This window comes from Poeciliopsis prolifica, unplaced genomic scaffold, assembly GCF_027474105.1.
Source record: "Poeciliopsis prolifica strain line A6 unplaced genomic scaffold, Auburn_PproV2 SCAFFOLD032, whole genome shotgun sequence".
NCBI classification, from domain to species: domain Eukaryota; kingdom Metazoa; phylum Chordata; class Actinopteri; order Cyprinodontiformes; family Poeciliidae; genus Poeciliopsis; species Poeciliopsis prolifica.
Window position 1 is genome coordinate 2,990,250 of NW_026562407.1, and position 288,358 is coordinate 3,278,607.

The 288,358-nt window shown below is 39.5% G+C and overlaps 7 protein-coding genes and 1 non-coding gene across 23 annotated transcripts in view; 1 reads left to right on the top strand and 7 right to left on the bottom strand.

Annotated features, from left to right (window-relative positions):
• Positions 1-30,543: 30,543 nt before the first annotated feature.
• On the bottom strand, positions 30,544-48,944 carry LOC129373229 (transmembrane protein 151B). The gene is made up of 6 exons (XM_055051048.1): positions 48,209-48,944; positions 38,866-39,207; positions 38,060-38,194; positions 36,935-37,074; positions 36,784-36,823; positions 30,544-36,457 (listed from the first exon to the last, which is right to left on the bottom strand). Exons 1-6 carry the CDS (start codon positions 48,275-48,277, stop codon positions 35,261-35,263), a joined length of 1,923 nt encoding a protein of 640 aa, XP_054907023.1. The 5' UTR covers positions 48,278-48,944; the 3' UTR covers positions 30,544-35,260.
• A 158-nt stretch (positions 48,945-49,102) lies between these two features.
• Positions 49,103-75,766, bottom strand: spag17 (sperm associated antigen 17). Of its 4 annotated transcripts, none has more exons than XM_055051046.1 (48): positions 75,575-75,766; positions 74,861-75,004; positions 74,277-74,333; positions 73,830-73,958; positions 73,498-73,687; positions 72,875-73,078; positions 72,637-72,797; positions 72,370-72,516; positions 71,522-71,594; positions 71,281-71,402; positions 70,946-71,146; positions 68,811-68,912; positions 68,464-68,614; positions 68,177-68,365; positions 68,066-68,103; positions 67,466-67,582; positions 67,075-67,229; positions 66,753-66,862; positions 65,955-66,019; positions 64,442-64,726; positions 64,229-64,343; positions 63,962-64,102; positions 63,232-63,333; positions 62,971-63,083; positions 62,697-62,841; positions 61,338-61,495; positions 61,093-61,162; positions 60,865-61,016; positions 59,719-59,836; positions 59,327-59,631; positions 59,074-59,247; positions 58,468-58,592; positions 57,478-57,608; positions 57,236-57,366; positions 56,985-57,161; positions 56,783-56,896; positions 56,437-56,624; positions 56,311-56,361; positions 54,138-54,231; positions 53,025-53,163; positions 52,884-52,923; positions 52,743-52,807; positions 52,367-52,509; positions 51,448-51,626; positions 51,264-51,324; positions 51,000-51,135; positions 50,758-50,890; positions 49,103-50,670 (listed from the first exon to the last, which is right to left on the bottom strand). In XM_055051046.1, exons 1-47 carry the CDS (start codon positions 75,671-75,673, stop codon positions 50,769-50,771), a joined length of 6,228 nt encoding a protein of 2,075 aa, XP_054907021.1. In that variant the 5' UTR covers positions 75,674-75,766; the 3' UTR covers positions 49,103-50,670; positions 50,758-50,768. The 4 variants fall into 4 exon arrangements, with proteins under 4 accessions (XP_054907021.1, XP_054907020.1, XP_054907019.1 ...); XM_055051045.1 differs by having other exon boundaries at positions 62,697-62,838; positions 62,971-63,089; XM_055051044.1 differs by having other exon boundaries at positions 62,971-63,089.
• Positions 70,806-70,876, bottom strand: trnag-gcc (transfer RNA glycine (anticodon GCC)). The gene has a single exon. It is a non-coding gene; the product is annotated as a tRNA-Gly (tRNA).
• Positions 75,767-83,411: 7,645 nt separating the features above from the next.
• LOC129373328 (DNA damage-inducible transcript 4-like protein) lies at positions 83,412-88,538 on the bottom strand. Of its 2 annotated transcripts, none has more exons than XM_055051215.1 (3): positions 88,515-88,538; positions 85,622-85,743; positions 83,412-85,271 (listed from the first exon to the last, which is right to left on the bottom strand). In XM_055051215.1, exons 2-3 carry the CDS (start codon positions 85,710-85,712, stop codon positions 84,781-84,783), a joined length of 582 nt encoding a protein of 193 aa, XP_054907190.1. In that variant the 5' UTR covers positions 85,713-85,743; positions 88,515-88,538; the 3' UTR covers positions 83,412-84,780. The 2 variants fall into 2 exon arrangements, with proteins under 2 accessions (XP_054907190.1, XP_054907189.1); XM_055051214.1 differs by lacking the exon at positions 88,515-88,538 and adding an exon at positions 85,996-86,094.
• A 2,683-nt stretch (positions 88,539-91,221) lies between these two features.
• On the bottom strand, positions 91,222-99,257 carry LOC129373342 (mucin-2-like). 2 transcript variants are annotated; one of them, XM_055051236.1, is made up of 11 exons: positions 99,016-99,257; positions 96,529-96,573; positions 95,664-95,696; positions 95,390-95,491; positions 94,733-94,822; positions 94,502-94,570; positions 94,180-94,266; positions 93,431-93,535; positions 93,309-93,333; positions 93,153-93,235; positions 91,222-92,618 (listed from the first exon to the last, which is right to left on the bottom strand). In XM_055051236.1, the coding sequence occupies exons 1-11, from the start codon at positions 99,068-99,070 to the stop codon at positions 92,608-92,610; spliced, it is 705 nt and encodes a 234-aa protein (XP_054907211.1). In that variant the 5' UTR covers positions 99,071-99,257; the 3' UTR covers positions 91,222-92,607. The 2 variants fall into 2 exon arrangements, with proteins under 2 accessions (XP_054907211.1, XP_054907210.1); XM_055051235.1 differs by having other exon boundaries at positions 91,222-92,621; positions 99,016-99,255.
• Positions 99,258-103,553: 4,296 nt separating this feature from the next.
• On the bottom strand, positions 103,554-190,731 carry LOC129373234 (protein phosphatase 3 catalytic subunit alpha). 4 transcript variants are annotated; one of them, XM_055051074.1, is made up of 15 exons: positions 190,420-190,731; positions 150,843-151,043; positions 136,768-136,892; positions 136,083-136,194; positions 134,784-134,929; positions 134,095-134,234; positions 127,888-127,965; positions 126,917-127,011; positions 116,788-116,913; positions 115,306-115,377; positions 113,532-113,558; positions 111,489-111,573; positions 109,654-109,751; positions 107,664-107,693; positions 103,554-103,883 (listed from the first exon to the last, which is right to left on the bottom strand). In XM_055051074.1, the coding sequence occupies exons 1-15, from the start codon at positions 190,478-190,480 to the stop codon at positions 103,675-103,677; spliced, it is 1,605 nt and encodes a 534-aa protein (XP_054907049.1). In that variant the 5' UTR covers positions 190,481-190,731; the 3' UTR covers positions 103,554-103,674. The 4 variants fall into 4 exon arrangements, with proteins under 4 accessions (XP_054907049.1, XP_054907050.1, XP_054907051.1 ...); XM_055051075.1 differs by lacking the exon at positions 113,532-113,558; XM_055051076.1 differs by lacking the exon at positions 107,664-107,693.
• A 3,950-nt stretch (positions 190,732-194,681) lies between these two features.
• LOC129373232 (B-cell scaffold protein with ankyrin repeats-like) lies at positions 194,682-213,195 on the top strand. 4 transcript variants are annotated; one of them, XM_055051066.1, is made up of 14 exons: positions 194,682-194,715; positions 194,888-195,277; positions 197,380-197,522; positions 197,621-197,759; positions 197,860-198,005; positions 199,153-199,267; positions 200,629-200,828; positions 206,412-206,466; positions 208,474-208,656; positions 210,087-210,149; positions 210,718-210,911; positions 211,865-211,922; positions 212,023-212,052; positions 212,300-212,488. In XM_055051066.1, exons 1-14 carry the CDS (start codon positions 194,703-194,705, stop codon positions 212,476-212,478), a joined length of 1,908 nt encoding a protein of 635 aa, XP_054907041.1. In that variant the 5' UTR covers positions 194,682-194,702; the 3' UTR covers positions 212,479-212,488. The 4 variants fall into 4 exon arrangements, with proteins under 4 accessions (XP_054907041.1, XP_054907042.1, XP_054907039.1 ...); XM_055051067.1 differs by lacking the exon at positions 194,682-194,715 and adding an exon at positions 212,503-213,195 and having other exon boundaries at positions 194,816-195,277; positions 212,300-212,379; XM_055051064.1 differs by lacking the exon at positions 194,682-194,715 and having other exon boundaries at positions 194,816-195,277.
• A 47,906-nt stretch (positions 213,196-261,101) lies between these two features.
• The window catches only part of LOC129373233 (nuclear factor 1 B-type-like), an 88,970-nt gene continuing 61,713 nt past the window's right edge, over positions 261,102-288,358 (bottom strand). For 2 of the 5 annotated variants that reach the window (XM_055051070.1, XM_055051068.1), the window contains 6 exons: positions 286,661-286,795; positions 285,479-285,663; positions 280,940-281,078; positions 279,985-280,067; positions 274,626-274,714; positions 261,102-268,742 (listed from right to left, as the gene is read on the bottom strand). In XM_055051070.1, the coding sequence (XP_054907045.1) occupies positions 268,610-268,742; positions 274,626-274,714; positions 279,985-280,067; positions 280,940-281,078; positions 285,479-285,663; positions 286,661-286,795 (764 nt within the window). In that variant the 3' untranslated portion in view covers positions 261,102-268,609. The remainder of the gene's footprint in view (positions 268,743-274,625; positions 274,715-279,984; positions 280,068-280,939; positions 281,079-285,478; positions 285,664-286,660; positions 286,796-288,358) is intronic. The other 3 variants (XM_055051071.1, XM_055051069.1, XM_055051072.1) reach the window with 2 other exon arrangements.

The following is a 288,358-nucleotide window of genomic DNA, read 5'->3' on the forward strand; positions in this document are numbered from 1 at the left end:
AATGGTTTCATTTAGTCGCATTAGGATATTTTCTGTCTGTTTCGCCATTCTATGTCTTTATAAGAGCTTTGTTTGTTTTGTCTGATGTCTTTCAGATAAAATCATTATCTCATCGCTTACATAGAATAAAAAAAGACTTTAGCCCACACACACCAAGAGAAATGTATTGAATGAAATGAACTCCATGAAAGGCATGAAAAGAAGCGTTGAATGCATGTGGAGGAGATTTCTTTTGCAAGCAGTGGTTGTCCAATTACCAGAGTTTATGAACAAGATCACATCCATCTAGAATGACAGAAGCAGTAGAAAAGCTGAATCCTGCAGTCTATTATACTTTACAATCAGCCAGTCGGAGCAAAACCTTTTTCTCAAGAACAATTCCCTCATTAAATATGACAGTCCTGTCAATGTTTTGGTTTCTGAGGGAATCAAACGGCCGCTGTACAACACCTGAAAACCTGTCCCCGAATGCCGCTCCACTTCGATTCCTCCTTCCACGTTTGCAAAGCCGCTGTTTCAAAAGATTACCTTCCGAGTTGGAGGTAAATCCATTTGAAGGATTCGGTTGAATCTGAAAAGCCGAGTCGTAAACAGCATCAATATTGTAGCGCCGCGACTGTTGCTGCTTTCATATTTGATTGCAAGCGTACCTCGGGGAGTCTGGCACTTACCGAAAACAAAACAAATGTTTAACAAATTATTGAGCTGTTCTGTCTGACACGCTGCTGATTTTTTCCCTCTGTAATAATGATTAAAGATTTCTTTTTCTTTCTTTTCTTTTTTATCAATGCTGGTAATAGATGCCTGTAATAGAGATTTCCATACACAGATTCCATCATCTTTCTCTGCACATATTTACATGTGAAGGAATTATGATATTCATATCTGTGTGTGAATCCGTCAGGAGGCCAGGAACACCGTGACACACATGCACAACCCGGCCTGTCGCTGCGTAATGCACCGTCAGAGAGTTTACAGAAAGGCACAAAAACAACACAGACTGTTTGTCCGAAAAATGGCTTTTCATCAGCCACCTTTCCCCTGCTATCCAGCAAGTTCACTCGCACAAAGACAATCACGCCGAGTTCCTGTGCCGTTTGGCGACGGCTCCCTGTAACTTCGGTCACAACGCAAAGTGCAGACAAGGACGGCAGCAAAAAGCCACAAACTAAATGGTTTTGACCTTTGTTCTGCAGGCAACTCGTCCGACTTGCTTTTGTTTTTCTGCCCCCAGGCTTTATAATATTGAAACTGAGCTGCTGTAAACATCAACTCCCTAAAGAAACTTTTGTTTCTACACATGGAAATTGTGTAACTGTTTTGTATTTTGTTATGATTTGCTATTTAAATAACTGAATTGAGTGCAAAAATGAATATTTCCTTCGACTGAGTTCAACAATCGAGGGTGAGTTTGATGAAATTAGAAACGCCACTATTAAATTATTAAATACGCATTTAATTCATTTTCTGCATTATTTTGCATTTTAATGATTCAATAACATAATAAATTACCTCCTCATTGGTGCAAAAACAGAATTTTGATTTATTCTCGGACTAAAGATCAAACTGGAAACAGAATTTCTTCTAAATTTGATTATGAGCAAGTTTTCTGAGCATGAATTTTTATTTTTTCCTAAAAACAAAAACAAGCGACACTAAGCCTGGCGGGCCGCCAGGCTTACAATACAGGGGGGAAACCCTGAGTTTGTTATTAAGTTTAAACATTTTCCTTCTTAAATGCTGCATCTACTCAGAAACAAACAAACAAGATCTACTGACTTTGTGTGAAAAAACCAGAGTGAGTCATTGATGTAATTTGAGTCTAGAGGGCCACATGAAAAGCTACGGTGGGCCAGATTTGGCCCCCAGACCTGGAGTTTGACACAAACTCTCTGTAAAAACGATTTAATTATGTTACCCAATCAGCAGCAGAAGATAAACAAAACTGCATCACAAATCACTCCAAAATCTGTTATAATAAATTCTAACACAGATCGGGGTAAATGCCAGTATCTGAATCACTCCATCGTCTTCACCAGGATTTTCCTTTAGTTTCACTTCCTGTGCACATTTCACATTTTCTTCTCTCATGTTTGTTCGTCTGCATTCTTCGGTGTGAGCCCAGAGGAAAGTCGCTGTAACCTTTCCTAAATAAGTTGCAGGTGTGTGATTTAAGGCAGCTGGAGCTCTCCTGACAGCCTGCTTGTTACAGCTGTCAGCCAGCTGAGCTAAGTTTGACACCTGTAATCTCACTTGCTACGGTTCTCAGCCAATTTCTCTTGGCAGGGTTCACACAGCCCAGCAAAGCAAAGAGGAGAGGGGGAAAAAAGTGACAACTGACTTGACCACTGAGTTGGGTGAAAACTGGTATCATCAGCTTAATATACAGCACTTCACCTCCCAGAGAAAAGCTCATCTGTCCGTCCGTTCAAGACAACATGTTGTCTGCAGTTTAATCAATTTCCATTAGAATAATGCAAATACAAAACTAAACAGGAGCTGCATCTAAAAATTGACATCAGGAATGTTTATAATAATTTTATTACTCAAGTATCGTTTATCGTTTACTGTGAAAAATATTCCTTAGTAATTAGAATTTAGTTAATAAATTTCAATTACAGATAGTGAAAAAAAAAAAAACTAACTGTATGCAAGGGTGGAAATTAATGATATATATTAGACTTTTTAAAAAAAGTGGTTTTCTGAAGAAGCGCATTTTAAATGGGAATGATTTTCAAGGTTAGGATTTGTATTTATAGTGCAATGAATGCAGTCACAGTCAAACAGTCGCCTAAAAATTAAGCAGTAAAGTGTTTTTATTATAATCTCCATCATTAATATAATAGTGGCCTTAGATTTTTATAGAAATCTAAATCCACATCACACAACCTGAACTTAGTGGGACAAAGGTTCTCATTTGTATTTTCCCAAATAAAAATACTGATTTAAAATCTGAGTCAACAGATTAATTTCCATGTAAAACAATAGTTATCTGATCATTTATTCAGCCGAAATTACAGGAGTTGTGTTAGCAGCTAATTCAAGCTGAAATTGGCCATGTATCAATAAAACCCAACCTAACTCCAAATCAACCTTATTTATTTTGAATCGATCAATTAGGCCGTAAACACAGAGTAAGGCTGTTTGTTTAAATGAAAAAGTCATAAAAGCTTCTTTATTTATTTAATATCTTTTTATATGAAGTTCCAGATTTATGTACAATTCCCTGAATGACCAGGAGAGGCGCTATAGACAAAAAATTCAAAGCTATTTCTTTGCATCTTTTAAGCCCGGATTTGCGCGTTAACACCAATGTTTTTGCCCAATATGGATGTGATATTCTAGATTGTGTTTATAAACTTATTTCCATTGATGTTAAAATTAAAAAGCTGATTCTGTTCTGGTAACAACTGTGGAACATCTGGAGATCATTGTACAACAAAGGACAATTACAACTTTAGGCCTCGTCTATTTGAAATTGTTACACAACAACGTGTCTTCAGTCAGAGGCTTATTCCAACCCGCTGTAATACAGACTGCTGCAGAAGATCCTGACATTAACAAATGACTATTTGAAGAACCTTGGATGAGTTAATTTACCTTTGGTATTAGTAATTTTTAAATTAACTGAACGCTACCTTACTTAGCTTTTGCTGCATATTTAATGCGTATTTTATTGTTTTTGTTGTTTTATGATCTCAACAGTTTTGCTAATGTTTGTGTGCTGGATGATCTTCCTATATTCTTCCCTTCCCATCAGGTTGTTTAATAAATACTCATTTGAACTTACTTCATTTAATAAAGGTGTTTGAATAAAAAAACTCATATTTGTTCCTCATTAATGGTGGAATATTTCTGTTTTACTGAGGCGCTCTGTTGAAATATTGGAGTATTTATTATAGCGACTTTCACGTAGGGTTTTAATAATAATTTAAAAATAGTAAAACTAATCATGTTTTTTTTCATCACAGTAATTATTTCTATGCTAGCATCATTGTGGATGATTTTTCAGCCATTCAGAGACTCTTTGCATTTGTTATTTGCTCCTTTCTGTACAGTTTGCCCTGCAGCACTGACGGCGCGAGTCCAGCAGGATGTCACAGGGCCGAACACACACATTTATAAAAGTAATAATTGAATCGAGGAAGCACTTTGCACGTTAGAGAGGTTGTTTTTCTGTAAACATGGCGCGATCTATTGACCTCAATTGAAGTGCGTTTGGATGTGTGCACAAACATGCATGTTCTCCTCCAATAGCAGCTTTTTGTGCGAGTCATTATGCGCTCAGCATTAACAGGCTCTGCAATGAAAGGAGACGGTTTCTCTGTTGCTGTGGTAATGAAGCTGTGCAGAGTTGCCAGGCAGGAAGGCTCGAACGTAGTGACGGGTTCGGAGGCAGACGGAGACGGATGGACAGACGGCGCATGCAGGAGATAAGAGGACAGTTGCAGTGTGGGACGACGGCGTACTGTATGTCAAAATAGAGGTCATGAAGTTGACACTAAATGAGAGAGTGATGGATGATCTTGTCTGGGCTGCCAGAGGTAAACAAGAGATTTTTGAGTTCTTGAAGGTACAGATGATTGATCCGACTGATCCCCTGAAGAGAGAGACGTTCAGATAGATGGATAGAAACAGAGAGGAGGAGTCGCCTTGACAGACAGACGGCTGGATCAGGTGACAGGAATACAAAGCGATGGCAAACCTAGAACCAGAATGGACGCATTAGATAAGAATGATTTATACTCTGCTAGACGGTGTTAGAGTTTGGGAGACATGAGGATTAGCTGGGCTGATAAAAACAAAAAGAGCGTCTGGATTTTAACATTCTGTCGAGTCTGCAGATTACTGATGTGTGACCTTGAAGCTGAGTGGCTTAAATATAGCTAAGGAGGGTCAACCCAATGTCCCTGCTCAACCATGCGGCGTTGTTCAGGGCCGTCAGTCTGCATACAAAACCACCAGGTCTCGTTTTATGGTTCAAATAAGTTAACACAACAGAGAACATTTTGGTCGAGAGTTTAAAAAAAAGAAAAAAAAAACACTGGGGGAAAAATGCATAAAATCAGAACTTGGCAAATTGTTTAGCAAGGCTTTTCTAGTGTTGATCTACTTCTAACATAAAGCTTTTCTTTACCTACAGGGGCGTTATTATCCAAAATTTAGGTTTTGGTTCTTCTTTTTGTGATTCTACTGCTTCTAAAAACAGCTCAAGAGAAACAACCCAGACACTTTTTGTCAATAAGTTGATCTTTTTTAACGTCTTCAAAATGGCCCGTTTTAAGATCCTCCATGATGTGACGTCACAAATCAGCAGCCAGTTGCCTAGCAACGGCAGCAAAGCTGTGCCGTTACCAAGCAACCCAAGCAGAGTTCCAGCACATTTAGTCAGCTGGTTTTAACACCCACTGCTGGAAAAGAGGAGAGCTTTGTTGTTGAAATCACTCACCGCAGTCTTGTTGTTTGTACAGAAGGCTCCTCTTCTGCTTTTCGAAGATGTACAATTGTATAATTGTTCTCAGCTGTTGTGACGTGAAAGTGTAAATGTTGCGTTGTGGGCGTGGCCAGCAGCAGCTTATTTGGCTTGGAAGTGACGGGAAGCCCTGAAACAGCTCAATCTGAAAGAACTGAGCAAAATCGCAACATCTAATAATGATTTTTGATTTTATCGCATAAATAACGTACAATGTATTTGTATTGTATTTTTTCTTCTATACGTAAACATTCTCACAGAAAGACTTATGGCCAAACAGATCACAGGTAACATAATCATAACTGATAAATAACGTAAATTGAACAATCTGTACATAAAACCGCAGTCGCTCTTTTTCCTCCCGGCGCCCTTCAGTTCAGTTGCTAAAGAAAACACTAAAACGCAATAAAAGTTACATTAACGATACTAAATAAGTTCTTTAAAGGGTTACGTTATCGAAGTAAGACGATTACAGACCCTACTAAGCTGCAAACAGGACAGTACGCAGCACAAACAAATCCTTCTCAAATCCTGCTCAGTTACACTGACTCTGGAGCACACCGCCTCCTACTGGTAGCTTTCTGCTACTGCAATAAAGTTTATTAGAATAGATGCAAAATCTCGACATATACAGAAAAAAAACCCTATAAATTAATTCAATATCAAAATATTTAAAAAAAAATAACAGCGTTGTATAAAACATAAACTCTGTAAGGAACATGCTGTGAAAATTGATAAAGTATAAAGAAAAAAAAAAAGAAAAAAAAATAATAATGCCACACAAATCAGACACGCCTGACAGTCAAATTAAGTATCTATATCTTTATTTTAGTTTTAACTAACTTTAACATGAAAGTGTTTTGATAATCCCAGTAAGTCCTGCTGTTTAGTACCAAATATAAAGATTTAAAAAGAAAAAAGACTTGAACTGTGATTGCTATGTGGATCTTAAAATAAATATTTAACAAGATATGAGCAACAAAATCTAACGTGACATTGAGGGAACAGAATCAGTTGTTTCTAAAGAAAACAGAGAGCAAAAAATGTGAACAAAAAGTGGAATATTTCACCTGCCACCTCCAAATCTTAACCAAAGGCAAGGTCTTTTGATTTTTTTGAGTGTGTGTGCATGTTATTGTAAGACAAGCAGCTGTTTCACGGTTATGTCACTGCTTCGCCAACAGTATTTATGTCACAATTACATACTTTAACTTCCTTACCATATTTAACCAACCAGAATAACGACATGGGTTAAATATTTAGTCATAAATTCACACATTTCCAATTGTTCAGTCACATCACTGAATATTGTGAAGCAAAAAAGATTGAAATGTTTGGCTACACACTGATTTTTTTCCACCAACATGTAAAACAAAGTGAGCTTAGAATAACTGAATTCATTATTCTTTTTGAAGATATGATTTGCATTAATTTTCTTCCATTTGAAGAACTTTCAAGGCTTACAAAGTGTGAACGAACGATGCTTCATTATACAAAAGCCAACCAGGGATTTAGCTTCATCAGCCATGGTTAATCCAAATATAAAACAAAGATTCTGCTTCAGAGGTCAGCTCCATCACTGAGTGAAACCCATCGCATCAACACTGCCTGGAAAAAAGCATCTTTTTTGAATAATTACGTCGCTAAGGTTTACATTGAATCTACCCTAATTACCAAAATCATGCTTGAGTGCAAGAATAATGAAGGGGAATTTGCTAAAACATGTTTTTAATCCCTTTCCAGTCAGAGTTGTAGATAAATGTCTTTAATGTTTGTCTTTTTAAACTTAAAAGACTTTAATTAAATGTTTTTGGTTTCCTTCCAGTTTTTGCTTGAACTTTGACACATTCTTTCTGACAGAACTGGAGTGACTTTATCCGGTTTGTACCGCCGACCTTTAACCTTTAGAAGGGATAGAAACTCAGTCATGTTGGGCATAACTAATTTGATGGTATATGTTCAGTCATTTGTCCCCATTTCCAAAATGATGCTTTGAAAGTTTAGTTTCTTGAAATGATCTATTTTGTGAAGCGCACCAGTCCTTCCTTCAGCAAAAACACCCGAACAACTTAAAGTTACTTTTTCTCCACATACGGGACGGCGATCTCAGGTTTGCAAGCTTCCAAATCTTTCCTTTCAATGTAACGTCAACCAATCTGTCAGTCCCTACAAATTAACTATTTGTTTCTCAAACTGTAATTTAATCTTGAAGGTCAAATTGGCCCAGTATTTGTAGAGGTTAAGGACCATTAACCACCCATAACTACATACTTATACCAATAATTGAGACCTGCTCTAAACATGCGAATAGCTAAATATTTGTATAGTTCAAGCACCAATTATAACTTTATATGCATTAATGCAAGAAGCTAACAGTCTTGGGTTACAACCAATCAGCTACAAGGAAAATGAGTAATGATTCTGGATTGGTTGCAATTTCCTTTGAATGTCTGATATATTCTGCAAAAAAATGAACAAACAAATTTGGTCTAGTAGCTTTTTCCTCTCAGACTGGTCTTTTCACCTGCAGCCATGCTCGACTCATTGCACTGGGGATAATAACGCTCTGCTTCACCCAGCATTTTCACAAGGTCTGTTGCTTTTGTTCTGGGGTTAATACACACATTTCACACCAAAACACGTTGATCTCTGTGGCACAAAAACCGACCGGTAACCCTTTGGCCATTTATCTTTGCATATTGTTTTTCACGAATCTAGAAAATTCACAATAAACATGTTTGAAATGTTAATGCTGTTAATTAACCAATGAAAAGCCCACAAAGTTAAGTCATTATTAGCTTTACTTTCCCCAACCGTTTCAAAGTGAAGTGTGTTTGGAGTATATAAACTTTTGGCATTAAAGGAAGTAAAGATTGATCTCATTATCCTGTCATTTTGTTAAACCTAAAACAAATCAGGTTTTAACTTTCTGTGTCAGCAGACTAAAGAGCGAACACACCAACAAATGTGCTCTCACAAACACTGACAGTTTAGAAAGCTGCATCTTCTCACAAGAGAGAACAGGTGGATCTCATTGTCTGAATCATTAACCCATATCCACACCGTCTTGGCAAACATCATATTAGCATTTGCAAACCCAGTTGTTGTTTTTTTCACTGACAGTGAACATCTGCAGGAATTTGCATCCTGCAAATACACAAGACGCAGGCCATCATCACGGAAAAGCCACAGCTACTCAGTTTCACAACTTCAAAAGCTCCAACATCACCATCTGGCTGTGCTATGTTTATTTAAAGATGTTTCAACAGTTTGGTAACTCTGCAGTGAAAACTGCAAAAATTAAAAAGGATGATAAGATATTTGCTCTCTTGACTAAAGAGTGCAATCACTTCTGCCTTCCTTTAACTAAGCATGAATTGTATTCCATAAGGATTTGATGAAAGGTTAAAGTTAATAAAAGTTAAAGGAAAATTCCTGGTAAGTGACAGGAACACGATTATTTGCAGAAAACCTCCAGAAAGTAAACTGAAAATCCTAAATCCTAAACATAAAATAATCAGAATTAGTGAAGAACAAACTGTGTTTGATGATTGAAGTTTTTGTTTCATTTATTTCCAGAGGAATTTAACAGTAACATGAGTGACTTTAACACTTTTAGGAATTTTTTTCTAAAAGTGAGCAACATGCTTGTATTATTGACAGATGAATGCGTTGTTTCTACTAATGCTGCCGTTACTTAAGCTATAAATTCATGAGGTACCTGAAGAAAACCAAACAGCAGAGGCTACAAAACCACTGCAAACTATTTAAAGTTAACTTTACCACTAACTTCCGACATTTTTAGTTTTATGCAGGGTCAGAGTAAGTTTGATCATCTTTACCAAGTGTGCACAATGAACAAGTGAGTTCCAACTACGTATGTCATATTTTTAAGCTTTTAACAAAATATAGAAGCATCTGAACTCTGAGTACAGGTCTTTGAAGGGGAGCAGCGAAGCCTGCAGCACAGAGGGGTGTCTGCCTGATTTTACACTAAAGAGAAACGCACTTCGCATTCCAGCTCCCACATCCCCATGACTTCAGTGTCAAAAAACATAAAAAATAAAATAAAATTCAGAGCTTTAGGAGGAATTATTTCCATCCGGCAACTTTTTTCTAGGTCACCAGCCAATGTGATATGGTAAGCATTTCTAAGCCCAGTGTGGCCTTTAGTTTAGGCTTCGGGCTCCAACAGGGAAGAGAGACCCCCCGCTGGGTTAATGGGTCTGCAGCACCTCCCTCTGCTCTCCTCTTTGTGGAGACAAAAAAGATGGGAAGGGTGAGAAACAGGAGTGAGGTACGTTTGTGCAGATACAGTAAATCTTCAGCTCGATGAATCCGGTTCCCCCATGTTTCCTGCCTTCACCTTATCGTTCCTTATAATTTTTCGTTCTATAGAGACTCTACATTTCTTTCAGGAGCAGATTGCTGTTTTTTTTTTTTTTTCTTCTCGCTCTCGCTGCCCCCCAGATGCAGATGTAGCTCATTTAGTTAATTACTGTCATTTCCGCTTGGGTAGTGCTTGCAATGCATGGTAAAAAGACTAGCACAGAGTAAACGCCTACCTCAAAATACACATACCACCAAATCACGCTCTGTAATGACATAAACAGATACAGGAAAACTCATTTAGATCCAAACTCACTTTCTGCATTTATGCTCCCATATTATAGAATGTGCTTTTAAAGCAATTACTAGCAATACATAAAGCCCATCGGGAGAAATCACAAATAAAAATGAGACCATTTTATTTATATGGAAATGATGCAGCTTAAAATTTCTTCTTTTTGGTAAGAGGCAAACAATTCATAGGAATCTAAAGGGTTCTGCAGTTTTTGCCTCTTTACAGTCCAGAAAAAAACTGATCCTGATTCATCTCATAGTCTTATTTGGAAACACTGAGATTAGACTCAGCTTTGCCAGTTTAAATGGACAAATTCCATCGCAACGGTGAATAAGTGCTGCACAGAAATTATGGTGACGCTCAGCCTGCTAACCCTACACTGGCTGTTTTTACATCATTAAAGGGCGCAAAACTTTCTGCTAATGTTGAAGAAACACAATTACGCAATACTCCTGTTTTCATTAAAAAGAAAACGCAAATAAAATTACATGTGAATAAGTTAATTCGGCAATATCATTAACCCTCTTGCTTCAATTTGACTCCTCAAGCATCTTTTTCTGGTGGGGTCTCACTTATTCTGCATGCGCGTTTGCTTTTGCAAGTTTCCTTGTTTAGTTACGGGAACTGACGGTCTGATGGAACAACCTCCCTGCTTTCCCATTGGCTGGACTGAGGGACGGTTAAAAAATGTGGCACGCCATCATTTCAAATGAGTTTCTCTAAATCATTACAATACGTTTCTTGTTACTTTTAAGATGACATAAAAGCATCAAGCTCACATTTCTTTGTTGGTTTGGAGCTATGCAAGAATTATTTACACAGATTTGCTCCTCAAGAGAACCACCTCGGTAATTGGCTCCTAATTATTATTTTTTTTAATCCCAAAAGAACTCTTAAACAAAAAAACCCCAAAAAATTAAGCATAATTTTAAAATAAAACTGTCCTTTGTGGTACTTCACATCAACACAAAGATGGTGGCGTTACTCCTGAGGGAGTAAAGATGGTCATTATCCTTTAGCAACAGAAACTGAAAAACCACTGCATGTTGTACAGAAACATGAAGCAGAAAACATTTAAACAGCTACAAACTAAATATAATTACACAATATGGAGCCTTTGGCTCTAATTAGCCATGTACCCATTATTTTCTTGGGTTTTTGCAAAAGAATGTGACCCTTTCTTACACTCACAATAACAATATTTGTAGAGTTCCTGGCTTAAAAACATCATTCAAAAGTACAAATATTGTACAAATTATTATTTCTACAATATTTTACGTCATTTGTTCGCATTTGTTTCCTTCTAGCTAATATTGATTGTGGAGACCTGCGCCACCCACTGGATGTAGGGAGAAACAACAACCTCACCTTTCTGTTATGTGTTACACTAAATATCCGCAACTGATCGCCAACAAACTTCTGATCAAGAAAATGGATCCACAGAATCCACAGTGTTGCAGCATAGTTACACCATCATAACTATCTCATTTAATCTATTTTATCTAATCCATCTATCTAATCTATCCATTCTGCGCAGCACAGGTTGCTACAATCGATAGTAGCCACACAGGCACGCCCACTAGAAGGAAACAAACGCACCCAGTGAAACACTTTCATTCTATTGGCTGAAAGGTTGCCAGGTGACTGTGGTTTTCTGTTCCAAATGCGAGCAGAGAGGTTTGCAAGCGGAGATTTAATCCGTTTTGAGCGCAAGGAGAAAGTTTTGAGAGAACACATGAATATTTGAAAGACAGCAGACGTTTTGAGTAAAAATATTACAAGAAGAAAGACATGAAGTCCTGCTTTCAAACTAAAAATGTAAGGACAAGTACTAAAAGTTTTGATAACAAAAAGACATGAAGTCCTGCTCTTGGATTATGGCAGAAAAAATCCCCATATAGATGTATGTATTTGTGTAGCATTTTATCAAGTCCAGATGACCCCAAAGCGCTACATGCACATACAAATATTCAATCATTCACTGATCAATTACAATCACTGACAGCAATTTAATTACATAAAATAAGTTTCTATAACAATTTCCTACACAATGTCTTGTTGATCCTATGTCAATACTCTTAAGCATACAAGGAATTCATTTTTTTTTAAATAATAATTTTGACTTTTCTTCACGCTTGGGGACTAAAAAAACTGTTAGAAACATGCATCAGCCACAACAAGCCTTTGGCCTTTTTCCCTATCTACTCTGAAATCATACACTGGTATATCTGTGGTTTCAGGCTGCTGATGAGGTTTATCTGCCGTCAACAGCCCATCTGGTCCTCCTCCATCCGTGCTATCACTTTCCACTTTACAGATAACAATCTGCAACCAGGAAGCCCACACTTTCAATTTATGAAGGCCTTCAACTTCTTCTTCGCCTGCCACAGTGGAGCGAAACCTCTGAAAAAGCGTCACTTGCAGCCTCATTGCTTGTCGGTTAATTATGCAACAAGCGCTGCCTCTGCAGATGTTTCTTGACAAATAACACAACGAGGCACCGTCAGGTTTAATTGCGTCCTGGAAAGTTATAGCTGCGCTCAAGGAGGGGTTTTTTTCAAATACACTTTTTAGTTAGTCGTATTGACCTCAATTAAATTAAAAAATTCACAAACTGAAACTTCAAGCTCACAGAAGAATATCTTGATGTGATGAGTTTTATCGCTATGGCTAACTGCAGCTGCAGCGGCAGAAACAACAGAAGCTACTATATGTAGCTTTCACTGATCGCCAATATTAACAGATTCTGTGAGATTCCACGTTTTATTGTTCAAGTCTGTCGGCGTTTTCAAGCTGCACACAATCAAAGGCTAAATGTATGTTCAGCTGCAGCAGGTTGTATCAGCTGTCAGAGAACATGCTAAAAGAATCCAATAAACAATATGAATGCAGCCAATTGTATGGTCAAGTCCAGATTTAGATTCATATGTTTATGGAAAAACTTTACAAAGGGACTGGAAGAAAAAAGAGAAAGAAACAAACCAGACAGAAAATGCCAAGAGAAATAAGAGAGCCCAGAGGAAATGAGAGAGTAAAAGGAATAAAAATAAAAAACAAAAATAAACAAGCATGGGCCGGTGAAGTGGCTGTGAGGCTAAAGAAAATCCCCACAGGAAAAGATCATATGAATGCATAAAAGTATGTATAAATTTTTAAAAAGCACCTCCGATATTTCTTGCTCCGAATGAATCTAACAGAAACAAGAGAGTCACGTTCTGAGCTCCACGTGGAGAAAATACAGGCGCTGAAATACACACAACCCGACGCTTTCAGTCACAAACAATGACTGGAAAGAGATCATGATCTGGTCGAATAAAGCGCCGCGAGCCTATTTATTGATCAATATTATAGTAAAACTGGCAGGAAGCCGATGCATTTTCTTTTCAGAAAAATATTTCAGATTCCTGTCATCGCTGAGATGAATAATGGAGCTACCTGAAGACCAGATTGGTTTTCCTATTACTTAAAGTGGCTTAAATTTATTTTAGTGAGATATTCTGAGCTCTGAGATCTAAATAAAGTTTTTTCAAACAAGTTGACTTTTAGAAGGTTGCAGAATGTATATAGTAATCCTGAAAAATTTACTGGTTTGATAAAAGCTGCAGTATCTCTTACCAGAAAGCGCAGTGAGTTTTTAAACAAAAAAAAACTAAATATACTCCAATTGTTTTAAAGGGATCCACAAATAGTTTAACATGTTGTTCTACACCGTGTTCCAGATTATTATGCAAGTGGAATTTTCTCAGATTTTCTTAAATGGTCAATGCAAATGATGGTCAGTATAAACTATAAACTATTACAGCATAAGTCACATTTTATTGAACAAAGCTCCCCATGGGAACAGTATTTATTTTTATTTTTTTTCTCAAACATAAACTCAAAATGCACTGTTTCAAATTATTACGCACAGCAGATTTTCTGGTGCATCGTCATGCATGAAGATGATTTTGCTACTGAAGTTACGGCTCTTCTTTTTGAACCATGAAAGAAAGTGATCAGTCAGAAAGTCCACACACTTTGCTGATGTGATTTTCACACCGTCAGGGACTCTGAATGTACGGCTGGAGCCACTGCGACCGTTTCTGCTTGTGAGCTCTGATTAGGGGAGCCGAATAATACATTTATAAAAACTAGACAGCCTACAGTGTTTCTGCTGTGTTGTTTATTTATATATGTGAAATAAATGTTTCTCAAATTAAGTCTGAAAGCAGGCTCGCAGCTTTCACTGCAGCAAATGTATCAACTCTTGGGGTTGTTTACAAATGCAAAACACAATTTTTAACTCCAAACTTTCTGCTTTACAATTACACATGACTTTGTGTTAAATAAAGCCCAATAAATAAAAGGTTGAAGGTATGAAGAATGTGTTTTAAATACAATTTATTTTGATTTTACCAACTTAGCCAACCCTTTTTAAAAGTATTGTTTAGGTTATAATAATCACTGTTAATGTTCATCATCTAGCAATCAAAATGAATCGACATTTGCATGAGTCATAAGTAAAAGGACTTAATCTGTTATGAGCAAACAGAAATCTTGGAAGATTATAAAAGAAAACAGAAGATGAGCTTCAAAAGTGATCATGATTGCATGCTGACTCACTTTTAGCTGTTTTTGAATGATGCCTTCTGTCCTGGTGAAATGTCACCAAGCAGCCAACAGCTGCTAAAAGCTAATTAATGAAGAGCTTGTTCCCGCTGTGGATGAAATTGCACGGCTAAATTTAAAAACCACACTGGTGTCTTGCTGTTTTTGCATCTTCTTACGAATAAAACTTGTGTTCTTGCCTGTATTATTAGATGCGCGTCGCTTCTACTTGAAGAGAGTCCCAGCCATGCATGAAAATCGCTGTGTGAACTACGAAAGGTCAACCTCGTCATGCCGCGCGCAAACATGGTAATTAAAAACAAAGTGCAGCCCTAAATGCTGTTGCAATGATTAGACATTGATTTTAACAGAAGAAAAATGGATGCATGACATCAATTGAATATACTAGTTATTCTTTATCAAATCATTGTTGAATACTCGACAATTATATTTGAAAAGTTAATTTATTTTACTAATTCAATTCAAAATCCGAGTTATATTTTAAGTGTTCGTCTGTTGATTTTGCATCTATTTAATAATGAGCTTGAAACATCACAAGTCTCAACTGCTTCTGAAAACAACCAAAGCACTTTAAAGTATCCACCTATTGTTTTTTGGTGTCTGAAAAATGAGCAGTTTCAAAAACTTCCTGATTGTTACGTCACATTCAACAGGCACTTCCCTGTTACAGCAAAGCCACGGCCCATCAGCTGGTTTTACCGTCGTATAATCATGTGTGTAAGCAATATGTAAGGCATTTTGAGGCGAATATATTTCCATATTTATAAGCTTATTTGATAGATAAGCTTTTAAAGGGAACTGCATCAACACACACTAAGCGTTCCCCAATTAACACGCAAGTTATAAAAGTTAAAGGCAAAATTCAGTTTCAAACAGAAGGATGCATTTCGCTGTCAGATACTAATCAGAAGCAGAAAATGCAGGCAGCTTCATCAAATGTTAACATTTTGATGAAAACAGTTCTTATCACATTAAAACACTTCAAGTTTGTTTTAATCGAACCTGTTATCCAATTTTCTGCTCTAATCCCACATCTGTGCTTAATCCAGGATTTAGGAGCGTGATGTGGAGCTGGCGACCTTTTTCTCCTGCCAGAAAAAACTAAATAATAAATGTAAAGTGAACTTTAACTTTATCTTTCAGGAGATGAATGAAGGGCAGGAATCTTTTCATCATTTAGAAATCAAATCTGGGCAGATTTGGTGTGCAGAAAATTTCTAACCCGGATTTCTCAGTGGGAAAAGTAAATTAAGGAATTATTAACCAAATATCAAAAGGCAATGAAAAGCTGGGGAAAACAATGTGGCTTCCTTCAGAAAGAAAACAATGACCTGGACTTCATATTGTCCTGATGAAAAATGGGGGCAGGTTTGAGTTTCAACTCATCAAATCTTTGATTTAGAAGAAGTTTTCCATGCAGCAGTTTTCATACCTCTTAAAACGTTAATGTGCGTTAAATAAGTGTTATTTAAAAATTTATCTGAAAATTATTGTTTTCTTTTCACATCTACAATCATACAGACAAAAATCTCATTTGCATTTGCGTCTCGACTTTGACTAGGTCATTTTAGAGAAGGGGGTCGGCCAGCTTTACGATTTAAAGTTATATATAAATAATTTTATTACCATTTTTAGGGTTTGAAATCAAGTGAAAATAAAATCCAACTTTTCAAAATAATTCTAAAGTTTTACTTTCCTATGGGATAATGATATTTGAGCAAAATATCATATTCAACTTACTAAATTAGATGACAAGTATTTCAACATTCGATTCATCATGACTAACCGAATTGTTTCAATATTAACACACACAGACAGATAAAAGTATGTTTTATGTCTTCACATCAATAAACCTTCACAGTTCTTCAAGTGAAAGACAGTGAAAGGCAGTAAGAGCCTTGAATCAGAGTTCAAGGCTCTTACTGCTGAAATGAAGTCAGCATATCAGATATTCAGCCTCCCAGATTGGTGAAAAACCTCCAGGTGAGAAGCAGAGAAGGGTCCACTCAGGCTCTACACTTGAATCAACATAACTAAAAATCATGCACGGATACCACTGCAGGCCCAGCAGGCCCTTCTACACTCAAGGAGGCGTCTGCAGAACATGTTAATTATAAAAACGCCTGAACAAATGGAGCAATAAGAAACTGTTCCAGGGTTTATTCGGACCGCAGCGTGAACATACTCCGGCGCTGGACCTGCTTCTCAATCAGAGCAAAGTGGCTCGTAAGTGACTTATTTTCCACTTCTGGACTATTGATGTGTTAAAAAGCACAAGTAGTATCAACCAGGCGAGCTCTGAAACCTGACTTCGAGGTCTGTTATGGCAGCTTTGATTTTAAGTTTGAATAATCTGACCTCTTTTTCTGTGAAAAATCTCCTTGGGTTTCTCTAATGATGCCCTAATGGATTTCTGGAGGAGGTGAAGCAGCCTTGTCTCCTCTCCAGTGTTTAGGTAGTTCCAGCGGCTCCTCGTTACTTTCAGCTCCTCTAATTCTGGATTCTCTTATCGCCTCCTTGCTGCTGGGACCCTCTGGGGGCCGCAGCCAGCAAGTCGCTGATCCCACTTCTTTAAAATTCATTGCCACTTTGTCAATCTGCCTTCGAGCTCTTCTTTCTGAACAACTCATCACCTCGTAGATATCAAGAATCCCATCTTTAAGTTTTAGAAATGTGCCTCGTAAAGATTCCTCCAACCAGCATTGATTCCTGCACCGCATCTGCACCAGACTGCAAATCTATAAAACAACAAGATTTGTTTAGAATTAAGGTTTCTAGTTTCTAACTCATAAGTTCAGGGTTTCCTGCAGAAAACTGAACTGATTACATGCTAGCAACGACGCTAAGTGTTAGTGCTAGTTCTCTGTGGCACTATGAAATAAAATAAAACAATTTAATGCACATTAATACTGAAACAATCATCTTAATGAATACATTTAATTTACATATTTATCTCCACTTTTATCTTTTGTATTTTCATCTTCTCAGGATTTCCCCCAGAAAACTTGCAAAGCCCGGCGATTGGGCGCTGGGGCAGTCATTCACCCCTCCATTGTCTTTTTGAGTTAAAAGTTGTTTAAAGTTGACAGAAAATTGGAAAATATTACTTTGTAATCATGTGTTATTAAAAGATTGGAAGATCAAAACCTGGCTAACGAATATAAAGTCTTCAAAATGATAAAATTTTAAAAAGACTTAAAAACCCCCAGCAATGCTTCACCTGGTGGGGGCACAAGTGAAGCCTGGTGGCCCGCCAGGCTTATAATACACAAGGAAATCCTGACTATAATGTTTCATTTATTTATTTAACTAATTTATTTATGAAAATCTGTATGTTAAAGGGAAATATTTTTTCTAAATATGATGATTGCTAAATAAGATTAACAATAATAAAAATATCTAACAGGAAAGTTTTCAATAAAACTCCATTAAGGGCCATGATAACTGAAGTAAATTTAAAAAAAAAGATTTTTATTGCTTGTCTTAGTTTAAGGAAGCAGTTACTCAAGAAAGCACGGACATTTTAAGATATTTTCATAATAAAAATATTTAAAATGTCTGAAATATTTTAAGAAATTAAGTGATTGCAGTCAAAGTCTAAGAAAATAAAAAATATATGTAAAATTTTCAACAGGATTCTAACAGCTTATGTAACTGTACACAGCACCTGTATCTACTCACATTTTAAAATTTATTCAGCTCTCATGAGATTATCCCAACAATCCTGGGGATTTGGGTGATTTTTAGACGCCATTAATTGGAATTTATCAAGAAGACACTGCAAAATAATCTATATAAAATGTATAAACAGCGTTATTAATGTAGCTAAAAAGCCGTGTGAACCACACAAAGTGCACACAGTGCGACCTCCACAGCTTCCAGGAAAACTGACACCAACTTCAGAGCGATCGCAGCTGCTCAAAACGCTCTGCTGACAGCAAAGTCGAGAAAAGTGGGGCAGATTTTGGGTGAACTGTAGCGGATCAGGCAAAGAGGAGACGAGTGCGGAGAACTTTAACATACTTTCCAATATGGTGGCATGGACACATTATTATGTAACATTTTTGATGAGCGGAGCATCGAGCTGGAGTTGACTGCCAGAATGAGGTCAGCTTCATCTCTAGCAAATTTTATTTAAATTTGGATTGAGAAGATTTTTACTGTTTTTCACAGAAACGTAACTACAATGTGTTCAACTCCCAATTCAGTTTCATCTACTGATGAAGTAGATTCATAAATCCCTTAAAAACATTTTTTAAAAATTATAAAAGTGCATTTAAAATAACTGGAGTTTGGCAAGTATAATTAGAAAATAAAAAAGGCTTACATTTGTCTTGAACTGTGTTTAAAGGTTTTATTAAACATACATTATTTTCTCTTCTACAAAAACATGTTTTTGTTTATTTTTGTTTATCCTTAAATTAACAAGTTTCAATGAGCAGAAACTAGAAAAAGCAATGAGTCTTCAGTTCAGTTATAATGAGGCATCAGGGAAGATTCAACTAACATTCACTAGATTTCTTCAGCTTTTGCTTTTTTTGGCCACATTTAATTGTTTTGGATCATCAAACTATTACCTAATATCAGCCATAGATATGTAATGGTTTAATTTAAAAGGAAAGAAAGCTTTATGCAAATGTGCATAATTGAAATTACACTAAATTAGGTGAATAACTGCTGTTAAACTGAAATACTATTTGTTTTATTTCATTAGCGACACCGAGGTCTGATTACTGTCTGACCTGAGCTAAACAGTCTCATAAAGCAACACACCATTAACCAGTCTAAACAAACTCAAGGTCCTGCGAGAAACAAAGTTGTTGATATCAGACGCTTTTGAAACTTAAATCCACTGAGACGCCAACAAAACACAGCAAGAGACATTTTCTACAAGAGAGCGTATGCAAAACACCAAAACTCCTCCAAGGATGAATCAATGAATCATCCAGCAGGTCACAAAAGAAACGAGAACAATATCTACAGACCCCGCTTCCTTCAATTAAGATTTTTCATTTCACAGCAACAAAAGAAAGACTGTGCAAAAGTAGCAACAATGACTGCTGCAAGACTGACTGAATGCAAAACTTGACATTTTGAAAACAAATTTGCTCCATGGAAACATAATAATTTGGAAAAAAAAACTCTTGTTTCTCAAGAAAATGGTTTTTTTAATGGGATTATTTTACAAAAATGCAATGTTTCTTTCGCATCATGCGAGTTGCATGATCAACAACCGGATGTTGCCACTGGCGCAAACCACAAAGAAGAAGACAACAGGAAGTGGTACGAGGATGATGTGATGACTCATTACGTGAGCAAACTTCGTCAAGTGAGATTTTAATTGTGTTTCTTAGTTGATGGAAATGCGCAAAAGCAAAATTGTGTTTTTGGAATTTCTCTGGAATAGAATAAAATAAAAAAACAGAGGGCAAATTTCACAATCAAAGCAAGAAAGTTCACACAAAAATAATATAAAACAGCCATCAAGCTGAATTTGATCAGAGTATTCTGATTAATTGTGTCCAGGCCAATGTCCTTATTGATCTGCATCACTGATATCGTTCTAGCTGCAGTTATTCTGTCCCTGTTGTCGGAGCGTCCTACAACAGAGCTGCCCTTCATGATGAGCTGACCGCTTCCTCTCAGTTAGCTCCAACATATCAGTCATTTCTTCCTACAGCACAAAGGCTTCCAGTTGTCCTTGGAGCATATTTATAAGCCTTACACTGATGTTATCAAATAAGAAAAGTATGAATCTCTGAGCCGTCAATGCCAGCAGCAAAGGAAGGCCAGATGGGGAAAGTGTGCATGAATAAAAATCCTGCTTGGAAAATTAGAGCTATATGGTGGTAAATGTAAAATATGGTACTAAATATGTGGTTTAAAGGCATATGCTTTTTCTAAAAAAAAAAATAATCAGCAAAGATTCTTCTGTGATTCAGATAAGGTTCCTCAGTTTTAAATAAAACCTGTCACTGTTCATCCGAGGTCATGTTTGCAGATTTGAAGCTTCCTCAAATCAGTAGTTTGAAGGCAAGCCAACCATTAGGCCTCCTAATATGGCCTCCTTTGAATTATTCTGGGTTACTGTCGGCTGCCTGAGCGCTGCCTGTAAGACACCACTCAATTCATAATTCAATATTCAAAAGATCTTCCTCTGAATTAAACCAACTCTGATCTCAACGGATGCTAAATTAGACGTTTTTGTATTTTTTTTCCCACAAATCCACTTCAATATGTTTAATTATGTTTGAAAAATCTGTTGACAATTTGTCTGTATCACGCTCTAAACCATGCAGTATTCAAATAGTGAATCAAAAACTGGTTTCAAGCCAACATCTCTCTCTGTTATTGATTAGTCTTGTTTGTGGCAGCACATCTGTGTCAATCAGAGCGCCCGTCTGTCTGTCTGCATGCCTTCCTGTTCGTGTGCAGAGAGAAACCCATCCAGCCTTCCCTTCCTTGTTGTTCAGGGTCTGCTCGCCTCTTTCATGTCCTACCTGGGTACAATAATGAGGTTCACATGGGAACACAGAAAAGAAGCTAGCAAATATCTCCGCTCTCATTTGAAGCAGCCCTCACGGGTTTGTGTGGTTGTGTGCGCGAGCCGCAGTGACGTCTAAGTTTACCTCATTTGAATGAAAAGATGAGAGTCTCCAAAGCGTGTGCACGCTCTTCTGAAAGAGGACGGGAACATTTAGGGGGTGCATACGTGCATGCATGCATGCGTGGCCTCAGATAGAGCACGAGCGAAGATATAATGAGGAGGGCTTGCAGACTCTGAGAGAGACGAATGATTGTTTAAAATAGGTGGGAGGCAGTCTGTAAGGTGCACGCACTCCTGCAGGAGAGTACAAAAGAAACAGAGAAAACCAAAAGGAAAAAAAGGAAAGGAGAGACAGAGATTTTTTTGTGTGGAATTTGGGTCCAAACAACACAAGGAGCAGCAGAGTGGGAGGAGGTGAAGAAGGAGATCACATGCACACAATGTGTCCAGAAAACAGAAGGAGTGAGAGATAGAGGGGATGAAAGACGGGAGGTGGGGAGCTAACACCAACCGCAGAGCGCGCGGGGAGAGCGAGAAAGAGAGAGAGAGAGGCGACGGAGCTAACGTGGGAAAGAAAAGGGAGAGGCGAGGGAGGCGAGAAAGACGGGAGTAAAACGAATGAAAGAGAGAAGGGATGTGGAGCTGCTGCAAGCGAGACACAACCATAACACATTATGGCTAATATTAGAAAGAAAGACGAGGTCTGCTGCAGGAGGAGAGAGAGAGAGAGAGGGGAAGGGAGTGGAGATCCACGAATAAGTCTGAGGATGGGAAGACACACACACACACACACGCACACAAACACCCATTTAAAGAGATAAATGCCTTTTAGATCAGGAGGTTATTCTGAGCTGCACCCAAGCATGACTCGTTATCTCACTTCACATTTGTTGTGCATTCCTCTCTTTTTTAACTCCTTCATTCCTCCACTTCATCCTTCTCTCTGCTGGCTCTCAGACTGTGTGAAGCTTAAACTACTACAGCTTTTCATCCAGCCTCCTTCCTCCTCTGCTTGGTGTGCTATTTCTGCTGTGAAGTAAAGTATTCATGCCACTTTAACTTTTTTCGCATTTTGTCACACAATAACCACTAATTTGATCATTTTAATGATATTTAATGTGGTAGATCAACAGGAATAAAATGCTACAGAAAAATGATCCCTGGTTTTTGAAATGTAAAATTGAACAATGCCAGAGTTGCTATTTTACGTTATCTTTGATTTGCCCATAAGTCTTTTTTTATTGAGCTGTTGGATATTTGGGGAATTACTCTGGGTGCCGTTGGAAGGATTTTTCCTCTCACTTTCAGACATTTGTTATGATGAGTAATTGGAGCAACAAGGTGTTACTTTCACAACTGTGAGCAGCTGATTAGCATCCCAAAAGGTCAAACAGGACCTGAACTACGACTAAATATCAGAGGAGTTGAAAAGTACGTCAGACTTCATGGATGAAGAGCAGAGAGAGGAGGAGGAAGTTCAAATCATCCATTTCGTCAATCACGGTGATGAAATAGATGAATCCCCAACTTCAACGTCTCTTTCTAACAAAGAGACTTGAAGAGGAGCAGCAAAAGCAAGTGAGGTGGATTAGCAGAGCTTGTTGGCAAGCGCCATCAGTTTGTGCAACCATATTGAGCTGTTAGCATGGCATTCTTTAATCAGAGGCTTCTTCTGATTTGCTGCGAGACTGACTGCTACTGCATATCCTTCCTGCCCACAGCATCACCGTCCATAATGTATCTTTAAAGATATTTGGATGACATGAGTTACGTTTAATTTCCCTTTGCAATAAAGTAATTACATCCAATTTTAAATGAATTGTGGTGAGAGTTTAATGCCATTCCATTGTAGCTCTGGTTATCCCCGCCGTTTCATTAACTCTGCCAGTCTTTCTTGTTTTCTGCTGAAGAAAAGCGTCCTTACAGAACCAAACACTGATGGCATATCGACCACAAACAGGGTAACAGTCTCACCGCAGCACCTTCTGCTACATGTCTGTGGTTTTCTTTGGACAGAGGGTTTCTCCTGGCCTCCAATCTGTGCTCCGTTTTCTAATTTAAGCGACTTCTAAAGACAGACAGCTGCTCTGGATTTTATGAGGCATAACAAAGTGAAAGGAGAATCATTAAAAAATTGATCACTTTAAATATAAATTGAGATTAAATTGTTCTCTCAGATTCTTCTTTGTGTTTTTAAGCATTATAATTAACAGAGTCATAGATTTCATATACTAATGTGACTGTATATCATGACTGTTTTCGGTCTGGCTTGAGCAACATGATTTGTTTAGACGAAGTTGACCTGGAGTATTTTCTCTCCACTTCCAGATTACAAACCTCTTTTTGTCGGGCGATTGCAGGTAAGCCCAACAAAAACACAGAATTTGTGACGGTAATGTGACAAAATGTGAAAAAGGTGAAGGCATGATCTGGAAAACCAGCCTGCAAGTGTGAAGGAAAATAAAAAGTTCTCCTCTGGAGACTGGAAGCTCTCCGTAAATTCTAAATTTTCTCACCTCTGTCACATTTAATGCTGTTAATTTCTATTTTTTCATAAATATCCTCCTCCTTACTGTTAATTTTGACACTAAATTTCAGAAACAGTAACCCTTGTGATGATGTATAGAAATCACATTATTCACAGCTGAGTTCAGGTCAGTTCATCGAGCGTTTCGGCTGTGAAACGGGGATTAATTTCACCAATTATAACAAGAGCTTCACTCAAATAAACTTCTTCAAATGGGCTCTGATCCGCTTTGTCTTTCTGGTATTTGAGAAATCAAAAAAGCTGTACCCTTGACATGGAGATCCACTGGTTCCTTTATTTCCAACCAGGCAGAGGAGTTTTTCTGAAAAGCTGTGGAGCTGCAGCGCCACCAAGTGGTCAGAAGGGTCCAAACCGGCTGCAGCTTCAATTCATTTCGTGATTTTCTGGACGGGGGAACTGATTCGGTTCCAACCATGTTGCTGTGAGAATGAATCAGACCAGTGAGAAAAAAAGGAAAGGAAGAATAAATTGACATTCTAACTAGAGTGAAAGGAAATACAGTGAGAACATGGACGTTTTTTGCTAAAATGTGTTAAATGAACTGAAAAGGAAGCCAGTTGGGACGACATAATGAGGTGTTTGCTATTTGCTTTTGTCAAAAAAATATATATATATACTCACCATGATATTATGGTAAATAACCTAAATAATAACTCTGCTCTGTGGGAGTCTTGAATCATCACCCATAAATATTCATTAAATCTTTCATATTGGTCTTAATCAGTAGTTCTGAAAATATTCTGGAGATCTTTGAAAGTTATGTTTTGTTTTTTACGTTGGCTGCTTCCTCACGAATTGTCCATCCATCACTTAACTGTTTCCAGATTAATTAGTGTACCTGTTGTTTGTTAAACCAATTATCTGTGACATAGAAACTAATTAGACCCAATGAGGCTCTGAACTGAGCAGATGAACTAGTGTTGTGTTGACTGATTAAAAAACAAAAAGCAATGAGACCAAAAGGTTTGAACCAGTAATATATAATAATGATGTTTATGTCAACCCAACCAAACCTTAAACATAGACTGTCTATTAGGTTTTACATTGGTATATGATATGTAAGAGTTTGCCTAAAACTGTCTCAGTCCTGACCTCTTTTTCATATTTATGACCCTCTAGCATGTTCTATTGTTTCATATTTTCCACAGTATTTACCAGTATTTTGCTTTCCAAACCTCAACCTCACTATCACTCTTTCCTGCTTTCCATTTCTTCTTTCTCTATTATCTGAATTTTATAAAACCATTCTCCTCTTCTTTCTGTCCTGCCTTTTTTTGCAATTCTTTCATCAGTTTTTTGTTCAACAACATCAGTATTGTTTATCAGTTTTAACTACTGTATAAAGCCTTTGCGCTGTCTTTTGGCTCCGCCCACATTTTCTAAAGTTACACTTCCACAGTGGGTTTAGTTACACTTCAAATCAAAACTTGCTCCCTCTTTCTAAAAAGGAAGATTTTAAATACGGCCAATGAGGTACTGAATGGTGTTACGTCTGAATACATCCCAGTTAAAACCATTTAAACCCATCAGGACGTGGAACAAAATCAGAAACAAAAAAAAAAAACAAGGCCAACCTGCCAGCTTATCCTCTGAACTCCCTGAAAACCTGAAACCTTTTGCTTGATTAAACATTTTCTATTAATTTGCTTCAAATCTCCCTTCACTGCTGTTAGCTGCAGTGCCTGGATGAGTGGTGCCGTACAAATAGACTTGCTTTGCCGTTTACCAGCGTTACCTTTCAGTCAAGAAGAAGGTGGGCAAACACCTGCAGCTGTTGTCAAGAACTCGGCAGAGCACAGGCAACAAAGGCAGATCTGTAAAGCAACATCCAGCATCAAACAGTCTGTCAACACCAGCAGCTGAGAGGCTGCAAAGAAGCAAACAGACACAGATATCAGAGCTGGAGAAAAGGGACGGCGCTACAAAAAGCTGTTTACGCTGCTGTCACTTCCAGCTCTGCTACAACCAATCAAGAAGACTGTCGTAAAGTCTTTCAGCTCCACTTACCGACATCGGAAGCTGCAGCAGCACATGCTCAGTTATTATTTATTTGTCTTGTTCGATCATTCCTGGAAGAAAATAGTAGTTTTTTTATTTTTATTTTCAGACATGAGCAGTACAAATGTTTTATGTAACACCGGCGTGTATTCTCTGTTTGAAATTTCACCTGCATGAAGAATGAAGACTCCAGCAGCTGCATGAAAGAAGATTTTACAGGAGAGAATATAAAAATAAGCACTTTGAAAGCGGTTAACCCTAATTCCTTCAATCCCATCGCTCTGCACTCGTTCCTTTGGTGCTCCATCTGGGCTGCAAGGACACATAAAAGATTATTCCCTCCAAATTGCAATAAAAAACAGAAATGCATGAATCTTTACATTGTTTTATGAATGCAGTTAGCTTCAGTTCTCACTGTGAATATAAAATCACTGGTGACTTTTATAAAGCTGACTTGAAAAGTAAATTTACGAGGGATGTTGTTGTGGACCTGATAAAAGACAAAAGTGGCAGCAAAAAGGAATAAGTTGATTTTTCCGATACTTTAAAAAACATTTTACATTTATATGGTGATATTCTTTGTTATTTTTGTTTCTTTAAACCACAAGCACTCTCACTTTGTTTTTTTACAGTTTTGGACAATTGTTACGATGTTTAACCGTAGCAGTTAATTAGAATCTCAAAGAGTCTAGTAGGTTCACTGCAACACTGACTGCTGCTGGACATCCTTCCTGAAGATACTTGATGTACTTCATGACATTTAAATTTACTTTGGTATAAATAGTGTAATTTTGAATAGAAGCTTCAATGTTTTTAATACATTTCCTTGTGACAAAAAAAGTGCAATACATATAAAAAAGATTGAACAAGTTGCTTCCCAGATTGGATTGAATCTGGTTTGTCTGATCGGTACTGTGGCCCACTGAAGCACAAAACACAAATATGACCCAAGAAAAAAAAAAAAGAAAAACATTTAAGCTGATAGAAAAGGTTCAGATAGGGTTGTGTTGTCGGCAGCCACTGAGGTCCACTGAGATTTCAGTTCCTGTCTCTGCGCTGCTCTCCGGAGTCTCTGTGTGAAGATTAAAGTTTGTTTCTGGACGGAAGAGATGAATGCAATCACCAGAGGAAAGTTTAACAAAGACCTCCTGCATGATGCAACACCTGATGTAAATTTCAACATACAAAGAGGATGGGGACGCTTACTTTTGAACCATGAAAAGCTGAGATTCAAAGACAAAGGACAGAGCAGACGGACGGTTCTGCTGTTTTCTGGCCTCTTCAGTTCAACGTGTTGTTTTTAAGGTCGAGAGTGTTTTTGTTGTTCAAGTGCTTCAGTCTCGTTGCACAATGTTTGGTTATGTGAAGTGAATGTTGTGTTTTTGCTTTGTTGGTTTTCAAAAATGTGTGTTCACCAAGTTCTTCATCTGAATTTTGTTTGTTGTTCTTTGAGGCTACAGAAATGTTTTCAATGTTCTAACAAATGACTAAATAGTATTGGGTGAATTAAACAGAAGCAGACAAAAAATAATGCACTTTTTATCCAGTACTGATCATTTTCTCCATAATTTGCCAGTCAGGCTATATTTAATATCTTAACTGGTTTTGACAAGTAGTTCTTGGGACTTCCTGAGTTTTTTCTAAAACTTTTTTATTCATTTTCAATCCAATCCTCACACCCTGTCATAGAAGCTTGTTGTGGAGTGCAATCCTTAAAACAAGAGTCAAATTCAAATCTTTATTCTAGACTCAACACTAAGTGTGCTTAAATATTATGTTGTCAATCAAATCAACACAGTTTTTATCCGTTTACTGCCAAATTATAGCAATCAATCCCTTCAGTTCCTTGACAATCATTGTGGAAATTTATGCAAAAATCAACAAATCCCCACACTTTTTTCTGCAAACATAACTGGGAGTTTTTTTTGAAGATTTTTCTAAAAATTAGTCAAAAATTTCTTACTTGTACTAAACCGCTGCCTCAACCTAAATTGATGTCAGATTATAGTCCATGACTGATGAATAAAAAGTTGCATTTACTATTATAAGTAAGCACAAATATTCCAAATATTTCCAGACACTTTGATTTTAATTCTAAAAACAATCACAAAATCCTGGAGGGACTGAAAAGGTGTTCAATAATATTATTTCATTTTAAGAATTTTGTACATTTTGCAAAAAATAAATAGTTTTGCTGTGAGGTATTGACTTTTTTTCTAGCTTTTGTTCACCTTATCATCCAAAACTGAACGTTTATTAACACATTAATGAGTGCCATTGTGAGGTCACATAACGATTAACAGAATTACCGTAATGTTTGAACTATAAGCCACTACTTTTTTTCCCATGCTTTGAACCAGGCGCCTTCTATTTGTACGTTTCCAGTGTTTTGTTTTGTTTTTTTAAAAACTCTGTTGATGCGTCTTAAAATAAGGTGCGCTCTATAGTCCAGAAAATATGGTAATCAGAAAGTAGCTTGGATTTATTTATGCTAGTGTGCCAAAGGAAGGCAAACTTGTAAGGTTGTTTTGTAGTGGCGTCATGGTTTGTCTATGACTCAAAAGAAAATAAAAAATATATATATTTTCTTTTCAAACAAATATTTAAAAATTTCTTTTATTTACCTTTTGGCTTTGCAAGCCTAAAAGTATTTAGTTTTTTTTGGGCTAAATATCTTAAGTTTCAAAATTCTAACACCTTCAGCATCAGACTCAGTAATAATCTTTTCAAGGGACATTAGACTAACTCTACTGATGATCTCATTTTCAAATATATGTTGTTTATTAGTTTTTAACCCAGAAGACATTTTGATAGGCGGTGTGTAAACAAGACAGGCTGTTATTGCTCTCACACATCACCGTGCACAATAACAACAACTCTGTGACGTGATTATTAAACACAAAATGCATCCAGCAGCTTTAAATATTTACAGAGAAAATAAAGCAACACATAAAATGCTTACAGCTGAAACAGAGGATGAATAATTTTATTCTCTAACTGTAATGTGTTTAAATTGACTGAGATTTAAACATATTTATCATTTACGGTCATAAAATATGTTAACATTTCTTCAGTCTGTTTTGCATCAAGCCACTAAATGGCACCAGCAGTTTTAGTTTGACGGATATATTGCCTGTATTTTCTGTAAACGACTCATTCGTTTGCATGAAATGTGTTACATGGCTGCCAGAATCAGATTAAAGTCATTACTGCTGTTTGAGTTCAGACAAATGGAAATTTCTACACATTTCTACACCAGCTGACGTCACTGGATGAACAAGCTTGAATGAAAAAGACTCCACACCTGCAGCTTTTGTTAGTTTCACAAATTTCACATTTAGAGAAATTGATTTGGAAAAATGTTTCTCGTTTTGTAACCATGTTATTGAATTACCAAAATTTCCACATAACATCTGTCTTAAAGATGTAATTTTACATATTAAGTTGGTGTTATGATGAGCTAGCCAGTACTAAAAAGCCTTTTTTCCTCTTGCTTGAGTACAGCTGCTTTTAACTGTTGTTTGAGTGAAAATAAAATAATTTTACGGTGAACTCTGTTGCAGAGGACAGAGCTCCTCAAAGTGTCTCTCAGGGTGAGTCCAGCCAACCTACACCATCTAGTTTGGTTGCCGTGACCAGAGGTGAGAGTCGAATGTGGACAGACCGATAAATTGAGCTTTTCTCTTTGCCTCGGCCCTTTCTTCACCTCAGCAAACTGGAGGAGCCGTGCTGCACATCAGACTCAATCTGTCCCACCGACACTCGTAAACAAGACACCAAAGATACTCCCAAGTCCCTCGCCTGAGGCGAACACCGACCCCTGACCTTATAGAGACAGTCCGCCGTTGTGGAGGAGTAAGATGTCAAATTGACAGCTGACTCTCAGTCTCTCCGGTGTCGGCTGAAGGGTCATGGCCTGAAAATGTCAAGCAGAAACATATCAGCCAGGTAAAATAAAGATGTGACCCTGAGGGTCCCAAACCGGAGACCCTCCTCTCAGTGACTCCAGGTTCTCAGTGAACCACAAACAGGAGCCCGACCTGCACCGGGAACTGGCTGACTCAGCTGCTGCTGACAGGACAGCTCTATATATTATATTGATATCTTTATACTTTACTGCCAGGCAGACAAATCTAGAAGTCATTTAAGATTGTTCTGATCTACAAAGTTTGGGGTTTGTTTTGGGGTAATTTTCAAATTTCTCCAAACATTCAGCTAAAGAAAGAACCACAAAAACCAAAAGAAAACGTTCAAATATTTTCAGAAAGTTAGAAACTCACAGACTATTTAGAGCAGATCTGCCCAAGTGCAGCACGTTTTTAAGAAAGACTTTATTGCTTTATTTACTGTTTAGGATACGCTATAAGCTTTTCTAGGCAGGGAAAATAAAATTCAATCAACCACAAAGGAATTAGCAAATTGGATGCCTGTCCAAAGAAAAACTTTTTTTTCAAGATCAGTGATTACCATAAAAACTGCAATAAGGGCACCCCTAATGTTTTCCCAACCCACTTCCAATCCATTTATTGAACCATTATATATACATTTATTTCTCTTCTAATTTTCATAAATTATGTAAATAACAATAAAAACGAAACGCTAATCTAATGTATAATGTTTTTTGAGACATATTCTATCCTTTTCCTGTTTGTTTGTGGTTCTGATTTTCTGACCAAACCAAATGATTGGCAACAAAACATGCTAAACGGTTTCAGGAACTGAAAAACGAGGACCACAACCCCGGCCGTCTTCCACTCTATCACTTTATTTGTGTCATATAGATCAACACAGCCAGACAATGAGAGTGTTACGCTGTGGAACATGGAGGCTCAGTCACAAAATGTAAACGGTCTTCCTCTAACAGTGCTGTCAGCTCAGTGATTGAAGCTCCCATTGCTTGTGATTATAAGGTCAGCAACATATGCAAGTCCAGCCAGAAGCAGGGATATGAACTACATTGCTTTGCAAAACATTCAGTCACAATTCCAAAGAAAACCAGGTAGCACCACATAGAGTACGTATATTCCCTTGACACGCGTGTTACTTTCCAGAATTTTCCAGGCAAGAACTTGTTATACAAATAAACTTGACTGAAGTTATGGAAAATAGCATCAAAGTTATTTAAAATAACCTCTCGGTTCTGGATAAGAACCTGAAAAGGTTAAGAAAAGTACAGAGTCAGTTTCTGAAAGTAATTTTCTTTACGATACCTGTCACATTTCATCTATAATGAAGGAAAGTATTGAGTAAGTTCTGGAAAATAAGCTGAATTCTGGTCACCTTCTAAAAGTTACATGTTACTTTCCAGAACTTTGCAGACAACTTCTGGAATGCATCTGGGACGAGACTCTGCTATAACTTTTATATGACTCAGAAGATCTTACCAGGCACGTTTCTGGTAAGTCCAAAGAGTATTTATTGAGGCCCACAAACCTCCTGGTAAGGACCGCAGCAATCTCTTTCTGAAAAGTTGAAGGAAAGTCTTTGGTAAGTTCCAAAAAATACCTTATAAACAAGTTAAAGAAAATCACCTGTTGTTTTCTGAATATTCCTGGTGATTCTTTATCTGAAAAATAACAGGTAAAGTCCAAGGAAGTTTTGGAAAGTACCAAGTAATTTCTTCAAATTGCCACTTAAAGTCCAGAAAGTTTGAAAAAAAAAAGGAGAAAACATTTTGTAATTATATGTAGTGCTACCAAAAAAACAGTAAGATCAGTAAAGAGGACAAAAACTTCACTAGCAACCCAGTCGACCAGTGGTTATCCAGCCACTGAACACACCTGGTGTGACATTGCTGACAGGTACAAGTGCAGATGTTAGACATACTTCAGTCTCAATGCCGTTTCCTTCCTGGCCTATTTCATCCTCGCTGTGCTCTCCAAGTACATTATAATGTCAGTGTCGTCACAATCATTAAGGCTTTGCTGCCCTCTAGTGGACAAAAACGTCAGCCAAAGACATTACAACGCGTTAAAATCATTCCGATTGGACTTACACACAAATTGCAGTCAGATACACATCATAAAGACAACAAAACAGTGCGTGTTAGAAACACTGGCCACCTGATAAGTGCTCTCTGTACATATATGATTTAACTATTCACGTGTTTTCTTTCTGTATTATAAATGTTTGACGCTACAGTTTAGGCCAGACTATTGAAAACAACCTGTTTACATCTGTATGCACTCACACTGTTTTTTTGCTTTGGCGTGTTGATGAATTTGCAGAGGAGGATATATTAACTGAAGAACCTGAGCAAAAGATGTCGGCAACCTCATCTGCACTACGCCATGCTTGAGGAGAGTGTGTGTGTGTGTGAGGGGTGGGGGGATGATTACATGTCTAGGGTCGCCATATTTCCATTCAGGTAAGAAAAAAGGCTGATATATTTGCCATTTTACTGCAGTGGTCAAGCATGCAAACAGGCATGATGGTGCGTATGTTTGTGTAAGACATCATGGGCAAAGAATCCTCTTGGCACAACTGGAGCGACACGTAAGATAATAAAACTGCGTATAAATATTCAGCACGAAGTGCTAAACACGTTCCAACAACACAGAAATGAACAAATAGGCAGAGGACAGTCATTTTTACAAAAAGAAATAAACTTTACAAAGGCATTTGTGTTTTACTTAAACAACCTCAAATATGAAGATGAAGTGTGAGCAGCAATTTACAGATGGAAGTGAGTTTTCTGCGTTGAGAGTACATTACATTTACAGGTTTCAGCTGCGTGTGATGAACAGCAGTGAAAGCAACACGTTGTCCTAAACAAATGAACGCAGCAGGGCGGTGAGTGCTTTTTATAGTGCTTCTTTCTGGTTATGATGGACACACAAGTCCAGAGACTGAAGTAGTGATTAATGCTGTAAAAATAACTGCCTTTAAAGTCGTCACATTTTCAGTTTTGTCCAGCTCTTTAGTTGCCAGAAAGTCTCGTCCTGGTTACTGTTAACTTTCCGTGGGTCTCCTTGAGTTCAGCTTCCTTCCTTGTCCCCACTTCAGCTTGTTTTTCTTGCCTTTTTTTCCAATATGGCTACAGAAGATCCATGAACCAGATTCAGCGGATGGGAAAGTGTGTCAGGATGTGTCCCCTACATCTAACCAGGCCAGCGGTCTCCGCTCCACTTTCCCAGAAAGTTGCACTGAGAGAAGTCAGTACCCTTATTTATTTGTCCTCTTCACACAGCCTTTTTTTTTTTTTGAATGTGCTTTTTCATGAATGTGTAAAAAGTAAGCAGAGGCAGCAGGAACGGTCAGGATAAGCTTACCTAACTAATTCTTGTTGCTACGTTAGCAGGTTTAGTGTGCTTTGTCGAGTAAATACCAACAAAGCACAGAGAGCGGTCTGTGCAGACGGCCTTTTCTAGGTTCATTTTCCAAGAATACAAACTCAGAAAGTAGGACAAAACTCTGAATCACCCAGGATTCCTGTCTGTGTCCTTGTGTTGGCGCTGAATCCCAAATGATCACTACTGTTTGACATTTTTGCTGATTGTAGCTACATTGCTAGTAAGCGTGTTTCCATGCATTTCTATGCCTGCAAAAGTGTTGACACATTTCACATTAAGGAAATATTTGTTTCTCCATAAGCAGGAGGAGGTAGCAGCTCGGCCTAAACCTACCCAAAGCACTTTTCTACAGGGCTGAAAATGATACACAGTATAAACCGGGGAGTTATTTTATTATTCTCAGCAATTTCTTCTTTTTAAAAATCAACGCCAGCATAACTTGACAGCTTCCAATGCAGTCCAATATGTTGGACTTAGAAAAGGGAGGGATATTTCATGCCTAAACATGTATTTAGATAAATATGCTAACAAGAGAGACGCTTTTCTGGATGTTTTCATTTCATTTATCATTGGGAAAATACTACAGATGATAACAGAGCTAATATAAAAAATGGACATTTACCAAAATTAGGTTTAAGCCATTAGAGGCTTTCTCTTTTTAGTTCTGCCTCACTATAACCTTTCAAGTTGAAACAATAAAAAAAAAAAAAAAAAAAAAAAAACTATGAGTGGGAAATACCAGGTTGAATATGAACAGCTACTAATAGTTGCTGACACAGCTACTAGGAAAATATGATTACATCTTTCTGACAATGTGGGTCAGAACTGGAGCAGAAATTATAATGTCGACCTGAATGCTGTTAGAATAAAAGTCTCTAATGACAGTTTTGGTAATAAATAAATAAAATTTTCATAGTCTAATTACAGTAAGATTGGAGCTCACCACAGAGGGCTTTTAAATATCTGCGTAGAGTGCCGGTCTGCTACGTCTCCAATGTACATTGTTCAGTGAACGCAAGGACAATTTGAAAAAACATAACTCTTGACGTCATGATGCCACACTCCAGTGGAAAACTGGAGCCATAACTACTTTCGTTTTAGGTGGTTATTGTGTTTCGCATAACATTATACATCTTTGAGGAGTTTTGGCTGTGTTCTCTACTGTGTTTGTAAGATAAGGAAATAAAGTAACTACTGAGAGCTACAAGCCTGAACTGAAGCTGCATGTTCTTCACATAAACTGAACTAGAGGCATCCTAAAATTACGCTCTAGAAGGAAAGGGGTGAATGAGAAAAGGTGATATGGTTAGAGCAAAGAGGGCATGAGTGGAAGAGGCAACGACTGCTCCACTTTTTATGGCGTTCTTTTTAATCGCCTCCTCCAAAGCAGTAATGGATTGAGTGGTCGGGAAGCTAATGGTGAAGTAAGACAGCATGACGAGACGAGGCACAGATCATTGTAAGAGGAGCTGACCAGGTGCTGTTCAGTCATAAAAATGATTTCATCCATGACTTGAAATGGAATAATCTGGTTTATTAGCTCTAAATAATCAGAATCATCTGTGATTTAATATCTTGCATTATGTTTTCTACTTTCTCTGATTTTTTTCTCTTACCTCCTTTGGCTTTTTGTGGTTTAAAATAATAAATATTATTACCTCATCTCGCTGTGTAACAAACACTGTTTCATCGATGCTTCAGCCCCCTCAGATATCCACTCCCAGATCCTCTAGCGCTGTTTCTTTTGTAAAAAGAATAAACTTTCTCTATTGTTCAGTGGCTATCTTTAGCACTGTTAGCACCCCCACTCCAACTCCTGCATAGATATATCTGGAAACACATTTCTAAGCCTTCTGTCATCCTCACCTCCTCTCAGTAAAGCATGCAATTTTAAGGATTTACTTGCTCTCGGCCTTATCTCGTGCCTGCACTCTGGAACAACTCTGATCTCCTGAACTTGTGGGTTTACTGATGGTTGACGGGATGCGCTGCGTGAGCTCACCCCCTCCCTTCATTTATCTTTTTATCCTCCCCCTTCCAGACCACTGGTTCCACCTGCATCAGACCCGAGCATCTTTCTCTCTTCTGTCTGAACCTGCTCCTTCCTGTGTGCTCAGCGTTTTCTTTCAGCTCCTGCTCAAACCGTCTTGCTCTTGATGCGTTTTCTGTCTCACATGTCATCGCCAGCGTGGCAGCTCTCCTCTCCATGTATAATAAGGACGGGGAAGAAGAAGGCATCCTGGTAGGATGGAGGTCGATCCCTCTCAGCCTCCCTATTTTCTCCTCCTCCACCTCCTCCTACTCCTCCCTGCTCTGCCTCCTCGTCTCTGTCTCTTCCCCCGTTTTCCTGTCTTCTCACCTGTTCCTCTTCCTCCTCCTCATCGCCTTCTCCTTCCAGCACCCCCCTGGTTTCCTCATTGTTCTGTCTGGAGCCTATTCCTAAGAATCCTCCGCTCCCTCCGCCACCACTGCTTCCTCCGCCTCCGCTCCCTCCTCCATCCTCCCTGCTGCCTCCCAGTCCTCCTCCGATGCTTCTTGAATGAAACAAGCTGTTCTGTCGCCCACCTCCGAGTCTCCCCAGAGAGAACCCGCTGCGACTGAGCACCAGCCTTCCTCCTATGCCTCCACTGCCTGGCGCTGCTGCCCGGATCCCGGCAACGGTGGCGTTGAGGAGGGCAGTGGTCCCCATCGGAGCCCTCAACCTGGAGGGCAGACTGGAACTTGACGTGGTTCTCCTGCACCTGGGGCAGCTCTGCAGGAGGTAGGCGGAGTTGAACACCACAGGTAGAGTCAGAGGTGGCGGGTGGGGGGCTTGTGTGGGGGTGACCCCTGGGGGTCCAGAGATGGGCGTGGAGGCTGTGGGGTTTGTGCTTCCACTGGAGTCCAGGTCCATCAGGAGGGCCTCGGAGTAGCTGGGCACCATCTGCTGGTTGCAACGGATGTGCCACTCCAGCTCTGTCATGTCCACCGTGTTGACGCGGGAGATGGCCCTGTAGCTGGTCCCGTTCAGCCCGAATCCCGTCCCGATTCCGTTCTCAGTCCCTCCTTCCACCGCATCGCCTTGTCTGCCTCCACCCTGCCCTCCCACGACAACTCCGCCGCCGCCGGCGTCCTCCTCCTCGCCGAACAGCTTCTCCACATGGTAGTGCACGTACGCCGTGCGGTATTCTGACACGACCCGCAGCGGCCATGACAGGAGGAAAGCCGAGGCCAGCCAGAACACCCGGTGGCGAGAGAACCACGGCTGACGGGCCGGATCTGGGAAGGCCAGGATGTGCTCCCGGAAATCCACGTTTTTCAGGTGCATTCCCTCCCGGGCCTCCATGTAGTCGTCCAGTCCTTCATTTTCCCCAAAGAACCGCGCTCGCTTAAATCACAGAGAAAAAACAACAAAAAACACATTCAGTTTCAAACTTTGTGAGCTTTTCATCCAATAAAGATCCTAAACTTCAATTGCTTTGATCACTTTCATAGTTTCAAAATTATGACTACAATAAAACCTTTTAAAAACTTTTGCCCTCTAGCTTGAGGTACCTGTAATTTGTAAAAACAAATGAAACTACTAATGGATAGTAAATAAATCACAGCTCTTTACCGCAAAGTAGCTTTAGTCTAATTTCTAGAGCAAATATTGTAGTACATTTAAAATAAAACAAAACTAACTTACAAATAACTTTTCAGCAGGATTCTTACCTGAGTGAGGTAAGCAGCTTCAGCTCGAGCACTGGAGAAGCTAAAGCACAGAAATGCAAGAAATTAAAACAAAAGTAGAGATCAGCTTCACTATCAAACTAAATTCAAACTACAGAGCAGATTTGTTAGTACTTTAGAAGTCTGTTGGTACCTGAAACACTTAGTGAAGCGGAGGCGAACAGCAGGGTGGTGCTCCAGGTCGAGCAGCTCTTTTGACACATCTTTGACGCCGTAGCGGGCGTAGTCAAACTCTGAACTGGAGGCATGAGTGTTCACTCGTTCATGGTAGACCTGAGGAAAGGTTAGAAAAAAGGAGAGAAACAAAATTACTTCTCTTTGTTTGTTCAGGTAAGCAAATAAAGAGAAATATGAAAATAAATGTAAAATGAATGCAGGTCTTCTTTGGCTTAGCCCCTCTTGTTACAGTAAAACAAATGTTTTTGTTAATGTTTAACGGCTTAGATAACAGAAAATGTAATTTACATCTTCAAGTACACAACATGAATGACTCCTGTGTTTTTTTTATGGCTCCATAGCCGTGCTTCCAACAATGTTTTCCTATGCACATCTTGAAGCAATGCATTAGGAAAGATGATGGACCAGAAAAATTGGAAATGACTTTTTACTTTTCCGAATATTAATGAACTAAAGAAATGGGAATTGTTTTGCGACATTGTAAAAGTTTGCTCAAAATTTATATCACATTACATGGAAACAGATGGAAATGTAAACTTTTCTTGGACAAACACTGAACTTTTAGTGGGGCGAACAAAAAGATTAGTGCTTTATGTGTACTTTAGCTGAAAATACATAATTTGCATTTTCTTTTATGCATCATTTTAAAAGTTTCGCAATAATATTGGATGAAAAGATAGCTAGTGACTCGACTGGATTGTCTAATGGAGCAACATGTTAACAAATCTGTCCTGTTACAAATCCTGCGTTTCCTGAATTTGTACAGGAAACACAGGGTGCCCACTTAAAGCCGGGCACCTTGGCCCGTGCAGAAGGTGTTTGCCATGGAGACTATGGCATTACATTGACGGAGGCACTGCTAACCAAGGATTTACATAGCTAGCTAAGGTGACTCTGCCTGCTGGTTGGGCATGAAGAGATGAGACAGATGGTGCTCTCCCTGTCTGATCTCCTGACAGCTGAAGGAAGATGCTAATTCATGGAATCATACTGACATCTATCTATCATCTATCAATCTATACTTTTACTTGTTTTTATAAATTTGACAGAAAAGCATTGAATAAAGAAAGAGCCCCCTCACCTGTGTGGTGGTGTATGCATCTCCGTTGCGGTACCTGGTCACCTGTCTGGTCCTCCTCACGTAGTGGTAGCTGATGGCCTTCCACCAAATACATGGAGTGGCCTGCTGGAGTCTCTGGACCCGCTCATACACTTCCTAGCATACCGAGCCAGTTCATGCAAAATGTTAGAAAAAGTTAAACTGAGAGAACTTCCTAAAAAAAAAAAGAAAAAAAAAACAAAACAGAACAACAGGAGCAAGATAACTATTGTTTGGGTACAATAGCCACAGCGGACAAGACAAAGTTTAATTATATCACAATTATTGTTGTTTTTTTTTTTTTGTGCTGGAAGCAACTACATCATTTTACAGCAAGAAGTTTTTCCATTACAGAACAAAACAGCCAGGCTGAGCCAGGTCAAGTCATTTTCTACTTGATGAGGCAATAAGTTTTCCAGAAATGATGGAGGAAATGTGTTCATATTCTCTCCTGGAGAAACAGTGAGCTTTCTGTACGAAAGAGAATGATGCATTGATAATTTATGTGTACTTCAGCTGAACTCCTTATTTTAGTCGGAGTATTCTGGTAGGAATGCGTGGTCTTTATTACCACAACACAGAAGACAAAATAAGACTACATACAACATCCTGCAGCATAAAACTACAGTAGTTAAAAACCAGTGTGAATAAATGAGTCAAACCTTTTCTTAAAGAATCAGTGGAAATAACAGGAAAGCATCCTACAATCTGGGGGATGAAAAATTTGTCTCCTCTGGTCTTAAAATGCATTAGAGGAACCAAAAACAATGCAGTTACATGTCAAATACCTGGAATTCAGCGTGAGCCAACATGGCCGTCTTAGAGAAGCAGTGCCAGCACTCCACCAGGTAAACCACGTACAGCATCGCCAGGAAGGCCAGCGGGATGTAGACGTAGCCGCTGGAGCACGGGCTCTCCAGGTGGAGGATGTCATTGTAGTAGGCGGCGGATGTGGCGTCGTCGGTGCCACCAAGAGGCATGGAGGAGGAAGAGCCGAGGACGGGCACTCGGCAGAGAGCGCACCAGGCCAGCGTGGCGAAACAGCCGTACATGAGCAGCGTCAGGAGGAGGCACTTCCAGTGGGACTCTCTGCACAGGGAGGAGGCCAGGGACTGCTGGGTGGGCTTTTGCTGTGGGACAAAGCAAATATTAACTACACGTTTCCTTATCCATTTGTTCAATGAAAGCCAATAAATTTGGTAACTGTATTTTCTATTTTATTGATTTCATTGTATTTTCAATTGATTTGAAAATACAGTTATCACGCGTAGCTTAGTGACACAAATCACACTTCTTCATGCAACTGGTTTTGTAAAGAAGGGTGTTACAAATGGGAATGTTTTTCAAGCGTGTTTGTGGGGCTTTAATTGGTGGGACACACAGGTATCGAAACAAATTCTAACAAATAGTTCTTATCGTCAATTTTATCGTCATCACAAAAGTACCGGTAAATATTGCGATAAAATAAGTGCACCCCTAGTGCAATAAATAAAGCAACATGCATAGGTGTTAATATTTTATCATGAGAAGAAGATTTATTTTTTTGTCAAGGAAGGAATAAAGATGTGCTTCAGGCTGATGTCTGGTAAAGTATTAATAACCTTCCTGTTTGGTAAACAGTGTCAGATTTCCAACCAAATGTGCAGCCGGAGGCCCGGACCAAAGGAACGCATTAGAACTGCTTCATACACATCTGAGGGTAAGTGCTGCACATTAGACACACACACACAGTGTTTACGGTGCACTGAAATACACAAGCATAGCTGGTATGATATGCTTCCTTCTTCGTCCACATGCACGTTCTCGGCATTGTAATGCAGCCAGAAGAGAATATGTGAATAATTTAGATGAGAACGATGCTTCTAGACGGTTCCCCAGCCAACTGACTCGGCTCCAACATCAGCAGCACGTCGGTGCTGATGCAATGTGTGCATCAATGTCAGAGAGGCAAAAAATAAAGCTTGTGTCACACTGTTTAAGAGTGAAGATGTTTTGTTTCATCCCTCATAAAGATGAAGGAGTGTTTGTTGTCTGTTTCACTTTGTGAAAAGACAAAAAAAAAAAAAAGGAGATGAGTCGGGAAAGAAAAGCAGATGGGATGACACCAGTGTCCTTCTCTCCTCTCAGCCAAGTCTGTCAGCATCTATCCCTCTATTTACCTCACACACAAGCCTTTATTCACTACCATTCGCTCCTTCTTTCTTACACACTCATCTCTTTTCAGCACAGTTGAACCACAAGGTGATATTTGCTGGCGAGCTGGACGCAAAGGCTTTAAATTTTTCTCCTGTATCTGCTGATCGTCAAGGGCAACGCTGTGAGGCAGAATCAATGGGACCACTCAACCAGCTGTTCGCCATGACAAAAATAACCCCTAAGAAGCAGCAAATAAAAGCAGCCACTTAAAAAAAAGACCGGTGGAGCATCTTCCTTTTGTTCTCTTGAAATCGTTCTCCTTTTCTTAACTATATTGTTTTATACCTCAACTTTCATTTAAACTACTCAACAACGTCCTACCTGGCCTGCTTGACGTGTTTGTTAATCTTCATGATGGTGTTTGGTCCTAAAAGTTCTCTAAAAACCTCAGAGGAATTCACAGAACAGCTGCTTACTCAGTTTAAATTACACACACAGACTAATTGCCAAATCGGTGAAGGCAATTGGTTAAATTGGATTTAATTTAGACGTCTACAGGCAAAATGTTAAAAAAAAGAAAAAAAAGCTGTGTATACTTTTGCAAGGTATAATCTCTGACTCTTACCTCCACCTCTGTCCCCACCCATACATCTCCTCTCTTATTTCCTCATTAAAGCTCTGTCTCCAAGTGGATTGATCGAGCTGACAGAGCAGAGCAGAGAGTGAGGCGGTGAGCAGCATGTGAGACAGAAATTATCCTAAACTTTATGAGTGCAGGACAGGAAGTGTAACAAATAGCAGGTGTAAGAGATTACACATCACCTCAAGAAACCCCTGTGGTGACATCTTCCCCGTCTTCCTTCTCTCCAAGTTTTTAACTAAATATCTTTCACACCTGCAAGTATCCAGTTACCCAACAATTTCATCACGAGTCTGCAACAATGCGGCCAGGGAGGCAAAAATCTGCCCCAAGACAGGAGTCAAATTATTCGTGTTGGCACTTACGGTGCCAGGTCCCTCAGGGAGGAAAAAGAGGATGCGGTGTGGGGTCACTTAGTAACAGAGCCGCGTCTCAAAGCAACAGCCGTGCCAACAATATAAATAAACATATACGAAAATAGAAGCAAGAGTTGAATTTGCACCGACAAAGACAACTCTAGTTTATAGTCAAACAATAATCGCAAAACCAAGTCTACAACAATATTTTTAAAATAATAAATGTAGTGACTGTTCTAAAATCTATTAAAAAACTTCCACAAGTACAATTCTTAACTTGAAGGCCAAAGTGTTGTACTAAACACTTTCTTCTGTTTGGCAGCAGAAAATGTCTTAAAAAAGTAGGATTGAAAATATGTCTTTTCACTATAAAGACATAGTCAGCACAGCTCTACTCAGTTATAAACAATTAGTAACTGCAACACAGCAGCAGTCTCTTTTTCGGAACATACTTTTATGGAGTTTCAAGTGTGCTGAGTAAGACTTGACTTTATTAAATATATTAAGACTAAAGTGACAGATTTTGGTAATTCCACTGTGTCACCTAAAGTATTTAAGATTCCCTAGACAGGTATAATAAGCTGGTTGTCACAAATCTGGGGTTCTAATTGGAACCTAAGCTTAAATTTGACAGCTCAGATTACTGGAGTTGGTCATTTAAGATTTTGCAGTTGAAGTAGTTTGTTGAAATAAAGCCAATTCTTTCCAAGCAGCACTTTGAAGGTGTAATCCATGCATTAGTTATCGCTTGGTTAGATTATCGTAATGCACCTAATGTAGAGGACAGCGCTTCGTCTCGCTCGTCTCCAGAGCCGGCAAAATGCTGCAGCTCATTTTTTAGATGGTACTCGGAAGTTTGAACACATTTACCCCCTTTTTACCTTCAATTCCTACAGTGAAGTGAAAAAGGGCCAAGAGTTTCCTTCTTCTGACTCACTCAGGACTGGGTAGCCACCAGAAAACCAGTTTTGGTCCTGGAACAGGTTCTTCAGCTTTGGAAGTAAAAGAAAGTGGTGCAACACCTGAACCTAGCAATGGTTTAGCTTTGGAGTTAAAGTAAAGATCTGCTTCAATTATGACAAATCTTATCAATAGATTACAAGTTTGATACATTAAGTGAAAGTGTTGTAGCTGCTGGCTAACTAGCCTGAATGATCTGAAACCAGAAGGTTTCCTAGTCTTCACAATAATTTTATTTTTCTTTTGGGAGAAACCGTTTGGGAATCTTACTTTCTGTCACAAGATGGTTTCTATTATTCTGTAAGAGTTGCCTCAGTCAAACTTCAAGTGATCAATGATCAATCAGTCTTCCTGAGGATAATGTAAAGAACAGAAGAGCAATCTAAAAAGCCAAATCTCAAGGGAGTCAGCTCTTGGTTTTTTCCCAAACTGCCCCACGACCAATAAGAAGAAGCTGCCCCAGTACTCCTGAATTTAGATGGAACAAATTACAGTGCCAAATTTATTCCAGAGCATCCAAAGCTTATTAAACAGAGCACAGCAGTCAGGGTTGGATCCTTATGGCCAGGTTCTTATGTTAGGTTCAGAAAGCTTTTAACAAGTCTGTGCAAACAGCAGATCTATTTATCCTGCAAATAGACTATTTTCTTTTGCCACAAAGTGCATTTGCTATGTATTGACATGCTTGTTGAGTTGCTTTGAACATATTTCCTCATACTAAAAGCATAGAAAACATTCAATTAGCTTTCTATTTAACAAATTACAAGCTACAACTACTGATGAATTGGGTTTTGATAGCAGGTGTCCTTCAAATCCTCTCTTTGCACACAGTTCTCCATCTGTCCACTGCACACACCGTTTTCACACACCTTTTCCAACATGAAGTGCCTAATAGAATCACTCTCTCCCACATTGATTCTGTGCTCGAACTGATTCAGCTCGTTAGGTGTGACTGGAGCGGCTATAATTAGCTGCCCCAGTGCGTGGGTGGCGAATGAGGTAGGGAAGTGAGGAAAATGTGCTTTTGATGCCTGCAGAGCACAATTTAAATCCATTCCCTTTTATCGGGACTGGATTGAGCCCTTCTAGAGTGTCAGGCTACAAGCTGCAATAACAGATAGATTGTTAGCACTTACTGAGGTAGCCATGTGTCACCACAGTCTAACAGTGATACAAACATCATCCCTCTGCCTGAAAGTGATCATCCGGTGTTCATTTCCCACTATAAATGTAACTCGACAAAAGTATTAGCAGGTAAGTCAAGAAAACAACTGCTTTTATAGATGTCACAGAAATAAAACATAAAGACTTTAATCTTATGCCCAATGAGGGTCTGAACGGCCTCCTTCTCTCTCTGCTCATTGAACCTGTTATGCATCCATAAAGCTCATTTTCAAGTCTTCTGGGATCTAGGATCATAGTTCAGGGATTACCTGAGCTTTTTAGCTGCTTTTAAGTTGCTTCAGATTGGTTACGCATCAAAACAATTGTCCAAAAGTAAAGACAAAGCTGCTTGTATATGCACCTCATCCAAAACCAGAAGGAGAAATTGTCAAAACATGTAATGGTTCAGCCAAAATAACATTAATAAACATATACAAAAAGACATACTGTCATCATAAGCAGAGGGGGTCTAAAAAGTTGTTTTGATCATAATTTGTACATGCTGTTTGAATAATTTGTAAAGTCCTTTTTGAGACATTTTGTCTAATTAATTAGAAATGTTTAGAGTCCCTTAAAACTGTATTCAATGAGAATACAATGTTGGCTGGAGTTATAAGCTGAACGTCTCTTTATTCTGCAGTCTACTCAACTTACACACTTTAAATAGGTCAACATGCCACTTTGATATTTTCTCCACTACAATCACAAATATTTCCCACTAAGTCCAGCCTTCATCACTGTTGATTTTTTTTAATATCACAAAATGGAATTAATAATCTTGCTCGAGAAATTCATTGGTGACTTCTGTCAAGTTATAGAATCACCAAGAGGATTGCAATGCTATCTAAAGATATCTCAATTAGGACTCTTTTTGGTCCAGGATCATTATAGAAAAGGTATTTCCTGATAAAGACCTGTCTGTTCAACACCACATTGAACCCAATGCTATGCTCCAAAACTCAGTGGTTTTTAAGAGTGATAGAACAACATACTGTTTTCGACAGAATGACATGATCTACATTACTATTGTGACTGTCTCCGGCTTAACTCAATCACTAATTATTTTAACGCTGAAGGCTCCATTTTCGCTGACGGTCACAGATGTTTTGTCCCTACCCTGGCTTTGACAGGACAGGATTTTCTTTCTAAAGGCATATCTCATGGAGCAACAGTCTTCAGTGAAGGTACAAAAACATGCAGATTGTAATTCTAGAGATGTTAGAATGACAGAAAAGGCTGGATTGCAAAGTCAACCTAATTTTGCAAATCATGGATACAGAAACTAACCCAACATCAGGGTATCAATAGTTGAGTGAATTATTTTCTGATATTTGTATTTTTTGTTTGTGGAAGAACAAAAAAAGGCTGAAAATAGAGCTGCAAGATTACAATGACAATATCAAGATGACTAACCTACCCTTTCAGACTATTTTCTAAAGTCGAAACATCCCTGCCACTTTGAGATATTTAGCATCTCATACACTAAAAATAAATATCAAATATAGGCATTAAGGCCAGTGGAAGTCTACCCAACAGGCCAAAAATATAATTTGCACCCAGAACCTACATGCATGACTTGAAATTCAATATCCTGCCAAATAATGTGTTGGAGCTGCTTTATGCGATTGCACACAATTGATTCTGAGGATGGAATATATTTTTCAGCTCCAGCTAACTTTAACTTTCCAATTAGTTAAGAAATACATTTTTTTAACAAAGTTGTGTGTCACGTATATAAGTAAACAGAACATTTAGATACAAACTCCAGGTGTGATTTGGCACATTTTACATCCAAAAATCAAATCTTTCAACATTTCAAAGTCGAACAGTCCAATAATTTATGAGAATTATTTTGCAATTAGTACCGGTTGGTTTACTGCAGCAGAACTCAATGCGGAAAGGAGTCATTTTTGGTTCCATGCAGGGATCTGTGAACCAAAATTACCATTTTATTGTCAATCACACAGCTCTGCGTCATTTGTAATTACGCCTGTGTGAACACACATGCATAACCCCATGTCGACATGAGAGCAAATAAAGTTAATGGAGGTAAGAGTGTGCAGCCTGAAAGGGCGAGCTAAATGGAGAGAGAGGCAGTACGACTCCACAAGGCGAATCTAAAACAGGAAGGAGAAGAGAAGGGGAAGATGAGAGTAATGGAGGCAGAAAACAGATGGAGTCTGCATCATTGAATTACATCGCACTGTCTGCAAGGAAGGCCTGGACAGAGACGGGAGAAAGTGGTGAAATAAAGTGAGAGGCAGCATTTAACACCACATCTACATGTTGACGCCTTACGTTAATGAGGTTTAGTCCCTCTTTCTTGATTTTGATATTAGGTGACAGAAATAAAATCCTCTTTAAGACGCAAAACAGAGCGATTCTCCGAGTCTGAAGTCACAACGTTTAAAGCCAAATAGAGCTAAAAACACTTCATATATAAATCAGTAGCTTCCAACACACATCAAAGGTTGTACTATTTATTAAATTTAAAATGATTTTTGTTGCAGTTTCAACATAAGAAGAAAAATACAAATATTTTTAAGTCAACAGGCGGTTTAGTTCTTTCATGGTAAAGTTTAGGGATGAGACAGAACCATAGAGAGCGAAATGCCAGTAAACTATATTGTAAATCGTACCATTCCTGAGCTCCCTTTGGTTTGTAAGTCCACAGGATAACAGGCTGGTACAGTGCGGTTAGGATGGAGCTATTGGCGTGACACTACACAGTCCATTGACTGGACGACAAAAAACAAAAACTTCATTGCTTGCAGCAAGTGGTAGACACACTAATTAACTCCGCCTCCCCAGAGAGAGTCCAAATGGCAGGAGGAAGCTCTTCTGAATACCATAAAATAGCGTACCGTACCGCACCAAACCACACCATTCAGTGGGAAGAAGGCATTGATGACCCTCCAAGACTTTTGGGAAAATATGTAATTGAGTCATGAGACACAAAGGGAACTTTCTGGAAGGCATGAGTAAAACCTGCACAGCATTACGAAAAAAGAACATCATACAGATGAAACATGGTGGCAGTAGTGAGATTGTTTTAAGCTGCTTTGCAATTTCAGGATTTGGATGGCGTGATTTCAAGTGGACTTTGTTGGACAAGGATCCAAAGCCCTTTAGCAAATTCATTAATGAATGGCTTAAAAGTAGCCCCATAAAATTTGTGTTTTGGAATGGCCTAGTCAAAGTCTGGAGTTCAATTTGTTGATATTCTGTGACTTGGCCCTTAAATGGGCTGTTCATGCTTGAATAGCCCATAATTCTGAAAAGAAGAGTCCATCGGATTTCTCCACAGCAAAGTGAAAGACTCACTAGCAGCTGTTGCTAAACTGGACAGATTCAAAGGGATTTATTTTACAGCCAGGTTGATTTGGACCGCTTGCTAAACAATATTAGAAAAACATGGGATGTCTGATAATATTGGAAAAACACTAAATAATAATAAAACTTGCAATAGGGAAATAAATTAAAATGTATTAGTTTTTTTGGCTTTGTGGCAAACATAGACTCCAGATAATCAGTAGTCTATCCAGAGCATAAAAATAGATAAAACTACTTTTTCCATCTAAGCAAAGTTTTATTGTAAATATTGCTTGTAGCCAACATCTGCTGTCTTGGAAAATTAAATAAATTTGTAGTTCTTTTTAATTCCCTGACCACTTTACCAACCCTTTACTGTCCAAAGCTTTTTATTTGACATTTAACGGGTGTCAAATACATTACAGACTTAAAGATGTAAGCTGCTAGAACTTATTGCACTCCAACCCGTTCTTTGAGATGCAAATAGAGATGCAATTTAAAATTAAAAAAAAGCACATTGTGCAGTCCTATTTTTATCACCCCCTTAATTATCATTAACAGAATAGACTTTTGTATTTACACTAATTATCTTTGCCTGAAACTGAAATTTGTTTGATAATTTTAAACATGGGGCTGCATGGTGGAACAGTTGCCTTGAAGCAACAAGGTCATGGGTTTGAATCCCAGCCTGGTGTCTTTCTGCATGTTCTACCTGATCATGCATGGTTTCTCTCCAGGTACTCCAGCTTCCCAAAGTCCAAAAACATTACTGTTAGTTTACTTAATACTCTAAAATGCCTTTAAGTGAGTGTGTGAGTGTGTGCGTGCGTGATGTCCCAGAGATGGATTGACTACCCATAGTGTACCCTGCCTCTCGCCCAATCACTGCTGGCAATAGGCACCAGCCCACCAACAACCCTCCAAGGACGATGGAAGGATTTAAAGCATTTCTATGTCGCTGGAGAACGGAAATGAAATCTCTACGTGTGTAAATACATATTTACAGCTCTTAGGTGTTTAGGTAAAAAACAAAGCACAGTGCAGAGTGGGGGGCACTGCGCCCTAGAACACATGAGGGATGTGTCATTCTGTGATTATGCTCACATTATGTGTGATGGTGTAATTCTGGATGTGCTGTGGGTGTGTGGCTTCACTGTGATGTAATCCCCCTGTGTAGTTTTGAGGTGACAGCTGATGGATGACATGTTTTACTATTCCGTGAAATCAACACATCACGCAGCAGAAGGACGGGGATTTTGAGTTCTCCTCACCTAAACCACTCATTTTTCATTCATCCATATTAAAGTCAAGGTCCTGCTGTGTGTCCTTGTTTGTGTACAGCACAGCAAGCATAAGAGAGCACAGCAAAAAATAGCTGTTTTGTCAATGAAAGCGCAGCAGCGGACAAGCGCAGATACTACAGGATATAAAATCAGGGGTTGTTTGGGAACCACCAGGGATGACACAATGCTTTCTTAAAGGGAGGAGGGGGTCTAAAGGACTCCTTCTGATCAGGTGTAAACAAACGTGACTCGAGAATCCGAAAAGCGTGTCCATTCTCACCTGCTCTCGTCCCGACCCTTCCTCCAAAATGGGCTCTTCTGCGGCGGCCGTCTCCTCCTCCGTCTGCATCTTCCTCCCCTTTCCCTGTCTCCTTCCTCCACCTCACAACCAACCACGGGCAGCTCCCACGCAGGTAACGTCTGAAGTCATGGGCCTCCCCGGCGGTAACGGCGGAGAAGCAGGGAGCACGGTCACCCCATCCGCCGCCGCAAGTCGGTGTCCGATTTCACGATGGCGGGGCCTGCGGCAAATGAGCCTCATCTGCTGCTGCGGCCGCTGCTGCTGGTGTCCTTCCCGCGTCTCCTCCTCCTCCCAGCGCTGTGACCCCGCTCACAGGCGGTGCGGCGCCTGCTCCATCCCCCGGCTCCTCCGGCTCTCTGCTTCGAAGGACAAAACGACAAATGAGAGGCCAGGAGGAGCAGCCGCAGTCGGAGCCCCTCGACGCGACTCTGGCGAACGGTTAACCGTCTCAACGGCCGCCGCTCGCTCGCTCGCGCTCACTGAGCTCCGTACCGAGTTGTGGCACGTGAGGGCGCGTGACCGGGCAGTGCAGGAGAGTGAACGCACGCGAAGCGGAAAATTTTACCCGTCGTTTGACCTGCTAGAGCGGGGGACACGGGACAAACCACCAAGTGACGACAAAAAATAAACTTTGTTTATCGAACACCATTTGTTGGGATTTCTTTGACGTCAGACCCCAACAGTCCCACCCCAATTTTGTGCACCAGAGAGCAGAGCATTACGTTCATCTTGTTAATTAATTTGAGTCTAGAGAAACCGTCTCAAACATCTCATGACATCACAGCTCAAGTCCTACAGTTAACAGCTTTCACAGGGTTGCAGCAGGTGCAACACAAAAAGGAAGAAAAACAATCAAGGACTTATTCTACAAGGCAATTTGTAAAGCAGATTTAATACAGTATAATCAAAAGGAATACAAATAAAATGGGATAAAGGCACAAATGAAGAACAAAATACACAATCTAAATCCTCATGGTTCATACTGACATCTTGACTCTCCATATCTTGATGACTTTTTGTCCCTCATCCAAGAAGCAAGGCAATTTGTGTAGCACATTTTCAGTGACAATGCAATTATTACACATGGCAATATCAGTGTGTAATAATGCAATAGCAAATGACAGCTTGTCTCCATCATTGGATTCAGATGTATAGGGTACCATCTTTTGTCTGTTGGAAGATCTACATGTGTCCTTAATGATGCACTGAATGTCTATATTTAGTGGCTGGTGTGTAAAGACATACAGAAAGTTATGGAGACATTGTAAAAAAAATAAAAAGGATCAGAAAAATGGGGGTAATCATAAATCAGTATCACAATTTTCAGCAACAGTATTGCAATGAGATACTTTCCTGATATTGCCCAGCTCTTATACATACATATAATTGACGAACTTGAATAGTGAACTTATTTGATTCTCCTATTGTGGGAAGAAAACCATTTACTTTTAAAGTTTTACTCCAGCAAAGAGTCTTTTTCACAGCATAATACCTGACAACATAATGTGAAAATGGCTTCATAACCAGGCTATGTGTGTGTGTCTACATCCTCCAGTTCAAAAGCAAGAGTGAGTTCATTTCTGAAGCCACTTCAGGAGTGAGTCTTGAATGCTGTTGGCTTCTGTGGGGAGTTTCCTGGCCAAACCGAGTCTAGAAAGGTGAGTTACATAAGAGTCACTGCACGCTTTCAAAAGAACGGCTGTTGATTTGTATCAGTTTGATGGTTAATATCTATCTAGATAGACTGTTCCTATCTATCTGTACAGATAGATATGTAGATACATGGTCACACAGGGACACCCTCTAAAAGGAAACCAAAGCACCCTCGAGGACAGCTCAGTATAAACACTCTCATTCTATTGGTCGGAACGTTGCCAGGCAACAGTACTTTTTGTTTTGAGAGAGAGCAGAAAATGATTTGCAAGCAAGCAGAGAGGTTTGCAAGTGGAGATTTGATCCGAACAGACAAGTTTGAGGAGAAAGGTTTGAGAGAGCACAGAATATTTTAAAGAGAGCAAAAGTTTTGAGTACAAGCACTACAAAATTTGAGAAGAAAGACTAAAGTCCTACTTTCAGACTGAAAATGTGTGCACTTGAATTATGCCAGAATAATATCCCCCAAAATTGCAGTTTGGTTTTCCCCTTGAACTGGATTATATGTCTGTTTGACGGACGCATGGAGGCACTGTTGACTGGCAGCAAGAATCCTGCTCATAGTTCGCATGATCTCCCTGTGCCTGCATGGTCTCTCTCCAGGTACTCCAGTTTCTTCCCAGCCTACCTGGGATCAAATGAAACTGAATAAGAAGCTGCCAGCAATGAGAAAAAGCTGCAGAGTCACCACTATTATTTGTTGAGGTCTATATTTTCAAAGTTCAATCCAGACTGGAATCTGGAATTAGCCGCAAATCATACTGAGGTCCATGTGCTGCAAGTGTGGCCTAAAAATAAACAACAACAAAAAGACTATTAATAGTTCACACCCTTTAATATCTCAGAGATAAGGTGATTTTTAAAATGTTTTTCACCTGAGAATACATCAGGGGGCTGAAGGCTCCTCCATGTGACTTCCTGGCCAGCTGTGAGAGCAGATGGACTCGGCCCCCACCTGTCTGCACGCACACATGGACTTCTCCACAAAACATTTCTCAGTAAGGATGAGTGAAGCTATGTAAGGAATGTTTTTTTGCTGTTGTTGTTAATACCACTTGAATTGAAACTGTTAAAATTCCTATCTTAACTTATTTACGCAGGATGCTCCAAAGGATATCAGCAGTGACAGGAAGGTAGAGAATGTCAGTTTCTGTGAAGATGGCTATGTCTACGGAGATGTACTTCTTTGGCTCGGTTGTGTCACATGTGGAAAACAGCTGGACCTGCAGTTCTGCCTGCAGACCTGAGGGCACCTGCAAAGTGATTAAACTGATTTAGTTTGAAAGGAATTAAATTCAACCTGGAATTTCATCATCAAAACATGCTGAAAAAGTTGGACTGGACTTTTCAGCTGTTGTGTACAGTTGATTTTCAAACCTACAGGTCCAGGGCTGTAGATGACTCTGAGGCCTGTGGATGGAGAAGGCTGCTTCACAATGAACCTGATGGTAGCAGATTGAAAAAAAATAAATGCATACAGAATGTTATTCCTTTGGAAAATGAAGCTACACCAAAATCTGCATCTACCCGCTTGGATCCCTTGTTTTTGTTTTCGGATGATGTACCTGGATGGATCGATTCCCAAATTCTTCATTGCCACGGTAATGGTGGCGTAGGTCCCCTCTTGCTGTGTACCAAAGTCAACGCGCGATGGGTCGAGCAGGAAGCCCTTCATCTGAGCACCGGGATCAGTCAGGGTAGATATCCGACAATACCTCTTCACAGGTTCTTCCACCGTCAGGAACTGGAACAGGAGAACGTAACGTGAACAGAACAGAAGTCTGGTATCTGTCACTTTTCCCCTGTTTTATCATGTATTTTCCAGAAATATAGTGGCATTTTATAGCACGATCAAATCACTATTCAACCTTCAGTTATAAAGATGCTAATATCAATTATGAATAAAAAAAAATATGACTTGAAATTAGACCTCTGTTTCTTTAAAACATCCATTATAATGTTTATAATGATGCATTAAGACTTTTGTTAAATAAGTAAGGAGAAGAAATAAACCAATAATGGGATGATGATTTAATTTATTAGGAGAAAAAAATAATCCAAAACAATCTTACCATGGTTGAAATTATAACTGACCTAAAATCTGATTAAGACTCATATTCAACAACACCAAATTGGCCAAGACATCTCAAAAAGTAACAAATCATACCACAAAGTCACTGACATTTGACTCTGTGAAGGGTTACAAAGCCAATTTGAGGATGAGAGCCTACAACAGAGTTAATACTCTAAAATGTAACAACCATTATCCACAAATGACTAAGCCATGGAAAACGCTGGTCTGGCACACCTACTGGAATTAAAAGAGGAGCGCACTGACGACTCATTCAGGAGGTACAAACATACAGAAGTAAGGAAGTTAAGAAAGACAGAGGCTGCATAAAAGACAGACAGAAAAAGAAAAGAAAGTAATGGTGGTCTAAACCCAAAACAAAGAAACTGAAGGGATATCTTGTGAATATTTACACGTTGGTTTGGCACGCTGCGGGGTTTGGAGACACGGAGGTAGCCAGGTAGTCTGACCTTCGAACTCCTGGGTTGCCCCGTCACATCCACCTGAACTGACTTAAAGTGCCTGGATGGGCTCTTCAGACTGCTTTCACCTGTTACTAATCAAACACAAACGAAACAAAGTATGGATGCAACATATGAGGCCTCCACTTCACAGACCATGCTTTCAGAAAAGAGACTGATGCATTCTTTATCTTGATGTAGTGAAGAAAACTGAGTTTTTAACTAAAATATTTTTTTTTGCATTTAATTTATAATTTTCTTCCAGTAAAAATGAAGAGGTAATGTGTTATTATGGACTCATCAGAATATGAAACAGTAGAGAACAAACCAGGAGAATGTTTGGGGAGGTCTGAGTGCCTCCTTTCAGAAGTCCTCTCACTTTCTTCAGCTCGACTAAAAACAAAAAACAACCGTTATGAGGCTATGTGTTTTTAAACATAAAGCCAATAAAACATAAGCTCTGTTCTACCTTTCTGATGGAGGAACTTGTGTGTTATAAGGTTGTGGAGCTGCAGATACAAAAATAACTTTAAAATAGTGCACAACAAATATGTTACTGCAGATCAATTAAAACTAGTAATATGTGCTCAGGACATGATGAAGAACTCACTGCTCTGAGTTGATGCATCTTTCATATCAGGCTCCATTCCGTCCACACTGGTACTTTTCTCAGCACTGTCCACCTTGGTAGGCAGTGGAAGGTCCTGTGATGTACTCTTTATGTGGGGTCTATGGCACTGTAGCAGATTCTGGAAAAACAGGCTGCTGATCAAGTTACCTTTGGCATTAATAAGGTGATTTTGATAGAACAGTATTCTTAGAATTTGGGAAAACTAACAATAATCCCCCAATGGACAGATGATGCTGATTATCTTCATAGCTTGTGAATTGAACACTGTAAATGTTGGTCTCATGTTAAGCCTCCTACTGGAACCACTTTCGAGCGGCTGGAGACGAAACTACAACTGGTTTGTGGAATCTGAACTGTGCGATGAGCAGACCACGTTAAATATTGATAAAAAAACAAACAAAAAAAAAACTCAGTGAATAATCTTTACCCCGAGTTAGATTTCCAATGTTCAGTTTGAGGCTTCTTAGCAACGCTAAGCAAACAAGGAATGGGACAGAGTGACTCTAGTATTAGGAAATATTTGAAGTTGTAAAAATCTCCAACTTTGTGCATGTATTTCAATAATAAAACTTTGATTACAAAAACCTAAATAATAATGAATAATCACAGATAATTAATAAAAGGGAATTGTTTAATTACAATTTTGTGGCAGGATGAAAACCAAGGGTAGTTCAAAACTATGAGTTAAAATTCAATTTGTAATTGATTTAATATTGCGAAAAAAGGGGCTTGGAGCTCATGGAGCTGCACACCAAATAAATTTACCTGTATTTAAAACACTAACGAAGAAAAAAAACATAACAGCTTAAATTTTAAGTCTTGTTTGAGAAATAGCAGGGTGAAAAAACTAATCTACATACTAAGATTAAACAGTGTTTCATTCCTTGATTGCAACAGAGCTCCAACTAGCATCATACCTAAATTTACACTCATGCTGCTCTGTTTAAATTAATATTCTCTAATAATTGAACATCCTATTGAAGGGGAAAACAAACGCAATAATTATTTTTGTATAATTAGATGTAAATTCAGGTACAAAGCAGTTAAAGAGGTATATATGGATGTACTGTATAGTAATAAAACATATTGTACTTGGTAAATTTGAAAGTTTTCTGGATGGAAATAAGGAACAGAACTCTGCCTCCTCAGAGCCTCTTTGCAGGACCTCTCTTCACTCATCTCCTGTCTGAAATACATAATCAAGGAGAAAAAAAAATTAAACATAAATAAACTGCCCTGTCAGTCACATACGACTTATATCATGTTGGTTCAATAATTTCCTGCTTTCAATTCATAGCCAATGGATCCATCATCTTCATTTAATGGAACTGAAACAGTTCTATTTGAATGAACAACAGCATACAGGAAAGTACACAGTAGAAAATGTACCTGCATTTCTGGTTGTGATGACTTTCTACAGATATTCTGACCACGTATTAAAGAATGCAAATCATGACACGTCACAAATGTAACAACCAGCCACTATGAACATACAGCCAAAGCTACAGTAGTTTAAATCAAAGCAAATTGTTGAAATACCATCGTAAAATTCTGAATTAAATTAAACAGGCAATCTGTGGCAAAATGGTGGCCTGAAATTCTGGAGACAGATTTTCCTAATTAGGACAAGAAAATTGACCAATAAATGTTGATCTTTAAAAAAATGCCACAATGTTTGAGCACCCAAATCTGTATTTAATTTATTTATTTAACTGGGTTCGAGTCACAGAACACAATAAAAATTTGATTAAAATGTATATCTTACAGAAAAGTCCCACGAGAAAAAGACTTTGTAGACTATAGGACAATAGTCCTGCCACCACCAAATCTAAGACCTTTGATTAACATATTTAAGGCCAAATTATGTTTGGATAAATTTAAGACATTTTAAGGCTTTACTTACAGACACCCTGTAAAAATAGCAAAGGTTTTCATTGAAAAATTTACCCAATTCCTAGACAACAAAATCTGTTCAAGAAGAAGGGGTTTCATAGTATTCAACAGTTACTGATGGACAGAAAGGTGAGACATGAGATTAAGGTAGCCTTAATTTAGCGCTTTTGCTCTTTTTTCCAAAACAAAAAGAGCAGAAATCTTAAGTGGAAAGTTGGCAACGGAGGAAGATGGACGGCTGAGGTGAGTGAGTGCTCTGCTGTGGGCCATCAACTGCGCATACATCTAAAACTAACTGATAGTATTTAGTTTAACTACTATTCAAAGCAAAGAACCAAACAAAACAGGGAAACCGGATGTAGAGGCGCCAAGTTCAAGCAAAGAAAGCGCTAGAAGATAGTGCTAATGCTAAAGGGAAAGAGCGGACGCCGCTGAGAGGGGTTCATTAAAACCGAACCCCAACAGGCTTGGCAAGAGGAAATTCCACTAGGCGAAAAATACTTTATCTTTTCGTCGGTCGACACGACACTCTGACAAAACGCGTAGAAATGGGCGAGCGAAGGCGATCTCAGATCAGAACGGAGTGGGCTTCCAGACATCTCTTCGCATTTTACAGCGACGGCCGGGCGGGTCGACGCAGCGGACGTTTCTCTGTCCCGGAAGAAGACGCCGGTGGAAAACCGGCGCAGACTGGTCTGGCTCGAACGTTGTCATGGGAACGCGTCCACGACAACGTGAGAGCGCGTGCAGCAGTTTCAACTCAAGGCCCAGATTAAAATGACCGGAGAGTAAAGAGACTCAGACTGGAAGGATGAAAGCTGCACGGAGAGGATTAATGTCGCTTCACGGTCACCATCTGAATACACAGCCGCAAACACGGCAATCACTTCCTGTCGTCGTCGTCTTTTCCCGCCAGTAGTAACAGTTACGCATGACTCGTGAAATGAGGAAAAAGCGAATTTTGTATTGCAACAGCTTGTTTTTATTTATGCATTTTCAATTGGCGTTTCTAGTATTTAGTGAAAATACTTCTGAAAAGCGGGAATTTGGAAATGGCTCAAACCTGAACCACCCATGCATAATCAGTAGGAAATATGTCTAATGGAAAAAAATACACTCAAGACTGAAGAAAAAACACTCAAGAAAAATGGGGCAAATGGATTTGCTATAAAAATTGAATATGGACATTGGATAGACTGAATTTTGCATACCTGATGCTTCCTGCTGTTCTTGTGTGAACATAGTTTTTTTATTTCTAGACCCAGTTGTTGAGGTGCTTGTGAGGCTATATGTTTTCATAATGTAAGGACTTAAGGGAAAAAAAGAAAGATTTACAAAATTTATAAATAAAATAGTATCTGCATCTGTTTACCTGTGCAGCTCAAGTCTTTCAGTCCATCTTGACTCTTTTCTAGCAGTAGAACTGCAAGACAGAGAGGAGGCTTAAAATAATGATGGCATCCTGTGGGGGTTAGCCGCTCGTTAAACGCATACATACAGCTGTGATTTATCCAAGGCGTCATCAGCACCCAAGTTGTCAGTGTCTTCTGAAGCAATTGACTGCTCAACTGATGCTTTGATTCCCTGAATGTACAGACTGGCATAGTCCACTGAAGCTGATTTAGTTTTCATGACTGAGCTCCTGGAATCAGAATCGTGACTCTCATCGTCCAACTCTGCAAAAGACTACAAAGTGAATTCCCGGTGGCTTTTTAACACCGCATGAATAATAAATGTGGACTCTTTTTCTAAGTCCAAATTTAAAAGAAGAGATTGTCTGTACTTCTTCAGAATGCATTCAAACTAAACTGTAGGTTTGGTTGAGCTCTGTTGTGTTTTGGTACCAGAATGAGGCTGAGGAGATCTGTGGCTTGAGCAGTCTCCTCATCACTGCGAAGCTCTTTCAGTTTCATCTGCTCTGCCAGCACCTCTCTCTTTATCAGCCTCTCGATGTAGTCCTGCATTCACATTATACTGCACGTTTGTTATCTCTCTAAAAGGTTCAGACAAAGGAAGCAAGATTATTTTTGCAGGAACTTTGTGAACCTTCAGCCGTGAATCGAGAGCGTCTCTGAACGCCGTGGTGAAGGGTCGGTGCTGGGAGAGTTCCCTGATCTCCAGGACTCTCGGGCAGCTCCAGACACGCTGTTGTGCTAAAGAACTGGCGCATCTCTCCCTGTGAGTCAGAGCAACGCTGGTGCCAGAACCAAGCGGAGGGCTGATCTGGGAGAGGGAGAAACCCAGATAGATTGTGCATTTGATGCTGGCCTTGTACAATGTGTTTAGATATACGTTACCTCTGAAGTATGGAACTCATCAGAGCGATTCCTGAGGTTTGGAGGGGTGATGTCATAGTTTTGTTTCCTTAGCACCCATTTGGACCAGACGCTCTGGTGGCCCGGCTTCAGGATAGTGATGCCAAACTCATCTGGAACACACAATGAAGCAAACACTTTACACGCGGAGCTAATTTCAACTGCTTGTTGTGGTTGAAATGCAGGCAGGGTCTTAAGTGATTAGTGCATTTTTAAATGTGCACCTTGTCTGTCTGATAGAGGCTCCTTGAGCAGTGCGATGGTGGGGTCAGAGTACGCCTCTTGGAGCTCCTCCTCTACAATATGAGAGTTCAGCAGTTCAGTGCCAGAACCGTCTTCATACAGCAGAAAAATTCTGTGGCAAAAAAAAAAAAAGCATTATAAAAATGTTTATTTATGGATGGCGCTTGGGTGAAGAGTGCGACCCATAAACAAAGGTCTTAAACCTCAATGCGGCCATCATGGGTTTGTGTCCTGGCCCAACATCTTTTCCCTCTCTCACAAACCACTTTCCAATCAGACCTCTATCAAATAAAAGTCACTAGAGTTCTGAAATCTGAAGTTTTTCCTCACTGTCTGAGGTTAAATGAAACCAAACTTCTCGTTTTAGGGCAGAAAATTACACAGGTTATTTCTATTTACTAAATTCCACAATAATGAGAGAAAGAATATGTCTCAGAGACAAATTAATTGATGTCTTCGTAGATTTGTGTTTGAACTGTACGACTTCCTCAAGTTTCTGTTGATAGTTTTCAGGAGTTCTGGTCGATTTCATTACCACTTCGGCTGGTTGCTGAGGGTCTTTGTCCACATTTGTGCCTAAACTTTAACTTCTACATTATGTTCTTTCCTCATGATGCCATCTATTTAGTGAAGTGCGCCAGTTCCACTGAGTGATATCATAACATTCAGCCAGCATCTTCACAGGGGTTTGGTTTTCGTTGTGGATCAATCTGTACGATTTGGACCAAAACCAAATTCACCTATGGGACACAAAATCCGTCTCCGTCCTGATCAGGATTGTCACCATGTGTATACTTGTGCGTAATTGTTTGAACAGATGAATGCTGCACCTTCTAGCATCTGGAAGTCATTCCCCACGATGAACCAATTCTTTATCTGGTTAATATTCTGATTTCTTTTGGCCTTCCCACAGTGTCAAAAGGTTAGAGAAGTTGAAAGGAGCCAATCATGAAGCTTGTGTTAGTGGCTACCTGGGACAATAATCTTTGTGTTTTACATCAAGCGTGGTACTTGAGTTGTCGATCTTCTCTTCTTCCTCTTGTGTAGGAGTTACGGGACTTGTGCTTAGCAGCAAAGTCTGTCCATATTCTGAAACCTGCAACACAGATTGATATAATATAAACTATTTGTCATAATGAAACAGAGCTCATTGCTTTGTTCTTTTTGATGAGTATGAGTTATATTTTAGAGGCAGAAGACCTAAAAATGTGAAGATATGAAACAAATCACAACGAGCCTTTTCATTGTGCTTCAAGCACATAATTTTTAAACATCTAACACAAAAAACATTTTGAGTCACTCAGTACTGATTGATTTTAATGCCATTTCTTTGATTTGGGTAAAAATGTGTAGATGTAATGCTTCTCTTACTTGAGGACAAATGTTTTTCTTCTCTACCCATTTCTTTATTGCAGCGAATATTAATATAATGTACACAAATTAAAAGGAATATACATAAAAGTGATTATATTTCCCGTTTTAACTTGTTCTTGTATCCTTTTCCACAGTCTTAACAACATGACAATCAGGATGTTGAATTTTCTTGACAACACAGACTAATTACTTGCGAATCGGACCTGGAAGTGGTTTCCGTTCTTGTCTGAAATGTCACACACCACTTCGTCTGTGTGACTCATGGTGTAAACTCCTAGTCGGTTGGAGGGGGAGCAAGCATTTGGCTCGAGGTCAGAGGTATAAACACATTTCCCATCAGTTTGGATGTGCAGAAACCCGCCTCTAGACGGGAACACCTACAACACAGAAACAATGTCTGGGAATGACGAATGGAAGAATCTGCACTCAAACCGAAGCGTAAACAGTGAGCCGGACCTCGTACTCCGCTTGGTTGTTCCCAGTGATGATGGTTCCATCGGCTAAAAACAGGTGAGCTGCGCGGCGTTTCGGGTACATCACTACTGATGCGTTGCCCTCCTTCTCCACAATCACCACCCGCTCTCTGGTCGAGTCGTTCTCTTCTTCTTCTTCTTTTCCTTCTTCTTCTTCTTCCTCTTCACTCTTATCATTTGAAACCGTTTGGTGTAATTTGTGGGTTTCTGAGGTTTCGCTCATCCCTTCTTCTTGGTAACAAACATCTTCATGCTCCTCTGGATTGGTCACACAGTCAGGCACCTCCTCTGGAAAAAGCAACAGAGGCCGCCATGCTTGTAACATCAGTGTGGATAAACTGGGTGGTGTCAGACCGTTAAATGTGTGTGTTTTACCGTGAGGTGGTGTGACTAGAAAGAGGGTGGTGATCCTTGTTCCATCTGCATGATCAGCGATCATAGATCCATCTGGGCTCTTGACCGTAACCACCAGATCTTCCCGGGTCAGCATCACCTGACAACAGCAGGTGTAGCGAGGAGTTTCAATGAATAAAAAGCTCAGTTCATGGCTTCATTTCTTATATCAATGAAAAGGTGGTTTATAAATTTAGTTTTGTAAGTGATAATTAATTATTTTTATAACTAAAATGGTCCAGACGACTTTCTGAAGGGTTTTCAAACTTCTTCTAAACACATTAAAGGTTTGTTTTGGTTTTTTTAGATACTGGATAAGAAAACCACAAGAACCTGATTCATCACTTTGATATAAACTCACCAACCACTTTATTAGCTACACCTATTCAATTGCATATCCATGCAAATAGAATCGTTTGCACGTCTGTGTTCATACCTACATATGGAGGCAACTATGCATTTCTATGTCTCTATGTGGGGAATTCAACTTTCTAAAGTTCAAATGGGGCCTCAGAATGAGAACAAAACTGGACTAAAGTGGGTCTAAAGTGATGGAGGCAAAAAGCAGAATAGGTAGACATGTTCAAGGTATTCAGGATAACATTTCTGAATGGGAAATACTCTGAAGCGTGAAGCAGATGAGCAACAGCAGCAGAAGACTGGTGTTACTCCCGTCTGGTAAGACGGTCAGAGGTACAAACAGACTCACTGAGATTAGATAAAGACTGACATAAAAAACAAACCATCTGATTAATGCAGATTTTAGCTGCAACATTCCGTAATAGGAATTCCCAGTCGTTCCCAGACTGGGAATCATTCCCATGTTACATTTGACTCTCTGGGAATCAGGTGCCGATATACTGATGGTTTGAAAATATTTCAAAGGTACTTTGTGAATTTTTAACATTCCAGAGATTAAGTAGTTGTCTAATGGTAATAAATGCCAGCACATAAATGCTCTGTTTTTGGTCTCACAAAGTGAATATGAAGTAAAAAAAGTTACTCCTTAACATCGTAAATTTTTTTAGACAATAATGGATTAATTTACTTCTTATGTTAAGAAAACCACACTCATAACATTTCTTCTACTTAAAACTGAAGTTTGTAACTTGATCTGAAGTAACTCGCCTCCTGGGTGACGGGGTCTGTGGCCAGGAAGGTGCACAGAGAGGTTGTGGGTACGACGCTGTTTGTTGGTCCAGTGGTCCAAATCCGATCTCCAGTTGAAGTGGTCGTCTGCCACGATCGTTTCTGAGGCTCATCCTTCTTCTCTGAGGTCTCTGCTCACAAACAAAAACAAGCTTGACAAAGTTTATTTTGTAAGTGATGCTAAAGCTTCTCATGAAGAAGTCCAACCTGTCTTCTCTTGATCAGGCACCAACACTGGAGCTGGGCTGAAACTGACCGATCCATCTGCAAACAGCACCTACAACACAGACAGAAGCAGATTGGGATTTATGTTTATGTTGTCATCTGGTGGCGATCTGATATCAATCTGAAGAAAAAAATTAGACTTAATGTCTCTTCGAGCTTTGACAACATGCAGGTGACCATCTTTGTTACGCCGGGTTGAAGACCTGGCAGCGTCACAGTGTGCGTACCTCTGCGGCGCCGTCTCTCAGGTAACGAATCACGACTCCCTGGTTGGTAATGATGCGATACAGCTCCTGAGACAGGGATTTGTCCGGCAGACTCTGCCCAGGCTTACAGTGGAAGGGAAAGCTCTGCCTGATCAACACGCCATATTCAGACGACTCTCCTGCAAACAAAGCAGTTCCAGGAAGAACCTTCATTTGGTAAATATTAACCTTCTAGAAACAACTGACATGTTACCATAGTGAAGACAGAGCAAAAATATTCATGTTTATTTTAGATTTTTAGTTGCATAATCCAGACTTTGATTAGGCCATTTTAACACTCTGATATAAAATATTCCAGTCTCTGGCTGTATGTTTAGCGCCTCAATTCTCTAATATAAACTTTCAATGGGTAATCCTGCATATATATATTTGTTATTTTTCTAGAAATAGTAAATGCTTTTTTGCTTTCTTTTAAATTTTATAAAAAGCAGAACGACAAATATCCAGGCATCTTTACTCAAACCAGATCTGCGTGCCACCGAAATCTCCAATGTCTGCTAATCGACTTTTATTAAACACGGCTAATTATGGAAAGCGTTTTAAAAGAGCGACCCAAATTCTCGTCTTGATGCTGAGGATAAACATTTCATCTTCTAAACCACGAAAACAAATCAAAAGTATTCTTCCTAACAAAAACCAGAAAACTGTTCACTTCTCTTTTGAAAAGGCAAACCTAAGAAACCATTTTTCTCTGCAATGATTCACAGGTCCTTTATCCACAAATATTTGACCACTTTGTTTCACTAAAATATTGCATGTTTAGTTTATTGTTACGCAAATTAACTAAAAAATAACAAAATATTTTGGGTTTTTAATTAAATCATCTTTGTTTCAATTTGATTTTTGGCCCACAAATCAAATAGGTTTAATTTAGGTGGAGAGTTTTTTTTGGCAGGTTTACAGTTTTACATTTCTAGGTAAAGTTCATCAATAGGGCATCTGACTTTTTTTTTTTTTTTTTTACCAAATTCAATTTCCGGTTTTGATAAAAATATTATTTGTTAACAGCATACACAGGCATACTTTTATTTACTATTCAGGCAACTTTTGAAAGCTTTTGTTTGCACTGGATTACTTAAAAGTGATGAACACAAATTGATGTCAGATAAACACATTTTTAAACGTCTATCAAATAAAATACAATAAAGTTTGCGGTTGTAAAGTAGCAAAATGTTGGGAAAACTTCAATGGGTATTAATATTTTTGCAACAAAAAAAAAAAGGTTTTCTTCCAAAGTAAAAAATGAGAGGCGTTGAAGCGGAGACGCGGCTAATTGAACAGCTTGCGAGTTGCCGTAGTTCACCTCCGGCTCAGACTGACCTTGTGTGTAGTCAAGCTGAAACTGCACCAGCAGGCCGTTGGGAACGGAAAGGCTGAGGCTGTTGAACGGAGGCGGGGGCTGAGGCGGCTGAGGCAGCGGAGGCGACGGCTCAGCTGGCGGCTCAGCTGGCGGCTCTGCAGACTTCTTAAAACATATCAGCAATTAGTGAACCACAGCAAAACATCTTAGAGTTTCATATCAAAGCTTTTACATTTCATATCAGTGTTTTTACGTTTTATATCTGTGTTTAGTGATTGGGACAGGAAGCCTTACCTGAAAGGACTGCCTCGATGTCCTGGAGCCAGACCTGGGAGAAGGAAAAGCAACGGGTTCTTCTGGGGAGGCTTTTGGGATTTCCTCCTTAGCTGGCTCCTCCTCAAGAATCTCTAAAACTCAAAATAAATACGATTTTCTGTTTCACACAAAAAAATTACATAGTCCATGATAAATATTTAGAGCGCCAATTTGGAACAGTTCAGGTGGTCCAACTCAAACAAGAGAATATGTTATTATCCGAGTTATTATGTAATAAACCTTTGTATTGTCCTGTTGCGCCATAGAAACTGTATGACAGGTGGATTTGACTGCGAAGGACTGCTGAGAAGGAGCACAGCTTCACTGTTTCTGGCTCTAAAACTGAGACACAATAAAAGAGGGGGTTTTCATTCATATTAATACAAATACATTAAGGCAAGAACAGATCCAAAGGGCATAGACTTAATTCATAAAGGCTTTTTAACCCTTCCAGATCGAATTGATCTGTGACGATCCAGCCAAATTTGCAGTACCGTAATTCTGTCACACTTTGCGCTATTTGAAAAATAGTTTCTGAAAGGGGAGACGTTGCGCTTTCTGGCCAATATCAAGTTATTACGGTAATTTCACCATCGCTGTAGCAGGAAGTGAAATTAATCTGAGGGGCGCTCTTTTAATAGACGGTAAATTGCAAAAATAACTTGCTCGATATTGAAACTTCCAGTTGTTTTGGATAAATGGGCAAATCTATATTTACTCACAGGACATTTAAAGAACAGCATTCAGTTAAAATGAGCAAAATATTCAAAAAGTTAGATCTGATAGAGCTAATAATGAACTATAATCGTTATTTTCCCAAGGTGGAATAATTACATAACAGATAACCATTCAACCTTGTAAGAAGAGTGATTCAAATAAATCAATTAGTAAATCTATCAACCTAATAAAACAATAAAGTCATGAATATATTGAGTTTATGTAAACATCTGACGAGATGCTATCACATTACCTTTTACTCCATCCTTTAGCTCCATGTTCTTTTTGTCCTGCGGCTCGCTGGGAGGTTTTGGGCGTTTGTTGACAACATGGTTGACGTGTGTGTAGAAATGGTGCCCGTCCTTCCTCAACGCTACTTTCATTAGGGTAGAACCTGGAGATGGAATCTCGTTTACCTCAGGTGAGGGCCGAGGAACGCCAGTGCAAACTACCAAATACACTTTAAACAAGCAAATGTGTGAGAAGCTCTCGGTCGCAGATTGAGTTTAATCATCTATACCTTCGACAAAGCTCACGTTCTCCACAGTGACGCGTCCTCCATCTGAGGTGTACATTTGCTGGACACATCCCGACACGTGGATCAGCTGTCCGTCCATGCTGTAGCCGATGAATCTCTACGGCAACAAAAATAAACAAACACCTATTTATCAGCTGGAGGAGGACAGGGCGCCTTCATGTTTTATCATTTCTATTTTTCTGTGTGTCTCTTCACATTGTCCGGTTCCCGTGTCTGAAGGTCTCCCTTTTCGCCATCAGAAGATGCCAAGGAAATGGCAGAATCGATGTGGGACTTGGCTGAGCTGCCTCTTTTATCTGCTTTCTCCTTCTTGTCACCAGCCGGAGTTTTGCCTTTCTTGTCAGCTGGAGTTTTGCCTTTCTTGTCAGCCGAAGCTTTGCCTTTCTTGTCAGATTTGTCACCGCCTTTCCCCTTAGCATCCTTCTTTGATTTTTTGTCCAACTCCTCTTTCTTCAGTCGCTCCTGCTCCAGTTTCCAGGCCTGTGAGGCAACACGAACCATAACTTCAAAGGAGTAGTGAAGCTTCTGCTTGGGAATGTGAAATAGAGCCATGTGTATTTTTGACTAAAATAAATAATTTGCAGACTGGCATGTCAATGAAGGAGAAGGTATTACAGTTTATAGAATATTCTTTGCAGATGAAACGTTTTGTAAAATCTGAAAATAGCTTCAGTACCTTGTAAAAGTACTGACACCTGTTTACATGTACCTCACCTAAAATATAAAGCACACTAATTACTTTCTGGCATCAAAGAAGATGATTATATCGGATCATGTGTGTTAGTATTGTGAATGTTTTTATGTAGTTGTGTGGACATTTTGAGCACCCACTCAAAGGAAAAATATCATTTGTGAAATTTTCTTTGGGCTTTTACCAGATATAAACTCAGGTGTTTAGGTTTAGGGAAAATATGTTGGTTCAGATTTAGAAATTAATGAAAGTAAAGCAAGTTCACACAAGTATAGTGAGACACGACTATATTTCTGAGAAAGAGTGAAAAAGAGTGAAAATGAAAAGCTGTTAGAATGATGAGAGTATAAAGCCTGCAACACTCAAGCAGCTACTGTTCACACTCCCTTAACTAGTCAAACATGGTGATGGCAGCATCATGCTGCGGGGTTGCTTTTCATCAGTGTCGACACTGAAGCTGATCAGAAAGAAAGGCACTGAAAGACTTGCAACTGCAGCTAAAAGTTGGTTCTAAGTATTCACGCTGTTGACAAAAAGGGGTCATAAGAACTCCACACTTTTCAGATATTTTCTTGTTTAATAACAAAACTTCTATTTCCCAAATAACTTATCATAAAATAATGCAGTTTGCCGTTTCAACTAGGGAAAAAAATGAGAAAAAATGAAAGGGCTGTGAATACTTTTGCAAGTAACCAACAATAATTCTTCATTTACATCGTTTCATATCATACCAGCTCCCCTTCCTGCACTCCTCACCAGAAATTGTCGCTCTTTTACTCTAAACTCCATTTCAAACCTTGTAGATCAGACAACTGGGATTTAATTATGGAAGCTGATACATCTGCAGTGCTGCTAAGGGCGACCTTGTTTGTGGGACATTAAAGTCACATAATGAAAAGATGTGCTGGTAATGATGGACTGGCTTTGCACTGCCGGCTCTGGTTAATTACATGCTACTGTAACTGAGTAATTGTGTGGCCCGTGTGTGAGTTCAGTGTTGAGTTAGAGGAAACCGACTTTGAGGGAGTCCTTTGTGATGACTGGTTCCTGAGATTCTTCCGCCGCCGGGGGGCATTCAAGGTCTATAGGGAATAAAACAAATGCAGGTTTCACAACGCATTTATACTCAGGTTATGCACGTTACACCATAGATCCCTAAAAACATAACTTGATATTTTTATCTCCTATGGCAAATGGATTAAAAAGTACAGTGAAAATAATAATATTACTGATTTATTCTGCCTGTTTACAACCAAATAAATTGCTGCAATCGCTAAACTAAAGTCCAGGCCTAGAAATGTGAATTTGATTTTAAATTTTCTGACTTTCAGGTAAAAAAAGTCAAATCTTTAAGTTCTTCAATTACAAGGTTGTACGGAAAACCTTTTCTACAAAATATGAACAAACGTTTTGGCCTGTACAACTCAAGATAAGATTCAGAAAATATGCTACAATAAATATTAAATTAACCAAATTATAAATAAACAAACCGAACAATTTAAATAAATCAATACAGAAAAGGAAAATATTGTAAATATGACAATATAATTTGATCCTTGGCACAAACAGTCAGTAGAAATTGTGAGTTTTTGATTCATAAAATTTGCACCAACTTAAATCTATCGCCACTTATGGTAGCAAAGTGAAACTATCACATGACTTTATGTTCAACTGAGCTTCAATCCCCATTACAGCCAGTCACTGAGGACTGAATGAGGATTCAATGCAGCAAATTGAAATACAGATGCTGATTTAAGTCTTCATAGCAGCTTATTCATTTACTCAACACAGACTTTTCTGAAACCAACACATTACCTTTTGGAGTCTCAGGAGGCATCTGGCTTTTCTTCAGCATTTCCTCCCTCTTTACCTCCTCCTCCATTGTCCAGTTGTAGATTTTTTCAGCAACATGCTCCAGATATTTTCTACGGTAAACATCAGGGGAATCATATTTACCTGCAGATCTGGAGGAATGTCAGCTTCACCTGACATAGTCGCTACAAGTTTTTATTCCTGAACTGAACGCTTTTGCATACTCAATACTCTTACTCTGTTCTTTTGGTTGGTAAGTATTTATTTCCAATCATTCTGATTGGGAAACAACAAAACAGCGTCCAGTGAAGGAGGAAGTACTGACCTGAACTTGACATCAGTGTGGAGGGCCTCATCCCAGAAATGTTTGGACAGGCCGTGAGAATTCATAGGATTGTGGCAAAAAACATATAAGATGTTTGCATAGCTTTCTCTGAAGATATCCATGCAACAATATTCCTCTGAGGCCTTTTGCAGAACCTAATCAAGAGAACGTGGAAAGCTCAAATCCAATTTCTTTTTGAAGAAAATTTTAGAAAACTACGCACATTTAGAGAGAAAACAGATAATGCACAAAGATAAAAGCAAGTTTTTAAACAACTTCAATGACTACCTGGATTCTCTGTTTCTGCTTCACTGATTTTTTATGAAATCAGTGAAGCAGAAACAGAGATGTTCAATATTGTTTTAATTAAAGAGTCAGAAACAAAAACCACCTGTGGAAAAACAGTGGCACTGTGATGTTCTGTATAGTACCAGTCAAACAGACATCTTTGTCTCCAATTCTGGATTTCACATAAATCCAGTCGGCTGCAGATTTCCCTATTCAGGTGCTAGAGAACAAAAAATACCCGCAAATAAATCAATGGCAATCTTTAAATTAATATTTTCTTTCAAATAAAACATTCAAAACCAGGGATGGAAATTAGCATCCGCCACTCGCCAAATGCGGGGAAAAGTGTGAAGTATGACGAACATTAGGCTTATCCAATGAAATCCCTCAGTTCTCTCTGGTCCGCACTACAACCCTGTTAAGGTGTTCATGCTTTATGTTAAATTATTCTGTATATGTGCATCTGTATGGTATACTTATTGTCAGTACATTGGTTTTCACAGTTAAGAATAAATCATAACATTTTCTATAATTTGTTTATACTTGTGGAGTTTGTAACTGAAAAAAAAAAAGCAGTGGCTGGTGAAATGTCTGAGTGGTAAAAAAATTTTCTCTACGAGCCACTGTGGCTGGTGGAGAAAATGTTTAATTTCCACCCCTGTTCAAAACTGATGTGGCAGCAGAAATAATGTGTAAACAATACCTCTGAGTTTCCAGGGTCTTCAGTGAGAAATGTTGACTCTATAGAGAAGTGACAGTATGAGGTACGTAGGTGAAATCTGGCGTCTCTGACCGATTTAACATGCTTACATACCGCCAGTCTGCGAGGTTTGAAGCCTCTGTTTAGCATATAACAAAGGATTTCCCCAGGGGATAATTTTTTGTGTCTGCTGTGGTTCATTATGGTTCAGTAAAACACCCAGCTGATCCACCGTGGTCAGTGGCATAGCCTCAAACACGCTCTGATCAAACAGCCGCTCCACCTCGGACCAGGGCATGCCCTCTATAGGAGATTATTACGTTAAGAAACTGTGAGACATGTAGAGAAAACAGGGAACAGATATACTAATTTGCAACAGGTTTGGTGTGCTCCGTTCTGACCATCTGTGCAATAGTGCTGCAGCTGTTGTTTCATTCCCCTCCAGCGGGTGTCACCATTTCTCTTTTCAGCGACGGACTGAATGAGCTTTGAGACTGGACTCGTCTTCAAAAGGGTTGTCTCTGTCTCAGCTGGATTACATCCCTTAGTCACCTGCATGGGTCACACACATGAAGATGAACACACAGCCAGCATATCTCTAAGTTGTAGAATGAACAATATATATGAGCACAAATTTTAGTGGTGAGTAAGGAGCTGATAACTGACTTAAGAGACAAAATCGTGCATGTAGAATCAGGTATGCAAACACTTCAAACATGGAATTAACAGTTTGAGAATAAACCCTCACAGTGATGTTCTGTAATCGTATTCCCCTCTCGTCGTGGTATCTGAAAAGCACAGGGTCGCCAGGCCTCTGAGCATGCGCTGTCCCATAATTCCCCTTCAGTCTCTAACGCAGAAGACAGCAGAAAGTAGCAATATTAGAAAGAACTATGTTCGTGCAGATTATCACAGAAGAACATACAAGAATACTCTCTTTAAATTTAAGAGTTTTATGTATTTTAAGCATCCTGTTTCGTTTTCAGGGGTAGGGATTGTGCACTGAGTTCTTCTCTGACTTTTAACCTTTATTTGACAAGAATTAATGACTGAAATTAGTTGATGTGTGGAAAAGACCTTGAATTTACAGAGGGGGCATCCATCATAAACCCTTATACTGGAAAGCATTGTGCAGTTACTGGTTTCACAGTATATCAAGGCTTTAAGGGACTATGGTTTCAAAACTCCTAAATTAAACACTGCTGCTCAACTGGCTGAAAGAAGGTATGTATTTTGTTCTCTCTTTACAAGGAAGATAACTATTTAAAAAGCACAATTTTTAAAAGGTTGTTTGGAAATAGAATGAGTGTCATTTAGTGAACTAAGTCATGGCATGCAAGCTAAAGGAGTGTCACCATCACTCCTATTCAGATGTTACTGATTATAACTAAAGTTGGCAGCTATGAGTCTATGATATCTTTTAGGCAACCAACTGCAAGCTGGTAATCAGAGCAGACATCCCCATTAACCAGCTAACATTGACCTGCAGAACAGTAAAAATGTTTTATATCCAATGTCAATATACTAATACTGAGCATATCATTAGCAATGTTAGCATAACATCACTAACATTGTTATGCTGACAACAATGTCAGCATAACATTACGTGTTATGTTAGCATAACTTCCACCAATGTTGTGCAAACATACATGATCATATGGTATTATTAGCAAATTGACACTGCTGGTATATTGACTATTGCTGCAATGCAATGTTAACATTGCTATGCTAATGTTAGCATTTTAGTTAATTATTATACAAAAGCTCAGCTTAGTATACCGAGTAGAGTGAGTAAATGTTAGTCAGTATGAAAGTAACACCTCAACCTACTGACAGGATTTTGGCTAACCCTACAGTCAGTCATTATTAGCTTGCAAAGAGCTTTTTAGCTAACCTGGACATTTTAGCCAATTTTAGCTTATCAACTAATGTTTGCTTAGTAAACAGTGTAGGACAACATTAGTCAGCATGCTCATGATAGCCCACACGCTATTGACAGCCTTTCAGCAAACTCTAGCATACTCAAGAAAGTGAGTCAATATTTGTTTACATGCTAGTGATAGCCTATATGGTAATAGCAGCATTTAAGCTGCTATTACCATATACCATACATTACCTTTTTAGTTAATTTAGATATAAAAACTAAACTTTAAAAACTGAATGTCTTAAGGCCGTGTTAGTGAATATGCTGGGAATAGCTCACAAGTTATGGGCAGCATTTTAGCTAACCTAAGCATTTCAGCTAAAATAATTGTACTAAAAACAGTCTAAATGCTATTAAAAGCATTTTCATTAACTTTAGTATTTGATGATCTCCCTATTTTCAAATCTCTGTTGTTCTGGGATCAGCACTGCAGCTGATCACAACTCAACGCAGGAATTTCTCTCCTTTTGTTTTTTACTTCTTTAAACTGCTAATTTGTCTAATGTTTTGTCTTTTTAAATGGTGCAGTCAGTTTTGACTGATTTGTGAGAACACTTAATAAAAAAGAAAATGTATGTTCAGGCAAGGTTTGAAGTGGCTTCACGCTTCAAGATAAAAAAAACAAAGGAAAGAAAGCAGCCGAGTCTGCTCATATAAGTGTCTGATCCTCCCCCGACGCTGACGTCAGAGCGGATGTGCTTCGTGTATGATGCTTCAGCGGCTCTAAAAGCAGCAAACAACATTGGCTGTGCTTAGTCGGTCCTGCCCACTGAAATATGAGACGCCTTCTCTAAAGACCACAATTTAAAAAGCATTTGCTGCATTGGCCGGGAATCGAACCCGGGCCTCCCGCGTGGCAGGCGAGAATTCTACCACTGAACCACCAATGCTGCTGATAATGTAGCTTTGCCTACATGGAGGTTTCAACACACTGATGTGTCTGTTTGCTATCACTGTACCTCCTTGTCTTCTTCCTTTTCCACAGTAGTGAGGACCTCATCTAACAGATGACGTTTCTCTTCTTCTGTGTTCAGCAGAGGCAGGAAGCTTTGGAGCATATAACTAACCAGATCACAATTTAACCAGGGACCCTTGGCAGTTTTCTCCTCTTCCTCAGAGGGAAACAGAGGAAGCACAGGCACCTCTGAGGAAACCACCACCTGAACGGAAATGTATGTGCAAGAAAAAAAGTTTATGCCACAATAAATAAGGAGGTAACCGGGAAATTTTTCATGTTAAAAAAAAAAAAAATTAACATTCAATCTAAAGATGTAGGGTGACATTGCACACCTACCTGCTCCAGCATACAGTGCAATATCAGCGGTACAGAACAGGCTTCCGGGGGAACCATGTCCAACAGCTTGTGATAGTAACACATGTCCACGTTCAGAGATACAGTTGGAGGCAACTTGATTTCTGTACACAAAGGAGACAGATTTTAGAAAAAGAAGATCTTACCAGCAGGGTATGTCAAAAAAGTAAGCCAGTATATGAATGAACAGTGGACAGATAAGTTAGGAATAGATAGATTTAACCTATAGGTAGTAAGCTAGATGCTTTGGTTTTCCTTTTAGAGCGAGGGATCTGTTGAGTAGGCTCAGGATGTGCCTGGAAACACACAAGGTGCAGCTTTAATTAACTGGAAACAGAAAACAGACTAACTCGATTCAGCAGATAGGAGGATCTTTGATATAAATTTAACAAGAGACAATTGTGTGATGCGCCATCCACGATGGAGTACTGCCAACAGCCCATGGATGCAGATTGCTCTGTGGCTTTGCTACTAAGGCAGATCAATAAGAAATTATCTGCAGAACTCAGCAGGATCTCCTGCATCAGTAAATAATGTATAGTTCTCCATATTCAGCACAGAGCAGAGTGGCGCAGCGGAAGCGTGCTGGGCCCATAACCCAGAGGTCGATGGATCGAAACCATCCTCTGCTAACAGCATTTTAGTGACTCTAATCTTAAAAAGTTTCATCAATGTTTGGCTTGAATCAGACTTAAGCTACAGGAAAGCAGAAAAATGTGTTTTTAACGTATATACGCAAGTTTCAGCCATAGGTTTGGAACAGAAATATCCATCATTGTACCACAGTAGGAAAATTCAGATTCTACAGCAACGTCAAAGGTACGTAGGTTCCCACAAAAAAAAATTTTTAGCTGCTATTGATATATGAAAAACAAGATTAATAATAATAGCAATAGTGCATAAGACAGTAAAAATATCAAGCAGTTAGATATACATCTTTCAATCAGATGTGGTTGAGATCAAACCTCTTTTCATGTGTGCCAGGGATCATTTTACATTTGGAACATCAAACCATCGATCAATCAGAATATTCTGAAAAACACAGCTTTATATGCTAGCTATTAGCTTTACCTCTACAGACTGTGCGTCCTCTGTTACAGCTGTGGGTATAGAGAGGAGCCGGACATTGTCTCTGTAGTGCTGATGCTGCCGGCGCCACTGCAGACAGTCATAGATGAGCCTGGCAACGTCGTCAAACATCCGGTTTCCCAGCTCCACCTGAATGCAAAAGACAGACATGCAACATTAAGCAGCTGCAAACATTTGCAGAGAGAAAAAAAAAAGTATTAAAATGCGTAAAAGCCATAATAACAACAAAAATGTTCAGACTCTGCTCACCAGAGACTGAGGGTCCGGTATTTCAAACGGGAGTGTGAGATCTGGAACGACGTAGTTCAGCTGAATCACGTCATGGAGCTTAGAGTCTGGTGGGCCGCTGTCTAAGACCGACCTCAGGTGAGTCCAGAACAGGTTGAGCTTTCTGGTACTTTCTGGAACCTCTGAACACCAGAGAAAACAGAAACATCAGAACACGTTATAATAGATTCATATTTCTGGTCTGTAGGAGACTTTCAACCTGCAGGCACAGCTGGAGAACTCTGCTCCTCTTCCTCCTGATCGTTCAGCTCTACTGGTTCTGGAGAGAGTTCTTTGTGCTTGGAGCATAACTTGATGACATTCGCAACATGAACACCGATGGTATTAAGCAGTGCTATCAGGTTTGGGTGGTAGAAGCCGACTATCAGAATATAGTGTTGGGGGCCATCCTTTGGCTCATCATCTGAGGACAAAACAGGAAGATGTTTTTGGCTCTAAAACTTGTTAGAGTAGAGCATTAATAACACCATCTCCCTGACGAGAGCCAGGTAAATGTGAAAGAAAGGGGAAAAAAAACAAGAAATGAAGAAACGAGGGACATAAGGAAGGCAGGAAATGAGATGGGAAGCAACCTACGAAGGACATAGAAGGACATATAAAAGGAGGATCATAATATTTAGACAATGGCATAGATAATAAAGCCAGGAATTGTAAATATATTGTCATAGCCTATTTCTCTCTGCTGAAGTCAAATTTCAGACTTTTTAAGTGTGTCTAGACACACTGTGATCACTAGAATAATATGCTACAGAAAAAATTGAAATAAGAAATAAACTCAAATCAAGATAAATGGGTAGAGTTCCTGACAGGACTTTTCTTTACCTATATATATGGGCGTCTCAGCCTCGCCCCTGCGTTTGAGCTTGGTTTTCTTGTCCTTGGAGGGGTCTGCACTAGCGGCCTGGCCCTTTCCTGGGGTCGGACCCTTTCCTTTTTTCTCTTTTTTGTCTTTTTGTTTGCCCTTGCCATCAGACTGAGGTTGAGTCTTTTCTTTTTGTGCTGCACTTTTCAGCTGAAATTGACAAAAAACATTAAAACTAACCATTGGTAGACAATGTGAGCTCTAAAGTCATTCTGTGCAGTTAAATCCCACTCTTTGTGAACAAACTAAAGAATTACCACACACAGAATGAGATTTATAGCGAAACATTTACCTGCTCAACTTCCCGTCTCTTCTGATCACTGGCTTTAATTTCCAGCAGCTGGAATTTCAGTAATTTTGCCACCAGATCGATGGGAATTTCTTCTCCGGCATCCAGTAACGTCTTAGCAGGCTCAGTACACTAATTAATGTACACAAGCACGCAAATACACAGATATTTTTAGAAACGAAAACTAAGATGCAATGGATCTAAGTAAATATGAAGGCTGGACAATATCTGGAAAACATGCAATGCAATGCCCCCCTCAAAACTTAATGACTTTAGACATCTTGGTCTGCAACATGGAAGAATTAAAAGCCCGTCCACCAGCCCAAATATCTGCCAAATATTACAACCAAGCAGTTATTTACGATCATAATGTTTCACATCAGATGATGTGATGGTGATTCAATATATTGTGCAACTATTGCACTAAAGCCTCCAACATCCCAAACCTACCTCATAAAACAAGGGAAGATCTGGCCTTTTTGCTTTGGGATTCCCCAGCTTATTGATCTGTGAGGAGATTGATCAATCAGAAGCAGCAACAATGCAGTAGATGCCATCTACATGTTTGGAAGTGACACCATAAATTTAAAAAATTACTCACAAACTTAGATTTGTAGGTTTTTTGCTTTGGTCAGATGAGAGTAAAATTTAATTTTTCTGCATTAAATACTTTAAGAGGATTTACCCCAGTGTATTATAAGCCTGGCGGGCCACCAGGCTAAGCATTGCTTATATATTTAAGTCTTTTTAAAATGTTGGCATTTTTAAAGATTGTATAATTGGTGTTCAGGTGTTAATCTTACAGTTTTTCAGTATCACATAATTATCAAGTAATATTTTCAAATTTCCTGTCAAAAAATTTTTTAAATCAAAAATATGACGGCCGCATTAACGACTGCCTTGATAAAGTGTATTTTTGGTCCATGCTGAAATTTCCGGTTAGCCAAATATGCCTAACATTTTTTAAAATTATTTCATAAACAGCATGGCTTTCACTTTCTTTCTTTTTTTCAGATAATAAGATCAACAGGTACCTTTTCCACTGTGCTGTCCCACGATATGAGGGAAAAAAGTTTGCGCTGTGGACGTTCAAAACTCAAAACCAGAGACTTGACGAGCTCTTCCTCTTCTTCTGGACCATCTCCAACCACCAGAGACACACAAGCAAGCCAAGTGTCCTGTAGAGGTCATGACACCGTTTAATTGAAGAACCGCCATTGCTGCTCATTAGGCTGTCACGGGATTTAAGGCTGAAGCAGAAACGTTTAATACATAAAATGTGTTACTTAAGGCGCACTAAGTAGCAAAGAAGCTCAAAACGTCCTTAAACTAAAAAAAAAGCAACAAGATAAAAATTACAATTTCAACTGGCTACAGTAAGTTTAGCTGTACCAAATTTCCTGACGAACTCAACTTCTTTTTTTATCGGGGTGGGAAGCGGCGTATAGATGTGCATTACCGCCATCTACTGGAATGGAGTGTAATATTTATAACAAATGAATGAATGAATAAATAAATAAACTAATGAATGAATAACTAAACGAATGAATGAATGAATAAATAAATAAATAAATAAAACTTCCGGTTGTCGATCACCTTTCAAAGTAAAAGCTTAAAGGTAATCCTCAATAAATTCGACAGTTGATGCTCTATGCCACCTCAAAGATGGTGGCACAGAACTATCTCAACATGGCGATGATGATATACAAGTATCCAGAACTCAAAGAGGAGTAGACGAAATGACAAACCTCGAACTGCGCTTTGCTGAGATCAGCTTCCCAGTTCTTGTTGAAAGGTTGAACAGGAGAACTTTTCTTACCAGAGCCTTTTTTACCTGCCGGCGGCATTTTTGAAAGCGTATGGGGAATAAAATTAACACACAAAAAAACACGCTAAAAATCAGGTTTAAGAAGTTAAAACTATGAAGTTTTCATGTAGAATGTTTGCGTTGTCCTTAGCAACCAGGTCACCGTTGAGCACAGCTCTTAAAGGAGCCGCACCTCATTTAATAGAACCGTGAAAGCTTTACTTTCAAGCTAAATTATAGAAAAGAAAGCCAATTACGTTATTTGCAGTTTGCTCTGTTAGACACAATTCTAAGTTAATTATTCCTGCTTATTTGCACTGGCCATTCTTGCTCTGTATGTCTGACACACAGAAAGTTAAGATTGTTTTCTATATGAAATGTAGTATCTCCTACCTACTAATTGTTCTAAAGTAACAGTAGCGGTACTTACACATATTTTTATTCATTTAAAATAATGTGACGTCAAGTGACGTATGTCTTAAAAAGGTAACTCAAGCAAATCATAAAAGCTAAAGTCTGGAGCAACTTCTGGCATTATAGACTGAAATGATAAAACCTACATAGATAACATAGCTGCAAAATACATCTTAAGCAGAATATACACTTTTCATAATGATAACAAAGCTTGTGTATAAAGTCAGGTGTATTTTTGGTTAAAGCATATCATAACTCGGAAAGTTGTGACATTTCATAATAAAGTTGCTCAAGTGAAAGTAAAAAGTATGGTGGAGTAAAACTACTACATTTCTATTTTAAAATATATACAATAATTCAATCTCTAATCTGTGATTTATTCCAAATTTTAATTTGGAAATGTTTTATTCAATGTTGTCCACAAGATGGCAGTAGCAGGCATACCTAATCCTTTCGTCATTTCAGTATCAGGTGTGTAAAACCTAAAAACTCCAGCATACACACAGCTATAATAAATGCTCATTAAAATGTAAGTAAATGTAATTAATATTCTGACACATGCTTTGCTTGATATCTACGTGAGAACCAATGACAGTGGGTATTTTAAGAATACAAACTCAGGGCGCATACACTGTGATACCTGAAAAATAAAGATATTCTTCCATCTGATGAGTCAATGCAAGGAGAGGGAAGATATTTACATCTAATGCAGCAGGGAAGTGCTGTAATGGAAATAAAGCTGAATGTGCACTTTTTTATTTAGATAAACAGAACGTTTTGAATGGTAATTAAACTCATCATCGACTGGAATGCAATTAAAGACACTTCACTGAATTTATGATAACGGAGAGTTAAGCATTTCAGGCCACTTTGGTGCACCCACACACTATTAACAATCATTAAAAGGATTCACAGTGCTTTTGAAATGGCGTTGCAGCACTTCTTTCTTTTTATTTTGTAGATTTTCTGAGTGAAGCACTGGACAAAATTAGTGCCAAAGATTCAATTCCACCTTTAAGAAAATCCGACCTAAAAAGGCGTAAGTGCACTCAGCTCAATGTTCTCTCTCTGGTTATTGTGTCCTATCACAGTGACTCTCTGCGCTATCTTCCTTGTTTCCCATTAAATTTCATTCAATGTCCTCCGAACAGTTTCACCAGCGTACTTTGCTGTGTGGGTGTTTCTTTTCACAACCCACTCCCAACAGAGGCCCATAAAAGCACAAAAGCAAGACAACGCCCACCTGTTAGATGCCAGAGAAATTCATCTTTCACGCCAGCAGTTCATTGCTTACGGAGGCAGTGCCCTGTGAAGGTCAAACAGCAGCGACACAGAGTGACACTCTGTTCTGGCTGTGTGGTGCATGGCAACGTCTCAAAATATCCATAGTTCTTTTAGGGATAGGCTGCAGTGAAACCCGTGCATCATGTGCCTGTTAGGGATATTTTATTTCACTCTACAGCATTCATGATGGTTTATTAAAGATCTGCACCCACTTGATACTTAAAATGATGAAGCATATCTGAGTTGATATAATCTGATCAGGTGCTGTGCATCACAGTGTCAAACCAGAACAGCAAGTCATGATGTTCTTTTTCAAACATACTACAAGTATGGGTCGATGTTGTTTTGACAAGCTAAACATAGTTCATGTCAAGCATCTCACAAACTATTTGGCAAAAGTTTGAAGGGCTTTACTTATCAAAACTTCACAAACATGATGTGGTAGTTCTAGAACTACAGCTCTGGAAAAAATTAAGAGACCATTAAAAACAGTGTCTCTGATTTTACTTTGTATAGGTATATGTTTAAGTAAAATGAACATTCTTCTTTTATTCCATGAACTACTGACAACAAGCAAAAATTTAGGGCAACAGCGCATTTGAAAGGATATACATAAGATAATACCGCCATAAATATAAAGGAGACCTCATAAATTTTAATTTGCATTAAAAGTGCATTAAAAGTATCAACTAAGCATTATTTGTGAAATAATAACTTTTTCATGCAAAGTTGCAATAAAAATTACATTAGAAGCCAATTAAAAGTGTCAACTTTCCATTAAAAGTGTCATTAATTAATAAAGTACTTTTGGAATCAATGAAACTGTAAATGCTAAGATTAAGCTCTGGTTTCTAAAGCTACTTTTGTCAAAAACAATTTTTCGGTGTGTAAGGGTTTGGATTAATTTGCCTTTTCATTTCCTACTTGGAACCAAATTTGCACGTTAAAATTTTGTGGTGTTATTTAGTCTGGAAAATAATTTCTAAAGGCCACCCTTTTAAATCAATTCCACGACAAGAAAAATAGAAAAGAAAACAAAAACTCACCTCAAATAGATGAGTTTTTGGTCAGGAAAAGAGAAAAAGATCTAATCTAAAACCAAAGGTTTGAATAATCCAAAGTTAAATTGGGAGAGATGCTGCAACCTTGTGTGCACTATCTGCAATTAGATTGGATGTTCGTGTGTGTGCTATCTGTTCCTATTGATTTGCTATGAAGGTACTTGAAGATGTTGTAAGGTCATTTTTTTCAGCTGTCCTGAATATGGAACTTTCCAAATCAATAATAATCAAGTCTTCTGCAAATATTTGCTAAAAAGGTCACAGAAAGACCAGATTAAAGGTCAAATTTAGGTTATGCTAAAGTAATCTGAGTGAGTAGAGATGAATTTTTTTGTAATGTTGACATTTTTATTCTGTCTTTAAAATCTTTTCCTTGTAAAATAAACTTTTATGTTTTAAATCTCTTTGAATCCCTCCTTTTATTACTGTTAATGGTGTTTGTTTTTGAACGAGAGGAAAGCTTTATTGAGATCAGAGAGCCTCTTGAGGTTTGCTGAAGTGATAGAGCGAGAGATAGACGAGGTCAAAGAGGAGTCACCATGGAGTGGACTGTGATGCCCAACTTACATGATCCGCCTCTTCTGGACTGATACTGTCTCCTGATTACAACTAAATCAAACCTTTTCCCTCAACAACCTGACATACCGAACATCCAGAGACACATGGAGATAATTACAAAGTCAGTCTTCCATCGCCTGAAGAACATTTCTAGGATTGAATGACAAATGTCTAGAAAGAGTTGTCCGTGTATTCATCTAAAGTCACATTAGTCACTGCAACAGGTCTGGATTAAAAGTCCATCAAAGAGCTACAACTGATCCAGAACACGGATTCTCGCGTTCTGACTAAAACTAACAAACTAGTCAAATTAAGACTAAAACTAGTCAAATTAAGTCAAGCTTATTTTATTGCATATTTTAGCATAAGGCAGTTCAAAAATGCTTTACACCATAAAAACATGATGCAGTAAACAATTATGAAACAAACAGTTAACATTACATTTTCTCAAATCCCATCATTCAAATCCACAAGCAAATAAGTTTTTCAGCATCTTTTTAGTTTTCTGGAAGTTTGTTCCAGATTTGTGGTGAATAGAAACTGAATGCTGCTTCTCCGTGTTTGTTTCTTGTTTTTCGGTATGCAGAGCAGATCAGAACCAGAAGGTCTGGAAGGTTGATACAACAACAATAGTTCTTCACTGTTTATAAACTAACAAGAGTATTTCAGAGTATATTCTCTGAGCTGCAGGGAGTGAATGATTTTAAAACTGGGTTGATAAAAGAAAAGGATGAAAAAGAGACAGTACACCAGGAGAGAAGGGTTAGGGGTGGATTTGTAACAGAAGGATTGCTGCTAAAATGAAAAACAAGGCATCTAGACCGGATATAATCCAAGGTTTAGACAGTGGCATTCATAGAGAGACAGCAGGTGGAGGTGATGATGTTCAGATATTTACTGAGTGTGGCCCAAATGAGCAGGATTCAAATTTAGTGCTTCGGAGAGACAGACCATGTTTATTTAAAGCAAAAATAAAGACGCAAAGCTGAGGAGTTTTAAAGATGCGGAGGGACAGTGCATGACAAAGGCTGTTAAAAGTGGAGCTGGAGAGGTGAAGAGAAGGAAGACAACAGGAAGCATGCCACTGCTATTTTTATGCCTTATTTTATATATAAACATGAGATTGCTGGCAAGATTCTGAAGGTTAAAAAGCTTATAACAGCAAGTCTGAAAAGAGACTCCGATAACAACGGCATTTTTAATACTAAAGATGAAATACAAAAGGAAAACAACGCATTGTTGACACAAAATATACACAAACTAACAGGAGGCAGATAAACACACTGACATAAGCAACATGGAGTCCCATGGCGACATGCAATCACTCTCCAGCCAAGTTTATCAGATTTCCCTCTTCCAAAAAGGAGGCTATAAAACGGGTCAGGAGGAAGGGAAACATGGAACCATGCCAGGTGTTTCTCTGAGATCTCACAACAAACAGGCCTATCCTGTGACTTTGAGCCTCCCTGTCAGCCCCCGCGGGGACAGAAAGGTGGCTCAAAGTTGGTAAACATCTGTAGGCAGAGGGCTTGTGCAATCGCCCTCCTCAGTAAGACCCAGCCTGCGAGGCTGTGGCAACACAGCACAGCGCCGTCGCTCTCTGTGCAGGCTGAGGTGAATCATGCTGACACCGAGGATCTCAAGTGCCACCGCTAGATTCATAAGCTTTGGCAAATGAGCTGCCAAGCCAGCACAGCGGAGCTGAGAATGTATCGGTTTCAGCAGCATGAAAACGTTTTCAGTAGTTTTCCACCAGGCCTACGTTTACAACGGTTACGTTGGAGTGGCTCTTCAGCAGATCAATTTCTTTATTTTTCTTCTGAAAACCATGAGAGATACTGTATGTTTACAACGCTACAAACATTGCAGTAACTGGATATATGTGAAATTAGATAATGAGGGAGGCTACAGTTGAGAAAAATGCTTTATTTCAGTTTCTTGGCAAAGTTGGCGGAGAAACTCAATGCATCACTTTCACATTTATCAAAGTTTAAAGTGAATCCAGGGAAGCGCAGCTGGATTGAACTTTTCTGGGGCCAAAACAAAATGTTTAACATTTCATTGGTGTCAAATCTTCCAGACAAAATCTTAACATTTGAAACTGAATCCAGCTCACATTGCTAAGCTAAGCTAGGCTAAGCTGGGCTTAGCTTAGGAATAGTTTTATTTATGAGGAAGTCCAGGGTGTACCCTGCCTCCTGGCTGTTGACCACTGGAGACTCTGCAATGATACGCATGTTATATAATAGATAGATGAATAAATAAATGAACACATAAATTAATAACAAATATCTCCCATGGGTGTACATTTGCTGTGATTATATCATTATTTCTCAAAACTGACCCTTTGGATCCTACACAGAATCTCGAGAAACTTTCATAGGATCTCCAGAAAATTAGCCAAGATTGCGTTTTAAATTTTTTTTTCTCCATGCTTTGTATGCTGTCCTCGCCCTGAGTTCTCAATTTCTTCAGCAGCTAGACAGCTAGACAAAGACGCTCCAATAACCAAACTTCTTTCTTTTTTAGCGGTTTATTGAAGAGTGGCCTCTGACCACTGCCATCACTTTAGCCATCGTAAACTGAAACATACAAAACTGCGTATTAGCAAACGAACTAGCTTTTTGTTACGAGCTAAAATAAAACATTTACACCAAAGTTACATAAAACAAAAGGCAATTAACAGATACTTACGAACAAATCTTGTCTGACACACAACGTACAAGAATAGCAAACAGCGTTCCACCATCTTGGATATTCTCTTTATGATTCAACGTCACTAAACAATATAACAAAATATCCACCAGGGGGTGCTCTAGTGCGGTTTTCACCTTACTGGTCAGGCTTTACTTACAAAAGGCAGCACACTTTGTGATAATCTTTGTTGAGATCAGAAAATTTCTACCATAGAAATCAGACTCAAAGGGAGAAAACCCAGACAGAGCATTGAAGGGAGATGAGAATCAAGCAGAAATGCAAAGGAGGCCAATGACCAAGCTACAGTTAGCTTAACTTGGCTAACCATTGTATAACCCAGAACTTATCTTTTCATTCATTTAAACCATTAGCTGAACACAAGTTAGATAATAAGCTAATTTGCGACTCCCAAGTCTTTTAACTGACCAAAATGGAGCCGAGATAAAGCTAGCTCAACTTAGCATAAAGACAGACAAGACTGAAAATGATAAGCCTAACCAAGCCAAACAGCATAATGAGACAGTATTCACAAGGTTTTAATTACTTAGATATTCATACATCTTATGATAAACTTAATCTGACACTCAAATTTACTTCTGAAAATGGATTGCTGGTGCTAAGTAAAAGCTAACTAATGCTAGCATGAAAATAAGAAACCTTTAGATATGTTTCAAAAGACCATAATTACTTTCTTGGAAATCTACCACTTTACAGCTTTCAGCCGTTTCTGATGAAACATCAAAAATGGCTCTGGGTGAAAACTGGCTCATCTTTCAAAAAGACAGAAAGCTTTGCAGTTAGGCTAGCGCAACCCAAAGCACATTTGATGTTTGTCATAATATAAAAAACTTTTACAGCAATAACTGAAACCATTTTAATAGTTAAAAGCATAAAAAGCTGTCCAATTTTAATTGTTTAAGAGTTTCCAGAGCTTTGTAGACCTCGACAGGCTAAACAATGGAGCGTTATAGTCCTGACCCACATTAACGCAGCAGGGCAAGGGGTGCTGTGTGCGCCTCAGGAGACCATCAGTGCTTCTTTGTCCTTCACAATGACACTGCGTTTTGCATATTCCCATGTGATCTTTCCATTAACTGCAAAAACAGTGTCAGTCTGTTCAGTGGCTTGTGCAAGAATGACATCACAACTTAATTGGTTACAGTTTCATATGAGGTGGTAGACCATTAGATGAGGTCAGCTCTTCCAGAGCCTTTAACGCTTTAACTCTAAATGTTTTAACAGTTCTTTCAAAGTAATTAGTTTTATCACTGAGAAATGCTACAAGTTCTTGCAAATAGTTTGAGAAACAGCAGATTCCTCAGTTTCAGTCTTAAATTAACCAGTAAATCATTTTCCTTTAACATGTGCACACCATTTCGTCCAAGTGCAGGATCAATTATAATCTTGGTACTAGAGTTTCTGCAATTTCTCAGAACTGAATTTAGATTTAGACTGAAGTAATTACTACAAAGTGACAAGTTTCACGTTTTAAACTGAAATATAGAATATAACTTTTAAAATAATTTATTGCAATGTATTAAATTAACTTCAACACCTTCCAGTACTTGGTAAGCCAGTTACCTGCAGGTTTTAACAAACCATGCATGAAAAATTTGAAGCAATTTAAAGTAAAAGTTGATGCAAAGCACTTCAAACAACCTCAATCATATTTGATTAGCAATGATGCTGAAAGATGGCATTCAAGTCAACTGAACAAAAATAAAAATGCTTAAAGAGCAAACACTAAATAATGCTTAGGCAGTAAAAATTATAAAATATTTTATTGGCTAATGGACAAGTACTTGCCTTGCACAATAAATAAGGATTAAAGAAAAAAGAATGTCATAAACCAAAGTACACAATTAAGCCTCCAACACTGAGTGAACCAAACTTTTAATTGTATATAAAGGCTCTTGCTTTGTAAAGGAGCATCTGTCAGTATAAAAATAAAAATGCATCAAGACATTCACACAGAGCAGCCCATTGCTGTGATCCGAATGCAGAACGGACAGTTCAGGCCTCCACGTTCCCAAGTGTGACAAGCCCCCACCACAACAGCATCTGTACAGCTCTTAATGTTTGCAGCCCCAAACAGTTCATCACAGCTCGATGCATGCGGCTGCCTGAAGACCACACAATGGTCTGCAAGGCAAGCCTGCACACCTTTAATGGGAATTCTTCCATTCAAAAGTCTCACAGCACACATTTTCAATCAATTTTCCCCAAAGATTCAGGAAATTACTCGATTGCTCTCACCCACAACTTTGCTGACTCTGGGGGGGGGGGGGAAATGTCCCCCTCTGCTTGTCCTTGAAACAGTTTTTTCCTACAATGAAATTTATTACCTCTTTCACACACAAACGGACAAACACACAAAAACAAAAGAACGCACTCTGCTTATGGGTAAAATTTGGACTCAACTATGTTACCCAAATCCTAAGGAAGGCTTTTTATGTCGAAACCACAATATTTTGGTTGGAGTTAGACAGGACGCTAATTATTCCAAAAGATGTAATTAGCGTTCTGAGGAAAAGCACCAGGGAGCAAAGGTTCAAGCATGTACTGCAGGATTCAAGAGGCATCAAATATAAAACACCCTGACATATTGAGTGAGAGCAGAGCATGTGTGAGCTTACAAGTTTTTTTTTTTTTTTAGCAGAGTTTTGAGTAAGAGCACTGCGATATCTGAGCATGAAAACCATCGCCTTGCTCTCAAACTGCAAAACTATGCTTTTATTTCTTGGAAGAAAACCTCACATCCTGTTACTGCAGCTTAACATTCAAAGCACCTGGAAACACAGGTGCTTCTACAAAGTGGCGAGTGCCTTTAACAGAAGAGTACCCACACTATGGCTCCTGCAAACATGTCAATGTGAACACTTTTACATTCATTTTGAAAAGGTAAATGGTAAAATTGTGCTTGAGTGAGAAACTGCTCTAAGGAAAACAGAGGGAATTTTTAAGGACTATGAAGCTGAAGTCAGAAATATCTAGTTTGTTTAACATTTAAAATCCTAACCTTACAGTGACAAACTTGTACAAAAGAGCTGAAAACGTGACACCGCTTTGGTCTCACTTGTAGTTTTTAAGTGCATTTCACCGCAGGGAGACACTGTCTCACTTCCGACACAGTTCAACACTTCTCTATCACAGTGCCAGCCGAGGAGGAGTACAGTTTCTTCTTGACCAGACGGAAACCTGGACTCAGTTTGATGACGTGCCTGAAGGTCGGGCCGAAGCACGAGCCCATTAAGAGGAAGTCCCGCAGGCTGGGCCATGCCGAACCGTCCTGCTTGAACACAAGAGTCAGCTCAAATGTGGGAACGACGGAGGCATCGCATGCAATGCGCTCCAGCTGCTTCCAGCCCTTCTCCAGCTCCAGGTGGACGTACAGGACGCAGCCGCGCAGGCCGCAGGGCTCGCAGGACGCCAGCTGCAGAACCTCGCGGGCTATCCTGCGGGTCAGCTTCTCTGGTACCAAAACAGAGGAGCAGTGCAAAGTCGTTTTCTTGGCCCGGGATAGGCAGTTTTCAAACATCTTAGCCAACTGGTGGCAGCTTCTGTCCTCGGTTACGTCTGCAGCCGCATGGGGCTCAGCCAGACAGTGATCCCAGAAATCCAACTCTGTAAAACCAAACAGATCAAAGCACATCACATACTGGATGTTTCAACAATATGCATGTACATGCAACAGTCAGATAATTAGTCTGCATGCTGCAGTGCACAGGTATGTCATGAGAGGACTAAAAGATGCAATGATCAAAAATACTTAAATTTATCAGCTCCAGGACAGGCAGATGGGGTTAAGCATCAGCTTTTATTTATTTGTTTACACAGAGGCTAAAGGGATGACTTCATCCTATGTAGCCATCCCTCCCCCATCCTCTGCTGCAGCCATGCACCACACAGACAAACAAGCAGCTGGAAATAATCAACACGTTCGCCAACAACGCAGAAAACGCCAGCAGGTTTACCTTTCTCGATGCACACCTGGTCGTACCGCCGTTCAACCACCTCCGAAACACCCTCCGTGTTTTTAGTCTTTAATTTACTCGTGGCAACCATGGTGACTGTTACTTATCCACAACACAGCTGCCTGGAAAACAGGGGAAGCGTCAAGAAGTTAAACCACCACCACCTTTTCTTTTCTTTTCTTTTTTAAGTCATAAAACGCAGTTAACTGACGCTACTTTCGGCAGTGCCTCACTAAAAATTAGCTTTTAATCAAGCTTCATAAAACAAAACCAAAAAAAATCACTAGCAAATTAATCACTTTGACATCACATAAATGACTGTTTGTTAGCAATAAAGCAACACTCCACGCCACTTTCTCTCACAGAAGACGTACCTTTTACATTCAAACTCGATGCACACGCAAGTTCCCAGTAATATTTATACCTTCATCGCTCGGCTGGTCGGAGGGTTTGACCAATCAGAACGCGTCTTTCAAAAGCCTAACGTATGACGTTTTTGATTGGCTACAACATTAGTTCAGTTAGAAATTCTATAGGTGGAGAAAATATGTGTGTTGCTATGTGGAAGAACTGATCTATCTATCTATCTATCTATCTATCTATCTATCTATCTATCTATCTATCTATCTATCTATCTATCTATCTATCTATCTATCTATCTATCTATCTATCTATCTATCTATCTATCTATCTATCTATCTCTCTATCTATCTATCTATCTATCTATCTATCTATCTATCTATCTATCTATCTATCTATCTATCTATCTATCTAATTTTCATTAGCAGTAGCAAAATTAACAGAAACAAAGGTTTGAAACATTACTGGTTGTAATTCGTTTAAATAACATGTTTAGTAAATTATAAATGCTTTTTTAAAATAATATACAAATTTATTGAATGGGGCTATATATATATATATATATATATATATATATATATATATATATATGTCTGTGTGTGTGTGTGTGTGTGTGTGTGTGTGTGTGTGTGTGTGTGTGTGTGTGTGTGTGTGTCTATGTATAGAGGGTTAGACAGATATATAGCCGGCTGAGCAAAGGGCACAGAGAGGTGAATGGAGGAAGACTGCAGCAGTTCACTGAGGTATGAAGTAGTGAGGCTATGAATGGCCTTGAATATAAGAAGAGGGATTATGTGACATTTGACTGGGAGCCAGTGGTGTGCCAGGTGAATTGGTTCTGGGGATGTTATGGCAAGCTGCGTTCTGGACTAACTGAAGTTTGTGGATGACTTTCTGAGGTGCAGACAGAGGTGATTAGCTAAGTATACGGTACTTCAGCCATGTCCAGACTGTTTGTCACATGGGACCAAATGATCTAGTTGAATATATTCAATTTCAAATAAAAAATTCGTACTTGCTCAGCAATTATATGAGCACAATGTTTTAATAAAATGACCAAAGTCATTTTAGACAGCATTTCTCTTTCGCCTTCCTGCTCCTCCAGGAAGAAGGCTGAAACAAACCATCATTAAGATTGAGGTCTTTAGCTTCTTTGGGAGTAGATGACCTTATTTATTTTTATGCACCCAATGCACAATGTTCTGTCCCAGACAGGAGCAAAGAAAAAAAAGATTAAACAAATGAACCTCTCAACTAAATAGTGGACTGACTCAAAACCCAGCCAGGAAGCCAGCCAGCCAGCCAGCCAGCCAACCAACCAACCAACCAACCAACCAACCCACCAACCCACCAACCAACCAACCAACCAACCAACCAACCAACCAACCAACCAACCCACCAACCAACCAACTAACCCACCAACCAACCAACCCACCAACCAACCAACTAACCCACCAACCAACCCACCAACCAACTCACCAACCAACCAACCAACCCACCCCACCAACCAACCCACCAACCAACTCACCAACCAACCAACCAACCCACCAACCCACCAACCAACCCACCAACCCACCAACCAACAAACCAACCAACTAACCAACCAACCCACCAACCCACCAACCCACCAACCCACCAACCAACCAACCAACCAACCCACCAACCAACCAGCCAACCCACCAACCAACTCACCAACCAACCAACCAACCAACCAACCCACCAACCAACCAACCAACCAACCAACCAGCCAACCCACCAACCAACCAACCAACCAACCAACCCACCAACACCAACCCACCACCCACCAACCAACCAACCCACCAACCAACCAACCAACCAACCCACCAACCAACCCACCAACCAACCCACCAACCAACCAACCAACCAACCCACCAACCAACCCACCAACCCACCAACCAACCAACCAACCCGTTTTGGCTTCATAAAACAGCCAAGTCAAATAGTTAACCAATAAATCAAAGCAAAAAAGAAACCAATCAAACCAACCATCAATGAATTAATAGTTGGTTTGAATTAAAATCAAGACAAAAACAAAAAAACATTTGAAATACAGAACAACCCAACCACCAAACAGACCAACCAATTTTTGTTGGTCTGCAACAAAAAAGTAACCATTAGGCCTATGAATTAAATAACTAGCCAAATCATCGCAACAATCAAAACCCCAAAGTAAATACAGCAAGACAAACATAATGGCAAAGAATTAGACATGACCAAAGACATGACTTTTAGATTCTGTTAATCTAAATATAGCCCTAATAAAACCACTTCTATCCTCCACCTGTTTACTTTCCTCCATTGTTTTTTAGACAATTACCAGCCCAGTATTCTGTCCTGGTAAGGTACAAAACACCAAAACAACAGAGAAAAAGCTTCAAAGACCTGCAGAAAGCCTGGAGTCTATTATTATAAACCATTTAAAAACACGACAAGACACTCAGGCTCATTAGAAGCAAAATATAAAGCAATTTGTTTCTGTATGTTTAAATCAAATGAAAAGCTGCAAAGAAACCTTAAAATGCCGTTTTTCACTGTGTGGACCTGACAGGAGCAGCACAGGCCCAGCAGTACGTCTCATCAGCAGCTCACCTCTCATCACCCTCTGTCGTTACCAAGATTTTCTTGCTGTAACTGGATCTGGCTCACTTGCCCCCAGCTGCTCTGCTGAATGAAGGGTAATGGAATCCAGTGGGCGCCTCAGTCAGATAGCTTTCTCCCAGTCACATGAAGACAAATATTCCCCGAGGGGGGAAAAAAAGTCTCACTCTTTAAGCAATGTTACCCCCATGAATGCAGACATATAGAGTGTGAGGTAACTTGAGGAAGGGTAAATACCAGCAACAGTTTGAATGGTTGAAAAAGGGTAAAAAGTGCAGTTCCATTATATTAATCTTGTCTGCGGATGGAGATATTTTTAATAAACGGTTGGAGTGAGACGGGGCGTGCTTCTGAACCAGAGCTCATCTTGAGAATGCACGGCGTCATGAGAAAGCTTTCATTCAGATCTGACCTACTTTTATCTCACTTGTGTTCACTTTCTGCTGAGACAGCTGTTTGTCCTGTCAAATAAAAACTTTACGAGTCTGAAAACCGTTTTCTCATCGTCAGCTCGTTCAGTGATGCGACGTGTGAGAAATCTTCATTGACGTGCAATAAAGAGGAACATTTTAAAAAAGGGACTGATTGTGGACGTCTGGCCTGAAACCTGATCTGTAGTCAGATTTAGCTGCAATGTGGGTTAACTGGGCAGCCAATATGACAAACAATGCTGACAAACAGCAGGTTTCTGGATTTATAGAAACACTGGCACACTGAAGAGGTCATGTTTTATGTTTCTAGAGTTTGGTACATGAGTAATATATCATTTCTTAAAACTAAAGATATAATGGATACAAATAAAAATATAAAAAAGAAGTCCAGAGAAACAAATTTGGCAACCACTTTTGCTATTAAAGTGCGTATATCTTGAAATTAATCTTATATTTATCTAAGCCAATCAGTTCTTGGTGGTCGTTTCTTGCCTAGTTAAAACCCATCCACAGTTTTAGCATTGTGCTTTCCAGCATTCATCTTTTGTCTATAACAGCTTGTCCTTGACCGAATCAAAGGATGTTTCAACAATATTGGTTTAAGGGAGTGAACACTTATGCAACCACATTGCATAAGAGCTCATTTGATCGCTCAGCTGCGAAAGTTTGGAAATAATTTACAACAGTGAGTTTTTAGACATCATACATAATTTTAGCAGGTTTAACAACAGTGTGAACACTTTTTTTATCCACTGTATACTTGTGTTTTTTTCTTAATATCTTGGTTCTCTGTCATTTTTCTCTCCTGTCACATTTTATTCTTGCTTTGTGCACCAAAGCTGAAAATTTGCTCCACCTTCTGTTTCCATAAAAGACGTTGAAAGGAGCTGTGTTTCGGATTACCAACCGGCCGCGGTGCAGATGAAGCTCTGGTGGTCCGTGTGAAAACACCTGGCATGGCGGCTGGCACCTCTCTGCTCTGTGAAACGTGCCGCTTGCAGAGGCCTTTTGCTGAGTTGCACTTAACTGCAATGAGAGACAGCTGTTTTCCTTTGCAGACGATGCTGTGGGTGATACGTGATCCTCACACATCAACGGCGGCTCATGTGAGCGGTGGAAACCCTTGTGTAGAAAAACAAAAAACAACTACAGAAAACTGGAAGACCATGTGGATCAATCAGGGGGAAAGAACTTTTATATACATTTTAAAAATGGCATCATGATGTTCACTTCAGACACAGCTAATCTTAAATGTCAAGTTTTCATTAGCTGGAAGAGGAATTTGTAGAAATAAAAGTTTGAATACATCAGTTTAAATCAGGAGAAACTAATGTCTCCGAGTTCTCATGGAAACCTTTGGGTCTGGAGTCTCTCGTCTTCCTCCAGTCAGACAATCACACACAGTGACATCATGGTCATTGAACTAGCTTTTGGTGCATTGGCAGCATCAGTATCTCCATACAGCTTCTCTAAAACGTCTTGGTTGACGGCTGAGTCTGGACATCAGAAACCTGCCAGAACCAGCAGAGTGCATGGCACCATCACTGACCTCACGCTGAACCTCAAGCAGCATGGATTCTCTGCCTCTCCACACTTACCCCAGATTCTGGGACCTTGATTTATACATAAATGCAAACTTTACTGGGCTTACAACCACTGATCAACCAGGCCAGTCCTTTTTCTTTGGCTTGCAGTCTGGGTGCAGGATTCGTCTGCGTGTGGTGGATCTTCACCTTCCAGAAGGATGCTAAACATTCGATCAGATTAGTTTCTGGACTCTAAATGCTGAGAGCAAGTACAACAACCTGCAATTACAGAAAGTAACTGAGCCCAGACTGCAGGTGGTGAGGCCTCAGTTGCATTTTCGGCCTGGGTTTTGATGGAAGAGCTCCCAGTGTTCCTCTGGTCTCACCTTACAGAGCCCGCAGATGGCATAAGGTCATATGTGTGACCTGGCAGAGCTTCCTGAGCTCCTCTGTGCAAAGATCAAACATCAGGTGACACAACCTTATAAAACGCCACAACAAAAGCAGTAACTTGCTCACTCTCAGCGCCCTCTGGTGGCCAAAACATAAAGCAAATGTTTGCCCTAAAGCTTCATTTTGCTCTTGAAAAGTCTTTCAACATAAAATCAGCACAAAGCAAAGAAAAGATATTTATGATTGCCATGACACATTTGTTACACAAATGAACCATTATCCAAACTTTTATTGATGAAACTGTGGCTGATAGTTCATGACATAAAGCACAGAGCAGTTCCAGAAGTTTTAAAGTAAATACAATAATTGTGTTACTTCATTCTGTTTCTTGAAGAAAAATTCAGCAACATTTCTGCATCAAACTGAGGAAAGTACAATTACACCAAAATAAAACAGAAAAAAACCCTAGAATAATAACAAAAAATCCCAGAGGAGATAAATCAAAAACATAAAAGGCTGAACAAAAAAGTGATTTATTTTATTAAACAGGTGAGGATTCTGAGGTAAGTGCACTGCAGAGGAAATGTGTTTGTGGACTGAACTTCACAGCAGACAGAAGTTAGCTTTACAGCAGTAACAGTCATCTTAAAAGTAAAGATTATAAACCATCATTTCCTAATTTAGTCTTTGCTTTTTGTGGCGATCACAGTGGATGTTCTTATCAGAAACCAGGAAACAGCACAAAGCAAGCACGCATTATTTAGTGTTTGTCTTCAGATGCAAAACACTGGGATGAAATACAAGCTTTTCATCTGTTATAATTTTGTTTAAAACAAGTAAAAATATGTTAAGGATGCTCATCCTCATCCTTAACATATCCAGATACATCGTGACAGTCGCTTAAAAATGAACAAATCCGGGTAAAAACAATATATAAGGTAAAAGTGCATGCTTAAAATCCAGTGTCTTTGGGTGAAGGGGTATTTCAACACAATCTTTGACAAATCCTTCAGGACATCAACTGTCAGCATATATTACATTTCACAGGAAAACAAAACCACTTTTAAACTTACACTCATCCATTGTAGACAATTAAGGCTGCATTCACTCTGCAGCCCGAGGTGACCCAGTTCTGATTTATTTATTTATTTCTCTGCGACCTGCATATGATTTCTTTATGGCGGTCAGAAAATATTTGTCATTTATTTCATGGCGGTTGGCAAACCTGCGAGCACGGTCTCCACGCGACGTTATTTCGCCCTCCACTGCGCATGCGGGACACTTTCGTTTGCAGTTCACACTGGAGAATACACGCAGGTCGCATATATTTGGAAGTGAACGACCACGGCAAGAAAAAAATAATAAAAAATTGATCAGATTCGACGAAAGTCGGCTTCGGGTCACTTGGAGCTGCGATGCGAACGCAGGCAGAATTAATTTTATTGCTGGTTTCTCGTGGGGGAAATCCACCAAAACGTGCACAGAACCTCACAATCCCTGTTGTGAAGCACAAGTTGCTCTTTCTGTGTGTGAAATTACACGTTTCAGAGATTTCCCTGCTTTGCAAAAGTATTAAAAAGTATTAAAAAAAACAAAACTCAGTCGTTGGCTTCAGGTCAGCAGTACGTTGGAGGTGCAGATTTAGACTTTCCTCTCCTTATCTGGCAGCTGCTGTAACACAGATAACAGAAGTAATGATGGAAAACGAGCTTAAATTGGAATTACATGAGGTTTTCTGAAAACTCTCAAGACATCCTTTAGTTTGAAACAACGTAAACAATTTCTTCCTTTGCAAAATTCCTATGGCATGAATCCATTTCCTTCTGCAGCCTTGAGCCAAGGCGAGTGGTAGCGAAGGGAAGTGGGATACCTACCCAGATTTATTTTAATTTTTTTAGGTGGAGGACGGGCATCGACACATTCCTCCGCTGTTTGGGCTGCGCTGACATTTACAGGCCGACACAATAGCTCCGGTCCAAAAGAATCAGTGTTTATGCAAGGAAGTCGCTATCTTTCAATCCCAGCTACTTGTTTTTGGGCGGGGGCGAAAAATCACAGGAAACACCTTCTGTTGCCTGTCAGAGCCGCCGAAGCCCGCAGAGCACAAGCAGATATTAAAAGCCAGTGACTTCCCTGGAACAACTGGGAGATTGTGTCTGGAAGAAAGCGCTGGCCACAGGAAGCAGTGGGACGGCGGCTCACCATTTTCTTCGCCGCCTGATGACTTCACTCCCAGGAGCATGACTCCATCTTTGCTGCTCTCCGGCCTGCTCTGGAACGATGCACTTTGGAGGGCAAAAGGATGCAAGATTATAGACGTTTAAACACATAACTATCGCCTTACAGCACCAAACTTACTTCTCAGTTCCAGTGTCGATGGTCTCTGAGGAGCAGAAAACAAGACAGCGACACGTTGGGTGAAGCAATGACTGATTAAACTTTGAACTTATCAAGTATTTGAGAGGGAAGCTGATTTGTACCTGTGTGATCGTGGACCTTCTTACTTTTGAATTTCAAGAAAAGAGCGGCTACACCTACGACCAGGGCAGCGGGCAGAAGAAGCCACCACAGCCGTTTGTCTGAACCTGTCAGAGGAAAACATCCATCCAGTCTGACATGTCAGGTTAGACATCAAACAGTGGAAACATCTCAATCAACTTAACGGACTTTTTATGCAAATTTTTATCAAACTTCACATTAAAAGTGTCATTATTGACTGATTGACAGTCAATAATGCAACCCTCTCTCAGTGTGGAGAGGGTGGCGCTAAACACAGTCTCACATTTAGCCGAAATCATCTGGATGGTTCCAAAGACTTCTGGGGAAAAAAAACCTGAGGTGTTTGGAAGGTAAAATTAACTCTAAAAAATATATTTATTTCATCTGAAGTTGAGCAATAAGAGCAAAAAAACTACTTCTAAACAGCACCTGTTATCTTTCCAGATGTTTTATTGGTGAACTGCAAATGCTTCAAGACAACGTCTCACAAGATTCAGAAATTAAACCAATCAAAATGCCCGGCAGCCAGCCAATCAGTGAAGACCTCGTTTGAATCTTTTGAAAAAAACGCTGTACGGTTCGTCAACAGAGAAAAGTTTGGTGTGTTTGTAAAGTTGGAGGAGAAGCAGGTTGATCAAAATGTTGAAATTGTGTCCAAGCGGGTCGGTAATGTCCGACTGGATATTTAAATGAGATATCAGCGTTGTTTTAATGAAAGCGGTGGACATACCGGCAGCTTTCTGCTCAGATGCTTCCTTTTCCTGCCTTTCACTGGGTTTCTGCTCTGGTTTCTGGGTCGTCGCATTTGGTGTCGTGGCTAAATTAATTAACAAAACAGATGTTACCTTAAAACGAGGGAGTCTATAGAAATAAACAAAATAAAATACAAAGAGATCATGCAGAGGAGACAGTTGAATCTGTGAACAGCAGGTATAAATGATTTGGGTTTTTTTTAACAAACACAATAAATAATAAATGTTTTCAGAGCCACACTTAAAAAAATTGCATCCAGCTTTGCTTGATCCGACCCACCTGGTGGAATCGAGTCTCACCTGCAGTCGCTTTTGTGGCGCTTGATGTAGACGCGGTTTTGGACGCAGGACTTGCAGTGGGTGTCAAAGCTAAAAGCAAAGGGAAAAACAAGGCAGACGACATAAATCTTTCAAACACTAAATCGCACATTGAAATGTTCTTTCACATCGACGGTCGGCCACAAGATGTAGAGAAATAAAAGCAAGGAAATTAAAGAAACAAAAGCAGTAAAATATAAAGAAGTGTCTCACTTTGGTTGATGGTTTCATTGGTATTTGTTGTGTTTTGGCTGAGAGGCTGAGCAGTCGTCGTAATGGTTGAAGATGTGGGATCAATCAATACTAGAAAGAAAGAAGGAAAGAAAGAAAGATAGAAAGATAGAGAGAAAGGAAGAAAGAAAGAAAGAAAGAAAGAAAGAAAGAAAGAAAGAAAGAAAGACAGACAGACAGACAGACAGACAGACAGACAGACAGACAGACAGACAGACAGACAGACAGACAGACAGACGGGAGGGAGGGAGGGAGGGAGGAAGGAAGGAAGAAAGGAAGAAAAAAGAAAAAACAGAAAGGATGTATTCTTTACTATTCTTTACTTTCTGAGACAAACATTCTCACAAAAACTGCTTTAATAATCAGGTGTCCAATCTGCAGAGTGACGAGATTTTAATTTATTCTGATAGATCAAGACAAAAGTAAAGTCACTAATGAAAGAAAACTTGTTTGTCACCATCATGGTCGCCTTTTAGCCTTCATGCTAAGACGACTGGACCTAAAATGTGGACGTGTTACTTCAAAACAAATGATAAAATGTACACAGTCTCTGATTACAAGTGAATACAAATATTTATGAGCAAGACAGAAAACAAGAATATGGAGGAAGAGAGCAGAGTGACTCAGAAACAAGCTCACGTTTCGGGGTTGAGCCACTGGGAACAGATGATGCTGTCAGCAGAGCTGGTGCGTTGGCAGTCGTTAAAGATGGGGATGTTGCTGGACTTTTCATTGTTGTTCCTTAGATTGAAAATAAGAAAACATCAAGAACTGAACAGAACATAAAGCGCAGCATATCAAAAATAATTGTCTTTAGATTTAACAAGATCAGCTTCTACAATTTCTTGGTGCTTGTTGACAAATCGACCAAATGAAGTGAGGACACTTTAATTATCTTAACTGCTTTACTCACCTGGAGCCTTTGACGTTGGTTCATTTGACAGAGCTGTAAAGCAGCAGAAGCAGGTCGGTTATCTGGCAGAGAGGAGCTGCGATCGCTTTCATATTTGCTGCGTCTGCTGGGAGTTTACGGTTTTGTTTTGCCCGATCTAAACCAGACTGATGCTTTGTTGTTGGATCCAAGGCTTTGAAGGGAAGATTACATCTCTGGGACAGTTTTCAAAAATTGGATAATTTGGAAGAATCCAGGATACGAGGCAGAAAGTGGATGAATGCACTGATATACAGTCGCATCAAAAGACAAAGTTATCTAAAAATACAAATGATAGGTTTTTATGTATTTTGAATAAATCTGGTGTATTTAGTTTTGTGTTTTTGTAAACTTGAGGTTAGCTTTAAGTACTTAAACAGAATACAGAAATAATAAAAAGCTGCTGAAACTGAACTTGTGTTAGAATTGCAGCACAGCTAGCTGCGACAGGAGCATAGAAAAGCAGCAGTTTACAGGTTGTGGGATTTTTTTTAAAGAATCAGTTTTTGGATTCTTTGATGTAGGTAGATGGTTAGTATACATTGGATCCACAGCTACTTGCTAAGAGCTCAAATTGGCGATTTGAAGCACATAAAACTGTCTTTCCCAACATTTCAAACACGAAATTCACCTTAATATCATTGGTATCATCTTAGCCACTTTAGCATTTCTTGCAGTTTTCAGTTCTACTTTTGCTGAACTCTGAAGCTAATACTGATGTCAAAGCAATGTAACTATATTCAAAGCTGTGAGAAGTTAAGAATGGAAGAATTAAAGGCGACTCATCACATTTAGGGCGAATTAAAGAATATAACATGAATTAATTAGACAGGAGAAGTTTCCTCACCTGCAGACGTCTTCTCTGGAGGATTTGTGGTTGAATCAGATGCAACTGAAAAGTACAGAGAGATGGCTAAAGCTAAAGCTAACACATTAAAGAGTTGGTTTTGCTGGTGCAATATATTCCAAGTCAAGGTTTTTAACATATTGCCATGTCTTAACGTCCGAGTGTTGTCAGTCTAAACCAGAGTGAGAAGGTCCCACTTTCTATGCGTCCAACATTTCCTCTGACATGTTCTCTATTTTAAGGTTTGTGCCTCATTTTTTGCAAGATTCCTGTTTGGCAGAGCTTTAAAAGTCAAAGACAAAAGACCTGCATGTTCAGTCAGGCTGGGGAGGAAAAGTCAAGATAGTCGTGGCTTTTTGGTGTTTTGTGGGTGGACATCCTCTTCACTAAGTGAGAAGCTGCATCCTGTTGCAGACAGACAATTGCTGCCCCACTGGCCTGCGCCGGGCTTCCTGTCTCAACCTCTGTCTGCGACGACTTCATTCAGATTCACCAGCAGATGAGAGACCGGTCAGAAACAGTCAACTGCTTGGACAGTTATATCCTTAAAGACATTTAACCCAAGTCAGATTTAACCAAAAGGATTTATGCCGTATGGCTTTTTTTGCACCTCAGTGAATCGTATTTGTGTTTTCTGATGCAAAGCAACATGGAATCTGAAAAGTGTGGCCTTCATTTGTTGAGTTGACGCTACTAAAACAGTCTGAGTTCACGCAGACTGACTGGAGATTGTCAGTAAACGTCAACGACTCTCAGAACAGTTTCCATTCAAGAAAAATATAATTTCAAGAACATTTTTATGCTAAAAAGTGACCAAAGTGTCCACTAACGGGCCAAACTGGTACCGTCCTCTTAGCTGCAGTTGTAGGCCACATGAAATCGTTTCGACGGCCACAAATGGCCCCAGGCCGCACGTTGGACATCCCCTGATTTAGAGGAAGCTAAGTGTGCTAAACGTTTTCAGCTAGCAAAAGCGCAAAACTAAAAGTTAGCTCTGCTATTAGCACGTAGCAGAAATGTGCCCAGCACTGATGTTAGATTACATTCCATAGAAAAATCCATCAATTTGCAAATTTTCCTCAAATAATTTGAAGCCATGTTCCACGAAAAAAGCTACAAACAGTAAACTTTGAATAGGCCGCTCTGGCGATCGTGCTGAACCTCCTCAAAAGTAAAAGTCTTAAATCTGACAGGTTTTCAACCAGGACTGCTGCGTCCATGTCGGACCAGCTTCCTCGTCTCTTCTGAATAGTAATAATCACCAAAGCATGACTCTGCCGCCACCGTGCTTTACCTCTGGGTGATGTGAAATCTTTCTCTCACACATTTAGCATTTTGAACGTAGCCCAAAACGTTCAAATTTGGTCTTATCTGATTAAATCATCTTCTTCCTCTCGACAAGACTTGTGCCAAACTTTGAATGGGAATTTTTGTGGCTTTCAACAATAGCTTTCATCTTGCCCGTGTTCCAATCAAGGACAGATTTATGTAAGTAATTATTAATTGTTAATTATAATCTCCATGGATTCTCATTTCTGCAGCTCCTCCAGAGTACCCAGCAGTCTCTCGACTGATTTATGCTCTCCCTGAATCAGCCTGAGGAGGAAATAAAACAACTTTTTCTGGAATCTTAGACAAGAAAATGTTGATTTTCTTCTTTAAAAATTGGAATTTCAAATAGTTTATTTGCATCTTTTACAGTATTTCTAATATTGCATGAAAAGGCTGGAGAGGCTGAATGAAAAATCTGCAGAACGCAGCTACTTTTTTGATGAGATAAATAATCGTTGGTTGCAATCCCACACTGCCGTTTCGGATTTTGATTCAACAAAATTCAAGACACATCGATACTTTTGCAAGGTTTAACTTTAACAAGCCTTGGTAGATTGAAGGAAAAGAAAAAGTTGACCTCATGTTGATGTAACGAGGTCAAAACCTGAGCCTGCACAGTTTCATGACAAAGCCCCGGCAAGGGTGTTTCCTCCCGATGTTTACTGCTGGAAGTCGGTTTGTTTCCATCAGGGACCTCTTTGGTCGCAGGACAATGATCTGTTGTTTCTGTGACAGAGGGGGCAGCGCGGTTCCCAGCGGTTATCTGAGGTGAGATCACCTATCGGCCCGGCGCAGCGCTGCTGCCAGGAAACACAAACTGGTCCATTTCTTCCCTCCCTCGGTCGGGTTAAACCTCGTTCTTAAGGCTGGATTCCACACAGAGAGCGTAAAGATAATAAACGCAGCAAAACAGGACTTTGAAAGAGAAAGATTTAAAATTTCTGGAAACCCAAAAGATGAGCTACAGGTGTGAGTCTTTCCTTTGCACATGTGATCTTCATCCCGGCCAAAACCACAACTAAATAAAGTCTGAACATAAACCCACAAATAATCTCAAATTAAAACATTAGATTTGAACTTTCTAGTTCAAGTTAATTTGTTGTAGCCATTGAACCGTGACACTTCCTCCAGGTTTTGATCCAGTTCAGATCTTACCTGGTGAGGCTGATCCCAGCAGCAGCAGCAGGATGAAAACCCTGATGGACTTCATGGCGACAGCGTGGATCTTCTTCTGCAGCCTGCAGGCGGGTGGACTCTGCGACAAAAAGCAGCAACAAAAAAAAAGAAGAAGAAAAAGAAGAAGAAGAGGTGTCCAAGTCTGGTCCCTCCGCCGCCGATGCTTATTTTCTAACTTCCTTTACACAAAGAAGGGGAGGAAACACACTGGCTTCCCTTTCTGACGTAAAGTGGGTGGATGTGGCGAGTGGCAGCGCGGCCCCGGTCCATTTAAACAATAATCTCAGTTTGGACCCGTCAGTCTGAGGCAACTCCCATCGGTTATTTTTTCCTGCTCTGACGGCGTCGGATGGATCTGGGAGGAGAAACATCAGCAAAGTCATCAGCAATTATAGGAGATAAAACAATCAGAGATGCTGGGAAACTTTCACTGCTGTTGACTGTGAGCATCAGACACTGGATAATAAACTATCAGCTTGTTTTCTTACATAAACAGTTAAAAACAAGCCGTGACGTCTTACTGCGGAAAACGCCTCACCGTGTGGAACTGGATCCACTTTGGAAAGGTTTTTCTTTGTCCACTTACAGATTCATTCTGCTTCTATCGGATCGTCACACCAACAACATTTTTAAGGTTTCACTTCAGCAACCACACCTGCAGAAACATGACCTGTCAGAAAACCAAAAGCAAAAATAAATAATAAAAAAAAAGGGTGAGAAACAAAGTTATTTGCATCTATAAGCCGTTAATAACTCCAGAGAAGAACCACAGGGGAATTATTACCCACAAATGGAGAAAACAGGAAACGGTGACGGACCCTCCTACTGAAACGACTTCAAAACGGATCATCCAGCAGGTCCCAGAAGAACCAGAACTTCTGAATCCCTCTGCAGAAATGAGTCAACAGCGACAAACAAACTGTTCAGACCGAGAGTTCATAGTTCATGTCCGTTCACAGATTTAGTGAATTATTGTGTTAGCATTTGTGTACTGATAGCGACAAGGCTGCAAAAAGATTTATTCCAATTCCTTGTCATTATAATTATTAACAGAGATCACTGAAAGCTCTTGGAAACGTTAAAATGATCAGTTTCTCTGATTTTACTCTTGTTTTTAGGTACATGTTTCAGTAAAATGTTCTTTCATTCTATGAACTGCTGACATGTCTGTGAAATTTCAAGCATAAATTTAGTATTTATCTGCAGAAAATGGTCATAAAAGATATTAATTTAGAAACAATACTGATGCTTTAACTCAGGAAAAGTTCAGAAGTCAATATTTGAACCAGGAGGTTTTCGGTGCCGACGACCCAGAAGACTTTTGCTACGATATTCTGTGGCCTGTTTGACAAAGTGGCAGCAGCTTGTTTCCTACAAGCAGCAATGAAAACACAAACTGTGAAAACTAGAAAAGGATGTGGAAGGAAAATATTCAGAAACCTTGGCTGTGAAACCATCTCACCCATCGTCTGCTCATGTCTTTGGCTGTGGTTTGTGTTGAGTTTTGTTTTTTTTCTGGCTGTGAACCGTTCGACTGGATTGAATTAGTAGAGGGGAAGTTGCTCTTTGGCAGGTTCTCAACAAAGGTGTTTCCTCCCAATCAACCTCTGTGACTTTTTTGATTAAACTTGGGAGACGCAGCCAAGAATGCACAACCCTGCATGCTCCTTCACTCAAGCGCTTTCACACACCTCACCGCCGTTCTCCCAAAAACAAGTCCATCTTCTGCACAAGTGGAAAAACCGAGCGACTCGGTGGTCTAACCGTGACGTGAAGAGGATTTCGATTTCTCAAGTTTTCTTTTTTCGGCTTTGTTCAAATCACAATATTCAAATCAGAGGAAGTGAACGCTCACATCCGGTTTTTTGGGGTCTTTATTTGAAAAGAGCGAGGTTTGCAGCAGGAGAAGGAGAACGTGTGGACCGATTGTCAGAATGAGAAAGGTCTTTGCCTGGAGAGCAGCCAGAGAACCTCCTGCTTCAAAATGTTAATTATGCAACTTAATACTCATTGCTTCGCAACAATGAATTCAGGCTTGACATTTGGTCAGTCGTCTCATCAGAAATACTGCAGTTGATTTGTCTTAATAGTTTGCTGATACAACAACTGTCACATCTCTTGCTGAAGTGATTCCTGAACCTTAAAACCTCGACTGAGGAGAAAAAAGATCATTTTTCTATGTGGTCGAAGTTTGAAACCTGCAGGAAGAGTGGAAAAAAACCACATAAGTTCATTGAGGTCCAGCCTGGCGATATTGGTCCACAGTGTTTTATCACAGACGGAAATCTGCAGAGAAACTATGGAGAAGTTGGTTGACCTTCAGCTGACGATGCAAGCGAGCTGAAACTGGGGAACGTAACGTTCAAATATTAAAAAAGCTTCTTCATATTAAATCCGTCCCCATGTCCTCACAGTTTATCATAAAACAGATAATCTGAGAGAAGATCTTCACCACCTTCTTCTCCCAGTGCTGTTATCGCTGAAAGTTTTAACAAATGCATCAAAAGTGATTATAAGCTTCAGTTTTTGTGAATTTACATTCTAGTTCAATGTTGCTTACAGCTTAAATGTTCTAAGGTGTAAAGTTGACATTTTCTGAATGTTTTCATAAAAATTTAAATAACTTAATTGAGTGAATGGACTAAAAATCTGTTGCACGTTTTGTATTGAAACACTGACAAATACTATATTTATTATTACAGTAATATTCTGTATGAACTTGCATGTTTCGGTGTGTTTAGATGAATATCACTAAAACGCTACAACCAATGATAAACTTACCAAACTAACGATTTGACACCAATGTTCTCCCATACTTTAAATCGACCTGCAAACTCGGCACTCAAACACAACACAGGTTTCATTTCATGTTGAAATTCATGCACATTTTTATTGAACAGTTATATAAAATACTTCTCATAGTTGCAAGTGCATGCCTCATCATCATCATCATCATCTGCCAACAGTTTTCGGAGTTAAATTACAAAAAGCAAGGCTTCATGTCGTGTAGTGAATTACTTGGGCACTTAAAGCAGTTCTTTAAAAAAGATCTAAGTATATATATAGAGAGAGATAGATACATACATCTATCTATATATACTTAGTTGTTGTTTCATCTTAAAGTATTGAGCAGTATCAAACCTGTAACTGATATACAAAGCAAAGTTCCAAATAAGATTATAAGAGGAATCAAATTACACTTTCTGTGGCACAAAAACCCCCAAAAACAAACAAACGAGCAAAACTTAAAACAAACAAACAAACAAAAAAACTGATTTTCACCTTTATAGGACTCAAACAGCTAATCATGCATTTTTTTTTTTTGTTGTTTTCGGGAGATGCACATGTGACCACACACCCCACGAGAATCGTCGTCAAACATGCTTAACTGGACTGTATGCACTCACAAGCGCAGGTTAAAAACAGGATTTCTCATTCGTCTTGGATAATGAAGTGCTTCAGTTACAAAACAGAAGGAGAGTCAAAGGCATAGAGCGTCTCGGTGTTAATTCAAAGTATGCAAGTATACGTTTCCAGTATATGTTCACTAAAGCGCAATATATCTCAAAAACAGGCCTCCAGAGCCAAGGTATTCAGGTTTTCTAATTCCTTTTGATTTTTATAAAACATGCATAGGCAGACACTTTTTTTTTTATCATACTCAGGTTTTTTTTTTTTTTTTTTCTTACACAATATAGGTTCTCTATTTTTTACTTTGTTCGCAATACTTAAAAAGAGAAAAATTTAACACTCAATTCCAGCAAGCCACAAAAAAAAACAACAAAAAAAAACAACAACAAATAAAATACCCCCCACCCCCCTAAAGTCCCCACCATTCAGATAGAGACAAAAAATAACATATCTGCAGATGATAGATAGGTAAGTGTAAATTCCAGTTATGAAACTCAAGAAAATAGGTATTAATTACCGAGTTAATTAACCATTATACAGAAAAATCAGGTTGAAGCACACACCAAAAGAACCTGAGGTAAGCAGAATATGTACAGAAACCATAAAACGTTCCATTATTTGGCATTTCGACAACATTGCAACATTTTTTTAAATATATTTTTAAGACTGCCTAATTAATTTCAGAGCTATTTTATAAGAGTAGCAAAAACAAAAGTCATCAATAAATAGTCCTTATTTAGTTTGTACACCCTTATATCTTTAAAAACATCGCCTTTCTCATGTTCTGTCCCTCTCTCTCTCTCTTTTTTTTCCCCCCTTTTTTAGTGCTGTGTTTTTGTAAACGTACAATAGTTAGTAAGAAGTTACACGACTTTCCGTTTCGGTGTAAATGAGAAAAAGGGTCGTTTAAGAAAAATAAAATAAAAGCAAACCACACAAACCCTACGGTCTCTCTCTCTCCTCCCCGTTTCTCTCTGACGGGCCGACCGCTCGGAAATGTGACCCGGCAAATAACTTAGCGGATTTGACTAGGAACTAATATTATGAAGGCATTTTAAAAGACTAGAGCAAGTGAGATGACCCCCCCCCCCATCACCCCTCCTCCTCCTCTTCCTCCCCCCCTCAACCCCCCTGCGCCTCCTGCGCGGTGGCGGGCCGTGGTGAGGCTGGGGGCCAGGCAGCCCCGCGGGCCGAGGCGGCGCCTGCTGCTGCTGCCGCCGCCGGCCTTCACTGGATGCTGCCTCCGCTGCCGGCGCTGGTGCTCCCCTTGGAGTCCGTGCCGTTGGTCTCCGAGGACAGGGCCCGGTTGAGCGAGTTGAGGCTGGCGTCCGAGGGCAGCGCGTCCCGCCGCGGCGGCATCCTCTCGTTGATGCGGTCCAGACCCTTGGCCTCCTCGAAGCTGGTGATCTTGTGCTGAGGGGAGAAGCCTTTGATGGCTGTTGAGACGTGGAGGGGAAGAAAAGCGGAAAAGACGAGGAAGTTAGAGGCGGTTTTTAAAATAAAACCGAGAGAATCATAAAAGCAGCTGATCTTGGTTTGTAAGCTTGAAGACCAAAACAAGAGTTCGTCCAAAACAAACAAAAAATAAAACTAAAGCCAAACCTTGCGCTAATAATGAGTCACTTTAACAAATGTTTATGTTCACCTTCTAGGGTTAAGAGTCACATGAGAAATTATTTATAAATCTGAAAAGCTTTGCTGACCTTCTGCTGCCGTTTCCTCCGGCTGCGTTTTATCCTCACAATTTAACATTTCGAAAATAAATTAGCTTCATGGAAACACGTTAATTTTAGTTTTCAATAAAAAGGTTTTTTATCGAAATTGGTTTATCTTGCAAACAAATGGAAGCAATTTTTTACAAACTACACGAGTCACATAATCAACATGTCTTTGGCGCAAACCACAAAGAAGAAGAAGACGACAGGAAGTGGTTATAAGATGCTGGTGCATCATGTCTTTAATGACTTATAGACTTTTCCAGTATTACAAGTGAAATAATCTGCCAGCAGAACTAGTCAATAATTCAACATTAAGTCAATATTAAGCTAAAAGGTTATTTGTAATTTTGACTTTTTTTCCCCAAGACATTTGCACTATAAATTAGACCAAAAATACTTGGGAAGAGTTTGTGTTTTTGCAGTGCATAATTGGATTTTATTACAATGAATCAGTTTCTGACTTGAACTGTAGCAACAGCTAAACGCGCATGTTTTACTGTGAGTTTATTTGGGGTTTTTTTGGGCATTTTGTATTTCAAAGTTTTGCCATTTTACAATTTCTTGCTTATTTTTTATAACGAAATAGCTTCTCGTGTAACTCAACCCAGAGAAAATCACAGCTACTGTTGTTTTACAAGAACCTTCTAATTAAAACTGCTTAAATGTGCTGTAAAACCATATACCGTAGTTAGCCTCGTTTTATTAAACAGGACATCACTTTAACATCGTTCGCCAGATAAAAAGAGAGGAACAGAGATTGACAAAAGGATCAGATGATCCTTCTAAATCTATAACAAGGGGCTGCTGGCATCAGGGTCAACAGGTTTTCACTTTACCGCCAAAGAAAGTCTGAAGGACGTAGACCATGTTGCACTGCTGCTTTTTCTCTCTTTCTTTCTTTTTTGGTTCTGTTTCGTGGTAAGTCTTGTGTTTTCAGGCAGTATGAAAAAAGAAAACACGGCTCTAAGACGAAGCCCGAGGACCCCAAACATCCAGATCGCCCTGTCGTCACGTCACAGTTCGAAACGGAGAGAAGACGATGATCAGAGACACGCGGAAAGATAACGGGGAACGAAGGGAGGAGGGGAAAACAAAACAACAGTAGAGTGGAGACCACTGAGACACTACCACAGAATAGAAACCACGTCGAGACTGAAACACTACAGACACTTGACGGTGCTAACGACTTGCTATGTCCGCTTGGAGCATGCAGCAATTAGGGTTCACCAGGAGCTATGAGGGATGGAAGTCACCACCAGGCCTAAATGGAGCAAAAACCTTCACATTTCATCACTTCCACCCCTCATAAAGCCTCTTTCAATGACGCAAAGGAAGCAAAAGATGACCCTCTGTTGAGACGAGGAAGCAGGGGCGTCATGTTCTACAAGGAGGGCATGATGGGTAGCGTAGTTGTGTTGCTGCATAGCACAGGTCAGACACAGGTTATTAGCGGCTCACAAGAAGGAAACACGACACAGCAGGGCCACAGGAGACCGACATGGAGAGAGAGAGAAGCAGAGAGGAGTCTGGACACTACAGTGGACTGTCCTCTGTGGGGTTGAAGAGGACGCACCCGACAGGTTCCACGTAAATAGCAGCTGGCGCACTACTATTTAGCTCGCAGTTGAGGTTGTTCTTGTGCAAACCAAGGAAAAGCGATAACAGTTTGTTATTCTTTTCAGAAAGGGAGAGTCTAATGCAGATTTCTCCCCAGGAGCTTTGGGTTTTGAGCTCGGAAGCAATTGGAGGATCGATGCAACAGCAACAACAATGCACAACTGCTTCAGCCGTTTCAAAGGGGACGAAACACTGAGAGGCTTTCATAGCAAGATTTCATAAGTCTGTGTGAGGGCAGCGCAAGAGGTAGACGGTGAAACTGAGTCTTCATCAGAGGAAATGTGACTTGGCGTTTACGGTGTTGTGCAAAAGTTTTCCAAAAAGACAGACATGCTTGTAAGCTTCAGAGGCTGTTGATCATCACTTCCGTATGCATCGTTACGGGTTTTTCTTTAGACTTTGGCTGCTTTATTTTTCTCCTGTTGACATTAAAAAAAATACATTCTCAGGTGTTTTGTTGATTTTTTTCCTTTTAATTCTTCTTCTTTTTCTCCTGTTTTCACTACACATCCGGACGCGAACGAGAATTTGGTCCTCTGATAGTCCAGAGACTAAATGTCTCTGTCCTGCAGTCGTCTGTTTGCATCCCCGCTCCAACACACCTGGATCAAATAAATGGTCGAGGCTTTTCAAGGACGCAATTTAGCCATTTGACTCAGGTCCGTTGGAGCAGGGATGCATCCAAAAGTTGCAGGAAAATGACACCAGAGGGCTGGAGTTGGAGACTCCAACCCTCTAAATTAATTTTTAGCTTTTCTACTATTTTTCAAATGCACTTTTTTGACTTTAAATTAAAAGAGCACCACATTAAATGGATAATAATGTGAAATCTGGAACCACAGGGACAAATTATTTGTTTCACACAGAAAACAGTTTTAAAAAAATAGGAATATTTCAAAAAATGAGCAGCAACACAGAAAAGTGAGTGAAATCTATGAGGGTAAACACATTCTCTTTGTTTTATTTTTCCACTACTATAAAACAAAACTAGCGGGTTGAAGGTCAATTAAAAAGAAGCAGCAGCTAAAGTCAGAAGAGAAACTCAGAAAGCCAGAGGAAATGTTGCTCAAGCACATTTCAAATAATTACAAGAATGTCTGGCTGCGTGGAAAGAAAATGCAGACATTTGTTGCGATTTAAAACTTGTGCACAGTTCTGTAATTTATTGCAATCTGTGACTTTACTAGCGCTCTTTTCTTTGAACAAAAACCCTATTTTATAGGGTATTTCTGCAATTCCTGGGCATTTATTTGGTTGTGTTTATCACAAACGTAATAACTGACACATAAAGTCAGTTATTAAGGAGCCACTGTGTTTTCCAGGCAGCAGAAATTTACGGTAGCGCTTCCAGAGGACCTGATATTACCCACATATTCACACCTTCCACATTTTGTGAGCGTGAAAAATGAGTTCCTTCAAGTGCAACTATGTCTGGCAGTTTTTATCGCTGACCGGCGATTCGAAAAAAAAAACAACCCAAAAACGTCATTTGGCAATTCTTCTGAAATGTGAAGCAAACATTTTCAGTCACAAAACTCTGCGGTGATGTCTTGTCTTTTTGCTTTGCGCTCACCCGATAGATAAAAAAAACAAAAACAAACAAACAAACGAAAAAAACAAAACAACAACAATAAATCACAGGGACAATCTGTGATCATGAAATCTCTGCTATGAAAAGCTGGTCCCCCCTTTAAAACGTTCGACCACATGATCTAACGTACTTACTTCTTGCTCTAAACTACGCCACAGTTCTACTCAAGCACCAGCGAGATGGATGGAAGAACCCGGCCAAAACCCACCCGCCTTCCCACCCTCCCTCCCCCCCACCGACTGTCTATTGCCATGAAAAAGCAACAGAAGAGGGCGGCTAGACCCATTTACCTTCGTCAGCCTCAATAGCTTCAATAGTAGCTGAAGAGAAGAAGAGGGGGGTTGCAAAATGAACGAGAGAGGTGAGCAGGAGGAGGTCATTGTCAATGAGCAGCAAAGACAGCCAGTAACGACAACAAAAGGTTAACGGCATCTCCACATTTCATGACAAAAGAATACGAGGATGCTAGCAAGAAGGGAGGAGTGGCAGCAAATATCATGGAGAAAGGGTTAAAGTTCAAGAGAAAGTGTCAAACGAATGAATGTAGTGGCAGGAAAAAAAAAAAAAAGACCTTAGAGAAAATACGACACAGAAATGTTGTTTCTGCTAGAAATGTGATTAGAAATATTGAAAACAAATGAAGAACTGGATCAGATGGAGACAACAGGATAATACAAACTCAGCCTCTTTTGATGCTGGATATCAAAATCACCGGCTGAGTGTTGAGAAAACCGTTCAGCCACTTACCGATTACTAACCGTCACCCTGGGAGTGACACGTTTAAATAAAATGCAACACAAAGGAGGTTTACAGACATGAGGAAACGGCACAAAGCTCCAGGAGGATGAGCTCCAACGAAACCAACAACACAAAACGTGGTTGAAATGGAAAATCACAGGCCATCAGATCAATGATGAAGCTACGCAAATCTGATGTTTTCACACATTAAATAGGGAGGAAGAGCCTGTCTAGAGAAATTATTGTATTAAAATGTCATCAGCAACCATGGTAAATATGTATGCAGTAGCATATTTCACACTGATGTTTCTGGAGAAACTCAAATCAAACATTTGCTGTAGAAAAACAATATTACAACTCTAAAAATCCCTATAGAAACCTAAATAAGTGAAGAATGGTTTATTTATGCTTTTATTTGTTTTAGATGGCCTAAAAAGTTGAATTAGTAATCCTGCAAAGTTAATTTATCTTAACCAAATATTTAAATGAAACAAAGACTCTAAAACAACCATAAGAGGTGATACAAAAATAAATTAAAAAAAAAGTTGTGGGCACTGCTAACTAAGACGTTAGCACCGCTAACGCTAAAGTGCTAAGCTAATGCCAAAGCGCTAATTTCAATTATGTTGATTCGCATTCAAAACTACAGTCAGTGTTTCTACAGTGATGCATTCTGGGTAGAGAATACCTGTAAGTTCCCGCATTGCATCAGGAGAGGAAACTGCTCAAACAGTTTCAAAATAAAAGCATGAATCTAACCGACTAGCGACTTGAAGAATTTCTTTAATTTAATAAAGTTTACTTGCAAATTAGCGCTTTAGAGTTTATCCAGAAAAATCAGTTTAGTGAAAGCTAACTGCGCTAAGCGTTTTACAAGTGAAGTATCAACTTCACTTGCAAATGTATTTCAATTCTATTTCTTAAGATCAAATTTATCATTTTAATTTTCGATAGTAAGATTAAACTAATGCATTATTGTATTGAATTGGTTTTTACGTGTTTTTCTAGAGGGACAACAAGGCTGTAAATCTACAAAAATCTGCTTTTAATTTGAGAAAGAGGAATATAGATAATCTTCAGATTTCAGTATTGATTTCTGATCCGTAAAGCTTCTTAAAACCTGCAGAGACGGTTTGTGAAACTGAGGGTGAACATAAATCTAGAGACAGAACATCTAAAGACAAAACACAGCGAAATACTTGCACAACAACCGAATGTACCTGCAGTTTCTAGAGAGAAAGAGGAGAAAGAAAACACATGGGTAATATTTGAGTAAAACCAGTGGAAGAGAGCAAACAGGGACTGGAAAACAGAAGCAATAACGCCGGACGTTAAGAGGAGACACATTCAGGAAGAGAACAAAAAACCAAAGAAAATACGCCGAATGTAGCTGGAGGGGGAGAAGATTACAGCTTTTAATTCTCTTTAACTAACTCACAGTTAAACTTATAGCATGATATTTCATATACTGAGCTGGCGCCTGGTTAGGGTTTTTCTGTTTCTCCTGAGACCAGGTCAAGGGGTCAGAGGTCACAGTCTCACCGTTCTGCAGCTTCTCTTTGCCGCCGGACAGCACTCCGCTCGGCAGCATGCCGGTCGGGGTCAGACCCTTCAGCGTGAGCACGCTCTCACTCTCCTCTCTGAAACACACAGGACAACGGCGTCAGGTCAGAGGTTAGTAGAGGAGCCGACCCGACCCGAGCATCTGCTGGACTCGTTTCATTTTTCTGTTATTTGGAGTCGGAGCGACGGCTAGCTTCATCAGATCAACAAAGAGAGAGAGAAACCCCACAGCATGATGCTGCCACCAACATGTTCTACTATGGACCAAAAGTTCAAGTCTGAGTTTATAGAGAAATTCATAAAATCTAAGATTGAACATTTTTTGAATTCATGATGGATGGATGAATAGATCAATGAATGGATGGATGGAATCACTCCTCATCTCCTCCTCTGACCATCAGACTTCTTCTTCTCTTCCATTTCTCTTCTTCTTGTGGTGTTTGGCCTGCAGCTTCCTGCCTCTTCCTTGCGTCTGATTGGCCGTTCACCTAAAACAGTCTGCGGTTCAAACTTCAGCGTAAACAGCAGCGACAGATTTACAGCAGGAAACGCTGCTGCCTTGATTTATTTCCCTTCCTCTCTCTAACTGATGTTGGCAGGAGAAGAATAAACAAAGTTCTTGGTTTTTGGAAAGTTTGATAAACTTTCATTAAAAAAACACCAGGAGGAAACGACTGAGGAAACTATTGAGGAAACTACTGGGGCTCTTAAGAATTAAAGAAGAATTAAATCTTTTTGCGCCCAGTAGAAGTCAGTTTGGTAGAGGTCAGTGAGGTAGAGGTCAGTGTGGTAGAGGTCAGTGTGGTAGAGGTCAGTGTGGTAGAGGTCAGTTTGGTAGAGGTCAGTGAGGTAGAGGTCAGTGTGGTAGAGGTCAGTGTGGTAGAGGTCAGTGTGGTAGAGGTCAGTTTGGTAGAGGTCAGTGAGGTAGAGGTCAGTGAGGTAGAGGTCAGTGAGGTAGAGGTCAGTTTGGTAGAGGTCAGTTTGGTAGAGGTCAGTTTGGTAGAGGTCAGTGAGGTAGAGGTCAGTGAGGTAGAGGTCAGTGAGGTAGAGGTCAGTTTGGTAGAGGTCAGTTTGGTAGAGGTCAGTGAGGTAGAGGTCAGTGAGGTAGAGGTCAGTTTGGTAGAGGTCAGTGTGGTAGAGGTCAGTTTCATAGAGGTCAGTGTGGTAGAGGTCAGTAAGGTAGAGGTCAGTGTGGTAGAGGTCAGTTTGGTAGAGGTCAGTTTGGTAGAGGTCAGTGAGGTAGAGGTCAGTTTGGTAGAGGTCAGTGTGGTAGAGGTCAGTAAGGTAGAGGTCAGTGAGGTAGAGGTCAGTGAGGTAGAGGTCAGTGAGGTAGAGGTCAGTGAGGTAGAGGTCAGTTTGGTAGAGGTCAGTTTGGTAGAGGTCAGTGAGGTAGAGGTCAGTGAGGTAGAGGTCAGTTTGGTAGAGGTCAGTGTGGTAGAGGTCAGTTTCATAGAGGTCAGTGTGGTAGAGGTCAGTAAGGTAGAGGTCAGTGTGGTAGAGGTCAGTTTGGTAGAGGTCAGTTTGGTAGAGGTCAGTGTGGTAGAGGTCAGTTTGGTAGAGGTCAGTTTGGTAGAGGTCAGTGTGGTAGAGGTCAGTGTGGTAGAGGTCAGTTTGGTAGAGGTCAGTTTGGTAAAGGTCAGTTTCGTAGAGGTCAGTGTGGTAGAGGTCAGTTTGGTAGAGGTCAGTGAGGTAGAGGTCAGTGTGGTAGAGGTCAGTTTGGTAGAGGTCAGTGAGGTAGAGGTCAGTGAGGTAGAGGTCAGTGAGGTAGAGGTCAGTGTGGTAGAGGTCAGTGTGGTAGAGGTCAGTTTGCGTACCTCAGCACAGAGAATACCCGGGCCATCTTCCCAATGGCACGGATCTTGTTGCGGATGACCTCCTTTCTGGCAGAAGCTGTGGCACCTAAAAAGACAGAGGTCAGGAGTCACAAAAATGGTTCAAAAACAACAGCTTTGAAGTGAACTAGAAAAAAAGCTGGAACCAAATCTGGCTTCACGTTTGTCCCTCCAAGAAGTCAGACTTGAAATCCAAAAGCGTCATTTTTCAATGTTTTTCTTCCTGTCTAGTTGGGTAAACTATCAACTGAAACTATAATAATTATATGTAATAGAATAATATTTTTTTCTTTAAGATAAAAGATTTTTTTATCAGTCAAAATTATACTTAAACTTATATATATGTAAATAATTAAATTTATAAGTACCCCCCGCTGATATGAGCTGCAGCTCATCCACGTTTCTCTAGATATCAACATAATTCTGTCAGAAAACTCGACCAATTATTTGTCAGAGTTTGAGCTGCAGGCTTGTTTCCTGTGAGACAAAGTGTTGAAAGGATCCGTTTTGAACCGCTAAGGATTGGGTCGCTCCTGTTTTGTAGATGATGTAGTTTTGTTGGTTTCATCACAATCTGAAATCATGACTGAGCTGGAAAATGGCAGCATCAATATAACCGGATGTGACATATTTATTCTTTCTTTTTGTGTGATTTTAGGCCCTAATATTCATCTGTGGAAAAAACTAAGAGCCCACTGCACTGAATTGAAAACCTCATTTATTGATTCCTGATCTCTTCCTGAGTTAAAACATTAGTTTTGTTGTTTCTAAATTCATATGACTTGGTTTTCTTTGCATTATTTACTGCATCTTTTTCATTATCTGGACCATTTCTCATTTTCTGTAAATAAAGAAAGTTTTTGCTTGGAATTTTGGAGACACGTCGTCAGTAGTTCATAGAATAAAAGAACAATGTTCATTTTACTCAAACATATATCTATAAACAGTAAAATCAGAGAAACTGAACATTTTAAGTGGCGTCTAAATTTGTTAACACTTTATTTGAAGGGTTGTCCATAACACTGAACATGAAGGAGTCTTTATGAATGTTTATGACTGCTGTCATGAAGTATCATTTGTTAAATAATGACACTTTTAATGCAAAATTGCACTAAAACTGCTAACCTTGCATTAAAAGTGTCATTATTTACCAGTCCACACTTTTAGTTGCGTTTCAATGCAACTTTTAAAGCAGGTTTGCATTAATAGTGGAACTATTTAACAAATAAAACTTCATGACAACAGTAATACATGTTCATGTTTACAGTGTCATGTCACCCCTTCAAATAAAGTGGTGTTGCTTTTTCCAGAGCTGGATATAATCAACAAAAGTCTGTAAAGAAAAACAAAAAGTTGCGTGCTGTGTAATCCTTCCTTCATGAAAAATAAGTAATTCAAGGCAGCTAATGGCAGCTATGAGACAAATCTGACAAAACCGGGCTGGTGCCGTCAGACAGCGGACAGGAGAAGAGCGTTTTGTTGGACTATTAGTTTTAACGATATAAGCAACACATGAAAACCACAATGCTGTTATTTAAACTCCCAAAAACCAGATTATGCACATCACAGCACCTGAGCGCGTTTCTCAGCATTGGGTGCAACCATGCCAACCGCGTCTCTCCTCTATGCTAGCGTATCCCCCAGAGTCAGGGCAGCAGCATGCATCCTCTGTAAAAACAGCCTGGTTTGTGTCCAAACATGTCAGATCGGCATGTTTGGACGACCCCACGCTCTGTGGTTTTTTCCTGGTTTTTTGCTTGAACAGCTTGAATCCTTCAGGGAATCAGTTTTGGGAAATTAAAAAAGAAAAAATGATGGGAGTGGAGTAAAAACGAGAGAACTGATGAGCCTTTTTGTTGATTTTCACCTTCAGCGTTTTGCTAGCTAGAAACTGGTTCGTCCAACCGTTACACATCCTCTACTTCCACCACAGAGACTCAGAACAGATTGTTAGGAGAGTGAAGTTAGTTCACAAACGGCAGGAGTCTCAGCTGATGCTGCATACACACACAGACTGTTTTGTACCTTTTTTGGGGGGATATATTAGCTGTCCTTCTCATGAAACAACCCCAGAAGAGAAGACAAAGAGAGAGGACAGAGAGATCAGTGGATGGCCGCAGAACGAAAGATGAGCGGACGGAGAGATGAGAAAAAGCACAACAAATGAAAAGGAAAAACTCTGCAAAACATGAAGAAACAGAGAGATTAGATGAGCAAAACCAGAGTAGTGATAATATTCCAGCATTAGAAGAGCGGTGAGGGAAATGTGAGAATGAGGAAGGACGCAACTGGGAATCATGGGAACAACAACAAGTAGAAGATGATCAGAGATTATGAGGGAACTGGAAAGGTGGAGGTGAGCGAGGAAGGAAAATAATTAAACATCTTGCAGGGCAACACTGAAAACTGAACTGAAAAAGAGTTGAAACGACTTTAAAAGTGAAGAAAAGAGCAAAGAAAAGAAGCGAGAAAGTCTGAAATCACTGAGGGAGTGAGTCGATGAAACGGATGTTAGAGGACCGCTAAAAATTGGTTCCTGTGATGTAATCTGAAGTTTGCATAAACCAATAAAATCCAACAAAATTTACCTTGGTCAACTTGGATAAATATTATAATAAACATAATTAAATTGAAGCTCCAGACACAAAACAAATCTGGACATTTTCTGCCCGATTTACAAAGCCATGCTAATGTATTCACGTCCCTGGAACTTCTTCACATTTTGTCACAACCATTTTAATGTTTTTTTTATTATTTATTTGTTTTAAGATTTTCTTTTCAGAGAAGTATCTGAAAAGTGTGGCATGCACGTTTTGTAGTAGGTCTCTGCCAGTTTTGAGCATCTAGAGAGAATATGTGAACGGCCACTTTCATGCTTTGCCAGATTCTCGACTGGACCACATGTCTGGCCTTTGATTAGGCCATTCTAACACATAGTCACGCTTTTATCTAATGCGGTTTATGTTGCTGAATTTTCTGGAGTATAAGTCAGATCAGTCAAAAGAGCAGGAGTAGCAGAACTAGGAAATAAATGGTGACTTAGAGTCCAGCAAATACAGTATTTACTGTTTGTTTTGAATATTATTTTACAATCAAACTCTGCTTTAAACCCTCACTAATGATCTCCAACAGAAAGGCTTTATTTATGCTGAGTTTAAATGACCAATTATTTAAATTACCAATCGAGTTACTTCTGAAGCAATTGGTTACAATAGGTTTTATTTAGAGGTGTCAGAATAAAGAAAAGTTTAAGCATCATCTTATGTCCACTTCGCAACAATGTACTGCTTTGCATTAATTCATTACATAATTTTAATAAAATACATCAGATTTTTAGCTCTTCAATGTGACAAAAGGTGTAAAAGTTGGAGAAAGTGAATATGTTTGCTGGAGGCTTTAAATTCAATCAACGAAGCAACATTTTCGACTCTCAAACTAAGAAATTTTAAAAATGTGACTGGTGTGAGAAACAGCCGAACACCGAATCCCCGTGCAAAAACGAGGAGGAAGTGGAGGTGAGATCATTTCCTGTTTGCCCATAAGGGTCAAAGCAGGCAGAGGAAAACTGGAAAAAATGTGACCGGAGATAAACTGAACCTCCTCCGATGTTCAAAACGTGCAGCAGCCAAGAAATACTGCACAACACCAGCAACTGCGCAGATAAATAAATGCTTTTTGTTTCGAAGTCAAAGGTTCTCTGGACCAAAACCTGAGAAGAAAGTTTAAGTTTGGAGACAACAGATGAGTGGAAGAATGTCTCCCTCTAGTGGAGCTGAAGCGAAACTTCAGCAGCACTCACCGTCAAGCTCTTCGTCAGTCGTCAGCTCGTCGTTGGAACAAATGCTCAACACGTTCACAAGCATCTCCGTCACTGAAGAAAAGGAAAACAAAAGGTTCTGAACACAGAGGAGAACAAACAGGGTCAAACCTAAGACTGTTTATAACTGTTTATTTAGGAGTGAGTCAGGTCCTTTATGCACAAACAAGCTCCAACAGAAAGTATTTTTATTAATTAACCCAGACACTCCCTTTAAATCGTTGCATACTTGGATTTGAAAGGAGACTGCACAGCTATACTCAGGGAAAATCTACATTCTAGATCTTTGTGCAGAAAGATCAGATGCATATTGACCCACCGCCAAAAGCTTTAGTAACTTTATTTTTTCACTCCTGAAAACTTAATTTCAATTTAATTTGGTGTAAAAGTAACCTGGGAGGACAATACATGTATTTTTTAAATGTTTCTTACTGACTTTACTACAACTACTAAAGAATATACAAACTAAAAAAGGTATTTCCTTCTTGTTAACCTTGTTGATATGAATCCGCCAGGAACCTGAATCGGTAAAAGAAAATCTCTACTGCATCACGGTCCCTCTGCTGCTTTAGTAGTTCTTCTTCTTCTGTGGTTTTACTACAGCTCTGATGGGAAAATAACTTGGAATAGGAAAAGGAAATAAACATAAATTTTCTTTTTTGAAGACATATGACCCACAATTTCTCCATTGTCGTGACAGAAGATGTCATACTCTGGTGAGAAATCCAGTGTAAGTGAAGCAATTATATATATAAAAAAAAAACAGATTCAAAGATTTACAGAGTGAAGATTTTATTGTACAAGAAAAACTGTGTAGCAATTTATTTGTGATTCTTAAGGTGGGTTAGGCCACCTGCTGGCAAATATAGATAACTGCATTTTTAATTTCTTCAGACTAAAAAATGATCAGTATCATCCACAAAAAGAGAAAAAATGAATGTCGGATCAACACATTAGCTTCATAGGATAACAAGACATGTCTCCAAAAATGACGATATTTCTCTCTGTGTCCATTTGCAAACTGCAGTCTGTTCCTTTTTGTTCGTTGTGGATATGTTTCACCGTTTCACCAGCTTCAGTCAAGGTCTTTTGTTCTGGGCCTGATCTGATTTTGGATCTAGGACACAGAACCCGTCTCCTTCCTGGACAATACAGTAGCCGGACATTTCCCAGGGTGAACCAGACTTCTGCAGCTGCGCAATTCTCTTCCTGTTATCTTGGCAATTAACTCAAATGTGTCAGCTAACCTATCAGAAGCCTCCAAAGCAGTGACATCACAACCTGAGCTTTTAGAGACAGTAATCAATCTGTATGTAAACTTTGGCTTTATTGTTCATCTAAAGAAGTGGCGGCAAGTTATTAATCAATCAACTTTTTGCTTCATGCAAACTAGCAGAGGCTTTGCTGCATTTCTTTTGGAAATGTAAATGTACTCTTTTCAATATGTTGCGACTGCGCACTCACCTTTCTCCCCGACGAACGGCAGAGACCAGGTGAAGACGTCCATGAAGTTGGGCAGCCAGTAAGGATGAGGTGAGCAGTTGAACTGTCGGATGTTCATCACGTTGTTCTCGTACTTCAGCACAGCCGCTGTGGACGGACAAATCATCATGAAATCATCAGCAAATGAAACGAAACAAGGGATGAAAACGGTGCACAGGTTTTTCCCCAAGAGGCTCAATTAATTATTCTCAAGTTGTAAAAACTATTCAGTAGCTGCAAGTTTTTATGTTTAATTAGAAAACAGTCAAAGCACCACAGACATTTATTTGGCAGACTAAGTGTCCAACTGCGAAGCATCCAAATCAGAGTCTGGGTGCAAGCTCAAGATTTCTGTCAGTCAACCTCTGGTAATGATTTCAGAATTACATGATGGACTACTGCACAAAAATAGGAATAAATAAGTAAAAGAATTAATAGAAATGCCAATCGCTTCACACCGTGTTTGTCAATCTCTCACTTTGACAGCAGGAATAATTTAGGTGCAAAAATCGCACTCTGGGGTGTGAAAAAAAAGAGGTTAGAAAACAGTCCAAGCATCAGAATTACAGCAGTAAACGTGTCTGATGCTTATTGTTTATTGTTTAACCCTGCCTAACCCAGTAGGAGGGACTGCCGTCATCTTTAAAAAAACAACAACCTTGTTCTTAAAAACCTGAATAACAAGCAGATTCTCGGTGGGTTTCGCCAGATATTACTGTGCAAAACTGAGTGAGATGGCAGCTTTTCTATCATTAATACATGAGTATTAGGAGCTAGAGCAAACAAACTGACACCTCTACAACTTTTTTACAGATTTTAAGTTATAACCACAATTTTAAAGCAAGATTTCAGGATATTAGAGTGGAGGCACTTGTGCTTTGTGTTGGTTTATCATATAAAATCACAATAAAATACATATTTTATTGTTTCAATATGACAAAAAAGACTAATTTTGTCACAATATTTTGTGGTACTATTGTGATAATAATAAAGATATCAATAAAAAACTATTTATTACAAATACTTATCCTTTAGGTAATAAACAGATTTGCAGGGTGATAATTGGATGGTGCAGCATTCATAGAGCCACAAACACAAACATTGTTCCTGAAAAACATTCAAGACGCCACTTACTTCAAAAAGTGTGCTTTTTATCACTAAAATGCCAATATTGATTTAAATTTATTGATGCTCTTGCTGAACAAACAGTGGGTAAAAGAGCAGTAATAACTTTCTTTCTCTTTTTTAACATCAATAAGTTTATCATGACGATAAATCTAAATTCTTATCATGATAAGAAATTGTGCACAAGTGATAAACAATGCGATGGAGAGGAACAAATATTTTTTTTCCATTAATAAAAGACTAAAAATCTGAGTTTTTGACAGTTTAAACCTTTTCTACAAGTTAAGAGTTTTGTTAAATGAAATCTCAGTGTGTTGTGTTCACACCTATTATTTAAAACAGCTAATGGGAGGGTCCTCACTTTTCCCTCTGAACTAGAAGAAAACAAGGCAGTTCTTCAACTTTGAACACAAGACAAGCATTAAAAGCAACTGCTTCTCCTGTCCACATGTCTAAAAGGAATCCACACAGCGACTTTAAATTATTCAAAATGTTGTATTAATCATGCAACAGGACGGACTCAGGTGGGTGTGGCGCAGCTTGAAGGTCACAACAAGGGTGTGTCAAGGAAAGCATCAAAACATTTCTCACCAGCTGATTGTTTTCCCTTCACAAGCCAGAATCTTATTTGTTTCAGATGATAACCGCTTGCTGCATGTGCGCTCACTCGTGATTGAGGCGCAGACATGAGAGCTGCCAAACATAAATATATCTGATCTGAATATAGAAGCTTTGGCTTCTCGAGCGCACAAGGCCAGACCGAGGAAAGCCGACACCGTGCGGCCAGGTCGCCGTCATGGGACTTTCCTGCTTCGGGTCGGTTTGAGAAGCAAATAAGACGAAACGCGGAGCTGCAAAGCCGTGCAAAACTCTTGAGTCATCCCTCCTGTCTTTAAGCTTCCAACCAGATGGACTGTGTTGCAGTTTTTAGTCCTGCGGGTTTTTCTCCGTCTCACAGAAACTCCAGCCTTTCTTTGTGCTTGGTAGGTTTCAGAAAGATGTTTGCTGTGGAAACGACTCAATTCTCAACTAAGATTTGATCAGACATAAAAAAAAAAAAGTCAAACTTAACAACCAAGAACAAGAATCAAACATGGAGAACCAATTTTTTGCTTTATACAAATCTAGAACAAACTGAAAATCCAGAGAAAAAACAATTGGCTTATAAATTATCGACTAATTATTCTTATTTCTACTAAATATGGAAACAATATTTAGTTTTGTGCTTTACCTTTGTTTTGCTTTTGTTTGTATTTCCTTCTAATTTATATAAAGCACTTTGAACTGTCTTGTTGCTGAAAATATGGTATGCAAATAAAATTACCTTACCTAAACTCCAATGATGAATTTAGAGTATTGTGTTGACATAGTACACAATTTGGTAAAAAAACAAAACAAACAAAAAAAAAAACAGACAAATTTTAGACATTTTGTGACGCAGATAAAATTAGTTCCTTTTTTTTTTTTATCTGGATCTTTAAATTAAACCAAAGACACAGACACAGTTTGTCTTTGGTTTAAAAATAAAACAAACTGAATGTTATCAAAAAAACTTTGATGGTTATTTTTGTACCATCAAAGTTCTCTTGAGGTGCAGTTTTCGTAGTTTTACAGGTTCAATGCGTCTTTTTTCTGGCACTTTCCATTATCAATCTGTTGTCTTCTGCTTGTGGAAGTAACAGGTAATCGACATATCCTGTTCTCCAACTAAACTCTCGCTCGTTCTGCAGACGTCTCAAAGGAGAGACGCGTTCAGAAAGGATGGACAGTCTCTTTGTAACTTGGGCTCAATCCTGCCATCCTACATAGGAAACTGCTTTCATATATTATAAGGACATGGCGATCCTTAGTGCCTAAACAAAAGGTCAATGGACTTCTTCTTCTTGTTTCACCCTGTGATAAACCAGCGCCTTTTGTCTGATGACTACTAAAAATAAGAACCAATCCCTGCTTGGATTAGCAGGAACACCTTAAGTCCAAAACAAAACCTGGAAAACCTTTTCTATCAAAAAGTCAACCTCTAAAAAAATAAGAACAATGTCTGATTCCTGAGAAACAGAAAGAGAAATTAAGATAGGTTGAAAACCACTTTATTAGCTCAGGTGCAACAGGCCACTATGTGGTTTGTGTGACTATCTTTAGACGCAACAGTCAGAGCATTACAGCGGTGACTTCTCTCTCTCCAAGCACAAACCTAAAGCTCCATCAAAAACACCGACAGAATCTGTCATAAAGTTGATGTCCGTCTCTCAGTCGGAGCTCTGGGTAGGCGGTGAAGGCAGCTGCACACGTGGGTAGACATCGCATAAACATCACTTGCTGCATAAACATCGGCGTGATTGAATGTAGCCGTTGAAGTCCAGATGGAGGAAAACAAAGAAGGTCAGTTCCCCCTGCTGTCAGCCGTTCAAAGGAACAAAGGATACTGTTCAGCAGTTTCATTTATCATCAGAAAACAACTCCATTTCTCTTTCCAGAACAGCTTTGTTGATCTCTGCAACTCTGCATTTCAGCCACTAGAGGTCTCTCCTGCTCCAGCAGTGCATTGGGGTTCAGACTGAGGCTCAAATCCGCTACAAACTCAGAGAGGGAGATCGTAAGGCGACACCCGCTCATCAATTATTCAACAGGGAGTGCCTCCAGCCAGTTTCCCTGGTAACGAGGACTGTTAAATCTGTTTGGGTACCATAGGGAGATTCCCACCGTCTTTCCCCAGCACTAAATGCTGCCTGCATATCTGTCTGCATTGCCTGCAGTGTAAAGTTTCACTTGGTTAGTATTCAAAGGGGGCCATCCAGGCCTTCTGGGTTCGTTACGTTCAGATCTCGGCTCACAGAAGCGAAGAAGTACGTGGATGGGAGGGATTTACTGCACCTCTCATCGCTTGTTTGCACTGGATTTAAACAGAGTCAAGCTTTTGGATGGTTTCCTTTTCAAAACGTGTGGTACCAGCAGTGCCTCTCGAATGTTTTCACACCCCTTTATTTATTTGCCCTCATGTTATCACATTAAACCAACAAACTGGAGTATAATTTATTGGGATTTCACATTATAACCAACAGAGTATGTACGATTTGTCTGAAAATGTTGAAATAATTTATCATCTGGGCAATAGTATTAGTACTTGTTGCTACAATTGTAGCTGCAGGTTTTTCAGCGTAGTGGTTCATGGCCCTGATCACTGTTCAAACGACTGCATGACCTCCTCTGCATGCAGTCAAGGGACGGAGTAGCCTGTTAATCAGCAAGGAAATCCCTAAAACATGCAGGACTTGGTTCTTGAGGACCAGGATTAGAATTGAAACCAATGTTTCACAGGGTCTGTCTCTACCTCCCGCCAATTTGATCGGAGATAAGAAAAAAAAAACATCTTAAGATGGTTAAGAGCCAACATAACCATCTTATCTTCAGATGGCTCCAAAGATAATCTAAGGAGATATTCCTGCAGTGTGTCATGTGCTAAGAATGATATAGTCTGCTTGGAAGAACATTCGGGCCGCTCTGATGTCAAATCGTCAATATTGTTGGATTGCATTGGTTCCTCGAGGACAAACATACAGACCGTTCAATGTTCTTGCAGTCAATCAGAGAGCAAGATGACAAAGCGCACCAGAAAACAAATCCGGCGGATTTGTTTCGATCTTTGTTAAAAATAGTCCACAAACTATCGCAAACAAACATCGTCGGCCATGTTTGTTTACTCTGAACTCAAGAAGTTTTGCGAGATTTCCCATCTGACATCTGGAGGTTGATGAGTGAAATCGGTTTGTGTCAGAGCAACTTTGAATCTATGAATGTTCAAGTCAAGCATTTGATCCAGACACTACAAGTTTCATGTTACCATCCCTTAAGGATTGGCGATCATAACCTTTGACCTAAACCACTCAACTGAAGCTCTGGCTGGATGTTTGAGGTTCTTGTCCTGCTGTAAGGTAACCCTCCATCCCAGCACTGAGCCAATTTTTGACCTTTAATTGTGTTTTTTTCCAGCATTGGCATGTATTTAGTTCCTTAGATCTTCATATTGGTGTTATTTTTCTGCAACATCCTTTGTATAAAGGTCAAAGCTTCTTTTTGCCCTTTTCCTTGTCAAAATAATACCAGATATCCAGGTGAGACATATTTAAGTTTGTGCCTATAATGTAACAAAATCGGACATCATAAAGCCCAACTCAACAAAATGTTGATCCCACTAATGAACGCAACGAGGTAGAAACCAGAATTTAAATTGACTTATTTAATACTTGCCTAGCTGGTGCATTTCCAGCATCTTTCGCTCATTAGTCTTGTTGGACTGAACGTGAAAAGTTTTGTTTACAGCAAACCGAAAGAGACGCCCAGAATGGGCCGGAGCGTTAACAGATGGACAGACATCTGCAGGCAGGGGATATTCTTCTTCTCTTCCTGGCACTTCGATGTGAGAGATGAATTCCCCGCAGCGTTCCTGCATCCTCATCGCCTCGAGCTTCCGGCCTACTCTGTATTCCAGCGGCAGGAGCCGGGGGCCGATCATCTCGTTCCATTTCTCGGAACGCAGCGAGGAAATGGAAGCATAAACCGATACCTGTCGTCTCCCTGCTGGCGTCTTTTCACATTTTTTCCCTTCATGTAAATTTCCACTCCATCAACCCTGTTGCTATCTCTTTACTAAACATGAAAGGAGTCTGAGAGGCATTGTCGACCTTTCTCCTCCTACACTGCACAGCCTTCAGGACTTAAACTGAGAAGAAAGAAATGAGGGGAAACCGTCACATCCCTGCTGCTGATTTCCCCCCCATCTAAAACACAGCCTCTTGCAAGGCTCTGCCTGAACGAGCGAGCTGCTGACGGACAGCCGGTCAACACCTAAACACTCCACAGATTCATTTAAAAGCTCCACATTTCAGGGAGAAGAAGCAACAGGTGGCTTCACATCCTTCTGATCATTCACTCGTTTCATTATTCTGCCTCAGCTACAACTTCCATTTACTCCTGCTTCCCCCACTTTGAGCGGAGGCGGATTCTTTTCGCTACATTATTTTCCTCCCACGTGGAGACGTGTCATTGGTCGATTCCTCACCCCCCGGCCGGCGCAGGATTGATGGGAGCTGCTGATGCCTCCCTCCTTCGCCGCTAAGATTTATACGCCCACTAGACTGGCCATCAATCACAGGGGCGGAGCCGGGTGGACGAAGCGGAGAGCGATGAGATTCATGATGCCGGTTTGGGTTCTACCGATGAAGACCACCTACATGACTGACTGGAGGAGCATCAGCAGGAGTGCTAACTGTATATTTGTCAGCATGAGAACTGTCACATCTCCCGCAAAAACTGTATCTTACAAATATTGAATAATTTGCTTATTTCATTGGGATTCGACAGAAAGCTGTGCATGATTGCAATAAAATTAACAAAGCTTTCAAATTACATAAAAAACAAACTAAAAAGCATGTTGTGCATTTGCATTTACTCTCTATTCAACCCAATCCACTTAAATAAAATCGAGTGCAAGTACTTTATCTATCCAGTTACACGACTCAGGGTTTCTTCAGGTTTCGCCAACTAAGACTTTTTAAGATCTTTTTATAGAACCAATACGAATGAAGTTTAAGATCTATATACAAATGTTTTCCAACCAAAGATGACAGACACAAATTTATTTAAGGCATTTCAAGAGCTTAATATTAGACACAAACATAAGATTTGCAACCTTTCGATTTGTGTGGCAAAGAAGTGATTAATAAAATCCTTCTTTTGTTATTTTAAATACATTAATGGTCTTGTTGCTTTGCACCTGTCTGACCTGCTTCAGTCTTATGTTTTGCCAAAGGTCCTAAGATCAGCCGACTAGTTTTTGTTGGTTGGACCGAAACCTGAACTGAAGCTCAGATGAGATCAGACTTCTTCAGTCGTGACTTTAAAACAATTGAGCAAGATGTTATTAAATAGTAGACAGGCTTCTTCTCTTGCAGTTTTTAAATATCTCTCAAAAACACTAAGAGAGATTTAATTTTCAGTGGCTTTTGACACAGTGTGAGAGTGTTTCTCACACTCTAATTGTTGTTGTAGTACGTTTTATTCTGCTTTTATTGTTTTCATTCCATTTAGTTATAATTCGTGTCTTGTTTTGACCTGCTTTAGTGCTGCTCTTTGGATGAACACATTTTTTAAAAATATGCTTTATAAATAAAGTGGATCTGGAGTCACGATTTGTGTTGTTTCTCAATTAGGTGCCACCTCAGTGTAGGTGGGGTCGGCATGGAAAGCCGACCTGAACGGCAACTTGAAGTGATTTAGAGGCGTCAGGCAGCCATCTTAGTGTCAATAGTTAACGTTTTATCAGACCAAAAAACAAATTAAATATCACATGAGGCAGGGCCGGATTTAGAAGATTAAAGGCCCCTGGGCTGGAGACAGTTTTGGTGCCTTGTCCAAGAAAATAATAAACCGTTAATTTATGAAAATTACAGAAAATTATCAGGCTTACACAGTTGCAGGTATGCTAAAAACATATCTTGGTTTCAAAATGGATCGTTTTAAAATATTTGCTTGTGGCGTACATTAATAAAAGTGCAGCACACAAGTGCACAAAAACGCATTTTTTCTCCTCACCCCCCAAAAAGCCTCTGTAAGCTCTAAAGCAGGGCCGTCAAACTCATTTTCATTTTGGGCCAAATCAAGATCATAAATACTCTTAAAGGGCCGGTTGAGCCACAATGTATTGATAAAGTCTTTGGACTAAAAAGGCAATGATCAAGAATCATCTACAACTAATGATCACACCTGAAAACGAGACCTGAACCTTCAGAAACACAAAGACAATTACAAAGTTGGCTTTTACTAACTTTATGGAGATTTTCAGGTGATAGATTAAAAAACTCCAATAGTGAAGCATGTTTATGCAATAAATGTTAGAAGAGACAGAAAACCTGCACTAACTAACAGATGAAAACAACATATTAGCTGTTGCTGCTTACTTGGTGAAAATAGAACAAACAATGAGCTAGCAGAGAGAGAAAAATATATCAAAATAATCAAGTCAAGTAAACAGACAGATGAAACAAATAATGACATTAGTAATATGATTAAGCCAAAAACTAGTCATTATGAGACAAGAAAGTTTTGTCAGGCATCAAAAGCTAAGAACAATAGGCAACATTTGCCTTTCAACAGAAAGCAGTGAGAACCAAACACAAACAGCAAACCCGTCTGATTATCACGGTAGTCCAGTTGGCAGCCAAAATGAGATATTTTAACTTCTCCAAACGGTGCTTAAAGGATGCAAAGGATTTTTCCAAGTGGTAGATATCCAAACCTACAACCAATACAAGCCTGTCACAAATGTGTTTGTTTGTATTGTGTTGACTGTGAGCCATAGGAAGATTAGTTGGGATGGAACAAAAAGGTTCCCTAAGAATAAACAACGACCCTGACAGCTGCGCTATTTCTGTCTTTATGGTACTGCGAAGGAGGCAACATGTGGGGAAAAAATAAATAGAAAAACAAAACGGAGAAAAGGTAATACAATCTCACATTAAAGACTGCATACCTGCAAAACAGGGCAGGAGAAAAGAGAAAGGAAAGGAAAACCCCCGGCTCCTGCGTGTTGGGTACTCACAGCAGCCACACTGCAGCGTTATGGCATTTCATCACAAGATGGATTGCGAAACTGCATGCACCAGCCCCATCACTCTTTCCTTCCCATTTCTATTTCCTGTGCTTGGCCCAACGCCGCATCCATCCCATGGTCCACCCCACCCTCTATCCGCCCCCGTCCAGCAAGAGCAGATACTGTCTGTTCTGGAGGGCGGATGGGAGGGGGCCGGTGCCGACTTGCAGCACAAAGCCAACCCAGTTTGGTGCTGGAGGCAGAAGCACAGCTTATAAGGCACCAGAATGTGCAACGGGAACAAAGCTAATTTATAACACAATGATAATGTGGGCGATGGATATGATTGAGCCTCTTCACAATAAGCAATAAATCAATTAATCCCATAATAAACTAAAATGAGAGCGATCATTTCCATTTGGATAACAATTAATAAAGAAATGATTCCCTTTAACATTGTTGAAAAGCCGGCATTTTAGTAAGTAAGTAGCTTCCACTACCTTCCTCTTTAGCCTGTTTTCCTGGTCTAAGCCGAATAATTTATATTTTTGAAATACAATTTTGGTTATAGAGACTTCTTAATCTGTTTTAATTATCTTTGTTTGGTGTTTTCTTTATTTATTTTGGATATTTGAAATGTTTTCCAGTGTTAAATGTTCTTTAGAAATTAGTGTTTCTAATCTTTAAGAGGGCGTATTTGCAATAATATGCTAAAATTATGATGATTATGTTAGTTGAAAATAGTCTCAAAATGACAATAATATTGTTTATCGCTATAATTTCTGGAACAATTTATTGTCCAGAAAAATAATGACACGATGCGATTTATTTTCGGTAAGATCACAAAGAGTCTGAATATGATGCTCAAAATGTTAAAAAGTACTATATATGAACAAAAATCAAACATTTAACTCAACACTTTGTATTGTTTAAAACTAATATCAATTTTTCTAAAATCAAAAATCAGAAAAATTCAGTAAATCAATTCTGCTTGTCCCAATTCCTGGATATGGGACAAGCAGCTACAGCTGAAAGGCTGTGAAATTATATCAAATACTGTAGATTAGCTTAATCTTAACCTTGTAGCAAGTAGCTAAAATTACAAATTTAGCTATTTTCAACAGACTAAGTCTATTAGCACAAACGTTTCTATAATATTTCACAAAAATATCCCCTGTTCAAATTGTGGTTTCCTTTTGAAGCTTTTAAAACGTTAGTAATGAGACAACATGAGGAGCAATTCTAGGCAGATGATAATGTAATATATTCTGACATATAAAATAAGCCAAATCAGCCATTATGCAAAACTATTTTCAAGCAAAATTCTCAGACAAGCCAAGTCCTATTTTTGTCCTGAAGTTTCAAAGCCATCAAAAGTGACAGCGTCACTCAACGTACCTTTGTTGTTGTAGACGTCTAGATAGTTGGGAGCTGAGAAGATGGTGATAAGGGACGGGAAGCCAGTGGTCTGACTCTTTCTGTACATGCGGTATCTGGGGAAACATCCAAAAGAGACGCATTTAGTTTACCTTAGAACAACTGGGCCGCCGTGATGTGATAGGCGGTGACATTTTTATGGCCCTTTAGTTTGTACACGTTGGGTGTGTGTTTGTCCGGAGCTGATGTCTGTGGACACCTCGGTATCCCCCCCCCTGCCCCCGAGGAGGGCAAATCCCAGCGTTACGACTGAAGCGAGGTGGCAGTAACTGTATCTAGCCATACAGTTCTCGATAAAGCTGCAAATGTCTGAGTGCGACGTCTTGCATGCTACACCTGAGGGTAAACACCCCTTGTGAGTTTCTTGTTGGACGTCAGTGATGCGGAGTAGTGCAATTAGACGTGCGGTCGGATTCATATCTGAGATGTGGCGAGTCGTCCCACACAGTGGGAGTGCAATGGTAAACAACTTTTGTGCCGAGCCTTCCCATCTTCCTCAGAGAAAAAAAAACAACAAAAAATCAGCTAAACACATCCAGTAACCTGTTTCTTTTATTTTTTTTATCTTTTCAAAGAGTGTGGCGTCTGGTTGACGTATAAAAGCAGGGTAAACTCTCCCTCTGCGTCCTGCTGTGCCTCCTTTTCACTGTGCAGCAACTGTAACTGCGAGTTCCCGTCAACCTTAACTTTTTGAATCAGAGCTCAGAAATGTCTGCATGACTCATTCGTGTTGCATCACATGTGGCCGGCTCGCTCTCCCAAGCTGGATTCATTTTCATTTCTTGGATTAACGCAAAGTTCACACTGCGCCCATCCTGCTCCCCAGACAGGCTTTAAAGAAACCTCCTGAGATTTCTCATTTCGCTCCCGGCCCTGAGCCGCTCGGCGGCGTGACAGTGTGATGTGGAAAAGACAAAGAAAGAAACACTCACCCAGCGTCCTGTGCTTCATGGGCCCGGATGATTGATAATAAGTTATTGTGTTGTAGAAAGTCACAGACTGCAGGGTAGCTGTTGAAGAAAGGAGACTTTTAGCTCACTCAAACGTCAAGAAAAGTCCCAGAAAGCCCCAAGAAAAACGATCAATAGCAAAAACTAAATAAGGCCAAAGGTATTATTGATTGAGCTCAAAGAAACGTCGGACAAACAGGCTACGTTTATTCCAGCACCAACTGCAGCTCCTACAAAGACATTTAGCCCAGAATATTCTGTAAAATATACACAACATCCTGCACAAATATCTACATTTATCTTTTACTGCATTTTCACAACATAACATTTATTCATTTTTGCCAATACATCACTTTATTTCATCGAGTTGGAGCAAAAAGAAGAGACGTCTGACCATTCCTCTTCAGTGGCTTTTGTGCTGTTATATTAAGCAAAAAAACTTTTTTTTCCTGCTGCTTTGTGAAGATATTTGCTTTGAACTTTGTTATCCTTAATCCCGCATTGCTAAGAGAGAGAGAGAGAGACAGAGAGAGTTGATCTTTTGCACCACTGCCTCATAAAATGAAAGAGTTTAAATTTAAAAAATGCCAAATTTAACCCACAAGTGAATAAAACTGTAAAAATGTGTTTGATGTTGTGGGAATGAAAGTGAATCAATAATCTATATCACAATATTTAAAAACAAATTATTGTTACTGGTTATTATCGATATAGACTGACATGAAACGCTTACAGTTTTTGAATTGATTAGTTCATATTCATCACTCACAGCATTTTAGTCTTAAATCTTTTCTGTTTTATCACTACATAAAACAGAATTAGTTATTGTGAAAAACAAACTAAATATAAAACATTTCAGTAAAATCTACTAACATGTTTTCTACACAGAAAATAATCTAAATCAATTTGGATGTAATCTAGGCTACAAGAACATGACATGTGTTCCTCCACTAAACAGGACGAGTATTTTAGACTGATAAGACATTTTCTGACCTTTTAAAATCAACACACCAATGACTTACTCTGTAGAGAATGTTCTCCTGTCTTTCCTACTTTGAAGACTTTCTTTCTAACAGAAAAAATGTCTATTTGTTGCATATTACCAACCAAAATATCCTAAAATATATTTGTTATCTAGATAAATATTCTAGCTAATATTTGTTGTCTAGTTATACAGCTAGAAAAGGTCTTTATAACAAATGGACATAAAAGTTTTAAAATATATATTTTTCTCATGTTCTTTTTTTTCTTCTTCTTTCTTGTTACAGAATTAAATATTCTGTAACTAGAGGTCTTTTTAGTGTGAAATTATGCTGCAGCAATAAAAGACTAAATTGGCACACATTTCTTTCCCTGATAACATGTTTGCCGTTTTAAACAATCAAAACCCGAACCCTAACCCTGACCTGCTGCTCCTGTGTAAGAGCAGCAGGTCTGACCCCTTTTAAATGCTAAATAGTTTACTTTTCAATTAAACTATAATGAAAAAAAGGAGAGGATTCATTTTAGGATGCTTCTTCAAGGAAAAAAAAAAAGAAAGAAAGAAGAGCCGTCTCTGAAAACTATTAGATGCCGATTTCTGCTCGTTTAGTCTGTGAGCAGTAAAAACCAAAAGCCTCGCTGCCAACAATCAAACCGGAGCACAAACTGCAGCTTTCATCCCACAGGAGTGGCTGCAGCAGCTGCTGCCTCCTCAAAAAAAAACTGTCACTGGCAAACAGCATGACTTGATTTCATCTCGATCTGACTTTTAAAAGAACGGCGTTTCTGAGAAGAAAAACGATTGACACCCCCAGAGAATGTCGGGGTTTGTGAATCATTTGTGATGAATAAAGTCAGCGCAGCTTGCATGAATGAGCGACGGAGCTGCATAGCATCTGAAAAACATGAATGTGGAAGAACTTATTCCATCAAAAATGGAGACTCTATCTCCACCTGATTTTTGGTTTGATAACATCACAGCCACTCAGTGTTGTCAGCCGAGCTTCTTCACTGTGTTTAATGTCAAAAATGTCTTATTTCAAATCAGCTGCTACTTGAAAATGTGGCTTTGTTAGTCTAAAAAGAAAACGTATCACTTTGTGCTCGTTTCAGCAGCTCTACTTCAGTGTCTGTCATACATAGCCACTTGAAATTTTTGAAGAATACACAAACACCCTCGGATATCAAAACGTTTTGTGGTTCAATCAAGTAATTTGCTGCGCTTGCTCAAAAAACTAAGTTCTGCAATCCGAGCTCAAACACCCCTGCAACATCGGCGCTCGGAGATGAACTCAACTCCCACACGCAGCAATCAGAACCGAGCCGCACGTTTCTCTTTTGCAGCAAATCCTGCTGATTTCAAAGAAGCTTTTTATAACGTAATTCCTGCTCTGCAATCAAGGAAACACAGTGGTTTCATGACGACATGCATCGCCTCTTAAAACTATTCACGGTTACTGAACCTTTACTTTTTTTGTCACGTCACAGACACAAACCGGTGGGTTATTCTGGGATTTTATGTGATAGACCAACAAGTTGGTGCACAAGTATGAAGCGGAAAGAATACCATCTATGGTTTAATTTTTGTTTTTACTTTTGCAAATAAAAATCTGAAAAATCTGGCATAAGTAAGCATGGGTTCATTCTATCTTCATACTCAATCAGATCAAATATAGAAGAAATGTAATCAGTTTTGTTGAAAAGCATTCCCACACCATGATGCTGCCACTACCATGTTTCAAAATAGGAATGGTGAGTTCAGGGTGAAACTAAGTATTAGTTTTCTGACCCATGTTACAATTTTTTCTTCTGGTTTTGGTCTTTTTTGCCCAGATCGTCATAAAAAAATCACATTAATCTTTATTTCTCAACATATATGGTGGTAAACTGCCTTGTTAACAACAGGTTTCTTCTTTTTACTCCTCCATCAAGGCCAGATTTGCAGAGTGCTCAGTGCTGCTGTTAAATCCTGATAAAGCTGCTGTGTTTTATAACCTAACCTTGGTTTAAATTTTGTTTCTTCCTGACCGCTTTGCTGTCTTCCTTGATCTTCATGATGTTGTTTTGCTCACAAATGTTTTCTAACAAACCTCTGAGGCTTCACAGTAGATTCTGTCAGGGGTATTTTACAATAGAGAAACATGCACAACTTAGTGTTGATCTATCACAAAGCTGAAACGATTAATTTGATTAATTTATGAAAATAAACAAACTAATTTAGTAATCAATTGTTAACTGGAGCACAGAAACTAAACAAAGACAATTTGTTGAAAGAGTAGTAATTAAACTAAAACTATACTAAAAATATAAATGTTTTGTATTTAAAATAATAAAAACAAACAAAAAAAAACCCTTTCTTGCCTGTAATGTTCTGTAGACGCTACAAATGATCCAACATAAACTAAAGGAAAGCTGTGCTGTTGCATTTGGGCAATAAAATGCCTACTTAGTCATTTAAAAAATGAATTAAATTGCTTTTTTATCCTAATGTATGAATTAAGCTTCATGATTGGTAGAGAAGCTAACCATATAAACTGATTGAATTAGCATAAGGCTCATCAACAATCTCTGAATATTTGAGTTGAACAACAAACATCTGGATTACGAGCTACAAGCGGATTCCAGCAGATTATTAGAAATTAATGTGTTATTTGTTCTCTAATCCCCCTGCAGCAGCAGCAGAAGACATGAGCCAAATGTTGGTTTGTTGGACTATAATTCAACTTTCTGAGTTCACTTTAGATTCTTTTCTTTAATTAAATAGCATTAATAAAATATTTTTTTTTAAAAAAAGAAAGAAAAGGTTTCTTTAGGTTGACTGATCTATGCGCTTTGTGGAGCCTGAAACAAAGAGCGAGCCTTTCAGAAGCATGCGCAATTTCATGCCTGAGCTACATTTGTGAACGAGTTCGAAGCAAGCCGGCGGCATCGGGGAAATTCTGCAAGACAGGCGCAACCAAACAGGCTGATGGTTTCTGACTGGGAGCACTGTAAGGAGCGTCTCCGTTTCTCTCCTTCGGCGTCGAGCCGAAACTGTCTCATAAATACAGAAAGCCAGTGTGAAGCCAATTAGCGGCCGTTCCCTGGACAGACAAGGCGTCGAACGCTGATGAAAACACGACGCGGGAGGAATTTCCACCCAAAATGTCAGAGGGGTTAACTGGGATGATTTCCGACATTAGCGTGATGTGTTTGAGGTGAAAAGTGGGCCGCATAGACTGCTTTTCTTTCTGGTTTAAAAACCCCAGTGATGGACATTCCTGAGAAAACAGAACCACTTGTGGATCTGAAACGTAACAGCTCATTTAGAGTAAGGAAAGACAACAATGTTGCCCTCAACGGACACAAGATGAGTCACTTTATGAGCCGATACATTAAAACACAATTAGGGAGGCAGCTATAAAACACCTGCCATCAAATAAATAAAAAAAGTCTATTCTCATTTAAAGCCTGGAGACATTTCTTACTATGTCTCCTGCTTGTGGCACACCGAGGGCAAATAAGAGTCGCTCAGGCAATAATTGGAGTGGAGGGAGAAGGGAATGCATTTAGAGAAAGAACTGTGCCTTGTGGTAATGTGCCACTTCATTGCATTTTGTGACAGAGCAAGCTGCTTGCTCCCAGCTTTTCCTCTGCCTGTTCAGTTACTCGGCTCAGCCATCGGCAGCTGCAGAAATACTGGCGACAGGCGGAGGTCTCCGGGATTCTTCTGAAACAGCATCACTGGCTGCTGCGTTTCCATTACTCATACCATTTATTTTCTAATTTTGAAAATAAATTTGCTTGATGGATATACATCAATGTTGAAAACACACAGGTTTTTTTCACAAAACATTTTTGCTCTAGGATGAGATGGTTTCAGCTGTATTGCAAAACTGCAATGGAGACATGAGATCACGATGTTACTACTGCTGAAAACCACAAAGAAGACAACAGGAAGTGGTAGGACGGTCAATTGTTTTTGTTTTTTTTCAGACAATGTGCGGCTGGCTCCACCACGGCGCTCACTGCGTCGCACGGTTCAGAAACAGTTGCGTGTCATTCCAACGTGTTGAATTCCCAGCTCTTCTGTGAAATCGGTGACTATGATTTCCTGAAAACGTAGCCGCTCCCAAGTGTAGGGGGGTTGCTGCTGCAACGCCTGAATAAGACGTTTCATTTCTTTACATTTTAGACACATTTGTGTCTAACGTGTATTTTTAAGTCAAATAAAACACGTTTTCATGTTGATGGAGCCAAGAGTGAATAATATAACAAGAGTCTTTTGATTTAATTATCAAAAACTACAAAAAGCCAATTTTAATAGCAGAATACAGGGTTGAGTGGAAAACCGAATGTCTAGAAAGAAATTCCTTTAAACAAAACTTATTAGTTTCCTGCATCATAGAACTTGAAAGTTTTGAGGCCCAATTTATGTTTTTTTACATCTATCTTTATGCATTGTTTGCATTATAAAGCTTCAAAATTGAAGTCTTAAAATACTTCACTGTGAAATGCCTCAGTATGTTGGAGATCAATGGAGTACAAAGTTCTGCTGAATCATGACCAGGTGCATTACTTTTCCTCCTCACTTTATTTTATTTCTATAATCTTAAAATTAAGTAATATTGACCATCTTTTCAATCCCTCCAGGATTTTATGATTTTTTTTGGTGATTTTTTTCACCCCATTATACATTTGTAACTTAGAAATATTTGTGCTTATTTAGGACGAAAATGTGACTTTTTATCACTCGCTGTATAGGTCATGGACTATAACAGCTTGTGTTTAGTCTCGAATCCAGAGGGCCACATAAAAAGCTACGGCGGGCCATACCTGGCCCACGGGCCTCGAGTTTGACACGTGGTACAGGATGTGTTGACAGGACTTTTATGACATTAAAAAAAATCTGTCTCATTTGGTGTGAGCCTGTAAGATGCAGAGTCACAGATGTGCAAAAATTACTTGTGTGAATCTTTGATGGAGTCATTCGACGCCTTTGAAACGACTGGTTGATTCACACTAGTGTGAAAGGGTACTGGAATAATTAAAACTTTTTCATCATACTGTGAAATATAGCTGTGGCTTGCATAAGCAGCTCAATACCAGCAGCATAATTAAGCTCTTAACTCACTGGCTGCCTCTCTAAATCCTGACGGGAACTTTCAGAGGCAGAGAAAGAACAACCACGACACAAATAATAAACGTCCTGGGAGACGGAGCGCCTACCTGTAGAAATAGGAGCAGCCTCTCACTGTGTTGTGTGTGAAGTGCTCCTGGCTCTTCTCGTTCCCAAAGTCCTCCAGAGGGTCTGACCACAGCAGATCGCACATCGGCCCGTAAGCTGGCGGCTCTTTGAATCTGTCTAGCTGCGGAGGAAAGTTTCCTTTTAACTGCAGCTTAGCACGTAATTAAATCACTGCTGAATCAATATTAAACCATATATAGAGAGGATGTCAAAGAAAGAAGCAATCAGTTTAAAGATGGATGAACTAAAAAAATAAAAAATAAAAAATAACCCTGCCAATCTTTTTCTACGAGCGTAAATGGCTTTACTTTCAGGAAATGATGACTCTTTCTTAAACTGAAGCTGTTTGTGACTGCACGATGGACACTTTGCTGGAGCAAATGCTGTTATGCACATGCCCTCTGATTGCAGCCACAAACTCCATTTAGATTTATTGACTTAGTCTGAGAGAAGGAACTTCTTTTCCTTCCACATTTCTTTAATTCAGAAGAAAGACAGCAAAGCTACGTATCCAAGTTTGGACTCAGATCTCTACTTGATGAATCACAAGCAAGGTGACTAACTCTTTGTCCCATTTCTAAAGCAATTAAGAAACACCTGCTGATTAAACAAACACAGAAGTCACAGCTTTCTAAAACAGCTATAAAACTATGTCAGATCATACACATACTTTCCTGATGTCGTCAAGATTTGTGATTTCTGGAGACAGTCCTCCGTGTACACACAGGAACTGCTGGTTCATAAGTGCAGCCAGGGGAAGGCAGTCGAAGGCGTCCATGCATGCGTCATACACCCTCTCTGAATACTTAATTTTACCTGTCAGGGAGAAGGGAGGGGAACAAGAAAACAGCACGCCAAGTCAAACAAACTTGCTCTCCAATACTGGGGCAGTGTCCATGGAAATGCTTTCTCAAAACTGGCAAATTAAAAAAAAACAACTTCCCAAAAACAGTTTGAGAAGAACATAATGTAAATGTCATTTATGCTGATTTTCTCTTCCTACCCACATCAACTAAGTCCAATGAAAACTTAGTCTGACACGGGTAAATACCAATATAAGGTCAAATATGTCCATTTTCCTAAGAAACTATGACTTCAACTGCATAGGAAATTGGAAGTGATAGCTTTGGTTGTTTGAGGTGGGTTTTGCAGAGTGGTTATGAGTAGCCAGTATTTTACATGCAGAGAACAGTAGTCACAACTTTTTAATGTCAATGTTGATCCCTAAAGCAGTTCAATCTAAAAACTTTTGCTTGTCACAAATGATCTTTACTCCAAATGTAACTGTTGCATTACAGTTTTTCACAATTGTAATTGTTAGCCGAGTTCCAGGTAGCTGATAATGTTTTCTAAATATAACATTTGCACAGCTAAGCATTCACTGAGCCTGATAAATAACTTATTAATAGATTTAATCTCTGCTAAGAAAGAAGTTGAATGACTCAGAAGCCTAATTAATTGCTAGCAGCTACTTAGAACAGAGAGTTGGTAGCGTAGCTAAGAAAAGCTGCTAGCGGTTCTGGAAATCCTGGCCCTAAATAATTGTTTATCTGGTTTGTAGCTTTCAACTTGGCTCAAGCTAGTTGTAATCCATGCTCAGACTAGCCTAGCCTAGTGTAGCGAAGCTGCTAGCCTGGTTCCTTGTAACCATGTAACTCCTGAAAGTTGTTAGCCATTAGCTTGACTCTGGATAAATGTAAAGAAGGTTACAGAGAGCTGCTAACTTAGCTGTAATTAGTCTAGCTCAGTGTAGTTGTTATCATAACAAACAATTGCAGGTGATAAAATGGCTCCAGCTGTCTTTTCGCCTGATTCCAGGTAGCTGTTAGCCTGGTTCAGGATAGTTGCTAGCCTGGCTCCAAGTAATTGTTAGCATAGTTCTAGACAATTGTATATCCAAAAGGAGAGCATTCAGACATTGTTAAAGAAACATTAAGAACAACAAAAGACTTCAAAACACTTTACTTACATTCCTGCTTAAATGTGAAATACTCTGTTAAATGTCGACATTCGTGATTCCCACGCAGCAAAAACAGTGTTTTGGGGTACAGGATCTTTAAGGCCCACAAGTAGAGCACACACTGCAACAAAAAAAGAACAAAAATAAGAGCAGAACAGTTGGCTTTTCATCTTTCCTAATGCGAAAAGCCAAAGCTATCGAGTCGAACATCGTCAGTTTCATGGAAATGCATGTAATTCTGCTCGTACTGAAATATTAATGAAGCACATTTTGTGGCGCATTTCAGGCTTGCAAGACACAGAAAGATGAAACATCACATTCAAATGAAACACCTGACCAGACAAAAATAGCACACGCTATAAATACATTTCATATACATGTATTTTTTTATTATTAAAGCATTTCCAGGGATAAGGCTGCAATAAACATATATATTGGTTATAAAGTCCTATACTTCAAAGATGTATTCTGTGGAATATTAAAAATCTCCCGACATAATCCTCAGCTCCACTGTGACATTTGCGATCCAGGCTACGTTTGAAATGATCATAAAAGTGTTCTATCACTGCAATATCTGCAGCCTGATTTCGTCTATGATCAGAGAACGCTATTAATAAACCAAGCTTCTGTCACACACATGGCGAGCATCACGCTCGATTAGGGCCGCACAAGAACAATAAACACACGGACTCACTTCAATACTGAAATACCCTCTGTCTACGTAGTCCCCAAGGAAAAGGTAGCGTGTGGATGCTGGTGATCCTCCTACTTCAAACAGCTTCATGAGGTCAAAGAACTGCCCGTGGATGTCTCCGCAAACTGGAAATATGTCAGGAAGAAGACAACAGCGTGTCAGTAGAAAGGCTGGAAACGGATGAAAATAACATTAAGATGGTGAGAGAGTGTTTCAATGATTTTCAACTGGTAGGTAGGAGCTGAGAATCAAATAAGAGAGGTTTTTGAAGTCATGCATTTGAGGAGTAAATAAACTCTAGTTTAAATGCTGCTGTTCCTTTTTTCATTCAGGATAGATACATTTTTTTTTATTTTATGTCTAGTACTGTACAAATCCACTCCAAATGCTTTTAATTCAAAGGAGCAGACATATTTTGAAATGATCCTGACTGACATTTCATCATATAATTTTCATCTGAAAATTATAAAAGTTTTCTTCAGATGTCTAAAACATTACAGTCCAGCATGTCTGGGGAAGAAACTAAAAAAAAGTAAACAAATGTGGGATGATTCACTTCGAAGCATTGCGTGTCCAGTGTCTCCATACTGAGACATGAGGTTGTCCCAGTATGAAAAGCTTAGACAAAAATACAATGGTGTCATTTACAGAAAGATTTTAAATAAAGAAATAAAAATGTAAATAACCACTTTTATTGAAAAGATAAAACCCACAACTATTAATACTACTTCTAAAATAACATACTATAGATTACTATGGATCAAAAGATAGCATTATACTGTTTACACATTTTTTTGATTCTTGAAAAAGCCTTTAGTCACTAAATTATAACGCCATATTGTTGTTGTCAAAAATAGTTTATTTATTTATTTTTTTTGGGACGTCCAAATATATTCCCAAATTGGCACATTTGTGTTTCACATAAGCACAAGACAAGTATATTAGACTTTCTTCAGCTTACTATTTAGCAACAGGTTAGGGAGGAGCAGCTACGCTACATTTAAGTTCGAAATCATTGCTCTCTTAAAATAAAATGTAGATTTGTGCCAAATTAATCCTTCCTTTTTCTGTCAGCACAGACATACAGTATTTCGTTGACAAACACATAAATATTAGCATGCTAGCATTTGATGACTATGCTAACTTGTTATCATAATAGACATCTTGTTAGCCAAGATGCAAATCATTTGAATGTTAGCTAATTTTATAATTGGCACAAAATCTGTTAGCGCAGTAGATAGCTTACAGTATTGTTAGCAAAAAAAAAAAAAAAAAACCCATAGAAATTAGAGTAAATACCAGCAAATTATAATATATTTCACCCAACTTCAGCATAGGAGATGATGTTAGCTAATAGCATATAGATGCTGGAAACAAAGATAGTGTTAGTTACTTTTAGCTAGCATGCTAGCATTTGCTACCTAAAGTTAGCTTGCAGCTTGTTGGTTAATGTCAGCACATTTGAGCGAAGCACCTCATTTCAGTATAATATTGTTGTTGTTTTTCTAATGAAAGCTATTTGATAAGTTTAGTAATAGCTTAATGTTTCACAAAGGTAAGGCAAAAAATAATAATAATAACAGTATGAAACACATTGGAAGGACCAGCTTTAGGAATCGTTCTAGTTTATATACAATAATAATAATTCACGACAAATCTATTTTCAGCAATGGATCTCTGTTCCTGTATAAATGCTTTACAGCAGAACAGATGTCAATTTTATTGATTTCTAAGCCTTTCATGCAAGTTTGTGTGTTATCTGAATACAAATTGTGTTTCTCAGCGCAATTACCGACAGAAAATTTAGCCAACGTTAACGGTGAAGTCTGTCACTACCTGGAATCCCAGTGCAGTCATGGCTGCTCGACATAACACGTACAGTTACTAACAACAGAGCGGGCAGCTGTTAAACACCACCAGGGGAGCTTTCTGGGATGAAAACATCTGCGTCAGAAATGGGCTACCACAAGTGATTCACCCCAGATCAGTTTGCTATCACATTATGAGATTCTATACTCTCTTACTCCCTCTGGAGACGGGAGCAGCCAAGGCCAGAGCAGATTTGCTGCTTACAGCAGCGCCAACTGTCAGGCTGCGTATGAAGCCGTCTGATTAAAAAGCCTTTCATGCAGCTGCCAGTTTTATAGATTCAATAAAAGGTCAGTGCAAGGGTGGGGTATCCCAAAATTTACTAGTTTTTCTTCAGCTTGTCTCATCTGTCGGATGATTTATTCCAACAAAATGACTTTGATTCTAATTTTGAAAAATTTTAATATTTACATCCTCTGGAAAATGTTAACTCATTCATGTTGAAGTTGTGCTGTGGTTAGTCTCAACCCTTTAAGACCTAACTTTCAAGTCTCTGCCTGGATATTTTGGTTGTACGCAGTTCTTTAAATGTCCTGTGAGTCAATATATATTTGCCCGTTTATCCTTAACAACTGGAACTTTTCAAATCTACCAAGTTATTTTCACAATTTACCGTCTATTAAAGAGACCCCTCCTCAGATTAATTTCACTTCCTGCTATGACAGGAGTGAAATTACCGTAATAACCTGAGATTGGCTACTAAGAGCAAGGTCTCCCCTTTCAGAAACTGTGGGAATTTTTCAGACAGCGCAACATGTGGCAGAATTACGGTACTGTAAATTCGTTTGGTCTGGAAGGGTTAAGCAGAGCTGAAAATCAATAAAAGAAAAGAAAAACTAATCTAAATTGTTAGGGGAAGCAATACTGCTGCATATGGATGAAAAAAAAAAGGAATAAAATGAGGTAATTTTTACTTCCAGACATTTCTCCTACTGCTGTATGACAGCTGCAGCTCCGTTAACCTTAGGAAAAAAGCTGCTTGGGGTTAAAATCACTCAAAAAGTTACAAGGCATTCACACATCTGATACCACAAAAGTCACGACACTTTCATTTACTTCTGCCATAACGTCAGAAGTGAAGCAACAACGAAAGTATCTCCGGCAGTGTCATAAAAAGTCTTGCAACAGATGGTACGGCCCTATGAACTTCTAAAGACCGAGTCCGTCTGGGATTGCATGAAAAGGAAGAGGCACACCCTACATTTTCAGAAGAACTGTGGTAAGTTCCTGGAACAGCCTAAGTAAATACAGTGGTGCATTCACCTTGGTTTTATGTTTCACTGCACACCAATCACATTATGTTCCCCCCCCCAATAATTTGGTTTAATTTGTAAATATGCAGGGATTTTTACATTCCTTTTCTGCAAATAGAATCCAGGATGGGAGGAAAAGTTGCACTTCTTTCAGCTCAGAAGCATCTGGAGTGGATCATCTCAGTGAAAGAGCATGGAAGATGAAAAACTGGGAACCTACAGATTTCTGTGGGAAACATATACAGCCTGGCCCATAACCACCTTCCAAATAACGGATGGTTTAAGGTAACCTTGGCATAGGTAATCTGTAGTTTCACTGCAGCCAACACAAAAACAATCAGACAGTTTAGGGCAACAGATGCTCCCTGCAATCTTAACAACTTTAATGTTTGATCTTGACATCTGTTATATTCTGAATTATTTTGCTCAACAAAAAAGTGTTAATTCAGCTGGTATCAGCGTTGTTTGTGCTTTACTTTCCCTAACAGCTGATATGTGATCAGAATTAAAAAAAAAACTACAACAGATGAGAACTGCTTCACTTTTATGCAGCTCAAGATTTTTACTTAAGACTTTGAATACTGCATCCGTTTGTGCTGCATTTCTGCTATAGATGATAATGATAAAATGGAATTATGCATTCGTCACATTTACTTAATTGATAGTAAAAGTTACCCAGGAACATAAGGAAGACCAGATTACTGTTTATTATCCATTTAAACATAAAAATGTCTAAACGGATGTACCAACTTATGGCCATCGCTGTACGGACACTCCGTGGCTTTAAAGTGAAAAATGAAATAATGCATTTAACTTTTCTGTTTTTGGGATTGTTTTAGTGTATTTTGGAGTCAAAATTACAGATTTTGTAGTGAATATTAAGTAATTATTGTACGGATTTTTATTTTTTTACAATATTTGCACTTATGTATGATGTGAAATGTGACTATAATTCACCATGTCAGGTACAGATTCAATGTTTTTCATCAATTTTGAGAAAATAGCACTAAAATCAGAAAAAAAACCTGGGAATTTGTTGATTTTGTGTGAAGTTTGCAGATTTGCAAAAACCTGGAAGGACTTATTGATGTAATCTGAAGTAGAGGCCACATAAAAAGTTCGGGCGGGCCACATTTTGACCCTGTGCCTTAAGCTTCACACCTATGCTCTACATGTTTATACTGAAACAGAAGCAGTGCTATTCTTGTTTTCACAAACTTATAAACTCAGTCATTAATCAAGAGTAAATCTTTGTTATTTTGGCTCTCTGTCCTTCATGAAGCAGCAAAGGTGACTCATTATGTCGTCTTTATCAGTGTTGAAAACAACAGTTGCATTTAATAGCCTTCCCAGTCCGTGTAACAACTTTAGAAAAGGTCTTTTCCCTCCCTGAGCGATGCAATAATCTTCACCTGGATATAAATCAGCAATATTTATGGACAGACAACAGTAACAGCCAGAAGGTTGATCCTTCATATCTCCACGTTTTAAGGTCATCTCGTCGACGTATAAGGGAGAAACTGGGACATTTCCCAAAGCGTTGACAGATTTGGATGCAATTTGTAAAAAGAACTCGCGTTTCTCAAAGCTTTACGAACTGAATCTCGCAGCGAGAAACACAATCAGACTCAGGTAGAAAAGAGAAAATCCGACGCTGTGATACCCAATTAGACGAAGCGGGAGGACAGCGTTCAAGAGCAATTATCCCAAGTTATGAGACTCGTGAGACGGCTCTGAGAATCCTCTTTCCTTGACTGCATCGTAAACCTCTGCTTTACCCGTCATCTTTTATTAAACCCACACTGCACCGTCGTTTAAATCCACAGCAGGGACTGACTTCAAAAAACAGAAAGGGACCTTATTATTTTCCGTTTGATTTCTGCAGATATCGTCATTCTTTTCATTTCCTCTCCATTTGCGTCCACGACACACGCACCGCTTGCCTATTTTAGATTTGTTGTTAAGCTGCAGAGGAAGTTGTTTTAAAGGAAGAATTAAAAAAAAAGACATTGAAGGTGTAATTTTTGAAAGCAGAAAAAAAAATCAAGTCTAGGCAAGATAATTAGTCTCTTTTGTTTGCATCAGGTGTACCTAGAATACTAATTTTCTTAAAAACAGATCTGAGCTTTCACTATTTGTATTTATAAAAACATTTAAAAAGGGACAAAAATATTGTTTTCAATCGTGCAACAGACATTAGCACTGTTTGTCAATACTATCAATTTAGAAAGAAATAAATTAAATTAAAAAATATTTAATGTATCACCACGGGAAATAAAATGTCATAGCAGTCAATCTTGCAACAAATCTGAATAAGCTTCTGACTGAAGCCTGACTTCAATATCTGTGATGGTTTGAACTTCCTCCAATCAATTGTCCATCAATAAATGATAATATTGATATTTTGAAACCATTTTAAAGTAAGAATAATGGCGTCATAAAGTCCAGCTTGTCAAAGACCAATACATTTTAATTTCTGTAACAAATGCTTCATACTGGAACTGGAAGACGTTTTCAATATCCAAAATAAAACAACCAAAAACAAAAAAAAAAAAAACAGAAAAAAAAAACAAAGAAAAAACACAAAATCATAAATAAAATGAAATATAAGGTCTTTTAAAAATATTAATGATCAGAATGGAAATTATTAAGCTAACTTTAATTCATCATACAATTAATTAATTAACGCAACATTTAATTACATCTTCTGAGAAATTCAAGGAATTTGGATGAAGCTGTGGCTTTAATTAAAAAATGTTGAATCAGAAAGCAGAGAACTCAATGTTTTCAAGTTAACTCTCATGTAATTTGTTTGTTTGTTTTACGGACACGGAAATTAAAAAAGTGAAATGAGCAACGCCATGGAAGCAGTAAGAGTCTAAAGACTGTAAAATCACATTAAAAGCATTTAAACCACTAATACTTTAAAACCCCAACCTGCTTTGCATCAAGTTACAAAAAAAAAAAAATCAAAATAATTTCTGATTGTAAACCTAGTTTATACCACCAATATAGTATATAATCCGACTACATTTGTCAGAGGATACACCCAGACGACGATGCATTGAGCTTCACATCTTGGTTTATCCTGAGGATTTTGTGGCTTCTTATTGCCATGAAAACATCCCAGGATTTGGATCCTTTCAATAATGGTAACTTCAACCAAACCAAACAAAATAATAACACATAAAGCTTCATGTATATCTGTCACAATTAGCAATAAATTAACAGCATGATCAATTAAAACAACTTTAATAACTTCCATTTGGATTACTTTTTGTTTTTCTCTCTTCAACCAAAAACAACAAAAGTCTTCCAGTTGGTGCTAACTGGACTTCATAAATCATTTTATTTGTTGTTTCAGTTGTTTTGTTGGATATTTAAAATTTCTTCCAATTCCGGTGTTAAATGTTCACTACAATTTAAAGTTGATTGATCTTCATTATGCCATTAATATTACTTGAAAATGGTCTCAAAATAATATTATCTCAACAATGTCCGGGACAATTTATTGCCCAGGAACATTTTTTAGAGTTGTTTAAGGATTTATGTAGAACAATATGTTAAAACTGGTGATTTTTCCAACAGTGTGGTGAGACGTTTACATGAAGCTGACCATTAGGGGAGCTGGGAAGAACAAGAAATGAGAACCTGATGCTGACGGTTCAATTTCTAGCCAAAGACTTGATTTGATGGTCGCTCTGAATTGCAGTCAATGCATCTGTGGACGCCGCTGATCGATGGAAGTCAAACACAAGCAGCGGCTCCCTCCTCCAGCTCGGCGCTCCACTTCATCAGCAGCAAACACACAATCCTCCCCATCGCTCTGCTCCAGTACACCTACAGACACGCTTCGCCTCCCTCCCTCTTGTCACACAGCACACAAAAACGAGGTGAGAAGCAAAGCCCACATAAGAAGAGCAGGTGGGAGTACATTATCTGGAGTGAGAAACAATTCGTTCTGGCCATCTCCTGCTTGTGTGCTGAAGTGATTCCCCCCGAGTAGCAGCGTATCGGCGGGCAGCAGCTTCTGAGTGGGTGGTGAGCATTACACAACCCGGCTTCAGAACCTACACAGGCCACTCCAAAAGGCCAAGCTTATTGAGCGGCCGTGCCAGATCGTGTTTTGATTGAGACGGGACGCAGTAACGATACATGGGGTTTTATGATGCCTCTCTCCGAGAGCCCACATCCCGAACGGCACGGCGTTATGCAAAGGCGGAGGCGGAGCTTACAATCTGTTTATGAACGTCTGTCTGTCTGCCGTGTTTGTGACGAGCGCAACCTGAAAAGCAGAAACTACACAGCACACTTTAATAAGAGTTAGAGTGAAGGTAGTGGTTCAGGTAGTTGGTTTGAAATGACAAAAGGTTGAATAAGTCCCTTTTCATCCAAAGGAAGAAAAATCTAAATGTTCCTATAAAATTTCATAGTTTTTACAAACAAATTGAGATTTTTAAAGAAAAAAATCTTTCCTGAGTTTTAACAGTAGAAAACATAATAGATGGATTGATAAATTAAGGATAAATGGATGGATGAAAGAAAAATAATAAATGGATGAAATAAAGGATGGATGATGGAAGGATGGATGATGATCTGAAGATGATTGATGGATGAATGGTTGGATGAAAATGAATAATGGATGGGTAATCAAAGGGATGGATGATGGATTGATCAAAAAGGCTACATTTTCACTCAGACAGCGTTACGACTTTATTCTGGGGTATTGTGGTAAAGGGGGCTGAACACAAACATACGCCACACTTCTCAGATTATTTCTGTCATATTAGACCATAAATCAATAAGATAAAATGAAGTAAAAAAGAGATACTTCTGCCGTAAAGCTGCTCAGACTTTCTGTGTGGCTCTAAAGTCTAAACAAGAGGATTTGTCATTTAAAAGTGTTGCATAATTATCTACAAAGGCGATTTAACAGGAGAAAAATGCTTCGTGTTGCGCACTTGTTAAACTGTCATCGTCAAGGTCCAAAGTGAGGCTTTTCTACAGGAAGTTTAACAAAGTTTTCGTATTTCCTCATCACATCTCATAGAGCAGGCGAGTGGATCGGACGTCTTAAGACTCCATTGTGCAGTAATATCATAAGATCTCATAAAAGCGGCATAACTAGTTGTGGGGAAACGTGTTTTATTGTGTTTTAATAAGGCAGGGGCGCGTTCGCGGTGGAGCCGGCTCTCTGCAGAGGCTTACTGAGGAGAGCAAGAGCTTGCCGTCGCCTGGTGATGTGGTTATAGGAGCTCCTTTGATGGCAAGAGAGGAGTGAAGGCCACGGGAGCTGCGTGTATTCAGCATCCTAAGCCGGCACCGTTTGTCACACTCCTCCCTTCTAAAAGAAAAAAAAATTTAAATAAATAAAAAACCCACCTGCCATCTGGCCCAACAAGGAAGTGACTGAGCGAGAGTGAGGAGCAGAGAGAGGGAGAGAGAGATAGCTGACATGTCATGGTGCTTTGCATCTACGATAAATATTTACATACTAATTTGCTGACCATGTGTCATGCTGGAATCGAGGGCAGCAGAAGGAAGGAGAGAGAGAGAGAGAGAGAAAGTTAGAGGAGGAGTGAGAGAAGGGAACAGGAGAACAACAGAGGTAAACACAGCGGGAAGACGAGCGCGCGCAGCAGAGAAGCCCTCGCTGAATAAGACTAAAGAGTGGGAGAGGGGTTGAGACCAGGTTGGTGAGTAGGAGGGCAAGAAGTGCTTCGCCGTTGCGCTCGCATGCACAAGTGGATGAACACGCACACACACACGGTGCTCCTCGGGATCAGAGCAGAAACTGTCCGCCGTTTCGGTGGAGCACAACAAAAGCAGGCAGGTTGACCTGCTCAACCAACTCTTGAACTGTTGTGAAATCTCAAAAAATAAATAAAACATCGTGACTGATGGCGGCTTCACAATGTGGTTTAGGAGAATTTAAAACGACAGTTCGACTGGTGGAAAAAGGTCAGCAGCAGCAGCAGGATGTGTCTATGCAAACACAAGATCAGGTTGTTGGGAGGGATGCAGCGATCGCTCCAAAGGTTTCTGGAATCGGACGATGTTCAGCTCGACCGGAAACGGAACGTCTTCCTTTGAAACTGGCAATCTGTGGCGTTTCTATGAGAGGTGGGACTCGATGAAAATGATTTATCTAGGGTCTAAAATTAATTAATCACATTTTAATCCAACTACACAGTTTGTAAAATACACACCAAAAACAAAAGGTTTTTAATTCAAAAACCCTTTTTGTTCCTAAATTCTGAAATAAATCTGAATGAACTCGACAGCAACAACGATGGATGGATATAAGTAACATTATTGAATGAAAGAATGGATGGATGGACAGATGGTTGGATGAATAAATGGATGAAAGCATCCATCTTGTTTTCAGCCATTTCTCTATCTTTATTTTGTGATGAATCTGGAGGCCAGATCATCCAAGCTGCATCCATCCTCCATCCTGCCTCCATCCATCCATCCTCCATCCTGCCTCCATCCATCCTTCCTCCATCCATCCTGCCTCCATCCATCCATCCTCCATCCTCCATCCATCCTGCCTCCATCCATCCTCCATCCATCCTCCATCCTGCCTCCATCCATCCTCCCTCCATCCATCCATCCTCCATCCTGCCTCCATCCATCTATCCATCCTCCTGCCTCCATCCATCCTCCATCAGGCCTCCATCCATCCATCCTCCATCCTGCCTCCATCCATCCTCCATCAGGCCTCCATCCATCCTCCATCCTGCCTCCATCCATCCATCCTCCATCCTGCCTCCATCCATCCATCCTATCCATCCATCCTGCCTCCATCCATCCATCCTCCATCCTGCCTCCATCCATCCATCCTCCATCAGGCCTCCATCCATCCTCCATCCTGCCTCCATCCATTCTCCATCCTGCCTCCATCCATCCATCCATCCTCCATCCTGCCTCCATCCATCCTCCATCCTGCCTCCATCCATCATCCATCCTCCATCCTGCCTCCATCCATCCATCCATCCTCCATCTGCCTCCATCCATCCATCCATCCATCCATCCATCCATCCATCCATCCATCCATCCTCCATCCTGCCTCCATCCATCCATCCATCCTCCATCCTGCCTCCATCCATCCATCCTCCATCCTGCCTCCATCCATCCATCCATCCTCCATCCTGCCTCCATCCATCCATCCATCCATCCTGCCTCCATCCATCCTCCATCCTGCCTCCATCCATCCATCCATCCTCCATCCTGCCTCCATCCATCCTCCTGCCTCCATCCATCCTCCATCCTGCCTCCATCCATCCATCCATCCTCCATCCTGCCTCCATCCATCCATCCTCCATCCTGCCTCCATCCATCTATCCATCCTCCATCCTGCCTCCATCCATCTCCATCCTGCCTCCATCCATCCATCCATCCATCCTCCATCCTGCCTCCATCCATCCTCCATCCTGCCTCCATCCATCCATCCATCCATCCATCCTCCATCTGCCTCCATCCATCCATCATCTATCCATCCTCCCTCCATCCATCTATCCATCCTCCATCCTGCCTCCATCCATCCTCCATCCTGCCTCCATCCATCCATCCATCTATCCATCCTCCCTCCATCCATCTATCCATCCTCCATCCTGCCTCCATCCATCCTCCATCCTGCCTCCATCCATCCTCCATCCTGCCTCCATCCATCCTCCATCCTGCCTCCATCCATCCATCCATCCTCCATCTGCCTCCATCCATCCATTTATCTATCCATCCTCCCTCCATCCATCCATCCATCCTCCATCCTGCCTCCATCCATCCTCCATCCTCCTCCATCCATCCATCCATCCTCCATCCTGCCTCCATCCATCCATCTATCCATCCTGCCTCCATCCATCCATCCTCCATCCTGCCTCCTGAGGTGTTTACCTTCAGCAGCCTGTGAGCTCCAGCCACCAAAAGCCGAATGATTACACATCCAGCTCTGTTTCATCACACGTCAACCTCTGTAAACACGGATCAGAACCAGAATGCAGCTTGTTTTAATCTCTTTGTTGATCGTCGCTGCCTCAAACCGCCAGACGAGACATTCCCCCCCCATCATGGTGGCCATGGTTAGCACTGGAGGCACACAAGGGTCATGCATTCATGAATTTAAGTGAGTGCATTTCCTGCCTAATGCGAACATGCGTCCTCTCTGGACTATATTGTGGAAATGATGTGGTATTAGGAAATGATGGGTTGCCATAGATCCCTGGAGTAGGGCTCTGCCTCTGATTACACCAACATCAAAGAGGCCTCATCAGAAAGTCTAATGGAGGAGCAGCACACTTGACCAGGCAGAAGGACAAGAATAGCCGCAGTGGATGCATGAATATGCATCAGCAGCCACCCCACAACGACGTGTTCATAAAAAAACAAAAAAAATAAATAAATAAAATTCAACTCCTGGATGAGAAAAATATCATCATTTCTAGAGCTAAAACAGCTATCCCCACTTCTGCTACTTTTATTTTATTTTTTTTGCAAAGATTTTTGCTTCAAGTCTTTTAAATCAAGGCATAGACATTTATTTTTATTCCCAGTGTGTCAACATTGCACAGGCTTGAGTGCATCTACTGTTCAACGGGCACATGTAGGCTCTCTTGGTGCACGAGCAAACAAGGACTGACGTCATTACAGCCAATCTGAGACCAGGATTGGACGTGCTTCGCAGATCTGTCACCTGATGGCATCAGCAGGGATTGCGGCCATCACAACTGAATCTAGATCACAATATTCATGCAATAAAGTTAATTTATTTCAGTAAATTAGCTCAAAAAATGAAACATATTTAAACGTGTTGAGTGTTTTACTTTATTAACTTGTATAATTATGCTAATTATGCAAGCATTTCATACAGAAGTTTTATTAAAACAAAGTTTAATGTTCACCTCAATCAAGGGGAAAACTGCTGACTGACTCAGCAGTTTTCCAGCACATTAATGGAAAGTTGAGTGGAGGAAAATACTGTGGCAGAAGTAAGATAAGTAATGAAAGATATTTGTGATCCTGTTTATGTCAAACAAAATTATTACTATTATTTTCATTTATTCCAGAACAGCAGCATGTTGGAGTAACTCTGTTATGTTCCTTTTGATTTTTACTTTTTTTTTTTTTTTGCTTTTCGACAGTTGGTAGTGATGCATAACCGTGGCAAAGACGAGGTATTGTTTTTACAACTCGGAGCGGTTGATTAGCATCTCACAGGCTCAGATAATAGCTGAACTACGACCCCGAGTTGCAGAGGAGGTTGAGGACTGACATGGATGCAAAGCAGCACCAAAGAGCAGAGAGAGAAGGACGAAGTTCGATCCATGTCTGCCATCAGTCAGAATGGTTGAGACTCACATCCCCGATTCTGTATCTTTACCAATTTTTCTAACCAAATCACCAATTAAAGTGGAGCAGCAAAAGCAAATGAGGTGGATTAGCAAACCTTGCCAACAACTGATGGTGTCATCCAGGAAATGTTAGTGTAAAATAGTTAATGAGCTGTTAGCATGTTATAGCAGGCGTGAAACTATTATATAGCAACAGGCTTCAGTCAGAGGCATTATTTTGATTTGTTGCAAGACTGACTGCTACAGGAGCTCGTTTCCTCCCTGATTTGAGTGGCGACATTTTTGAGCCAAATGAGATTTGAGTTTGTACCAATAGTTTAAATGAATAAATGTTTTGGTTGCCATCATCAATGAGGTTTGAAAATTAGGTTTTCAGTACAGAACATAAAAACAAAAAACATTTGTAAAAGGTTTCTAAGCTAATAGTAAGTGAGTGTTTTATTAAAAATGTAATTACTTCAAATATTCTGATGAGAAACTGAAGAAAACATCTGTGCTTCGACTACAAGCCTGCTATGGCTAATTACACAGCCTATGTTTGCCATTAAGGCCATAATTAGGTTAATTAGGATACGAAGCACTTAGAGCTAGCTAGTTATGGATCTTTGTGACTTTATTTTTTGAAAAACAGGGAAAACAAAGCAAAAAAAAAAAAGCTAATATGGGTAAACAATTTGTAATTTAACTTCCAGAGTCACACATCAGCTACAAGATAAGCAGGTCATAATTTACCACTGCTTTAATCAAATCTAATCTTGTGGAACATTTTTGAGTGATTGCAACCAGACCTGTGAATGTTGCGTTCCTTGTTTGAGATCTTCAAACACAAAAGAAAAGAAAAATTGGTTGTAAACACAACATTGTGGTCCACAGCCCTAATCATGTCCGATAGTGCCCTTTATGAAAGCGTCACTTTGCTGCATTTCTCACAGAAAAAGCAGCTCATGGGGAAAATCTCCAGCTGTGAAGTGCATCTGTGAGCAGAGACGGCGAGAGGGGGGAAGAAAAAATAAAAAAAAGAAGTTCAAAGCGAATTTCTCTGCACATTATCCAGATATTTTCTGATGTGAAAACAGCTTCAGTCAACAATCTAAATCACTGGCAATCAGAAAGCTATCCAAATGGAAAACTGAAACTGAGAACTGAAAGCGGAAAAGGAAAGTTAAACAAAACCTGCCAATCACACGAAACTGCAGTTACTTTTACTGACTGAATAACAAACTAAAACAGTTTTTACAGGGTGATACAGTGATCCATGGTGCCTTATGAAAGTATTCATACTTCCTCACATTTTGTCACACGAGTCCAACATACAGGTACTGTGTACATGTGAAGTGGGAGAAAAACTACTCCACAATTTCCAACATTTTTATAAGTAACACACTGAAAGGCACAGTGGGTATTTGTCTTGTTTACTCCAATACCATTGAGACTAATTTAACACAACTTGGTCGACTAACTAAAATGTTGCATGTGTAGTTTGTGGCAGAGAAGATAAAAGTAAAAATAACTTAATTACTAAAGTAAATTAAATATTTGCTGACCAGGCTTCATGATTTGGTGTTTGTTTATTTGGAGGGCTCATTTCGGGTGTTTTCCTGACCTGTCACAGGGGCCTCGATGTCCAGCAGGTTCTTCTCCGAGCGCAGGATGGCAGCGCCCTCTCCTATCAGCCTGAGGGCCACCGACTCCTCCACGCGCCCCTCCTTGGTTAGGTGAGCTTTCAGCACATCCACTTTGGGCTTCCCGTCGCTGTCAAACACCTCTTTAGCCGTCAGCCGGTGACTGGGGGGGAAGGGGACAGCTGCAGAGGAGAAAACGGAGGAGGAGGAGGAGAGGGAAGGGTCAGAAAAACAAAACAAAGAATAATAATTACACCCGATATTCTCTCATAACGTATTTACAGAGCCATTAATTTCAGCGAACAAAGGACTTATAAGGATAAACCGGAGTCGATGAAGAGCGACATTTAAGCCGTTTGATTAGCAGGTACGCTCCATGTTCCCCGCGGTTCGACTCCCTGCAGGAGGTCACCGCTGCGCTTTCAGCTCACCCTCGGAGACGACTTAGCACACCGCCGCTGTGATCCGTGACTCATTTCATTTTCAATATTTATGACAGAGCCGCAGATTTGCTGGTTTGCTCTGCAATATTCGCAGCTAATGAGATGGCACTTCTGACAGTGAATCAGAGAGCCGAGACATCTGTTGTTGTACTTACATAAAAAGCCGCTCGCCTGAGGACGAAGCCTAAACAACGCGCCTGGGCTTTGAGTGCGCGCCGCGCGAACACGCCGCGTTTTCAGCGTTTGCAATGGACAGATGCAGACCTGCTGCTGGGTCCAAGAAGTTCGATTCAATTCAACTCCTGAGAGCACTGATGGCATCGTAAAAAATTAAGACTAATCAAATCTTCGGCAGTCCATTACTGTCAGTAATAAGAGCTTTTAAAAGACGGCGCTGCAGATCGACTGCACAACGTTTAAAGCAACAGATGCACCGAAACAGCCGAGGCAGAATGCACTTTAATAACACCCGCAGATAAGAAACAAAGTCACTTTTTTGTTGTTCTAATGTTTTAAAGTCATTAAATTTGTATTTTTAATTAAATAAACTTCTTTATTGATCAATAAATGCTAAAGTATTCATTCCTCTTTAGTTTTTCACATTTAAAACAACCGAAAACTAAAATGCACTTTGTTGGGATTTTATGTTTTAGAAGTGGAGCATAACTTCTAAAACATTAGAAAATTATTGACAATATTATCTTTCTTATTCATAAACCTATAAAGAGTGCTGTATAAATTAATAAAGGCACATTTTACTGCAGTTACAGCCACAAATATTTTGGAAAAGCCTTGGTCTTAGTTTGTGGGACACATTTAGTGCCAACTTTAATTTTTGTAGGTATTTTATTATTGTTATTTTTTTGTAGAGCAATACATAAACAAAAAATTTCATTCGAAAGTTATTATTAAATAGTTAATAAATACTCCAAGTTTTTCATTTTTAACAAGACATGATAAACACAAGTTTAAACAGTTTGTTTTTAATGGAATAATTACCTTCACTATCAATAAATGTAGCAGTGATATTTTTAATACCTCTTTTTCTTGTTTGTCTTGTCATATGTTTTTATTTTTAAAAAATTATTTTTTTGCATTATTTAGGAGTTTTTCTTCATTTTAAGACCTAAAAATGTAAATGAAATGGTAAATTTGATTAATAACACAATTCCTCTAGCAGATATTTATCAAAACCTGGAGGTTTTCGCCACAGTTGGCGCTCGGTGAGTTTTATTTAGCTGGACTGACAGGAAAACGGCTCTTTGGGTCGTAAAGATCCAGCTTATGTGCACAGCAAAGTCCTGCTTTGGCCGTCGGAGAACAGGTGGTCTGATAGTGAGATTAAATTACACACAGAGGGACTCTACTAATTAGGTGACTTCTGAAAGCAGTTTGGGTTTTATTAAGCAGTCTCAGCATTAAATGGGGTGAATAGAAATGCATTCAATCCGTTTCAGATTTTACTTGCAAACGCATTTAAAAACGCATGCATGATTTTGCCACTTTGTGCCATCCTGTCACATAAAACTCCAATAAAATATGTCAAAGTGTGATAAATGTCCCTCGTGTCACTCAGGTCCAGCTTGTAACTCAAGGATGTCTGAGAAGTGAGTAACAAATACTGTGTAGTTAACAACTATCACTCCCAAAGGTGAGATCGGCTGTAATCACACCAGCGCTTCATCTGCGTCACAGTGCGCTTGCTGACAGAAAATATTTGCAATCTAAGCTGCAGTAATTTGAACTTCCACACGGAAGCATGTTGAATTACATATTTAATGAAGTTGCACGCTTGCGTCCTGGATCCCATGCTAAGCTCTCTACAGTCACAGATACGCACTCAAACGGCCTGAATGTTTAAGGAGGAGGATAAACAGAACCGTTGCTCTTCCTTTTAAAGTCACATTACATTGAATGTTCTGAGAGGGAATGAAAAACTGTCTTACAACAATAAATGACTAATGGGCTTTTTCTCAAATCAAGATCTATCCCCACGATCCGGCCTGATCTGGCCTCCTATGAGCACCTGCTGCACAACTCGGCTCGGGGCCTCTGGGCTTTGGACGCCATAGAGGAGCACAATCTCTACAAACTAGGGCCCCTGAGATGCTGAAGAGACACAGGGTGAATGCTCTTAAACACACTTGTTGGGCTTTTTCTCTGCAAAGTACAAATGACAGCTGATCAAAAATCTTTAGAAAATCAGTCTGAGCACTAATGTCAGTGATTGTTATTCAAAGAAAATGTAACAACTTCAGAGTCCAAACACACTGGAGTGAATATATTTTACTGACACTTTCCATTTTAAAGCACTCAACTATTCATTATCAGCTTATTTTCTTTCAGGTTATTGGCATTCTAATAAATTAATGGGTAAAAGTAATGATAGTGAAAAGTATTAAAGTCTCTGAAGATTTTATATTCCGCCCGTTTCCTTTAATTACGATTTTGATCAGCGTATGAGACGGCTGACTTATGAAATATGAGAGGTTATAACTCCAGATGAACCCAAAATAACCCTGAGTGTCCGCCTGCTGGAAGATAATATTTATTAGAGTGGCATAAGGAGATTTCCGGACAGCTGAATATGAATAAACTACTGAAAACTTATCAGTTGTTGACTTGCAGATTTCCAACGTTCTCCTGACGGGTTGGAACCGACACTTTACCGGTACGAAACGATGTGCAACAGGTAACGCGACCTGCACTCGAAAATATGCATTTAATATCATAGTTTCATTTCCAAATTCTAACGAAAGAGCTGAAGTACCCATGCCATGCCACTAGATGGCAGTGAGGTAGACATGGTACTTTAAAATGCTAAAAGAGAAACATTCAGCGCACATATGCCTGGTGATGATTGCTAGACTTCTTGGCAAAAGAGTCAAACAAAACAAAACAAAACGCACACAAGACGTTAAAAGCAGCATTGTTGTTGTTACCAACAGTAGAACATCAACCAGAACCATTAGTTTTCTTTTTCTTCTCCTCCTTCAATTGGAGGAATTAAATTGAACATTCAAACATGTATTGTTTTTTCTTGTTTGCATTTAACAAACAAGGAAAAACAAAAGCAAAACTAAAACAGGTTTAAATGTTTGGATCTGCCAATCACCAATCAGGAGCAATCATTAAAAAAATAAAGAAATCACATAACTGGCTTATTCTGATCTAATTAGTTGGTGCATTTCAGGTCTACATGTTCTGTTTTATTATTTCCTTAAAAACAATACAGACAATACAGAAAGTATCGTTTAGGAATATTGTAATAAAAATCTACCAAAACATTCACTAAAGAATCAGAAATTTAGTTTTTCTAATTTCTTAGATTTGAAAATGTCTTTTACTTCATATTTAGAAAATATTCATGTAAAAAAAAAATCTCAAATTTACTCACTACTACTAAAACTCACAGATTTAGAAAGTACTTTTTTTTTAATCCTCAGATTTAAAAATCTCGAAATTTAGAAAGTACTTCTAAAATTCTCGGACGTAGAAAGTATTTTCCTGAAATCTGAGTTTTAGAAAGTATCGTTTGCCAATGTCAGAGTCAGAAAGCGATTTTGATTATCTCAAATCTCAGATTTAGAAAATGTTTTTAAAAGTTCGTCTCAGCAGAAACTCTGTTCCCTTATGGGCAAGAGGTGAAACATTAAAGATTATTATCACCAAGTTTTAGAGTGAATGATCATGGGGCTGTTTCTGACTGGTGTTTTTATGCTTTCAGGTTTATTTTCAGTTCATTAGATTTGATATCAACCCCACCGTTGTTGGTGGTTTTGACCCATAAAGGGGTCCTGGCTCCAACTTTGGGGCCTCCAGCTCATGATGGTGTTCAGCTGCAGTGTGGTTTGGTGCCCGGTCAGAAGGAGCAGAGCATGCTGATGTTCTGCACACTCTGATGTCTGTATAAAAGCCCCTTTAATGGCCATAATTATTCTCTCCTTAAACATCAAAGCTCTGAGTAAACTGATCAACAGAAGCCACATTGTCCATATGACTAATGTGGGGATTTTTAAACCGGCATTAAGGCACTTTCTTACAAGATTCTGAAAACAGGAAAAAAGAAAATTAAACACGAGTCATATTGTAAATTTAGGTTGAAAACATCACGGTGATTCAACAATGAATATAACAGACTTTCTAAGTAGTTTAGAAATTACTTTTGTCAAAGATGACCAATGTAGGATAAGTCTGTGGGCTACACAGAAAAGCCATTGCACAGCGCATATAGCGGCAAAACCAGCTGACCAATCGTATCGGAGCTCAGATCGGGTTGCTAGGTGATGGGTGGAACTCTGCTGGGGTTGCTAGGGAACGGGGCAGGCTTGGCTGGGGTTGCTAGGCGACGGAGAGTGGCTACTGATTTGTAACGTTGCGTTCCAAAGGTTTTTGAAACGCCTTATATTCCAGAAATTAAAAGCATTAAATTATTGCCAGAAAACAGCGAGATGTTTTTTTGTTGTTTTTTTTTAAGTGCTAAGGCAGATTTTTTAAAATCAGCGGTAGAAACTTAAATGGAAGCACAAAAACATACAAAATGTGAGTTTTGGATACTACGTCCACTTTTAGAGTATTCTGTGTTAAAATGTCGGTGTTAAAGGTCATTTTAATGTCTTAAAATGAGTTTCAAGCTTGATAAAATAAATGTAAGCTAAAAATAAACAAATAAATAAACTACCGCCGGATTAAGAACCTGGACTTCCCAGTCGAAGAACTGTTCAGATGATTATATCTATATTTATTAGAGTTGTACAATATCATAAGATATGATGATGCTCATAATCATCATTGGAAGATTATAGCGCTATATGATGATAAATGAGCAATATATGAAACACTTCAGTACTTGAAGTGTTATAAATTTACGTTAAATATCTGTAATAAATGCCTTTAATACCCAAACCTCACGTATAAACCTTGCGGCTGACCACAGCGGTGGAGATATTGTGTGATGGTAGTGGTAAAAGTGAGATAACAGCAGCTGATACTCAAATTGCAATTTACAGTAATAGTATCACAATTACATTTTTCTGTTGAGAAGCCAGTCAGGCCTATAAGACATTTCTCCTGGCAATTATCCCACTTTAATTGATCAATTTTGTCATCTGGGAAAAGTGCATCCAGGTACTTTCCTTTCTTCTTTGAGACAAGTTGCGTCACGCTGTCTCTCTTAGACGACTGTGTACTGGAGACACATCTGGCCAACTGTGATATTACCATGATATGTTTGAATATTTTAAAAGGCGCCAATTGTGGATGTTCACCCTGCCGTGGTCCTCCCCTTGTGCCTGGTCTCCGTCTCACTCAGAGTAGCAAGGGAGAAAAAAGGAGCAAAAAATACAAATTATGTCTGCAATTGTGCGTGTCAATTAATGAACCCAAAATACTGAAGAGCACAATCACAGTTATGTAACAGAATAATGCCAGATAAGCATAAATTTCCTTTCCTTTGGATGGATAGGATGATCCAACAGGACACTCGACTTTACAATGACTTTCACAGTAAAAGGCTGTACTTTTCTCTCTGTGTGCTTGTTAAAATTTAGAAACCAGACAATTCATTTCAGGTTTTCCACAATCCAGGTAGAGGACATAGGAAATCCATGGAAGACGTCACATGGGACCAAAATTTGATTGGACATCCCCCATCGCCTCTTCATAAACTAAAACTGAGAATCCTCATCTGTGTTATGAAGCGTTTGTTGCTTGAAAAGTAGCAATGGTTCAAATAAACTCTACAAAGTGAAATGTACAAATGTTTGCACTATTAACATGCAAAGTACAAACACCTGTGGTTCATCAACTCAATTATTGAATCATATGGAGCTAGAAAACCGATTGTAGCTCCTGCCTCGTCTGAGAAGCTGATCGAATCACTGAGAAGCTGATCGAATCACTGAGCGGAAAGTTTAGTCTGGTACCTAAAAATCACATTGCAAGACTGTGCAGAGATAAAATCTGTTATTCTAAAGTAAATAAGTCCAATTTTACCACTGCTACTATATTTGTATTATGTTGCCATCTGGGCAACCATGTAGAGATTCAATTTCATCCATGACTTTTTTAGTTTTCATAAAGAAATATTATCGGTAAGTAAAAGAAACATGCACAATAACATGCTGAGTACAAGCAAACGAGGTGACTGGAGATGATCACCGTTTCCAACAAGAGGACAGCTTTCAGTCACATTCATTGTATTTCGGATGTTCTATCCTTCCTAAATTACTATTCTAACATAATAGTATCTGACAACAGCAATAAGCCAGGATAGATGCTGTTTATGCGAACGGATTGCTCTGTTTCCTGCAGTCATGACAATGGAGACTCTGTGAATTTTTCTCCCGAGGAATTTCTAGCAGGCCTCTTATTAACGAGGGTAACACCCCTCTGCCAAAAACATTACATAGCACATTGTAATGGTGGGCCGTGTGCTAAAGAAAACTCTCATGACAAAAAAAAAAAAGAAAGTGTGAGCAAAGGGGAAAAGATCAAGATCAGGTCGGAGGCTGAAAAATCAAAGTCATTCATGCCTCAAAAGAAAAAAACTTGCAGAAAATCTGTCTCTCCTGTCTGCCTGAAACTTGAGTGAGTCAGAAATGGCCTCCATTACCTTCATTAATTTCATCATTGCCCTTCGGTTACATAATGAGGAAATTGCACCAAAAGCTAAAATTTAACGTGAGAGCGAAATGACAAAAGTGTAAACCGAGGGTCTGGGCAGCTGAAAGGTACAGGGGAAAAAAAAAAAGACAAAATCTGGGGTCTAATTTAACTTTCTGTGGTAATTTGTCTCAGATTAGCATTGTAATTTCCGAGTTCCAAATGAAAACCATCCATCAGTCATTAGGTTTAAGACCAGTAAAACCTCTGGATGTCTGGCGGGTGTGCTAAATAAGCTTTAAAGTTTATTTAACGGCATCGCGCCATCCCGCATTCGCTTTGCTTAATGGCAAATTTGAATGATTTGACGAGTCTAAGGTCATTACTCTCAAACCTCGGATCAGTAGACGACTTTTTGTTCACGCAGCGAGTGGGAGAAAAATACAAAAGAGCAGACTCTGAGGTGTGAATTTCTTTTTATTTTAAGTCTGCGCCTCGGTGCGCCGCCGAGCTGAAACTGTCGAGAAAAGGAGGGAGAACGGGCAGCTCGAAATGTTGAAACTGGTCGCAGTTCAAAGCTAATACACCTTTCTCTGAGAAATGAGGCAGCAGGAGGCGGGCCGTTATGTGGTGCTGGTCAGATGGGTTTAATTGGAGAAAGTGAGATACTGTTGCGGCGCTCTCAGGGCACTTGGTTTCATTTACCCAAGAACATGAAGTGTAAAGTAAAACTCACATAATTTAGTCTACAGGGTAAAGAGACACTAAACCCCCAAGACCCTGCAAAGACAAGTAGGTACAGACAAATGGATGGATGGATGTGGAGACGTTTCTCATTAGATCTGAATATTAGCAATATTACTATTTTCTCTTTAATGTGCATAAAAGTCCTGATGAGAAACTGTATCAACTCAATGTGAGATCACAATTCAAGATTATGAAAGATTTGAAGGTGTCATTTTTGTTTAAATGAAATAGAATAGAGTAGAAATATCCTTAGACATATTTACACAAAAAACAGAAGTTACAGCTGGGGGTGGACATTTATTATATTATTTATCATTTATTGTGATAAATTTCTCATAAGTTCCAATTATGCTTAAAACCCCCAAAACTGTGTGCAGTTTACGGATATAAATCACTTCTTTATTGCTACTAAAGAAGCGCATTACAGATTGTAGTTTCTTAAAAAAACAGTATTTGTGGTTGAGGCCTGATTGAGGTTCATTCACAGCCATTCAGATAACTAAAAAAGAACTAATAAAGCGATATAATAAATATAATAATAAAGCGTAATATAATTACCACAAAACGACAGTAAAATATTGTGATTTTTAAAAACATAATTCTAAGAAATATGCAACTAAGTACGATAACTTTAAAAAATGTACAAAATGCGCATATTTGTGAGCAAAAGACCATTTACAAGAAATGAAAACGCTGCAAACACTTTCCTGGTTGAGACCTCATTGAAAATTATGCAAATTATCAACCTGATATTTTCATTTCAGATTATCATACAGTCAGAAAAATTACACCCATCGTTGCAGCCGGTTCTGTCGCTACATAAACAACTGGAACCACCCAGCCTCCTTGTGTAAACACCCTGCAGAAGAAGAGCTAATAGATACAAACGTCTTGAGCTGCCAAACCGACACGAGCCGCTAAAAAAAGCCGTACGATTTAAAAATGTAACATCGTATTTAACTGGCTTGCTTAGATTTAGAAAGAAATTTAAAAAACTTTTACGATCAGAGAATGACAACAGTCTTAAAAAGTGTTTAAAAAAAACAAAACTAAAACATTATAGATTCACATGTGGCTCAAGAGCCGCAGGTCGCTGACCCCTGGACTAAAAATCAAACAGAGGTCACTTTACACAAAGTATAGGATGACACAGGTAATTTGGCTGCATCAGAAGGCATTAGCATGCAAAGGCAAACGTTTGTTATTTTACTCTGAGCAAAGGAAAAGCAGAGGGAAGATCTCCATAAGAACTGACATGAAAGGTACGAATCGAGTGACACGTAGCGCCGATGGTTTGCGTCGTCGCCTCGACATGAAAAATTAAAACGCGAGCGCATAATAACATCGGATTACCCAACAACAGAAAAATCAAACCACATGGTTGTTCTGTTCAGACACCTTTTGGTGATGAGCCACCCTCTGCGCGCGCTGCGTGCACAGCGCCGTGCGTGCAGCGCTCTCCGCCGACAGCCAGAGTTTGTTAATTAAATTACATAACAGTAGTGAATTAGAGTGGGATAGGAGAACAGGATTAGCAGAATGCATGAGCTTCTGTGGGCGGCAGGGAAAGAAAGGACAGGCTGTGCCCCAAATAGTACCACAACTTCAAATCTGATGCAGCAGCAGCAGAGAAGCTGTGTTTTGTATTACAGCATTCAGATGGTGGGTGGCTGATTTACTCGTCATGCATTATGCAAAAGATCGAGATCGCATGGCTTTGTTCCCTGACGAGGATGAGCCGCAGCACCTGAACCTTTATATGCACATGGGAATAAATCATCTGCCAAAAGCTCCAAGTCACACATGGAGAAATGTTAAAATCAAATTAAAATCCTTTAATCTCCACGCGTCATAAACAAAATAATAGGCATGATAAAATCTTGGCAGGTATATTAACCTTTGTATATTAAGTCATATTGCGACAATAAATGCAACGACAGAGAATTCAGATGTAGCATAAAACAGCCTGAAAGTAAAGGAAGAGTCTAAATATACAACTATTCAATATGTTGAAGTGGAAAACAAGCTGCTGGATATACAAACCACAAAAAAAAGTACACATTTACACTTCAGGGTTAGCTGTTTAAAATATCTTTGTTTCATCTAAAAGAAAAACAAGGTAATAAACACATCGTTGCAGTAAACAGACAAATGCAAAGTTTTCGCTCATTCATTTGGCTCAGACACAAAAACTAAATCAAAAATTGACACACATTTCTGAAAATTGTATTTTTCTAAAAATATGAAGTAGGAAAATTATCACAGCGTTGGTATTTATTTGTTTTATAAAATCATAATTTCACACAGTCTTCATTTGTGCAAATCTGTCCATCATTAAGGTTAAACCCTTAAAAAAAAAAACTTCTTTTTTTTTAACTATTGACTCAAATTACAACTACAAAATTATTAAAAAGCATCTTTTCTGGCTTTGATTAGAAAGAAAGTTAAATGTGGTACATACTAACTTCCTGCCCTCCTCCCTCATTCTTAGCATTCAGTATCTGCATATTTTTCATCCTTGAAATATCAAAATCTGTTTGCAACTAAATACAACCATCTAAGGGGAAAAAAAATCTCGAAATATGCAAGACTTTTAAAGCTCTGAAAAGAATGATTAAATACAGTTGAGATAAGCAATGAAATACATCCAACTGTTGGCGTTACATATGAATATATGTAACGTCATAAAAAGTCATAAAAGACTAATAAGTCATATAAGACTAATAAAAGACAAATTACCTGTGTCATCCTTCCTGCAGAAGGTGTTAATGACATCAAGGCAACATCGACTGGATCACTGGAATCCTTAAAGCCTAATTAGAGTGAATGTTTTACCATCGTGGTGCCAATTTTATCACCCATATTGTGGAGTTGAGGGATTTTTTAAATGTTTTATTGCTTCATCTTTGCATAATCAGTGACCTGGTATAATCTGGTTAAGGTTAAGTTGAAATAATTTTATAATTTAATAAAAGATCAGATAATTTATCTTCGATTAGATTGATCTTTTCTGTTAAAGTACCGTTCTTCATGTTTACATGAATCTTGTTTTTTAAGGCTGAAAGCCTCACTGCACATCTTTGCATATTTCTGGGTCGCTGCCCTAATGCAGCCACAAAGTCTGCATGACTAAGTATCACAAGGACCCACATGAAGGTGTATTCAATTAACCTAAAGGGCGTTGAGGACACATCTGCTCAGCCGGAGCTGACCACAGATTCAAAAAGCTCACAGGCAAAAAAAAAAAAAAAAAAAAAAAAGTAAAGTAGAAATTGGCGTGAACTTCTTTAGCCTGCATTAGTCGGGACAGAAGCCAGTTCTGAACGAAGCGCTTAGAGCAGCATAAGCTCTGAGTCTGCTGATTTTATCCGTGTGTGGTTGTGAAAACGGACAGAGGAACGGGAAGGAGAGCGACGCCAACAACGTCTACCTTCCAAGAGACAGAAAGGAAATCAAACATTTAAAAGGCTGCTGGCACACAGCAGCGAAACCCTGAGTACCGAGCCGCATCGAGCCGTGAAGACGTGAGGCTCGTCATTCCTGCACACGTTATCTCTGCATCAGAAATAATACATCTTTAAACGATTCGAGCCAAAAGCTTGCCAAAACTTTGTATTTGGTGTAATTTCTTCACTCCTTTTATTCAAAAGGTTCAAGACTAACAAGTGGAAGATTAAGTTTACTTTTTATGCTGCATGTAGGCACTGCAGTATCATCACCTCACTTGGTGAAAATGGATATAAAAAGCTTAAATTAGATGATAATTATGGAGACCTGGTGGCTGCAGCGATCTCACAGTGAGCTTTGGAGAGTTTATTACCTCCATCCTCCTCACTGTGTGTGGGGTTCATATGAACTCTGGTCTTCATCCAACCTTTTCTGTTATTTTAAACAAACGTTGCTGCTTTGACAGCAGGTTGGAACATCTTCAGTATTTTCCTATCGCAGTTTTACCAATTGATGAGTGAACATTACATGAATGGCGGGCCGACTTTAAGGAGTAACCAAAAAGATGAGAGTCTTGGACAAGAGTGTCAACGTTTATTCATTTCAATAAAAGATATTTGGACGTTACAAAGTCGTCCAAATCCTAAAATCCTTTTCTCGGAGGCCCTAGAACTAGAAAGCTGTGAGTTGCGTCTGGCTTCCATGTGGAAACGACGTTTTAGTACGAAAATGTTTTTTGCTTCGTTTTTTTCCAGGTTCCAGAATGGAAATTTCATCCTCAGGTATTCATGTTAACTGTGAAAACACTAAAATTTCAGTCCAACAAGCCCGAACACATCTTACACCTTTAGAGCATTCAATAAGCTCAATATGCTTATTTGTTTCATTCTGAGGAAGGATTAAAAATCCAGAAGCAAAGTGTTTGCTCAACTTTGCTGGCTTAGTGTTATGATCGTGAGGTAATTAAATCCAACTGTGGGAAGATTCTTTGTCTTTAGCTTGATTTAGTTGAAAACTTAACGCATGTGGGGGTGTTTTTTTCACCAACTTTCTCCTTGTTTTTTTTTTCCACCACACATAATATGAATGTAAACATGTTGCTCCCATATAACACAGTGAACAGTACAAACTAACATTGACGAAGCAAAGCAAGAAATCAAAGATTATATGCCGCAGTTTTAATTTTGCAGGAGATTAATGGGATTGTTTCAGCGGTGTCCTTATTCCTGGTTTGGTTTTGCCAGATTTTGTAATTTTCCGTTCTGACCCCGACTCTCTGTCTGGAAGCGCTCCACACATGAACCAGATCCCTTCAGATCACTGAAGTCCAGTCAAAACTCCTTCAGGGGATCATTCCTGTGCACTCTGAAAGCTGTTGACCATCGCCATCATCTGCTGCAGAGATGTAAGCTTTTACATCATCATCAACAAACAGGAGAGATAAAAGTGAGTCAAGGGGTTGCCAAGGAAACAGCGCAGTGGAGTCTTAATCTTTCGTCCATCAAAATGCTGGCGAGTCCCTGGCAGCACGTTGCGTTCGGCGTGGATTTGTTTCTCCTCTGCTTACCTGGTGCTAAATGAGACACCCGGCGCAACGACAGCTGTTCACTACATTAACATGTCTTTGCACAGCTTCCTGTCGATGGTAGTGATGTAGGTGTGCGGCTTATTAAAACAGACAGGCTGCGTGCCAAATACCGCAACAGCGTAACTGACAACAATCCTGGTCACCAGGGTTATCTGAGGAAACGGCCCGGAGCCGCGTTTTTAACAGCCGACCGCGATGACGGCATGAGCGATAAAGTAAAAAAAGAAAAGAGCAAGTCTCGATTCCGCCTCAACAGGTTTTAGCAGATAAATGTGGATAATAAATGCAGAAGCATAAGATGGAAACTCGCTGCAGCTCTGAGAGCATTCTGACTACCTCTCTGAGTAATTAGTGGGGTTAGGGCTGAAGCGTGGGAGGCTGACGTGGGAGAATGTAGGAACGGATGAATGTTTATGCATGTGAGGATGGATGGAGGGGAGTAGGCGGCGGAGTAGGCTGCGGTGGGGGTTGGCGAGGTATTTTCTGAGGGATGTCCGTGTAGTGAGTTTCCGTTTGGTGTGTGTGTGTGTGCGTGCGTGCGTGTGTGTGTGCTACAGATCAATGGCTCAGTGAGCGGCCGCTGGGGACCCGAATCACACCAGGCAAATGACTGCAGTAATTTGGAACGGGTCCAGGTGAGGGGCATGAGTCAGGCGATCGATCAGCGACATAAAAATGCATCGAAATGGACGCGAACAAAAAGAGAGGAGAAGAAGAAGGAAAAAAAGAGCAGCCATCTGCCAATATAACACCCCACCCTGACTCACAGTCCAGTGATGGGATGTCCCTGCAGATTTACAGTTCTTACAGTCTACCGCAAATTATAGGTCATGCTCCGATGGCAGCCATCGCAGTGTCTGAAAAGCAACGTTTAACAGAAAAAGCTATCACATCTCCTCTTAGCAGAAAGGGCAGCACTAAATGGCGATGCATTATGGTTCTTCTGAGTGTCACGTTTCTGTACTGGAGTACAGTTACATAAATCCTTGCAATATAGTATGTTTTTAACTTAGCATAAGTCACGACCAAATATCGAAGCTAATATACAGGAAATTTTTCTGTTTATTGCTGAAGATTGCAAAGAATCTTTGAGGTTTTAGTAACTTGCAGGACATTGAGCTAATGTATGCAGCTGACGCAATCTGAGTAATTGTTTTGCTTTCCAGACTAATTATTTGACCCACACAGGAAATAGATAAAACGGACGTGACTGGAAGAGATTTGAACAATTAGTCAACAATATCAGAAAGACTCGACCACAGGAAACACGTCTGACGCCACATTTTGTTGCATCGCAAAAGAGCGCAACTGAATTATGAAAAGTAATATATTTTAATAATGCCAGTAAAAAAAACTATTTAAATAGATTCATTACACACAGAGGGGGATGTGCTGTTTGGCTGAGATGAAAACCACAAATTAAATTTCTTAGACAATTTGAATATTATATAAAACAATATAAAGAAAATGTATTTTTAATCAGTGAAGTTACTTTTTGTCAGGTAAACAGCAAGACAATGGCTGACATGAGTCCCTAAAACAACAGATTCTTTAAAAAAGTGATTTCTGGGAAAACATAAAAACTGTAATTAATGCAGTGAGTAAGGTTTTATTTGTCTTTATGCCAAATAAAACCTTACTGTTTGTGTTTTTTTTTTAAATGATATGAATGTTTAAGCAAACATCATTCAGTTTTTTTAAGAATCACTACAGAATTATCCAGTTTTGACTTATTTTTTTAATTATCATTATTGTTTTTAGGTTTTGACTTGAGAAAAAACCTATTTTTGAAACTCACAATTAAAATTATTTAACCACATGTGAGAGTTAAAAGGATCTGTGGAGCCATAGAGTGAAATACACAGGTGTGGAAATTCATAATTAATTTTATTTTTTGTTTCTGTTGTTTTGTTTACTTATTTTAGATATTTAAAATGTCTTCCAGTTCCAGTGTTAAATGTTTAATGGAATTTAAAGTTTATTGATCTTTCAGAAATTACTCTCATTAGCACTATTATCATTTATCGCAAGAACTTCTGGGGCAATTTATCGTCCAGCAAAATGTGTTGCCCATCCATCCCTTGCATGGTGTATAAATTATGCATGGTACAATGTCAAATGCACAACAGGGCAATGCTGCAGTGTTGTTTCTTTTTTCCTACACCACTGAAACTCCAGGTAGGCATACAGAGCGTGATGGGGTTGAAGATGCGACAGTCTGATTTTTGTGAAGCTAAGCTAAACTGGCAGAAGATCAGAACAGAGGAGAAAAACGCCCCAAAACTCCTCATGGATTTCAACGGCTGCTGAAACGTTACCACTCTGGCATTTTTTGCAAAAGCCGCTCTGACAGGTCTTGAAGAAGATATTCCCCACTCGATCCTGCACCCCTCCCGTCCCTCCTCCTCTTCCTCCTCCTCCTCGTCTTCCTTCTCCTCCTTCACAATACCGTGTCACAGGATTAGCTTTCATTAGAGAAGGCGCTGTAATCAGCTTTGGAGCATGGCGGAGACGGAACAATGAACGAGGCTGAAAGGATCAGGAAGACGGAGCGCTTTAGCGCCGTGTTCAGCTGTATGCAGGCTGTTGGTAACCTGTGGCACACAGTGCAGAGATAATGTCACTGCAGCTTATCTGCATGGCCCCCAGTGTTGTGTACCTTGCCTTAAAGATCACTTTAATGACAGGGAAAGCAAATAAGAGAGCCGCCGCAAAATGTTAATTACTTTATTTGTCTTTCAGGGTCCTGACACGACTAGGTGTTCTTATTCAAGGATGAGTTCCTGGTGAAACATTTAACATTTGCAGCAAAAGGCATCTGTGGCAACATTCCTCATATTTTTCTTCCTTTCGCCAACAAAAAGTCGGTTTAATTAGCTAGTTTTTAATAAGCTATATCTCTGTGATGGGCAACTTTTGTTTGGCACGTCAACAAAACTACAGCTTTTTATAATTTTTGCAGTATTATCAATCTAGAGATTGTTAATATGGCACCTCAACATGAGGACAGACCATAATTGTCAAGAACAAATGTTTATTCATGGAGTCATTAACTTTCTGAATGTTCAAGATATTTAGAGTATAGTTAAATTAGTATTATGTGTTCATCAAATGAAAACAGTATTTTCACTAGATTATAAAAGGCGCCGGAACAGGGGGGTCCAAAGGGTCATTGGCCCCCCCACTTTACGGCCCTGCCTGCCTGCTGTTCCCGTCAGACATTTACACAGGCTACACACAACTCTGACAATCTGTGACTAACATTTCTCTGTGTTTATATACAGACAGAAGCACAGAGAAAACCTACAGCATTGAGATCTGGACCAAATCTAAGGCTCCAGATCTTAGCAGTCACACAAAGGTTTACACACATGCATGTCATTGTTGTGAGCCAGGCCTCATAATTCTGCACCAGAAAATGCAAGACTGTGAAAATTCAGACCTAAACAATGGCTGATAATTACCATTATGAATTTTTAACATAATTCTGAGCCACTAAAGTGCATCACATTGAAATTAAGCATTAAGCATAGACAGAAATTGCTGTCAATGCTCCACAAAAAAAGTTACTAGCTATTAATTGTTCTTTCCTTTCATTTTCCTCCTTCGTGTTCTGATCTTCTGACAACATTGCCAAGAAACTTTAAAATCCATCCATTACCACTCCTGTAAACAATGCGTTGCTGCGTGACGTCAAAGTTGTTCTTCTACACATATGGATCGGTTTGGGGATGTAAATTGTTCACACAGATGTCTGATTGTGGTCAGTAAGAACGAGCACAAAAATTTTGTTTTTAACTGAGCATCAAGACCTGCTGCGTGAACGTAGCCAAAGTGTACGCCCACAAACTGGTTCCAAGAGCGAAAATCCATACGATCTTCAAAATACCACATCTTAAAGAATCGCTTTTAGATTAAACGGATCCGCTGTGCCGAATTCATCCTGAGCTACGACTCCATTACTTCCCCAGTCGGTAAAACATAAAATCACACAATTTGCTTGGACTCAACTTGGGTCCAAAACCCATTCTTGTACCGTACAGAACCACCTTTGTGCGGAGCTTCAACCACTCTCAATCATGCTGTCAACTGCCGCTTGTGTTAGGAAGGACTGACGACACAAGTCTATCGAGACCATATGTCCCCACTAGCCCTGGAGAGTCCTGCAAGCGCACCGGCAGCTCGTGCACAAAGCCTTCTTCTTGTTGGTGGCTTGTTCTGTGCGTGAGCGCTGACATGCTGTCGGGTGGCTGGACATGACACAGATCCGCGGCATGCAGTTCAGCTGGGGTAAAGGCTGCAGTGACACAGTCAGAAATCTTGACTTCAAAAGCATGTGAAACTAAATACCATAATGATAACATGTCAGGCAAGCCAAAATATAATTCTGTATTCCAGCAGAATTAAAGCAGGCAGCTTGACAGGAACATCTGCACGAGAGCTTTGAAATGTTTGTCGAGTGTTAGCTCACTAAAAAAATATTACATTTTGCACCTGGTTTTGTTTTTTTGAAGCTGCAGCTAAATATATTTCCGTCTGCCTCACTGCTTGCAGTAGTTAACCAGCTAGAGTCACGCTGAAGCAGACTTTCCAGCCCCCCTTTTAAATATTTAAAACCTCATATCTCATAAAGCATGTAGGCCTCAGGGGAGAGCTGGCAAAATAAAATTCGGCTTGTTGAAAACATTTGTTCCAGGTGTCTTGGATGAAATAGGGAAACATTATATTATGTTTCACAAAATGTAGTGTTAGATTTAGATCCACCCTGCCACCGAGCGAGTGGCAGGGTGAACCCTGGATGGAGGTGGATGCCAGACCATCGCGAGGCAAACAACAAAACATACAGACACACACACACACACACACACACACACACACACACACACACACACACACACACACACACTGACACTTATGGGTGATTTAGACCCAACAGTCACACTTTTCGACTGTGAGAGGAAGTTGGAGTATCCGGAAAATCGCTCCATTTAGGACTTGAAGGTTTAAAATGATTCTTAGAAGAATGTCCAGGTTTAGTTTATTAACAGTTTGTAGTAGTTGTAGAAGTTTTCAATAATTTACTCATGTCTTTTCAACAACAAATTGGACTAATTTATCTGTGTAAAGATAAATTACACACAAAGCATACTCACTTTTTTGTTGAAAAGGCAACAGAAGACGGTTTTGGCCCTCCAGTTATTTTGACCTGATGATTTTGGCCCCTGTGACAAAAGGTTTGGTCACCTGCAGCTTAGATTGATAAGAATCAATGGAAATACTTAAAAACTAATGTTCACACATGATCTCCGTCCAATCTGAGGCTCTGCTGTTTTCAAAAGAAAATAGGTAAAATCTCAATTTCAAGCTGTGCAATGATAGTAGAAGCATAACTCAAAACACCTCTTTTTCCAGCTCAAGGCAATTCTTAAAGTATTTTAAATATTTGAAAATCATGTAGAATTTCTCTACTACTTTGTAATTATGCACACATTTGCATTGCTCTATTGGATAAAATCCTCAAAAAATACATTAAAGTTTGAGGTTTGAGCCTCAAACTTCTGAAAGTTCAAGGAAAAAAAAAAGTTTGTATTCTACCCATTTTCAGACATTGTGGGAATTGTTGCTTTGTTTAAAACTCCCAATAAGTGTTGATCAAAGAAGAACAGATTAGAAATCCCCTTTCACATCACAGAACATAAATAAGGAGGAAAACCGGCGTCACGTTCCAGAAACTCCGAGCGACTTCAATGTTTTCTGTAGTCATTCACAGCTTGCTTCTGAGATAATATGCCTGAACAGGCGTGATCGCACCTCCCAAGGAGGGCTACTTGGCAGCCGTGATGTTGGCATTTCTAGAATGCAATTACTAGACACATACAGAAGGGATGAAGCCAGTCTATATTTGCACCAGCGCTCGGTAAAGGGAGCACGACAGACCTGAGGTTGACCCAAATAAAACAGGGTAAGAACTGTGGATAACACTCCTCCTCGTTAATTAGCCCACCCACGCCGACTCGTCCCGGCTCGGAAGATTTACCTGCTCCACTTAAAAATGGACAGAGGGCTGCTGACTATCACAACGATCTGTGGACTGGGGCAAACCCTCCTACTGTACAGGAATAGCCACATCACATGGATGAAGTGGCATTCCTGCATGCAGTAACAAACGAACAGGGCTGGGTCGGCTGCACATAAAAGAAGGCATGTTTTCTAAAGAATTAATGCATGGATTAGAACGCTGAGGCCGACTCTCAATCGCCATTTTTACTACTGGAGTTGCACAATATCCAAACTTCAACGTGGAGATTGAATCCAATAATGGTGAGCTATAACAATTTTGCTAGCAATGCATTGTAAACATAATGATTACCTTTATACCTACACCTGATATGGGTCTTAAAGACCAAGGTGCTAAAGCTTTTGGACAATGATGACGGGACATTGTGGTGATGAAAAAGAAAGAAAAGTGAGAAAATGGGAGTTAACTGTAATTGAAATCACAGTTTGCTGATGTTTCCTTAACAACTGTACGATAAAGACGATGCGAGTCGCCTCCTAACGCTGCTGAATCAGACTGTTAGTATAAAACAAGGTAAAATGATTATGGCATTTTAATTGACTGCTGTTTTCCAACAAAAAATGTGTAAGAAGTCAAAACCCAGGCTGTTGCTTCAAGGTGTTTCTTGTTCTACGTCTATGCAACATCTCCAAATATCAAATTGTTGAGTTTTTCTGTTCTGTCACTCCTGGGACCAAACAAGATGCCCATTTCTCCGTGCATACCTTGTAGCAAGGACTCTGAATTTGCATCTTTGGCCCAGTGACCGTAGCTTTGCAGAGGACAGGTGGCTAGGCAGTGGGATGGCTCAGTCAGCCGCCTCCTCCCACCTCTTGCCAGGACAACAAGGCCCCCAAAGAGCTCTCTTCCCCTTCCCCACACCCATCTCTAAAGCATAGCTCTGTTTCTGGGCCATGACTGCGGGGGTGTGGTTGCTTCTCGTGCCAGCAGGGGAACCCGGCTGCCAAGACAGAAAAGCAAAAAAACAACACAAGCGAAAGGGTGGGCAACAAAGGAATTGCTTCTCAACAGACCATAGGAGTTCTGAGTCAGCACGAACCTCAAACACATTTCTCGTCTCACCGCCCCGTTTCTCCAGATGAGCTTTGTACAACAGGAACAGCCGACAACACCCCACCTGAGGTTGCCTTTATCGTGTAACCTTTCAGGACTAGAAGCCACTTCTAAGTAAATCATCCCTCTCTGCTGCAAGCCAGACCTCCATATTGCAGAGAAAGCACTCTCAAAATTCACAAGTGGGGTATTATGCTGAAGGCACCATCTGTCCAGGCTTTACTAGCAGCCGCGAGATTAAAGGCAGTTAAGGCATCACACTCCAAAGCCTTCTCCACAGTCGCAATCCGGACAAATACGAGAGCACCAGAGCTTTCAAAAGACTCCGGGAAACGTCTGTACTGTGCGGGTCGAGCAGCCGAGGGGCTTGCCCCGATCCCTGAGCGGCAAAGGGTTCATGTGTTGAGGACAGGTCAGCGAGTAAGCTCAGTCCACTTGACAGCTTGAATGCCTGGGGGAAATCTCCACTCTCTTGAGCTGCACTTCACTGGCTGCGCATGCAAATCTTGGAGACCAGAGATGCGATTAGTCAGTATTTCCAAATTCTTTCGCTGCAGTCCTGCTGCGTGCATTACACAAAGGAGCTGCTGAATAATTGCACTGTTAGCGTATAGTAATGACAAAACACATCGTTGCATATGAAGGGTGTTTACGTTCTCTAGATCCCATGACACCCACACTATATTTACTTTTAACAAATGCAAACAGGCTTTTTAAAGAAGCAGAACTGCCCAGCTCTGTGCTGCATACGCCATCTGGTTAGGCTGCCCTTTTTAACTGCTGGCTAAAAAGCAAAGAAAACTCAACAAATGTTTAATGCATCTCACGACTGTTCTCACGTCACTACCTCTGTGGGGTGTTTCAGATTAAATATAGCTGTGAATTGAGTCCAGCACACCGAAATAAAGAGCTGATTTTAGTCTTCAAACAGCTCTCAAAGCCCCGGCCTGAAATGACTCGGGCCGTCTGCTGAGGCGGCCAGCTGATTTGTACCTCCATTTGGACGTCCTCAAGGCCCGTCACATTCCTCCAGAGAGGGGAGGGGGGTCCGATTACATTCTATACAGGGAGACGTGATCTTACAACACTGCCCGGCCAAGATGCGGCTCAAAGGGAAAGAAACGTTGAATGAATGACGCCGTGCGGCGCAGACGAAGGACTGCAGATGTGGTTGAAAGAAAAGGGAGGAAGGAAAGAAAAAAAAAAAAAAAGGAAACGTGTAAAGACAGAAGCAAGAGAAGCTGAAATACAGGCAGAGAAAACTTCTGAGTCAATGTGAGGGGGGGAAAAAAACTGGTCTGGTACAGTATGTCTCCACTTTAGGCTGACAGAGGTAAGTGTCGAGCCTCGGTAGAGAGCCTGTCAAAGACATTGCTCCCCTAAGTACTCTTCAGACTGCCTGACATGGATGCAAAAAAAAAAAAAAACTCCAGTAACTGAGCTGCAGTTTCTGAGAGTAGACCCACATTTAGAGTTTGTATGATATAGAAAAGGACAACCTAGCTGGCAGGAGTGTAATAGACAGCAAGATCATGCATGTAGGTGTAGAATAGGGAGCTGAATGTGTTATATAAAACCTGCCTTAGACTGGATCGAGTCTGGAGTAGAAAAATAATGTTTGATTTGAGCTAAAATCAGTCCAAACACATTTCTCTTTCACTAGAAGAATAAAACTGCCTTCTCTCTCAGTTTAAAGGATCTTAAAGGTGGAGGGTTAAGTCCATCAGTAAACTAACATGAAAAGATGAAGGACGTATCACTTTGCAGACAGTCAATGATACTATTTACCCGGCATAGAGAGTAAATAGCAGTCATTTGACTAAAATTCATCTAGTAGTTTTTACAAATTCACCGAATATAAGTGAAGCTCTGAACCATCAACTTATATCTATTGAACTTGTTCATATTTTTTCAGGCAACAGCCATATCCAGGAGCAATATTTTGTATTTTCTAGACACATACTGCCAGGATTTCATGATTGTTTTTCTGATTATTTGCTATCAAAATCACAGATTTTGTGGTGCTACTTTAGAGAAATTTGACATTTTTTCATCATTAAAACCCCTTCCAAAAAGTACATATAAAAGAAAGAATATGAGAAAAAAAAAACTGCCAGACATTTTTATTTTTAAGTAATTTAAATAGCTTGTTTTTTTGTTATTCGCCATTCTGATCAGGGATTTTAACTTAACATCAAGTCAGGCTGAGTCTGCAGTGTAGTAGAAGAAAGAAACACTGTGGGAGGTATACGCTTAAACCAAATGTTTTAATCCATTTTTGTAAAAAAAATTTTGCGATATACCCTCAATTACGCAATAGCGCAAAACAAAGTGGGCATATGTTGATTTTCCATGAATTTCTGCAATTGCAGAATCACGATGAACTGGAGGTTTTGAACTTTCTGCCTTCCAGTTGCTATGAAAGAGTTGTGAATATCAGAAGCAACATATAATAAATTTGACTGTGTCATAGCCATGTACGATGCCTTAAAATTGGCCTGTCTCTTTAAGAACCTCGCACTTTTCCCAACACTTCATCACGTTATCGCAACAATGCTTCTCCATGCTGCGCTTCATGTGTTGTTGATAAAGATATTCTAACATATGAAGCTTGTAATGACATTGTGTCACAAACTTCTCGATCATTTACAATAAATAAATAAAAATAATTAGTCACTACTTTGAGCTGCTCTATTGGACAAAATCTCAATAAAATACATTGAATATTTGGTCGACAAAGTGATGTTAGGAGCAGGACTTTCTTTTAATACACTGCCTGTGTTGTACACACAGAAGATGTCATGGGCACATCTGCTGTTCTGTTTGTGTAATAAACATTCAATCTCTGAAGGAGCTGTCCCAGGATTTCTAGATGAAATAAGGGCATGGCCTTCCCTTTAAAGGAGCTGAACCCGTACTAAGAATAGTGCAGCTATTCATTTCTGAGGAACAGTTTTGGATTCGCAATATTTCATATGCCTAATAGTTTTGATCGATCTTCGCAGTCACACTCCTCGGACATCTTGTCCTAAACTGAGGGAGCGATTCTTCTAACTAAGTTTATCTTGAGGAATAAATAAAGGTGCAGAAGTTAATCAGATGGTAACACACGCAGTGCGATGCACAACCAATGCGGACGCGACTCCGCCACTGTGAAGAATTAAATTCAACTTTTTATGTTTTAACAAATGGAGCTGGAAGACGTTTCCCTCCCGACCCAGAAGGAAAGCGTTGCACAGGACGAGCGCGGCAGACGTAACATCTGTCCGTTTCGGTGAAGAGAAACCACGCAAAGACAAAAATCAATTACTTAATTTTAAAATCCTCATAAAAGGGCACGCCCGGACAGCACAGAGTAAAACAACTCGCAGTCAGACAACTGACTGATGAACCAGCGCAGATTTCTCTGCAGATGCGACCAGGAGGAATTTGTGAGACCGCAGTCGGTGAAGTGCTTGTAGTTTAAGAGGAGTTGTTTAATTTTATTTATTATAAGTTATTGGGGCCGCAGTCAGTGATTTTTGTAACTACGGAGAAACGTTTTGATGCATTTACCTGCTTTATGTATGATGGGATCCAGATTCACAGTTCAACTATATGAATATCCACCTATACAGATGAACATAGCCGCATTTTATAGGCTATTTAGCCACATAAAATGCAGCTAAAAAGCCTAAGTTAGTATGAATATAATTTAACGGATAAAAATAGAACCAATTTTTTTTAATGCTGTTTGTCAAAATGAGGAAGAACAAAAAAGTCTAGCTCGACCTCTGACCTAGACATAAAGCTACTTGACACACTATTAGCTGCAATTCAGCCAATCCTTTTCTCTGGTGCTGACTGGCTGTTCCCCAAGAGATGTCAAAATATAGAAAGACTGTAGATGTTAGCTTCTCAGGTAGAACATATTAAGGCATATTTAATGTGAGAACTATTAAAATAGGCTGCTATAAATGTTTGTAGAGAGGGATTTAATATTTCCAGGCGACTTGGGTTGTAACCACCACAAATACCAGGGACCGCTGTATTTTTGTTTTTTATAACCTAACCCTGCTTTAAAAGTCTCTACACTTTTATGATGCTGTTTGTTCAGCAAACTTCTCTTACAAATCAGACCCTTCTCAGACCAGATGGATTCATATCTACATGGACTTCTAGAAGCTATTAGTTGTACTTAGAGAGGCACAATGTGGGATTTTTGGCTGATATCAGACATGCCGATGTACTAAAACTCATTTGGCCAATAACCGATACCAATACCAATACCAATATTTTTTGCCAATATCTACTGAATATTTTCAGTAATACTGTAGAGAAAGAGTAGTCTTTCTGTTGGAATTATAATACTGCATTATCTTTGTCAATTTAGCCTGCTGCCAAATGTGGACATATGCCCCAGTACTATGTCCTTCAACTTTATGTTTATATAGGCCTTTAAAATGAAACACTTTGAAGTGTATGCCATTACAAAATGTGTTAAGAGTTTAAGAGGTCTGAATACTTGTGCAGACTGCTGTACGTGAACCACAACCAGCAGAGGACCTTTCTGTTTACAATCAATAATGCAACTGGTCCATTTACCAACGAAAAGATGCAGTAGGATGTACTCTCAGCGGTCCATCAGGAAATGGGGTGACATTAAAGTTCAGCCCATTGGTCACTGTAATGTAAGGCTGAACGTCGATGAATCAATCCGAGCCAAAGGACACAATCCCATCTCTGATCTGGCAAACAGAGGCACACTGTAGACTTTAGATTGATGATTGTGGAGGCAAATATTTCAGAATGCAAACCAACCTTTTGCGGTTTAATATAAACAAGCAAGATCAAACAAGCTTGCCCCAATTATCTTTCAGGAAAAAAGTAATTTAATGGTAGTCTACCCCAGACGCGCACACAGAGCCCCAGTCACGACTCCTCCATGGGGCACTGCGAGCGAGTCGCACTCCCTCACCTCTCCATGTAGGAGTGAGAGGAGTCCCATCAACGGCTTTGAGGCAAACATTAACGCCTGTTTGCACCTCTCCGCTTTAGTCACAGGAAGAGAAATATGACCTAAAATAGCCATAGATTGTTATTAATACATCCACATCGACAGCAAACATTCAGGACTGTCAGCTCTGATCACACAAACTCTAAACATCCTGTCAGGTCAATTATAGACCATCCAAAGACAGCTCTTTTCCTCCGGCGATAAACTAAGATAACCAGTCGCCAAATTTACCACCACATACAATAAGAGGGTTAATTTTCAGCCAGGTGGGCTATAATTAGCGCATGTGAATGTGTGCAAATAAACCTTGGGGCCTCAGCTCACCCCAGCTGTATTTGTATAGCCGAAGTCTCTCTCTATCACGGCCTCACGCTGGCTATTTTAGCCTATATTCTGACAACACCTGAAAGAAAACTCTCCCAGAAATATAATTTATCTCACCGGGGATAAACGGTGGACGAACACAGGAAAACCTCATGCCACATAATCTGCTTATTTACCCATCTGTTGAAAGGTCTTACTCCAATTAAGCTTGTTTATTTTAAGCAATAAATATAATCTGCAGTAATAAAAAAGCTTCATGAAGAGCCTGAGAATTGCATTTTGCCTTTCACAGCACAGTGTGACAATGAATTTAAATGCCGTGTGACTAAAGAGAATCCAACACACAGTAGAAAATGGTTTAAGGAGTCCCGAGTTTATCCTCAGGGTTCATTAAACATGTGAAATATACCTAAAAAAAGATGTAGATTGGTCTGTTACTGAAAAGGAATCCCATACTTCTGATTACAACACTCTTTTGTGGTTTATATTAACAACTGTCCTTCACAAAATTACAATAATGCTGTTTGTTGTGGAGAAAAGTCTAAATTTTAACAAGAGGTGAACTTATTGCAGATTCCAATTACTTTAAATAATTAACACAATGAACAACAAATCAATTAATCGCATAAGAAATTAAAACAGAATCCATAATTTCCATGGATTTGCATGATTTATCGTTTTCTACCAAAACTGGATGATAAAAGGTTTTTCTGAAGAACAATTTTCTTCACAGAGATTCCACAATTTCTTTTATTTGTTGTTTCTGCATTTGTTTATTTATTTTGGATGTTTTAAATGTGTTCCAGTCTTAAAATGTTCCTTAGTATTTAAAGTTTATTGATCTTTGGGAATGTGTTATTGCATTATTATGCTATTACCGTTATATTAATTGAAAATGGTCTGAAAACAACAATATCATTTATTGCAAAAACTTCCGGGACAATTTTTTGTCTGGTAAATTTTATTATCGCGACATGACGATTGGAAATGTGCGCAAAGCTTTTTTTTTGGCATTATGCTAATGTGCAAAGGACAGAATTTTACATTTGTGGTGTTTCAATTAAATAAGAAATACAATTGAAATCACAATTTGTGCAATTATTTTATGGTTGATGGAAATGCAGAGCTGAAATTTCACAACACACTTTCAATGTTCCAATCTTATTTTATCTAAAACTAATCGACGAAACACATGAAACAATACAAACTTGTTTCAGTATCAGGCGACAGTGGCTGATTTTCAGATCTTTGCGGAGGTAAATAATATCGGCTCCCGAAATGGAGGAAATTGGGGTCAGCTGAACGATTGGTGTGGTCCTAATTTTAATATTTGTAATTCAATATTTGACCGAACAGGAATAAATTATTGTGGTGGCCTTCTGCAGAGGGAGAAACTGTAGCAGAGGGGCTACTTTTCGGGAATTACTTTCATCTCTGGGGAGATGTGGGATATTAAATCATATCTGGGAAGATGCCAGTCAGCTGCAGGCTGAGAAAGGAAACAGCTGATGATTCACATCATTTCAGGTCAGACCCAGTTCTGGAAAGTTGTCTCTGACCCGCTTCACTCACACCAAGTCTTCTCTGAAACAACCAAACGCCAAAACCAGTAAGCGGTGTTGCTTATTAGGGCAATTTCACCAATAATTTGCCAGTAATTTTCTTCTTCTGAGAAGCTTTTTTGTCCGGTTGCTGAAATAAACCAACCCAAAATGAGTGGGGGTTTGGGAAAGAAGCAGCCAAAGCTTATGGTTAAATAAAAATTAAAAAAAGTGTTTTAGAAAGCCTGGGAAACTATCCATTAAATACCACACTAAAAGTTTACACAATTCTGGTCAAAACAGCTTTTTTAAAGAATTTAAATGTGTTAAAAAACAACATATGAGCTAAAAAGGAGTGGGAGGGAAGAAAAGAAACACTAAGAGGCTCAAACTGCTTAGAGTAATGCACATTATCGTGCAGAACGGCAAACCAATTCAGCTTTGCATTGCCTTCAAGTCATCTGTAGAGTAATTGCAGAAAACAACTGGAAAGTACAAGACATTTGATATGATTCACTTCCCCGATATCAGGTCATAGTGAATCCATCACTGGATGATTTCCAACTGGATTTTAAATACTGTAGCTCATCGGCTGCCAGAAACAACTTTGGGTTAGGTTTGCATGTCTGAATGCGCGTTGCTGATGCTGCCATCTTGGCTGTTCATGCTCCTAAGCAATGTGCCAAGGCCAAACTCCCGCCAAAACAAACCGACAGTGGAAAGCAAAGCGATGCCCTGAAGACAACTGGGACTCCTCTGTGAGGTCCAGTTAGAGGCACTGAATGGCTTTATCACACAGGCGCAGAAAAGGAAAACAGAAAGAAATAAAGAGTGTACCACGTCGATTGAGATGAGAAAATCAGGCGTTGATGTGTGGAATTTGTTCCAGTGCGGTGATGCAGAAGATGATTTGTTCCAGTTTGTCCATTTCCGGTCAAGTTTTTGTTTAATGTCCAGAAGTTTGTTAACGGAAATCAAGATTGCATCATCCTGCGCATTCAGAGGCTGCGAGAGCAGACAGTTACCGACAGATACCGTACATTATTCTGCTGCAAAGCCATTTCTTCCTGTGCAGTGGCTTTTCTCAGTCTACTAATCCACGGCATTTATAGGCAGCCCGCAAACAGACTTACTCATTTTGCCCATATTTAAATACAAACACCCGCCCGGCTCGATGCAGAAGTGTGTCTGTGTTTGCGTGAGGTACACAGCGGCGCACAGGGGCCTGTCCCAATCCACAGAGTCAACTCTGAGGTCTTAAAAGGGGGAATGTCCCTTTTAAATGTGTGGCAGGATGTATGCGCCTGTGGAGTTAAATAAATGTCAGCCTGAAGTTAGTATCCAAACTAATGCAATGATGCTCCAATTTAATGTGGAAAGACACATGATGCATATGAGAAGTCAGTTTTTATATAGGTTTACATAAACTACACTTTAGAAAATGGCTAAAAAATTAGGGCTGAATAAACTAATGATTGACTATTGGATTTGAAAGATGCAGATTTTTCATTTATCCAATGTTAAGAAATGCAAATAAAACAAATGATTTTGTAAATTTTTTAAAGAAAAAAAACCACACATTGCATTATAAAATGCAATAATGTAACATTTATTTAGTGAGCGCTTTATGATTCATCGCAAAAGATGCTTTTGTAGCTAAATAAATACTTTCTGCTTGACTTAACATCAATAAGGTGTAGGACTAACCTGTTGAATGCTTTTTCATTTAACCAATCAATATTGCAAAACATGATTGTCACATATTTATTACAGAATTTTAATGAGGTGAAGCAAAAATGATGCCACTTGAGTAAAACCTATTTACAGACAAAGGTCTTTTTTATATCTTAAATACAAAATGTCTAATTGTTTTGTACAGTTTTAGCATAATGACTTCTCTGACTAAGTTGTTGTCGACACAAACTCCTTGTTTGAATCTGTATACTTCAGTTAAGGATTAATCTATTGCTAAATTAGTTGATTATTTCCATAATCGATTCATCGCTATTAATCGGATGCCTTCATCTCACAAATCTTTCTTAAAAGAAGCAACAGATTTAAAAAATACGTTTTCTAGTATCCGATTTCAAGGGACGTCAGCCTTCTCATTCGCTTTGAAGTGACCCGTGTGCACGCAAGCGTGTCCGAATGTTTGTGTGAACACGATTGCACCAACGTAAACACAAACTGCAGCGCATTCGCAGCTCACTCGCTCGCTCTCCCTCCCTCCCTTTCTCGGAGCGGAAGGCCCTGCTCCACAAGCCGACCTAGCAACCCGTCCTGCTCCCGGTTCACGGTGTCATCCTCTCCTGCCCCGCTCTCTCCCAAACTGGCTGCCCAACACGCAGTTGAATGCGCAGCAGACGCTGTATCGATTAATTTGGGTGACCCACTCTAAAGAGCTATCTAATGACAGAGAACTGCCGCTTCTGCTCCAAATGGCTTTTGTTCCCAACTGTGTTCTCCCGTCTGCCATCTGAACTGGGGAGTAGTGAGGGTTTGTTTGTACACAGGATGATTTTCATGAAATATGAGAGCAGGGCATTATGACCTCCTCAGTCATAGTTGGTCACTGTGGGTACAAGCAATCATGAGTGTAATTTCTCTGTTTTGTCCAAAGCAAACAAAGAAAATAAGCTCCATGTGGTACTCATAACGTTTCTTAATGAACAGACAATAGTAGACAGCAACATTGAAAACATGCCTCCATCACCACATTGCATAAGCTATAAAAATACAGCTTTATTGTGTAATAGGGGAAGTAAATCAACAGTATGATCTCCGAGGCTTGAATATGCCGTTAACCACACTTACTTAGATTAGCAATGATCAAAAAGCACCAGCGTAGGTAAACAGTTTCACTCCCTCGTTTCCTTTCATCAACACCCAACATCCATTTGTTCCCATGAATTAGCAAAAGCAGCAGCTAATGCATGGAGTCAGATTACAACCCCAGAGCAGAGCTGCCTTTATCCCCCTATATGGATCTTAATCTGTCCAAATCCACTGCTTTCTCTGTGCCCCAAATCCACAACAGAGTCTAATTCTCTTTAATCTAATGAGCAGTAAAGGTGCACTTACTGTGGATCAAAATACCACAGAGCGCCCTATCTCAGAAGAACATCATAGCGGAGGTAGCAGCTCAGGTCTGAACTCCTGCACTGTCATGCAATCAAGAGTAAACGGGAGCAGCAGGCAATGCATGTTTGTTCTGTGAATGCTGCTACGTGTGTGTTTTTTGTACTTACTACTGTCATTTCAACAACTTAAATATAACAACTTTGAGCTGTCTACAACTTCTGTCATTTAAAACTTTTATACTTGTATTTAACTTTTTATGTACAATTATTCCCCTAAAAATAATGGGGGGGGAACTTCAAATCATTCTAACATCTCATTTGAAAGCTAACTGCTTCAGGTTTATTTAAACACTTAAATATTTCAATTGGTATTCTATATGCTAATGTTGCCATTTTAACGATGATAAATATTAGCTCATGTTTATTATTGTAAATTAAAATTATTACATGCTAATGTTAGCATGTTACCTGATGTTAAGATAAGGTTTGGCTACTGATGACACACACTGATGTAAGCAGAGCAACAAGTGTTTGCTAAACAGGAAAAATGACCCATTTTCAACTACTTAATTATAAAACCTGAGAAGAAATTATAAGTCAATTAAGTTCAAGCTCCTGCTGTCTGGATGTCCTTCCCACACATTTCTTTAAGAAAGTCCTGCCTGTTATTGCTACTGATCTGATCCAAATAGTAAACTCTTCACTCACATCAGGTGTTTTCCCCCAGGCTTAGAAAACAGCAGTCATCAAACCACTGTTAAAAAAGAACAACCTGGACAAATCGCTACTGCAGAATTACAGGCCGACCTCTGACCTCCCATTCATCAGCAAAGTTATTGAAAAAACTGTGTTAACAATTAAATAGTTTCCTCATGATGACCAACTGCTTTCACTCTTTCCAGTCTGGTTTTTGTGCTCACCACAGCACGGAGACTGCCCTCGTAAAGTAAATAGACCACCAGTGCTGTTCTGTTGGACCTCAGTGCAGCTTTTGACACTGTCGACCATGACATATTACTGAATCGACTTGAAAGTTGGGTTGGACTCTGGTTCGGTGCTCGACTGGTTTGAATCCTACATAAAGAACAGGGATTTCTTTGTTTCAATTGGAAACTTCTCCTCAAAGAGGTCAAAGGTCACATGTGGGGTACCCCAAGGTTCAATCCTAGGACCCCTCTTATTTAATATTTATATTCTCTCACTAGCTCAGGTTATAACAGGAAATAATATTAGCTACCACAACTATGCGGATGACACACAGCTCTACATTACGATGTCACCAGGTGACTCTGAACCCATCCAAACACTGAATAAATGCTTAGAACAGATAAATGTGTGGATGTGCCAAAACTTTCTCCAACTGAACAAAAACAAAACTGAAGTCATTATTTTTGGACCTAAAGAGGAACGATCTAAAGTCAATGCACAGCTTCAGTTATTACAACTAAAACCTAGCGATCAGGCCCGAAACCTGGGAGTAGTAATGGACTCTGACCTGAACCTTCAGAGCCACATAAAGACAGTAACAAAATCGGCTTTCTATCACCTGAAGAACATCTCCAGGATTAGAGGACTAATGTCTCAGCCAGATCTAGAGAAACTCATTCATGCATTTATCTTTAGTCGCATTGATTATTGCAACAGCGTCTTCACAGGCCTGTCCAACAAATCAATCAAACAGCTGCAGCTGATCCAGAACGCTGCTGCTCGCGTTCTCACTAGAACCAGGAAGATAGAGCACATAAAACCAGTTTTAAAGTCCCTCCACTGGCTCCCTGTAGCTCAAAGAATAGATTTTAAAATACTGTTGTTAGTTTACAAATCACTGAACGGTTTAGCACCACAATACATCAAAGATCTGCTGTTGTTGTATCAACCTTCCAAACCTCTCAGGTCTTCTGGTTCTGGTCTGCTCTGCATCCCCAGAACCAGAACCAAGAGAGGAGAAGCAGCTTTCAGCATCTATGCACCAAAAATTTGGAACAAACTTCCAGAAAACTGTAAAACAGCGGAAACCCTGTTTCATGAAGACAGGTAATTTTGAGCAAATTTGATTAGAGCTAATATATAAGCTGCAATATGTATAACAGTTAATGTAAGGTACCATGAGTTAACAGGCTAATTTTTGCATATTAGCTCATTTCAGCAATTTTAGCTGGCATACGTTAGCTAAGGCTGGCATTTTGGGTAAAGCTATTGCATAGGCCACAATAGCTTTTCATAGCTAATGTAAACATGTTGGCTAAGTTTAGCTCACCCTTGCTGCTCTGCTTACATGTGTGTGTGTCATCAATAGCCGCAATACAGTAAATTTAACTGACTTGCTAATTTTAAAATATCAGCGAATGTTTATTTATAAACTTTACAATGTCAACTTTAGCCAATCCTGTTACACAGGCTGCTATGAAAACAGAAGCTAATGTAATCTGAGATCATAAAAATATTATATTATTTCTACTCAACATGCTCATGTGGTCCTAGCAGGCTAGCTGAAGCTACCCAGAGCTAAAATTACATTAGCATATTATCAGAAGAGCTCCTACATTCATCCTGTGGTACTCGCACAGAGTAAATGCACGTTTTTCTAATTTTAGTTCACTCCTCACTTTTTGTTATTAAGAACTGTGTGAGAAATTTACAAGAAGATGGCTGTCAACAGAAGAAACACCTGTCAGCTTCATAAATACCACACTGGAAATTCTTCACTTGACTACAACAAGTAAATTATAACAAGTAAATTAAAAGCTGCATTGTACACTGAAGAAGTTTCTACAACAGAGTATGACAGGACAATTAATAACACTTATCTTGCAGGTTTTCTCCCTTGTGCAAACAATTAACCTTGACTGGGAACGTTATTGACGAACAGCCACTAAAACGTCTGCTTTGTTGCAGCAAATCAATTGTGCAACCAGTCAGTGTCAGATTAAATATGCTCCCTTTTAAAACACAGGAGAGGCAACGGTTACTTTAGCCATTCAATGGAAAAACATAAATAAAAAATCTGGCTAAATAAAACAGCAAAGTGTTTTTGCATAGTAAACAAAGAGATATTTGTCCACTGAAATATTCTAAGACATAACAAATCATGAATCATATGCTTAACCAAGCTTAATACTTCACTTTACAGGAAAAACAACAACCTCACACAACAAGTTGATAAGCAGAGATAAAACTGCCTCAGTCCCACAGAGGTGCAAACAAGCATCATTATTGCTTCCTTCAAATTAAATCAGTTTGAGTTAACATCCAGTGTAACTGGAATAGTGGCTCTACTGTAAGTTATTTCTCAAAATGAGAGCCAGAAAACAAAAATTCACATTAAGCGCAGACTGTGGCACTGTGGAAAAGGTGCTAATGCAGCTTTACTATCAGCTGGCCCAGAGGAAAGAAACAATTAGCTCAGTGCTGGAGGCGGATCCACAACCAGTTCAAATGTTCTGAGAGCCGTGCTTAGAACTCCAATAGTCGTGATTTAGAACTAACGCAATAAAAACACAAAAGTTTGTGTTAATGACACCGAATTTCATCTTTTCGTTGTTTGTTTTATAATAGCAGTGATGTCATCAGTTGCCATTTTCAGCTGAATATATATCAAAAGTGATTAGCATTATTAGTCAGTGTTTATAAATCCTTTTTGAAACATTGTGTGAAGCCCATTTTTGCAGGACTGTCAGCAGTGCAGAAATACTGACGGAGATTCTAAATAGCATCCATAAAGTAGTATTTATAAATGAAGCTGGTAATATTAGGGCGTCCGTTTCCACTAGAGCTGCAGGACATATGAAAAACATGCACTTTCAGTATTATTGTGGGATAATGTGATCACAAAGTAGGCTGCAATTAACCTACATTTTTCTCATTCGTCTTTTTTTAAATCACAATGCTCCAACCAATCCTTTTAACATTTTCATCTTTCTTACTGAAATCTGATCAAGGCTGGAAAGAGCCACCCAACTGATCAAATACAATATTGACGTTTAGGGCATCGAAAATACAATCACCTTCAAGTAACTTGGTGCAATTGCAAAACTCAAAAAATATATAAAGAATATATATACGTCTTTCTGCAACGTAATCCACAACAGCAACAAAAATTAGATTACATCATTGGAAGACCCTCTTTTCAGTAAAACAACACCAAATAGAGGAAACATCAAATGATCATTTCTAGGTTTTTGTGGTTTATTTTTACTTTTAGGTCCTTTTTCCAAATTTATGTTTCAGATTTTTTGTTTACTTGCCAGTGAACGAATGCTCAGACGCATAATAATCTATCTTGATACCAATTTTAAGCAGTGCGCTTTACTCTTTAATATACAAGCTGCAGATAAATCTGATTTGGTGATTCAAACATATTTATGAAAACTTATTTTCTTCTGATAATTCTCTTACTTTTTCAACAGTAAAATGGTGCAAGTAGGAACTCTTACATGTCACACAGTTTAACCTACATCAGCTGGTAAACATGAGATTCTTTCTCCAGGAAATGCAGCTAAAACAGCATCAACACAAACTGTTTAAGCCCAAGTTGTTTAAATTGAATTTTGTACTTCTTTTGTTGTTTTTGCATCGTTAAAGTTTTCTTTTTGCTACTTTCAGGGATTTTTTGAAACCAATTATTAAAGTCTAGGTTTATGAGAACTTAGCTGCCTGAGCACCTGGCTCTGCAGATTTATGTACATTTTTTTTGTCTGGGTGTTTCAAACTGATAGAAAAAAGTAAAACTAATCAAAAACTGGACATAAAGAGGAACTACAAGTATTGTTCCTGAAAACAAAAGATGGATTAACATCCTGATTTGTTCACATTTATTGAGGGATAAAAACATGACTAAATTCCTCATCAAAACAATCAACACAGAACTGAAGGTAACTACTATAAATTCCTGTTTTAAATCACCGTGCTGCAAACAGTGTGTGTAAGCTAGCGAGTAAATATTTCTCAAGGGTCAGATGACCTTCAGGAAAACTCTTTCATTTCTGCACACCGCTGCGTTTACATCTGATAAGAACCAAAGAAAAAAAAAAAAAAAGAAACGCTGCTGTTGGCATACAAACAAGAGGCAGGTGTGCAGGTGAGGAAGAGGTCCGACGATACAAGGCGTCGCTTCACGTCCAGTTCTATAAACGACTCGGGCCGCCCAGCTGGGATCGCGCCGCTGTCATCAAGCACAGCCTCTGCGGCCCACGCAGGTCTGAGCGCGGGGGCCCTCCTCTCCGAAAAGTCAAATGTCAGACGTCGTCCATCCGCCGCTCGCAGAGAGAAAAGCACCCAGCGCTGCGTCGGGAGGAGCGCTCAGGTGCCGGGGAGCAGGGAGGCCCTGCGTCTCAGCGTGGCGATGGAAAAACATCATTACTGTGCTTATTCTGCTTGGGAGCGCTGCTGCTCTCATGGCAACCACATTACTAAGCAAAAATATTCATACCCTGTGGACTTTTTTTTTTTTACAGGTTACAACCACAAACTTCTAAGTTAGAGCACAGTCTGGAAGTGGAAGGAAAATGTGTGGCCTGCATGTGTATTCAGCACCGTGCAGAAACAGTTTCTGCTGGATTTACAGCGTTTTGAAGAATTTCTACACCAGATCTCCACATCTAGATGCTGAAAATCCTTCACACTGTTCTGTGCTAAACAGCTCGGTAGGATGGAGAGAATCTGGACATCAATTTCAAAGTCATACATCCTGACTGGATTAATCTTGCACTTACACACGCTTTGTTCTAAGTCAGGGGTGTCCAAAGTGTGGCCGGAGGGCCAATTGTGGCCTTTGGACTGATTTTGTGCGGCGACCAAATGAAGTTCAAAGATGATACAAGTGTGAATCATTACAAACATAATTTTCTTATAATGAGAAATGTTACACAACGTAATTTGTCTTTTTATAAATAAGGTTTATTAATGAATAGAACGATGTCTATGCAAAGGCTTTACATGAAAAGTCTATTTTACTGAACCAATATCAACGATTATTCAATTTATTAAACTTGGCTAAGTATAGAAAGCGTTTTAAAAGAAAGCGTCCCTTCTTTTACAATGCTTTTAAAATGAAGGATTTTGCGCACGTGCAAAATCCTGTTCACGTGTTGGATCTACAACATCCCTTTCCTACAAAAATGGATTTGTTTTTGGCTCGTGAATACTTATAGTGCAAAGATTTTGGCCAACATGACTAAAAGTTTGGACAATGTCCAAGTCATTGTTATCCGGCTGGAGAGCGAACCTTCACCCCGCTATGGAGTCTCTGGTTCCATCTACGTTTCCTTTAACTAACTCTCCCAATACTGAAAAACAACCTTCCCCATTAATATGCATTAATTTGCACAGTGGAAACAGTCTTAGCACTACAGCCAATCAGCACCAAGGAAAATAAATGAATTGGCTGCTTTGCAAACACAAGCTAGTAGCATCCTAAGTAGCCTTTTGCTTAGATAACTCAGCATCCCAATTATAATTTGAGGATATATGAACTTTATAAGATATTATAAGACATGTTTAGTAAAAAAAAATGCAGAAAATGGTGAATTTTTGTTAAATAATTTGAAGTCACGATCCACAGAAAAATCCTTGAGAACTTAACTGCAAATAGATGGGGTATTAGCAGTGTAATACCCTGCAGATATTGCACTGTAAACAGTCCTTTTCAATATTTATACCCCACACGTTCATCTTATGGTGATGACACATTTGAAAATATGAAGAGGTAAAACTGAAGCGAATTCAGTCCAGTAAATGCTTGCACTTTGAGCCAAATCTACATTTACAATAAATTCCTCTGCCACTTTCCAAATGCTAAATCCACTGTAATTCATGGACCTTCATTCAGTTTCTTTTGTTTCTGTTCTAGTCAGTGACCGGGCAAGAACTGGATTCATTTATCAATCGACTCTGGAAATAGCTCTACAGCCAACACATTTAGCAACACATTAACAATGATGAGGACTAGAACTTTTGGGAAAATAATAGGGATTATCACAGGTCATAGCTAATCCCTATCCAGCAGCTACTTAATCAGGTAAGCCTTAAAAGCTGCAGTAATGGTCCACCACTGAGCCAGATTTCTACACATAGTTCATTAAGGTGAAAAGCTTCCCAACTGACATTTCCTCCTATACTTATTTCTGTCGAATTTTAAAAAAATGAAGAATCCCCCCCGCGGACTCTGCCAACGTTGCCTGCTGAGGCTGATTAAAGAGGATGGAGTAATTACTCTGCAGCACTGGCTTTCAGGAGTGTTATGATAATGCCTTCTGAGAACAGGTGGCTGCGGCGCGCTCGTGATAAGTTGGACCGACGCCTCGCGGCGTCGCAAAACAGGCAGCTGAAAACAAATTACCTCACACCTACAGCCTGCAGCCACGTTCATGCTTTGTATGTACACAGCAGCCAGCGTCCTGTGTTGTCACAACACTGATGCATTACCAAAAAATAAAAAAGCGTTGCACTTCTGGAAACTCAAGAGGATGGATTTGCTTCCAGGAGCTCCGGCCGACGCCTTTTGGATCCGGCCTCTTGTGTCGACTGAAACTGCTTCTAATGTCGAATCAATATCTGATCAGGATAATTGCAGAGCTTTACTAAGCATTGCAGCATTGTAAAGTCAAGAGGGTCGGACTGTTGAACCTCAACATCAGTTCTCATGCTGTGTCCTCTGCTAGCAGCAAATTACACCTGCAATTATCGTACCAATCCATTATTCTACCGATAAATCCGAAAACAAAATAGCAAATTTCATTTAGCCACTCAAACTTTTTTTATACATTCTTAGAAATATGCTAACAAGCGCAAATAAACGAATGTTTCAATCTGTTTATTTTCTTATTTCAAAATAAGAAAGTAAACATTTTAACACCAAAAAATCCAATAACATAGTCTTCCTTTAGTGTGCGCTAAAATAAAGCTCAATCCCTTCAGCTTGATTTAACATCAACTGACAATATTTTGGATTAGATGATTAATAATTGGACAGTAAAAGTTGATTAAAAAGATATTATTTTTCTTTTTTTCACAGAATTTGGGGGGCGTTTAGGGTAGAACAAAATTACAGACAGTTTTCATCTTAATCTATATATTTTTTGTGTATTTGTGGCTTATTTGCTGATTTGAGTATGTTCTTTTAGCAAATGGCCTCTTTTTGGGTTTCTATAGTCCATTTAACAACCAATAAGTCAGTAGACAATTATTTCAGTAACCGATTAATCACGATTAATCATTTCGGTCCTACATCAAACAGGACTTCTTATGATTAAGACCTGTGGTCTTTCATTCCTGCCTGCGTCTACCTGCTGAGAAAAGCTATCTCTAGGGCATGATGCTGCCACCACTGTGTTACTGTGCACCACCTAGTTAAGATTACTGCATGAAAATAATCAATAAAACACATTGACGTTGTGTTTTTTATGATGTCAGGTCAAACCATGGAAAAGTTCAAGTAGGCATGAATACTTTCACAAAGCGCTGTAGCTAAAGCGACCAGTCCAAGTTTCCCAGTGAAACCGTTTCATCTCTTTATAGCCGAATCTTGTCAAATCCATTTTTCATTAGCCTTCACGTTGCTGGAGACTGTACGGGTATGATCTCTTAAAAAATTCATAACAAAAGCACCCAAGACATTATGTGGATCTCTCAACACTCACTCCACCCACTCAGCCACCCTCCCTCCACTTTCCACCAGAAATGTGGCCAGAACAGAGCTGCTTGCTGCTTACTCCATCCACTAAAGCTTCAAGATTGCCACTAATTTCCCCCTCCTGATGAGCTATTGGCTCGAATCGTTTCAATCGATGAGCTCTGCCCGAATAAGAAAAATATCTCCCTCCATTCCCCGATGTGGTCCCTGCACATGCCTGTTGTGGTGTACAGAGCAGAAACTGGAGTACTGATCTGCAGCTAGAGCTGGATCAAACAAACACACACAGATTCTGTCATCCTACTTTGCTCTAGTCATTCAGTGACGCATTCATAGCTCATATCCTTGTGCATGAATTGTCTCAAAGTTAAAAGTCTGCAGCCTTTAAGTGGAACGACGCTGGGTGAGCTGGGTAAGTAGGGTCCAACTGATTATTATCTTTATTGCATTCTTATGGTAGACTGCAAAGGTGGAATGTCAGACCTGTAAACACAGAGAGAGGCAGGAAGAGCCACCCCATGTGGCATGAACAGTGAAAGCAACCCCCACAATCAAACATACGTCGAGCAAGCAGGATTGTGCAATTGTTAAAACCGGAGAGATAAAGCATTGTTTGATGGTGCAAGCACAATAAAGACAGGGGGTGGGGGGGGTCGAGAGATCGCTGTTGGTGCTGATTGCAATGCCTGATCTGCATGCCCACTGTGCACCAAATGCACATATCCACATAAACCCAGACCATCAACCTGCAGGCTGCGCAGTCACATGGAAACGCTTCGTTGAATATGAGGGTGTCCTTATTTTTATAATAGATGAACATGAATGTGTGAGATTCTTGCAGGCTGAAGTTCTCCTCACTTCCTAGTTTACAGCTGCTGTCACAGCTCGGCTAACACCCTTCTTCCTCCCTAAGCCAGCGAACAATTTTTCGACTACATTTTTTTTTTTTTGCCGCTGCGACGAAATTCTTCCAGACACGCAGAGACCGCAACACATTAAAATAAAAATAATAAACAAACCCCACTTACATTTCACCACCCTGTCCGTCGTAGATAACTTGGGCTCATCATTCGGCTTGTTTTCGGACATTTCCAGTGTGATATGAATTTACAGATGTGTGAATATGTATGAAAGGAGGCTGGAAGCGGCTCCCTGCGTCGCTCTTGCCGAACAAACTCTTCGAGTGTGTCCGAGGAAAAGAGACCGCGGTGATCTCACCCGGGTTCCTCTGAGCGGCCAAAAATACTTGCAACGGGGGGTTACAGTTTCACTGCAGGAGCTGGAGGAGCTGTTAGGAGCTGCTCTGTCTGATTTACTGTTACTCCGAGCCAAGTTGCCTGGCTCAGCGCACTCTAACGTGCTGACGCCTCAAGGCCCGCCCCCCGAGGCTTCCTATTGGTGGAGAGCCACTGTTCTCACGTTCATCTAAACATTTCTCTCTCTCTCCCTCTCTTTCTCTCTCTCGTCCTTTTATCATCATACTGCTGTGAATAACCCGCAATAAACTGAACACAAGCAAAGCGAGGAGTGTCGTTTATCTCTGGATGTTGTTATCGAGAGAGCATTCTCGTCGTTTTGAGTTCATCTGTGAAATAAGTTTGACTTTAATCTAGAAACAACAGGAGTTTTACAATACAGCTCCCATTTTTGAATAAATAAACGACTTTTCTAGCTATTACTAGAGCTACTACAATTTTATAATAATAATAAGAAATATATATATATATGCACTAACAAAAAGGATTGAAAAAATTACATCATTGTTATACTTAGCATTATCTTTTACAGTTGTACTTTTCAAATTGTACACATAATAAATTGTTATGATAGGATTAAGTGGTTGATAAAACTAAATTAGATTTCACAGAAGGAAGTTAAACACCATAAACAAGATTGTAATAATTTTGGATGCTTTATTTGTTCTCTCTAGCACCACCTTGAGGACAGATCAGTTCTGGTCACAGCGCCTTGTTCTGCAGACACGCTTTTGAATTGAGGCCACATACCAGAACATGATGAAAAGGAAAAGTTGTGTTGTTCTTTTAAGGTCTTCCAGTGAGTTAGAATAGTGCCACAGATGAATTAAAAGTTACTTAGTTTGTAGTTAACAGGTAAATATCCATCCAACAATCAGTTCCAGACAGAATGGGATGGTGTTCTCCTTCTTTTTCCCACAAGAACATAAAATATAATCTTAAGAAGTATTCCCAAATTTAACAACAAAAGAAACAGACCGGAAATAGTCATAACAATACTAATTATGTTATTATGGTTGTAGTGGAGGGAGAAAAAAAAGATTTTTAATACAGAAATGTTCTATAGACTCCTTTTTGTAAAGCAATTATTGACAACCTTCTTTTTGTAGAGTCAAGATGATCACAGACTGCTTTAATCATAAAAAGGAAAGCTGTGTAGAAGGAAGAAGTTTTCTATATTGCTTACATGCAAACAGATCAAATTTATTTCTAGAAATAAATGATCAAATCAGTCCAAACTCGCTATTGTTACGTATCAGGAAACTCAAGCTTCTCTCTGGTTTTAGATAAAACAGAGGGAAACTTTATGGAGATTTTAATTTCCAGGAGGATTTTGCACCTGCCCACACTGCTAAAACTATGAATACATGACCATTTAATGACCATGATGTCACTGTGCATGACGTAATTCATGCAAAAGAAGCCTCAACCGAGTGTTGACTGCACATACTGCACAGATAACATATCTTTATTGTTGTTATCAACCACATGCAGTGATGAGGTGCAGGTTGGGTCAGGTGAATTGCATCCCAAATAAAATTACTGCATCCACACAAAAAACAGAGATAAAAACTGAATTTGAAAAACGCAAAAATATTTACGTATTTAAGTATTGCACGTGTAAACACAGTGTTCCAGATAAAATTGTTTTGTTTCTTTAAACAAATGCTGTTTTAAGAAGTGCTTGTTTTTTTTTAAATATTCAGGGCTTTCCTGACACAACAGGAACTCTTCCAGGGACTGGAGAGGGCAGCCTGTTAGTTTCTCTGCAGACTTGGTAAGCCTCTGGAGGGTTTTCCTCTCTGAGGCTGAGCAGCCGCTGAACTATGCACACATTACATTAGGTCAACATGCTCTCAATGGAGCAGCGGTATAAAGTGGAGAGCAACTTCAGTGCAAAATATTCATGAGAATCCTCTGGAAATAAAGCCTCTGCTTCATGTTCTTCCTCAGCTGCTTGGTATTTGCCCCCCAGATAAGATAATCATCTTGCTGCACAAGAGTTGTCAACAGGCTGACATTTCTGTAATAATATCCTGCATTAGCAGCTTGTGAAAGTGATACCTTGCTGCCAAGGGTATGCTTTATAGCAACTGTCTGAATTTAAAAAAGTTAGAGCAAAATCCTTCCAGCCCCAAAATCAAAGATGAACAAAACTTTACAAAACAAACTGGGACCAACATAAGAGAACTCCTCAAAAACATGTTGCCACCATGTGTTGTTATACTGTATATAACAAACTAAACATTTTATAATGTGATTTTATGTATCTATTTTAATCAATACAAACCCACAAAACAGCTTTGCCAGTTTTCATGGTTCCACGAACACAATTATGATTCAAAATGCCTCCATATCTTTTCTGCTGGCTCCACCCTCAGGACAGCATTTGCAGTTTCACTCTTATTTACATTGGTAACACCGTGACCAACACTGCGTTCCTGTTTGTCTTTACGCCGCCACCGTTGGCGTCTGTGACTACGAGCCGTACAAGAAGGGATCTGTTCGACCGCAGCCGCCATAGACTTTAAAGATTTCCCTGTGACAGTGTGACAGACAGACCTTGTGTGCACTCAATGGGAGGATTTTCATCTGCTGATCGTCGATGCGTAAAACCAGTCAGAGATTTGCGTAACGGAGCCCTCGCCTCTCCTGTCTGTGCTCTCCCTCCCGTCGCTCTATAAATAAATGGTGTCAAACTGACATTAGCAAGACGTTGGCGCTGCAGCGGTTAATGAAGCACCGAGTTTTACATTTTCCTCAATGAGGGTAAACGTGCATCTCTGGGTCAATGCGTCCCCTTTTAACTATTCTTGCACTGGAGACATTTTCCACAGATCATTAGTTGTAGCACGTCTCGGCTTCTTTTGGATGTAATTAATTAAACTCAGGTCTGGACTGAGACTCGGGCTCTTTATTTTCCTGGTAACCTGTTGTCTCAAAGGCAGTCACCTTTGTTATTTGTCATTTTCCCTCTTTGCATACTCTCCCACCTACTCTGTCTGCATGGAAAATCTAGTGGAATAACAAGCAGAGCTGTAAGTGTAGGCTTTAGTTTCAGTATTTGAATTTAACCACGTTGGAAATAAAAATTCATTTATAAAAGTCCTCTTTTTCTTGAATACACTGCAGCTTTTTCATTAAACTGCACCTCTCCTTTAACCAGTCATGATTATTTGATTTTTCCTGGAAATATAGGGCTTGCCGGAGAGAAGAAATGTAACTTATCAAGCTATAGAAACTGCTAAATTTTTGATGAGTTAACTTTTTCAACAAGGTTCAGGTCTTTGGTTGGGAGAAGCCAATTGTAGAGTTAAATTATTTCAAAACTGGATTGTTATCTAATTAGCTGAAATCAGGAAGAATATTAATGATCTATCCCAAAGGTTTGCATCTGTTAAAATCAAGAGAAACTTTCCCTTCAGTCCAGCTAAATACAATTTTAGAGCCGCAAAAAACAGACTGCTTATAATTTCTAATCTTTACTATAGAAAAAGTGTTCTCACTTTTAAAAAAAACAATTTTATTTCCATTTTTAGGTTTAGAAAGAAAGATGCAAACCTTTTGCAGTAAAAAGGGTGGATACATTATCTTCTTTGCAATGTTGATATTTTTAGAAAATGATATGAAGAATTCTTTATTTCCTTTAAAGTTTCCATATTTACACCATCGTTTCCAACCTAATGACAAAATTATTCCACCAAAAAAACCTTAAAAACTGCTAAAACTTGTATTTGTCGTTACATGTTTATTTAAATAGATGAGTTATTTCCGTATTTTGTTAAAGTTATTACCTGGAAATGAGGCAACATATTTCATCTCACTCTGTTACAAATCAAAATAACATTTAAAAACAAGACGCATATAATGTTAAAACCTGTCCTGACTGAACAGGGCAGGAGTAGGGATCCATGTTGTCCTAAAAAAACTCATTTAGTTCCCTGTAACGTAGCAGGAAACACCCTCTTATCTGAACTGCTCCTGACATAACAATAGCTGTTCTGTTCTGATGTTACTGAGAAGTGAGACCTGCCAACAGGAGCAGCTCTGTAGAAATGAGCCGCACAGGTAAGGTACCTTTCATAGTAACAGTTTATCATCCAATTACAGCACATCTTAAGTAACGAAGAAGATTAATGTTTTGATATGTGCGAGTCTTGATCGTAAATGACGGGTTGGTGAGGGATAATTGGGGTTATGCAGCTCAAGTATGAAGGGAAACCGTTGGGCATTCCCACAGAGAAACTGCTCATCATATATGAGACGGAGGCGAAGCAGTGGGCCACCTACCTACAGTCGGCCTTCACCGGGCACATCCCAGAGGATGGCATCTGCTGCTACGACGTCAACACGCCGTCCAGAAAAGATGACTTTGTCAAGTTGTCTTGCTACGCCTGCAAGCTGCTGATCCTTTCCAAGGGGATGATGGAAGGTCTTCACCAGATGAGGCGCATCTTCCTGTCCAGGGTCCTGAGTCCTGCAGCTTGTGTGGTGGTTCTGCTGTGTGGCGTGGACAGTCTGACCCCGCTGCTGGACAGGGTGCCCATCAACGGTGACGAGTGCCTGCAGATCTCCTGCAAGCAAGACGCTCCAGAGTATGTGAGCAATGTGATGGATATTATACGAAAAGGTACGATCCAAAAATCAATCACCTTTACTCCAATTTGGTTAACGCAACATAAGGTTTTTTTTTTAAGATAAATTGTAAGTAGGAAGATTTAGTATGTCCAGTAATTGACAATAGAAAATATCTGACATTTTCTGCTTCACCTCAATGCTCACATTAAATCAGTTTAGGTTGATTTTTAAATAGCATTTAGAAGTTCATCAGTCATGTGCAAAGCATAAACAATAGCAACCATACATAAAAGAACCAGAAAACACATTACAATCCATTACTATGTTGTAAAGCTTTCTGAAACAAAATGAACAATGCAGGCAAAAATAAAAATCTGAGTCTTAAAAATATAATTTTGAGGCTAAGAAAGGCTATTTTACAAGAAAAAAAAGACAAACTTTACCTTCATATTTATTACAATTCTAGATCACAGGTTCAGATTGCATTGCTTTTCATGTCCGGCATGAATTAAAATATTAAAATGTTTTGAGTGCCACTTAGTGTTTGATTTGGATGTAAACCAAATAACATCAGATGTAAATTAATAGGAGGACATGTGTGCTTGTTGATTTGCAACACAGGAAACTCAAGGCACAATGAAATATTTGAAATGTTGAAAACAAATGATTTGTTCTTGCTGTCCTCTTTGAAAAATATCCAAAAGCCTTTTCCTGAAAGTGAAGCGTTTTTAGGGAAAACGACTGTATCTGTTCTCATCTGCTCCAGCAATCTCTCCATCCTCAATCGTCCAAACTGCAATTTGTCTAAAATCCAAACACAGAGGAGTGGGCTTGTGTTTAAACAGGTGTGCTAGGAAGAACATTTGATGCAAATGTGGCCTTCACTGATTACTCATTGCAAGATATGCAAATTCAATAGCACTCTACCTCACTCCAATGCAGTGATACAGTGAAGTGTTTCAGGCTGGGCGCCCACGAACAGTTATATTTTAACTCAGGAGTAGTTGTGCTTTTGACACAGATGGATGTTGTTTTTTTAAATACTGTATCTAATGAAACTGGAGAGGATATTTGTTCAGTTCATGTCTAAAAACTAAGTAAAAAAATCATAAGTGATTGTTTAAGCAATTAGCTTCCATGTTTTGTGAGCCCAGCTAATGGCAGAATGCTAACATGCTCCGGTTTGAACTAAGAATAATTTTCTTCTCTTAAAAATCCTGTTTTGTTTTTTCTATTTTTTATTCTTGGTGTAAAGTTTCTGATGAGCTGCAGTCAAGTCCAGTTATGCTAACAGCTATAGACTAACATCATAGCACTAATGTTTGACGTGTCTACTACCGTTAGGCTAATAGAGAGATGGTACAGTATTTTATGCATTCAAGCACTAAAGGAAGATGTCAGTAGATAAATACTGGAAAGAATCAAATGTGGCATTTCTTTACTGAGATATAAAACACTGTAAGGCAAATAATTACCTAATTTAAGCTAATTTGACTATGTTTTACAAGTTTGCTCAACTCTTTTAAAGTGCCCCAGAGCAGATGTGGCTACAGTGTAGTAGCTTGCCATTATCAGTGTGTGAATGGGTGACTGACTGAATGTAGTGTGAAGCACTTTGGCGTCCTCTGGATTAAATACAGACCATGTACTGTATTATATTTGTACATCAGGGCTTGTTATAAATCTCCTACTTTCCAATTTGAAAATGTTAAAAGTAGATTCTTTCTTAAATGTGGAAATACCGACCTCTAAGGACAAAATCATTCAACTCAAAAGGGTGATTCAAAAGTCAAGAAATCATGAAGTAGTTTGACTATCTTCAAATATCCATTTCAGTCTTTCAAGAAACAAAAGAAATCAACAACTAATCTTCCCACACAAATGTCTGGACACAACATAAGACAGAAACTACAACTCTGACAGCTTTTATCAAGTAAAGATGGGGTGAAAATGATCATTGAACCCTTCCTATATATTTTGGCACTTGGTGCAATACATTTAACTGCTGATTTACAGATATTACTGGATTCAAACGTCTGCTAATAAAAATAACTTGTACATCACTGAGGTATTTCCCCTTTTTGCATGCGGCTGCTCCAAATTGACTCCAGGTATCCAAATACAGTTTGCTAATCCTGCACCAATCCTTTACAGGTGGATCAGCAATGGCAGCAAATGCGAACCCCATGACACAGAGACCATCTGGATCTGAGCAGAGGGACGAGCAGATGCAGTCATCTGGAGCCGACAGGCTCAAATCCAGGGTTGTTATCGTTCCCTCAAGAGTTCCCTGTGGGGTGAGAGAAGACACTTGTCTGGAAAGATGTGCGTTTATTCAGAAAGCAGCCATAACACCGACTAACACAGCAATCCCCCGGACTGTCCTGTCTGGCAGAGCTCCTCGGAGGTTTTCGTACTCCTGAAAAACGACTCGGCAGCCTGCGACTGCGAGGTCGAGTTCAAGGCAGAGAGGAAGATAGAGAGAGTGAAGCCTGTCTGCTGGAGTGAGCGCATCCTGTGTGTCAGTACACCAGGTAGACAACACATGATTAAGGCATGACTGAATAAATACTTTTCAATTGCTCTGCTCTTTTTTGTTTTTACATGGTTATTACTCCTGCATGTTTTCTGCAGCTGATTTTCCTGCTGGAAATGTAAGAGTGACTGTCTACAGCGGTGGAAAAACCCTTACCAGCTCTAAACTGCAGTACTTCACAAGAATTGAGGAACTTGCCCGTCTTCTGTCAAGTGTGGCAGACCCTGTAGAGTTCATGTGTCAGGTAAAACCTTCAACTGCCTTTTATTTAAACTAGCTAAACTATTTTAGACTAGCTGTGGACCAGTATCAGGATTTTGGAAGCACAATCTTCCTTTAAATGCATTATTGTAATTATAACAATGCTGTCTGCGCCATATATTCCTTTTTTGATAGCCAATATATAGTCAAGTCTGACCAATTATCAATTCTTTCTCATTTACTGCAAATAAATACTAAATTTTGTCAACAGTTCATAGAATAAAAGAACAATGTTCATTTTACTCAAACGTATAGAAAGTAAAATTAAAGAAACTGATCATTTTAAGTGGTCTCTTAATTTTTTCCAGAGCTGTATATATCAAAACTTAAACTTATAGATTTTTTTGTTGTTTTGTTTCCTCAAAAAATAATTGCTCTAGTTGTTTAATGTTACATTTCTGACCAGCACAGTATGATCTAATACTGCATGCTAGAAATTAAGAGCTGGAAGTGAAACATGTACACTTGTACCATCAAACCAGTGGTAAAGTTTTTGTTTGATTTTTTTACATTTGGAACTTATCACAAACAAACACACCACTCATAAAAAAATATTCATATATCCAAGGTAAATTATTAGCGTGGATATGCAGGAAGTTGCTTCAATGCAACTTTTATATCTTAAACAACTTTTGTAGGACACACACATATAGATATAACCCTCATGAAGCTATTTCACAACTGCCTTGCAGCTGATTTATAGTCGGCGGAAATGTGCAAATAAAAAAATAAAGTAAAAAAAGAAGAAAACAGAATTGAATGAAAATATGTCTGATGTTTAGACAAAGTGCTGTTTTCTCCTGGATGGAGGGGAGAGCAGGTTACATCTGTCTTTCAGCGTTGAACACTTGATTTGATTAGGTCAGTTTTGCTGAAGCAGCAAACTTAAGCAATGAAAGAGGAAGAATTTACAAACTAAAAGTGAGGCAGGGCTTTGATGCTGGCATGGTCAAATTAAAGTTGGCATTTTTATTTGCTCGCTAAATGGATTTCCAATACCACTACCACTGTTTTATGAGTTGGTGCATCCAATCCAAGATTTGTTCTGGGAGTTACATCTGCCCTGAATAGAAAAGCTGCTGTTTGAGTCATAACTCAACACAACATTTTAAACTTTGTTTGCATTGCAGGCTCTTCAGGCTTGCTCTGTGGAAAAGTTGGATCAGAAGTTGTCTTCCATGCTGCTGGAGCTGATGCCCACAGGAGGCTTTCAGGGACTGCAAGCAGAAAACATGCAAGAAAGAGGTACAACACTGCTTAGCAATGCAAAAGGCCTGGACAAGTAGGGCTGACTTCGAATTTTATTCAGACTTTGAACATCAAAAGAATCTCTAAAACACACTGTGTGGCCAGAAACGAATCACCAAATGGATTTAACTAGAAAATAGAGCCTCCTGTTGCAGCAGTTTTTATATCTTTAAACAACCATCACAGTTAGATTGCATGACAATGTCAGAATTCATCTGTCTCAAACTGAGAAAGAATGAATCAGGAATTACCTGGAACATAATTTCCCCACATCAGGAAGTGTGCTAAAATGCTAAACCCCCACACAGCTGTTTCTTTGGATGTTGCTTCTATTTAATTTTTGGCCAATTCTTTTAAGCTTAAACTGTTGTGGTATTATTTAAATGTTACAAATTTGGATTTCTGTAAATTGAATAATAAACACTGATAATGGTAAGGATATGTAAATTGAACATTTCGTCTTCACTGTGCAAAATTCTCCATCTCTTTTCTGTCCTGAGGGAATCTCTCCTTGTCGTCACTCGTTGATCCCAGATCGTCAGGAAACCGATCCATATTTGAGAACAAGTGATGCACTTTGATGCTGATGTTTCGTCCATAATCCAGAAAGTTGACCTGATGAGCAAAACCAATGTAATTTTTAGATTCAGTAAATCAAATTGACCCTAAAACAGTTGAAAAACTCCAGACAATGTTTTGGCTATTGACCAGTGTTATAAGAAAGTCTGGCTCTTTGAAAGAAAACCTCAAAAAAGTTTGATAGTGATTCAAGCCTTTAGCATTGAGAGTCCACATTGAGATCTATTTGAGAACCTTTGGCATTGTCTGGATTGTTTGGCATCTTCAATTTTTTATATTTTGGAGTATAAACCCTCCAAAACCTAGGAAAAGAAAAATAAGGTGTTATTTAGGAAATTATAGAATTGAATGACAAAACATCACAAGCCAATTTAAATTGACAAAATAAACAGGTAACACAGTGGGAACACATTCTGCATGATCAACATTATCCAGCATAAGGGAGAAAAAAAGGCTTTCCATTATTTCTCAGCTCATTATGTGGTAGACTGATGGCTTCATCAGCTTGTGGGATTGATCTTTTACTCCGTTAAAAAGGGCAGAGGGAGATGTTGCCATGACAAACAGGTCAATAAAGTGCCTCCAAGCTGTCTTTCTTTGACTCTCCAGGATGTGTCAGATTGACCACATTGCTTTACATCACCCTCATGTTCCCTCCAAATAGACATTACTGCTAAAAAAACAAGCTAAAAGTAGAATGGGATGAGGAGCAGATGCTCATTTTGAGGCTTTCCTTTGCTGATTTGAAAGGGTTTTCACATCTGTTTAAATGCTCACAGCAGAGGTCCACCATGGGGACGTGCCCACACTCCTCCACTTCGCCGCTCGGTATGGATTCAGGAGCGTCTCGGGTCTGCTCCTGCAGTGTCCGGGCGCTGAACGAGCTCTGCGCATGGCTAATCAACACGGGCAGACTCCTGCAGAGATCGCCAAAAGTCACGGCCATAAAGAGCTTCACGTCATTCTAACGGAGAAGCTGGTAACTCCTTCCAAACTTGGATCCTGTCTCTTGTTGTTAAATCTGGAATTGACTTGTTGTGACAGTGTGGTACGAAACAGATAGTCTGTGAAAAGATCCATCTCCTACACCTTCTCCCTGAGGTATTGTCATCTGAAGAAATTCACCGCTCCCGCTCAAAAACAACCAATCAGAGCCAGAAGGAGGGTCTTAGTGCTGTCAATCAACATCATATACTCAGAGAAACAACATACCATTACAGGAAAACCGTGAAGTCGTTGTCAGTGGCATTCATAACTATCTCTGCTAGATGTAGTGGAGCAGAGAACAACAAGGGGGTGGGCAGTGCCATATATACAGGGTGATTGACAGCACTAAGTCCCTCCTCCTGGCTTTGACAAGTAATTAAGATTAGCTGGGGGAACGCAGAGGAGATAAGATAAGACAGTAAAAGTTTCAACATATGTGTAAAAAATATTTCTTATTAAAATTACATAATTCAGCTTTAACCCTTCAATACCTAAGTTTCAAATCTCCACCTGGATATTTTTGCTTATTTTAATTGTTTACAGTTCTATAAATGTCATGTGAATAAATACATATTTGCCTATTTATCCATATCAATTGGAACTTTCAATATCTAGCAAGTAATTTTCACAATTTACCATCTATAAAGAGACCACCCCTCAGATTAATTTCACTTCCTGATGCGGCGGGGGGTGATATTACCGTAATACCGAGATTGGCTGGAAAGTGCAATGTCTCCCCTTTCAGAAACCGTGGGAATTTTTCATATAGCTCAAAACGTGGCGGAATTACAGTGGATGGTCTCGAAGGGTTCATTGGTGGATAGATTTTATGATAGGAGTGAAACCAAACAACAGAAACTTCTCAAAACTTTCACAACTAAAGATCAATACATCAATAATGAGGACAACAGAGTATCAGCTGCTGCCTTGCTCTCCAGAGTATCAGCTGCTGCCTTGCTCTCCATTGATTATCTTCACACCTTGAGGTGAGGACGATACTTCCAACAGGCGCTAGCTGGGCTGAGTGTTCAACACTTAAACAGTCCTTTAAATGCAGCTGTCAAAATCCTTTTTCAGCCTGCAACAATAACACCATGCCACATTGTCTCATTAAACATCAAAAGCTCTGTTCTTACCACACATTTTCGTCATCCTTACCAGCAACAACTTTTGACTTTCTCTCATGCCTCAAGTCAACATATGGAGAATTTGTCCTCAAGGGAAATTTAGACACCCTAACAGCTGTTGAGATGTACTTATCGTCTCAGCAGCACAGCTAATTGAGAGTGACTGCAGACTGAGCGTGATTTGATCAGACTGCTGCTGCAGAGAGCTTGCTGTAAGCCCAGAACGAGCTGCCAGGGGAGCATTGGAGTCAAACACAGGTCTCTCCACAGGGACCCGAACAAGCCTATAGCTGTAGCACAACAGACTCAATGTGCACAAGCATGCATCTTCTATCAGGGTGATTAAAATTCATCCGAGCGGCCCAAATTGTGCACTAAGTCCACGCGTGTATGTAACCTGGAAAAACATTCTCAGGGTCCTGGCTGCTAGCTGAGCTTTCTGCACTTCGCACTTCTCCCCCAACCTCCAATTAATCGGCCCTTGATGCATCAGTGATTTGTGCGCTAGAGGAGCATTGCTCTGTCAATAAATCCAAGATGGATCAGTCCCCTGCCTCGTTCACAGGCTGAATCACTCACGGGCCCAGCGTCACATCCACTAGCTGACTATGGCTTCACACTTCTTAGTTAATTAGCTGTGAATCGCCCCGGCGGGGGGAACGGAGGGGGGTGTCAGGGGGAGTTGAATTATTCAGGGAGAACAGAACTCAAATATAAATACAGAGAATGCACCGTTACTCATAATGTTTTGTGTCCTTGAATTGCAAGATCATGCATGGCGAATTACAGGCATAAATGCACATTATGTCTTAAATTTATGAGTGCCATTTAATCAGGGTTGGAGTTTTTACTGTGTGCTTTCAATAAATACAAATTAGTTTCCAACTGAATGTTTCTCGGAGAGAACAAGCAGCCGTTTATGTGCAGTACGCAGCCTTTGTGCAATGAATAATCCTATCCAAATCCAGGGAAGCTGAATGAGGTGCCATAGTACTCCTCCTTTCCCTGGGATTTGTCGAGTCCACTGACTTTGCTTTGCATAAGGTGTTTGCAGTGTCATTTGCAGCACTGTTCAGCCAGGCGAACTCCAAAGATTTGTTTATTATTTGAATGTCGGTGCCATTACGCTCACCCTGTTTGAGGAAACTGTTTCCTTCATTCAGATTACACAGTAAGAGACTGGATGATTCATTTATCTTTGGAGCAGTAAAGAAAGATGAATTAGATTTATTAAATTAGCTTCTGACTTGAAAGCTGGTGCCATGCATGCCACTGAATCTAATCTGTATGCATTTTTCATGGAAAAGTTTTACAATTTGAGTTCAATGTGAAATCCGACACTGAGGGATTAACTGAGAATAAAATCAAAAATGAAATATAAATACTTTCATTGAAAAGTATTTATATTTGGGGACATGCTGAGAAAAAAGTCAATTATTTGAATTTCTTTCTGAGACAGGAACCCAGTTCCTCCATTATTATTATTATTATTATCATCATCATCATCATCGTCACAGTTCTGATTACAGACACTCTCAGTGAGTGCCGGTTGGAGACATCCTCAAAGGAAGTGGAAAACCATTTGGACCGACCCATCTGTAAAATCTGCATCAGAGGTCTTCAAACTTACCCTAAAATCCTAATTCAATATGGCTGCCATATATTAAAATGATCCACTGATCTGCACCAAATTAAGCCTCCTTTTTTGCACTACATTAGCTTATTTTTTTACGTTAGCTTGCTTTGCTAGCAGAAACTTGTATTGATGCTAGCACTTTGAACTGCCTTGTTGCTGAAAGTTATTTATTTTACAAATAAAACTTCTTCTTACAGTATAATTATTCTAATTGTTATTATAATGAAAATGAGTTTGTATCATATTTTAAACAAATAATAAAAAAAAATTATCTTCCTACTGACATATTACAACTTCTTATTCGGTTTCCTTTGGACATGGCATTTCTTATTTAAACAAGAATATATTTTGGTTTCATTGAAATATAAATCTTGCCAGGACTCGTATTGCATCTTGTAATAATGATGGTTGAAATAAGAAAGTTTCTCATCATAGCAAGTTTTTTTATCTTGTCATAACAGGAAAGTTTTTTGTTTTAACGAGATTGTTCTCCTAGATTTATGTCCCAACTCTGGCAGTTAAACACATAAATATGGAACTGAATTGCCAAAACTGATCTGTATTGTTAAAAGTTGTTTCTTTGGAAATAATGACATCTTTATGGTTTCCAACTTGTTTATACAGCAAGTTCATCTAAAGTCTCATGTCATTAATGGATCTAACTTACTGAGTTCTGAGACAAATCAGGAATAAATTAAACAAATGGACAGAAAAAAAGCAGCCAAAGTCCAAAAGAAAACTTTCAAAATGCCACCAGAAAGCTTAGAGAACTCTTGATAGAAAATATCTGGAAAAAAATCTAAATGACATTGTGCAAATTTATTCTGTTTAACAGTTATTTTCTGTGGATAATCGCAATTTTACCAACCTGCAGGAAAAACTAAGAGACTACTTAAAATGATGAGTTTCTGCAATTACACTTTTTCTCTGTATATGTTTGAGTAAAATTAACATTGTGTTTTTATTCTGTGAACTACATGTCTCTGAAATTCTGAAAATGCAAACAATAAGAAATGGTTAAAATAACAAAAAAAGATGCAGTTCTTTCAGACCTCAAATAAAGCAAAGAAAACAAGTTCATATTCATTTAGAAACAACAATACAAATGTTTTAACGCAGGAAGGGTTCAGAAATCAATATTTGATGGAATAACTACAAGGTTTTCAATGGGGTTCAGTGCATTGGGCTCTTATGTTTTGCAGAGCTGTGTATTCAGACAGACACTAGTGTATATCTAAAAAAAACACACAAACAACAGCAAGTTGCTACTAATAGTCAAAACCAGCTCACTTTCAAACTGACCAGGTTTTCCATCTTTCCTTTACTGCTCCAAAATGTTCTCAAGATCTCCTGTCCATTGTAACAAAAATCCTTGCCTCAGCTTTGTCTGCTCGCATTGCAGCAGTGAAACTAGATTTGAATGGAATGCCCAAGGCTCCATAGATCTCAGACATCTGTAAAATGATTTAGCATTTGTGGTTAGTAAATAAATACCTCTCTTGTTCTTTCGAAAATGCCACGCTGTTCTGAGGCGGACCATTAAAATTCTGCATTGGAGCAGTTGGTAAATAAGCCGCTCTGTTCCCCTCAACCTGTTGGGTCTGCAAAGAATCTCAACTGTCAATTAATGCATTCATGGTAGCCAATAGCTCATTTGCAGTTCTAGGAACAGCGCGGCGTTGTAATTGAGTCATGATTGGCCGTGTTGCTTGGAAACTGCAGACAGATTTCAGCGTGCTGGATAGTGATATTTTGATCCAAGTGAGCTATGTCTCATAAATTTTGCAGATCTCTACAGCCATTTGTTATTGAACAGGGAATGTATGAATTAGCAAAGGATCTTGACTGCTGAAATAGGCCTTTTTTTTTTCTTTTTGCTGAACTTCAAAAAAAGATTACAAAGGAAGTGTTCAGGGTGTGTTTTGCTGTCACTGATGCAACTCTCCACAGCTTCATGTCCACAGAAGCTGGAAAAAAGCAGCAAAATATTACCCATAATAATCTGCTTCTAATTGTGGATGTAGTCTGAATCAGCCCACAGTCCTCAAGTTGTTTCCTAAATTATATGTTTGAACTAAAAGGGGAAGATTGTCTGATTTCATAATTACCCTGATCATAGCCTTGTCTGTCTCTCAGCATGCAATTAGCAAATAGGCTGACTCTGGAGCGGCTCTCTTGTCAAAGTAAGACAGAAAACCCCACAAAAACATGCTTTCTCTGAGCCAGGGGGCAGCGTTACAGTACACCTCCTGAACATCATGTTACAGCCCTGAAATTACAAGTCCTGCAAGGAAGTGAGAACCCTTAATTATTAATGTCACAACGGTTATGACAACACTGAATATTTCATCACCGTGCGGATGCACAGCCGGCTTTATGGACAGTCCTCTCTACTTTTATGGCTTTGGGAGATGCTGCAGCAAATGGACATTTCTTCTGAAAATTATGAGCCCACAGCAGATAGGCTTTTTTATTCTCTGCCATTTTGACTTATAGCATTTTTTAAAAAATCAGTTATGTACTGTTTTTACCTGTCAAATTATAATCATATTAACATAGGCTAAACTGCTTTTTTTTGCGGTGTAGTTAATATTCACCTAGTCAAATCCAGATCACCTCACACATAAGGCAGATTAAATCATCTAACTCTTTCTCCGCAACAAACCTCACTGATTGTGGCCCCAGTAAAACTTCACACAGGTTTGAGTGAATTAAAATGAAAACAAACTGCCCCGCTTGAACTGTTTCTTTTGCGACTTATGAGAGGCATGAAGTTTATTTCCTGCTTTTTTTGTTTGTTTGTTTGTTGCAGAGGATGCGTGGCTCAAGCGACGACAACAGTGTGTATGAAATGATGTGCAATCCAAGTAAGTGAGGACTGTAAGTGGTCTGCACCAGGTTTTAACATTTTTTTTCAAACTAATCTCAAGAGTATGAAAACACGCAAGAAATGTGACAGTTATTTATTAGAAATGAACGAAGCCAAAATGGAAAAGCTGACTTTGAAAACCCGAGCACACCCATGATTTAGCAGCTCATAGTGCCAGCAGTCATAACTCCTGGCGATCACAGGGGTTCGGTACCACAAATGCCCACAAATATCTAGGATCTGTGAATACTTGAGATTCCCTCTAAAGTCACTCCGATCTGCCTATTTTAACAGTTCAAACGACAAATATACCTTAAAATGCAATCCTGGGCACAGTGGAAATCATCTTAGCAATACCACAGAAGCTAACATCTATTGTCTCCCTTATCTCTGTTTTTAGTGAAGAAGAGTATTTTATTGATCTCTAAGGGAAAACTGCTTTTTGGGGAGCAGATAATCATTGGCAAAGAAAATAAACGTTATTTCTAGTTTGGCTGCAAGTTGTGGATTGAGTAGCGCTGCAGCTAGGTATTTTAATGTCCCAAACTGTAAATTCTTTAAAATAAATGTACATATGCTCTACAAAATAGTCTAGAATACTAGAACCCTGCAGTTGTGTTACACAGAAAAATTTGTGAATAGTGAATACTGAACCAAGAAGAGGCGGGAGTCAACTTTAACTGTTTTGTTTGAGAGTTTACCAGTCATAATATTAGTCTGAGACATTCTCTTAATTTGTTGTTGTTTGTCTAGTTGATGACCCATTTTGGGTTGATCTTCAGCTTATACAGATGGCCTGAGTCTGACTAAAGAGTACTGAGATTAAAGATGAATCAACAGTTGACTCATTTACTGCGAAGCACCCATTTGTGATTTTGTGAGTGCAAATCAGGACCAAACCATTTCCACCACACCTCCATGTTGTACAGGCAGAGTAAAGTGTTTCAGACTTTTTAAATGATTATTTCTCCAAACATCTCAACTTCTGCTGAGATGTCAAAAAGACACGGGTCCAGTTCATTCAGATTAATTGTTGCTGGTGTATTATTTTCATATAGACAGAGGCCGTCCGTCCCCTTGTGGCTTTCCAAAACCAGCGAGACTTGTTCAGTGGTTTTCATGCTCACATGCAAACAGAGGCTTAGATAATCCAACATCGATTTGTTTTGTGATTATTCACTCCTAGGAAAACTGCCCTCTGCCTTGTAAATAATAATATAAAAGAATCTATCTAAAGATGCGTTCACACTGCAGCCTGAAGTTACCTAAATTCAATTTTTTTGTCAAACCGGATTTTTTGCCGTGGTCGTTCACACTTCCAAATATATGGGACCTGTAGGTGTTCTCCAGTGGAGGCTGCAAACGACCTGAAAATGTTCCGCAATGGCACTAGAGGGAACAATAACATCAGCGTTCTCAGTGTTTTACCAGCCACCATAAAAAGAAGTGCTCAGTGTTTGTGGAAGTAAACATGGATGCTAATGATGGAGCGTAGCTTACAGATTTGAAGCGGTTGTCCAACTTGAGCCAGTCTGTTAACAACTTAATCCTCATATGGTCCACCATGGTTGTTGTTTTTCTTCACTTGCGCATAATCAGGAAACAGAACAGTGACGTTTGTTGAGTATCGGTGACATTCAGGTCGAATGAATGCGACCTGGACATTAGGTCGCATTTGAATCGGATATGTATCAGATATCCAAGCGGCCTCGGTCGCATTCAAAAGGAATTCAACCTGTGTTGTTCAGACTGTCATGAAAAGATCAGTTTCAGGTCACATTATGTCAAAGAAAAACGGAATTGGGTCACTTCAGGCTGCAGTGTAAACGCAGCTGAAGATTGATGGGCAGCAAAGGTTCATCTCTATGACCTTAGAGATCTTTCCTCATTGGCCATGCACAGAGATTCCACACCAATTGCTCTGTGTGAATTAACAGTAGCACAAGCAAAATACATGCAGCAAAAATATTATGTGCATTAGAGACTCTTTTCGTCATGGTTGTAGGCAAACAGAGACAATGTGAGGGGGAGGACGAGGATGTCTACACGCCACTCAGGGTGAACGACGAATCAAATTCCAACTCCAAATCTGAAAAGACCTTAGACCTTACCAACCGTCCGCCAGCGCCCACTCCCAGGCCTGAGGGCATGCAGCTGAAAGAGAGCAGAACCCCATACATTGCACAAGGTAACACCTTTTGTTGCATGATTTTTCTGCTTATAAATGCATTAAGAGATCATTTTGTGAAGGAGTGTTTGATGCACGAGGGGAGGAAGTGCCTATAAGGTGCACCGCCATTGTTATTGGAGTGCTGCCAAACTCGGTGAAGAGCCTTTTGTACGACGTGTTTTGTTTTGATTCCATAAACCACATGAGCATGGTCGCTCCCTGTTGCAAAACAAACAAGAATGAGGCTACACAAAGACACATTCGCCTGCGTCAAGAGCCTGCATGTTCCCTAACTGTTCAATTTCAGCTGCGTGAATATTTTATGAAGTTGAAAGATTGAGAAGTGACTGGTATTATTAAGGCTTATAAATCATTAAATCAGTTCCGACTTGTTTTGCAGATCCAAACACATGCTCAAAAATCAATTTTTACTCCCGCAAAACAACATTATACCTGTTCTTCACCTTCACCTGCATGCAGAACCTCTAAGTAATGATCGCAATTGCTCAATGGACTAATTCTCGTTCGTGCGGCTTATTTTCTTTGTTTTGAGCTTGCATGCATTTGCTGTGCCACTTCTGTTCCCAATGGAGCTCACAAAGCAAAACAAGAAATTGAGTGATTGGAAGGATTCTCTGTCTCCAAACCAACCTCTTGGTAATACAGAGAAAAAGAGAGAGAGAGCGAGAAAGACTGGGGCTACCACCATCTGCAACCAATCTTGAACAGGCCAAGGCCAAGTCAGCCAGAATAAGTCATTACACATGTTTTCCACCATCCTCGCCTGTCCCCAGAGCGTACAAGAGAAAAGGAGAGGTTTCCATCTATTGAGACAGTGCAGCTTTAAACCACAAGAGGATTCAGTCGAGAGATGGGAAAGCAGAGACGAGGCCTGGTCCCGGATTAGGTGAAGAGCCAGTTACTAGATGCACGAGTGAAGTAGACTTTCCTTCTGTTGATATTTGCAGTCTAACATGGAACATTAGACATCTAAGTTAAGCCTTTTTTTTTTCTTATAAAAATGCCTATTTTTTTATGCCTCTGGCTGTAAAAGAAGCCCTTCTTTGTAGGCTGCCATGATGTCAAATCATCTTCCAGGGTGTGGATGTGGAACCACTATCCAACATTGGTCACACAGCTGCAGATTCATTGTATTTGACAGCAGAACAGTGTAGTCTTTCATTCTGCTAACCAAAAGTATAATTTAATTGGTGCATAATTCAACCCAGGAGTGTATCAGTCTGTTTATGCCTGCTTATGCAGACCAGATGCAAATACGTTAGCAGACTTAGTTGATGTATTGGTTTTTTCTGTCCCTTGACTTTGTTTTAAAATGTATCTTCTGGCTCCATCTTGTGGATGAAAAACCTAATTACAGTAGAAACAGGATCTGTGGTGTTTTTTTTTTTAAATAGGTTCTTACTATTTTTTATTTTTTATTTTTTTAGTTTTTAAAAAGAAGAAAATACCCAAGGCGGACACCGATGTGTATTCACTAACATCTAAACAGGGTGAGTGATGGGTTGCCCAGCAGGGCTTTGAAATTAACATGGAAAGAAATTGAGTGTTTTTTGTGTTTTTATTTGAAATTCTTTTTTTTTTCCAAACTGCACCACCCATCCAAGATTTGTCCATCTGTCCATCCATCCATTCATCAAACTACATTTCCATCCAGTAATCCCTTAGCTATCCATACATTTAATATTAATTTGGCTTTCCATTCATGGAAAGCTGAACTGATCTTACTCAAATGTATTAGCACACTTCTTATCTCGGTTGTTCAGAAACATTTATTGTATTTTGTTGAATTTAAATTGTAAGGAGAAATGTCACTTAACGAGTCACTTTAGAAAATGGTGCTTCAAGGTGTCAGTAAGTTAGAAAAATACATTAAAAAAGCACTTTAATCAACAGAGTTGTGTCCAAAACGCAGAATAGCAGAGTTTTCCTTTGTAATCATGGTGGACTCATACGAGACAACTAATTTGAAATAGTGACTTTACTTTGATTTTTAGAACACTCATTTACATTCTTAGAAATGTTCTGCTCAGTAAACGATCCCAGGTTTGTGCACTGCAGCTCAAAAACAAACAGGCAGCACCTCTGGCACCTACGATACCTTCGTACCCAATCGGATGCAGCTTGAGCAGCTGGCGGAGCTCCAGCAGAGGATAAAGACCGGTTCGCTCTCTAAGGCCAAGGGTCTCAGTCACCTCAGCGACCAGCAGCAGCAGCAGCAGCAGGTCGAAAAGAGCGCGGCTAACAGGCAGGAGGTAGGGCCTCAGAGCACTCTGGCTGGAGAAAAAGAAACGCATCTATAACCTCGTCTAGGTCTTTCAATAGAACTACTGGCATTGTTGGACAATGGTGCAGAAAGCTTTATGTGTTTTCGGTTAGACATCTTGTAACATTTGAACGGTTTTACATCCTTTTTGCTTCGACCAAAGGTCATTTAGGTGAAATATGACGTAAAACTACTACACTTATTTATTCTTATTCTGTTGTTTTATATATAGTTGTGCTCAATGTGCAGAATATTAATGGGAACATATGCAACAAAATGGCATGGCCTGGTTGTTTAGCGACTGCAGCAACTTTACCAACAGAAGTAATCCAGAGCAAGAAACTATTAGCAGAATAAACAGAAGCAAATAATTTAACCTAGACAGTTTTTACAAGCCTTTCATCATATTGGCATATGGTGTGGCTCTAAGTTATTAATACATTTTTAATAAAATGTTTGCTAGAGGAAATTAGTTGTATTTTTGTAGGACAACAACTTTATTTAAAAGTATAGTTTTGTCAAATAAAGAAAAACTGGACTTTTACTACCTTTTGTTCTATATATTGTTGATATTTATGTGAAATTATGTAAAGATGTGCATAAAGTAGTTCACAACACAATAATAATAATCATAATGAAAATAAAAGTACCACTTTTTTGTGTCCTTCTGATGGTAAATTGAAGGGAAAAATCACTAAAACCAAAATGTTGATATTAAACCTACATTTAAAAAGAATAACTGCTTTGCTGTCATTATGAAGAGCACAGAACTGAAGGTTGCAGAGCTCTGCTCTAAACACTGAATAAAAACTCATAAAAGTTGATTAAGTGTCATTTTGAGAACACTGCGGCGACACCGTATAAAAGCCTGTAAACATTACAGACACTTCAGGGTGTCAAAAGGAAAATTACGAGAGAAGATGCTGTTTTTTATCACCGCAGGAGAAGCTGAGCTACCCGAGAGCCGGCATCATCAACAACAGAGACGACTGTTTGTACGGTAAATATCCTGCCATACTGAGTTTGGTGTCAGCACAGAGACTTTGTGCTTTAACGTCCCAAACTGCAAGTAGTAAATGCCTTTCTTCTCTCCCTTGCAGATGAAATCAACAATGTTCACCTGAAACCAAGTGAGTCCTTGAAAAGCCCTATCACAGGCCACAGTTGAGGCCTGTGTTTGCATGCCTTTGCAGTTCCTGCAGTCCCAGTTTTAGTGCTGGGTGGATTTAATCCTCTGAGAAGGCCAGGGACTTGTTTAGTCAAATACTCAGTGCTGAGTTTAGATGGAGAGAGTTTCAGCAGCAATAATAGGGAGTTTTTCATTTCCCAGAATTACCAGTTCTCTGCACGTCAAAAAGTAATCTTCCCACCTTTCAGGCTATCAGGTGAAAGAGAGTCGCCGAGAAAACCAACCCTTTGACTCTGGGTTTTATACAAAGCCACTAAAAAAAGAGCAGGTGAAAAGTTTGACCTACATTAGCAAAACAAAAAACTTTTTTTTACAGGCCTGTGTATTTGATTTAATAAGTACAACTAATAAAGTTATATTTTTTTAATTTTTGCTTTGTTTTTCTTGGCAGAACGTTCAGAGAGCTGACAAATGGTGAACATACATGTCAACGTTATGTACGCGATATAACTGTTTTCCCGAAATACGCTTCTCTTCTTTATGTGAACATCCAATAAAATCAGTTTTCTTTTAGTTTCTATGTTATGGGAATTGGCCAGTTTCTGAAAAAGGAAATCACACCGCACTGAATTCAGTTTTAGCATTTTTTGTATGCATCCAGGGTGTTTTGGACTTGTTTAAATTTTGTACACTTTGGGTTAGATATAAAGGATTTCAGAACCTGATAATGAAAGGTTGATTTATTTATTCAAACACTATATTTATTTCAGGTCATACATTATTTATTCCATGACTATATAGTCCTTAAAAAGTATTGAGAAGTCATAATTACAAAGGTTATATCACACAATGTCACCCTGGGCTGTTGTCCATGTCGCCCATATCAGAAACCACCACTGTTACATGTCGTCACATTATGTTAGAATAACTCACTATATCTGTGGTATTTATGTAAATCACGTAAAGGTAATAAATAAATAAAAGTAATTTGTACATATAATTTTTTTTTCAGATCTTTTCACAGCAGATTTTTATGCTATTGTATGAAAATCAACCTCTTCTGTCAAATTTAAATGTCTTTTACAAGTGTTAGAAAAGTCAGTAGTTGTTATCTTGATTTCTGAATGGATTTTAATGAAGTTTTGCCTCTTTTTATACAAATTGTGGCATTTAATTAAGCATCATCTCAATTTAAAACTGAATATATTTAATGATTTTCTTTCATTATAATTTATTTCGATTATAATTTTGTGATATTCCAAATGTTTATTCGTTTCTGTAAGAAGTTAAACGATCTAATAAACGTTACCACTGTGTCACAAGTTGGATTTTTGAAGATTATTTTTGTTAATCATCAACATCCAAAATGTTAATAAATGTCAAACATGTTTGACATTTAATGTTTAACAAAGTAAAAGTAAGGACTTGACCCTTGAGAGTCACATATATCTGCACAATTACTGGACAACAGAATTTTTACAAAATACACAAATTTTCTGTCTCATTTTCCTTTTCGCCCATTTAAGTGAGAGTTATAGACAAACACCTCAAAGCTTTCCAATAAATACTTCTGACATTAAAAGAAAGAAAAAAAGTCAGTTAAGAATATTTAACAACAGTGATCTGCCTTCCATTCACACTTTTACTGTCCTGCATAAAAAATATTCTCTTTTTCAAAGATGCAAACTTATTCCTGCACCATTGCTTCTTAAAACCGGCAGAATCAAAACTGATTTGGAATCCATATTCAACCCGAAATGCTCTAACCAGCTTATCTTTAATAATATCAACCCACACCGTTACCAAGTGGTGTCCAATGTGCCATTTGCCCTCTGCCTCCTGTCAATCATTTGCCCTTTATCTGCAGGAACTGAACCTCAACAACATTTTATCATTAATTCTCTATTATTACACATTCCTACTATTGCAAATCTCAAGTACTTTTACTTTTATTTTAGCCCTCATGGCAAAAATAAAAAGTTTGGACACAAACGCTTTAATAATTCAGGTTTAGTCAGTTTGGAGTTCAAAAAAGAAAATCCCTAAAAATTATGATATGGTCAAAATAGTCACTTGCCTAATAATTGTGCACAGTGTATATTCAACTATGCACAAATTATTGCCCTAAAACTGACATTTAAGATTAAGCAAATGTCACAGTTTCCCCTCTAGAGGGAGCCACATCTCTAAACATTCCTCAGTGGTGACAATGAGGCAAACAAACCATCTGGTGAGCGCAGGAACACCTGCTGACCTCCTGTTGGCTAAGAGACAAGCTATGGAAAAATCCATCCATCCGTGTTTATGAATGTAAACAGCTACAGAAAGAAACACCCATGTGGAGGGTGAGAAGATCAGGGAACAGCTTCTTGCTGTGTCTGGCTGCAAACAGGAAGCATGTGTTCAGTTGTGCTTTGTATGGAGCCAGTACGTGTCCAAATGAATCCGTGAATGAAATAAAGAAATGAAAAAAAAAAAACTGTTTACTGTGATGAATGAAAAAAAAAATGCTCACAGAGGGGTTCTCCTAAAGGTCAAAGAATTGATTTTGTGTTCAGCTCCCACCTGGACCGTCTGAACACAGAGAGGCCTTTTTGTGCTGCATCAGACTCCACTGTGTCTAGGTGTTAAAAATCTAAGCTTGCCATTGTTTCTCAAACTAATTTCTCACACAAACACAGACACCAGCTCACTGGTGGAGCCCTGCCTGTGGCTGAATGAATGAATGAATGAATGAAAGGACGGGAGCTGCATGGGGAATTCGGTGAATGTGCGGCTAAATCCGAGCCCGGTCTTGAAACCCAGGCAGAAGCTGAACCTCGTGCCAACAAAGCAGCTGGGTACACGCCGGGCACATTTTTCTGTTCAGCCATGCTCTTTGTGAATAATATGTATCAACGCCGTCCCCGCTCAGACCTGCCAGTTAGCCTTTGGAGATGATCCGGTTTCAGCACCCCGTGGCATCTCAGGCATATGTTTGCCCGTCGCCTGCTGAGCATATCTCAGCATCAGAAGCAGCGGAGGGAGAGGCAGAGGGAGAGAGAGAGGCTTCGGATCGAAGCGTATGCAAATATCCGAGGTCCACCGTGAGGGACGGTCCCCCAGCTGCAGAGGGAGCTTCAGCTGGCATGCGTGGCACGACGGTGAACACGTTTCTGGATTTGGGGAGCGCCGTTTCAAAGGCAGTCAAATCAAACCCGTACTGTGTTTGCACCTTGACACAAATATCCGGATGTTTTCTGAAGCACATTACCTCAAATTCCACTTTTTATTTAAGCTGGCCAAACAAATTTCCGTTATTCTAGAAATTGATGACCATTTTAATACCAAAATTAAATACTATTGTGTTTACTAAAATTGCCTCTATTTTCTCAAATTGTATTGTTTTGTTACGACTATGGGTGGGCATTTATCATATCGTTTACCGTTTATCATGATAATTTGATATATTTGTGGCCCCCAACTGCAGTTGAACAATAATACAAATTTGGCTGGTCAAATTCAAGTTTATGGTCAAAATTTGACATTCAAGTATTATGAATACTTTCACAAGACACTGCAAGTACTGAGTCAAGAAGTATTTTTATCTGGGTTTATAGAGGGCTGGAAGTGCTTTTGGAAGCTAAATGAAAGTTGAATTTACGGTCCTGCATCAAGAACAGAAATGGATCAAATTCCTCAATTTGTTTTCTTCAATCTCTATTTTCCACCATCAGGCTTCGGTTGGGACCAGCAGGATTAAACGCTTCATGCATCAGTAATAACGTTATAACACATCTGTTAAGTGGTGATGGCCTTTATCAGTTGGAACATAAAAAAGCTAAAGTTGTCGCTTCATATCCTAAACCTCTTTCATACTGCTGAAAAAAACATTAGTTCAACTTATCAGGAATAAGTAGTCTGTTGAAGAGGCGTGCATAAACAGGACCCTTCACCACCACTCTGCTGTGCACCTTTGCAGGAGCATAACGCAAACTCCCTCACCCGGTCCCGTCTCCAACCTCGAGATTAGGGCAGAGGATTGTGCACAGCTGCTCCCTCAACATCCTAGATAAAAATCAGGCAATTTCACAGTCGGTGGCATTCTTTCATCCCCTAATCCACGAGCAGCTCACAGTTCAAGAAGAGCCTAACTGGGATGAGAACACGCTTTTTGGAGTTGACCTTTCCAGACAGTATGGGTACAGTTGTACAGATGTTGAGTACCAGATCAAAAACAAATAGTGCAAATTGTTCTTATCTCCTGGATTTATTTAGTTAGGAAAGTGAGACAAGGATTAAATCTTTTATAACATCTAAAACAATGGTGGTGTCTAATATCTTAGCAGGAGGCTGAACTGGTAAAACTGTGAACATACAATTCAGAGGTGCAATTCATTAAAGAAAACCAATTGACAATTTTATGATGCGCCGACATGGTTAAAAAAATGACTAATGGTCAAGAAATCAACAGATCAAAGTTAGTAGGTCGTATTTACAGAGTGATTGAAGACAAAAGTGCAAGAATAATGCACTCATATCTAGGGTTGTAGCAATACAATAATCTCATAATATGATATTCTGATCACAATAGAATATGTATCATATTTGGTAAACGATACAATTCCATAAGATTCAATGCACTTTTACAATTTTCTGGAAGATTTTAGAAGGATTTAGAAGGAGTGATTTTAGTGACATTTTGTGTTCAATAGACTTGGATATAATTAACTGAATCTGATTACACAATACCTGACTCTGATTGAACAGAGTCTAACAGTCTACAGCTGGACAAAATTAGTTTGTTAATTTATGTGGATTTGACATAAAACTGAAAGTTTCAACAGTGATCCAGGAGGTGAGGGGGGAGATTATCAGCCTCTGCAGACTCTCAATATGCAAGTGATTGCACTTCTGTTTTTCTTTTGGACATACTGTGGCTGCGTTTTGGAGTAAAAAAGGAATTTTTGGGGCTATAAGGAAAAGGCGTTTCTCCCGTGGCTCCCAGAGTTAGCCGTGGCTGTAAGCTGTTTACTACTAGCTGCTTGGGGAGCGGCTCTGCCTCACCCCGTAGTGATCGACTCCTTGCAGCTGCGCAGCGCCGCCATTCACCTGCTTGGATCTCTGAGTAGCTGCCTCTCAAACTGCCAGGATCTCATCGTACTCTCAGTCTCTGATACTCTGTGTCAGTTGCTAATAGGAATGATCGATCCGCCATCATCATGGCAATCCTCACTGTGCCCAGACTGCGGCTGCGGGTCTCCCCTCCTCGTTTTCCAGCTCGAAACAGAGCGCCGCGGCATGCTGCGTGTTCATTCTTCACATAATCCTTTATATGCAAAACAGAAACCACTAAGCTAAAAATAAATTACGAAGTGGATCCCACGAGTCGCTTCGATATCCAAACTTTGCATTAATTTCGCAATCTCACTGCTTTTGCTGTGACTCTGTTCTACTCCGCTTCTCTTTCACGGTTACTTGTGCAACTTTACTTTGTTTCTTAGCAACAAAATACAGCCCATAGTTATTTATTGAAGATTTGAGATTTCCAAAAACAAAGGAATTTAATATTGCGTATCATTTTTTACGTTTGGAAGCTCAATCCCTTTCACATAACCAGAAAAGCCGTTTTTAAAAAAAAAAAAAAAACATTTCTCTGACATTCTGAAAAATATGGTTTACTTATTTTAGCATAACTTACTTGGTCTATTAACACAATTAAAAACTGGCGTGTAGTTTATAATGTGCACTTTGAGCATAATTTGAAAGTGAGACGGAGGATGCGGAGTCTGGCTGCTACGTCACAAACCAGACAAATTAAAAAGACAGTATAAGCCTATGGTCCTCTATGGTTTAATGTATCGATACTTTCTGAGAGAGAAAAAAAAAATCAATAAATATCATAGAATCGATATAATTATACAGCCCTAATCGTACCGAAGTAGTTTCTGAAGTGTTTTCATATTCTCATTTGGACATTTCCTCAAAGAAATACAACTTTGATGAAGAAGACATGATGAAGATCAGACAGATAAAGGATTTCAAAGCTATTTGTTTAAGGTGGAGTTTGACTCCAGTGGTTGCTGAGCCTCAATGAAGGAAAGTTGAAGTAACTGGTGAAAAGAAGAATCTTCGGAACTTAAATTGGATGAAATTAAATTACCATCTGACTAGTGATGCTAAAAACTAACATGTAAATGTTGTATTCTGCTTGCAGGCTTTGACGGCAAGTTTCATGTTGTGCTAGTACGGAGAAAACACACAAATTCAAAGTAGGTCACCAGACAGACAAAAATCACCTGTGATCTGATCAACCTTCAACTAACATCAGTAAAGCCAGAAACATTTCCTCATGTGAAAATTAAATATTTTTCTCAAATTCAAAGCTTCCAGAGTTCAGAGTTTCTTTTCTTTTCAGAGTTTTTTAAATAATAGTGACAAAATGCTTGCTATGACTTTAGGTAGATACTCCAGCAGCCGACAGGCTTTAAACGTGGAAGAAAGTGGATGAATGATGAATCAGGAATGAGTGGACAACAGATGACAAATAGATCGTTTCAATAATCAATAGATAGATTAAGTGTTTTTATGTATGAACGTTTTGCTACAGCTTTACAGAACTCAATTACCAACACAGATGGAGTTTTACTTTATACATTTATAAAACAATAAAACAAACGTATCTAATTAGAAAATATTTAATCAGAAAAGCACCAAGTTGACTTTAACGCTCATTGCATGTATTCAAAAGTTTAAGCTACTTCCTGTTTACTCGTACGCAGGTGATTTCCTATAAAAGCTTCTCCACTACATGTACAGACTTTCTTTAAATGTTCTTTATAACTGCAGCATCGTCCCATCCTTCACAGAACCCCCCCCCTCTCTCGTTCTCAAGTCATCCAGTGCACCTCTTTTCTGACCCCAACATCCATTTGCAGAGCAATTCTTCACTCAAGTTCAAACGGGGGACAAAAAGGTACTTCATGGCGGAAAAAAAAAAAAAAAAAAAAGAAGGGCCCATGAATCAAAAGGCACGGAAATGGAATTCACTGTACAAACGCCGGGAGAATTTCAATGTCTGCCGAGGCACAGTGGAGCTGTGTTCGTTTCTGTCCGCGGGCCGAGGGGTGAAAGGAGCAGCCGCCGCAGCGGGGCACATCCATTCTGACAAGACCTTATGCACACTCTGAAAAAGGCCTGAGCAAGGTCTGTTTGTTTAAGAGGAAATGGACCCAGCTGAAGAGCCAACAAAATAACAGGGTCGTTTAATGGTTGCGCCTCCGTGTGTTTATTTGGCAGATATGAAACCAAATATAAAACGCTTCCCACTTGCTGTGCATATTAACAAATCAGGGAATTTCATTTTAGTATTTGTCTCCTTCCTCTCAAGTTAAGCAGCATCTTTATTAACTGGTATTTAACTGGGAATGTGGCCAAACCACACATGAAAAGATCATCATGCGAGTGACAAAATTCAATGTTTCAGTCAGGACCTCGCTGATAAATTAGACAGCTGTGGTATTTTGCTTGCTGTTAGCTGTGATTTATGCAGAGTGTATATGTTTCTCATAAAGAGGGCGGCTCTCTTCTCACGTTTCAAACACTGAGCATATAGTGAGCTACTTCATAACGTCTAACGGTTACAGATATTGACATTAGACTATCTTTAACAACGAGGTGGTTTCTGGAACACTGCAAAAACACTAAACTATTGTTGTCTAGTTTCTAGTGCGTATATCTTAGTAGCTTTGAATTAAGAAACAACTAACTTAAAAGTAACTTATCATTACTTTATACAAGTTTATTTTAAGTCAATATTTCCTTGATATTGATGAAAAAGTTTTAGTTTCATTTGCAGATTATTTGATTTATAGTAAGATATTTTTCACGTTTTAATTTATCTGCCAATGGAGCTAGAATCCTTTCAAAAATATAAAGGAATTATTGACTTAAAACAAGCTTCGATATCTTGATAAGTTACTTTTAAGTTGGTTTTGTCTTATTTCAAGTGTAATAAGATATATATTTCTCCAAAGCAACATAAAAAGTCCACTGTAGTTTGTAAATACCCTCAGGGACAAAGAATGTAATTTTTGGAGACCATGGTCTAATGAAACTAAAATTGAAGTGGAGAAAAAACGGGAAACGCTTCAAAGATTTTTGTCATTTTTAAATTTCCCATGTAGCACATTTGTTTGTTTGTTTGTTTGTTGGAGAAGTTTTCAAATGATTTGTAAGGGTTTCAGTTTGGAATATATCTGAATTCTTGTGAACCATTGTGAATCTTTTGTGAAGCAAAGTTTTGCTACTTCCTGTATGTTTCCTTTGTTCATGCAACAGGTACCTTTGCTGAGAAGAGATTATTTATTCAGCCACAGGAGTGTAAGACAAACAGATTTCATCCAAATGTTGACATCTCATTATACTTCATGCATTAGATTGACAATGGTGTATCGCTGCGTGTTGCCCTGACCTGGAAACCAGATGTTAGAAAAAATACAACCAAAGTGAAGAAATAGTTTCTTCCAAACAATTGGCATGCTCTTTAGCTGCATTCACACAAGTTGTTAACACCAGTAACTAATGAACGGACGGACGGATGGAAAGAAATGCATGAGCCTGCAAGCAATTACCATCATTTCAATATTCCAGCGGGCAGGCTTATTTTTGCGCTACCTCTGTATCAAGAGATCAAACTCATTACACGTCTCCTAATGTAGATTCTAATTAAACAGACAGTGAAGGATGAATACAGCCACACAGGTTTCCTGATTACTTCCTGACTCCTTTTTGATCGAGAAACTGCGGATAAATCCTGAGTGATGTGAAGGCCATGAACACCAGGAATGATCCTCTGACCTCATCCCAGCCTAGCATCTGCTAAAGGGCATAACTGCTCCATCCTGCGCCCCTCTATGACCCCTGGCCATTTGACAGTGGGTCAAAACTGACCAAACAGAGCCTGCCAAGCACCCCTGTCTGTGGGCCCCGGGCACCAGACTCAGGGGCCCTCGCTGGCCTCTTTGCTTTTTGAGGCTTTGGGAAGATTAATAAGCCTCCTCCGCAGAGCGCCTTTGTGAGGCAGCGCCCAGGCGTGTTCAAGCTGTTGGGTTTGCCAGAGACGAAAGGAGTAGCGGCTAATTCCACCGCAGGTCAGTTTGTCTGTTGCTGCTCTGCATTTCCAATCGCTCGGAAAGGTCAGATCCGGACCAGGAAACAAAACAAAAACAAACTCGGAGGAAAAATTGCAAACCCCAGAATTAAAAAAAATAAAACTTACATCGGCCTTTATCTGTGTGGTGATCGTAACCCAAAATGCCCAGCTGAGCAAATCAAACACACAATCCAGTCTGCACTCTGTTCAGTTTGGTTTATGGATTAATGCTGAAATCAACGATGACATGCATGCAAATGTACATATCATATTTGCACAGCCGCTTTCAGAAAGAGGTGCTAATCATACACAAACACTTGGGTTATTTTAGCCTAGCAGATTCGTTAGTCTCATTTAAACACACAATGCTGTGGAAAAGTCTTTACCCCATTACAGATGTCTCCGGTTTTGTTTGATTGTCATACCAAAGAATTTCAAATCAACAAATGACCCAACCAGACCTAAACAAACAAAATAAATACAAACAGCGTTTTTAAATGATAATCTAATTTCTTAGGGAAGACCAACAAGATCTCTACCACGTTAACACAGAAATTAACTGGTTATCCACATCTTATTGGAAACCGGAGAGCAATACAACTTCTCATAATTAGGATTTGTTAATGTCAGACCTGAAAAATCACTTAAATATAACATATGTCAAAATGAAGTAGGCTAAAAGACAGTGATCTGAAACTCCAGTACTTAAAGGTTGGGGTCTTGCAAATTTTATATGTCTCCCTGCTTCACCACACATGGCTCTAATATTAGCTCGTTAGCAGACCCTTGGAAAGCTTGACTGCATGCTGGTGAAGCAGTTTCACCATTTAATTCAAGTGTGAAGGACAATGGACACATCGAAAAGTTCTGGGACTCTGGCCCTCTAGGAATGCAGTTTGAAACCACTGCAAGATCTTCAAAACATAACATACCTAAGTCTAAAAAGAACCCCGAAATTTCAGGAACAGATGAGAAACATTTACATCTATGGCTCTGGAAAGAGTTACAAAACCATTTTTAAAGGCCAAGACACACTGGATCTATGTTAAAGTTAATGGGGCCTCGCAGACCGCCAACAATTCCCTGCAACTACGTCTCCAACTGTCCGACTAGGCAGCAATTTGACGAGAATGTCATGAGTGTGGCAAAGTACAACACATCTGCTTTGGGGGAAAACACATGCTGGGGTCTTTTACCCACAAAAGCAGCAGTGTGGTTATCCATGGCGGGACCTCAGAGGTACAGAAAAAGATGAAAAAGTGAAACGATAACCTTGCTTGAGCAGGTTTGATTTTTACTGCTGGTCCGGTTTGTGCTTATGCAGGTGGGATTTCTGGTACATTAGCCTGGCCATTACCTTCCTATGTAATTATACCTGATTCTCATCTCTCTTCAGAGCTCTCTCTGGTATTTTTCCTATTGAAGAGGACTTGTCTGGTTGGGGCTGGTTCAGGCTACCGGTACATACTCTCACAAGAACACTTGATCTTGTGAGTGAGTTGATTCGTACAGGTACCGTCATGTCAAAGTCAGGACAAAGGAGTCGGACGCAAGAGGTGTGTGTTGGCCTTAAGTTTCCAGAGAACCACAAATTAAGAAAACATGAAACAACTTTCCCCAAGAGTGTCCAGCCTACCAACATTACTCCAAGAGCATATCAGCAATGAGCTCAATGAAAAGAACACAGAACATCAAATAAGAGCTGTAACCCTCTCTTGGTCAACATTCATGATTCAACAAGAGTCAGGACAACATTGGGAGTCCTGGAGGCATTCCTAAATGAAAATAACTCCTGACCAAAAATAACAGAAATGCCCGTCTTGGATTTACCAAAAAAAACAAAACAACAAAAAAAAACATCTTAATGAGCCAAGACTTCATGGAAAATATTCTGTGGATTGTTGAGGCAGAAGCTGCACTTTTTGGGTAGTGTGTAAAATCTTCTCACAGGATTTCAGAAAAGAACATACCAGCTGTTTCATAATGTGGTGGCAGTATGATGGTCTGGTTCTGCTTTTCTACTTCAGGACTTGGACAAGCTGTAACTGATCCAACTATGAATTCTGGGAAGGTCAATGAAGTACAGCAAAGGTTTTTAAGGTGAACTAGTAAAGTTTTGGACTGACGGGACCTTATAGAAGGATTTCATACTTTTCTGAAAAGAAGAGTGGGCCAAGTATTCTTCCACAGCGATGTAAATAAATTCCTTGCCATTTATCGCAATCATGATGGCAGGTATTTCCACCAAAGGTGGTACAATTAATACATTTCGGGGAGTAATTAGAAACATTATATATGAACATTTTGCCTTCGACTGCAATTTATCCATTTTCCTGAATAAATTAAACAATCATTTGGGAATTTTGTATTCACTCAGGTTATCTTTGTCCAAAATTAAATGTTTTGACAATCAGAAACACTTGACTGTGCCAAAAAAAGGCGGGGAAAACAGAAGCGATTAGAAAGGGGGAAAACACTCGATACAAACCAAACAATTTTTTACACCAACTTTGAACGTTGAGCTGAAAATGTTACAGAATATTTTTTTTCCGGACTTTATGCAAAAAAGCTTTTGGGCTGAAACCATTTTAATGATTTTTCTTCGCACTTGGTTGCAGGTGAGGGCCTTTTGATTCCTGTCATGTCACGCCTCCAGTCGTGCAGCCACCAATAAAAGCCTCTTTTACCCTATCTCTCTCCCCTCACCCTCTCACACGCACTGACAATGCGCGCATACACACACACACACAGTCTTCTAGCTGCTCCAGGTGCCAGGGTGTGAAGAGATCAGCCAATCCCAGGCCTCATCTGAAGCTGGATGGTGGCCATCGTGTTATTAAAAGCTACGGGTGAGCTTTGCTGCTCGCCTTTTCCTCTGCGCTCCAAACGATTTATTGCGGGAAAAAAAAAAAAAAAAAAAGACTTATGAAACAAAACAGCGTTGAGAAGAGGGTATGCTTCCCAGAGGGGGGAAAATAAATTTGAGTTTTCTGTTAGTTGTCTGATAAACAGCGCACTGAATCACCTCTACCATCCATTTTCATGAGCTGATAAGGAACCGGCTTATGGGTCATGATGGCATGATTGATGTCTCCATCTCGCTGCTCTTTGTGTCCAACAATAATTTCCAGTGATATTATTTCCATAAACATCATTAGGAGACAGAGTCGTTCCATCTCCTCAATCAGGACTACTGGGAAAGCTGAAGTGCCTTTGATGAGATGAGATCACATTTTAGAGGGAGCTGCTTTCCTCCTCGCCTGTAGCCAAAAACAGCCCTAATTGTGTTTTGTCCCATATGTGAATTATTATTAACAGCGATTCATTTACTACACTTCCTTTGCCAATTTCCTAAATTAAAAAAATAGCATGTTGAGATTTACAGCGCCTCACCCCCTTTCCACACTTATTTCCAGAACCAGCTTCCAGCGTAGCTATGGCAACTTCCAGTCATCAAGGTTGGTAGAGCCTGCTGGCCGTGTGCTTGGCGCGAGGCTCTGAGAGGCGCAGGTGGAGCACATATGGAACAATGGCCTAGTAGAAAAAAAAAAAAGAAGCCCCCTGCCCGTCTGCATGTGCCAGCAGTGCCCATTTTAATCCCAGCGTTACCTTCTAGTGCTCTCTGATGGAGATGTTCGGCTGCAATCACAGCCTCAGACCAGCGCTGGGCCTGTGCCAAACTTCACTTCACAAAGCCAGAAAAGTCTCAGAAAGTCATGCATCCACCCTCTTTTAGATTATTTACCATTACCAAAGCAGTGATGGCTTTTCCAGGTTCATAATTACTGGTTTCTACTGAATATGCCCCATTATAAATATATATAAATAAATATATGGTTTGTACATTCGTGGTCATACATACGTTGCACATTAATGACGTTTGTGGCCCATATGGCTCGTAATGGGAGCAGTAATTTTATGGAAATCACCAGCATGTGTGGTAAATAAATCAATCATCCAAGAAGCCTTATCTATCACTGCACATTTTAGCAGTCAGCTCCATGTAGGTTAATTAAAGCACAATGGCCGAGGAGAGGACCTGGCACCCATCCTGCTTATGTTTAAGCCTTCTCAAGGCCTGCTGAGCTGAAGCTCTATAGCCAGATGAAATGTGTGCATCTATCCTCCCCCATCCCTTCACTCAGTGCATAAATCATCTATAAGGGCCTCAGCGTCGACCCCAAATTCCATGAACAATGATATTTGTTCACAAACAACGCGCATGGCTGCTTGTCAGACTTCAAAGTGCAGGCTGTGTTTCTCTGGGCTTTATGTGCAGACTTTATAATGTAACAAAGATTTTTCTTAAAAGTCAATTTATCTGGTTTTGGAACAAATCCATTAAGTTTTAATATAAGTTTTAGTAATGCGTGCCACTGCTAATTAGCGGTTTTGTTTCGTGTGAGCTCTGAGATAAGTACAAATTTCTGTGAAGCACAGAGATGGAAATTTTATGTATTTTATTAATTGCAATACACAAAATATTTGACAAGTAAAAGTTCTAATTGCCTAACATTAATGAAGTATTTCAGAAAAATAACCAAGAAAAGGTAAAAAATAAAGTCTCAAGATCTTTTCTGTTTTTTTTTTCTTCTAATAAACAGCTGAGCTAAAATGCAGAGATCTCTTCAATGATGTGGCTAATCAATGTTAACTTGTTTTATTTCATATTTCTAACCATAAAATTTGGGCAGAACATTTTGTTCTTCTGTGATACACTTTAAAGTGCTGTAAATTTTAGCCCTAATATGTCCTAAAATACTTTACAGGTCAAGCAGATTAAATGTGCAACGTTGCTAGATGGTTCCATCAAAACAAACCAAGTTGTTTTTTTAATCAGGTTTCTTTGTATTTCAATAACAATTCAGTTCAAATTGCTTTAGAAATGACATTAAAAATTATTTTACAAACATTTACTCAGTTAACTGTTTTGACTAAGTTTTGAAAACCGCGTTAAGCTAATGTTGTTTTCAGTTTTGCTATCCAGAGCTAATCTAACACTAGCAAAGCGTCAACCCATTGTGACAAAATGCAGCATTTCTGTGAGGATTTATGGAACAAAACTAGTGTTCAGATTAATTTAATTATAATTGAATATGTTTTAAAGTGACTCAGCTTTATTTTCAGCTTTTATGAGAGTTGTTTTTGCTCAAACATCAGAAAACAGTCAGCTCTTACTCTTATCTTTTTCTGAAAGCTCCATGAGATCCATTTTATGCCACATGCAAGATCATGCTACACTTTAAATATGTGCAATTATTTTGTAAATGCCTATAAACTGTTAAAACTAATTCTTAGCATTCTCAGAATTCAGCCCAGCAATTTTCTGGTTTTGGAAGCCAGCGCTAAATCAACGTTAGCCATGCTTAAGTACAATATTTACATAAATTCCAACTTTCTTTGGCAGATTCAAACAAAATTTTATGTTTGTCACTTTACCTGAAACTGTGAATTTTCTTTCTCTCAAGCTCATTAGCTAAAGAACATATTTTATAGGGCGTTTCCAGTGGTACGTGAGGAAATTGTCTACAACTCTGGAGGTCACGCAAAAAACATTTTCTTTTTTTTACAGTAAATTAAGCACCTGTCCTGTTGTAAACAGAAACAATGAAATCAAATTAACAGGTTTTATTATTCAAAAGGACAATCTGGATAAGTAAACAGAGGAATTATTAAGAGGAAGATGATCTGATTCAGCAAGGGAATAAAGGAGGCTTTATGTGGTTGATTACAACACCATGTCATCATATCAGATTATTCTCTATAAATATAGTTACTACCATATTTCCTAAAGGAGGAGATTTTTGTGGAGAGTGTTGAAGAACATGTTGAGTTCAGGTTTGGTGTACTGTATTTCACAGATTAGTAGGTTACCAAATTGAAAGCTAATGGCTTGTAGTGCATACCAATAAAAATAAATTTATTAAATAAATAAACATTCTTACCTGGCTGGCAATAACAGTAGTTTGTGTATTCCACTCAGAATTTTCACTGTGCCAGATCAATTAGTTCTCCATATCCAGGTCAGAAATGTTCAGCAGCCTAAGCAAACATAATTCAGATAACGTTCACTATTCAGCATCTGGTATGAGCTTTCTAGTAGAGGTCACCAAGTGTCAAGGTGACCTCTAGTTTCAAACATCGAATGTATCTGGGGTAATCAAGTCAACTATAAAATTCTGCTAGCAAAGCTTAAACCCACTGTGACAAAAATAACAATTTTGGAGGATTTAAGAAACAAAACTACTGTTGATTTTTGTTTTTGACTTTCAGAAACAGTTTGGACAGGAACTGCTGCCCTAAAAATTAATGTTGCCTTTCTTTTTAAAAGTCTTTCACAGGCTCACAATAACGACGGTTAATATCTCCATGGCTACACTCATCTTTACGTAACGTTACTTAAGAATTGGACGTCACCACTAGCCACAGGGCTACACGACCCTTCATCATTCAAAGCGCCATGATGGACGTCGGAAATGAGGGTCTGAAGTTGTTTTCCCAAGTTGTTTTTGTCAGTTTATTCGTGGCTTCTTCTTGTTCGAATTAAGCTAACTTATTTCTGAGCGTAACACACCTGTTACCGCCAGACGGCGGTGTTTCCTAGCTTGAAACAGCTAGCTTACAAACCGACCCGTACTTCCTGCGCTCCTCGTGACGTATTGATCAATTTACCGACTCGCCTCCACATGATTTATGTCTCTGTCATGAACAGCGCCTCCCCTTACACCGTAGCGACATTAAAAACGTACAGAAGACGAGACGCTAACCAGTTTTTTCCGTACATGTTTTGCCGGGGCTTTGTTTCCCTGGTTGCTACTATGGGTTAGACGTGCGTAACTTCTTCATAATGCAATATTTGATGTCTTTCTAATCATCCTTACATATAAAGCACATGAACATTAATCTTTTCACCTTGTGAAAGGTGTTCGCTGCAAATCCGCGGGTACACCGAGGGCTGCGGGTCGGCTGCTATCCATCTATCCTCGTTAAAAGTTATGCAATTAAACGACAAGTTTTGTTTTCTCCCATGTCTGTTTGCGCAGCCGACCGCGCAGCACAATGTAACCATTTTTTAAAGTGAAATCAATTAAATAAAGGCGATATCAGGCCACCACGTGCGGTTTTTTGACAGGCTTTACATGAGTGGGCGGAGTTTCGAAGAGAGTGACGTCACGCGCAAAGCCCGCCATATCGTAAGTGTGCTTAAATGTTTTTGAAAATATAAATCAGAAGTGGACTTGGTTGCTCCTACAAAAATATTTAATGAACAATAAAGAAAGAGAAATTTCTTAAAGAATTACCCATAATGTGTATCCTATTAAAACATTTTTGATAAAGAGATATAAATGAGATTTGGACCCTATGTGTACTTTCTGTAAATATAATGAAGAGAAGCATGTTTATCTCTTTTGGGATTGTAATTACACCAAAATATTCTGGAAATATATGTCAATTTTTTTCATCAAAGAAATTTCAATATTACTTTAACATTTAAGGATGTTTTGTTTGGGATGGAGAAAAGTAAACTTGTCAAAACAGAATTTTTATATGTTTTAACTTTTTTAAATTATTTATGGTAAATATATTCACAGCTCCAAATATTTGCAACAAAAAAACAATTTTCAGATTTTATTATCTTCTATTAATATCCTTCAAAAGTAGGATGCTAAAGCCATTTAAATCATAGCTGCCCTCAAAGAACTGCAAATCTCAAGCACAGATTTAATTTTCACAATGTAAAATAATTGTTCCATGTTCTGTAAAGCTCTTTGTTGTTGTATTTTTTTTTGTTGTAATTATTAGTGTTCTATGTTGTTCTTGTATGCTCTTTTTTTGCAATGAAAAAAGTGTGCTTAAATCTTATTTGTTATCAATCAAATCAATGTAGTTTTTATCTGTTAACTTTGAAGTTATATCAATCCATCCCTTCAGCGCCTTGAGAATTATTGTGGAAATTTGTGCAAAAATCAACAAATCCCTCTAGTTTTTGCACTAACGTAATTGGGAGTTTATTGCAGATTTTTCTCAGAAATTGTCAAAAACATTTTTACTTGTGTTTTAACAGCTGCCTCAGCCTAAATTAATGTCAGATTATAGTCCGTGTCTTATACATCGAGTAATAAATAAATGAATACAAATATTTCTAAAATACTGTCACAAACACTTAAATTTTTATTACAAAAAATTTACAAAATCCTGGAGGGATTGAATGGACGTTCAATAATATTTCAATTTAGCAACTGAGTAATATATTAACAGTTTGTGAACAAGTTTTATCAATACATTGTGCCACAACTGGCCCTTTAAGAGCACGGATGATATTGATTTGGCCCAAAACAAAAATGAGTTTGACACTCATCTATCGGAACAAAATTTGCAAAAGGAGTTATGCAGCCACTTGATATTTAGAACAAATAGATTTACTTTGGTTATCTAAACATTAGCAGAAGCTATATTATTGCAGGGTTTTTTTTCACAGTAATCTTCTATAGGGTAACACAATATTCCAGAGTTGGTTTGTAGTAGAAAGCAATTAAAAAGAGCTTTCAGTTGGACATTAGCATCATCCCAATCTCATCTCCTAAGTTGGCAGACTCGGAGTGAAGGCACCCGGCCGATACGACTTCTCGTGGCCCTCGGCTGTCACTGATAACAACTGTATCTCATTATCCCCCGTGTGTCGGGGCCACGGAGGTAGTGGCAACCGTAAACACCATCCTCCTATCCCACCACAAAGGCCTGTACGCCGACAAAAGGCGCTCACTGAGCCTTGAACCCAAGCCAATTTCTCTGTTCTTGTTGCCATGCACAGCAGATGTCTGAGAGAGTCTATGGAAGGTTACTAGGTTCTTTTAAACCTAGTAAACATTGAGCTGGTGTCTTAAGGCATCTATAATCTGAAGTAAGTAGAGGCATTTTGTTTTTTTGCCATTTGTTTTGTAAAGACCTTGTCAGGCAGGAATCACAGAAGCAAGTAAAAGATGATAGAAAAGTGCAGGAAGATTCGTGGAGTTTGTTCTGTAAGGCATTCATCTTAAACTGTACAAATTTTAGTTTTATTTTAAGTGAAAATATAGAGTGAATACAATAAAATGTAACTAAAATAGAAAATTAATTTTTAATTATTCTCTCAGTAGGTTTGATGAATAATTTCTTCTTGTTTTTTTACAATTATTCAAAGAAAAAATAAATACCCCTGCTTGATGTGATGAAACAAAAGACAGTGGAACTGCAATAATTTCTTGTTTTAATGAGAATGATTGTAGCAACAAGAGTTTTAGTTACAGACTATATTTTTCTTTCCATTATACAATTCTTTTCCCCAACTTTTCTATTCTTCCTCCTCCAATTTATTGTAATTAAGCACTCTTCCTTGATTAATTCAGACATTTTAATGATTTAAACTACTCCAACAGAACCATACCTGCAATTAGTAGCAAAAACAACTTTAATAAATCCTTTTTTTAACCTGAATTTTTGGTTTGTTATTATAGAGCTTGCAAACGTCTAGAGTTTAGTTGTACATATTTTAATTAGGCTTTAATTAACCTTATCTGCACAAAGGTGAGTCAAGCAAAAAAAGCACCGAAGGAAATTCATATTATGGACAATTGCAATCAACTTGTGTCATGATGTTTTTTAAAAAGTAAAAGAAATTAATCATTACCAAGTGTGATATCTTTGCTTTTATTAGAAAATCATATAGATTAAATGTTAATCATAGCTAGCTTCATACCAGTGTGTTTCTGCCAACATGCCAGATGGACCATTAATGAGAATAGCACGAGGATCTTAGTCTATACACGGATATGGAGATGCAACAACAAGCATAACACCACACTTGGCTTCCAAAAACTGTTATTTATTTAGACAAAAATAGTAAGAGATGATCATTGCACACATGCACATGTTTTTTTTTTTTTTTTTTTTGCTGAAGTCAAAGAGTATGTGCTAAAAATGTGTGCGATCTCTGCAGTGTTGGATGAAAGCCTGTTTGTGGATGTTTTCACTGAGTGGGCTGCCACGAGAGACTTGGAAAAATTGGAGGCAACACCTGTCACACACATTCAGCATCAGATATTAACATCCGTCTTTTTTGCTGGTCTGCGAGGAAGAATAATTGCTCTTGTTTAAAAACCTGCCTATTAGCCCTAACCAGGTTACGCTGGACATCTGTCAGAGAGTCGACAGGCGTAATTGACTTCCATCCTATCCCGGTCGTCTGAGCGGAAAAGCAGGTTGGGACGACGAGAGTTGCATCGGTTTGTTTTGGCTTTATCACGTGGAATTGTGCGAGATGAAAACGGCACACATATGCCCGAGCGTGGAGCTCAGTGGCATGTTATTGGCACGGTGTTTTCATCAGGTCTGATAACATATGTTTGGAACTCAGGAGGCTCCGGGCAGGGGGGAATAGCGCTGTGTTTGAAGTCAAACCGTCGCATTAAGCAGAGAGAAGCGGCACAGTTGTGTGGAGATGCTCTCTTGTTCAAAGGGATGGGAAAGGAACAGCTCCGGGGAGCGTCCAACATCAAGAGCTGACCCCGGCACCGTTTCCTCGCTACCTTCTGCCTCGCATCCCACAGCCGTATGCTGCGATTCCCAAAGACCGGCAGGCCCGTGCCATCTGGCCTCACATCGGATTCCCTGGACACATATTGGGAATCCAAAGTATGCCACCTCCCTGCCTTTCCCTTCCCTCTGTGCTCTCTCCCTCTGGGTCGTCTCTGCACCTCCACTTCATCCCTGCTTGAGTGCTGGCTCGAGTGGAAGGGGTCGGCTCTCCAAGCAATCCCAGTTGCCCTTTTCCTCTATAATCCTCTCGTGATGGGATCCAGGAGGAGCCCTTTAAATTCGGAGGGAAACGGTCAATACTTTTAAAGATGAAGGAAAATCCCCAGAGAGTTATCCACCAAGGCCTTAAAGTTGATTTTGGCTTAACCGCTGCTCATTAAACAGCATTCAGTTCTCGTTTTCCTTAAAAAGTCAAGATTTAGCATCACAATGTGGCATGAACTTTGAAAAGACTTTTTACTGTGCTGCCCACTTCCAATTAGCTGCTTAATTTTCTCCTGTAACCTAAATAGACCAATACTTTAGCCAAAGTAAAGCATTAATCTAGTCTCCAAATAATCATTCTTTTTGATAAATTAAACCTTGGGTGCCCAAAGTGCGGCTCCGGTCCTATTTGCGGCTCTCCGACAGAGTTTGGGTGGCCTAAATGGAGCCAATCTGTCTTGCAACCTGAGGTGGTTGATGTAGGTGGTTGAAACTTTTTCAAAGCGTTTTACAGATAAACAAAACATCAGGTACATTTATTAAAGTTTTTCATTCATCTTAATTTTGGAGCAACTAGAACCACAAATATTCACCTAAATGCCCTCAAAAGAAAATATTTCTTATCAGAAGAAACAATCAACCCCCAGAATGTAGAAATTGTGGGTATTTTTGTTTTTTATATCTATAATGATTTAGACATCTGTTTTCTACAAAAAAATCACCAACTTTGTTCATTTTAATAGCAGCTCAAATAAAAAGGCACAAAAAGTTGGTTTTGAAAGTACCATTTAAAAAGGTAATTTTTTTGTGGAGGTGGAAACTGATTGGTTAGCTTTAGGCTCTCTTCACCCCATACCGTCTTATAAACCATACATGACATAAAAATTGATTGGCATGCTCCCATCTTAGCTCCATCTTATGTGAAATTTTGTTTTCTGTGTTTGATCCAAACATCAGAAAGAAAAACACAGCATCCTTCCAACTAACTGATTCAACTTCCTTTTGCTCATCTGAAAATAAACAAAAAAAAGTATTCTGATACCCGAGGCTAGGACAAACCCCCACAGTGAGGCATCAATTTATTATATTATTGCCTTCATGTTGACCCGAGTACTGAAGGGTAATTGATGTTTCAAAAGGCAAACTTAAGAGTTTGATTTCTAACTGACTTCCAGTAATCAAGATGATTTATTTCTATTTTATTGCACTTTTAATTTGATTTTATTCATTGTACTTTAGCATTAATATTTTGAAATTAAAATTAATAAACATTGAGCTTTCAATTTCATTGTATTCATTTTTTTCACCCCATTTGTCGGTCTAGTTTTAACACTCAACAGGATTTTTGAAATTGTGCTTCTTTAAATTTTTATATTTCCTTCCCATCATGACATGAACTGCATTTCCTTAGTCTTTCAAACCGACATCACATTTATTAACTGTACATATCTATTCATATATTTCCTTTTCTTTCCCATTTTTTTGTTTGTTTTGACATTGTTAGATTAGATTATAGAGTGCTACCAAAATGATCGGACTTTATTTCCAGTGGGACTGGTCGCGTTATGCACATTAAAGTCATTTACAGTGGTTGATGGTTTGATTTGACAGCTTAACATTGTTATAGTACTCATTGGGTTGTTTTTTTTTGGGGGGGGGAACAATTCTCAATAGGCTGACCTCCTTTCAGAGCGCTGGTTGCAGTGAAAAAGTGTTGACAGACACACTCACAAAGGAAGAAGAGGCTCCAGGAAGAGAGCAGTGGTGGGCTGTGCAGCATGTTCTGTAGCACTGCCACAGATTTCACACTCCTTTTGTGCGTCTCCTTCTCTTCCTCTCCTCTGGGCGTCGCCGCAGTGGGAAATTCAATTCCCTAATAACTGGGGAATCAAAGTTGGACAGCACCACTGCTGCGACTCATAAAGGGAGCAGTGGAGTGGTTGGCCATTCATTCGTGCTGCCCCATTACAACGTGCACCAGATGGACACTGCACGTCACCGTGTGACATCTCAAGACAGCCGCAGCCGCCTGCCTGCCCGCCGTGGAAAAGATGAAAGTTACGAGAAGGACGGGAGGCAGGTTGTGTCAAGCAGAGACGGATCTGATCAACAACTGCACAGAGACGAAATCAAAGTGGTCGAAGCATGTGGCGTGAGGCATCTGGTATTCTAGCAAGCAGAAGCTGGCGTGGTGTGCCAATACGTTTTAGGGGGAAGAGCCGCCTTCCCCCATTCAGTGGCCTCAAGCGAGTGGAGAGACGCTTCTTGGTGGTGTTTTAAATCCACATGGTGTTTTTTTGTTTGTTTGTTTGTTTTTTCATTGTCTTGAAATGGAAGACTTGGAGGAGGGTGGATTAAAACTAAACAGGAAGTGCATTTTTGTGGGTGAAACTGAAAACAGGCGATGAGACTAAATTTGTGGTTAGATTCTGATGAGAAGCATTTTCAGGTAATTTGGTCGTCAATGTGGTTTGTTAGCATAGCAATTTATATTTTACTCGTTTATAAGATTGGCTTTCACTTTTTTAATTATAAGACTCTTGGTGCCAGTTAAGGTCTAGCAATCTTGAGTAAAATTACCAGAGCTTCCACAATATACTGCTTCATATTGCTTCAGCAATATGCGACCATTCTAAATGTTTAAAAAAATGTTTTAATGTTCTTTAATTTGGTATCAAGCTCCTCTGCTTTACCTCTCAGGACTTGCTGTCCTCTGAACAAATATGCCGCTTAGTCAGAAACAACCAGTCAGAGCCAGGGGGAGGGACTTAGTGCTATCAATCATTCTCATGTACAACATTCCTTGCTCTGTGCTACGCTACAAGTGGTTCACCATAGTAGACACGGCCATGAAAGCTCAGGCTAGTTAGCTTGACCGTCAATGACTGTGGATAAACAGTTTTTCTGTCGTTTGTTGACCAGCACATTCATAAGAATGAGAGCGGTAAGACCTTCCTCTAGGCTCTGATTGGTTATTTTTGGCCAGAATTGGTGAATTTCTTCGAATGACAACAGTAGATTAGGAAAGAAGTGGAGGAGATCAATCATATTCCTCTTATATACTGTCCCAACATGGTGACAATAAAAGTTAATTTTACGTGGTAATAGCCTACGGCGTTATTATAAAGGAATACATGTAAAAATACAACTGAAAATTGATATTTGTTGTTCCTGTTTATGTCCAAGTTAGTGTTTGAACAAAAGCACAGCTAGTTGCCACAGGAAATTAGAAAAGCAGCAAGTGGAAATTTCTGAGAGTCATCACTTCCTGAGAGATGTGCAATTCATTGGGATATGTTAAATAAAAATTCCTAACATGTTTTGTTAAAATTGTTACAAGTAGTTAAAAACAGCAGAGTTAAGCTGGGGGTGGAAACTGTGGTTATGTCTGTTTGACCATTTTTGTACTGTTTATTTACTGTATTAGTTTTGTTTGCCTACTTAAACCAGTCGTACTAGAGTCCAAATCTTTGGCATGTTTCGAACAGTATTTTATTAGAGAATAAAAAAAAGTGAAATCTGTGACCTTCAAAAAGATGCCAGTGCTTTTCTTCAAATCTTAAAGTGCTTATACAAGCTACAGAGTGAGACGTTTTGGCTTGTTCAGCTGAGCAAATATTTACTTATCATCCCAGATATGTGAATCTTCCAAAAATGAAATTACAGCCTTCGATAAATTAAACAAATAAAAAAATTAATGCGATGTGGGTTTATGTGCTGTGTAATGTATGACACAGGGACCTGTAAAGCTCTCCTGGCATTGATTTTTACATTTTATACTACTTCCTGCGTGGAGCCCTGTGAGCATCTGATCCCCTAATCTCAGAATGCCAGCTTTCACTCAATGTCATCTGCCAATGAGCTGCAACCAGGCGCCCATCCTGCCTCTGGCACCAGAACTGCACCCATCCAGCTTGCGAGCGCTAATACCCGCCGTTGCCAGGCTACGGCGAGAGGAATCAAATTTTAGGTGGCTTCCCCAGCTGTGCTGTGCTGTCGTGCACCGAGGGACGTACATGGCAGCGTTCCCGCTGTGCACCTGGATGGGATGAAACGGGAAGAAGTGGAGGAGTCTCAACTGCTAGCAGAGGCTGGCTAAACAGAAGGCGTGTGTATGGAAACGAAAAGGACGTTATAAATTTCACGTTATAAATTTTCAGATTTCAATGCGTGTGCTTTACTGGCAAAACCCGAGAAGATGGATCACATCTTCTCGGGTTAATAATAGAACTGGTATCATGGAAAGCTGAGAGAATTTTGTGATAAAAAACAAAAAGATCAAAACCAATCTTGCAAATCCAAGTAATGTCCTCTTTTCACCAGTTTATTGCATCACTGAGTGCTCTTTGATCTGATCTATGAGACAACAGGGTTTCAAACAATTCCCAGCAAACAGCCTCTCCAACAAGCCCCCCACACAAGAAAAAAAAAACATGAAGGGCTTCTCCACAGCTGACTTCCTACATCTTAGTCTCAATGCAGTCAGTGAGCTGTGCCGCTAAGACATTGTTAATTTCACAGGCTTCACACAATTGTCACAACATCTTAACAATCGGCTTCAAACGAGATGCTTTCCAAAAGGCTGAAACAGTAGACCACATGACCTGGACGACATGACTGGGAAGCGGTAACAAGACCCAAATAAAATCTAAAAATAAAAACACAAAGGTTTCACATCATCTACACGTTCTAGTGAGACAGTAGAAATGCTAAACTTACAGAACGTTAAGTGCTTATGTTAAATCCGAAACATAATGAGTTACCATACATAAAGGCATTATTTAATGCTCATAAAACTCTGGTTCCTCTAACCAAACGCTATACATGTTAATTAGTCTCCTATACATCGCGTGGAGAGCATTGAAAGCTAAATAAAATAAATCCGCAGTATTCATTCACAGGATTAAATACCTAAAATCCGGGACAATTTTAATTAGAAGCAGAAACAGCTTTAACAAGCATATTTCTAAGAAAAACAGACCCCATTCTCTGTAGTTAGCTAGTGCTTACTCAATGCTAGCGACTATGCTAGCATTGCTTGTTAACTAGAAAAAAAACAACTGGAAAGCTGTTGAGGGTTTTGTAGATTAGGCAAAACAACTCATTCCACTTAAACTACAAAAAAAAAAATAATCTAAATGCCAAAATGCTAACTAGCAGGGTATAAACTAAAATAGTTAGCAAACTTTAAGAGTGGTGTTTTGTTTTTTTTATTTGCAACAATGAATGCTAAGCAAACATTGTGTCAGTTTTACAGAGTATTTTGCTAAATATTCACCCAAGTCATCACTTCTGTCCCACTATTACATTTTTTGAAATATCTCTTTTTGATTATGGGATTTATTTAAAAAAAAAGACACACAATGGAAGCTAAGGCTAGCTTAATGATAAGCATGTCAATTAGTGAACCATAGAGACTTTGGGCATAGGCAAAGTTAGCTAATTTTAGATTTTATAAAAACAACTTAATCTGTCATCTTCAAAACGATGAGAAATTTTTGAGAGACTTCATCTCTCAAAAATAATACCATAGATCATAATTAGCAAAAACTGGCATATATTTATACCCACATTAGCAACTAAATACCAAAATCCCCTTTTACCTAGCTTCACATAAAGATTACAAATGGGGTTAAACAGCTACTTACTGCTATAAATAACATTCCTACACAAATTTATATGCCAAAACAATTTCTTTCAGTATTTAAGTTTTTTAGAAATCAGCTTTTTAGGTGAGGGGGCTTTGTATTTTATAAAAAAAAACATGCTAATGTTAATGAAATGCATGCTTAGCACTGGGCTATGGCTCTCTATTTTATAGAACATAATGCTGGAGTACTAACATATTTTAAATGTATACATAAAAATAGTTTCTACATTTTCAATAAAGTGTAGAAGAAGGTGTTCTGGTTGATCTCAGAAACCTATCCTGCTCTCATCTGTACGTAAATAGCCAGTTTCTTATTGCCTTTGCTCTCTTAAAAGCCACTGCAACATCCCTTTAGTCTGTGAAAATAAATTACATTTTCATTCATCCTCTACTTTTACATTCATCGATCGAAAATCTATGTGCGACTTCAAAGCTTGACTTAACCAGGAGGAGAGCAATTGCTCAACACAGGCTGCCGATGAAGACTAATAAATGCATAAATACACTTTCATTTGAAAACAGGCCAAGTTTCTGGACTCTCGGATGCACCCCCCTCTTGAACGGTCCCCGTCCTCGGCTGCGTTTTGCTCTCCCACGCACTCCTCCAACTAACCAAACACCTTATCCTTGATCCGTTTCCTCAGAAGCAAACAAAGGGGCACTTAGCCTCGCCATCATCGTAGCGAGACGTCGGGATCCATTAGAGATTGAACATTTCACTGACATTTCGTTCGGCTGATCCTGCAGAAAAGAGTAAATCCATCCCCTCCTCCATCCCCTCCTCACCACCGCGAACCCAAAGACAGATGCCGATGCCACTGTGCTGCCAACATGATGGAGCTGCCAAAAAAATGAAGAAAAATACTTTGTCTTTTCAGAAGCCATTTTTTCAAGTGCACAATCTCAAGAAAACATTCTATAACACAGAATAAAAAGAACATTTTCTGAAACAAAATGAAGACCTTAAATAGCCTTCACCAACTTCTCTTTAGATAGCAGAAGAACCGATCATGGCCTGGAGGAACAAAGAGGTATTTACAAACCTAAGCGTGACCTTTCCTCGCTGCAGCACTTTTTGTGGGAGTGGGTTGCTTTTTGTGTGTTTTAAATAAAGAAAGGCTGCCACATCGAGGGGGAGGATGCATCTGAAATCTGACAAAAATGTGAGCAGTTTTATTGACGGTAAAATATTAATAAATAAAAGAGAAGCAGCGCAGCGAGCTAAAAGATGAGTCTGAAACCATTGCTGTCAAAATAAATAAAAATAATACATTTTGGAAGAACAAAAAGGGCCAATATGTTTCAAATCGACTATCACTGATACATCTCTACAGGCAGAAATGTGCAAAAGCACAGACTGAAACAAACCCCTTTGACAACGTTTATCTACACAGTTATAATTCTCAGATCATCTCAGAAGTTTGCAAACACGACGCTCGGAGATGTAATGCTGCTTGTCAGCTGGAGGGAGCACTGTTTAGCTTTTGAGCTTCACTAAGTATTTGTCCCATTTGAGTTTGCATACATACACTGACAAAAACACTTTTAAAAAGTCTCATCATTAAGTTTTGTTTCAAGATAATTTGTTGCAAAAATCACTTTAAGTGATGGAGCAAAATGTCTGAAAATTTAATATTTCCATTCAAAATCCATCGATCAGCTCATCTGAAAGTGAACTTGTTGCTCCAAAACCAGTGGAGTGCAGCAATAATCAAAAGTCATGCGCAGGCAATTACATTCTTTAGATAACGCTGTTGCTATTTAATTAATTAGATTGTTTTGTAACTTACGGTAGTATTGAACGCAAATGCAATTTGCTCTGATGGATTGATAATAAAAGCTCATTAGCTGATTTATTGGGAAATAACTTTGAGAAGTAATTTGCTTGTTTAAGACAGTGAAGAACTGTCACCCACAGCAAATGGAAACCCAATAAATTCAGTGAACAGAAGGTGAAGGGTTATTCTTAGCCATAATCATCACTACTAGCATGCGGGTGTTAGCAGAGGCAGCAATAGGCCTGAAGCCAAGTTAGAAATATGACAAGATAAATAAACGTCTTTAAGACTCTGGGAACAAATAACAACCCAGAAATTAGAGCATTTCTTTTTGGTTTGGTGGGTTTATCATAATTGGTGAAAGCTTTTGGATATTAAAGAGCAATATTAGTTTTTATATTAGTGTTACTCGCTCAATAGTTCTGCTTTTCACTCATTACGTTATCATAACAAACTAGTAATTTCAAAAGTAATCAAAGTTTTTCTCCCTTTTAATATAAAGTACATTTTTAATAAGATGCGGAAAAAGAAAAGCTGGAGCTGAATGGAGCCAGACTGCTGCTGCACACTGCAGGTCAGCCGACTGAAAGAAAAGTCAAATATAAATGCACAAAATCCATCGATCAGCTCATCTGAAAGTGAACTTGTTGCTCCAAAACCAGTGGAGTGCAGCAATAATCAAAAGTCATGCGCAGGCATGAGAAAGTTACAGGCTTATAAAAGCGCCCAAATTCAATTAAATTCACAATGTATGTATTTATCCCAGAGGATAAATAACTGTTTCATCTCATGTCATCCAAGTATCTTCAAAGAATCGCTGATGCTGCGGGCAAACAGGCGCTCTGGTAGCAGTCAGTCTCACAGCAAATCTGAGGAAGCCTCTGACTGAAGGACAGTCTCATAACTGACATTTATGAGACTGTTCAAGATAATATTTTACAGCATCATGTACTGGATGATTGGAAAGCATTGCTAATCCACCTCACCTGCTTTTGCCACTCCTCATTAAATCTCTGTCTGGCTGTATAGTTAGAAAGCTGGAGTTGGTGATATGATCAGTGTCTATTCCTCCTCCTCCTCCTCCTCTCTCTGCTCTTTGGTTCTGCTTTTAATCTTCTCTGGGAGTTTGGGTCACAGTTCAGGTGTTATCTGAGCTTTTGAGATGCTACACATGTTGTTGTAAAAACAAGAGCTTGTTGCCACAGTTACACATCCTAAAAATCCGCCCATGACTCAACCAAAGACAAAAAGTCTGCAAAGAGCACAAATCAGAACTGATGTAGCAGCGCGACGTCATCCTGCTGCCACCATGAGCAATAATAGAGTAAAAAGTAAAAGTTATGTGCCAAAAACTTTTTTTTGTATTAATAATTATGGAGCCCCTGGATTCATGCCACCCTGGAAGGTGCGCCATATTACAATTCTGCCTTCAACTTTCACATAAAATCCATTTTCTCCACTTTATTAATTTACACTTTTAAACACAGCTCACTCAGATACAGTTAACCGTCAATGAGTCAAACGAATCTCTTGTTCCGTCCGTCCGCTCAGGTTACAGCCTTCGTCGGCGCATACCTGAGCTCTGGTTTCAAGTTAAAACTGTTCCTTTTCATTCAGGCACATGTTGTCACCAGCTGAGACACTGTGTGCTCTGAAGGAATATAAGCACAACCCGACACCGGCTCTACTTTCACTTTACGGTCAGTAAATCAAATGCAAAACTCAGGATTCGTTTGGGTTTTGAAAAATAAGACGTATGCAAATTTAGGAGGGATTCGAAGACTTTCTGATGGAAAACCGAAAGTTTGATTAAGTCAATGAAATTACTTTTTTTTTTGTTTTTTTTTTAAAGGCATCTTTAACAAACAGAGACCACAGGCCTATGAAACCAAATATCCAATAATGCCTGTGGGAACTGGTATAGCTGCAGACTTACAAGCTTTTCTTTCTCACACACACGCACGCACACACACACCAAGTCTCACGCCCCATGTGAACACTCATCTTTAACGAGGGGAGAGCTGAAACCATGCGTGATTGTTTTAGAGAGGCTGCCCTAAAGGCACGTTATCGCTCAATGTGGGACCGCTCCTCTCAGTCATACATCCCCCCTCCCTCTTGTTGATTGTGCAGCACAGATCAGCGGCAACAAAGGCATCATTAGTGGGGCTTTGGTCCCCACCAGGCCCGGGCTAATTATGAATAGGGGGGCCCCGGTAATAATTCAAGGGCCCATCGGTGCAGCTTGAAACTGAAGAGAGAACTTCACAGATTTCGGTGGTGGCGTGCACTCGGCCCATCTGCCTCCGTTTCCCAGCCACCTGCCTGAAGATCCGACTCACGTCAGCCGCAAAGACTGGAGCACCATCACACACAAGAGGGAAGACATATGGGATTTATGCGAGGCTTTAATGAACGATCCGCATCGGTCATTAAAGCTCCTGACAATCACCTGCTTGGAGCAGGGAACTCCTCTCTAAAAGACAAACAATTGTTTGGTTTTAATTCTGGATTTAGAGTTGGTTTATTTCCCTTTTTTTTCCTCGTATGAAATTGATCCCTTGCACATGAGATGGTAGTGAGCAGGGAGGAAAAATTCTCTCTATGCTGTGAAAAAGCTCAAATGAAGATTTATGTCATGTTTAGCCGCACATTAGTGATTCTCCACTGCACTCCATTGATGAATGCAGCAATAGTTTTACATTTACACGGGGAGGTGATCATCGCTCCTGCCAGGAGAGGGCAGTATAAATTGTCTTAATCGCATCTCGAGTGATTCCCCCCTCGCCCTCCACCCCTCCGTCCTCGGGCCAAAGCAAGCACAAACACAGCTCTAATTCCAAACCCACAAAAGAGGGAATTTGAAAGTAAACAAATGAGCCCGATGGGATGATCAGCGCTCTCAGATTTGCAGCATAAACTCTTTTCCCATGGAGCTGGCTCGTAATTTCAGCACCGGGCTCAGATTTATGCTCCTCTCTGTCAGCTTCTGATTCCTTTTGGTGACTAAGCTCTGATTCATCGCAGCATTTCTAAGCTTCTGAAGACGAGACGGGCTGACATTAGATGGCAATTAACGAAACTTATTTTTTTACATTGTCCCTGCCAGGTCACACACACTTTGCCTGCATTACTGGCAACGTGGACAAAACGGCCTATTGAAAACATTTTCCTCATGTGTGACTTGAGCTACAAAACTTTAGTTTCTTCATTTTGTTGCATTGAAGCAACAAACTTCACTTTGCCAGGATTTTATATTTAACATCAAGTGCTATATATACATATATTTGTTCTGCTAAATAAAGCACATTTAGAAATGTCACCTCACTTTTTGAAAAAAAAAAAAAAAGAATTTACAACCCCTCATGGATAATTTCTTTTTTCTCTGGAATATTAATGTTTGCATTATGTCAGAGAAAAAACTAGATCTAAAAAGTGACTGTTAGTGTCATTGTGGAAAACCAGGGGTCGGGTATTTATTATCCATAGCAAAAGTTACTAGGAGACATTTTAGAAAGTCCAAAAAGCAACTTGCAGACTGTTGTGCTACATAAACAAAGATGGTGCTTAGCAGCAAAATAGACACTATTTAAAAAAATAAAATCCCTGAGAACCAATAAAAATTTTTTAAAAATCTGAATTTTGTTGGGCATTTAAAACACAAACTCTGATCAGTTTTTCTTTCCTTCTCACAGCACGATGCTGCCATAAGGAGAGCTTTAATCCGAGAATCAGCCCATTGGCTAATTTCAGCTTTGGAGGAGACACTAGATCCACAGCTCAGGTGGGAAAATCTGACAAAAAAAAGAAAAACAGTAAGTGCTTGTTTACGAAGTTGACAAAAGACCTGAAATTATAATATTTAGTCGACATGCAAAACGTCACAAGAGGCAGAAAATTAACACTGCAGTCCTACAGTGAAACACGGTGGTGGCAGTATTATGCTGTAGGGAGGCTTTTCTTCAGGAAGTTACAGTTAAATGTATTTGATGAAAGGAAACTGGCTACAAGATTTTGTTTAATTACAAACACAGTTGTAATATAGATGCAATTTTTACAAGAAAAAATAATTTTAATAAAAAGTTTTGGATATTTAATTTTTATTTTGTCATAGCTCAAAATTACTACTTCATCCTCCTAATATAACTATGCTATTAAGACTTTATTCTGATATTATAACTATATTTTTCCAATTATTTCACATTACTCTTGTAATGAAAAGACAAAAAAAAGAGAAAATCTTAGACCTTTATATTATGTCAGTGTTGACCTGACTTCAAAGTCCAGCAAACAAAATGGCAGAATTTGAGAATGCCGACATCAATCTCAACTATGGATTCCACTGATGGGGGGAGGAGCGATTGTCCTTTTGTTGGTTGTGCAGGAGGTTCCACTTCTGCTTTTCAAACATGTAAGTTACTTAACTGTACATAAGTAACTGTACATCTGCTTGCAAAACTGGCCAGACTAAAATCTCATCATCCAAGAATAATAATGTTTTGTATAGCCCATAAACCTATTTTAATCTGTTCAAGAAAGAATAATAGAAGGTCAAAAGTACTACTTTTCTCAGAAACCTGTTGAGGTTTATACATTTTACATGCTCAATATATATATAAAAAAAGAGGCATGTGTCTGAAAACATCCAATAAATTAGATTTTATTAAACTATCTCCAATTTTTTTGACGATCATTCCTTCTGTAAAAGCCTTAATGGGGTATAATTATCTTGTAAAAACAGAATCGAATACTTTGATAGTTTGCAAAAAGGATCACATTTTGCATGATCTGGCCCCTACATTCAATTTCAATTAGTTTCTGTATATTTATACAGCGCTGACCCTCCAATGAATAATTTTAATTAAAAACAACAAATCTTTCCGTAACAGGCAGTCGGAGAATAAAAGGATCCCACGTAGGAAAAGTGACTGAGCTTTTTGTTTTATTGCAGTTCACATTTACAGCAACAGCTCTGAAGAACATGAGACGCTGCCAGTCAATTTGTTATATCAAGGCTACAGAGCGTCATTTTTTTCAGTGTTTGCAATCATATTTACTACCAATTAATGTTTTAAACTTGTTTTCTACAACCACAATGCCAGAAAATGTTGAGGACAATTAGCAACTTGGCTAAGTTGACATTTGCATGATAGACTGAAACACCCCTGGAATAATTTAGTTTTTTTCTCAGCAGCATCATGCTGTGTAAGGGTTTTTCCTCTGGTTGATTGCCTGATTACAAGCCAAAACATGAATGTTTTATTGGTTTTAATCTGAGATTTTTCCTAAAAAAAAAAAAAACAGAGCAGGAAAAACTAAAAAAACAAAAAACCACATGGAGAAAGCTTTTGGTCTGGATCCAGTGGCCTGGAATAACTGGCCTCTGAAGAGCTCTTGTGTCAAACAGTATCTGTGACAGGAAACAGCGAAGGGGGATAAATATGTCTGATTGCACATGTGAGCATCACTTCTTCCTGACAACATCAGGGACGGGGAAGAAAAAGCACAAAAATCCCAACATACATATATTTTTGGTCAAAAGCATCACTTCTGGCTCATGAAGAGTCAACTAAACCTACAATATAAACGTTGGGTTTTAACAAAAGGCATCTAAAACAGAGACGAGCCTCTCCCTTTGAGTCGTCCTCGGCTTTCTAGCGCGTTTGCAGACGGGTCAAAAGGTCCTTCCAGCCCAAAGGCCTCACCTTCTTCCTAATGAATTCCCAGGATCCATCAACCTGCAGGCGCTCCCATACACGCTAACCAATGATTACACCTTGAAGGGGAGACAGGGGTTGCGGGGAGATGCAGCATCCCCTGCTCTCACACACACACACACACACACACACACACACACACACACACACACACACACACACACACACACACACACACACACACACACACACACACACAAAAACACAGAATCTGATTCTCTGAGCTACCACCACCAACCCCCCCCTCCGCCCCAGATTGGAGGCAGGTGCAGCAGCAAATCAAGCCTCATTAGCTGCACCTTCTGCTGCCGTACACTGCGGACAGATGGAAGCTCGCCCTCACATGTTACCTCACATCAGATGGCAGTTGGAGGAGGCTGGCTGGCTAGGGGGTAGCAGGGAGAAACGCTTGCCCCCTTTCTGCCCACGCCGCTTCCTTCGGGCCGCAGGACGCCCCTGGGCGCAGATACAGCACCAGGATGCTCCTTAACCTCTTCTTTTCCTCCCGCCAAGCTTTTTTGGAGAATATCAAACGCCGCATCAGCTGTAACTTCCCCCCACTCCTTTGCTCCGTGTTGGCTTTGACCCCAGTGAGAGGGCTTCATTCCCCGGCCCCAGGCCTGCGTTTTGGTTGGGTTTTTGCTAAAAGAGCCAGAGGCGTGTTTGTGTAAAGGCCCTTGATATGGGGAGACAGTACCAGGCCCCACAGGTAAATGACTTTAGCTCAGCTGCAGCATATCATTTCCCCCCTACCACTCCTCTCTCTCTCTCTTGTCCTCCGTGGCTCTGACACAAGATCTGAGCGGCTAATTGAGGCAACAGCGTATTTCACTGGTGTCGACACTTGCGGTGAATTTATGGCCACTCCTCTCATGGGGGCAAAGGCAAATGTGTCAAAGGGGAGGTTGTGCGCAAATTGATGCTGTCGGTATGATAAGAAATATCGCTAATGTGCTTTTCAGTGGAGAGAGAGAGAGAAGAAAAAGGCGGATGGGGGGGTTTTGGCTGTCAGACCTGGATGGGGTTAGGATGCTGGAATTTCCTGTCGGGGCCCCGAGAGCTGTCATATCGGCCTAAATCAGAGAGAGACTCGTGGATAAAGATGCCCAGATGATGACAGAAACACCCAGCGTACCACGCCTTACATAATTATCCATATCCCCAAAGTTTTGACTTATTTTTTCTCGATACGACCACAAACTTAGGTGTATTTTGCTGGAATTCAGTGCAATAAATCAACTCAACGTCATGTAAAATTGTGATTTAATAAAAAAAAAATCTCAAAAGTGCGGCACGCTTTTCTCTTCAGCTCCATTTGGATTGTGCCTCTACAAGGTTTGGCTGCATTTTTTTGTTGTTTTCTTCATCGCCGCTCAGGTTATGAACTGGTTACAGCAGAAGCAGGTAAGATCAGCACAACTAGCCCTTTTTTAAAAAGATATTTTTAAGCTCTGTTAGCCTTTATTGTACAGTAAATAGACAGGAAGTAAAGGGGGAGAAGAAACAAAGCAAAAGGCCAGAGATTGAGAATCAAACCCAGGACAATTTCGTCAAGCAGTACAACCTTTCCAATGGATTTAAGCCCTGTTTACACGACAACGGCAGAGCAAAACGCGAATGTGTTTTGGCCTTTCATTTCCACTGTAACGGCATTTTGCCTGGACAAAGAAACAAAGGTTTTACAATTACTTCTACGTGAATTTTTACCAGTCCAACTAAAACTTCAGATTTTAACACTTCATTCAAATGATAGCTTACAAAACAGTCAAGTAAGACAACTCTTCAATTTTTCATTTAGGCTAAGCTAAGTGCGCTAAGTGCTATCAAAAGTGAGTAAAAATGCAAGAGCCTTAAATGGAAAATTAGTTTTGCCACAGCACATTTTTAGAAGTCTGCTCATTTGTGCAAAAACATTAAATGGCATAATATAATTTTCTTTTACTTCATATATTTACCACTTGGGGAAATCCCCATAAAATACATTAAAATTTGTGGTTGTAATGTGGAAAAATGCAGAGAACGCTAAAAATCAGATTCTTTCCACGTACCGACGCCAAACCGTACGCTTAAAATAACTGCAACTTCAGACATCTATGGAGGAAAAAGTCCATCCAGATAATGAGGTCACACACAAGTTTATGACTCAGATAAGTGGAGTCAAGTCAGCAGGTCATGATGTCTGATTAATTAAAAAAAAAAAAAGTTTATAGGATTACTTCAAGAAATTAGTTTAAGTTGGAGGAAGTCTTGAAGGCAAGTGGGAAGAATGAGGACATGAGTACAAAAGGTACTTTGTTTAGACCAACAGGAGGAGAGAGGGGGGCTCTGTGGTTGGGAGAGAGCTGTGGCATTAATGGATTGAACCTAAGTGGTTGGTTTAGAAGTACACTGAATCGTGACGTTTTGAGGCTTCAGCCATGCAGACCGCAGAGGAATGTTTCAACCCTAAACTGTTCCTGCAAACGTCATGAATGCTAATGCCGCTTCGTGTCTGTTTCATGCATAAAGAGGCAACTGTGTTAGCCAACGTGATCGGTTCAGAGACGACACTTGGGCAGGTTAAACTGAACTGTATGCGTTACTCTGACATGACAGTTCAGCCGAGAAAGACTATCTACTAAATTGGCTCCTTATGCTTCTCTACATTTCCTCTGATTTTTATGAATTGAACAGATTTACAGCACAGTGCCACAGCAGTCTTTAAGCTAACTGTTTGTTTTACCTGTATGTGTGCACATGTACAACATGTTTAGAGGTAAATGAGGACTTTCTTTCACAGAGTTCTGGTACCACCTCATGTTCACGGTTCAGTCTGTGGAACAAAAAAATCGGTGAGTGCACAAATTTGTGGAAAATTTGCCTTTTAATCTGAAAAATCCTAAAATTGCAGCTTGGGAAGATGAAAAATCAAGGTTTAATGCTACTTGACAAAGCATCCAATCCAAAACCACCATTTATTTTCTTTAGCAGTGATTGGCTGAAGACAGGAGGATGATAGATATTAGCTTCTTCAACCCCAAATGCGCTGTACTTCAATAGTAAAAGACCCTTTCCAACGGGTAAATGTAAATATTTCTAACATTAATTAAAGGCTAGCAGTAACGGACACATTTCCACTAATTTGCCAATCAGCTTCTAGCGGAGCTCATTTTTTGTTCAGTGCTTTAGCTAACTTTGAAAATGTTTTGCTTCTCCTGGCTAAATTTCTCCAGATAAATTCTAAAGCGCCGTTTTAATCAACACTGAAGTTTGACATCTGTGTTCAAGTTTTGGTTATCCACTGTAAACTCGTCAAGTAGTTAAAAGCTCCTCTTCAAGCTCTTATTTTGAAGAGCGTTGGTTCCATTTCCTCTCCTCATGTTCTCCCTTTTCGCCAGTAACTTTATTTCAAACAAGCAAAATAAAAGCCAGACAGCCGAGAAAATGATCGAGTCCCATTTGAGCTAACATTGTGGGTTTTTTCCTCTTTGTCAAGTGATGTTCATTTAATTTGTTGGGGAAAAAAAAGGGAACAAGTTGGGTCTTTCTAACAGATGGTGGGTGCAAACAGTTTAAAGATCTAGTTTCCTAATTGGCTTTTTACTAAAAAAAAAAAAAGATTCTGGTTAATCCTTTGAAATCAAACGGATTCAGAAGCCAGAAAAAGTTCATCTGTTAAGGTCAGATATTAGACTGAAAATTAAGGAAAAAGCAGCGAATGTCCAAACACAAAGACAGCAGAAAGTTGGGCTTTTTCAAAGATTGCAAGAAAGACTTTTATAGCTGGACGCAAAAGATAAATAATTCAAGAAGCAATCTATGCATACATCTTAATATCTCGATCTACGCATAACTAAGCAGGTTTTTTCAGAGCGTCGTCACCGCCCTGCGACGATCTGCGAACATCGTGTCGTCCAGGCTCCTCCAAATGAGCCGCACCCGTTTTGACATCTTTAACAACTCTAATTTCAATCAAGCTGCTGCGGCGCTTCTTGTTTTTCTGGAGTCTAATGAAGAGAAAAAGACACATGGGACTCCCTTTCTCTCCCCCTCATTTCATCCTTCGATCTGTTCTCAGATCCATATGCCATATGGAAAGGCGTCCAATCCAAGAGCTCAATGTATGTTTGGTTGTTCTCTAAATGCAGCAACAAACCTTAGAAAATGTGTTAAACATAAAAAGGTCTCCTTTTCTTGTTTGGCTAGCTCCCTTGCGCACCTAAAAGTGAAGGTTACCCCTTCCGGTACTTCCAACGGCTCTCCTTCGGTTTTCTTTAGGGATTTTGTTTAATTTAGAGCAAATCTTCACTATTAAGCCTCTTGCCAAGTTTGACGACGCAGCGCCATATGCTGAGCGCTTCCTACGCCGTCTTTCCTCTAAATCAAGGATTTCAGATTTGTCACTTTGTGGCATTTCATTACCAGACAGCATGTTTGAGGTGGGTTGATGGTACAACAGACGGCTGCAGAGCAAGCGCACTTTAGAGCTAGAGTACGAAGTTTGAAGGGAAAAAAAACAACACAAACGGGTCGTCAGGTTCACCTCAAACGTGCAGCACTGACACATCCCACCAAGTCACGGTTTCAGACTCTCTCTCTCCTCCAGAGCGCTTCAGCCGAGCTGGAATCTGGAAGTCGTTGACAGAAACTGTAACAGAACAGAAGATGGAGAAAACGTTAAGCAGGTGAAATGATCAAGACTTATAGTTTAAATGCTGTTCAGTCATTAGCAGGGCAAAGGAGGAAAACGTTTCTGAAAATCTGTTAAAGTCAAGATGCTTCCTAAAGTAATCACGGTTATTCACTTCACTGATCGGCTTCATTGCCTTTGCAGCGTTTATGCAAATCTACGCCAGGCTATGAGGAGAGATGCTTGTTCAATTACACCTCTTTTATAATTCAGCAGCTCTGATGGTGAAGGGTATAGTACACTTAAGTGTTCATCTTTGCTGAGTGTGCAGTTCAGCAGTTTAAGGTCCTCTGACACTGCTTTTCATGATGACGTAAGGCCACACTGTCCTGCTGTTTCACATTCACCCTGATAGAACCGGGTTGGACTCCTTTCTCCAACAGAACCGCCTTTAGGGTGTTTTTACAATCAATCAGTCAAATTTTATTTGTGCAGCACTTTTCAGCAGCAAGGCGTCTCAAAGTGCTTTACATCATAACAAACACAAAAACACAAAGTCATGCAACATAGAATCATCAAAATGTGATATTAGATCAAGTGCCATCATTAAATTTGTAATTGATTACGTTTCAAATGCAACTCTAAACAGGTGGCTTTTTAGTTGAGATTTAAAGGAAGTCAGCGTTTCAGGTTTTTAATAGTTTTCTGGAAGTTTGTTCCAGATACAACTGATAGGCTCGGTTCTATCTGGGACCGAAATTGCAACATTTGAAAAACCTGTTCCCCTCCTCGCCTGTGGAGGCGCTGCACCAAGAACCGCTGAAGGAAACGACATGAAAACCTTAGAAGATGAGACTGAGCCTTCTTCACAAAATGTAAACAAAAAATAAGTGATGTCTTTTGTCTTCACCAAAAGACATCAAGCCATTACTCCTGCTAGCGGTAGACTCGCAAGTTTGTTTCGGTTGTATTTACCCAGAATTCCCTCAGACAGTCAGCTTCCTGCTTTTGAAGCAGATCCGATCCATTTGGCATTCATTCAAACCTCTTAGATGACAGGAGTGGCAACCAGTACAGCCTTCAGCTGTCATCTCAAACCAGTCTGCCTGTTCTACTCTAACCTCTGACCTCAAGAAGGCATTTTGTCAAAGCAACCTCCTGACCTTATCTACAAGTTTAGGTTGACTTTCAGATCTTAATCTTATTGTCAGATGATGGACTGAACTGACCTCTGTGATGTTCAAACCCTAGGTTTGACTGCAGTAGCCACAGTTCAACCCAAAGAGGGCGCCACTTTGCATAAAAATGTTTCAACTTGCATAAAAACATAAAAATACCTCCCCTTAAGGACAGATCTAGACAGTTTATCTGCAAAAGAATAAAATTTTACACTCAGTCGCATCTTTTTCTCTGAATCTTCATGGCGCCGTTTCTAGTCAAATTGCAGAAATCTTAAGATTAAATTATTCAAGATGACAATTTACTAATTAACCTACTTTTGAAGGAAAAAGTTTGCAGTGGATTTTATTTAGGGGCATTAGAGTTAGGTAGCTTCTGTAGCTGGTGATTTTGCGTTATTAGCCACGATGATGCCAATCCCTACAGGAAAAAGTTGATCTGTGCAAATATCTACAAGCGATTTATGAGCGTATCACTGAGTTCGACTGCAACTGTACACGGTGTGCCAGGGCGGAATAACATCGCCGTGCCAGTGACTATAGATCAGCCATCCCATAATTAGATTTCTGCAAACCAGAACGACTCCTTATTGGATGTCATTCTGAGATGGTTCTCCTGCGATTGCCTCCATCAGCCCATCTTTACTTTGCAGATCTGCCAACGCAGCCATAAAAGAACGCTTCTAATCGGCGTCGTAATTACCTTCAATAATTATTGACAGCGCTGCAGATGGGGAGGCAGGATGGACAGAAAGAGCCCTCGGTTCCTGCGCCGGGCTCTGTGAGGCCGGCTTTGTGGAAGAGGTGCTGCTTCCGGAGATGAAAGGTCCTCCGAACACGCAGTCCGCAGGAGGCAGAGGGTCCAGGTTGACGTCATCCGTTTGCTCTAATGTTGAGTGCCAACCATCAACAGCAGGTGACCTCCTCCTCCTCCTCCTCCTCCTCCCTCCAAACAAACACTCACACTCTGCCATCTCCCCGTTTGCCAGGACTGCACCTGCAGCATATTATCCAAGCCTTTAGCTTTGTAATGCGGCGCAGGTGCCAAAGAACCAACACACCATTGTAACACAAACATACATAACAGGGCCCGAAATGAGGATACACGCTTACAGATGTGCAACGATTAATTGATATAATGAGACGTAAATGCAATACATTGTTTTCTCCCACAAGCAGCACATATGGCAGAGAGGGGGGGATTTTAGAAATGTTGATTTCTTCCCTTGAAACCATTTTTTTCCACTAGCTACTGTGCTTTAGTGTCAGGATTTAGTGTGTGTGGTTATCAAAGCTGAACCTGATCAGTTTACAACTTTATTTTAGCTCAAACCTGAACAGTTCAAGTCATTAAATGCAGCCTGACATTGGTACGTAATCTCTAAACTGGATTCATCAGCTTTCGTTTCACAATAGTTGCATGATGAATATGAAAAACAACAGTCATAAAGATTGGATCTTTGGAGGCAGCGTTTCTCCATCAATCATCTCTGCGTCTACAATTATCTGTTCTGGACTCTCAGATGCTCAAATTTTGGACAGAAAAGCTTTAGGGCTCAAATGTTTCCAGAAATTTTAGCAGATGTCTAACTTTTTATGAATTACGTGGCTTTCTTTGCAAACAAAAACAAAACAAAGAGACAGTAACATTAAAGCATTTGAGGTGAAAGTTACCCTGAAGTCTGATCTGCCTAAACTTAAGATCCCATTATTTTTTTCTTTTTCTTGAAATATAATTTAAAAACAAACAAAAAAACTATATTTTTCCCCCATGAATAGATTTTCCTTCCCCACAGTAAATATTCTTTAGCATAGAAAATGTTTAATCATCGATAATTGAAATATTGAGATTTGTTTGTTTTTTAATTTATTATTGTGATTTTACCATTTCCAGTCTTTTCACCTACTTCATGCAGTCAGACAGGTTCTGTTTCACTGATGTGTTGAGTCTACAGTTTTGGCAGCAACAGATGTGTATAAAACAGTGACATTAAGATCAAATACTGTGATTACTGTTTTCAGACAGGACCAGGTTGGTTGAAAACCACTTGATGATCACAAACATTTAAATTTGACAAGAAAGAAAAAAAAACTTTAAGGGACCAAATCCGTTTTTCTACTGCATCTATAAAACTTCACTTTGGGAAATTTTCATTTGACTCAAATGTCCAAAACTATATCAACTTTGCCTGAAAGTAGTTAGTGCCACGTTGGTGAGCACTGTGTGACAAACTTCACAGTGATTGCTTTTTACAATAAAACGATACATTTGTTTATTTAGGAACTTTTTAAATAATAATTTCCCCCCATAAATTCAGAGAATCAAAGCTATACATTCCCATTTTCTATCTTCCTTGTTGTTCTGTGCTCTTTATGAACGAGGCAGGCACTGCTGTAGTGAACTGTTCAGTGAACGAATGAATCATTTTAACTCTGCTTTGTTTCCGTTTCACTCACTCACCTGCTTTCTAGCCATCACACCTGCAGCACGTCAGTCAGTATCCTCTCTCACTCCTTTTCATTCCAGTGTCTTTTCTTTCAGTTTAGTTCAGCAATTTGATTATTTCCATGTTTCCTCCAGCTAAACATGGCGGCCTGTTAGAACTCCTCAGGTTTTGTCACATTGCACAAATTAGTTGCGGAGTGTGACGTCTAATTGGATTTAGAGCAGTTTTTTTCCACACTGCCCTTTGTGTTTCAGACGGCCGCCTGCTTCTGCACACATGATTTCAATCAAGGGCTGATTAACAGGTTGTTCCTGATCACCTGAACCGGGTTTGCTGAAGCAGCAAACCATCAAGTTTTCTGCATTGGCAAGAAGAAGAAGAAGACATAAAAGATACATTTGCTGATGAGGACAGCATCAGGCTCCGCCCCTGTCTGACGGAGGGGGCGGAGCCTGATGTAATCCCAGATGATTGGTTAATATTTGCTGACATATGCTTATGGGCAAACCCATGCTCAAACACAAAGTAAAGGTGAAACACAGCAATCAAACGACAAAGATGATGTATTTTTAATTTTTACAGAATAAATATTTAATTATCGATGCTGAAACCATCAAGTGAGACTCAATGATGTTCAGTCTTTTTTGTTTGTCTTTGTAAACAACAACATGAAAAGACATTTTAGATTTATGGGTTGAAATTTTAGCATCTGTTGGAGGCCCATGATGGCGTGATGGACCTAAACAGATATCTATTTATTTTTATATAGATCCTGTTTCAATTATTAATCTTGATTTTCACCATTTCCTGATCTGTTAAAGATGTTTTGTTATGACCTGGACCCAGGCGTGTCCCCTTTAAGTGTTAAATATTGTATCTGTACAACAGGGACAATACTGGCATGGACCAGTTGGTGTCAGTAATGCACCATTTAGTTGTTTTCCAACCACAAGAAGAAGAACAGTCAGGGCAGTGTGCTTCGAGGACCATTAATGACAAATAATACAAATAATGTCATGTAATGTGGTGGATTACTATGAAAACGTTTCCAAAAAACGTGCAGGTTTTCACTGTCCTTAAGCAGAAGAAATATAGAAGAACTACTGACATGAGGGGGAAATGATATGTTGTGTTTCCTGAATCAAAGCTTTGTCAGTGCAGAAACATCAAGAGCCCAAAGTTTGGACTTCTGACTCTAAAATCTCATTAAAATCTCATTTAAACTCACTGAAGTTTGTGATGATGGTGTAAAATAGTGCAAAGGTGGGTCCATGCTGCTTTTAGCAGTCTGAATGTTTGTGGCAGCAAAAGGACGTTGATAATGATCAGCAGCTTTGTGGCGATCAATAAAAGCCATCATGATGTTTTCTCCGGGTTGTCCGCTCCGTTAAGCGTATTTCATTCTGTGCACTTGCGCTGCGTTTGTCTCAGGAAATTCAAACACACGGCAACTTTTGCCCGTCTGAACTTCTTTCACCCGCTTCGCTCGGTGACGATTCTGTGTGCTGAAGCTGCAGGGAAACCGCAGCGAGTCGCAAGCGGGCCGAGACACTGACCACAGGCACCCAGATCCAGACTCAGTGACAGACCTTGTGGTGACATCTGCTTTTACTCAGAGAGAGCACTTCAGCACTTAATAAAGCATGTAATCACGCTGCTGTAACTCGGGAGCAGACAAAGCAGCGCAGGCTCGCAGAGAAACCGCTTCATAAGGCGACTGTTCCCTCGCACAATGATGCCTGGTTCTGTTTATCTGCTTTTAGTTTATCAGCAATTTTGCTCTTAGGCCCAAATGAAGACAAAGCGCTTTGTGAAGTTGTAATGATTGATTACAGGCCTTCGCAGGACACGTAAGAGAGCTATTTGCTGAAAATCTGACGGAAAAGGTGTCGGGCTCCTATCCTATACCCACCTGTATGCAATTTAGTGCATGTAAATGACAGAAAAAAAGGAAGGAGGTGTACTTTTTAATGCTGGTGTAATTTTACAGGGCGAAAGCTGAACTCCACATCTAGTAAAAAAAAAGACTCCATCGCCAAACACATGTCAAATAGCCCAAATGCTTTCTGCGGTGTGTTTCTGCACCAACAAAACTTTGGAGTTCTGCACCGGCTTTGCAGTTTTACAGGCCGGAGCCCAAAGTCAAATTCACTTTGAGTGTGTTCTCTGCATCTGCTCTCATATTTCAGCTAAACTGCCTCCTCGGCAGGGCCAAGGAATGCATCAGGCACCATAAATCAGGCGCTTGATGGGAACTTGGCGGCCATACAGCGGCGCAGAGAGCAGCGTTATGTAGCCACGGTACAGTAAAGATGTTTTAAGGTGAACATTACCATCTTGGTGGAGGAGAAAAAAGCCGGGGGGAGGATACTTTGATTCGAGGGGAGTTTTTGAGTAAATGACAGAGCTATGAAAGCCTGTCTCACCTCCTTTGGCCTTTTGCATTCCTCTACTTGTGAATCACTATGATTGCTGTGATGGCTGCAGGCTATTTATACAGCGTCAGTTACTAGTTTAGGCTGTTTCTGTTTTTCTGTTCGTCACGCCTCAATGTTTTGCATCATCAGTTTAAAGTTTTTTTTTTTTTCCCTTGACAAATATAAATAAAGGAAGCAGTTCTTAAATGATCATTTTATTTATAAAGTAAACTAATCTGGCCCTGAGTGAAAAAAAAACCCAACAACAAAATGCCACATTGTTAGAGGCTCTTAAATTTCAAAACACTTTCACATGAAAGAAAACGAAAGTTAACATAAAAACTTGTTTTTCAGTGGCAGATTATGTGGAATTGTGGGCATAATTGTGAGTTTATTGCAGATTTTTGGAAGAGATTGTGAAAAATATTGGATTTAAGTGACTGTTTACTCCAGCTTATAGGTGGATGTTTCTTACTTCTGCTAAACATCTACCTGAGCCTTGCTTGATTTATAATCCATAACAATCTGCATTTGCCATCATACATAAGTGCAAATATTTCTAAATTAGTGCCATAAACACTTTGATTTTTGTTTTAAAAATCCCCCCAAAAATTGTGAAATCCTGGAGGGACTGAAAAGATGTTCAATATTACTTGATTTTGAGTATGTATGCATATTTTAAAAGTTAGTTTATTGGTTTCAGCAATACATTCTGGCACAACCGGCCCTTTAAGAGCATTGAAGATCTTGATTTGGCCCAAAATGAAACCGATTTTGACACCCCTGCATTAATGACCAAAAAGCACCAATAAACTAAATCTCATCATCTGTATGATCTCCAGGACCTTCGGGGAAACAGTCTGCGAACTGACAGGACAAATGCAGAACTTCTTTGACAACAGAAATAACCCAGCATTTCAAAAAACCAAACATCATACCTCCAATCAAACATGGTGAAGGAGAATGTCTGGGTATAAACCAATGTTTAAAATTAATTTGATTATCTTCAACATTGAAGTAAACAAAAGAATCCCTGCAGGAAGCAGATACTTTGTCGTGACACTGAATCTGGCTACAGCCCCAGTCTGGCACAGCTTGGGCGTTAAACTTTTCTTGTTTTGCGTTTCACCCTGCAGAAGTTGCACAGGTGGGTTGCTTTGGTCGCCGTCTTGTTCGTCTTTCTTGTCACGGTGGGATCGAGTGAAAGAGTTCATGTAAAGAAGGCAGCCGGCGCTCTGTGTGCCAGGTTTGTTTGTCACATCTCCGCCTGTCTGCGCCTTATGCAAATGGGTGGGGGGCTGGGAGGGACGGCTCCATGGGAAACTGCTGGTGCTAATCCAGCATGTTGAACAGGGGAGGAGAGGAGTACTTTTCAATAAAGCACCCCCACCCTTCTGTCAATTCATACACACACAAACAAACACGCGGACGCGCACGCACACTCACTCGCTCACAAGCGTCCCGTGTGCGCCGTCCAACAAACACCACAGCGGAAAACACAACGACACACAACTCCTCTCCCACTCTGACGCACATAAACACCGAGCACCTGTTTCTTTTCTGCGTATCTAAACAGACATGAATTAATATGTGAACAAATCCCACGATCTTAAGACCCACTGTCAATCCGCGGGGTGTAATACCAGGGCGCTTTCAATGAGATCACAACGAGGCCCAGCGTGATCGGCCTGTACTTCCACCTAAAGATAGACTAATAACACGCTCCAGCCACGGTCCATGACTTCGACTATGAAATTTATGCTAATTTGTGTGGGAATACTGGAGCTCAGAGTGGCGTTTAGGATCATAGCTGTTTTCTTTTCTTTTAATTTTGGACGTCCCTCCTGGATGCTCCAAGCTCTCTGTCTGCAAACAAATGCAGGAGAAGATTTTGGTTGTCTCTTCATTAAAGCTCTTGAGTTAAAAGTTTTGGTGCTCAGCAGAAATCCCAGAGGGAGAAATCTGTCGTTATTTAGGTAATTAATTCGACAAACTGTTCCAGAGTTATGGTAAAACCCAACATAGGTATTTATCAATCACTTTTTAACACAAAAACTGAACTTATTCGCAGTTCAACACTGAAGTATTTGAGTAAAATTTGAGTATTAGCTGATTTTTTTTCTTGCAAAAACTGAAAATGTTTGAGAATCTGACATGTCTGGACGCAATGCTACTTGACCTGCTATTGGTTGGTGTCTACAAAGCAGCCGATTCAGCAGTAGCATTTGTTTTATATTGGCTGTATATCCAAGAAAGTAAATAATAATAATTTAAAAAATACTGTAGTACCACTACAATGGTTTTCACTTTGTGTATTAATGCATATTTAGGTATTTTAAAAAAAAGGGGCAAATTCTCAAACTAAAACTGTATTGAACCATTTTCTTCATTTTCAGCTTCAGCAGTTAGTTTTCTTTAGCTTTCACTAAATACACTAAACCTGTAAGAGGTTTGTCTGTGTTAGCAGGATTTTCCTGACATTCACTAATCTCTCAATCTGTAGCTGAAGCCAGAGTTTGCAGACAGGTTACAAAGGTATCAGTCAGGATAAGAGTACAAAAAAAATAAAAATAAATTACTCGATTATATTTGTAGGATAAGAGCGAAGGCAGTGACCAAAAGCTGGGAAAATTGCTTCATCTGAAAATGATCAGGGAATTAAACAAAACATTGTTTTCAAATCGTGATTCAATCTATTGAAACCAACCCGAAACTCTGAAAGAAACTGCAACCCGCTTGGCTTTACCGAGAGCCGATGCACAAACGTGGAAAAAACATGGAACAGTGGTGAACGTACACAAAATGACTCCCAAGATCTTTAATGACTTGTCTTGATTTGTATTTACAAAAATACCTTCATGTAATTTTTTCGACCTTTAACCCTAAAAACATACGGTCGAGATCACTAAACAGAAACTTTGCCTCGGCTGCTTCCTGGTGAAGTAAATCAACTTATTCTTCAATGCCAAGAAGTGTTAGTGTATTTCTCCCACAATCCCAGCATAGATGTGTTTGTTGCTATGCTATGTAATCATACTAGAAATTTAAGATCTGCATAAGTAAACACTAACAAAATAAATGTGAACAAACTCTGCTGTGTTTGCTTCCTGCCAGATAAAGTGCGCTAAAGTCACAATTTTGTGCCAAAAGAGGAAATGGATTAATTCCAGCAAGACAAATTTTATATTTCTCCGTTTCAACCTTAAGACGTGACAGAGCTCTTTGTGCTGGCATTGGCTCGGGTCCAACGGTGCAGTCCAGCCTCTGCGCTCACAGGTTGGTGTGAGAGAACTCGCTGTGCTTTTTCCCCCTCTCCGCTACACAGTGGAGTCGCACATCGGACAGCCGTGAGGCGCCGTTATTTTCCCCCGGAGTCGTATGCGGAAGAGGAGGGAAAATGGACAAACACAAAGGCAATCAACAAATCTCCTTTTGCTGGAGCTCTGTGAAACATAATAAGACCAAATCATCATCTATTTAGCTTCGTCAAATCACTGACAGCAGGCCTTGATAAAAGAGAATGGAAAATATGTAGGGTACAAGACGCTGCCAAGACCCTCACCGACAAGAGCTTCCTATTGAAGCCAGATGTTGATTCAACTGGCCAATTTTGATAAATGGCATAATGATTACCATTATAGATTGAGTAATTTTATATCCGCATGCCACATTGTCGGTCCCTTTTAATGGAAGCCAAAAATAGTCTGATTTGTGCCCGAGGCCAGGTGGGCTTTTCTGGTGTTGGCGTGCTACATATAGCGCCTTAATCACCGTTAGGAGGGCACCCATGCAGCGGACGAGCCACCTGGCCTGCAGGGCACCGCCGACGGTTCCTGTTGTTGTCGTCAACTGTCCAGAAAAGCCCGTCACACGGCGCCATAATTAGATTTAATTGCCGCTTTAACATGACGTTTGCCCCCTTCTAATGACCTCAATCCCATTAGAAGGACTTACTCAATCAGAGCTTCTCAAACTTGACCCACTGACCCATATGGATGCTACCTGGTGTGGCACTCCGGTGTGTTGATGGACTAAATCTGAGGTCCAAACACCGTGTCCCCTTTCTCCGGGGATTTGGGGTGTTACGGCAGATTAGCGAGAGTAATGCCACAATGGAAAATGGGGGTGGGGAGTTACAGGATCGCTGCTGGACATAAACTGATGTTTGCGTTCAAGCCTTACTGTGACAGATACTTCGGAGAATCAAAGGAAATCCAATTACAGGACTAAGATACTTTTTTTCCCCCCTCTGATCTCATACTGTCCTTATTTCCTTCCTTGAATCTGCTTTAAGGTTCTTTTTAAACCTTTTTTCGCCTTGCAAAACATTCAGTGCTCCACATTTCTGGGAATAAACATAAAGGAGAGTAACAGTGTGTGCAATCAGCTTGACCTAAACTTTTGGAAGACTTGTCTTTACTACACTGTACAAAGCACCTTAATTCTGCTTCTAACTACAATGATATGCAATTGAGTCTTCTCTTATAGTATAAAATATTTTATTCTCTCTTTAGTAAAGAGATTTTCAGCTGCCATGTTGTTGAGAAAGCCAATGTTTCGCTCCAGGGACGTTAATACCCGATCTGTACCGAAACTAATTTTGGGGAAAAATCTACTGACTCCACGTAAACAGAAACAGGGTTTTTGTTGAGAAAACCTGGAAAATGTTTTTGAAAATACCCATTTGCTACTTCCCAGTGCAGGAAATATGTACAATAATGGAGTTGTTGTTGTTTTTTTTTTTTTTACATCTGTCTTATGGGTGATAATTTTGTTTCCATTAAAATTCAAATGTGAACTGAAGAAGTGACAAAAAAGGCAAAACAGTGTCAGGTACGAAAGATAATTCTCATAGTAATGTCCACATAAAAAAGACAGAAGGAAAGACAAATGGATGGATGAATTAGAAAAACAACTGCATTGACAAATAGATGAATGAATAAATTAATGCGTTGGACAGAGAAAAAGTTTTTCATAGTCTGTTTTTTCTATATTTTATACTTTTCACTACTTTGTTTCACTATATTATCACTCAAAAGTCTGCGACAGACTGGCGACCCGTCCAGGGTGACCCCGCCTCCTGCCTGGAAGGTCAGCTGCAGATAGACCAGCACCTCCCGACCCCACTAAGGACAAGGGTGTTAGAAAATGGATGGATCACTGAAAAGTTACAATAACTTGTTAAGTGGGCCCCACACTGCTCCCTGAGGAGCGCCTTTAGTTACATTCCTTCACAATCCATACAGTAAGAACAGCAACAAAAAACAAAAAATAAGCAGACATAAGATATTTCATCAATCAAATGTTAAAGATAAACACAAGAAAGAGTCACAGTTGTGAAGTCGTTTTTGTAGCATAGCTCATTTTATTGTTTAAACAGTTTTGCATAGGAAATATATCCACTTCCAGTAATTGACTGCAGTAAAAACAGCTGCTAGCAGTATAGGCTGGATATAACAGTAACAATCACAAAAAGTTGAGCCTCTATTTACACTGATTTTTAATCTTGTGGCAATTTTAGCCCCTGCATCAAATGTAACCAGCTTGAAGGCATTGCCTAAATGCTTCGCATTACTAAAAATCAATAAAAAGAAGGGACATCAAGGCCTTCGCTATACAGTTCACAATGGACACCTGTGGCTCCTAGACTGTAAATTAAAAAGATCAAATAAAATAATAATAATAAAAAAAAAGAAAAAAAAAACAGGTTTCCAAAATTCCTCTAAAACATACATTCAGATACATACATAGACCTTGAACACACTTGCAGTGTAACTACGATCACTACTGGAGACTGCTAACATACTGTTTTGTTGTTGGTGATGTTGTTGTTCGTTACGTACACGTCCGCCGTAGTTCCTCAGAGTCAAATGTGTGTGCAGAGGGAAGAAAAAGTGCCACAAAACCCCCACCACCCACCTTAACAAAACAAAACAAACAACAAATCAGCTCTGCAGAGAAGAGAAAATACATTACTTCATCCTTTCACTGCACAGAATGCAGCACTGACCCTCTTTGCTCCGACTCCCCAGAAAAGGAAAACTATTTTAGATTTTAAACAAGTTTGATGCGGACATGTGTGTTGACATATTTATAATATGAAAACATTTCAAAACAAGACAAAAAAAAAAAAAAATCAATAAATCTGTAATGAAAAGCACATTTTCCAGATGACTTCGCCACATTCTCCTCTGAGTGACGCAAGGTATGTTTATCACATTCTACTGTTATGTACAACAGACGCTTGGACAGCTTGAACAGGCACTGCTAGCTTCTCATCGCCGTTTGCTGAGAGTCACAACCTGTGTAAAAATGCTGGTTTTAATGTTTGCTTTATAACCTGACGTTGAGTGACCAGCAGCTAGCCAACAGTATGGAGGATGTGTATTGCTCGAGTGGGATGAAAACGAGGTTTCCCTTGCGCCTGCACGCCTCTCAGGCCCTTCAGAACGCTCAAAGTAAGACAAAAATAAAACCACACATATTGCATGAGTGCCACAGGTCCTCCTTGCATATGGTTGCCCTGTTCCTGTCATGATTAGAGTAGTAATACTTTAGACAAAAATTAAAATAATGATCTGACATGACGCTGCAGATAGATTGAACACTGTTTACATGTTTTTTTGTTTTTTTTAATAAAGTTTCAGGACGTTTTCGACATTCAAACTGAAAAACAAAACCAAATAAAAAATATATACCTCAGCTGGAAAAGTAAAGTACCCTAAAGTGAAGCACCTTAAATTTATACAAAGGCGGGGATTTCTATATAGTACATCAAGCATGTGAAAAGTGCAAAATGACTGATGTGTAGATACTGATCTTTTAGGACATTCTTCAGAAGACAATTGATTATTGACCATGATCAACAACAAATTGGTCAGTAAAATTAGATAAGAGTGCTGGCTGTTTCGCTCCCTTGTCATTTTATGCTTTAGCAGTTTCGGTTTAATGGCCTCGGGACATTTCGTTTCGGCTCCGCATCAATTGGATGTACTTACTTTTCAACAAATGACATCCGTGAAAACGTAAGCGGTTTGCATTCAATGGAAGTCGGATGGAATTAAATGGCAAAACGTACAAAATGGGGAACGATTCGCCATGTTGGGTCAAGTTCGAACATGAACCATCATCTTGTTACTTCTTTTGTACCATTTACTACCTGTAAACAAAACCCTTTTATACCCATTGTTTAATTTGTCATATATTACCTCATGCTTTGTTAAGTTTTGCCCATTGGTCCATTGTGGAGATGACTATTCTTCAAAGCAGATTAGTGCACTTGTTCTGACAAAAAAAATATATGAACAGAATGTGATTATCGATGCACAAACAAGGAACAATTAAACATTTTTCAATTTGAGAATATTAAATTGGGCTACTGATTAATAAAAGCCACAATTCCCTCAAAATCTTAATAATGTGTTTTTATTTTAAAAAGTAAATTAAATCATAAGGCAGATCAGAGCAGTTTGATGTGAAACTGTCTTGTCAGGCAGAGCGAAACTGAACGAAGTGTCCCGGGTCACAGCGCAGGAAAACCCAGACATGGCACAACCAAAACTGCAAAAGTACAAATTAGCGGAGGGGCAAAATGAGCAGCAGCGAGCACCGATTGACACATTTCCATTAGGAAACTAAATATTTTATTTGTTTTAGGACGTTTGTCACTGGAGATTTTACCCTGCTCGTCATTCGTTTAATGTCAGATGCAATCTGTGGCCTTTAATTTTCTTTTTTTTATGTTGTTGTTTTATATATATTTTCTTTTTTTTTTGTTGTTGTTGTTTGCCTTTTACTGGTTTAAGTGACGTCACCCTCCCAGCTGCTACAACAAAACACATTCACGCCACTCGCTTGTTCAACAAGAATTTACACCCATTTTGAGAGAAAAAAAAAGCAAAGAAAATGATCAAATAAAACAGAAAGAAAGAGAAAAGAAATTACAAATTTTGAGAAACGTCACATCACACTTACTATGGCCATTCTAATCAAAGTACAATTCAAATATTCATGGAGTTTTTTCCCCCCCAAAAATAGTAATATCTAAGCACTAGGAATAATGAGAAATAATAACATTAATAATAGTAATAAAAAACCTTCATTGTTGTTCTTTATTCTTACTGATCTCCAACCTGCCACATTTTCTTTTTCTTTTTTTTAATACATACAGGAATACAAACGTGATGACAACACTATTCTGGGTAACCTGGAGAGTTCTAACTCAAATCCAGCATCTAAAATAAAAAAATAAACTAAATGCTAATTAATTTAGTTTTCCTAAAATGGAATTGACTTGCTTAGCTCCCTCCCAAGCCCCCCCCAGAAATTAAGATTTACAAATACCATCTTCAAGACAAGAGCTCCCCAGAAAAGTTTACAGTGTACAAACTCCTGTCCTACGGCAGGATTTTAAAAAGAAAAACCAAAAAATGTTTTATTTACGTGAACAAAAAGACCCTCATCTTCTCATTTCGTGTAGCGTCAGAGGCACTCGATCGCACGACGTCCAGCTCACAACGACACAGCTGCTCTCTCGCCTTGCATGCACACTTCAGCTGCAGAGGCAGTTTGACCCCCACAGCCAGCAACACGATCAGGATATTTACCTTTATGTACAGTCTCCCAATTTTACCAAACACTGACAGCACAGTGACCCTTACACACACACACACACACTCCGCACATGAACACACACACTTGGGGACAATTCACTTCAGTGGGTCTCCAATGGCCGAAGGCTGCAAAGCACTTTTTTCTTTTTTAAATAAAACTTAAAGACACAACAGTGCACATAGAACGGGGTGACTTTTTTTAAAAAACTTAATATATATATAATTTTTTTATCTGCATAATAAATCCGGGTGAAGACGAAGAGCTTGAGCTTGACTTGAGGATCATTTTGTTTACTGCTCACACCAGAGAGCGCTCGGGAAAATTTCGCCCCTCAGAAAAGGAAACATTTCTTTCACGATTGCAGGGAAAGAGTGCAAAAGAGCTGCTTTTTCTCTGAGAGAAAACTGATTTCTACATTAACGACGGTATGATTGAAATACATAATGCCCTGTAATATGCCTGAGAGGTTTAGATTGAGACTTCTGAACACTGCACGGGGGGAGAAGATGATTGCCTACGTGCTCTATTTAAGTGCTATATATATTTCCTTATCTAGTGGATTCTATTTAAGCTTCTAGTCGGCCATTAAAACAACATTCTTCTCTAGTCCAATAATTACTTTAACACACTTTTACTGGTTCGGCAAGGGGAGTATGTGTGTTTATATACATTTATACAAATCTACTAGGTATAAAATACTCTCTAAAGGCTTGCCTGAGCCTGTCTGGAACTGATTTGGACAGGTCTCACTAGCATTAGTTGGTGTGTGATTGTTGCGCAGGTCACAGGCCACTTAGCTGATGTGTTTGTTAAGGCATCTATTCGGGAATTGCATTCGGCTGACGTCTCCCGAGGAAGAAAGAGAGAACAAGAGGGCGCGGCGGAAGCCCTCCGGGGATCTGAGACCGACCGGGATTCTACGAGAAAAAAAATGATCTCCTACAATGATTGTCGTGCTCAAGTCAAGCCGTCTCTCCTGTAAAATGTATCAGCTCCTTCCGAAAGGTTACATGCTAGCACCCCAGGTGGAAAGTTGAAAGAAAGAGTCACGGTTAGGCATGGGTCGGTGTGGGTTTGAGCGAAAACGCCACGGTGGCGACGGCGTTTACAGACGGACGCAACCTAACTGCTTTTGCAGAAAACAAAAGAAACAATTGTTCTTGCTGCAGCCAAAACAATTTAACATATAGATTATTACAACTATAAAGTTGTCAATAAAATGTTTTGATTATTTTGATTTTGATATGAGGACTTCAGCAAAACTTGAGAAAAATCCTGCAAGTATACGACTGTATTGCAGCAAATGTTACAGCTAAGGCAAGGAGAAGAGCTAGTTAACAATAGCTAGTAAATTAGTCAGACCATCAGCAAATTGCTTTTCAATTGCATTACTTTAAAGGTAATTAGAGAACGCTTTTATGTTTTACTGCTTTAAGCATTGTTTTTAAGTGCAGACATAGGCAAAAATGTATTTTAAAAAACATACTCTAATTTCAGCACTAGTTTTAGTGTTTAACGCGCAGACTATCAAACATTTCCATCAATGTTTGAAACCACTTTCGGAGCACTGTCAGCTATTATTAACAAGTTAATTCATCGGGCTACATCCTGCACGGGTGGAAAGTGAAAGGACGTAGTCCTTTAGTTACCCTTTCATTAGTTTTTGGACAACTGGAAAAGTTTTCATTTTGTGTTATTTTCTAGCTAATCAGCTGTGAAGGGACAGCGACAATGCGGCTTCTTACAGATGGAGGAAAACGGATTTGATTTCTTATTAAAGACGTTTTAAACTTTCAAAAGCGGTGAAAAAACTCGATACGGGTAACCGACCCATGCCTAGTCACAGCAGACTAATTAGTGACTTTGCAGCCGTACTAAGACCAACACAGGGTGAGTTCTAATGTTTTTTTTACACATACTTCTAAAAAAACTCCACCCTTTTCCAAAAAAATAGATTACACTGAAACATGTCTGACTGTCATTCGGTAGATGCTGGAGGAAACGAGAAAAAAACTAAACTCAGACCTTGCCTTACACTGCATAGAAAGCAGTCCCCACTTTGGTCAATTAAAAAAAAATTAAAAAAAAGGAAACACCCACAACAACAACATCATCAACAACAACAACAGCGACGGACAACAACATCAACAAAATAAATGCATTACCATATTTTCTATCTCCAAACTAGCCTCTAATAATTGACACATCTATAAGCACTACCTACATAGGCAAAACGTGGTATTGCATAATTTTCATATTTCTGAATTCCACCCTCCACAATAGTAACGGGAAGATGAAGAAAATGAGAATTCAAGATAAGAGAGAAAACAAAAAGATGAAAGGTTATCAGAAAAACCACCAAAATACTGAAAAAAAAACACAAAAAAACCCAAATGCTGGTAGATTACAAACTTTAAAACAGCAACTATACACAGCCTTGATATGCAATGTAACTGTGAGATAGAGTAGTACATGAAGTTAAAAATCAACAATTTCATTCAAAGTACAAAACAATTCTTATCATAAAAATGTTATTTTTTTCTCTCTCTCTATAATGATAAATGCAGCAAAAACAACTGTAGTGATGTCTCTATATTCAAAGGCAAGGCACGTAATGTGGACTATATGTCGTCGTGCAAAATTAGGAGTATCGGAGAATTTTTTTTTTCTCGTGTGTGTGTGTGTGTGTAAATATATATATAGATATATATGCGTGTGCGTGTGTGTGTTGTCTGGACTGGAGGGGCAAACAGCTGTGGGATTGCCATGCAGAGATCTTGATTTTCGGGGATATGCCACCACCTGGATTCATAATTTCAGTTTTCACCCTCTTCCACTTTAGAGTTCGCCTTGCACAAGCTGTAGCTTTACCCATGAAGATTACAGTACATTTGCATGGATAATAACTGTACACATAAGCTTTACAAGCTGACGGCCAAATGCTTTTTAATTGAAACAAAATGTCTCTTTCACGCACACTTTGTGTGTGTAATTTCTCGACTTATTTTAGATTGTTTAAGAAGAAAGAAATTGCCCATCGTGATGGGAAGTGCTCAGATCAGATTAAGTGCTGTTTTTTTTTCTTCTTTTTTCTGTTGCACAGGTAGCTTTACGCTTGTCTTCAAACTGCCTTTCACACTTTTTACTCATGCGAAGAGATGGATATGTGACTGAAATCATATTCTTAAACATTTAATAACTATCCCCCTTCCTTTAGAGTCTTAGGGCAGTCAGACTGATAGCTTCCCTTCAAAAAAAATTCAATTGCACTTGCCTCTGTCGCAAATTTTTTTCTTTTTTTCTTCCTCTTTTATTATTACATTCCTTTTGAAAAGGACTTGCGAGTAGTTTTTCTTCTTTTTGTTTTTTTAAGGAGGGGTCCAATGTCAAGCTGTTAGCATTTAGTGTTTTTTTTTTTTTAAACTGCATCAAGAGTTCTCAACTCTCCCAATAAGTGTTTACATTAGTTCTTGAAATAAGTAGCAGTAAAGAAACAAAGTCAACACATTTTTTTTTCCTTAAAAACAAAGAGTCGTATCACAGTAAACTGAAATCAAACGGAAGGAAAAAAAAACACTCTGAATTCACAATTTTTTTCTTTTTTTTTTGTTTTTTGCTCCTACGGTGTACACAGTGGATCGTTCGTTCGTTCAGAGTCTCTTAGCCATCCACCAGGCAGGGATGTATCTGCAGACCCCCCCTCGGTTGACTGTGTGTGTGTGTGTGTCTTGCAGGGCGTTCAAAACGGTTTTCACCTTCCTCTGACGTTGAACAATAAGTAGGAATTACTGCCAAGAGTCTAGAGTGTCATGCAATTAAACATTAAGGCATCTATACATCACAGTATTCAGATGGATTGAAAAAAGTTCTGCAAACGCAACAACTGACTGGTGGGTGGGTGGATGTGTGCGAGGAGACATCAGACCTGAAGCTTTTCTTCCTTCCTCTGAGCCGTCCACTCGTCATCTTTACTTCAGGGCCATTGTCCATCATCATCATCATCATCATCAACATCGTAAGGATGAGGACGAGGAGTGGGAGCGGGGAGATGGAAGAGGTGAGACTGGGGGGGTCGGGAGGTCGAAGGTGAGGAGATCGATGGATGAGGAGGGGGTTTATGCAGCACCTGCTGCTTTGCTGGTTTCATCCATGGCTGCAAACACCTGTAGTGCTAGCTCTGCCCCACCCTTCCACTCTGGGTGGGGGGAGGGCGGAGGTGGGTCAAGCCTCGATGAGCTCAGTTCCCGGACTCGGCGGGGACCAGCGGTTCACCAATGATGTTTATGCTGTAGTTCTGGTGGACATTTGTTGGCAGAATCGGAGTCCCGTTCGACACTTGGAATGGAACTAAGCTCGCCCAGGTACCAGGACTGGAGAAAGAAAACACACAAAAAGACACAGAAATAATGGTTAGCGACATGCTGGGAGTTTCTCCTTTTTGCAGGTTTATGTAGTTATTATGAACATCAGCAACCAAAAACAAGAAATAACAAATCTTTTTAATTATTTTCCAGAAAAAAAATGAAGTGACTCAAGTTTTCTCCAGCACAGTGGAGCATTGAGTAACGCAGGGCAATGCCGGTCAGCTGGCTGAAAGAAGAATGCTGTTTGTCACTAAGGTCTTCTTTTCAAAAACAGATAACTATGCTAATGTTATGAGAAAATTATGCAAAACCCACATTAATAATAAAACTTTTGCACAATATTTTGCTCACTATTTTTCTATCACTTAACGTTGTGGGTACGCAAGGAGACGACATCCAACAGGCTGAAAGTCACACTGGCGTGAAAAATGTAAACCCATAATAGCTTAAATGTCGTAGCCAAAAGCAACTGCATTCCTAACAACTCTAAAATTATAATGTAAAGAGTAGTAGCCACTATGACGCCAATGTTGTCATAGTGGTTACTACAAAAATGAAGTTGGAATCGACGTGGGGGGTGGAATGTGTGAATTTGTGGGTACTCTGACAGAAGGCTAACCAGTAGCAGCTAACGATGCTAAAATTTAGATTTAGCTACTTAGCGTGCGATTTCAAACGATCTTTTAAGCGTCTTTATGAATCTGGAAACATTTAACCACATCCAATACAATATATATATATATATGTATCAGTTGCTAAAAATATTCACTCAAATTGTCAGAACATTTAATAAAAATGGACACAGACACAAGGTGCTGTCTGAATCTGTGGGTACTGTGATAGAAGGCTAACCAGTAACAGCTAACGATGCTAAATTTAGATTTAGCTACTTAGCGTGCGATTTCAAACGATCTTTTAAGCGTCTTTATGAATCTGGAAACATTTAACCACCTCCAATACAATATATATATGTATCAGTTGCTAAAAATATTCACTCAAATTGTCAGAACATTTAATAAAAATGGACACAGACACAAGGTGCTGTCTGAATCTGTGGGTACTCTGATAGAAGGCTAACCAGTAACAGCTAACGATGCTAAATTTAGATTTAGCTACTTAGCGCGATTTCAAACGATCTTTTAAGCGTCTTTATGCATCTGGAAACATTCAACCACCTCCAATAGAAAATATATGTATCAATTAGTAAAAATATCCACTGAAATTGTCAGAATATTAAAATAAATGTGACTTTTAGGCGTCAGAACCGCCTTGGTTTTAAGGCCACACTGAAACCTCGTCTCTTCTCTCTCCAACCATGTTACTGCTTTCTAGTCTCATTAGCTGCCTGTACATATGCATACTGCGTTATATATATGTATAAAGGCAGCATTTTTACTAATACCGTGAGAATGGCATACTAAGACATGTGACTAAGCGGAGGTGATCATGTGAGAGGGTCGTGACGCAGTGCCCGCTCCTCTGCACCGAAGGAGAGGGGGTTAAAAGAAGCAGAGTGGGGTCTGTGCACAAAGCTGCCCCATCCCTATTCATCTCACGCTAATGGCAAAACAACACGGTGATTGTTCCCGGGGAGCAACGGTGCTAACTGAAAACGCGAGCGGGAACAAGCGGCATGTTGTTCCCGAGAGGTGCTGCGCTGCGTAGATGTCAGATAATTAGCCCCCCCTCCCCCTAGTTCTCCTCCTCGTCCTCTTTTCTCTCCTTTTCTTCCTCACCAGCCCCTCAGTGTGCGCCAACGCGTCACCCTCTCGCCTCGGATGAGAATACCTGCGACGCAGATCCCGAGTAAAAAGAGTGAAATGTTTAAGGAGCGTGGACAGAGAGAGAGCGAGAGGGAGAGAGTCTCATGAAAAGCAACTCTGCAGCCTGTCCGAGTTTCACATCAACCGCAAGCCGCAGTTGTTGCGCTTAAAACAAAGAAAGTGCAAATTGAATTCACCTCGGGGCGTGAAAACACCAGCTGCCCGAGCGATGAAGTGAAAAGAACGAGAAAGCGGCGGAGATGTGTTCAAAACAAAAGCAAAAAAAGAAAAAAAATCACAAGAGCTCTGTTACATTCCAGCTTGCACAGAGTTAAATATAAAAAAAAAAGACTTGAAGGCTAATCCTCTAACAGTTTTTCTATTTTCCTGTCCGACTAGCCCTTCCACTCCTCCTTCCCTCCCTCCTTCCCTCTCTCCTCCAGTCCTGCCAAAAATCATCGGACAGGAAACGAGGGATTAAATTTTTCCTACCTTGCCAAACAAAGAGCGCACAGAGCGGGCCAGGGGGCTGCAGCTCTCTCTCTGTTTCTCTTTCCTTATGAAACTTCTTTAATGTAATGGCTTACATTAAAACGGGGGGTGGAGGAGACCACACAGCTACAAAAGGGCACTTGCGGGTCTTTGTGTGCAAATCGTTCCTAATCTCATTAAAATCGATGGCTGTCAGGCCGTATCTGCGTCCCATAAACCAAAAGCTTCTGCGCCGAGGTTTGCGCAGCACTTTACAAAAAAAAAAAAAGTGTTCATACCGCCTAAACTTTGACAGACTCCGTCAAGTCAAAACCCACAAAACTTCAGGATCTGGCGTGTGCAGGACGGGTTTCCAAAATACTGCAAAAGTTTGGGGTTGATGTAAGAGTTTGCAGAAGCACTTGCAGCTGCTATTACAGCTGCAAATCTCTTGTTTCTTTTCCTAATTATCTATATATGTTTAGCAGGTGTATTAACTCCAGCATGATACTGCCACCACCATGTTTCACTACGATGCAGACGCAGTGTTATTTTAATTCCATTTATAGCATTCTGTATGTTTTTACCCCTACAAGGCTCGTAATGCTGTAACCTTTGGAGTTTTACTCTTGCCAAATGTCTCTAATGTTCCCCAACAAACCTCTGAAACTTTCAAAGAAAAGCTGGATTTAAAATATGATTAAATAACCAAAAAAAAAACAAAAAACAAAACAAAAAAACACAATTTACTAATTATATTTGGAAGGCAGCACAGGATTTGCGCTGGTGTGGAGTGGGCTCGTACAAATGCACGCCACACTTTTCAGATTTGCTTGTATCGTTTTGTACCATTTACAGTCGTGCACGTCTTTGTGGTGGTTTGCCACAGAATACACACTGAGGTTTGTGGCTGCAACATGATAGCATGTTGAAAAGTTCAAGAGGTGACTCGGGCGGCTTGAATGGGCTTAAAATAAATGCTGAGTAACTGAGGAGGGAAGAAAAGGACACAGAAAATGACGGGTTTGCTAAGGTGTTCTCAGTTTATTGCACTTCACGATATATGTACGCTACTCCTGCACTCAAGCAACCCGACCTCCATGTTTGCGTTTCCTCAGGTAACCTTTAAGGCAGCCTAACTAACTTCCCAAACCTCGCGGAGCACAGCCCGGCCGAACGGCGTGCTTCGTTTAAGGATTAGCTCGCTAAATTAGATTATCTAATGGCATCTTAATGGATTGCTGACCCATTTCCTGCACAATGGCAACATGCGAGCCTGGCAGCTTTTTCAATTTGGGCGCGTCGGTGCTGGAGAGACGCGCTTCAGTTTAAAGGGCGACAGATAAAGGAGAGATCCGATGGATTCCAGCTCCGTGGCCTGGACAGCTAAACAGAGGGAGGGATAAAATAAGTTAAATTCAGGCGACTTATTTGTCCTCATCACTGTACTGTACAGTCACATGGAGTGTGAGTGGGGAAAAAAAAACGAGCAGGCATTTCTCTCTGCTACCTCTACCCGCCTATTAAGAGGCCTGTGAAGGGGGTCTGTGCTGCGTGCATTTGTGTTTATAACTTCACCAAATGCAAACTGACCTGTACACACACACACACACACACACACACACACACACACACACACACACACACACACACACACACGGATAGGTCTGCACATCCAGGGGAAAAGGAGGTACAGGGAAACAGGAAAAGGCTTAGCTCAGCTCGCCTGCTCTGCCATGCTGAAAACGATTCAGGATTTCTTTCTCTCCCCCCCAAGAGAGGAGAGAGAAACACAATGTGGAAACAAGATGGAGGAGGTAATCTGCACCTTTAAGTTAAACACAACGGAGCATTGGGTCAAGATTAAGCAAAGACCAGATAATTCCTGCATGGCTGCCGCTACGTACCTCAAACGAGGCTTTTTTTTTGTTTAAAAAAAAGGAGGAAAAAATCTCGCAGAAGAATTATTACATTGCATGTTTTTTTTTCTCGCCGTTTCATTACAGAAACACCAATACTGAATTTTAATTCTTCTTTGTGTCTATTGAGAATGTTCTTAAAGGGATTCTGCACCAGACAAGTACTAAAACACTGTAATCTCAAAACTTTCTGCATTAGTGGTCAGTAAACACACCAACCATGTTGTTTGATCCACTTACTTATAAGTTCGCAACGAATCAAATGAGGGTTGGGGACATTCAGTGCCTGCAGCGTTTATTGTGGCGCCTGATGAACATGCGTGAAAACCCACGAAATAAATCAACCTTTTAACACTAAAGCGTCATAAAGATTGGGAAAATAAGGTAAGATAGAATCATTTCACTTTGCAGGTTTTCTGTAAAGATCTGACGGCTGAAATGGCTATTAAAAAATATTGATTTTGAGTCTGATGAAGCCATTCCTGTCTTGATTTGGCCTTAAGATTTGGTTGAAACGCTCTATGATGATCAGGCTTTAAACCACTGGAATCGTTTTTGTCAAAAAGTTTGATGTTTCAAAGAGTTTGTTTAAATTTTTGCTCTGATTCCATGGGTTTAGGAAGAGAAACGGGCCCACAGCATCACTCATCCTCCACCATGCATTGAGAGTGGCAATGTGGTGCTTTTCCACACCCTCATTCTTGCTTTGCATTAAACTCGGAGCCTCTGCAGCTCCTGTTGTTTACCTTTGTAAAGGTAGGACGAAAAGTTAGACACTTTTAAACAGTTGCTAAGCAGAGCTGGTGACGCTGAGACGCTTTTTTCCTGTGCCGCAGTTCTCTTGCATAGATTTGATTTCGGAGACTTTAAGTCACAGGATGAGAAGCTGAGACCTTTGATCAACCTTAAAAACGTGATTCTAAATTCCAAAAGGCTTCGTTTACATTTTATGGATTCAGATAAACGTTGAATGGCTCAGTTCGATAAAAACTCAGTTATGATGCTTCTTCATTCAGGATTTTATTCCCACTTACTAAATACAGTCAAATTAAATGGATTTAAAAAAACAAAACAAAAAAACGATTAAGCTACGGTAATAAAATGATTACTATATTTAAAGGTTTTTCTTTTTTACACATCTTTAGCGGGAGTCCCACTAATTTCTGCTGGATTCAAACCAAAGGTACTCCCATTTGGCTTGATTGAGGTAGTCTCCAACCAGGGAACATGGAGTACTTTTTGTCTTTTATGGTCGATGATTGCTGCAATTGCTTTTATAACTAAAGTAAAGTCTACACAGGTGAGTTTGCATGTGTTGCAGAGGAAGTGATCAGCCCAGACCTCAAAGAAAACTGGAAATGTTTATCGCCGGTAAAAGCCTGAGCAATGCATTTCTAAACATGACTTAGCAAAGGAGAAAACGCTTAATAATTGCAAGGGAAGTGCTTAAGTCAGAATAAAGGGGAGAAAAGAACAAAAAGGGGGGGGGAGTGAAACACTTTAAAAAAAAAGGCAATAACTTAAAAAAAATTTTCATCAAAGAAATGCATGGAGTAATTGCGGCATTAACAGGAGCCGCAACTCATGTGCGAGAACATCGCTTTCTTAAATGTTGTTTTATATGAGGATGTCAAAAAATAAAGAGCAGACATTAAATTTTGAAAGGGCAAAAGTGTAAATACATGTGATGTGTGAGACAGAAGGGAGACGGCAGATGAAAAGAACGAAAAGGTTACCTTTGCCAAGCAATCCCCAAAGTGTCGTCAGTGGCACTGGGGCCATAATGCCTGCCGTTTTGAGTCACGCTCCAGTCACACTTCCTCAGCTGTCAATTGAAACCTAGCGGTCAGATCACTGGGCCAAGACAACTTCCACTTCAGATTACACTACAACTCAACACTGTATACACACATGCATGCAGGACAAGGGCAGGACCTCAGAACGGGCCCAAAACTTAAAACACATGTACTTGATGAACTGTAGTTTTCTTTCTATATATATGTAATTTGGTGTAGTAGGGATTACAGTCAATTAAGAGCAGACATGAAGAGGGGAGGGAAGGCATGCAGTTAAGAGTTAGTGGCAGCAGCTAACCTGGAAGCTAAGGGAAATTTAATGGCGTTAGTTGGTTAGAGAATGTGAGTGGCATATATAAATAGTACCTTACAAAAGTATTCACGCTTTCTGAATTATTCCACATTTTGTCATGCCATAAACACAAACCTTGTCATTGGAATTTTACAACACAAAGTAGTGAGCAATGGTGAAATAGAAGGGAACTTATGCTTTGCTTTCATTTTGTTTTAAACAAATGACTGCAAAGAAAGAGATGTGAGTTCATATCGAGTCTAAATGTCAGAATTTCAATCTGTTCCGGGTCAAATTCAGCGTTTTAAGAGATTGAAACGGTCTCCCGTCTTTTATAAATGTCTCCACCTCAGTCAGATTTGTTGGAGAGCTTTTGTGAACGTCCATTTTTAAGCCTTGACTGAATCCACACAGCATGATGCTTCCGCCGCTGTGTCTCAAAATGGAGGTGTTGCGTTCAGGTGTTGGTTTTCCGCCTTTCATTTCTAATTCAGTTTCAGCTGACCTCATCACATTTTTCCACTTCTCTCTCACCAGCGGCTTTCTGCTCGTTTCTTTTTCACGATAATCAGAAAATGCACCACTACACTGCAAAAACACAAAATCTTACCAAGTATTTTTGGTCTAGTTTCCAGTGTAAGTATCTAAGTAAATTTGAAATAAGGCAAAACTGGTAATTTTTCAGTTGGATACAATAGCTGCTTTTAAGAGAATAAATTCTTAATTTTGCTTAAAAAAAGTATTTGTTCCATTGATGGATTATTTCACTTATAACAAAACATTTTCCCTGCATTTTTACGTGAAATAATGTGGCAGGGGAACTAGTACTACTACCAGATATAACCTCCTACATCTTTTTTCTAATTTCAAGCGTATTTGCATTGGAAACTAGCCAAAAATACTTGGTGAAATGGTGTGTTTTTGCAGTGTTATAGTCCTCAGCATAAGAGATTCTCCATTTGGAGTTGTAGATCTGTGCAGCTCCTCCAGAGTTGTCACGGGGCTCTTGGCTGATTTTCTGATTATTGGCCAGCCTTTGATTTAAGTTTATGTCCTGGTAGCTTTGCAGCTGCACTGAACACCTCCCAGTTTCAGACGATAGATTGAGATAAAAGTGAAAAGTCCAAACTTTGGTTTATTGTTTCATGCTCTAACTCTTTCTATAAGCTTCTCCACAACTTTCACCCTGATGCATCGTCTGCTGTACTCCTTGGTCTCCATGTTTGCTCACTAAAGTTCTGAGGCTTTCACAGAACAGCTGGATTAATTTGGCTGCATGGGATTTTATTTAAGAGTGTCAAAGTGAAAGGGGCCAAACAACAAAAATGCTCACCACAGTTTTCCCTTCTGTGCCACAATTATGCACTACTTTGTGTTGGTTTATCACATAAAAGTCTCCCACCCTAAATAAAAAGCATTTTATCTTGCGGTTGTCACAATGTGACCAAAAGTGGAAAAGCTCCAGCTGCATGAGCGGTTTTGCAAAGCACTGCGTTTCATCTGTGAGCAGTCACTACGGGTTCCACCTGCTGAAGCCGTGCAACACGTTCGACTCATGCGCCCCGTCGATAACCACCGCCTCACTGCAGAGCGCTCTCCCCGGTCCGGGACGGAGTGCGCATGCCCCCCAGCATGCAGACTTTATTTTTTCATTAGCTAACTGCTTTTATTGATTTGGGGTCACAGTGCAATGAATTTAAACCACACACACAAACACACACATACACACCCGCGCTCACACGTACTGCTAACCCTCCCTTTCCCCACTCTTTCTTCATCTTGCATTTCAAAACACGCCAACCTTACATACAGATTACAAATTACTGCAACATAAAAGCCACACACACAGACCTCGTCGTCTCCCCTGCATGCATTATGCGGCTGCACGTGTCTGCAATCCAGCTGAGAGCTATCCCTGCCAAACACCAACCTAACCTTGCCCTGTGGTCAACGCATTCATTTAGTAATGCATCGGGATAAAAAGTGCACCGTTAGCACTCTTTGTGCAGCGGCGGACGCTCTGCAGAGGCTCTTAAGAGAGATTTAATCAGGAAGACGCTGAATATTCAGAGCCATTTGCAGCGGTCAAGATATGTGCTCTTGGTTTTTTTTCTTTTTTCTCTCTCTTAGCACCTGGATGGTTTAATTCTTTTATTCAGGGAGACGTTTCTCTACATCCTCAGTCTGTTACCGAGCTAAACATGAGACAGCAGCAGTGGACACTTAAATTTGTCCCTTTAATCAACAGCTGCTGAGGAGAACTAAATCAGGAAACAATGAGAAGTTGCTCCATTCAGAGTGTTTTTGTTTATCGAAGGTTGGGAAAGTGAACCCGCGCTCCCCTCTCCTCCCTCCATCCCCCACCGTCGTTCCTGCACTCCGGAGGCTTGACAATAGCTCGGAGAGGACATGCGGGCTGAGCCAGACGCTCCGTGCCCACCGCTCCTCCAGGGGCTCGCCATCTGTCCGCTGGCACCAACACATCAGAGTGGCGGCGGCGTGGGGCAGCAGGGGAGAAGAAGAAGAAGAAGAAGAAGAAGAAAAAGGAAGAGGAGGAAAAAAAAAAAAAAAAGAAAGGGGGGGACGGAGCCGGGGAACGTTAGCAAACAGATGCGGGCAGATTGTGGATTAGGATCCTTCCTTAGATAATACCAAATGACATCTGATCACAGATCTCTCCCTGTGGAATGCTCCACGGAGGCATTCCCTCGAGGGGTTAACCAAGGCAGGAGATGAATGGAGGGGTTTTCACACGCTCGCTGCCTGCGACTCCTACAGCAGGTGTGATGTTGTTGTTTTGTTTTTCTTGTGTTTTTTTTTCTGTCTTAAAGCCAAATGTGTCGTGCGTGTAATTTATCATTATTGTAAATTTTAAGAATAGGCCCCCCTTTAATTGTAAAACTCTTCCAATCTGTTTGTTTTAGAATAAATTAGCAATTTCAGCTCAAATAAAAATAGTTTGAACAAATATCAAAGACATTTACATGCAGCGCCTCTCCCATTTTGTCTCATTACTCTCGCAAATGTCAAGGGATCTCAAAGTAACACAAGAATATTATTAATGTCATTATAAAACGTAAAAGGATAATTTGTTATTAGTCCCACAAGTGGAAAAGTTAAGTGGACATGGCAAAATAAGAGTAGAAGTAAAAAATGAAAATCTGCTAAATACAATCCAGAGCAACCCATTGTCTTGTAATCTCAACCCATTGTCTTGTAATTTAATCTCAGCATAAGTCCAGCTGCTCTATGAAGGCCTCAGAGGGTTTTTTTTGGGAGAATGTTGGTAAACAAATGGCATCATGAAGACCAAGGAGCTCAGCAGACAACTCAGAGATGAAACTACAGAGAAGTTTAAAGTGTGGTAAGGTTTTTCAAAAAAAATATCCCAAGCTTTCAGCAGCTACACATAACAGGCACAACTTTAAAGTTTGTGGTTGAAACATGACAAAATATGGCAAAATCTGAGGAGTATGAACGCTTTTTGCAAGAAATATTATTTTATCACGATTGTTTTATTTTGAAATCTAAAAAAGGTCGTCGTGCAAATCCTTTAAATATGAGCACAAATAAAGAGAAGAGGCCCAGTGCTGCTCAGCGTTGCAACAAAACGCTCACAGTTTATCATCTCGAAGCGCAAAAACCTCATGGGCTTGACGCAATAAACACAACATTGCCAGATGAGGACAATGACGGAGTATTTTGAGAAACTGTTTAGTCTTGAGAGACTTGGCTCTGATCGAGTCTCTTGTTTTTCTGCCCCGAGGGGCTAAAGTCCAGGTCTTCAAATACGACCGAAACAGAAACAGACACAAGAAGACACAAGATGAGTCGCCGGGAAGGAAAACCCCTCCGGGAACACGAGCTAATAATCCTGAGGAAAGTTGTGATCGTCTCATTTTTAGGTATTTTCCAAACTGTGGTCAATAATGCTGCAGCTGGATTTCTTTGGGGGATATTTATACATCTTGGCTGATTCGGGCTTTAAAATCTGGAGCGAGTCTGAGAGCAAATCGCTGGACGAAATTCAGCAGCTGCACTCGGATCGTTGCTGTGTTCTGAGCTCGCTTCATGCCCCACAAAAAACACGGCTACCAGAAAATGTGGAAGACAAACTGTACGACATCAGCCAAGTGATTCCTCCTCCTCCTCCCCCTTCTTCTTCCAAACCAGACTAAATAACTAACATCTCCCCTCCTTCTTTTTTTTTCCTCTCTATTTTAAATCAACATTTTTCAAAATCCCATGATAAATAAATAAAAGATGGAGAGAGACAGACAGTGAGAAAACAGAGGCCAGGTTTGTGATTTTTACGAAACATAAAGAACCGAGCCGGGGAGAAACCCGGCGATCATTATGTAGCCGTGTGCAGATGCATTCAATTAGTTGTGGTTGGAAAAGCCTTGGCCTCGGACCAGCTCTTTCAATAAGACACGGTGGAGGGGAGCAGCCTCTCTTTCTCGACCGAAAACGCCCCGAAACTGCAGCGCATCTAACACACAAGCACACACAAAGGGCTGCCACTTCTGTCCGAGGACATCCTACGGTAACACGACGGCACTTTTTTTATGATCAGCTTGCAAATAAAGGAGTGTGCTGTACAAGGAAGTGTCTAAAGTAATGTGTGAAGGAAATACAGGAGACAAGGAAGACAGTGACCCTCCACCTTTGTGTCTCTCTCTCTCTAAATGGAGCAAAAGATTTGATTTGATTTTCTCTAAACTATCGCAGCCACACTCTCTCACTGACAAAGTGTTTTTAAGTATAAATCTTAACACCTGTGTTAAAAATTACAAAAAAAAAAAGAAAGGAAAAAAATAGCTTGATAGGGAATGAGCTTGTTTGTTTTTAGCTTCATTGCACATCAACTGTGAAAGAAGCTGTTCTGCCAGTTTGTTCAAATCTGCTCTTTATTTTAATATATATATTTGTTTTTCAGAAGTGGGGGATGAAAATAATCAGACTAAGAGCAACAGCTTAATGCTGAAACAGAGAAAAACAGCTCACCTGTTGCTGGTGGAGAAAGGCGGGATCTCTAGGGCTCAGGCCTACAAAACGATTAGACGTTGGGGTGCCAGGAGTGGAGTAGCCTGAGCGACGAGTCATCACATGAAAAAAAAGAAGGCAATTTTGGTCCAGTTAGTTTTGAATAAGAGTGAATTTGACATCATTACAAATCTGCCAGCATAAACAGGAGGCACTACATAGAAAAAGGGCAGGAGTCCCACAGGGCTCAGTTGTCGGACCACTTACTTATTTTCAAGAAAATAACACAACTTTATAAAAAAATACATTTTAAAAGGTTGTAAATAATGTCTTTAGAGATGATATAGTTACAATGAGCTAAGAGAGAATAGCAACTAGCAAAACTACCATCACAAAAAAAAAAAAGGAAAAACAAGAGGAGACCAACAAGGCTCATTCATTGGCCCACTTTGATTCTTTGTTATCACTGGAGCCATATGAACAACTGTTGCATTTAGAAAAGGGGAATAAAGTTGTTTTTTTCTGAACAAAGATATGAAAATAAAATAGTAAATATAAAGTATTAAAACAAAATGTAAATATTCATATTTCTAATAATAATAATAGTAATATATAAATGTATAAAAATAAAAAATATATAAAAAGAACAAAAAACATTACATATAAAAATATTTAAAAACAAAATATTACCATCTAAAAGTGTCGCATTATAGGAAGTAAAAGCAATTTAATGCCAGTTAAATAGCACTGTTATCAATACAAGCTTTTAGTCATCAATAATGTGATTTTTTAAATTTTATTTCAGTCAGAAATTAAATCAGGACTTATCAGATCTATTGACCCATAAATACATGAATGTTGCAGTAGATGGTCCTCAAATGAAAAACTCAAGGCAAAATCTTTTCAGTGTATTCATAAATCATAAGCTGGAACTGCTGCATGCAGCAGACGCTGCCTGGACGTGGCGCCAGCCTACCTTCTGTCGATGTGGTGATGGGCTTGGTGTCGGGCATGGAAAGAGTGACGGGTCGCACCGGGCCGTGGTGCGGGGATGGAGCCAACACCGGGGTGAAGTGGCCCGGGACCTTCCCAACCCCCTGACCACTGCTGTTAGGCTGCATGTCAGGCAGAGACAGATGGAGGAAGAGATAAAGAAATCACTTATGAGGAAGATGTAGCCGTTTTTTGTCACACTTATTTTTTTATATATAATATAAAAAAAATATATATTTTTTTTATATTTTCACACTGAGAGGGTTCAGATCTTTAATAGCAATTATTTAAATGATCATTTTAAAAGAAGCAAACCAACTTGGACCAGTGTGAAAAAGTAATCAAACCAAATTCAATTTTCCTTTATAATGGATTTCTTTTTTTTTGTCTTGCTTTCTTTTCTAAAAATGTTATGACAAATTACAGAAAATATTTCAATCATCCCTTCTGGGAGTTGCATGACAGTCGGTTATGAGATGTTTTTGCTTAATTACAAGAATATAGTCACAATATTAGCAAAGTAAAGATGCAATTATACCAGAAAAATGTCTTAAAATTATGAGGAAAAAAGCCGTTCTTTCTTTGAAACTGACTCAGCCGTTGCTCTATTATTTCATAATTTGATGCTGATATGCATTAAGTATTTCCTTAACATTCCTCATTTTAATTGTTTTAAAATGTTTTGCCAGCGTTCTCATAAAACTACCACTTTATTCTGGCAATTAAACAAAACTAGTACTGTGTCATAGAGCTGGCCTGGAGTCAAAGTCCAAATAAATTGATGTTGCAAACAAGACGGACATGGAATCCCAAGGAGAGCATTGGTGGAAAAAAATCCCCCAAAATTTTATCTTCACAAGCCAAAACTTTGATTAATCGCTGAAGTTGATGTCGCTCCCAGACCTATCAGCATTTATTTTGGACTGCTGAGTTAAATTTTACCAGCTAAATAAACAATTGTCACTGAAATATTATCTAAAACACTTAAACAGAACCTGCCTGACAAGATGAAGTAGGCATAGAGATCTCAAAAAGCATGTCTTTCATATTAACATGTTAGTAAATCTCCTAGACTTCTGCAAAAAATATTCTGTCAACTGATGCGACAAGTGTGGAACTTTTTTGGAAAATGTGTAATTTGTTCAATCTGTAATAAAACATCCTAAAAAAAAAAAAAAAAGACCAGGAAAACACGGTGGTGGTGTGATTGTCAAGAAATGCTTTGCTTCTTCGCCTGGTTTTTGATCGAATCATTAGATCTTCTCTAAACCAAAATCAGATTGAGATGCTGCTTTGCTCATGGGTGAAAATCTTCCGGTACGCCTGAGCTAAAACAGTTGTGGAAAGAAGATTGGGCCAACATTCCTCCGCAGGAATGTGAAAAACTCACCACCAGTTATTGTAAACACTTAATGGCAAGAGTGGCACAACCGGTTACAACATGCAGTTTGTATTTCCTCAGGTCTAACATACCCGATGTAAAAAATGAGTCTGATGGTATAAAACGTTTAAGTGCGATGAAAAAAACAAACAAAAGCGAAACCAAACAACGTCTTCACAGCTCCATAACTTGCTCTGCGTTCGTTTAGCTGATGATGCGCGGCGAAGCGGGTTATGACCTCAGCATCAAGAAGCCGTACCGTCACCATAAACATGGCAGGACTGCACTCGTTTTGTCTCCTAACAAAACCCATAACATTACGAGAGGACATCCTCTGCACAGTGACTTATGGTTACAAGCCCAGGCTCTGCTTGTAAACGCGCTCTTGGCCCAATCTCAATAAAATAAGACGAGCATGCCACTGCATTTTAACAAAACGGCTCGCCCGGGTTATTTAAGCGACCCGACAGAATTAAAATGCCCAACTAAAAGCAGCTGAAACACTTTCGCTTCAAGATTTCAGCCCTTTCATTTGCTGTCTTGTCACAGTTATTACTAATACCCAGAAAGAGCTGAAGGAGTGGGGGGCTGTAAGCGACAATGGATTTCCTACATCATTCCTCACAATGATTAAATGGACTTTAGGAGGACGAGGGGCGTGAAAAGCCAGAGAGGACTGCGGCTAGACCCGCTACAATGGTCTGAATGCGCCGCTATGGAGGGACTATATATAAGAGGGGTGGGGGAGCGTTGCATAAAGGAAGCAAGTGGGAGCTGCTCTTTGAGACGGTTGGAGACTGTCTGGGCCGTTCACTCCGGGGCCGACCCGAGTTCAAAACTCAACCAGGCCTTTTCGGAGAAGAATCGAATCCGCAGGGTTCCCTTCGTCGTGAATAGAATGTTTAATTAGAGTGTAATATAATCTGCGTTAAAGCAAGCATAAAACATTCTGGCACTCGTCCATGGGATTATAAGCGCTGTGTTATTTGCAGAACCCCCCTCCACCTCCTGCATCCCCCCCACTGGTCTTCCAGCTCTGCTTTCTCCAGAACCCCAGCAGAGGGCCAGTTAATTCTGCACAAGAGCACGGCCCCGGCAACGGCAAATATTTACAACCTTTATCATTCCCCGTGGGTTTTTTTTTTTTTTTTCCCCCTCTCTGGAGCAACACCCCCACCTCCGGCCCCGCCGTTCTGGAGATGGAGCCGTCTACGAGGCTTTTGTTTACAGTGAGAACAGCCGGGAAATAAAACTCACATAAATATCACACGGCTTTTCTCGTCTATAGAGACGCCGGGCTCGCTCTCTCTCTCTCTTGCTCGCTCGCTCGCGGCGCACATTGGCCCGCACTGTGTTCGCCGAAACGCACAAAAGCGCAGAAAGCCGTCTGATTTACAGCCGAGTCCTGATGGGGATTTGCGTGTCACACATGTGACTGCAGTCGCAAGAGTTTGGCTGATTTTTTAAAAATTTTTATGGAGTCATGCGGTTGTTGTTTCCCTTTAAATTAACTGCAAACATAAGGCTCCAAGTGTATTATAACCTTTTGCCCCGAGTGTTATGTCATGTTGAAAATATATGGACAAAAACATTCAAGGGTTTATAATCGTCTTAGTTATTATCATAACTCGGTGTAAATTACAGCAGATTAATAGTCTGTGCAGTGGGGATTTATGAGAGTGTCTTTAACCAATTATACTCAGTGACAGTGACTTTCAGCAGCATTTGAAACCCTTGATCTCACTCACATTCTGCCGCGTTTCAAGAACTTTGCCGCGTTTTATTTGGATTTTTATGTGACAGACAAACACAAAGAGCGTCGTTGGGAAGTGGAAGGAAAACCATACATCACTTCACACTTTTTGTTTTCCGAAAATGTGCTGATGCTTGAAGAGCCACCTTTTGTTGCCGCTGCGGCTTTAAGGTTCTGGACGGTTTTCACATCCAGAAAATAAACTTCTGCTCGCGAAGTTCAGGCAGATTGGATGGAGATCATCTCTGAACGTCAGTTTTCAAGTTGTGCCGCAGATTCTTAATTAGGTGCAGCTCTGGACTTTGACTAGTCCATTCTACCGCAGGTAGATCCCACTGAATATTTAACATTTTGTGTTTAATTCAGTTCAATTCAGTAACAATTTAAAACAAGTGTCATAAAGACACTGCCTAAATGTGGCCTTTAATGGTATCTTAGACTCGATTGGCTTAACTCAAACCTGCCTTCTCTTGTCATCATACTTTGTAGAGTGAAGTAATAACGGCATTGAGAATTTTTTTTAAATCTTTTAATTATTTTATCCGAATTCTTCAAACCTGAGAGTTTTGCATTATCGTACATCTTTATCAGATAAAACAGCAACAACAATTTACTGCATCCATCTTCCAAAAGCATCGTGCAAAACACACGTGCATGCCGCACATTTCAGATTTCTGTTTTCATTCACTTGGCAATTATTGCAGTTAAATGAGAATGGTTGTATTTTTAAATCACATAAAATCATTTTTTGCAGTGAAAATCAAAGTGTTTGTGGGACTAATTCAGAAATATTTGCACTTATGTATGATGGCGAATGCGACTTTTTTATTGTTCGCCACATGGTTATGGATTATAACTCAAGTAAGGCTCAGGCAGATGTTTAGTAGAAGTAATAAACACATCCCCCTATGAGCTGGAGTAAACAGTCACTTAAATCCAATACTTTTCACCATTTTTGCCAGAAATGATGCATTAGCACAAAAAAGTGCAGGGATTTATTGATTTTGCGTGAATTTCCATGATAATTCCTAAGAAAGTGGGGCGACTGATTGACGTAATTTGGCGGTAAACAGATAAAAACTACTTTGATTTGAGTTTGACACGTGTGTTGTAAAGGGACACCACCTGAAAACGTTCAAGGGGTGCGAATACTTTTGCAATAACTAACAGGAATGTCTTTTAATTTCGGAAATTTAAGCAAAACAAGAACATATTCCCAACTTCCAAGCGCACCTTGAAGGCATTAGTGAAATACTGCGAGCCGTAATTTATCTTATCTTTAATCTCTCGAGGTCAGAGCCCAACAAGATAAAGAACAAAGGCTGGAGGCTCGGTGAGTAAGCCCATACTAATACTTTAAACCTGCAGACACACAGAAAGAGACCGACCTGGCTGCTCTGTGGGCTGGACGGGTCGTACGACGGCACGTAGCTCTTGAGGGGATCGGCGGGGTTGAGGTGAGGCGGGTAGCGTATGGTGGGGTGCGAGAAGTAGGACGACGGCGCCGGAGGCAGGATGGCCGAGGCGGAGAACTGCAGGGGCGAGTGTGAAGGGGGGCTCCTCGATGATATAACTGTGGGGAAAAGCACACAGACAGGGAAGACGGAGAGAGAGGAGAGGGTTCAGATAAAACGAGGCTCTCTTTAAAGCCTAGTGTTCACTCAGCGGGTTAACAGCTTTTGGAGCCACATTTAAGACCAATGAGTTGACGTTGAAGTCAGATCTATTCTTAACAACAGTCTTTCAGTTCATTGATGTCTCACTCTCTTTAGTATTTTCATCTGGACTTTGTCTGGACTGTCATCCTTTTCTTTTTGAGCCATTCTGCTGCAGACATTGGTGCACAGTCATGGTGGACGCATAGAGTTTCTCCATAATAATATATCATTCTAGACTTGCAGATGGGCTGTTAGTCATTTCAATGCAACTTCTGTCCTGTCATCTTTTTCTCTTTCTCCTGCCAACATTTCCAAACAAGTTGCATCTGTTGGGTTTCATTTCCAATTTATTTTGACACGAACTTTGGCATTTAACCTGCTAACTGAGGCTAATAGTGTAAAATGTAGCTTTTGCTCCATTCTGGAAAAGATTGACAGCTCTCCTAAATGCTTTCCACTTCTGAAAAGTTATTTTTTTTCTCTCTTTACAAGGGCGGATTTCAAATTGTTTGGAAGTATCCGTCCAAGCCGTCATTGACTGGAGATGTGAATTTGCTTCTCTGAAGTAACTGCAGAGCAGTCTTTTCTGCTCTGGACCAGCGAAAAGCCAAAACTCCTAATTTTATGGAGGAGGTCAAACTTACAGAAGATCAATAGCGAAGCGTTTCGATTAGCTCGTAAATCCAGAGGTACTCTTTCCTCCCACTCGCAGTTTTTCAATCCCAGCCTGGTTATTTAAATAACGACAGCACTAAAAAAACTGTTGATACACTTGAGCTTGAAGTGACGTTACAACCTGGTTGAGATCCAAGAGCGAGGAGGGAGTACTTTCTATAATGACCGCAAGCTTAGGTTTGCGCGGATTTATTTATTTATGTTTACCTCATGAAGAAAAAGTGCGCTGTGACTCACCACTGTGTCCCACACCTGATAGGCCCGGGTGGTGAGACTGAGAGAAAGTGCTGAGTCGCGGTGAGGAGTCCTGCGGGGAGGTGGGACTGAACAGCGGCTTTTCTGGCTTCTTCATAGTGGGAGAGGACATCTCTGCTGGCAGAGGAAAGCAAAACGAAACCATGCATGTCACTGAAACCGTGTCCGACTCCTCTTGATAGTTATAGGAGATGCAGAGGTTGTACAGCTTGTATGTTTTTTGAGTATAATAAAATTAAAGGGTTTTATTTTCTGCTAGATGTGTAAGAAACAGCTGGATATTTTTATTTCAGTTCCAATTTCTAGATTTAGCATGTCAATCTACATATATCTGTTGTATGTTTTCAAATTTTCTAATCCTTCAAACCTCACTTTGATTAAATAAATACCATTTTTAATATGACGAGTCTTTTAAGAAAAGCCGGACCAATTTTTTCCTGATCGGCCCTGATTGGTGATTGGCAGAATAACAAAGAGCTCTCAGTATTTTTCTTGAATTCAAACCTTTTGACTTTATCATGAAGCCTACAGCACTTTCTAATGTATCGGACAAAAATCAACATTAAAGGTGGCTGATCAGATCTTGCTTTTTCGGCTGCATCATGAAGTTCCTGGGGTCAATTTTCATTGTTTTTTTTAAAGTGCTTCAGAATGAAATTTGCCATTTGAGACCCGATAATTGGCATCGGCCAGAAAAACCCTGATCAATGCAAATCCAGTCGTGGCGTTTTGCTTCCAAATGCACCAACAGAGACAAAGGGACACGATTACCACAACACGATGCACAAGATTTCGGATTATTGCTGCAAATTAATCAGGTAATTCCTGAAAGGTTTATCCTAATGCCTCATTTAATGAAAAAATGTTTAAAACGAGGTTGAATTTGATCCTGAGGGCTTCATGTAATAAAAAGGAAACGCAGAACACAATGAAAAATGCATTTGGAAAATAATCTCCTCCCTGAGGGGAAATCCCATACAATTTCTGGAATCATAATAAATCACCAGAACTCCTCAACTCCTCAATAACTTAAAAAACCAAGTCTTTTATCATGTCAGAGTGAGATGATTAAAGTGACCCACATAGGATTTAAAACTTTTAAGACCTTCACTTAATCTTCAGCAGAGAGCAACACTCTCTGTGATTCCCTGAGAAATTATCCAGGAAGTTCGTTTGCTGCTAGCGACAGAACGTGTGTGCACAAAACAAACAAACAAACAAACAAAACAACACGCTAGCTGTTCATTATTGCGGCTCCTCGGTTTTACGAGCGACGCTCTGCTGTCACGGCTGCGCGGTTTTCAATTTTCCATGCTGAGACGTGGAGTCTGAAGGGAACGTGATGACAAATGGATGCGAGAGGCAGAGGCCTGTGTCTTCTTCTGCCTTTTCCACGACGAACACTCGTGTAACTTTCACATCATCTCCCTCTTTTCTTGCAGAAAACGATGGGGTTTTTTTGTGGAAGGGGATTTAAGTTATTTCTCATTTAAATCCATTAAACTTCCTTCCCTGAATTGACTAGAGGCGGGGAAAGCCTCTAGTCCCGGACAAGCAACAGGAAAACTTTGTTATCTCCAAGGAGGAGAGGTGGCGGGAATTGAAGGGGATTTCCCAGCCTGATTTTGGAGAGGAGATACATTTTATGTCCCAGTCGAAGAAGAGGAGAAATACCTTAGA

Bases quoted from the DNA above. Each gene is read 5' to 3' on its own strand.
- LOC129373229 (XM_055051048.1), bottom strand. From the start codon at position 48,277: ATGCAGACGGAGGAGGAGACGGCCGCCGCAGAAGAGCCCATTTTGGAG. The intron at 39,208-48,208 runs GTGAGAATGGAC...TTTGTCCCACAG, and splicing joins AAGGGTCGGGACGAGAGCAG to CAAAAGCCCACCCAGCAGTC. The intron at 36,824-36,934 runs GTACCAACAGAC...TCTGTGCTTTAG, and splicing joins CGCTTCACTAAGTGTTTCAG to CTTCTCCAGTGCTCGAGCTG.
- spag17 (XM_055051044.1), bottom strand. From the start codon at position 75,673: ATGCCGCCGGCAGGTAAAAAAGGCTCTGGTAAGAAAAGTTCTCCTGTT. The intron at 56,362-56,436 runs GTATGTATGCGT...TCTGTCTTGCAG, and splicing joins GCCTTGGATAAATCACAGCT to TTCTACTGCTAGAAAAGAGT. The intron at 54,232-56,310 runs GTAAACAGATGC...TATGTATTTCAG, and splicing joins GAAAGACTTGAGCTGCACAG to ACAGGAGATGAGTGAAGAGA.
- LOC129373328 (XM_055051215.1), bottom strand. From the start codon at position 85,712: ATGGTTGCCACGAGTAAATTAAAGACTAAAAACACGGAGGGTGTTTCG. The intron at 85,272-85,621 runs GTAAACCTGCTG...TTGGTTTTACAG, and splicing joins CCAGGTGTGCATCGAGAAAG to AGTTGGATTTCTGGGATCAC.
- LOC129373342 (XM_055051235.1), bottom strand. From the start codon at position 99,070: ATGAAGTCCATCAGGGTTTTCATCCTGCTGCTGCTGCTGGGATCAGCC. The intron at 94,267-94,501 runs GTGAGACTCGAT...TAATTAATTTAG, and splicing joins CGCCACAAAAGCGACTGCAG to CCACGACACCAAATGCGACG. The intron at 93,536-94,179 runs GTATGTCCACCG...TTCCTCTGACAG, and splicing joins ATCTGAGCAGAAAGCTGCCG to GTTCAGACAAACGGCTGTGG.
- LOC129373234 (XM_055051074.1), bottom strand. From the start codon at position 190,480: ATGTCCGAAAACAAGCCGAATGATGAGCCCAAGTTATCTACGACGGAC. The intron at 136,195-136,767 runs GTGAGTCCGTGT...TTTTTGTTGCAG, and splicing joins GAGGGTATTTCAGTATTGAA to TGTGTGCTCTACTTGTGGGC. The intron at 103,884-107,663 runs GTAAATGGGTCT...ACGTCTCAACAG, and splicing joins AGCTATTGAGGCTGACGAAG to CCATCAAAGGCTTCTCCCCT.
- LOC129373232 (XM_055051064.1), top strand. From the start codon at position 194,845: ATGCAGCTCAAGTATGAAGGGAAACCGTTGGGCATTCCCACAGAGAAA. The intron at 195,278-197,379 runs GTACGATCCAAA...AATCCTTTACAG, and splicing joins GATGGATATTATACGAAAAG to GTGGATCAGCAATGGCAGCA. The intron at 197,760-197,859 runs GTAGACAACACA...TGTTTTCTGCAG, and splicing joins CCTGTGTGTCAGTACACCAG to CTGATTTTCCTGCTGGAAAT.